Below are 288,358 nucleotides of genomic sequence, written 5' to 3'. Positions count from 1 at the left end.
GAGAGGATGTAACCAAACTAAAAATTCCAGCTCATCACCCAGGTATACATTGTCCAAGCCCTGTGGCCTATTTGAATGTGGTTGCCTGTACTCTCTCAGTGGCAAGCTGGAACTGGAGATCTTTCCTTAAGACTCTCCACAGTGGAGCCTCCATCAACAATCTGGCCATCTTCATTGAGACTCTCGGGAGCAGGACTAGGTCCCCACCATATTTATTTGAAAGTAGGGCTGTCTGGTTAGCACAGTTGGTTAGAGTATGGGGTTCATAACACCAATGAGGTGTCCAGGGTTCGATCCATCTACCTGCCAGTCGCCAAAAGAAAGTATATATTTGATTAAAACCACCTCACCTCCATACATCTTCAAGTTTTGGGAAATCCCACTCTCTTTGCCACCAACACTGCCTCCTCCAACCCTTGGAGCTCCTCTCCCTTTTGGATAATCCTTCAGCATGCCTCAGTTTCCCTAGTTCTCATAAGTGAAGGCCTGTTTTCTCGAGGGACAAGGGAGAAATAGAAGCATGCCTTTCCTTCTTTACAGAGTCTTCCAGAGCACTGAAGACAAACTAAATCTAAAAACAAGCAAAGAAAATTCCAAAGGTATTTAGACATTGTCCTGTTGATTCTATTCTTAAAATATGTAAAAAATCTACCACTTCTCTCCAGCTCCTTTGAAGTTACCTGCCTAGTTTAAGCCACCATCATGCTTATGTGGACTGTTATAATATCGCAATATCTCCTTAAACAAGTCTTTCTGAATTCACATTTGCTTACTTCTACCGGATTCTCCACAGAGCAGCCAGTGGGAGATTTTAAAACACAAATCTGATTGTGTTACATCCCCAATGAAGAAGACATAAAATAATAAAATTCAAAATCCTTATCTGGGTCTACCAGCCTGCAAGTTCTCCAGCCTTGCTCCCTCTTGCTCTTCTGTAGGTGCCTGACACAACTGGTTTTGTTTGTTTTTAAACTCCTCCTAGCTCTTTCCTGCCTCAGGCTTAGTCTACGACTCTGCCTGAAATCTTCTTTTCGTGACTACCTCTTGCTCATGCCTCCTGTCTAGTTAGAAGTTATTTCCTCAGAGAAAGCTTTCATTGAGACCGTAATCTAAATAAGTGACCCTGTTTTGGTTTCTCATTATACCCTTTACTGTCCTTGGCATTATCACAATTTGTCATTATCTATGTGTTGGTGTGATTATTTATTCTATATCTGTTTCCCCCACTGATGACATATCACCAGTGCCTGACAATAGTAGACATTCAAGAAATAAAAAGTATGGAACTTTGAGTGGTTTAAGTTCTATTTAGGCAGATACACACAAAGTAGTCATTGTGGAATCCTGAACAGCCCCACCCTTTCCCAATTCTTGTCTCAGACACTGGGTAACTAGAGCCCCAGCCATTGCCACAGCACTTCTGTGTCATATTATTGTTGATGGCCATACTTGAAAGCAATTCAATCCACGTGTGGCTTCCATAAGGCACTCTGTCATGAGATAAAGGCAAACACGTCTTCGTTCTATGTTTGCTACCATCTGTGTCTTTCTAAATCCTTCCTATATGTAGCATTTTTGACGTTTGGGATACCTCTGTAAATCTGACAAATATGTTTACAAGCCACCTCCACAATCTCCCTCTCCACCATCACCCCCAGCTTGGAGTCATACCATTTTAGAACTGGAATAGACAATCAACATCCTCCTAACTTTACAGACAACAGAACCAAGGCTCAGAGAAATAAAGTGATTTGCCCAAAGCCACTCAACTATGATTACACAATTCTAGAGAAATAGAAAACAAGGTGAGCTTTTAAAAGCTTGGTCCTAATAATTGGCTCCCAAATTTTTCATTTAAAAAAAAAGAAGCAGGGAACATTCAAAATCTGAAAGTGTTTTAATTTTTCAAAATATGTTTTAAAAGTTAGTTATTACCATCAATCTAAAGAAAGCAAAGATTGGTTAGAGCACAGCCTTGTAACCAAGGTCAAGGGTTTGGTTCCCTGTACTGGCCAGCCACCAAAAAAAAAAAAAAAAAAACTGAATAAAAAGAAAGAAAGAAAAAAAGTAAGCCAACAAATAAGACCTAAAACTACTTAAACAACAAATCATTCTGTGCAGGAAAATCTTTGCATGTTCTAGGTTTGCTTGTATTTATTTTTCTTACTGATTCCTGTAATCAATTAAGATTAATTGAAAATTACCTGAAGCACAACACAATGCTGCAATGAAATTATTAAAGCACTTATGCAAAATGTTATCTTCTCTTTAGTCTGAACAATTCTAGATCTGGCATTTTTGATGTTCCCAGTACAAACCACCAACTTCAAAACATATACTGAATTCCTATTAAACAAAGGAGAGTTTACTGGGCCGCCTGAGGACCAGGAAGATGAGCTGAAGTGGAGGCAGGTCTTGAGGAACTGGTGCAAGAAAACCCACATAGCAAAAACATCCAAATAAGTTTACGTGTTTCCAGCACGATTTGAAAAAATAACTTGTACAAATATAACAGTAATAGTAGTCTCTGAACTTAACATTAGAAAAAGGTATTAGAGAAGAAAATTAAATCTAATTTCAGTTCACACTGGTGAAGCAGAAATCTTCTGCTTGTCTTTAAATGTATAGACTAGCTTTCTGTAAATTATTTTTTTGAAGGCTAAGTCACACCAATTGGAAAAAGATTTTAAAAGCAGGTGGGGGTCTAGAATAAACAGTAAATGTGAAGTTGTCTCTAAGTCAACAAGGTGGGGACTGACTTAGTTTTTCCTTAAAATCAAATCATAGAGACTTCCTGCAATTTTACTGCTGGGAACTTATCCTGTGGATATAGTTCTATGTGAAGATGTTCATTGTGATTTTATATAATTTCCCAAAATTGAAAACAACATAAATATTCATTAGAAGAGACTGGTTTAATTAACTGTGTTTGATCCATGTAATAGAATATTATACACTCCAGGGCCAGCCCATGGCTCACTCAGGAGAGCGCGGTGCTGATAACACCAAGGCCATGGGCTTGGATCCCTATATAGGGATGGCCGGTTCGCTCACTGGGTGAGCGTGGTGCTGACAACACCAAGTCAAGGGTTAAGATCCCCTTACTGGTCACCTTTAAAAAAAGAGAAGAAGAATATTATACATTCCTGAAAATGAATGAGGGGATCTATAGGTACAAATATGGGAGAAGGTCTAAGAAATACCACTAAGTGAAAGGCAAGGAACAGACTGTGTATAAATAGGGTCCTATTTATGCAAAAACAAGATTGTATAAATATGCTACTCATAGAGTATTTCTGGAAAAATAGTCAAGAAACTCTTATTGGGTATATCTTTGGGAAATGAAATTGTGGACTGAGATGAAGAGAACTTTTACTTTTTATACCCTCTAAGCCTTTTAATTATTGTTAAATCATGGACAGATATTACTTTTTGTTTATTAGATTCCTATACTATTATGCATATCTCATTTTAAAACAATAGTGCTTTTAAGCTGAAGTTACTTGGGAAGTGTCCTAACTTCTTTTTCTCATTTAAGTCTTCAGGTTCTACATCCCAGTGACTCTGTTGTGGGCTATGTGTTTACCTTAGCTTTTCCCATCTCTCTCTCTCTTTCTTTTTTTTTATATAATAGTCTCTTAAGAGTTTATTATAAACCAGTTTCATGGGCCACAAGGAAATCAAAGGACTATGTACAGCCTTACAGGAAACAGGCAGGGAGCCAAGGAAGGCCTAGATTAGTCTAGGGCCTTGGTGGGCGCATTACCGGGCAAGTGGGCCTTGTAAGGGAAACAGCACAACCTAGTGAGAATCTGCGAACACCACTATAACAAACAAACAGATCTGCAGCAACGCAGCCCTGGGAAGTCAGGCCCACACTTCTGTGGAGCTACTTCCATAACTCTGTGGCCAAAGGTCAAAGAAGGCCTCGCATACCTGAGGGGAGAGGGCCACCTCATCCAGGGAGGAGCCCCACTGGGGAACCCATGTGAGGCCTCATACCAGGAGCTAGGCCCATCATGCCTGGAGGGGGTGCCCCTTGGCCCATAGGTGGGGGAGGACCCTTTTGGCCAGGAGGGTACTGGGTCGGGGCCCCTGCAGTACTGGTTGTGGCAGCAGCTGCAGGGGCTGCAACAGTGACTATTCCTTGTAGGGTCATCACCTGTTGGGATGGACTACCAACCCCACGAACTGGCCCAGCAAGTCCTGCAGGAGCCTGGGGCATGGGAACACCAGCTGGGATTCCTCTGCCAGCAGCCCTGCCACTCCCTGGGCCACCAGCAGCTCCAGCAAGTGGCACTCGGGCAATGCCAGTATCTTTGGGAAGAGGTCTCTCTACTGTCATTGAGACCATCTTCTCCCCTCGCAGCAGCTCCAGACTGAAGACTCGCTTCTCTTCCCTTTGTTTGTTTGGAGTTCTTTGGTTTGATCTTCTGGAACTCATCACAGTCACAGAGAATCAAATTCATATGCTTGTTGAAAGCCTTGAAGGTGCCCATGAAAACCTGGCTATCTTGCAGGATGCATCTCATCCTGTAGTCAATATGCTGCAGCGTCCTGCTGCTCTTGCCCACAGTCACGATGGCGGTTCTGATGGCTTTTCCCATCTGTAATAACATCATGCACTGACAAATATGAATTTTTATTTCTGCTACTGGACTGTTTAATCCTGCTTGTTTTAAGAAGCATTTTCTAAGTTACAAGTTGATTAAGACACAGTATCTAATTTTAAGGAGCATAAAATGAAGTGGGAGAGACAGAAACTAGTTTTACTCTTAAAAAAAAACCAGTTTTAAAGAAACTCTGGTGAAACACAGAAAGGGCGTGGAAGATCTAGGCTAGGGAAAGGATCAAGTAAGATTTTCAGGAAAGCGTAACAATTAAGATGAATCTTACAAAAGAAGAATCAACTGTACAAGTACACTGACTTCACCAGAGCATTTTGCATGACCTAGAATTAGAGAATGTTAGACACAGAAGAGGCCTTAAAGAATATTAAGTCTAATTCTCTCATTTTACAAATAAAGGAACATTACTTGTTAAACAACATGGGCTGTGGGGTCAGATACAGTGACCAGTAGAGAGGAGACATTTAACAGATGTTTGTTCCCCACAGAACCGCCTGTGTGATTTACAGAACTGGTGCAAAACGAAATGCAGGACCCCTTGTTCAAAAATTGTTGAGAATTTTGGGACAGATACAACAGAGTATTAAACCAGAACTGAGAGTGTTAAACAGAGTGTTAAACCAGAGGCAGAATCTAAACAAGAACTCAGGTCTCCTCCTGCCCTGTCTTATTCAGATTTAGGATAAAAAAGCAAAAATCATTATCAAAGCCCACACCATGTATACAGGTTAATGTTTCTGAATTTTTTCTACATGCAATTATGTAATTGTGTTAAGAAACATGAGCAAAACCACAAGGTGCCAGCTGCTAAAATAGCTAAGTTACCCAGGCTTTTGAGAAATGGGGTAGGTCATAAATTCTGCCTTTCTCATTTTCATTTGTCCATCTTATAAAAAACAGATCAATATATAATGTCACTTTAAAAGAAAACAATTACAATAAGAAAAAACCCTTTAGAAAAGCATGCTTCTAACAAGGCTACAGGTATAATCAGCTCTTTTTATAACTTATATGGACAAAGTTTTCTCAAATTTTAAAAACTTATAAATAATCCACTCATCTAAATTTTTTTAAAACTGAGGCAGTATAAAGATCTCATATTCATTCTTACATATTAATTAACAAATTTGTGCCTGTATTTATTCCTGTAATAAATACAAGTCAATGAGGTCCAAGAGCCTTGGAGAGGGCTGGTTCACAACAAGTGTTCAGTGAAGAGTGGGTATGTGATGGATGACAGAATGAATGAATGACTAAATAATAAACTGCAGTGGAATATTATTTGGCCAGAAAAAATAAAAATTTGATATATGTTACAACATGGATGAATCTTGAAAACATGATGCTAAGTGAAAGAAGCCAGATGTAAAAGACCACATATTGTAGGATTCCATTTATATGAAATGTCCAGAATAGGCAAGTCCATAGAGATGGAAGGCAGATTAGTGGTTGCCAGGGGCTGGCAGGAGGGCAGGAGGAAGGAACAGGGACTGACTGCTTAACGAATGTGGTTTGTTTTTGTTTTTTTTCTTTTTAGAGTGATGAAAATGTTCTGGAATAAGATAGTGGTGATGATAGCTAAACTTTGTGACTATACTAAAAATCATTATTTGTACACTTGAAAATGGGTGGGTATATTATGGTATGTAAACTATATCTCAATTTTTTAAATGTAAAACAATAAATAAACCAAGATTGAGAGATTTAAGTAACTTGCTAAAAATCGAATTGCTGGTAAGCATGATTCTGAACTTAACATTAGTGCCTAGCTATGGTTTTTTCTAGTCTATCAAGCTACTGCCCAGATATTTCCAGAGCACCCTCTCAAAGGCTCCTAGAGTGCCCACTGGGACCAAAGTGTGAACCCAGCAATAGCCACAGTCCAACTCCTGAGGCTCTGGCCTGCAAGGGGTATGGTATGAAGCAGAGAGGAGAGAGAGCAAGGCAAGAGCTTCTTCCACAAGGTTCCTCTTTCTCCCTCTGTTGTCCTGAACACCACCCAGGTGGCCCTGATGCCTCAGGTCTTGCTTGAGAATTCAGAATAACCAGCAACATCCCTATTGTGCCTTTGCAGTATCCCACGATACCTTAGAATATTTATATTCTGTTTCCTCAGGTCTAATTTTTTTCCAGGATAGCCCAGAGGCAGACAACTTGTAACCTCTTGTGAAATGCCTGGTGTTCATTCTTCAGGACAGACATTAGGCCTATTAATTTGGCTAATAGTAAAATAACAACCATCACAGCTTGTCCTTACTTGTGGGTAATAGACGAAAGTTTTCTAAGGTTTCTTCAGTTTTTAACATGTGTTCATCTGTTATAGGAGAATGAGGCGAGAGTCATGCATTTATCTCTCTTCTAAAGAAAAAGAAACAACTGTAGCCCTTACACCTCCATCTTCTGACTCCTGGTTTATGATCTGCTTTACTTCCCTGCCAAGGGAATCAAGCAGTCTTTCTTACACTTAATTTTTTTGCCCAGATACTGGGGTGGAATATAAGGTGGGTGGGTGATGGGGACGCATGTCCTGCCAGGAAAAGTTAAACGTTAAGGTCTTTCTCCCAAAGGATAGATAATTAATCATAGTTAAAATGGCAATCTGTCACTGAAAGGAAGAAAGAAAAAGCAGAAACATAAAATAAAGCAGATATGTAATATCAGGTAGCACCAAAGAGGTTAAAGATTTAACTCCTAATGTGTGTAGGGGATTTTGTGCAACAAGTTTTATACTAGTCTCTGGGCACAAAAGTTTTTCTTTTGTGGTCAATATGAGTCTATATGTTTATAGACTATATGTCCGTCACTCTAATTTTGAAATCAACAGCAATTCCTTGATTGCATGTGCTACCTGAGAGTGGAGCATGAGAGAACATAGAGAATAAAAGTTCCACCTTTCTGCTGTGAAGCAGGGAGAACAGGCACATAGCCAAAACTTATGTGGTTCTTCAAACTTTTGGTTGGGATCAGAGTGTCTCGCCCTCACTGACCAATACAGAATGGAATGTAAGGTTGTGACTAATGGGCTCTCTGCAGTCCTGAGATTGGCTCTGCACTAACCACACCTCCTGGATTCCTGTAAGCTCCAGTCCAGTTGAGCCTCCCTAGAGACCACCCCACCCCACCCCCCACAGAGCCCCTGGGATACTCAGAGACAGCCTGACCCCCACCCACTAGTCATCCCCAGAATCTGAACTATGAGGACACATCAATTCCTGACTCAGGCATTTGAGTCAATTTTCAGTGAACTCAGGATAAGGGACACCATCTCATTAACCAGCGATTACCGGCTATCGTATGGGGAGCTAGAAAATCATGGGCTTTGAAATCAAACAAACTCAGGTTGTTGTGCTCACTTATGACACTCAGAAACTGCTGTGTATCCTTTGTAGAATTTGAAAATGTTAATCTCGCTGAGCCTTAGTTTCCTCATCTATAAGAAATGGAGATGACAATATCTTTTTTTGCAAGTACTGTTTTAGAAGAAAGTGAGATAAAGAATGAAAAATTTCAATTTACAAATATTTCTGAACAAATCATAGGTTTCTTCCTTCCTGTCCCAAAGCTGATGAGTTCAGGCCAAACAGAATCTTGAGAGTGGGGAGATTCTGAGAGATCAATTCCAAACCAAATTCACGGAGTCAATCGAAGACATTTGACTTGCTTAGTCCCCTCGAACTCTTTACATGGCCTTTTCTGTCCTCTGTCTATTCCAATTTCTAAACCTTTTGTTCATTACCACAGCCCTCTTTATGGTTTTCAGACATCCTTTCTGATTGCCCCCTCCTAAATTTAATACCACAGATATGCTACTGTCTCTGTTTATGTACTACATGTACATCTGTACTTTATAGGTAAATTTTTTTGCATCCTCTGCCACCGTCAAGGACGAATTTTCATCCCTTTGGGGATGATATAATCCCCATTGAGAGTTCACAGTCTATTCTATAAAAGTGTTAAGAGAATTTATGTGGAGATAATTTTTTTTAAAGCCTGTGGAAGATGACATTTTGAATTCTACTTCAGACCAGACTCTTCCTGTCACCATAACTATTAGAAGGAGAAAAGAGTTGGCCAAATTTTAACAATTTTCTTATTTCCTATGTTTAGCCACCAATGTCTAGGTCAAACTTTCAGAAATAAAGAAAGAAGCTTGGAAGGCAAGAAATTAAATGATGATGCTAGGCACCGATCTACTGATGTGGCATTCCCAAGTCTAATTGGTTTCTACTGTCCTCTATGTGGGTGTCCAGATTTTGCCCAATTAAACTTTTATTTCTCAATTAAAATTATACCTAGTACCACTTTCATCTTAGTGCATTTAATTGAAATTTTTGTGGGAGAACTTTGCTAAGCTTCAGTGTTTGAATTTTTAAATAATTGATGATGTGACAAGCAGTAAGAATTAATTTGCACACAAAGCTTCTAAAAATTAGGCCACTTTCTTGTCATTATTTTGAGAAAACCTCAAAATTATGTAATAAATTTCATTGAGAAATGAAATGTTGATACAAATAATAGTAGAACAATACCAAGTACTGATGAAATAAAAAGCTACTAATATAAAAAATAATAATAATAGAACAATACTAAGTGTTGGGGACGATGTGGAACAATAGGAGCTTTTATACACTGCTGGCAAGAATGTAAAATGATACAATCACTTTGCAAAACAATTTGCCATTTTCTTAACAAGTGAAATATACACCTACCATGTTACTCAGCAAATCTACTCCTCTGTCTAGGTGTTTACCCAAAAGAAATGAAACATAAGACCATAAAAGACCTGTACACAAACGTTTATAGCAGCTTTATTCATGACAGCCAAGAACAAATTGTGATATATTCATACAATGCAATACTACTCAACGATAAAAAGAATTACGCATAAATGCAACAACATGGATAAATCTCAAAAACAATGTGCTTAGTGAAAGAAGTCAGGCACAAAAGAGTATGTATTGTCTCTTTCCACTTTTATGGAACTGTAGTAAAGACAAATCTAATCTATAGTGACAGAAAGCATGTCAGTGGTGCCTGGGGCCAGCGATGGAAGGGGGAGAAGGGGATGTTGCCTAAGAGGGACACACGGGAACTTTTTGGGGTGATGGAAATGTTTTATATCTTGTCCGTAGTGGTGGTTGCCTAGATGTATACACTTGCCAAGAGTTATCAACTGTATACTTAATGTGGGTTCATATAAAAATAAAAGTCAAAATGTTGTCAAAGTTGTAGCAATGAAAGTTGCCTATTGTAAAAATGCCACAAATAGTATTTATAGAATCATTGTAGCAGTCATTTTGTAGTGCAAATCGAATACCATTTTTAACAGCCTTATTGAGGTATAATTTATATACCATAAAGTTCTCTCATTGGAAGTGTACAGTTATATGACTTTTTGTGAATGTATACAGTTATGCAACCATTACAACAATCTAGTTTAGGATGCTCCCATCCTCCAAAAAATTCCTCATGTCTCTTTGGCAGTCAATCCCCTTTCCCACCCCTCAATGCCCCAGGTAACCCCTGGAACACTCTGTCTCTATAGTTTTGCCTTTTCTAGAAATTTCATTTAAATGGAATTTTATATAATCTTCTGTGAGTGGCTTTTTTCTTCTATTCTTTAACCTTTTTTGTTTATTTCTTCCTGTTTGGTTTCTTAAGATAAAGACACTCAAATCCAGAGTGGTTGTAGGACTTCTCTGATTACATCTTAGTAGCAGATCCAGGACAAGAGCACACATTTGCTCATTCTTAGTTCAGAACTTCACCACAACACCATGTTATTGTCAGGATATGGTGTGCCAGAGCAGAAAAAAGCATTATTTAGGAAATCGGAGTTGCTGTTATCTCTAGCTGTGTAGTCTACACACCTAACTAATCTTCTCCGAGGTTCAATTCTCCTTATATAAAATGAGGATAATAATATCTAATGCATAGCTCTGGTGTGAGGAATAAGTGTACAAAGTGCATAATATAGGACTAAGCAAACATTAGGGATTTAATAAATGTTAGTTGTTATTGACTGGAAAATCACTGAAAGCACATTCCATCTTCAGACAAAGGACATAGGGAGAAAAAGCAACACAAGTTTGTAATTGAAGAGTAGGGTTTAAACACTGATATTTAAAAGGAGAATGAATCTCACAGATGAAAAACAGTGCCATCTGAATGAGAAATGATTTGCTAAACGTAAACTAAACATTCCTTTTATTTCCTTGACAGAAAGAACACTTTACAAATAATCTTTTTTTTTTTTTTTTTTTTTTTTTTGCTTGATTTTAAGTCTAACTCAATTGTCTTCAGTCTTGGCTACATATGAGAGTCAACTGGGAGTGTTAAAAATTACCAGTGCCTGGGCCACAGCTCAGAAATTCTGATTTTTATTGCTCTGAGGAGGTGCCCTGGGCATCAGGAATTTTAATTTCCCCTGGCAATATTAATGTATAACCATCGTGAGAATTCGTGGTTGAATTAACAAGTTGATTTGCTTCCTGGGTTTTAGGGAATGGATTCAAAATTTTGAAGAAAACTGTCTTTGGAGACTGCCACTTCTGACCTCTTAGGAAGAGGCAAACTGCAGAGCCTGCCCCTCCCCACACAGATATTTCATCCACAGATGATCTTTGCTCATTTTGCAAAACAGCATTGGATGTTTGTGCAATCAAGCATGAGGGCTTTGTATGAATGACATTAGTTATTTCTGCTTGGAAAGAGGAGGTTGTCTTCCTCCTCTACATCCTGTGCTCCTGCTTTTCTTCTCAGCCCTCAGAGTTGGTGTTTAAACATATATTCTTAAGCAATAAGTGCATATCTCATGAGTAACAACTTCAAAAAGACACGTAAAATCTGCATTGACCATTACTCTAACCTAAAAGATCTAAATACTCAGGAGGCCTGGACAATTCTCCTACCCTCTTGAGTCTTCAAATATTTAATTTGTAAAATTAATGGACTTTATTATATGAACCCTAAGGTATTTTCCAGTTACTATGATTCTATGGTTGTGATTCTCATGACTAGTATAATAATGAGAAAATACTATATTTAAGGCCCACTTTACGATTCTACTACAAAGTGCTAAATGACTTCTAAAATGAGGGCTTAGATCTCTGTTAAAATCATTAGCACATACACATAAATGATATATTTGGTCTTTGAGCATTTCACAAGACATGCAATGGTTCAGCCTATACATTCCAGAAGGAACTGACAGCTGCAGTAGAGGAATAGTTACATTAATAAATTATCATGCTTTACAGATAAGGTACTGACAGAACCCTAGCTAACAGATTAACTAATTGGTCGGCAATGGTATTGCAAAATTATAACATGACATTAATCATTACCTGGTGAAATGCTTTAGGAGCCTTTGGGTAATGCTGTGGCTCCCTGGGAAATTCACTAATAAATCCACATAAACCCAAAGTGGCAGTAAAACACTCTTGCTATGGAATTAAAAGAGAGTTTGGTTAAAGAAAGGAAAACAACTCTAAATAGTAAAATAAATATTTTCCTCTGCCTTTGGGTGACCTCGTACTCAACCTCTTCCCTTATGAGAATGCTGTCTCCAAGTCTGTGGTTTTGTGGCATGTCAGTAATTCTAGAGAGTCTATCCATAGTCCAGCAATGGGCCACTTCCCAGATGTACAAACCTGACTCTCTCCTCCTTTCTCCACAAACACCCACATATTCACTAACTCCCTCATTTCTTAAGATGGATTCTCTTTCTTTAATGCCACCTTACAACTATATATCAGGTCTTTGTCCCCCAAATATCTTCAGTAAGGTTTCCCTCTCTTGCTTCTAAGGCATGCCCTGGCAGGTATGCCACTCATACAGAAGCTCTGCTTTCTGGTGGTGCTAAGGCTAGAAGAAATGTGGGTCAATGAAATAACTTATCTGAAGTAAAGTCACCTTAAATTAAGTTTATTAGTTACTTGTAGAGGTTTGAGGACTATACTTAATGATGTGTTCAAAAAGAGTACACAAACCCAAGAGGTTAGATACTGCCTCAAGAACATGATAAAGAATAAATTTTTCAGTTATGCAAGATGAATAAGTTCTAGAAATCTGTTGTATAATACTGTGCCTATAATTAATAATACAGTATAGTGCACTTAAAATTTTAAGAGGATTAGAAAAAAAAGAAGATAATAAGGCAAGACTCCAGTGCATCATGTCATTGCTGACAATCACAAAGACACCCTAGTGGAGTATTACTGTCACCCTGCCATGGAGCTATCTGAAAGAAGCTGGAGGCTAAAAGGCCAAATAAAAGATTCCACAAACAGAGGCCATACACACTAACCAATATCTGAATTGAGAAATGTATGTTTCAGAAAGGGGCCTATCAGGGGCCATAGTACTGTGTGTTTTCATGTACATTTCTGAAATCAGGCCTTCTCTTCATAACTGTCTTAGTGTGCTAGGGTTGCCATGACAAAATACCATAGGCTGGGTGGCGTAAACAACAGACATTTATTTCTCACAGTTCTGGAAGCTGGAAGTCTAAGATTAGGGTGCCAGCATGGTCAGTTTCTGGTGAAGGCTCCCTTCCTGTCTTGCAGACACTCGTTTCTCACTGTGTGCTCATGTGGCCTTTCCTTGGTGTGCTCACATGGAGAGAGGGCACTTTCTTCCTCTTCTTATAAAACCACCAATCCTATCAGATTAGGACCCCCACCCTTATGATCTCATTTAATCTACTTACTTCTTCAAAGCCCTATCTCCAAATACAATCACATTGTGGTTTAGGACTTCAACATATGAATGGGGGTCAGTGGGAGGGGGGCACAATTCAGTCCGTAGCAATGACACAGCAACCCGCAGAGAATATCTCAAAATGCAGAACTCAGTTTTACTCTTTAAAGCAATGCATTTTTAAAATATATTTTACAATGCCTCAATTTTGGCAATAGAATCCTTTGTCCAAAATAAAATTTATAAAAATACCTGGTATATGAGGGTACTTCAAAAATTTGGTGGAAAAATGGAATTAAAATATAATATTCATCTTTCCATGAACTTTTTGAAGATCCTTCATATAATATAAAAAAATATATATGAATATGCTGTGTGTATTCAACCTGTGTAGGAGTGGATGGATGCTTCTGCACCAAACCAGCTGTGTGAGTAGACACATAGGAGATGTCAAGGAGCTGTCATCCTGGGTGAATGGCTCAAGTGCATGCCCCATGAAGCCCCTTGGGAAAACATCTTTGCTATCAAATGGAGAATTTGTAAGCACAACTGTACCTCATGGTTACCATGGAACTGAGCAGAGCCAAACATGAGCCTGGATGCATAATGAGACTCAACTAGGGGGTGTCTCATCCAGGGTCATCAGGAAATTTATCAGTGGGATTTAAGCAACTAGTCTTGATGGTTAAATCCTCATGTAAAAATGTGTTCCCTTGATGGGAGTTCTGGTCGAGATGGCAGAATAGACGGTCCCCAGTGTCATTCTCTCACACAAATCAATCAATTTATAACTATAAAAATGTAACAACAGCCAAGCTGGGGCCACTGGAGCTCAAGGGAAGAGGAGGAGAAGCTGACAGAGTTCATGAAGGTGGGAGAAGCCACAATGAGATAAAGAAAAAACTGCTCAGAGTGTTTCGAGCCACAGCTGCTTTAAGCACTGTGAGCTGCTGAGCACATGGAGCAGGAGCTGGCAGAAGCTGCAGCTGTGCCCTGTGGATGGAGTTGCTTGGTGGCGGCAGGAGAGAAGAGGACCTTGGTGGCCCACAGGACAGCAAGATCACTAATAGGGTTCCTGAGGACCCACATAGGAGCAAGGAGCCAGAACAACTGAAAAAAGGAGCCATACAGAGGTTGGTGAGTCATCACAAGGGACTGGTGCAGGGCCCATCCCAAGAGAAGTGTTTGGAGCATAGGCGGTGGGGGAGATGGGCCCACCCAGAGAACACTGGGATACAGCATGGTCAGCCGATCTGTCCCACAATCAGCACAGGACCACTCAGAGGGGAGACTGGTCAGGAATACAGAATTGCATGGGGTTCAGTTTGATGAAAAGACTCAGGCCCAGATCAAAGTATCTACATAACCCAAGAGTGCACTGGGTCTCTGGAGAGACAGAAGTACCTATAAGGTCAACCATTAAACCCTGTGCTTCACAGAAAGCCTTCCCTAGGGAAACAGCAACAAAGCAGCAATTTAGCTCAACCACACAGCTCAATTACTGGTTCCTACAGGAAGTTCCCCCATTTTAGAAGTAAGCAAAGGACAAAATATTAGTTCCAGCCCAGGCACACCAGCAGCACCTCGGGCCCTGCCTGGGGGCCCAGGGGATGGAGCCAGGGGCCAGAACCCCCTCCCACAACCAGGCAAACTGCCAGTGCCAAGGAGCATGCCAAAAACATCACTCCATGTGGGTGGCCCACCACAGTCACCACAGTAGCCATGGCTGCCGTGAAAGTGGCTAGACACTACAACCACCATGCAGATGGTCCACCAACCACTGGAGTGCATTGACATAAGGAGAGTCACCAGCAGAGACCATAGAAAAGAAGAGGATGTCTCTCTCCACAAAGCCCATTTCAGAGTGGCAGAAGAGCATCTGCTCTATAATAATATTGGGGGATCTGAATACACCTCTTTGGACAGATCATCTAGGCAACAAATCAGCAGAGTAACCATTACTCTTTCAGAAGGAGAGAAGAAATCTAGGGTAATTAGAGAGGGGAGGAGGAAGGAGAGGGGGATGGGGAGAGATCAGATAAGGGGCACAAAGAATAAATACAATTTGTAACTATATATATACTAGTAATATTGATTTGATCAACATATATCAACACTGAATCTCAAAAATATGTATAATCAATTATGATTCAATAAAAATTAATTAATGTTTTTCTTTTTAAATGTGTTCCCTTTAGCATTTTACTGATAAAATCAAAGCACCTGCAAATCTGGAAGCTTCACCTCACTAAAGAACCTTTCAAGACTGTTGTTTGCATGAGACAGGATGTAGTATTTCCTATAGGAGAGTCCGAATCTCTTCATCAAATCATAAAGAAAATGTATTGAACTGGGGTCAGGAGAACTCTGGTCTTATCCATTTTTGCCACCATTTAGCCTTGTTGGAGAAGTGGTCCTATTTCCTCATCAGTAAATGAAAGGGTGGATTAAGACAGTGAGTCTCAAACTTTAGTATGTAAGAACTGGTTGGATAGTCTATTTTTTTAAAATTCTGATTCAGTGGATCTGTGGTAAGATCCAGAAATTTTATTATTTATTGGCACTCTGATGATTGGGATATAGACAGTCAACAGATTTCTACCTACACACACACACACACACACACACACACACTTTGAGAAACACTGAACTAAAAGATCCCTAAAGTCCTTCTGCCTTTCAGATCCTATAATTCAATGCTTTTAAGGTTCATCCAAGCAAAGCATGACATCAGGCCTACATTCCTGACCTGTCTGCAGCAGAATTAATAAAAACAAGCATCTTTTGCTCACTCTAAGTGCCCTGGACCATGCCATTGTGATAAAGTCCGAGAGAGAGGAAATAATGATGCCTGAGCAGTGTTCACTTTTGTGACTTTCATCCTGTGCGGGCTGGCTATTTTCCATCTTCAGTGTATATGTTTAAAACAATGCCCCAAGGTGAAAGAAAATTGCTTAGAATGTTCCTTCAACACCTCCCGGGCTCTTTCTTCTGCCCTGCTTCCAGCCTTCTCTCTGTGAGGTCTCAGAACCTGAATTTCAGTATTCAGATAAAAAAACGAGGGCTTCTCTCCTATCTCCTATCTTCAATTCCATTTCCAATATCATTAATGTTTTCAGGACAGACAGATTTTTTTAAAAACACTATATCCTCTTCTAGGATGTTCTCAGTGATTTAGAACATCATCTGTATGTTCAAGGCATCTTTCTGGGATCATTGTTTATTTCATATGAATGGAGCTTAAGACAGTTTCCTTGAAGGGAGGGATGCCGTACGTGGGTTGTGTGCTTATGAGAAGTTACAGTGAACATGAAAACTAGCACTTTGCAAAAACAGTACACTGCAAGGAGACTGGAGGAGGACAGCATAAGTCTGTGGTGTCTGAGTTATCTAATGAAATTCAAGTTTACTTGATAATCCAGTAGAAGGACCAGGAATTGAAATTTTTCATGGAACTACTGAACTCTGTAAGGAATTAATAAAAGAGGGAGGAATAATGACTTCATGAGGACATCCTCAGTTGGTCTTTTCTACTCTATGAGGCCATCTCCAGGCTTAGGATGAGCTCACTTAGTATGGGTCATCCTGGGATAGTCACTTGCTTCCTGATTTTACCCCCACTGTTGAAAGCAGCTTCATGAAGACTGGTCCTTGAGAGAGGGACTCAGATTGAGGCTTCAGCAAATACCCCTGGCATCTGATGTTCTTCCGAGAAAGTTAATGAATATAGCTTGGAGTCAAACAAATTAATTTTTTACATTTAGCTGAGAGAGATTGGAGAAAGGGAAAACAGTCAGGCAGCCTTCACAGCAATAATCCAGAGGTGAGGTATTATAGCCCTAGAAAGGTGGTGTGGGAAAAATATTACGACGTCTGGCAGGACGCTTCTCCAATAGCCTTGTCACATTGCTTTGTGATTCCTACTTGCATAGCCATCCCTCATTAGACTAGGAGCTTCTCTGAAGGAGAAGCCAAGTCTTCATTCATCTTCTAAATCTAGCAGAGTGCTTTGGCATATAATGGTAGTTTGTAGCACGTTTAAGTAAAATGACTCCTGCTGCATGAAACATTCCCCTCAAGTATTAAGTGTACAAGGGGTTGGGGAGATGTTGGTCAAAGGACATAAAATTTCACTTGGAAGGAACAAGTTCAAGAGATCTACTGTACAACATGGTGGCTATAGTTAATAATAATATATTATATACTTCAAATTATATACTTGAGAATAAATTTTAAGTGTTTTCACCACAACAAATGATAAGTATATAAGGCAATGCATATGTAAATTAGCTCAATTTAGCCATTCCACATATTTCAAAACATCATGTGGTATACGATAGAGAGAAAGGAATGGCTATTTTCAATATATTTGGGTATCTCCTTTCCTTTCGGTCTTTAGTTAATATTAACAAGTGTAAAATAATTAAGTGAAAGGGAAAAAAATTATGGCTTAAAGCTAAAATCTATAAGGCTTTGTGTTTTTATGGTAAATTTTTCCTTCTGATGTTATGATTGAAAGTTCAAAACATAGCATGGTACACATAATCAGAAATTATACAAAGATGTGAAAAGAACAGCTAAAAGGAAAGGAAAGTGGAAGTGTGCCAAAAATTGATAGCAACTATAAACCAATTAGAAAAACTATAAAGTGTATTTGAGGCCCCAACATGGTTCACGCTTTCTCTTCTTTCCCAACAGCTCTTAAACTGAGTAAAGAAGTGATATTCTGATGCTTGTGATTCATTGTGAGTATAGTATTTAAGCCACTTAATTAGAGTGAATATATAATTTTGTCATCAAAATTGGGACACTTTTGTGTGTGAAAGGTACACTGAGCCAAGGCTGCCTCAGACAACCCAAGACATGTGGTTGGTCTATTCTTCATCCATTTAAGAGGCTTCTTCTTCTTCTGTGTATTTTGTTCAAAATGTTCCATATTTGCTCAAAGAGAGATCTTAATCAGACTCCCACAGTGTGCCAGCCTAAAGTGAACATAAGTCTGCTTTGAACATACCCAGTTGCAGCCCAGGTGCAAGTACATGGCCCAAAGCAATGAATTCCACAAGGTGCGATACAGCACAAGTGAGAATCTTATTTAAGGTCAAGGACAAAGGACACCGCACAAAACAACATTCAATCACAGAAGGAGAAAGCAAGTTTTCTATTACAGCAAGGAGAGAGTTGGATTTAGATGACAAATTATTTTTATCACCTAACAGTTATTAATCTCCCACTGGAACAGATGGCAGACCTCTAGGTCAAAGTAATTTTTTAATGTAGCAGATACTAAATAGCATTGCTTTGTTTTTATCCTATTTATTTTTACAGGATCTATTTATTGCAAGTAATATCAGTTTTTCATTTATAATAATGTTATTTTCCTGAAAAATAGATTTGAATATAACAAACAACCAAAGAAATAATATTGTCATATGTAAATATGAACAAAAAAAAATCTTTTAAAAAATCTTCAAGACAAAACTACTAGGTAAAATGATCAAAGAATTAGGGGATTCGGACCCAACCTATATTCATTCTTGATCCAAGGAATCATGGAGGCAAAGGTGGTACAAGACTTCACCCATATCTAGGTCTTTTTCTGAAAATGAAGAACATCAGTCAGGAAGAGAGAACCTCACAATTTCAACATGAAAGCCTGAGAGGTTGTTAGGATAGGGGAAGTTGTCTAAATACACCAAGACAAGGAAATAAGATGAAAACTGAGCCAAGGAGAAGCTGAGTTTGAAAACTAAAGGAGACAAACCTCCTTGGTTTAGCCATACGTGGCTAAATCACATATGAAGCAGAGGGGGAAGGAAAGGACGTAAACAGAAGAAGTACACTATAGTATACGGTCAGAAATGAATAATACGACAGAAGGAGATGCTTAAGGGGTGAGAATGGATGGCTCAGGAAATGAAATCCATCATGGTCCACCTGCTATGACGTGCTTTTCAACAAGGTTGACTGGGACAAAAACAGGATAAAGGTCTTTGCTGTCTACCTTTCCACCCAGATGTTTCCCATGCAACCCCCTTACAACCACCTAGAATGCTATTCCTACTCATATTTTAGAAAAAGGTTAATGTATAAGCAAAGCTTCCTATAGAATATTTCAATATTTAAATGCGATGAGAGACATGTGAGCTTGAAATGGGTTTTTGAGACATGTCAGCATATTGGTGATGATTGAAATTATGACAGTGGGTAAACTGGAACTCTAAGCATCCATCATAGACACTTCACCCACACTATTGTCTGCCAGCAACATTCTCTTCCTACAAACTCTCTCCTGGTCTAGCTAACTTTTATTATTCATGGTTTAGGTCTTAAACTCCCCACCTACTTCCACCTTTGCCTTTGGTGAATGTTCCCATAGCCTAACCTTTCACAGCTCCCGTAACACCATTGTTATCACTTATGTAGTATTTCATATTAGACTCCAAACTCTCAAGGGGCAGGAATGAGATTCACCATGATATCCCCACCATCTGATGTAGTCTTGTCCATAGTCGGCAGTCTATAAATGAATGAACAAGTGAATGAGTGAATGACTAGCAGCACATTGCTATAACTCATGAACATTCACTCAGGAAGCACACTGACCTGGCCTTTCTGGACATAGACTGGTGAGGAGAGGAAGAATGTCAAACCAGATACAGCTCAGACCAAGAGAATAACACAATAGAGCTGAGTAGGTCAGAGAACATGTGGGGGTGGGGGGAGAAGATCAATTTGTATGTCTAAAGGGGTCCCTAATAAGGTTAGTCTTGGTCATTACTGGCTCAGGAGTAGGGACATTGAGCTAAAGTTTGGAGACACTGTCGCTAAACAGGATATTTCAGCACTCAGATCTGTCTGTTCATTATGTTCATTAGAGTTAGCTCACCAACATATGTGCTTTTTAAAATTTCTTTTATTTGCCTAAGCATGTGCCCTATGGAACTGTTGAGCCACGTCCCCTTGGTTTTAAAAGTATGTAGCTTGTACAACTGAGATGGAAGGAAATTTAGTCTACTTTCCCTGCCTAATTATGCCTCTCCTATTAAAAATAGAACTATTTATTTAAACAGCTACCTAATACAAACTAATCACTAGGAAAATATTTTCTAAAATAACCATAAAGAGAGGCAGCTATTAACTTTGAACAAATCACTTAACCTCTCTGACTGTTAGTTTCTTACCTGCAAAACTAGAATTGTACAACTAACTAACCTTTCAAGGAGGATGTAAGGTTCAAAATATATAAGCACCAAACACAAAGGTTATCATCATTCACAGCAATTTACAGTAGACTTCAAGGAAATACAAATACTTCAGCATAAGGTGATAATCCTCTCACTAAACGTTAACTTTTACATGCCAGATATCAATATGAAACGGTGTTTTCCATCAGGTGTCAATAGAATATAACTTATTGCTTTATCTTGAACACTTTCTGAGCTCTAGAAGCCTTGTAGATTGGTATACAACAATATACAAGTCCCCAGAGACACTTCTCTTTTAGCCTAATTTTTTCTCATTCCAGTAGAAGAAAACTTTTGAAGCTCGCTTAAAAGGGAAGGCCATATTTGTCCACGATCCCACCTCTCACTTCCTGTTTCTTTCTTTCCCTGAGGTGCCCCACTGACCTACACTCAGAGCACTCGCTCCATCCACATTAACTGACCCCTCCTGCCGCCACCTCCCAAATCAGGGCCTACTTTTCCCTTCTATCAGGTTTACCAGAGTGTTGTTCTCCTACCTCTTACATCAGAATCACCAGGTACCTCACTCCTGACTTTCCAAATCAGACTCTGCAGAAATTAAGTTGGGAATTCACATTTTAATAAGCTCCCTAGGTGATTCTTAAGCACATAAAGTTTAAGGATCCTGGTCTTAAACCAGGGGACAGCATTTCTGTGGGTAGAGAAAGGCTCCTGGACCTTTTAGGGTAGGACTCTGCTTTCACCACCTTTCAAGTCCCATTGGATTGTACATGCCTCTTTCAACATGGCTTAAAAAATACTCTCACTGGATCAAGTTTAAACTTGATCTGCACTTTGAAAAACCTAGTGCACAAATTGGTACCTAGCTAAGTCTAGCTGCAGTAATTTGGGATGAGTTCATACATTAAATAGCCAATACTCCAAGTTAATAGGTACTAGGCTTGCATCAGTGATTCCCAAAGGGTGAGATTCTTGCTGTTGACAGTGGGAGAGATGATTTTAAATAACATGTTCATGTGGCATTAAATAACAATGAGTTAAATGTGAGAATCTTTTCAATTCTCTATCTTCCTGATTACATCAGGAAGTCTCAGAGTGGTGCTACTGTGCCTTTGAACAATCCATTAACATTCCCCAATTCCCCTTTTGTTAAAAAAACGATGACCAGTAATGGGATCTTAACCCTTGACTTGGTGTTGTCAGCACCACGCTCTCCCGAGTGAGCCATGGGCTGGCCCCTCCAATTTCCCTTTTTTAATAAAGAGAGAGAGAGTGGGTTTCAGGCTACAACTTTCTCAAGCAACAAGATTTAACTAGAATGAAATAAATTGTATGACTTCCTGTGTATTTATTTTTACTGTTTTTTTTTCTATTTATTAATAGTAATGATATAGTTTTCTTTTATTCATTTGAATATTTAAAAGTGAGTTGATTTAAAGAGAACTAATAGTATAGATAATATATAGTATGGCAAAAAGCATGAAGGGTGCAAATGAATGACTAAAGTTTTGGGAAAACTGTTTAATGGATTAAAAACTATGAGTAGGTTAGAACAATTCTTAGAATAAGACTAGAAAACAGATTTCATTGTACTTCATGATGTTAAGTTTTGTACATTCATGTCTTATGTTGTTTTATGCACAAGAAGAGCAGCTCATTTAACAATTCTTTGATATAAGATGTGAATGAGGTTTCATACTGGCTGCCTTAAATGAGAGGTCTTCAAAAAGTTCATAGAAAGATTTATTATCTTTTGATTCCATTTTTGCACAAACTTTTTAAAGTACCCTCATAGGTATAGAGAGGGGAGGGGCAGGAATTAGCACAGCTGCTGCTTGTTTTCATTTTTCAGTTCTAGAAGCGAGTCATTAGAAAGGTCACTTAAATAAATAAATAAATAAATAAATAAATGTCACTTTCTGAAGATGTCACATTTAAATCCTTTTACTCCCACCTTTTAATTCTTTACTCTTCAAGTTAATGCTGAAGAACAATTTGGCTTCCTTAACCAAAATTATTTTCCCATACTTTCTAGTATTTCTATTGTACATTTCCAAACTCTTATCTCATAGCCAATTGTATGTAGGACCATGTTTCTCCAGGTGGAGATAGCCCAGCATATGAAAATAGGCTCAGAATATCTGGATTGCTGAAGACCATGTTCCCTCAGATTTATAGACACACTAATAATAACACTGCTTAGCTGACTGAGTTATAAGCATTGATTCAGAATGAGTAGGAAAAAATAGTGATTTTTGCTCACTTTGCTAGTAATGTGTCTCTTGTGGAAAAAGATAATACATTATTTACATTAATAAGTACAAGACAAGCTAAATTTTGCAGGCCATTTGGCCTATACTTCTTTTTTGATGAGCTATGATGCCTTATTTGTATTCAGTAATGTTTTTCTCATTTTTATATAGTAATCATCTCTGAAATTGATCCCTTGTGAAAAAAGCCTTTGATATAAGGTTGTGGTTCTTGTTAAATATAAGCTGACTCATGGGAATAGGTTTTGAAAACCAGTCTTGCTTGAAAAGAAATAAATTAATTCTGTATGTGTGTGTTTTTGTTTAGTACAGTATCAGAGAGAAATGCAGTGGCCTTGGAAATGAAGATATGGTAGCCTTTGTTTGAGATCAGAAAAGTGTGATCCTCTTAGAAACTATGTATTGAATAAATGGTACACCCTACTTTCTAATCTCAGTACAATTATGCTCACAAAATGTTGTCACATATTTTTTCTTTTGCTACTTACTTGACTTATTCTCCCAACGTAGGCTATTAGTACTCAGTCCAGTTTCTCCCATTGGGATCAACTTTCATGTCTACTACTTAATCCCATTGTCCAAGAACACAAGATATTGACTTTGTCCCGAATAACCTCGTCCTGCTTTCACTCTTTAAGCCAAGAGTCTGACTGGACCTCTATTGCCATATTTTCTGTGTCACACACTGTCACTGTTAAAGATGGGTCTTGTAAAATCTAACAGCTCTTTATAGTAATGTCCTTGCTAGCTGGAGCCTCATTAGCACTAGAGTGGAGCCTAATATGGGGGGCTCCAAAGTTGCAGTTCTCTTGTGTCATTTTCCAAAAGGCTGACACCAGTTTCAGACTGGCTGAATCTGAGAAAATTCCACCATAAGCTCCATGATGTGCCATAATCATCACTGTACTTCTTGATCCTTGGTCACTATACTAGATACCTCCTCTTCTCAAGGTTGGTTTTATTTCACAGATTTTGCTGTGCTTCCCTTCCAATGTTTATGTCCATCTGTCTTGGTCACTTCTAGCTGACATAACAAAATATCATAGACTTGGTGACTCAAACAACAGAAATTTATTTTCTCACAGTTGTTAAGGCTGGAAGTCCCAGATCAGAGAGCCAGCATGGTCAGGTTCTGGACCCTCTTCCTGGTTTGCAGGCAGCTGTTTTCTTGCTGTGTTCTTACATGCAGAGAGAGAGAGCAAGAGCTCTCTGGTGTCTCTTCTTATAAGGGCACTAATCCCATCATGAGGGTCCCACCTGCACGACATCATCTAAACCTAATCATCTCCCAAAGGCCCCATCCCTGATTGGGAATCAGAGCTTCAACATATGAATGGGGGGTTGGAGGGGAGCAGGGATTCAGTCCATAGAACTATCGTAGTTCACAATGATAAATCTCACTAATTTCAGAGATATAAAATTTTAAAGTTTTTCTGCAGAAGAACCCATAAAAAGCCAGGGTGGATAACCCACTTAGTCTTTAATCATTTGAAGTATAAGATCTATCTGCATCTTTTTAATACATGGCAGAGCCAGAGATATCCTACTAGACGCATTGCTTTTCACCTGGAAGACATTGGGTATAGGAGAGCTTCATTTCAAGTTCTAGAGTTGTTTGTCTGTTGTTGTTGTTATTGTTGTTTCTCTCTCTATTGGGAGAATTTATGCAACAGAGAATTTTGAGAAGCTGGCTAAAATGCTCAGAACACCAAAGTCTGTGTCCTAGAAATATCATTTGTACATTCTCTACGGATATACTATACTTCCTTTCAGGAAACAGACCCACCATTTTCTCAACCCCAATGTTGTTTGTCCTTCAGAAGATACCCCTCTCTCATACCATGGCTCATTCCAATTTTCTTTTATCTGTTTACCTCAAAGATAAATAAACACCAATGGGACGTAAGGGTTTAATTTTCAAGATGCACCCATGCTTACCAAATAAATTACTGAGTTAGAAACCAACCAAGGTTGGTGATACCTCATTTAGCAACCACATCTGGCATGGTATGAAATGTCTTGCAGGCTTTAGTGGTCATAAAGCTTTGAAGAAAAGTTATGTCCAAGTAGAAACTCTAACCAAAAGGAAACTTGGATCAAGGTCAAACTCTTCTTGCCCTAGTGGCTTGAGGTTGTTCCACTTTGTTTTTCTTGAGCTCTCTAGAGATGTTCTGACCATATTCTTCCGCCTCCAGTTACCACATGTAGAATCACAGCAATTGGCAGGGGACTCAGTGGTCAGCTAATCTAAGACTTTATTTGCATCATGAATTCCTTCACTGTTGTAATGATTGACACAGATGATCTAGAATTCAAATGGATACCCATATACTCTATGTCTAAATATTTAAAAATTTAAAACAAAGTTAAAATCGGTTAAGGAAATATGTTCTGTCATCCAAACTTGATAAGAAATACCTTCACAACCACTTGGAAAATGAGGTTCAAGTTTAGAATTCTCAGACCCTTTGGAATTCCACTATAGAACATAATGACAAAGGAAAAGCTAGCCCTGGCTCAGTCTGAAACCCTTCTCTTTTCAATCTCAGATCCATCTCACACTGTTTTGTGCCTTATATGTGTTATGCCTCACACTGGTCCACACCTATAACTTCAATCCACATTACCTATAAGCAGTGGTCTCATGCCTACCTCTCAGATCTGGATGTATGTACCTTTGGGAAAACACATCTTCACAAGTCCTGAACAGGAAACTTGCGCATGGAATTTCCAGATCTGGAGTCTCCAGTTGCAGGTCAAGAAGGTGAAGAGAAGAAGGATGAATTCCAGAAAGGCAAGGCCAGAAGGGCATGACCAGAGTCAGGCTCTCTAAAGTGCAGGACCCAGGCCAGGGGTACCTTTACTCAAGTATAAAGAAGGTACTAGCATTTATCAACACCTAGAGTTGTCAGGACATTAATGCACTTTAGAATTTTAATAGCAACACATCACTGAAACCAATTCCAGAATCAGGCAAAATTCTGACCTCAGACCTCACCAGCCAAAATGTGCTCATTGAGAGAGTGCAATTCTAGAACCAGACATTAGTTCTAAGAGTCTCTGAAGTTCTCCTTTTGGAAGAACTTTTAGGTGTTACAAGGGTCCCATTTTAGGGTCCCCATTGATTCTGAATATCCAGTGTGAGTCTGAGCTGAATCAGGCCTACTTTCAGCAATTCTCCCAAGATTGGACCCAAAGAAATGTATGTCCCACCACCTTGATGGATTTCACATGACTTTTCTGACCAGCCCAGGCTCATGATTCTTCTAAGACCTGAGACATTCATCCAGGGAGCCCAAGAGACTGGCTCTTCCTTGGTTACAAGTCCATGCTACAGAGAATTGTTTTTAACATGTTCATCTTACTATTCAACCTAGGAAAATATCAGTAACCTACTGATATGGGAGGCCCAGCAGGCTGTCTAATGGTCAGAAATTCCAAGTTTTATTTCCATTCCAGGCTGTTGGCAGGCAACAATGTTCAGTACTGAAAAGACACATAACCTATACGGGTGGCAGCTTTACTAGGCGTGACCACATTTTCACAGGAAGAGTTTGAATTTCGGTTGTCAGGAAATCCTATATTTGGCAAGTTGGGGTGACATGTCAAGCCCCATAAATAAAAGCAGGCCAGGTTACTTATAATTATACTGATTACCTTTCCAGTCCACTTTTTCAGGCTAGAACCTTAGTTAATAAAGTTAGGTATTAGTTTCTTACAAGGCACGTTTCTCTATTTCTTTTGTACTTTGCATTAAAAAGAAAGTATCTCCATATATATGCATATGTATATATAAACAAGTATACAAGGGTGCTTGAAAAGTTTATGAAAAATTCGTATTTTGTCTGTTTGTTTGGCAACTGGCCTATACGGGGATCTGAACCTGTGACCTCAGTGTTAGAAGGCTGCACTCTAACCAAATGAACTAACCAGCCAGCCCTCGTATTATCTTTTAATTCTATTTTTTCACAGACTTTTTGAAGTACCCTTGTGTGTGTGTGTGTGTGTGTGTGTGTGCGCGTGCGTGTGTGTGTATAAAATAGGGGTGATAATTTACATATATAAAATCTGGATTCAATAAGGATTCATTAAGGACTATAAGAATCCAAAAAATTTTACCATACTTTATAGACACTCAAATTAGAAGTCACAGAGATTATGTCATATGTTCAATATAAACTAACCAAAAAAGGAAAAAAAAAAAGAAAATTGTAGGATGTGACGTGGGTATATTATGTATAATAATTATAGCATGTATTAAACACCAACTGCATATGAAAAACATCGCCAGGCCCATTATGTATACACTACTTGTAGTTCTAACTACGACAGTAAGTGTCATTTCTTCCAATTTAAAGGTAAAATTAAGACTCGAAGTTTGAACTACCTACCAAAGGTGCACTGAAAATAATTTGTTCTGCCAGATTCAAGCAGCTGTTTTCCTTGTGAAAAATGAAAGGCAGGCATAGAAAGGTATCCTTCTATCGAATCCTTTGATTTCCAGTGTCAAGGAGATTTGGAAACTTTCAGTGGACAAACAAGTATAAAGTAGCCTCAACTGCCATAATTGAAAATGCTCTTGAGCAGTCTCTAGACCATCTCATGTTTGTGGAATTTGCCCACTCTTTCTTAAATAAAGTATCGGACTTTATCCCATTGCAATGAAAATACAATGCAAAAGACCAAAGTCAAGGAACAGAATCTTCCCTATGAGCTCTAGGAAACAGGGGCAAGTTGCAGGAGAGGAAGCCTGACTTTGGAGGGATTAAGCTGATGATTTGAGCTCTTCTCTCATTTCTGTCCCCTCCTTGGTCCAAATTCCCTCCTTGGGACCAATACCAAATGTCACCAGAACTTTTCTTCATTTACTCTTTTGATCACTTACTACATACCATACACAGTGCTGTAAATCAGGACATGAATGACACAGTCCTTGCCCTGGAGTAAAACAAATATATACATAATTAGAATATATCTGATTAAGTAAACTAAATGTAAAGTAAATGATAGCATGGCAACAAAGAAAGAGCTTCTGAGACACTAAGCAATTTACCTTCCTGGTAAGAGTCTCAAAGATGATGGTAGTATCAGATGGTGAAAGGAGCAGCAATAGTACTATTAGTGGCACATGGGATCACCAGGAGATGTTGGGCACCGAACCAGGGCAACTTCCAGGGCAGCTATAAGACAGGAGGCCTCAGGGACCAGGAGGAAGATGGGAGTTGTATCACACCCTGACCATTCCTTGCACTCTGGGCTGGAGTTCTTACTTTAAAGGAGCTGCAATTCCAAAAATTCCTACCGATGATAGCAGGGATGTGAAATAGGTGTTCTACAATTTGTACCCATCTGTATGCCTGAGAAAATACTTATTCTGTCATTTTTAGAGACTTCCAAATGATATCCCATTTCAAGGAACTCGTCTAAGAAATTTCAAATGAATTTACTTATCACTGAATTGTGCAATCATGTGTCTTTAAATGATAAGGGTTTAAGACAAATAATGCTCCTAATTTAAGAGTCCTCTTAGAGTAGGTGTCACTCTGTGGAGTGGAGTCTGCATGAAGTTCCTCTCACTAGCCCTTAGGTTTCCACAATGACTGAATAGTCTGCCAGGCTTTCATAAACCTAGCAAAGGCCTATCTACTTATATCCGCACATAGATAAAATCACAGTGAACCTAAGTTGGAGACAAATGTAAAATCATGATCAGTATGCATTAACATCTTTTGGATCCTTAGAATGACCTGCTTGTTACATAATAGAGAAATGCATGTTGGGTTCACGTACCATTGAGGGGTGAAAGATAATGTGTTTTCTTGTTTTCTCTGTGACTGGCCTGATGTTCCTCACCAGCTTCCTTGCCTCTGCCCAGAAGTGCAGTGTGTGTGTCGGGGTGGGGGGGATGGGGCAGGGAGGGCAGTGGAGATTTAGTTCAATTAGCAGTCTTAACTGTCTTGTTAGGTAACTTGTTCTCATCTTGGATTACTAACAAAATGCTCAGTCTTTCAGAGCCCCATGTCCTCCCCCTGTTAATCTCCAAGATGATGTCTGAGTGTAGAAGTGTACTCGAGGTAGCGGAGGGGAGCCCCATTTCTAGGATCTATACTGTACTGTCTCAATTGTTACTGTACTCTTCTGTGCAGTGGCTGATCTGGGCTGCTGCTCCCTGGACTGATGATTCTGTTGGCATCTGCTGCTAAAGGAAGGCTGCAGCTGGGAATTCCTAATTTATAGTCTGTTTTCTCTCAGCTCATCTGGACCCAGGAATTTCCCCTGATGACTCAATCCTTCCTCAATCTTCAATAGAGCTGTGGAGCCCACCTGAGGTCTGATGGTTCCTCCCACATGGTTCCCAGGTCGGGTGTTTGCTTCTGCAATCCCCAACTCCTGAGCCACTTTGCCCTTACTTGGTGAATTTTGACCAATTTTCATCATTCTTCCTGGGGCAAGTGGGAATTTCTGAGTCTGCCTCTGCTGTTTGGGAGCAACGCTAAATTCCACACTTGTCTCCATCTAATCTCCACTGCTTTTACTTTCATGTAACCATCTGTTATGGTTGACTGTGTCCCCCCAAAAGATACTTGAAGTCCTAATACCCAATCACTCAGATTGTGACATTATTTGAAAATAGGGTCATTGCACACATAATTAGTTAAGACAAGGTCATACAGAAATGGTGTGAGTCTTTAATTCAATATGACTGGTGCCTTATAAAAAGAAGAGAAGAGACACAAACACCCGAGGGGAGAATGCCATGTGAGAACAGAGGCAAAGATTGAAGTGCCACAGCTGCAAGCCAAGGAACACCAAGGATTGCTGGCAAACCGCCAAAAGTTAAGAGGTAAATAAGGATTCTCAGAGGAAGCATGGACCTGCCAACACCTTGATTTTGGACTTCTAGCCTCCAGAACTGTGACGATAAATTTTTGTTGCCTTAGGCCCCCCAGTTTGTGGAAACTTGTTATGGTAGTCCTGGGGAACTTGAACCATCCCAGGATGGAGTTGGGACCTCCTGGGTCCTGTGAGGGGACCTCCTTCCAGCATCCCAAACAGGAAGCAGGACCGACCCTGAGTTCTCCTCAGTCTAGCATTGCCTTTCCCTACCCCCACCTCCAGCACCATGCAGCCTCTGAAGTCAGGGCTCCTGGCTGACTGCCTGCTTTCTGTACATGTGTTTTCCTCTTTTCTCTGCAATCCAGCAGGACCCAAGGGTCTAGCTCTCCTGGCTTCCTTTTTCTATCTGACTCAGATACCCTTTTTCTAAAACTCTATGATTAAATCCACCAGGCCTAACTCTTAGTATGTTAAAGGAAAAAAAAGAAGAAAAAGAAAAAACTATAATGACAAAATACCTCCCCCCTCCCTCTCTCTCTCATATATGTATATAGGTTTTGAGTCTTGCTTTGCTGTAGACTCAAATATTCTATTTTGGGGTGCCAGAAGCTGGTTATTAACCTTTTTGTTGTCTTTATAATTCTAAATCTCATGCACATCAAAGGATCATCACATGTAGCTGTGATGATCCTTCCACAGTGAACAGAAAGTTCTGACACAAAGGAGGCTTGAGAGCAAGGAAGTCCGTCACAGGATCATTGCTGTATTACTTCCCTACTTGCAGACAACTTGTAACCATCCTCTCTCCTGTCCTTAAGAAGTGAAGAAATTCTTGCCATGCCTTCTGATCCTCCAGCACACTTGCTGGTCTGTCCATTTCTCTCTGGCAGTCTGGACCAGAAAGGACCTGAGAGACATACTGTCAGCCATGCTGGTCCCAGGGAATCAGGGTCAGTATTTCTCCTTACAAACAGATAGCTTTTTATCTGACTCATTTGGTAGCTTCAACTGCCAAATCTTACCATGTGTTGATGTCCATTGTGGTCTTTGTACTTACTGTATAGCCATGTTCTTCCCAAGAACTACCCCTTTCTAACTCAGCCCGCATTCCTCAATGACCTGATTGGTCAAAGGGTTATCTCATAACTTTTTCCCATGGTTGGTTCAGGAATGGGCATGTGACCCAAATCAACTAGAGCTTTCTAGGGAAAAAGCTTCTTTGTCTTTGGGGGACCTTTCAGGAAGCAAGCCTCCCTTACACTGGAAGTGAAAGTAAAAGCATGTGGCCCTGATTGCAGCTGGCAGCTACCTTGCAATCATGAGAAGAACTGTCCTCAGGATAAAGCCTGAGTTCAGCAGAGCTCAGAGGTGAAAAGCATCTGGATCCATGAGCGTGAGGCCCAGTGAATCCATGATGTCCAGTATATTAGTCCACTTCTGTTGCTCATAACAAAATACTTGTAACTGGGTAATTTGTAAGAAAACGAAATTTATTGCTTACAGTTCTGGAGGCTGGGAAGTCCAAAGTCCGGGGACTACATCTGGTGAAGGTCTTCTTTAGTGGTGGCGTCAGCAACACAGGATATCATATTGTGAGATGGCAGAAGCAGAGAGAGAGATTCTCACATGCTGTCCTTGTAAAGCCTTCAGAACCATGCCCATGACCACCATTATTAATCCATTCATTAGGGAATGGTCCTCAGAATCTAATCACTTCTTCAAGGCCCACCTTTTAATTACCGTAATAGGATTTCCCACTCTCTTAACAGTCACCGTGGGAATCAAGCTTCTAACACATAAAACCTGGGGGACACAATTCTATTTCTATCATCCAGTTCTATGAACCAATGACTTTTCATACGATTTAAGCTAATTTGAAGGACTTGTCACTGAAAGTATCCCAACAGATATGATCTTTGTTGGACATTTTGAAGTACGTACCATGTAAAAAGGCCACTGATAAGTTTAGCTTGCTTAGTTTTGGATGCATAAATAATGCATTCTGCCTGAATGTTCTTGAAACCATGGAAGAATTTTTCCTTAGATTTCTACTTGTAGACTCTTTACCTTTCTGTACCATCTCTTGATGGCCTCATCTGCTTACACTAAGAATTTAATATTTAATCTATAAATTCAAAGGATGACTATTCCATGGTATACTCTTGAGAAGTTTTTTTTAGCTTTTAGCATTGCCAGTATTGCATAGGTGAGAAAACAGAAATATTGAGAAGGAAAAGACTTGCTTAAGCTCACAAATTTCCATAATCTAAGTAATTGTCACAAACCCAAGTCGCTGGAGAAAAATTGAACAGACATTAAAAGGCTGTGATTTTCTCTGACCAGCTGGATCCAGATTCTTAACTCTGTCAATAAATTTCTACTATGGTGATGTATTAAGATTCTCACACCATGAAAAAGAGATATCTGTAAGGAGACTGTAAGACACTAATTTCAAAAAATTCTCACCTTTTTGAAATCTTAATGAAGTCAGGGATAGTGACAAAATCACATTGCCTATGCTTGGAGTATAATTACGTAAATAGGCATTCTCCATTGAAAAGATACACAAACCACACTTCCTTTTTTAAATAACCCCATAAGTACTGCATTATTATGAAAGTTTTTCACTCAATTTCTGGCTCACTTAAATCATTAGCCTATAAGAAAGTTAGAAAAGAAAAGGAAGGTTGATATACAATCAGTAAGCTGCTCTGTGGTTGTTTTAAGAAGCTTAAGAAAGAGTTTTTTGGAATAAAATCTAGGTTACCTTTTATTTATTCATCTATCATTTCTTCTTAGTATGTTTATTAGCAGTAGTACTAATATACTATAACATTAAAAATTTTATTATCTTATCAAATAGTCTTTTAAATAAAGCCTCAAAAATATACCATTTGGGTAAAACTACTTCAATATGGCATTTGCTGAAGTTATCCAGTTATTCAAAGGGATAAACCTGGCACATTGGGGATAAGTTCATCCACATAGTCTACATTTATGTCTAGAAAGCGTAGTTTTCTGAGGTATATGGGTAATCCTAAATATTCGTGCTGTGTTTCATTCTTTTGCCTAAGCTCTGAAGAATATTGGCAGCTAAACCAAGAATTAGGCCCTACATTTTCCCTCAGAAAGGGAGAGTTCTGGATAGAAGAAAGCAGAACAGTAGAACAAAGAGGAATCCTTAGAGCCCAACGGTAATGTCATCATTTTGCTCCACAGCCAGGGTAGGAATGCAGGAGCTTTGCCATCCCACATTCCATTGGCACTTCTGCCAAGAGAGGTGTGGTCATGTGGTGGGGGGTGGGAATGGGGGCAGAGAGTGATTTAATCAGCTGAATCAGCCCCCTCTGACAGAGGGTTCTACCTCTCTCTACCTGTGGGAGCAGCCTATCTCTGGCAGCAAGGCAGGGCTGCATATTTGTAATATTTAATCGTAGGACAGATTCCAGCTAAGACTTGTTGGGTGGTTTGGAATCACTCTTCTCCGTCATTAACTCCTTTACCTATAACAAGCACAAATACACTCACTGAGAAAGACAACTTGGTTATTATGCCAGTTTGGGGTTCCTATTCAAAACCTGGAGATTTGTAATGAGTAATGCTAACACAAATGTTCAAGCACTCACAATTCTAGATAAATAGATATCTATCTTATTTATCTATGTTAAGTGAATGTAAAGCAATATAATCACCTTTATTTTAGTAACATGGATGGGGGGGGTGAAGCTAGTCTGAACATTTCCCCAAAATAAAAGTAGTTAATTAATTTAAGATAGGTCAATGATTTAAAATTTGATGCTTGGGCCTGTATAATATACTTCTTTTACCTTCTTTCACTGGAATTTTTCACTCTGAAAGCAGATATTGAAGACCCTCAGCAATGATGGCACTGAGCTAGGCTCTGCATTCTAGAGCAAACCTAAACAAGTTATTGGTTATTATCTTTCATGCTCTTAAAAGGAACAGTGCATAGCACACAATAGGTACCTAATCAGTATGTGTTGAATCTTAAATGAATAATCCATAGCAAAATGTAAGTCAGAAATCACTTCTCCTGTATTATATTTTAAGTATATTTTGCAGAATATTTACTTATTTAAAGTTAGCATTAAAATTCATTCTGTATAAATTCATCTGTGTGATAGTAAGTGAAGATATTTGACTATTAAAATTTGGCCAAGGAGGCACTAAATTGATCATTTATCTACAGATATTGAGCAATGTATTTGGAGATTTCAAAATGCATCACAAACTATTGTCATGAGCTTATAATTCTATTAAATGAGAATAAGTAACGCTGTCTGGAGTGAATTTAAGGTTGACCTAAGGATCCTGTGAAACATTTGTATAAGAAAGTGCTTTGCAAAGTGCTATGAAGCTTGTTATAAAAGTTATCAGAATGAAAGCTGAAGACAGACAGGCTTGAATTTAAATCCCAGGTCTGCTGCTTGCTGGCTGTTCCCCTTGGGCAAGTTATTTTTAACCCTGTAAGCCTTGGTTTTCTCATACATAAAATGGAAAAGGATAACACTATCTACCTCGTGCATTTTTAGTGAGTGTGAAATGTGCTAATGTACAAAAGCGTTTTAGCCGAACAGCAATTCATAGCAAGTACTCAATAAATGTTAGTCATCATCATCTTCTTTTTCTTTACCACCGTCATCATCACCACAGGTGGTAGTTTCTTCCTTGCTGCTCATCCTACAAACGATCAAGATTTCCAAGAGAAAAGAAGGGGAAAAACAAAAATAAGTGGAAATGCTGCTAAATTACATTCTTGAAATCTTTCACCTAGAACAACAATGGGCAAACCGGTTTCTTCAGACTTGTCCTCCACAAACTGATCTTCCAAACTATCAAAATGACTTATTTGGGACAGAAACCTAACCCCATCGTTCCTTAAACAGTGGCCTGTTACCTACCAGGTGAAGTCCAGGGCTTTTAGCGTGGCTTTTAGGGAGGGCTTTTCAGAACTGAGCCCCTGTCTGCCTGTTCAGCCTCAGCTCTAACCACATCTGATTACTTCCTGGCCAAATCCTACTTGATAAAGAGTCAGTTAAGACCAAAAAACTAAGCAACTTGGCTTTACACTCTGTTTCCTCCTGGGAAACCACAGGCTCACCCGCTTGTCTAATTTCTTTATAGACACACTACACTGTGAGCTCCTTATGGGTAGGGCCCAGGGCTTACCATAGTGCTTGGCATATTCTAGGGGCCCAATAAATATTTCCAAATGAATGGCTAAATGAATAAATTGATGAATACCTACCAGATAACCCAGACACAAAATATGTAGATTTGTAGAGCTGATGGAGCCTAGTACCCTTTGTAGGGCTTGAGTTAGACCAAAAAATGGCATTCTTCTCCCAACAAAATAAAAAGATAGGGGCTGGCCGGTTAGCTTAGTTCGTTAGAGCGTGGTATTATAACACCAAGGTCATGGGTTCAGATCTCCATACTGGCCAGCTGCCAAAAAATACAAAATAAAATAAAAATAAAAATATAGACATAGAATTCTGGCAGAAGGAAGTTTCAAGATGGCGGCGGCTGCGGCGGCTGGCGCGGAGTAGCTGAGGTGGAAAAGGTGGCCACTGGGCCTCAGGCAGCCGGGAAACTTGTGGACCTTCCTCTGGCCATCTCTTAAGGGAGGACTGCTGCTGCTGACCGGTCGTGGGGGGTGACCGCCACTTTGCCCCCGGCAGGAGAGGCTGCCTCATTTACAGGCAACAGCTTTGAAGTGTGGAGCAGGAAAAGAACTGATTCTTAGCTGCAAAAGCGAGTCTTGAAACAGGGAACACGGCGCCAGGGCTGCTGTGGATGCAGCCAGGATCCCGGAGGCTGGGGCCGCACTGAAGGCGGCCAGCTGCCCTATTCAGGATTCGAGGTTTCAGGCCGGCATTAAAGAAGACTCCTGGGAGCGCCCGAGCGGCGCCGCGACTGAACAGCCCGAGGCGGCAGCGCCGAGAACACGGAAGGCAACAAACCAGAGACAGAGCGAGCGCCCGACCTGGCACAGCACTGTGAGTGATCCCTGGCAAAGCTCTGTTCGGGGGGTGCATGCCCACGCGGCTCCCCGCCTGCACCACCAGGCCACTCATTGCCCCGGTGCTGCCTCCATTTTCCCAGGTGCGGGCAGCTCCGCCCTGCTCGGCCATCACTGAGCCCATTTGCTTGGCCTGGCGCGGGGCTTTCCGGACCCTGCGGGCGACCCCCTCTCCCACTCCCTCCACGGTTCTCTGGCAGGGCTGGGGGTGTGGGGCGTCCCGACCAGTTTTGGGAGGGCTAGGAAGTACGGGCGGGCCGACTGTCACTCCACCACACCCTGGACTCCGGCCCCGGTAAACTTCCTGTTACTGGGAGGCAGATACCATCTCTGCGACCACCAGTTTGGAAAAAAGCCTAATGAATTTCTGGTTGGGAATAGTGTGGTAGGAGAGTTCCCAGGTCTGCTTGAACCTGCCGGAGAGCAGGCTGCAGGCGGGCACTAGATTCGGTTTATACCGGGGGGATACAAAGGTGAACAAGACCCGAGAAAGATCTACACAGTGCTACAAAGGCACCCAGAGAGACTGGTCGTCTGTGCCTAGCAGAAACCTGGTAGACTTCCTGGGCGAGGCGGTGCTGAGCAGGGTCTTGAAGGCCCAGCTGATAGACGAGGGGTGCAGAAGACACGCCCCAACCCAGCACAGTGTGCACAGAGGGGGGAGACGTGCGGCCAGGGAGGCGGAGACTCGACAGAAACCACACACCCGGTGGGGTCGCCACTGCACGATCTAACAGCCTGGGCCAGAGCACACGGAACGGGGAGAAGTCCTGTACAGAAAGTGAAAGCTCAACAGAGATCACACACCCTGTGGTACGTGATCCACCAGCCCAGCAGAGTACAAGCTGACCAGAAAGGTGGATCCCCGGAGAAGCCCAAGACCCGAGGCAACCACACACACAAGACACTAGAGGCCAACTGAGCAGTCACGGCAGGAGCCATACCAAATTGGCAACCACAGCAACATCCTAGTTAGTCATTAGTCTTAAACCGGTGGACTGTGAAACCCCCTGCCACAATGAATAAACACCAAAAAAAAGACACCAGAAATACAAAAAATCAAGAAAGTACACCACCAAAAGTTAATAAATCTCATACTCTAGATCCTATAGAACAAGAAGCCCTTGAAATATCTGATAAGGAATTTCGAGTGATAATTCTAAGGAAACTGAATGAGATACAAGAAAACTCAGCTAGACATCATGATGAAATGAGGAAAAGTATACAGGATCTGAAAGAGGAAATATACAAGGAAATCAATGTCCTGAAAAAAAATGTAGCAGAACTTGCTGAACTGAAGAACTTATTCAGCGAAATAAAAAACACAACGGAGAGTTTAACCAGCAGGCTTGTCGAAGTTGAAGAGAGAACCTCTGAACTTGAAGATGGGCTGTTTGAAATAACACAAGCAGACAAAAAGAAAGAAAAAAGAATCAAGGACATGGAAGAAAATCTGAGAGAGATATCAGACAACCTCAAGCGCTCAAATATCCGAGTCATGGGTATTCCAGAAGGGGAGGAAAATGGAGATTCCATTGAAAACATATTCAACAAAATAGTGGCAGAAAACTTCCCAGGTATAGGAAAAATCACAGATCTTCAGATCCAGGAAGCTCAACGATCTCCAAACGTATTCAACCCAAAAAGGCCTTCTCCAAGACATGTCATAGTCAAATTGGCAAAACTCAGAGACAAAGAGAGAATCTTAAAAGCTGCAAGAGAGAAGCGTCAAATCACCTATAAGGGAGCCCCAATCAGGTTAACATCAGACTTCTCATCACAAACCCTAAAAGCTAGAAAGGAATGGGATGATATTTTCAAAATACTAAAAGACAAAGATTGCCAGCCAAGAATACTCTACCCTGCAAGGCTATCCTTCCGAAATGAGGGGCAAATAGTATATTTCTCAGACAAACAAAAACTGCGGGAGTTCACTACCACAAGACCACCCTTACAAGAAATCCTCAAGGGAGTACTGGGTTTGGTTCCTGAAAAATAACTACCACTGCCATAAAAACCTAAGAAAAATCTAAACCCGCTAGTACAATAAAAATGGCATTCATGAAGAGAAAACAAGCTAACAAAAACACTATCTACAACCTAAGGAACCAACAAACAAAGAAACCAAACAGTAAATCAGAAAGCAAGGAACAAAAGACACCTAAGACAACCAAACAACCAATAAAATGCTAAGAATAAATCAACACCTTTCAATAACAACTCTTAATGTTAAAGGCTTAAATTCCCCAATTAAAAGACACAGACTGGCTGACTGGATCAAAAAGCAGGACCCAACTATATGCTGCCTACAAGAGACCCACCTCACCCATAAAGATTCACACAGACTAAGAGTAAAAGGATGGAAAAAGATTTACCATGCAAACAGAAAAGAAAAACGAGCTGGAGTGGCTATTCTTATATCTGACAAAATAGACTTTAAACTAAAAACCATAAAAAGAGACAATGAGGGACACTACTTAATGATAAAAGGACTGATCCATCAAGAAGACATAACAATCATAAATATGTACGCACCCAATGTTGGAGCAGCCAGATTTATAAAACAAACTCTATTAGACCTAAAGAAGGAAATAGACACTAATACCATAATAGCAGGGGACCTGAACACTCCACTGTCAATATTAGACAGATCATCTAGGCAAAGAATCAGTAGAGAAACACAAGATCTAAACAAGACTCTAGACCAATTGGAATTGGCAGATATCTACAGAACATTCCACCCAACAACCTCAGAATATTCATTCTTCTCATCAGCACATGGATCATTCTCCAAGATAGATCACATATTAGGTCACAAATCAAGTCTCAATAAATTCAAAAAAATTGGAATTATCCCATGTATCTTCTCAGACCACAATGGATTAAAATTAGAAATTAATAACAAACAAAACTCTGGAAACTATACAAACACATGGAAATTAAACAGCATTCTACTTAATGACATATGGGTCCAAGAAGAAATCAAGCAGGAAATCAAAAAGTTTATTGAAACTAATGAAAACAAGGATACATCATACCAAAACCTGTGGGATACTGCAAAAGCAGTATTGAGGGGAAAATTTATTGCATTAAATGCTCACTTCAGAAGAATGGAAAGATGGCAAGTGAACAACCTAACACTTCACCTTAAAGAACTAGAAAAACAAGAACAATCCAATCCTAAAGTTAGCAGACGGAAAGAAATCATTAAGATCAGAGCAGAACTGAATGAAATTGAAAACCAAAAAACAATTCAAAAGATCAACGAATCAAAAAGTTGGTTTTTTGAAAAGATAAATAAAATTGACAAACCATTAGCATGGCTGACAAAAAAAAGAAGAGAGAAGACTCAAATAACAAAAATTAGAAATGAAAAAGGCGATATTACAACTGATTCATCTGAAATACAAGGAATCATTCGAGACTACTATAAACAACTATACGCCAACAAATTTGAAAATCTGGAGGAAATGGATAAATTTCTGGACACACACAAGCTCCCAAAACTGAACCGTGAAGACGTAGAAAATTTGAACAGACCAATAACAATAAAGGAGATTGAAGCTGTTATCAGAAGGCTCCCAACAAAGAAAAGCCCAGGACCAGATGGATTCACAGCAGAATTTTACCAAACATTCAAAGAGGAATTGACACCGATTCTTTACAAACTATTCCAAAAGATTGAAACGGACGCAAATCTCCCAAACTCATTCTATGAAGCAAACATCATCCTGATACCAAAACCAGGTAAAGATATAACCAAAAAAGAAAACTACAGGCCGATATCCTTGATGAATATAGATGCAAAAATCCTCACTAAAATACTAGCAAACAGAATACAGCAACACATACGAAAAATTATTCATCACGATCAAGTGGGATTCATCCCAGGGATGCAAGGTTGGTTCAACATACGCAAATCAATAAATGTGATACACCATATTAATAAACTCAAACACAAGGACCATATGATCATCTCTATAGATGCTGAAAAAGCATTTGATAAAGTTCAGCACTCATTCATGACAAAGACCCTCTATAAGTTAGGTATAGAGGGAAAGTATCTCAACATAATTAAAGCCATATATGCCAAACCCACTGCCAATATCATCCTGAATGGGGAAAAGCTGAAAGCTTTTCCTTTAAGAACAGGCACTAGACAAGGATGCCCACTCTCACCACTCCTATTCAACATAGTGTTGGAAGTACTAGCCAGAGCAATCAGAGAAGAGAAGGAAATAAAGGGCATCCAGATTGGAAAAGATGAAGTCAAACTGTCCCTGTTTGCAGATGACATGATCCTATATATCGAACAGCCTAAAACCTCTACAAAAAAACTGTTGGAATTGATAAATGATTTCAGCACAGTAGCAGGATACAAAATCAACACACAAAAATCAGTAGCATTTCTTTTCTCCAATAGTGAACATGCAGAAGGAGAAATCAAGAAAGCCTGCCCATTTACAATAGCCACCAAAAAAATAAAATACTTAGGAATTGAGTTAACCAAGGAGGTGAAAAATCTCTATAATGAGAACTACAAACCACTGCTGAGAGAAATTAGAGAGGATACAAGAAGATGGAAAGATATCCCATGCTCTTGGATTGGAAGAATCAACATAGTGAAAATGTCCATACTACCCAAAGTGATATACAAATTCAATGCAATCCCCATCAAAATTCCAAAGACATTTTTCTCAGAAATGGAAAAAACTATTCAGACATTTATATGGAACAATAAAAGACCACGAATAGCCAAAGCAATGCTCAGCAAAAAAAATAAAGCTGGAGGCATAACACTACCTGACTTTAAGCTATACTACAAAGCTATAATAACCAAAACAGTATGGTACTGGCATAAAAACAGACACACTGACCAATGGAATAGAATAGAGAATCCAGAAATCAACCCTCACACTTACTGCCATCTGATCTTTGACAAAGGCACCAAGCCTATTCACTGGGGAAGGGACTGCCTCTTCAGCAAGTGGTGCTGGGATAACTGGATATCGTTATGCAGGAGAATGAAACTAGATCCATACCTCTCACCATATACTAAAATCAACTCAAAATGGATTAAGGATTTAAATATACACCCTGAGACAATAAAACTTCTTAAAGAAAACATAGGGGAAACACTTCAGGAAATAGGACTGGGCACAGACTTCATGAATACGACCCCAAAAGCACGGGCAACCAAAGGAAAAATAAACAAATGGGATTATATCAAACTAAAAAGCTTCTGCACAGCAAAAGAAACAATTAAAAGAGTTAAAAGACAACCAACAGAGTGGGAGAAAATATTTGCAAAATATACATCTGACAAAGGATTAATATCCAGAATATATAAGGAACTCAAACAACTTTACAAGAAGAAAACAAGCAACCCAATTAAAAAATGGGCAAGAGAGCTAAGTAGGCATTTCTCTAAGGAAGATATCCAAATGGCCAACAGACATATGAAAAAATGCTCAACATCACTCAGCATCCGGGAAATGCAAATCAAAACCACATTGAGATACCATCTAACCCCAGTTAGGATGGCTAAAATCCAAAAGACTATGAACGATAAATGCTGGCGAGGCTGCGGAGAAAAAGGAACTCTCATACATTGTTGGTGGGACTGCAAAATGGTGCAGCCTCTATGGAAAATGGTATGGAGGTTCCTTAAACAATTGCAAATAGATCTACCATACGACCCAGCCATCCCACTGTTGGGAATATACCCAGAGGAATGGAAATCATCAAGTCGAAGGTATACCTGTTCCCCAATGTTCATCGCAGCACTCTTTACAATAGCCGAGAGTTGGAACCAGCCCAAATGCCCATCATCAGATGAGTGGATACGGAAAATGTGGTACATCTACACAATGGAATACTACTCAGCTATAAAAACGAATGAAATACTGCCATTTGCAACAACATGGATGGACCTCGAGAGAATTATATTAAGTGAAACAAGTCAGGCACAGAAAGAGAAATACCACATGTTCTCACTTATTGGTGGGAGCTAAAAATTAATATATAAATTCACACACACACATACACACATACACACACAAACGGGGGGGGGGTAAGAAGATATAACAACCACAATTATTTGAAGTTGATACGACGGACAAACAGAGGGGACATGGTTGGGGGGGAGGGGGGGAGGGAGAAGGGAGGGAGGTTTTGGTGATGGGGAGCATTAATCAGCTACAATGTATATCGACAAAATAAAATTTAAAAAAAAAAAAAACCAAGCCCAGAAAGCATAACACCCAGAAATTTCTACATACAGACTCTTTTATAATATAATCATCACCTGTCTATCCAGAGGCATTTGATTTTTAAAATTCTTTTGTAAGAGAGAATATGAACAATTACCAATTAGCATTCAGACTAAATATAAAATTTAAATTTCCAAAAAAAAAAAAAAAAAAAAAAAAGAATTCTGGCAGAAGGAAGTAAGAGGCCATTTCTATTACTATAAAGTTGACAAAAGAGGGCATGGCTTGGGTGCGGGACAACAGAGGACTTCTTTCCTAAAACTGCACTCTAGAATTAGGTAGATTTATTCACCAGTCACAGCATAGCTGCCCAAAAGGGGCTTGCCTCTGAAAACGTAGAGCACAAATGAACTGAGCAGCTGAAGTCGTCTGGCTCCCAACCATGCAGAACTAGTTCATCTCCCAGATGCACCAGTGAGAAAACTGCACCTTCTCCCTTGGAACAGAGTAAGCCAAGTCAGGAAGTGAGGCCAAGAGGGTTACAGTACTGGTGTCCATGGATTTGTAAACATGGAGCTGGGGGAAGCTGCCCTGCACCATGCCCAGCATCCTCACATGCCCTCATTGATTTAGATGCTGGTGATATTTCCCACAAGTGACAGGAAAACTGGATCACAAAGATAACACCAAATTATATATCAGTTAGTGACTCATCTTTTGATTTTCCCTTTCTAATTCCCCCTGTTAGCTGATCTACGAACACAGGTTGAATGAGATAATTAGGTAAACTTCTTATCAAGATTTTAAAATTGTCTTAGCTTCTAAATGACTATACCTTCTACCCTTTTACAAAACCCAGCAAATATTAATTGAGTCCTGCCAAGCAGCACACACTGTAGGGTATAAAGATGAAGACATCACAGAGGTTCTCCAGCATTTACAACCCAGCCAGCATCTACTGAATCTTTTATTTTAAGGTAGACAAAAGGGAACATGTTTGCTTGTGAAATCAAAAGAAGTGATCAAAAAAAAAAAAAAAAAAAAAATGTGGTTTTTTGTGTGAGATAAAAAAAGAATGTTTTTTTCTAATTTCCAAATGTTTTTCTGAGTAGTTTAAGTGACTGTTCACCCAGAATTTCAGACATTCCCTCTCCTGCCATCAGCATTAATTAAAGCCAAGATACCAATAATAAAAGGTCATGGAAACCACTTGGAGGGCCTTTTATCTTCCTTCATCTTCCCCATATTACCATCTCACAAAGCCCTACAATTGGTAGAGAGGAACCAGGCAAAAAGGATTTAGATGGATTGTTCAAACTCCAATACTATGACTAGAAAACAAGCTAGTGGATGGATCGCTTCACTTTCCTGAATGAAGACATCATGCTTACTCAGCTCTTCTATTCTGGGTTCCTGCATCTTCCATTTTTCTTTTGTTAAAAAAAAAAAAAAAAAAAAAAAAAAATCTGACATCTTGTATTTCTAAGAATTTTTATTTGTTTTTTATTTAACTAAATTCTGGAAGATTACTACATTATTTCACTAGATCCTAAACTCACAGTAGTTTTTTTGTTTTGTTTTTTTACCTCATATAATTTTGTTACTTCTCATCACTGAATTGAAAGAACTATTCAAAAGAAACAGGGTGGATACGATTTTAATTCCTAAAAGATTCAAATTCAGGGTCTACTCTCAACTTCAACTTTTTCGTCAAATCATTACGGAGAAATTAGTAATTTTGTTCCCCTCACACACACCCCAGCTACACTAAATGATATAAATGTAAAGCTACCAAAATTTGGAGTCGGCCTCCACGTTCTCTGCATTGTTTCTGATTGCCGGAAAAGCAGCTTCTCCCCTTCCAGCTGCTTCCTCTATTTGAATAGTAGCAGGAGCATGAAGTGATTTCTAAAGGCACCTCCATCTTCACCTTGCAGCTGCTTGGCAGTATATACTCCATGACAGGCAAGGAAACGGAGGCTGGTATTTCTGCTTAGAAAGAAAGAGACTGACAAAGTTGAAGCAATCTAAAATTCTTTATCTTAAATGCAATATTTTTCTATTAAATTATGAGCTTTCATATGGATTGACAGAAGTGATTTTTTTTAAAAAAGAATATTTGTTGCTTCATGGGTGTGTATAAATCCTTTGTCTCTAAATGTCATGAATAAAGAAAATAGCGAAAGAGGCAATACATCCCAGAGTCTAAGCATATCATTGTCAGCACAAAAGGCTGCGGAATCTTAGGCAACTAACTATGCTTCCATGCTTTTTTTAAAAAGTTGCTATAGCCACACAGAATCTACAGGAAATAAGATAAATAAAAGGAAATTGTAGACAGTAGAATTATAAATATTGCAGGGACTACTGCAAATCGCTTGACCTACGCATTTTTTAAAATTTCAAATGTATTATTTATACTTAGCATAGCTAATACAATGTGTATTAAATATTGAAATTACTTAAAAAGAGGCTTTCGTGTATTAAAAAAAAGTTCATCGTTGGGCTTTGGAGATAATATTCATTTAATAAAACACTCAAGTCTTTATTTAGCCCAAAGCATTTTGAAGCCATGGAAGGAAGCACATTTCTCTGGTCAATAAGCTAGAAGGGGCCCATTCAAAAAAATTTTCTTATCTGTCAATTTAAACCCACCTGGAGAAGCAATCAGTGATACTTTAATAAAACACTCTCTCTATAACATGCCACTATAATACCCCATGTGGAATCCATTTTTATAAAATACTTACCCTATATTTAATATTTCCCAATACACAGTATTGTTCAAGACCAAATTTGAATAAATGCTGATTGTTTCATATGAGACTAGTTAAACAGGGATATCTGTCTATATCTATATCCATTTATCTAGACAGATACATTTGTAACATAGATGATATGGATATAGGTATAAATGAAGATATGGATGTAGAAATAAATATATCCCAGGTTGACAATATAAACAAGTTTTCAAGGTGGGGATAGATAAATTCATGAAGATGACTTTTACGTGTAGGAAGTTGTACTGCCTACCAATTCTCATACTGTCGACCACCTACCACAACCATTACCTTACTGATGGTATTTCAGCTTTTTTAACATTGTGCTATTACAAACAAGGCAACAGCAAATATCTTTGCACATATAACTAAGTATTATAGTGGATTGAATTATGTCCCCCCAAACTCATTGAAGCTTGAATGGGTGCTCCCCACGTTTTATGCATTAGAAACTTAGCCCCTGTGACTGTTAAGAGGGTGGGAAATCCTATTATCGCAAATGAAAGGTGGAGACTTGAGGAGGTAATTGGATTGTAGGACTATGCCATAATGAATGGGTTAAAAATGGTGGTCAGGGGAGTGGTTCTGAGGGCTTTAAAAGAAGAGGAGAATCTGTCGTGCTCTCTCTGCTCTCTCTGCTTCCACCATCTTGCAATGTGAGATCCCTGGGTCACTGTCACCATTACCAGATGGACTTTGGACTTCCCAGCCTTAGAAACTATAAGCAATAAATTTGGTTTTTCTTTATAATTACCCAGTTCCATGTATTTTGTTATAAGCAACACAAAACAGACTAATACAAGTACTTTTGCTGTCATTTCTTTATGAAACAGATTTTTAGAAAAAAGATTGCTGGACTATAGGTTGGAAGATCCAGTGTTAATTATTGACAAATCAGACAGATGGCCTAAATTATTCTTTAGAATGAACAAGACTGAGTCAGAGTTATTCCCTCCAATTCTGGGACTGGGCAGCAGTAGAAAAGGTCTGTGGGGCTGCTTCCCATGACGCTGGCTCAGGGTTCTTGCCTTTGACCCCGAGTCTTAGATGCAAGCTCTATCCATACTGACAACATCTCTTGTCTGAGCCCTTCAAGAACCAAAACCTAGAAAGCCTGCCCAGGCACACCTGTGACTGCTGCCAACAACCACCACAACACTAACCACAACCCAACCCTTTGGCCCAGCACACTTTATACCAAATACATGTTAATCTACATGTGATCATCTTCTCTCTGAATCCAACAATCTTTTTGGACTACTATTTTTGTTAATGGTACTGTTTGCTTGGAATGGTATGAAATTTGCAAATTTAATATGTTCTTATATTTTTATTAGAAAAACAAAGAAAACCAAAAGGTATAATTATACAAATTAATCAAACTAAATATTTTAAGGCTACTCCACTCTCCATACCCTTTCATTCCCAGTTCCCAAAGGAAAACAGCATTGATTTTAGTGTCATTCATTTCTGACACTTAGGGATTTTTTTCCACTTTTAACAAAAATCAGATGATGTTATATATATTTGTTTACAACTTGCTCTTTTCACTTAAAACTCATCATTCAGGTTAGTTTATATAGATTTACCTCATTCTGATATTATTCCATTGTGTGAACATATAGTAGTCTACTTAACCATTAACTTACTGATGGCTCAGTTTTTTTTTTGTTTGTTTGTTTGTTTAACATTGTACTATCACAAACAAGGCTGCAGTGAATATTTTTGCACATTATAATTTTAAGAACTTTTGCTATCATTTCTTTATAAAACAGATTTTTAGGAGTGATACTGCTGGATTATAGGGTATCCTATGTGAACAATTTTAGTATATGCTGCCAAATTATTAGAATCAATTTTGGACTTCTCTTTTTCTTATTCTAACTTTCCCCCTTGTATACTCAAATCCAGTCAATTAAGTTTTATGGAAACTTCCTTTGTAATATCATCCTGCCATTTAATCCTGACCTGACATCCTCCTGGCTAATTTTTTAGGTCCTGTCTAGACCCTGACATGCTTAGACACTGACTTTAGCTTCCTAGCTGGTATTTATATATCCAGTCTCTCATTCTACACGTTACTGCCGTATTCTCCTCAAAACTTGCCTTACATATATCACACCTCTGTAATCTTCCATGAGTCCCCAGTGCTTTAAAAAAAAATGAACCATAACCATGTATTTAAGATCCTCTTCAATCAGGCTGCAATTCTTCTAATTTTATCCTCATTTCTCTTATTTAAAAATTTGAGAGCTGGCAGGTTAGCTCTGTTGGTTAGAGCCCTGCCTTGTAACACCAGTGTTAAGGGTTTGGATCCCCATGCCAGTCAGCTGCCAAAAATAAAAATAAAAAATAAAAATTTGAGCAAGAATAAGAGAGAAATCTACCCTGAGCCACACATGCTTAGATAGGCATTTTCACATGCCTTAAATATTTTAATCCTCACATAGGTTTCAGCAGAAGGGAAACTGATGGATTGGAGAGGAAAATTATGTTCTACCACATAGCCATAGCATCTAGAGCTGGAGTTTGAAGTGCAGTATATCTGACTGCTTAATGCATTTTCTTACTATCACATCATATTTCAGTTCAGTCCAGCAAATATTTATTCGATATTTACTGCATGCAAAGTACTTTATTAAGTGCTATAGAGGATTTTAAATTTTTTTTTTTTCTTTTTAAAAAGATGACCTGTAAGGGGATCTTAGCCCTTGACTTGGTGTTGTCAGCACCACGCTCACCCAATGAGCTAACCGGCCATCCCTATATGGGATCCGAACCCGTGTCCTTGGTGTTATCAGCACCACACTCTTCCGCGTGAGCCACGGGCTGGCCCTAAAAATATATTTTAAATGGCACATAACTCATGTTTAGTAATGATGCTTGCCTCCCAGGCAGCAGCTCCTTCTAAGCAACTGTGCTTTGTTCCATGTGACCCTGCCCCTGGCAATAGCTGGTTAAAACAAAGTAGGTTCCTATTCTGGTTATCTACTGCTGCTTAACAGGCAACCCAAAACTCAGCAACTTAAAACAATGACAACTTTTACATTGCTCACAAATCTGCAATTTAGGTAAGGCTCAGAGGGAATACCTTGTTTCTTCTACTCCACTTGACATCAGCTGGAGACACTTGAAGGCTAGACTGGGAATCATCTGAAATCTTGCTCACTCAATCATCTGGAGGTTGGTGCTGGCTGTTAGTGGGGTCCTCAGTGGGGGCTGTCACCAGGAAAATTTCACATAGCGACTCTAAGTGGTCTTTCATCTTCCTCATGGCCTGGGGCCTATGTTCCAAGGGCGAGCAACCCCAAAGAGCCAGGTGGAAGCTGTTTTGCCTTTTAGAACTTAGTCTTGGAAAGCACATGGTACCTTTTCCACTGCATTTGCAGGACCAATTTCAAGGGAAGAAATATAGACCCCATCTCATGATGGAGGACTGCCCACGTCACATGGTAAGAAGAGCAAGTGAACAGTGGGGTCACCTTTAGGATACAATCTGCCACAGAACCAATAGACATGGAGTGACTTGTCTTAGAAAGATAATCTGGCACAATCAAATTCCCTTTCAAGTAAATATGATTAAAGGCCAGAGGCTGTGTGTTAAATGGTATAATGCCTGCAAGGTGCTTAGAACAGAGCCTGGCACATAGTAAGAAATCAGTTTTTTAATATGCAAAGCTTAGAAATGAACAGAGGAAGAGCCAGAGAATAATATTGGACATGAAGGCCTTATGCAACACTGTATAACAGCCCTTATAGATGACCGCAGTTATGTTCATTACTGAGCTGATCTGTTAATAAAGAGGGGCGACTTGGAGAGTGGTATTTTCTATACCAATCTTTCACAGTGTGTGCTCTTTAGGGTGCTGTAGTAATATGTGTTGTGCCAAAAATAAAAATTGCGTGCCATACTCAAATAAGTTTGGGAAGTGCTAGGTTAAACAAAATTAAATAGGCATTTCCTTAGTGCCTATACTAAGTGCATATACTAGTATATGCCATGACTAGCTAAGAAGGGGATAAAGAGTCCATCATTTCCCAAATTCTTTTTAGTTATTTTAGGGATTAGTCTGCTAAACTGACGTTCTGTGGAATACGACTTCTCAATGTTAGTCAAGGTTAGCTTTAAGCTCACTACAGAACAATTTATTAGGAAAACTTTTCAAAAATACATACTACTGGATCCACCAACACAGATTCTGATTCAGAAAGTTTACAGCAGGTTTAAGGACTCTGTATTTTTTAAAAGTTCTCAGGTGTTGCCTTGCCTGCAGGCAACCCATCCAAGAGCAATGCGACCCCTCCCATAATCCTTTTCTCTTTTTCTTTTCAAACAGTTCTCAGAAAAATGGCTCCACAAAAAAAGGTAGCAAAAAAAAAAAAAAAAAAAAAAGGTGGGGGGTGTTGATATTCTGCCACTAAAAGAGGGCTAGAAAATAGAACTTCAATATTTATAAATGCTTCCTCTGAGTGGGCTTCAGGATGCGTGGACCCCATGCACTCAAGGAAATCTAGAATTTGCTGTTAAAAAAAAAAAGTGTGAGGGTGGGGGGAGACTCTCAATATAGTCATTTACACTGGCTCAAGAGAGTTGTCTGAGCCAGGACATGAGGAATGGCTAAAAAAGTAAGGAATATACTGGGGGGGCCTGGGCTGACCTAGAAGGTGAGTATCTAGCCTAAAGGCTTTCTTTTTGGGTGACTGCATTATTAAAATAGCTTTCCATACATTATCATATTTTACATTAAAACAACTTTTTGTACGTTAAAATTTTTTACTGTGATACTTGTCATAATGTGCCTTTTATTCTGAAATAATTTCAAAGGTGTTAGGCAGTTATGTTTCAACCGATGTCTAAGATGGTGGTGGGCAGATGAGAGGAACACCCAAAATGGCTGCAGAGAGTTTCAGGTCCCTAGAACAGCACGTTTTCCGAGAATCACAAGAAACCCCCTCCCCCTTCCTCACCACTACATCCCCTTCCCGCAGGCGTGAATTTCTCCACCTGCAGAAAAACCCCAGCTCAGCTTAAACCCCACTGGCTTCCCTCCCCTTCCTTCTTAGCCAATAGGAACAGTCCAGCTCAGCCCAACTGGATATAAAAGGCCCACCCCGACCCTCGCTGCTGCTGCTCCTGCTTCTGAGAGGGCAGCCCGATGGTTCATTTTACCTGCCTAATACACTTTGTTTGAGTCCCTGTCTCCTGGGGTGTTTCTTTTGCGCTTGGGCCGGGTTTTTTTCCTTTAGACAGGTACAGAAAATTTGTAAAAATCATACAAAGAACTTGTTTCTCCTGAGTTATTTGAGAGTAAATTGCCTATTTTACCTATGAAATCTTTAGTATGTATTTCCTACAAGCAAGGACATTCTTCACCATAGAACCACAATATAACCACCAAAGTCAGGAAATTTACAGTGATACACTACCACCATCTTATTCTCAGATCACATTTGGGGTTTGTCAGTTGTCCCAGTAATGTCCTTTATTATAAAAGGGTCTTGTGCAGTATCATGTATTATATTTAGCTGTCATGTCTCTCTAGTCTGGAATAATTCCTCACACTTGATGTAACTTTGACAGGTTTGGCATTTTTAAAAGATTACAGACCAGTTATTTTGCAAATGTTAACCAATGATTAGATTCATGTTGGGAGGTTCTGAGTTTTTGGTAAGACTGTCACTGCGATGCTGTGTTCTTTTTGTTTCATCCTATCCAGTGGTACACAATTTTGGTTTGTCCCATTATTGGTGATTATTTGATTAAGATGGTATCTACCAAGTTCTCCCTTGTAAAATTATTCTTTTTCTCTTTGTAACTAATAAATACTTGGAGACTATGTTAATAAAACATTCTTCATTAAACTTTAAAATAAAAACAAGGAATATACAATAATGTACCTGGCTAGGTTATCCAGAAAACATAATGAGGACAAAGACTGATCAAATAAGCACAGTATGTTGATTACTTTTGTATCTGTTGTGCTTTCAAAAACCTTCAGACAGTCAATGCAGATGAAAACGGATAGGTTCTGGACATGACTGGCACCATTTTATACACATTCAGCACAAAATGGCCACCAGCCTTTCCCTTAGGAGAGACCTAGTGGTTTCTGAGAAATAGAAATTCCTCCACACCAGCACCAAACCCCTCCCTGATTCCATCAGCCTTCCTTACAGTCTATATAAGCTCTCCCACCCCCACACCTGGCGCTGTCCTCCATTTTGAGTGCAGCCCGGAAGATTCTTTTCCTTTAATAAAGCTTGATCGGTAGCCAGCATTTTGGCTCACTTTCTTGCAAAAACTAATTATTTCATAACCATAAAAAACATAATTAGGAAAAAAGAGTTGTAGGTTTTATATATGAAGAAATTTGAACTATTGCCGCCTGGAGTTAGTGGTAATCCGAATTCCCAGCAAAACTTTGAGGCAAAGTCGAATTAGAATATTTTTATTTAACTCACTTAGAACTCATATCTAACAAAGTGGGGATAGTTGTGCTCTCAGTGTAGCTGTTTAATATTTAATCTAAGAATAGGTTCTTTAACTGAGATTTACTTGGAGACCAGTCAGGCCTTACTGACCTAAGAAATATACGTGGATACTTCAAGAAGTTCATAGAAAGATTTGTATTAACTTTTAATTCTATTTTCCCACAAACTTTTTGAAGTATCCTCATACCGCTAAATCTAACCTAAGAGAAAGTGTCTTAGAACTGTTTTGAAAACAAGACAATTTTTCTTGTGAACATTCTATCTAGAAAGAATTCAGAGAAGAGTGAATGTTTTAACATACTCCTATTTTTACAGTCTGCCTGACGTCTCTTCCAGGTTTCTCTACACACTCAAGCAATTATTCATCTTTCTCTGAAAGGATGGGGTTTGGTTTCAGTTGCTCTTTTGCCTTTTCCATCTCCCTGGTTAGAGGGGTGGGAATGAGGATCAATTTGTCTGTGAGAGGCCACCGCTGATGTGCTCTTCCAGACTGTAAAGAGACTAAAGAGACATAACAACTAAATGTAGCATGTGTTCCAGATTGAATCTTATAAAGGATTTTATTGGGATAATTAACTTGAACAGACTTTGTGAATTCAATGTTAGTAAGGGTCAATGATAATTTCCTGATTTTGATCTTTGAATTGTGATTATCTAGACAATGTCCTTGTTTGAAGGGCTGCACTGAAAGTATTCAAGGCAATGAGCACTATGTTCACAACTTTCTCTTAAGTGGTTCCAGAACAAATATTCTTTGTGCTATTCTTTCAGCTTTTGTGAAGTTGAAATTATTTTAAAATTAACATTTTCTTTAGCATTTAGAAAATTTATTCTTTGTGTTACTTCGTTGTTGATTTTGTCGGGTTCTCTATATAAACTCATATCATCTGAAAATAGTTTTATTTCTTCTTTTTTAAATTTCTATGCCTCTTACTACTTTTTCCTTTTTAATTGTATTGACTAATACCTCTAGAACAGTGTTCAATAGTTAACAGAGATAATGAGCATCCTTGCCTCTTTCCTAACCATGGTGGAAATGCTTCTAGTATTTCCCCATTAACCAGAATGCTGGCTTTATTACCAGAGTATTGTGTTTAGAAAATAAGCATAAATTCCTATGGGCATTGAATTTTGTCATGAGCATTTTTTTTTCCCCCAATCTGGGGATAATCATATAATTATTCTTCTTACATCTACAAATATGGTATTTATCTTAATGGATTTCCTTATAATAAATGATTCTTACATTCCAGAAATAAATTCTACTTGGTCATGGGATATTTTCTTATGATCTTGGATTATGTTTTTTAATATTCAATTTAGCATTTTTACATTGATATTAGACAATTGCTTGTAAACATATTTACATGTATCATTTTCTCTATACTATTTTCAGGGGAAAAACCATCATGAAATGCAGGAAAACAGAAAGGACAGGGAGACAGTATGATGCAAAGATGGACTGAGCTGACTACAGAGTCACGTAGTCCTTGGGGAGGCTGCTGGGCTCCTTCCTTACTGACTGGATGACCTTAGGGAAATTATTACTCCTCTTCTACCCTTGATTTTCCCACCTGTCGGATAGGAGAAACTATCACAAAAGTTTGTGTGAGAATTAGATGATAGGATGTCAGTAAAGACTTCAGTACATTTTCTGATGCAATGTAAGCCCACATAAACATTGGGATGCTTTATTATAAAGCACTGTTTTTCTTCTACTGCTTCTCGCATTATAATAAATTATTGTTATGGTATATGTGTACAGATGTCACAGTTTTCTCAGGAGGCACTGAGCCTCATAGCAGTTTGCTGTTATTACTAAACCACAGAGGAGATTAAGCAGACCAGTTTAGTGAGCGAGGTTTGTATTTTATCTCTTCTTTTATACTTTCCCCTTCTAGACTAGTGGTTTGAATTTAAACAGTAAGCTCTTGACTGGCATCCGTGGGGATAGGAGAGGGGACTGAGAAAGGAATGGAAAAGGAAGAGAAAATTTCTTGACCCCTACTATGTGCCAGGGACTAATGTAGGTATGTCTGCAGTTATTAGGTGAGGAAATCTGGAAGGTTGTATCAAGATCACAAAACCTGAGAGAATCATCTTGGGAGGGAGGTGGGTGTGAGCTTTGTCTAGCTAAGAGTTGAGATCAGCTTTTGTTCTTTTCTTCCCACCCATAATCTCTTCAAATAGAGGGGAATAAAGAGCGCATTTTGTCTGGGTTGAGCTCTTGTCTACTTAGGTCTTAGTCAGTGCTCTGAACATTAGGAGATCACTCCGTGCAGGGCAGCAGTCGTGCTGCTGGGACTCCTGCGTGTGAAGGAGGTAAGGAGAGCACATTTACTGATGCATTTATTCTACAAATCTTTATCAGGACTGCAGAGATGAAAATGCTATCTACCACTCTAAGACTGACAGACACAGAGTACTGTGGGACTGCCCAGGAAAAAGATTGGCCTAAAGAAGGTAGCATTTGTGCTGAACATAGAAGGTTGGAGTTAAAAAGAAAAGAAAAGCTCATGGGAAACAGCACAGTGCAGGTATTTAGAAGCAGACTGAAACAGAACTATGTCTGCATTTTGTCTGTCTCTTTCTTATTGTTGGCCTTAAGTTTTTTATGTTTCCTAAGCTTTAACTGTGCTGTCTGTAAAATGAGGAAAAAGTACCTAATATATATGGGTTTGTGGTGAAGATTAAAGGAGATAATGTAGTCAAAACACTTAGCACAGTGCCTGGCATATAAGTCCTTAAACATAATGGCTGTTTTTCATATTGTTATCATCTGATTGTTAGCAGTCTTCAGTTCGTGCCTCCATCAATAATCCTTTCCTCAGACCTCAAGCGGCTTCTTTTTTGAAGACTATTTTGTAGAGCAGTTTTAGATTAGCAGCAAAATTGAGAAGAAGGTACAGGGATTATCCATGCACTTCCTGTACCCCGTTATCAACATCCCCCACCAAAGTGACACACTTGTTACAACTGATGAACCTACACTGACATACCATAAGCACCCATCGTTCATAGTTTTGTTTGCATTAGCATTCACTTTTTATTATTACTATTTATACCTATACTAATTTTATTTTATTTTCTGATTTTATATTTATTTATTTATTTTAATTTTTATTGAATCATAATTGATTATACATATTTTGGGGGTTCAACACTGACATATGTTGATCAAGTCAATATTACTTGCATATATATTGCTACAAATCATTCTTATTCTTTATGCCCCTTGTCCAATCTCTCCCCCTCCCCCTTTCCCTCTCCCCTCCCACCTCTGATAACCGTAGAATTTCTTCTCTCCTTCTGAAAGAGTAATGGTTACTCTGTTGATTTGTTGCCTAGATGATCTGTCCAGTGCTGAGAGGTGTGTTCAGGTCCCCCAGTATTATCGTAGAGCAGATGCTTCTTCTGTCACTCTGGAATAAGCTTTGTGGAGAGAGACATACTCTTCTTTTCTATGGTCTCTGCTGGTGACTCTCCTTGTGTCAATGCAAGGACACAAGCTGTCCTTGTGGCTGACAGCCCATCTGCACGGTGGTTGTGGCGTCTAGCTGCTTTCACGGCAGCCATGTTTATTGTGGTGGTGGGTGGGCCACCCACATGGAGGTGATGTTTTTGGGATACTCCTTACCTAGTTGCTGGTTGCTCCTGGCTGCAAGCCTCAGGACCCCAGGTGGGCTCCGTGGCACTGACAGTGTACCTGGTTGTGGGAGGAGGGTTCAGTTCCCAACTGCATGCCTCAGGACCCCGGGCAGGCCCAAGTGGGTACTCTGTTTTTTCTTTCAGTTCTGTGTTGGATTATTTGCTGTTCCCACTACTTAAACTCTGCACTAGAACTAATTTGCTGTCTTTTGCTTACTTCTAAAGTGGGGGAACTTCCTGTGGGAACCAGTATTTGAGCTCTGTGGTTGAGCTAAATTGCTGCTTTGCTGCTGATTCCCTATGGAAGGCTTTTTGTGCAGCTCAGGTTTTAATGGTTGACTTTATAGGTACTTCTGTGTTTAGTGAAATCTGCTGCACTTGGGTTGTGTAGAAACTCTCATCTTGTCCTGAGTCTTTTGGTCACACTGCACCCCATGCAATTTTATATTCTTGACCAGTCTCCTCTGAATGGTCTTGTACTGATTGGGGGGTGAATCACCTGTCCTTACTGTGTCCCAGTGTTCTTGTGGGCCTGTCTCCCCCACCACCTGTGCTGCAAACACTTCTCATGAGATGAGCCATGCTCCATTCCCTTGTGATGACTCACTGGCCTCTGAGTGGCTCCCTTTTTCATTTGCTGTGGCTCCTCCATCCTATGTGGGTCCACGGGATCCCTCTTAGTGGTATTGCTGGCCTGGGAGCCACCAAGGCCCTCTTCTTCCCCGTCACCTGCAAGCAACTTCATCCGAAGGGCACAGCTGCAGCTTTTGCCAGCTCCTGCTCTGTGCACTCAGCAGCTCCAGCCTGGAAACAGCCGGGATTCAAAATGGGTGGAGCAGTTCTTTCTTTCTCTCATCATGGCTCCTCCTGCTTTCACGTACTCCGTAGGTCTCTCCTCCTCTTCCCCTGAGCTCTAGCAGCCCCAGCTTGGCTGTCATTGCTTTTTAATAGTTGTAAATTGGTTGATTTGTGGAAGAGAGTGATGCTGGGGACTGTCTATTCCACCATCTTGACTGGAAGTCAGTGTTCACTTTTGGTGTTGCACGAGGAGGTCTTCAAAAAGTTCATGGAAAGATTCATATTATCTTTTAATTCTATTTATCCACAAACTTTTTGAAGTAATTTCGTATATTCTATGGGTTTGAACAAATGTATAATGACATGTATCCACCATTATAATATCATACAGAGTAGTTTCACTGCCCTAAAAATCCTCTGTGAAGCTTCTTTCTTCAAAACAGCTTTACTGAGATATAATTTAAACATCATACAGTTCACCCATTTAAAGTTTATAGTGCTGTGGTTTTTAATATATTTCAAGAGTCATCAATAATCTAATTTTAGAATATTTTCATCACCCCCAGAAGAAACCCTTACCCTTTAGCAATCACTCCCTGTCCCTCCTTCCTCTCCCCCACAACCAGCCTCAGGCAACAAGTAATGCACTTTCTGTTTCTACAGATTAGCCTATTCTGGACATGTCATATAAATGGAATCATACAGTAGATGATCTTTGTGACTGGTTTCTTTCACTTAGCATGCTTACAGTGTTTCTCCGAGTGGAAGTATGGTGTCAGTACTTCATTCCTTTTTATAGCTGAATAATATTTCATTGTGAAAATATACCACAGTTTATTTATCCATAAACCTGTTGAAGGACATCTATGTTGCTTCCATTTTTTGGCTATTATGAAAAACAATGCTATGAACATTTGTATTCAAGTTTCTGTGAGAACATACACTTTCATTTATTTTGAGAATATACCTAGGAGTGGAATTTCTGGGTCCTATGTCAGTTCTATGTTTAACCTTCTGAGGAACTGCCAGATTGTTGTCCAAAGTGGTATTTTATATTCCTGCAAGCACTGTTTGAGTGTTTCAATTTCTCTACATCCTCTCCATCACTTGTTATAATCAATCTTTTTTTTGACAGCCATCCTACTGGGTCTGAAGTGGTACCATGTGATGGTACTGAGGTGCATTTCCCTAATAGCTAATGATGTTCATCATCTTTTCATGTGCTTATTGGCCATTCATATATCTTCTTTGGATAAATATCTATTCAAATCCTTTGACCATTTTGAATTTTAAGAATTCATTATATATTCTAGATACAATTCTCTTATCAGATATATGATTTGCAAATATTTTCTCCTGTTCTGTAGTACTGATGGTATTGTTTGTGGCACAAACATTTTTCAAGCTCCTTTTTAATATAACTTACGGAAGTCCATATATTTCAGCATTTTGTCTCCTACAGTAATATGCAGGCTGGTAGACTTTCAGTGGAAGACCTGGCCTTGTACTTCATTGACAAGAGTGAGGCCCTTGGTATGTGAAATCCATTACTCTCAACTTTTCCTGCCATTGACCTACATGGGCATCTATCCTCACCTTCTTCTACCCATTCTGTTGATATGAGGAGCACTTCTTCTAGTCTAGTCAAGACCAACACTCCACTGGGTTTGTTTTTTTTAAAAAATGACTGGTAAGGGGATCTTAACCCTTGACTTGGTGTTGTCAGCACCACGCTCTCCCAAGTGAGCTAACTGGCTGAAAGAAAGTGAGCCAAAATGCCACATATCATTCAAGCTTTATTAAAGGAAAAGAATCTGCCAGGCTGTGCTCAAAGTGGGGAACAGCCCGGGGCTGCCCTGAAAATGGGGGACAGTGGCTAACCTAGGCTGGTGGGAGCTTACATTGGTATGTTGGCACCAAGCGCTAGGTGATGTAATTCCGGGATGAGGATTGAGTTAGTTCATGGGGATGGAGAGTTCTGCGCATGCGGAAACACAGATAGTTTCATTTTCTCTGAAACCATGAGACTTCTTGTAAAAGAGAAGGGGGTACGGGGAGGGGAGGAGATGGATGGCACCATTTTGTACTTGGGCTTGTCTAAATGGCGCTGGTTATGTTACAGATCTATTACTGGCCATCCCTATATGGGATCCGAACTGTGGCCTTGGTGTTATCAGCACCACACTCTCCTGAGTGAACCACAGGCTGGCCCTTCCAGCTGGGTTCTTGACCCTGTCCTCTCTGTCTTCTCCCAGGACACTGCTCCATCACTTAATCCCCCTCTTTCTTAGATCTTAACATTTTCCTTTCTCTCTTCCCTCAGCCTATGAACGAGCTTGGCTCGCTCCCTCCCATTTTGAGGAAAAACAAAACTCATGATCTGTGTCCTCTAAAAACAAATCTCTAGTCATGTTCTCTACCCTGCACTTCACTTGGATGCTGTACAGGTATATTCCAACTCAACATGTCCAAAATTGAATTCCCCTCCTCACTTCACATCCACTCCACTTCCTGTATCTGCATTCTTAGATAATGGCTCCATCATACACCGCTTACCTAAATCACGCCAGACTCTCCCCTGTGCCCACCTCCCAGGACCAATATCTCATCTTGGCCTGATGAGTTTACCTCCCATATATAGCACATTCCACACCTTACTATCTTAAACAAATGCCCTAGTTTAGTTTCTTTGCATCTTTCCGCTGAAATATTGTGTAGACCTCTAACTTGTCTTGTCACCATTAAGATCCATCCTCATTAACACATCAAGAGCAATTTAAACAAAACCTGATACTTTTTCAGCATTAGAATAGCAGATGGGATGGGGTTGTCAGCTCACAAGGCAATGAACGTGACTAGCTTTGTGACTTTTGGTAACTCCCTTATTGTTCCTCAGCCTCTGGATCCTCATTTGTAAAGTGAAAATGACAATACCTTGTCTCAGAGTCATTGTGAGAATCAAGTGAAAAAATATTTGGCATAGTAGGTGCACAAAAAATGGAAGCCCTTACATGCAGGTGGGACCATGTCATCTCCTGGGGAACCCGTGTGTCTGCAGAGAATACTGGACATATGAGAGGTGAGGGAGACCAGATTTAAGACAGGTGCTCCTCGCGGAGATCTTGATAACAAGAACATTGGTTTACTTCTCTATAATAAGGGGATTTTGTAAAAATTAAAAGAAATAAAAAGACAGAGTACCAAACAAGGTGGTTGGTAAATAATAAACCTGGGATAAAAAAATAGAAAATAAGCAACAACAAACCCAAGCAGAAACAACTAGGCTGAGAAACCGGTCCCTCTTTTGGTCTAAGTATTGCCCACTACTAGTTTGCTGGGATTTGTTTTTTAAAAATCTGTAGCTATTCTATTCAAAAGTGCACTTTTGTTGTTGGTGGAGCTGGTGGTATTTAAGTTTTGTCATTCTAAAGGGTGGGATGTTCATTCTAAAGCAGTGGGATAACAGGGTGATTGAGGATGTCTGTTTTTCAACTTCAACAGCAGTTAGTGCTCCCCAGATGTTCAACATCTGTGTTCAAAAGATAAAGTTCTGTTGACCTGAAGTTTTCAGAGGTCAGTTCAGTTTTCAGCTTCTCAGTCATGGCACCTCTTTTTTCTTGCTGAGTACAGGCTGGCATCGGTCCCAGTGTCTCCTTTGAAATTCAGCAGAAGGTCCTGATGGACGAGGATGATACCCAGAGAGAGGAGCCCAAAGAAGATGGAATTGGTGATGTGCAACATTTCGGTGAGAGCTCTCTCAGAGTACACTTCATTCTCAGAGATTTTGAGTACATATTTACAAGTCACTACTCCACCATGCATATTGGGAATGAGCTGGCATTTTCCATTGTAACCCAGGAGTTCAGCAAACACCAGAAAGAGAGCCTGAGGCTGGCAATCCTTGCCCAGAGCTTTGGCCACGTACTCACCGATCACTGTTCCCTACCTCACCGAAGACATGTTGAGGTTTTGTTTAGACCAGATGCTGATTGACAGGAAGGCCAGAGCAGCTGGTGTAGAGAGGTCTTTTCCAGTGACTCATCAGTCGTTCAGAAATCAAATGCCACACAAAAAGAGGTGGGATAGGAAGCACAGAGAAAGGCACCAAGCTTTTAGGACAGCTTTTTTCTAGGAGAACAGCGTATCCTGCTGCCTCCCAGGAGGGACAAGGCTCCGACCCAACTACTCCCAATTCACAGGGTTGAATTCTTTGCAAAGTATTCCCTTGGCACTGAATCAGAATGAATGGACTTATAAAATGTATATTTTCCTCATTATTTTTTATTATGCCTCAGATGTTCAAGTAACCAGTGGACTCAGGGATATGCTTGGTATCTGGTTTCAGTTAATCTCATTAGTATTTTCCTGCCACCAGCTGACCGGCTCTGTACTGCAGAGTCCTCTTCTATTAAGAGAGGGTGATTTCAAGCTTGTGAAGCAGGTTCTATTGTAGTGGCTACAAAACACATATTAAATTTTTAAATATAAAAAAGAGAGAAGGTGATTTAATTTTTCACTTATTCGTTGTGCTTAATTCTAGATACAAGGAGTTAAAATAGAAAAGTCCCTGTGTTAGTCAGAGCTCTCCAGAGGAAGAGAACAGAGAAATTGCAATACAACGATGTGAAATATTTTGGCACCCAACCAAAGCCAGGCATGGAGTTTGGAAAAGCTTTCTGGAGAGGGCGATTTCTGAACTGTCCATTGCTGGGTGAACTGTGGTTAGGAGGGGAAAAGTGAAAGGATATAACCCATGTGAGTAACTGCAAGTAGTTTATTGTGACTGGAATGTTCCCTCCTTGCAGGAAGAGGAGAGGGGAAATGGTAAGCTATTAGGTGGGAAAATAACCCAAAGTAACCAAAATGACTTATTTTTTGTTTGTTTGTTTTCATGCTAAACTGAGGGTTCCAGATTTATTTTATCCTAAAGGCTTTGAGAAGTCAGTGAAGAATTCTAAGCATTGAAGTGATGAGATTATATTTTCAGTATTTCAAAAAATATGTTATAGTGTCTGTCATGTATGAATACTGTGAGAGGTACTGGGGATATATTGGTGAATAAGATAGAAGGATCCCTGCCTTCACAAAGCTTAGAATTTTGTGGAAAGATGAAAGGAAAAAAGACTAACGAAACAATTGAAAATTTTAAATAGTGCTATTGAGACCAGAGGATTGATTTAGGAGCTTATGATAATTCCAATGTCTGCCTACCCCTGTCCCACTGGCCATCACACCCTGCCATAAGTGCAAGCTTCAAATACTGAGTAATAGCTCAGCAACCGCCCTATACCCCATTCCCTCTCATGGCCAAATGCACAGAGGGTCTTGGTTTGATACTTCCACAGCTCCTCTCCAAATGTGGCTCTTAGCTTTCCCTGTAGGCTCTTCCATCACCCGTTGCCTTGGACGAGTCTTGCACACCACACACCTAGTGTCTCTCCAGCCCCAGGCCTAATGAAGCTCCATCTCCCTCTGGCCCCTGGGCTTGCTCCTGGCCCTCACTTGGAGTGGGAGTTAAAAATACCGGGTGATAAATGAAGGCAAACGGGATGGAGAGATTAGTACTACTGACAGATATGTAAGAGACAAACATTATATGATTTGGCAATGAATTGGTCATAGGGGTTGGGGAAGAATGAGAGACTGAAGTTTTGATTAGAGAGTTGGACATCTGGATATTAGAAGGGCACCTTTACTTAATTATAGAATATGACAAGGAGGGCTGAGGAGAGCACATGGGGGAATTTGGACATGTTGGATCCTCTGCACCCAAGGGAAACCCCTGTGGAGCAATAAACCACATTGGGACTTGTCTCAATTACACTGCTCATCAATGTTTAACAGACTAGAGGAATGATAAGCACTTAGGTGATTTCCCCCCACCAGCACACCAGCCTCAGAACTTATCTGGGCTTTTTGTAGAAGAAACAGAGGAAGCTGTCTGTTTCTGAGACCAGAAAGCTCTGTCAGCAGACATGGGGGAGAGGAGGGAAAAGCACCCTTTAAACATATCTGTATTTGCTTTTTAACTAGCACATTCATTTGAATACATGTAACTTTCCTCTTGTGCATTGTTGGGTTACTAAGCCTTCTATAAAGCTAACTTTAATATTAACATTAAAAGCGTAGAATATCCTTATACTCATTTTAAAGTTCTGGAGATTCTTATGTCAATCTTGTAAATATAATACTAATTAATATCTTAGGAATCAATCTCTGAAAATCAACAATATGAGAATGACCTTTTAAATAGAATTTCTTTTGGTTTCCATTTGAACAACACAGCAAATGAATTTTGATCATCTTCTTTAGGCATATTTGTAACTTATAGAAACTCCTGGTTCTTGAGGACAGCCAGAAGTTCAAATGTACTAGTCATAAGAACTGTACTAGTCATAAGCATCATTATCTGTGCCTCAGAAATAAATGCTTCAAACAACCATATTGAGCACTAACACTAAAATCTGTAGCCAGGGCTGGGTGCTGTATAATAATGTTTTTATTAGCTTTCTTTACAGTTCCCCTGAGAGAAAAATACAATCATCACCATAAATTGGAACATTAAAAAAGGTTGAGCAAGTAGCCCCTGGCCCCTGGAAACACAACCAGTTAATTGGAATATCGTCACTGAATTTCCAGTCCAACACTTGACCCAATAGCCAAAAAGTACCTGATTCATGCTTACTTCTTTGAGAATTTTAGGATCTGTGACTGTGGAGTTGGCATAATAAGCAGTCAGGGATGGGAAAAGAGATTCAGTATCTTACCTGGGGCCCTAATGAATACTCTGTGGAGCAGCATTGACTTGGGATTGATACCTTGTTAAACATGGGAAACAGAATCAGCAGGGCTTAACTGGAGTCTTCAAATTTTGTGGCTGGAGCTCATCTTTCTCTTTCATCCTAGCCCTATATAGTAAGATCCTACTTCCTACACAGCTATTGGCTCTTCCTGCATTTGTCAGGCAAGGAGGAGCCAGTGCAAGTTTAGAGCAAGGAAATGACATAATTAAAATGGTATTAGACAGGAAAGCTCAAATTCAAAACCCATCTCTCCCATCTCCCCAAATCTGGCCCCAGTCCTTAGGTCTTACCTCCTCCTCCTCCTTCCCCATGTGCTGTTAGTGCAGGCAGGCTGTATTACTTACAGTTCCCCAAACCTTCCTTGGTTTTACCATCCTCCTGCATTGCTCATGCTATTTCCTCTGCCTCTGCCCTTTTTTTCCAATATGAAGATCACATATGTGGTCTTCCCTCGTGGACTCACTGGGTACAGAAGAACTCGTTTAAACTCGTTTGTACCATTTTTTTATGGTTGTATATTATGTTATCACATGACACTTACATGCTAGGCAATAAACTCCTTATATAAAGACACATCATGAAATGTCTTACTTTATCTTCATCTTCCACACATCTAGGCATGCTGTGTGGAACAGAGTAGGTGCTTAGTAAATTTGCCTTTTTTTTTTTAATGTTCCTCATGTTCTGAATCTTGGCCCTCGCTCTGAGTTGTCAAAAGCCTCCAGGACACTGAGATCTGTGTATGTCTGACACATAAATTTGAACACCTATCCCTACCCAAGCTGGCTCCAAAATTATGTATATATAAAATATATAAGTATACATATACAAATAACAAGACATAAAGGACAAATTTTAAATCATGGTATGAGATAACTGGAGAGATGGTAGAAGTCAGATGAAAAGAAAAACAAAGAAGACCAATAATGAGAAGAGAAGCTGTTTCCTGCAATATGGAGGAGTACAGCTGAGAGAATGCTGGGTTTTTTTTTTTTTTTTTTTTTCTGTTATAAGCAGAAAAGATACAAAGAAACTGTTTAGTTTAAGCTCACCATGCAGGAAAAAGTAGACTAATTAAGGGTCTTCAAGTGATTAAAGAAGTGATCCAGACAAATACAGCTGGGATAGGTTAATCTAAAGAAGACACACACACACACACACACACACACACACACACCCCTTTCTCCTGCCTGATTGCAATAAAAACTCACAGAAGAGATTAGGAGCAGGGCAGAATGAGAACATTGTGATGCAGAATTTAATCAGATGTTCCAAATGGATTTAGATTTTTCTCATAATTAGGGAACCAATCTTGTAGTAGTTTAAACACAAAGCAGCACAAGTGGATAATCATTAAACTTATTGAGTAGACAGAATTGAGATATTTGCCTTTTTGTGCCCTGGGAGGTTAAAGTGATCTCAACTTTAATTTTGGTTAATTTTCTGGTGTTAATTCTAATAACTAATGTATTATTTACACTTAGTGTGTGTGTGCGTGTGAGTGCGTGCGTGCGTGCGTGTGTGTGTGTGTGTGTGTGTGTGTGTGTGTGTGTGTATTTGGGGGGGGCAGCTGGCCAATAAGGGGATCCGAACCCTTGACCTTCATGCTATCGGCACAATACTCTGAGTGAGCTAACCATCCAAGCCCTTATTTAAACATAATCCAAATATCCAATAAGGCTATTGAAATAAAAATATATCAAAGATTTAAAAAAAGGAGGAGGAAGGAAAGTCTTTATTATTGTTCTACAATAATTAACAGTAAGTTTGACTCTGAGCTTCCTGGAAACCGGAATACAAAGGGAAGCATTGGTTTACATAGTTCTCCTTAACAACTGTTGCAAATCCAACATAAAAATAAATGAAGATACCTTTTCTAAGAAATGAAAGTACATTCATTTTTTAAGAGAAAGAAAATGTGTGCTAGTACTAAATTATAAAAGTAGTGCATGATGTGGAACTCAACTTATAGGACAGTGTATAGCATAATGGTTGATGTCATTAACAACAGTTCCACAGAAGGACAAGTGTGGTTGGAAACTACTTTTTTTTTTTTTTTTTTTTAAAGATGACCAGTAAGGGGATCTTAATCCTTGACTTGGTGTTGTCAGCACCACGCTCTCCCAAGTGAGCCACAGGCTGGCCCTGGAAATTACTCTTTTAAGTGCTCTCATTGTGCTATCTACCCCCCTGTGCAAAGAATGCTCCCCACATTATCACACTAATTCATGAAATACGTGTTGAGTTTTATTTTTGAGAATAGAAGTTTGTTTCTCAAATTACTTGGCTAGTAAAGAGTCTGAGTCCAGATTTAAACCCAGGTCTGCCTGACTCCAAAATCAATGATCTTTCTACTACACTCTGCAAGTGAAAGCTTGATTCTTTAAATAGTCATAATATTAAAGAGAACTTCAGTTCAAATGTTTGTTTCAGGAGTTGGACTGGGGATGAGAATGGACTGAATTGATAGCTACAAAGATTTGTTAGGCTGTCACTGCAGAGAAAGGAAGAGACATGCAGATTCAAAATACAGAAATTAATCGAGTCCAACCAGTCCGTGCTAATGAAAGGAAAAATAGCTAAAATAATTTTAATGGAATAGCTCATAAATATTTCATCGTTATCACTGTGTGCAACACTTTACCTTTACCCACCTAACAGGGTGAAGATGAGAAAAATAAGACCAGGTACTGTAACCACCATCAATCCTGCAGAGGTAGACAGTGAAGGAAGCTCTGCTGTGTGCTTTACAACAAAACAAACCTGCTGAATGACTGGGGATGGCAGAGAGAGGGAGGCATGGCTCTGGTCTGCAATTAAATAAGGAACTTCATATTAAGGAACCCGAAATAGAAAAAATAGAAGAAAAGAGCTCATTTCTTTCTCCTTTTTTTTTCTATTTTTTAAAACATCACAATAACTAAAAGAAAGTCTGATAATAATAATAATGACAACAATATTTATTGAGTGCCTTTTATATATTTTAAGATGTTGTGGTCGACATTTACCATTTAATTTAACACTTGCACTTTCAGGTTGTCTCTTCTGTCTTCAGGCTGCTTTGGCATTATGAAAGCTATTAAAACCACACTAACTTGTCAGGAGTGAGAAATTTTGCTGAGCTTAGTAACTTTAAAAAGTCATATTAAATGAATACTTTTTGAGGTCCTTCATGTAAAAAGTCTTGGAATGTGGTTCACACAAATATGAATAAAATGACCCCCCTGGCCTTCAAGGAGCTTGGCTATATATATGGTAAGAGACCTCAACAGGTAAAACAAGGTCGTGAGGGGAGGGCAGTGAGGATCATTTCTATCTAGTAATTAGAAATTATTCATTGTACAGAAATTTCCCCTGATCACTTTCATACTTAGAGAAGAAGTGGAGAGTATCATTTAAGAGCATGGACTCTAGAACCATGCTGCCTGTGTTCAAAATTTGACTTTACCAGCTTACTAGCTGGTGACCATTGACTTTTCCATGTCTCGTTTTTTCACTTTTTTTTTTAGCATATATATTGTTACAAATCATAATTATTCTTTATGCCCCTTGTCCAGTCTCTTCCCATCCCCCTCTCCCTCCCCGCTCCCCCCTCTAATTACCCTAGATTTCTTCTCTCCCTCTGAAAGAGTAATGGTTACTCTGTTGATTTGTTGCCTAGATGATCTGTCCAGTGCTGAGAGGTGTGTTCAGGTCCCCCAGTGCTATTGTAGAGCAGATGCTTCTTCTGTCACTCTGGAAAGAGCTTTGTGGAGAGAGATATCCTCTTCTTTTCTTTGGTTTCTGCTGGTGACTCTCCTGTGTCAATGCACTTCAGTGGCTGGTGGACCATCTGCATGGTGGTCATGGCATCTAGCTGCTTTCGTGGCAGTCATGGTTATTGTGGTGGCTGTGATGGGCCACCCACATGGAGGTGGGTGGGTTTTTGGCATGCTCCTTACTTAGTTGGTGGTGACAATGGTGGTGTGCCTGGTTGTGGGAGGAGAGTACAGTCCCCACTCCATACCTCAGGACCCCAGGAAGGCCCCATGGTGCTGGCAGTGTGCCTAGTTATGGGAGCAGAGTCTGGTCCCCAGATCCATGCCTCTGGACCCCAGGCAGGCCCCATGGCAGTGGAGGTATGTGTGGTTGTCCCCACTTTCTGGCTTGGTAGCCCAGGGGACTTCCAGTTCTTCTAGGTGTTACAGGTGTTCTTTGGTGAAATGAGACCCTTACTAGTTAATATCAAACTTCATCTGTGGTTCTGGGTACTCTGTTTTTTCTTTCAGTTCTGTGTTGGATTATTTGCTGTTCCCACCACTTAAACTCTGCACTGGAACTAATTTTTTTCCTTTGCTTGATTCTAAAGTGAGGAAACTTCCTGCAGGGACCAGTACTTGAGCTCTGTGTTGAGCTAAATTGCTGCTTTGCTGCTGATTCCCTGGGGAAGGCTTTTTGTGCAGCTCAGGTTTTAATGGTTGACTTTATAGGACTTCCAGGTTTACTGAAATCCAATGCATGTGGGTTGTGTAGAAACACTGGTCTGGGACTGCCTTTTCATCAAACTGCACCCCATGTAGTTCTATATTCCTGCCCAGTCTCCTCTGAGCGGCTCTGCGTTGTTTGGGGGTGGACCAGCTGTCCTTGCTGTGCCCCAGTACTCTCCCAGTGGGCCTGTCTCCCCCACTGCCCATGCTACAAACACTTCTCATTGGATGGGCCATGCTCTGATCCCTTGCAATGACTCACTGGCCTCTGAGTAGCACCTTTTGTCAGGTGTTGTAGCTCCTCACTCCTATGTGGGTCCATGGAAACCCTATTAGTGGCTTTGCTGGCCTGAGGGCCACCAAGGCCCTCTTCTCCCCTGCCACCTCCAAGCAACTTCATCCTAAAGGCACAGCTGCGGCTTTTTCCAGCTCCAGCTCCACGCACTCAGCTCCAGCCTGGAGGCAGCTGGGGTTTGAAACGGTCAGAGTGGTTTTTTCTTTCTCTCATTGTGGCTTCTCCTGCCTTCATGCACTCTGTCAGTCTCTTCTCCTCTTCCCTTGAGCTCTAGTGGCCCCAGCTTGGCTGTCATTGCTTTTTAATAGTTGTAAATTAGTTGATTTGTGGGAGAGAGTGAAACTGGGGACCATCTATTCCACCATCCTGACTGGAAGTCTCCCATTTTTTCACTTATAAAGTGGGGATATTATAAGTAATTATCTCATAGGGTTGCTAAATTAATTAATACTGTCATATATTTGAAAAACTGCCATTCTAGTTGTATTATGTGATTATGCCTACTTCCTAGACCCTTTGACAGGAGAACCACTCTCTCTAAGATGTCTGTCTAGTCAAGTATATTGCTGGTGTTGTTCTGTACAAAGAAATGTTTGCAAACATAGTGCTTTGGGTCAAAGCCATCGTTTATTTTGAGCATCAACTATGTGTCAGGCTTCCTTCTAGGCACAGTAGATATAGCACTGGGGAGAGTAGACAAAAATCCCTACCTGCATAGCACATACATTCTAGTGAGCAGGGACAGACAATAAGCATAATGAAAAGTACAGCTTATAATATGATAGGAGGTGGTATTTCTGTCAATAAAAATAAAGTTTAATGGTACAGAGAATGCATTTTAAGTTGAGTGGTCAGGGAGGACTGAGGTGACATTTGAGCAGCATCTTGGAGGAAGTGAGGGATCAAGACGTGAAGATATGTGGGGAGGGAATTCCAGGCAGAGAGGACCGCTAGCCCAAAGGCCCTGAGATGGAAGCATACCTGTCTAGGAATCCAGCCTAGCAATATTGAGGAGGCCATTATGGCAGGAGCTAGGTGAGTGCAGTGAGAGAAGTCGCAGATGAGGTCAAAGAATGACAGATCATGTATTGCCCTTCTGGGCCATTATATGAACTTTGGCTTTTGTCCTGATTGAGATGGGGGCCATTGCAGGGTTTTGAGCAGAGGAGTGATATGAGTTGTCTTAATGTTTAAAAAGGGTCACTCCAGCTGCTATGAGAATGCAGTAGTTTCCTTTTATCCACGGTTTGGCTTTCTGTGATTTCAGTTAACCGTGGTCAACCACAGTCTGAAAATATTAAATGAAAAATTCCAGAAATAATCATTCATGTAACTTGTATTACAGCATATTGTTATAATTTTCTCTTTTGTTATTAGTTACTGTTATTAATCTCTTACTGTGCCTAATTTATAAATTAAACTTTACCGTAGGTATGTATGTATAGGAAAAAACTGAGTCTATATAATGTTTGGTACTGTCTGAGGTTTCGGGCAGTCCCTGAGCATCTTGGAATGTGTCCCCCACAGATAAAGGGGGACTACTATAGTCTGTATTGGGGCAAAAGTAGAAATAGGGCAAGGGTAATCAGAGTCAATACACAATGGTAGATCAGACCTGGGTGGTAATAACAGTGGAAGCGGTAAGCAGCTTCATTCTGGATTTACTTTGAAAGGAGAGTTGAAAGAATTTCCTTGTGGATTGGATTTGAAATGTGTGAGAAAAAGAAAAGTCAAGGATGACACCAAGGTTTAAGGCCTGATATGGGGAAGACTTCAGTTGGGAAAGGGTGGCTGGAGGACAGGGTTGGAAATGTTAATTGTGAGGAGCCTAGCAAGCATCTAAGTGCGCAGTTGCCTGGAGTACAGGGGAGAAGGCCAGGCTGGAGGTAAATTTTGGGAGTCATCAACACGTAAGTGGCATTTAGTGCCATGAGACAGGATGAAATCACCAAGGGAGTGGGTGTAGATAAAGAGAAGACGAGAGGTCCGAAGTCTGAACTCTGGGCACTCCAATGCTCAGAGGCTGGGAGAAGGGACCAGCAAAGGGGACTGAAGAGCACCCAGTGGGGTAGGAAAAAAACGTGAAAATGTTATGTCATGGAAGTGAAATAAAAGTGTTTGAGGAGGAGAGAGTGACAACTGTTCATTGCTACTGATAGTTCAGGTAAGATGAAGACTGGGAAACAGCCTTTCCATTTCCTCGTGTGATCTCAATAAGAACCTTTCTAGGATGTGGTAGAAGCAAAGTCTGATTGGAGTAAATGGGAAGAGAGAACTTGGAGACAGCTTTTCTTAACAGCTCTCCAAAGGAGTTTTCCTGTAGCCAACGAGAAAAAAAGAGCAAGTGGCTGGAAGGGGAAGTGGAGTCAAAAGGGAGTTTTTTGTTTTTTAAGATGGGAGAAATAACATGATTTCCTGTTGATGGGGATGATCCAGTAAAGAGGACACTGATGATGTGGGAGAGAAAAGAACATTGCTGGAGCACTTGACTGCTGGATCGATTGGTGTATGTTTCTATGGGACAAAAACCCAGGACAGGGGAAAAAAAAAAAAATCCTACGGAACACGAAGCATTCCATAGCTGATGCTCTCTCTGAAATTATGTCAGACTTTTACTTGGACACATGAAAAGTGCGTTAAATAAGCTATTTAAGTGACCACTGAGTTCTACTCAGGGGCCGGGTACCGTGCATACATTATCCAGAAGCTTATTAACTACCCTTCACCATCAGTATCATTATTAGTATACAATAGACGAAGAAATTGTTCCTGAGAGCTTGCCCCCAGAAGTTAAATAGTTTGCAGTTCGTTGTGCTTTTTCTTGCTGTTTGGAGTTCCCCGAGGGCCTATGTCCTTCATCTGTGTTACCCCAGAGACTGGCCCAAAACTTGGCAGAGGTCCACATTCCCGCGTGCCGAGATGCACTGCGGGCCACCCTCGGTCCATTTGCCTTCCGAGGAAGCACAGGCTCGAGGACGTTCGCATGAGCACTGTTTTCAGTGGTTACAGCAGCTCAGAAAAGTATGTTGAAAAATGTAGAACTTTCAAGAGATATGACTGATAGGAAATCAGTATGAATGAGTTGAAAACCCTCCTGACCCAGCCCATAGCTGAGGCCGTTCTTCAACGATTTTGCAAAGCTGCCTTTCTGACGCATCAGGTAAACCTGCCCGGGGGCTAACTGTGGGCAGGAGGTGCGGTCACCTGGAGTTTCCCAGCAGAAACTTCGCGTACGGGTGAGGAAATGATCACCCGAGGACTTGTACCTTCCCGCCCCTCTTCCAGCTCATAAAAAAAGCCTGCCACAAAAGTCTCTGGTGCGTCGTTGTGAGCGCGGCTTTGAGAAGCTGGCACCCGGGGATGGGGCGGACAGTCAGGCCCCTCCAGCAGCAGTAAAGGTCCCAACAGCAAACGGCCCGAGAGCGGAGCGGGTCACCGACTTGGCTGCTCGCACTCTCTCGGCGCCCGCCGCGGTGGTTACAAGGCGGCCCGGGGACGCGGGACAGAGCCGCGCGGAGCCCACCACCGCGGCCTGAGGGGGACCGCGGAGCGTGGCGCGGCGCACCGAGCGCGCCCTCCCTGTGAGGCCACCGGGACCCCGCGGCGCCGAGGCACCCGGTGAGGACGGGGCGGCGATCGGCCGGGAGGAGGGGCCCGAGCCTGTTCGGCGCGCCCCGTGGGGCTCCCCGGGGGCTCCGCCTCCCCCGCCGCCGAGTTGGTCGCCGCCGGTTGCGCGGCCCGGGGTTGGTGGTGGAGAGGAGGCAGTGGCGGCGCGGGCCGAGGAGGGGCGCGCTGACTGCGTAACGCCAGTCCGGAGTGGCCGGCGGGCGCACGGTGGAGGCTGGAGCTGCGGCGAGGCCGGGGCCGGGGCCGGGGCTGGAGGAGGGGAGAGGGAGGGCGGGGGCAAGGGCCCTGCGAGAGGGCGGCGGGGCCCGCGGAGAGCGGCCGCTTGGAGGAAAGATGAGACGGTGAGTGGGTGCCTGGAGCGCAGAGTTTCTTCGCTTCTCTTGCAGGCTGTGGGGACAAAAGCCCGGGCTGGGGTCGGCGGATCCCGGGCTACGCAGCTTTGGGGGGCCCCGAACTCCCTTGTGCATGACTCTGGGGTATTGGGTGGACCCGCGGTTGAGAGGATCCTGGGGAGGGAGTGGCCGGGTAGGGGAGATGCTCCTAGAGTGATTGTAGGTAACAGTAGGATTTGGGGGGACGGGGGGGGGGGGCAACTTTGCCAACGACTCTGGAATGCTCAAGGAAAGAGGGATCGGGATCTTCGGGATAGATCGTACCGAAAGGGAAGGTCCGCTGCTGGATGGTGTGGGGCAAAGAATTCAGAGAAGTCCCTTCACCCCTGCCCTCAAATTTCTGGCTAGTTGCGCCACTAGTTCCACTTTGTTTCCAGAGTGAGGCTCGTGAGTTTGAACCGCCGAGAGTCTCCGATTCCGATTTGGCCTTGGATCACCTAAAAGTTTACGGTGTGGCCGTGTCCGCTCCCCTCGAGGTAGCGGCTGGAAGGAAGCCTTGGGGAGTGTTTTGACCCTCTGTTTCACGAGCGTCCTGCACGGCGGCGGCGCAGCTGAAATGTTTGCTGGTTCATTTAATAACTTAGCCCTAGCAGTCATCACTTATTAAAGCTCCAAGGACCTGGCTAACTCCCGCCACCGCCAGGAAATTAAAAGGTCGACAGGCTGTCCCTCCCAGGGTTGGAGTTTCCTGTTTGAAAGAGCTTAGGAAGTCGAACCTGCTCCCAGCGTCTCCTCATTTACTTTCTTGTGTAAGAAAGGGAAAGACGCCCGCAGCTTTTTATGTGGGTAAACTTGCCCGGGGCTGGAAATCCTCTAGGCTGGCCCTGCCCTCTTCCCTAGAAGTCTTCCTTCTGCAGCCCTGAAGTGTCTCTCAAGAGTTCTAGAATGCACAGCTAGTCACAACCAGGCGCAGCTGGGAGTGGTACTAGAAGAGGCATAAAAATGCGGAGTCCGTTTAGTATAAATATTTGTCAGCCACATTTCCCTTAATTATACGAATGTGTAAGTGACAGATGTAGATTTTCAAGTATTGGATGTGTAACTTTAAGCTTCCTAGTTTGGTTTTAACTTGGTAGTTTGAGATGTCTCTGGGATTCTAACATCTGAATTGAGCTGGTAGAGATCTAAATGGGGTTCACAGTTTGAGAGGATTAAACTTTTGCCCTGCGAGCACTTGAATTCTTAGTTCCAGGGAGGATAGCAACAGAGCAGTCAGGTTTGGGATAAATAAACCTTTAGAGTTGCCCGCTGTTTTAACAGAATGGCTATATCCCTGGTGCCATTGCTCTCAATTGTGTAAATATTTGTTTGAATAAAGAGCTAAGGTTCTTTGAAAAGTAACAGTTGTGTCTATTCATGGTTCCCTTTTCATATCCTGGACTTAGTTATTTTAAAGGTTTTTTTTTTTTTTTTTTTGGTCTTATACATTTAATATGGGAATTTAAACATTATATGTACTTAAGAACTCTGTAAAGTCTCTAAAATGTATATGACTGGTGTTTCCTTTAATAGCCAGGAGGAGTTGAGTTCTTTTCTTTTAGTTGACTGGTGTAGCCCTCACCTCCTGAGACCCAGAGGTTTGCAAAACCCAGACTTTCTCACAAATGGAAAAATGAGATGTTTGGTTAGGAGTAGTCATCATCTTAATCAACTTGCAGGCTTCAATCTGTTTCATGCAGCTAGCAGCTGCTGTTCTTTGGTGGCTAAGATCGACTGCTGGGAGTGTCTGCTGGATCCCTGTTTGAAGTAGGGGAGGAAAAGACACTCGGGAAATTGGGCTAAGAGTTTGCTAACTAACTCCTCTCTTCAATAACCCTGACCAAAGCCCGAACTCTTTTAACAGCCTTTCCAAAAACATTTTGTTTTGTACAGGAGAGGGAAGAAAAAGCCAAAGTGATTAAATCAACTTATGATTTTTGCTATTTCTTCAGAGCTCTATTTTGAGGTCTGTAAGCAAAGATTGATTCTGGAGTGCACTGGAGAAGTCATTGTGAAAAATATGATTCCTTTTAAATATTGTTAAAGAGTAGTTGAAGTTACATCTTTGTATGCTAATTTTCAACTCTTAGCAGAGAGGCAGTGCTAGGGATGACTTGGAAAGACAGTAGCTTTGTGAATCTTCCAGATGGAATACCTGTGCTTTATAAATCTGACTGTCTGTTAAGTCTTCGTGTATTTTAATTGTTAATTGTATAAATATCACCCATTTGAAACAAAAAAAACCTTTTAAGGGATGTGCTTTATCTTAAAGCCCTGATATATTTAAGAGCAATGGTTCTCAGTGGGTGGTGGGGGTGTCCCCCAGGGGATATTATTGGTAATGTAGCTTTGGTTGTCATGTGGGGAGAAGGGAAGTGCTACTAGCAGCTAGTGGGTAGAGGCCTTGGATGCTGTTAAACACCCTACTATGTAGAGGACATGCATACAAAGAATTATCCCTCTCCAAACCCTGTATTGGAGTATTCCTTCGGGGGCATATGTTAACAAGATTAGGGATCTTAATCTAATTTGGATCCTCAAAAAACTTGTTTAACTGTGTTCTAGCTCCACACAAAGAGATCTTGTTACAGAAACCTTTTTGTCTGCAGCTGATTTTTTTTTTTTTTGCGCTTGGTCTTAAGAGTCTTAATATACCACAGAGGTGAAGGAACTTGTGTTCTTTGAGGACTTTGAGTTAGCTAAAATCATAGGGTTCTGGAGTCTTAGAGGACAGGGGAGCCTCAGAGATAATTAAATTCAATCCTTTCATTTTATAGATGTAAAAACTGAGATGCTTACAGATTAGTGACTCATAAGGTCTTAAGCAAGTTAAGGGCAGACATAGTTCTAGGTACATCCCAGGATTAAAGATTTAAAAATAGATATTCAAACAAATGGGAATTTAAAAAAACAAACAAAAAACACTGGATCTGACTCTTTGTGAGAGTTTAGAAGCACCATTCCCTGTGAGAAAATGAACTCTTTGGCAGGGAAGGGGTGGCATTAGCCATGGTGACTGGAGCATGCGCCTGGGTACATCAGCACCAACAAGGGGATAATTCCATTGTGTGACCTGTGACACTCCACGTTTGATGCCTGCACCATCCTTTCCATGGCAAAGTGGGCAACAGATGGTTCCACAGACACAGCAGATGCTGCTTTTGAATCCAGGTACAAAACAGAACATTTGAGATTTTCTATCCCTCCCTGCCTTGCCAGTTAAAAGTAAAGTATATGAATGGATAGAGTTGTCTAGGACAGAAGGGAGAGTGAGAGAGGCCTCCTGAGTATGGAGGAAGAAAAGAATGGCATGTAAGGGGGTGAGCATGCATTGGGGCAATCGTGGGGGACATTCATAAACTGATGAATGGATATCTAGGATAAATTCGATTGCATAGAACTTGGAATGGGAATCTGAGGAAGATTCAAGCTTGGCAATTCTTTGGGCCAGTAGGACAAAATAACTCCAAGGGTAAAGGAGCCTTAGAAATTTTCTTATCTGAATCCTCTGCCCCATCCAACTCACTTGACCAGGTAGTGGTAGAATCTGCAAGCCACAGCTCACTCCCATTCCATCGTGCTTCCTCTCACACCCCACAGTGTCCACCATTCCATCTGTTTACCTAATGAGGAAGAAAAGGACAGTAATATAAAGTTATTGTTAATTTCTTTAGAGAGTTTTAAAAGCATGGTGTTTTTGAATGGCTCCGTTTATAGAAAGAAGTTATCTCAGTGAGTTTTTGATTATCAGAAAAGTTGCCCGCATATGACCTGATCAATTACAAACATGTGCACTCTCATATTTATATTACTACAGTTAGCTTGTGATTATGGATTCTAGTTTTGTGTGTTAAGTGGTCCTGCCATGGTAGTTATTATTTTATTGAATCCTCAAACTTAGGAGTTTCCACCGACATAGGAGAGTTTTTAGTATGCCTTTCCTGGTAGAGGTAAGTGCTCTGAGTAGTGCTGAGGTAGTTTCTTATCGTTTTGACAACTAGCCAATGGGTGCACCTCAAAGCCAAGTACAAGGTAGTATATTTAGAAGTGACTCCAAAGTGATGACTCTTTTAAGGGGTCTGCCCCTGCAGGTGCTACATGAAAGTTGTGTAGCAGCCTTTTCATTACCACCTTTCACCTGGCCATTCTTGTTTACTTTTTTTTTCAGATGACAGGAGAGGAGAGGGACATGAGTAATTTTTTTAAAAAAATAACTGTTAGCTTGAAATAATTATTGGGATTGGATTAATGTGACCCTTGTCTTTCGAAAGGAAATAAATCAAAAAGGGTAGTTCAGATTTTCAAATGTCTTCAAAATAAACATTTAATAAACATTTGTCTCTGTGTCAGCCAGGAATTTGAACCTTCCAGGGGTTAATTAACACACAGATATTTTCATGATATTTAGGGATGTTTCTTAGACATTGTTGAAAAGAAGCTTTGTGTTATATCTGCTTTAAATACAAGATTATCTGTAGCAGCTAGTGGTCAATGAGAGAAACGCAAGCATAAAAATCATTTTATTGAGGTGTGGGAAAGCTGGGGGTTGCAGACACTTGCTATACGAAGAAACAAATAAATAGATATAGGTGAACAGGCTAAGTTAGATGGAGACGTTTTTGAGAGATTTTTACAAGATATGTTTGTTTTGTAGGTTGATTTTGATTTTTTTAGGTGAACTGCCTTTCCTTACTTTACAAATTTAGAAGAAGAAAAAGTTTGTGCATGCCAATATTTAATATTGTTACCTTAAGCTGGGTCAGCCTTTTCTAAGACTTGCTGCTAAATCTAGAGTTCAGTGGAAATTGTTGTTGATCATCTTAGAGTGTTTTGTTCACACATTGCATGTGACTTCCCCAGATGGATTTCATGGAATTAGCCTATGAAATAGCAAAAAAGCTAAAGGTTACAAGAGTTTTACAAGATTTGTTTTTTGACCACTGTACTGCAAAAACAAAGCAAGTAAATGCAAAGGAAATCCAGCTCCTGCGTTCTTTTGACCAGTTCAGATCCAATCTGAATCGTGCTTTGTAGCCAAGAGATATTCAGAAGGGACCTGGAAGTGATGTCTGGCTGCCACAATGCTTACATCATTGCAGAAGCAGATTTTCAAAAACAGCTTAAGATTTATTAAGGAAATTGCAAGCCATGAGAATGCAGACAAAACGTTTCTTACATATCATTCTGAATCAAATACCTATATTATATTGCATTAATATAATATTGACCTGGCCTTTTTCCCACTATGTTATGCTGAAACAATTTACCATGCTCTCAGAATGTCATGGGCAACAGTGCTGGTGAAATCTTTTCCCAGTTAGGTAGCCACCACTTTATCACTAAAGCATGTTTCTGTTCTGTGGTCATTTCCATTTCCTGCATTATATAACAAGCACGGCTGGGTTGTTTAACCAGTGTATATGGTAGTCCAGAAAGTTGGAGCAGAGAACATCTAGTTCACCCTTACCATTTTAAGTATGGGGAAACCTCTGCTAAAACAAGGTGAAGACAGGAGAAGTAACTTGCTCTAGATCTTACTTCTGTTAGTGTTTGGCAGAACCAGGCCTAGGATGGGTCTCCTGACTCATGTCCCTGGCAGCTTGTTCAGTGTTCTTTGTACTAGATTGGCCATTACAATAACAACAACATCTTAATTTAACCATTTCCTTTATTAGGTTAGAGTCATAAAAAAATAGCATTGATTAAAATTAAATCAAAGTTAGTCAATCGTTTATTGATCTTTACTAGTTCGGGTTCTCTCCCTTTTCCTTCCAATCAATAAGTAGTCAAAAGGTAGGTAGCAGGAAAGGGAAAAATTAAGTGTTTTACAGCACCCACTCTGCATGATCAACTGTTAAATAATAAAGAAACGGTAGCATCACCACTATTATTTTTTACTTTATAGTATTTTTAAAACCCATTCACCCAAATTTTGAGTTAAAAGGAAAAACAAGACCATGGATTAACTTGTGTTTGTTCCATCTCTCCTGAGCTTACTTACGTTCTGACTATGCCCAGTCCATACTGGGTTAGAGAATGGAGATCGTAGCAAGTGTTTGGGTCTGGGTAATGTTACTTTGGGAAAAACCAAATATTAACTCTTAAGGGAATATATTTTGATCAGTAGTGTGGAGTGGGGACAGGAGAATTTTGCTCCCATGGGCTCTCCTAAGCTTCCAGTTCAAGTCCATGGCAGTGGTTTCAGGGTCAGGAAAGAGCGTCTTTATCCCCATGTGATCCTGGGATCAGTATTTTTCTTGCTTGAAATTAGCATTGAGGTCAAAGGATTGGAAGGGTGCCTTTCCCTGGAGTACCCCTCTGCTTCTAGAAGGTGTCTGAAGTACAGTGCACACAGATACTCAAGACCTCCAAGTTAGTTATTCTATGACCCTCCATTTCTCTGCCTTTATCTTCGCTGGGGTGATCACATAAGGTAACAGCCTGAACAGAACTGACTCCATTTTGTTAAACCTTTGAATTTAAAAACATGTTCTCTCCTGTAACCCAAACCACATAGCCTGTAGCTAATTGCAAGAACACAATGATTCTTATTCTCACATTGTACACAAATAATTAGAGAAAAATTATTAGCCCAGATGTCCATTTTTTACTGGTTTACTAACTTGGTTTTAATTTGAGAATAACAAAAACTGAACCTGTGGAGAACAAAGTATGACACTGGTCAAATCCCACCAGGAAGTTCTTTGGTGTTTATCATCAACACTCAAGTGTGTCCGCACATCCCCACTTGGTCAACATGAGGCAGCTTTCCACCACACACCCCTATAATACCCTTTGGCCAACCTAAGAGAGGCAGAAATGGTCTTTGAGACATAAGTCCACCATTTCCTCAGGCTGCTGGCTTCCTGATTAAAGGCTACTTTTCCTTACACCAACACTTGTCTCAATTATTAACTCCTGAGCAGCGAGCAAACAGACCTTTGCAGTCTCCATAACAATAAGAGAGAACTCTTCTAGGTTTACAGGAGATATGGTCAGAGTCACCTAAACCCAGGGATGAATTATACCAATGATAAAGAAACATGAAACATCTGGAAACAGTTGATCTATTTGGGAAGATTTTAGAAATGATTATCTTGAACTAAAACTGTTTTAGGATTCTATGAAGAACCCTGAAAATATGGGTCTATAACTTGCTACTTAAAGAGCTCTTCCACTTTCAGAGAAGCAGTGACAGAATCTGAATATCTACAAAGTATGTCAATCTCTTCCTTAGCATAAATAAGTAAGGAGTGTGTGTGTGTGTGTGTGTGTGTGTGTGTGTGTGTATTTAAACTTTTTTTTTTTTAAGGCTGAAATTCTTCAGGATATGGAGGGTTTAGAAGTTTTTGTAAATACTTTTACATTTCAACTTTCTGAAGACATGGTTTTTATTTGGGCACATATAGTGGCAAAATTTAGGTACCCCATCTAGCATTATTTTGCAAGTCTCCTAAATATAATGACCCATTTACTTGTAATTTTGACAATGCATTTGCTTTCAAATTTTTCCCAGGTACTTAAAAAAAACTATTAGCTTTTAGAAACTTAGTTCAGTATGATAGAGGATTAGTACTTCATGCTTTCAGAAAAAAATCAATTAGAGGCCACTGATATGATCCCATTCTTCTTTGTAAAGTGAGCCACTATAATTTTTTGTTTTTTATTTAAAATTTTTATTTATGGTTAGCATATTCATTCTTATAAATCAGGATATTTCTTTATGCCCTTTGCCTAACTTATCATTTCCCATGCCACTATAATTTTTGTCAGTATATAGATTTTATTTTTATCCATATTGACTTATAAATACATGTATCTTTCAAAATATATTTTATTAGAGACAACTTTAAACATACACAAAATTTTAAATATTCACTGAAAGAATAATACATTGAAGACCCATGTACCCATCAACTAGCTTCAATAGCTATTTACATATGCTAATCTTGTCTCATCTGTAGACCACACCCCCCCAAACCTGGATTGTTACATAGCAAATTCCAAACACCATAGCATTTTTTCCATAAATAATTTATGATATGACTCTAAGAAATTAGGATTTTTAAAAAATGTAACTATAACATTATCACAGCTTAAAAAAAAACAAACCAGCATTAATTACAGTATCATCTATTTTCCAGTATTCAAATTCTCAGATTGTCTCATACATTTTTTTAATAGATGGATTGTTCAGAATGGGATCTAAAACCATGTTCACACATTGCATTTAATTGGTGTGTCTCCCGAATCTCTTTAACGTAGAATAGTTTCCTCTCCATCCTGTATTTTGTTTTGTTCTTTTTTTCCTTGCCATTTGCTGATTGAAGACATTAGTCTTTTTTTTTTATTTTTCCTCTCTGTAGACTTTCCCATATTTTAGAATTAGGTGATTGCATCTCTGTGGTTTTATAAACATACTCTTCTGTCCCTTGTATTCTCTGTAATCGGAGATGGTATACTTTTAATTCGAACTGTGTTGAACTTAATTTATTATATATGAGAGTACTTCGAAAAGTTTGTGGAAAAATAGAACTAAAAGGTAATACAAATCTTTTCATGAACTTTTTGAAGTACTTTTGTATATGTAATACTTAATGAATTGATATTCTCTTTAAATATTGCTAAAGCCATTTTAGTAATGGTATAAGCACAAATGTGAGCCTAACTTATAAAGTCACATCTTGATTATTTAAGTAAAGTCAGGAATTTTGCAAGTAGGAGGAAACTTTAATGACCCAAGCATTCTTTTGAGGTTGTTTTTGCTTTCTGTCCTCCCTTTCCTGCTTTCCTCACTGGCTGAAGAGAGTTATCACAGGAAACATACAGCCAAATTCCTGGGATAGTCTAAAGAATATTTTACAGCTCCTACAGACAAGTCTTATTTAAGGAACTAGCATAAAAACTTTTTTGAAAATCCCTATAACTGATGCTTTACCATCTTCAGTGAATCTTCTAAGATTCTTAAGAATTCCTAATATAAAGCAATCTAGACTGATTTAAAAGGATTCTCTGATCACAGGCGATGAAGATCCTCATTTGAAGTATGGTTATTGCTGTGGATTGTGATTACTTTTAGGAACCTTTGAATACCATCTGGAGTTGTTTTTGTGACAGAGCTTAGAGCTCAGTACAGCTAGAGATAACAAGGGATGGGAGCCTGGGGTTATAACGACTCCTTTATGGTGACAGGGGGAAGCTGAGACTTTTTATTTTTGGTCCTCACTCCTTCCTTCTGCATCCAGTTTTCTCATTATCCATCCCCCAAGCCACCACATTCTTCACTCCCTTTGGGGGCCTTTCTCCTCCCTGTAGTATTATTTGAATCTTTTGTTCTGCCCTTAATTGTCTTCCACCATGCTTCTTCTTTTAAATGTCTTCAGAATGTAGTAAAGTAAAAATTCAAAAGAGAAAACAAAAGAAAACCAAGAAAGACACTGTGGGGTCAGTGTCTTGAAACATCACATCAACATCCCAGTCCCCAGTGGCCTTCTCCTTTCTCCCCAGCCCTGCCAGGTGAATTCACACCTGGTGAATGCTGAGGATGCTTCTTAACTGGGTTCTGAAGAGCCTCCACTGGAAGTCACAAAAAGCCTTTGTGCATTTTAGGTTGCTGTGGACATATGGACAACGTGTGTCTGGAAGAGTGTGTGTGTGTGTGTGTGTGTGTGTGTGTGTGTGTGTGTGTGTGTGTGTGTGTGTGTGTGTGTGTGTGTGTGTGTGTGTCACACTGGGATTTACAGCTGCCTGTTTTAATAGATTCAATCTGCAAGAACAAAACAGGCCTCCTTATTCTTTCATTAAAATACATTTCTTTCTGTGGAACTGCTTTTTGTGGATCTTTTGGAGAGATGGAAACATCCTCCTTGGAGATTATTGACCTACCTACGTGCATCTAGTGGATTATAATTATATTATATTTTGTTCAAACAGGCAGGTCTTTGAATGACAAAAAACATGGTGCAAAGGAAGAGGAGTTGGAATCCATTTGCTGCGATGTTTATTTGCAAAAAGAACAATAAGGGTACTATGTCGACTAACAAACAAGATTTTTTTCCTCTCTGCCCTAAGATATAAAGTCTTGAGTGTGGAGGAAGACTGTAAGGGAGCAGAGGTTAGGAAGCTGGGATGAGTGAGTGGGAGAAGAGGAAGTTCTATGGAGATGGACATATGGTGGGAAGGACCAGGGTTAGAGATATTTGCAGAAACTGTGTGTGGGAGTTGGGATTGGAAGGAGAGAGGATCTGGGAATATTTGCTGGGAGGAAGGTGTTTACTGGAGGGTGTGGGGATATGTGGAGGGTTGAGGCTTGTTTGCAGAGATGGAGGAGGCTGAGGAGGATTTAGGGATGAAAGGAAATATTTGTGAAGTAGGAGGATATGTTTGCAGAGGGGGAGCTGGGGGGACTAAGAATTTAACTAAGGATGGTGTTTGGAGGACAGAGGATGGGGAAAATTGGCTGCTTCTGGATTTTTTAAATGAGAATATTATTAGAGAAGGAAGTGGCTGTTCCTGAATCTTCCAATTAGCTCCTCTTTTTCATGTTTTGATGTTGGGATTGGTGAGAATAGGGAGGTTTTTGTGCCCATTGTTCTCCATTGTAAAGCTTAGAGTTTGGGGATGAAACAGATTTCTCAGTTTTTCCCTTTCAGTCCTCTAAAAGCTTCCCCTCGGGCCCCATCTGCTGCCATTGGTCGCCTCAGAAATACCCCCACAGAATTCATAAAGAATGGCACTGCTTCTGAGGGACTGCTCTCGGCCAGTGTCTGAATTCAATTACATGTCATCAGTACATACTTTATTCATAACATTGCCATATCGTAAACATCAGTGCTGAAAGGGACCAGCCTGTGGACCACCATTGTGCTGTGAGATCTTTGAACAGTAGGCACCAACCACTGTCTGCCACAAAATATGCATGCAGAGTCAGCATCTCAGTTCTAAGAGTCCTTGCAGGACACGGGTATAGACTCAAACTTTATTATAATGTGGGTACTTTAACCTACACCCTCCAGATTTTTTTTTTTTTTTTTGGAAATTATTTTCCTCCCCATTTTTATAAAAATATAAAATGATTTCTACTCTTCTATCAGTTGCTCTTATGTCCCCCCTTTGATTAATTTCTGCTATATTGGGTGATCCTAAGCAGTGTCTGTACTTAGTAATGTAAAATGACAAGTAACATTTTGCAAAATTTAGGAGTCCTCCAAATTCACGTGCTATAAATTACTGGGACAACTGCATTTGTACAAGCCAGACTATAAGTCCCTCTTCTCTAACACAATTCAACACAACACAACACACTCTTTGTTTAATTTCTTTTCTTTTGTTTTTAGATCTTTGCTCCTTGGGTGTTTTCATTGTCTTGAAACCAAAATCTCTATCACTCTGGCAATGGCCGTGTTGTAAATTCACTGTTGGTGACTTACAGTTTGAATGGGATCAGCTTCACTATGTTGTTACTTGGTACAAATGGAGCTGGAGAATTATATTTTAAAACAAATGCCAGAATAGTACCAAAGAGGAAAGAATCGCCAAAGAAACTTTTAAAAAATGATTCCCGAGATTGGTTTTTCAAGTAATTTTTCTTCTCCAGGGAAAAAGTACTGTGATTTTCGGGCATACCTTTCAAAGATCTCTTTCATGACTTCTGGTTTTCTGATTGACAATGAGATGATGTACATTTCAGGTGATAAAATAACAAGAGCACAGGGGGATTAAATTTATGGATTGGAAAGTAAATGCAAACGTTTCAGCACACATTAACATCTTTCCTGTTTAGACTTCCCAATGTTGTCTTTTGTCTCAGATGGGCACCAGATGGGTTCTTCCATTCTCCCGGCGCATTGTGTGGATGTGCTTGTATTAATGTATACAGCAAGTAAAGCCCTCGGGACAATTTTGCTTCCACAATAACGTAATGCAGGGATCTTATAGTTTTACTGAGACTACTTTTTTGCTTACATAAAATGTACAGGAAACCCAAAATAAACACACCAGTGTAGATCAAGAAGACAGGCTATAAACCTTGGAGTCTTCTTCGCCTCCTCTCTTCCACATGTTAAAACAGACTTCCGCACCCCTTTCCCTCCCATTCATCACCTTGGCAATGCCTCTTGCTCCTGCAGTGCTGTCCTTCACCTGCCACCATCCTAACTCTTCTGAACTCAGCTGCAGCCTCTGATGCATTCTGCCAGCAATCACATCCCTCCCTCCCTCACTGCCTGGGGAATTAAACTCAAACTCTTCCACTGTGTTCTCCACCCTTCTGACTCTATTCTCCTTGCCCACATCTAATCTTCATTCAAAGTACATCACTGGGGACTGGTCTACATTTCCTATGCATTTCCCATTTGTAGGCCTCCACTAATGTGATCACACCTAAAATGAAAAGAGCGCTCTGGAAGAAGGGAAGGAATTGAATTGATTTGTGGGACTAAGAGATATCAAGTAGAGACACATATACTTATACATATACATTTAGCTATGGCAGGAAAAACTGAGCATCAGGAAACTAGGTGAATTCTATATTTGTGTCTAATGATAAATCTTTTAAAACTGTAACCTTTTACACATTCTTAACAGACCCAATAAGGTTGAACTGAAAAACTAAGTATCCTGTTAAATTTTCTGTGGAATGTCTTTCTATCCAAATCATTTGTAACTTTTCTCTACAAATATGTATGGTCAAATAGTGTTGCATGGCTGTTTCTCATATGTGATTCATTATTTGTAAATGTCCTGCTTGTTTTTTCCCTAGAAACTGTGAAGCGGATCTTCTTTTAGCCAATACTACTTTGTAATATTTCAGTATTGTACTTTATTTGGCCAGCCAGACTGCTTCAGTAATTACGATTCTTGATCTACAAAAAAAGTATGTGTGGTGTAGGAGAGGTAGACAGTGGTGGAACCCTATGGGGTAGTAGGGAATCTGTAGTAGTTTAATACTCTATAGTTTTATTAGCCCAAATAAAGAGGGGGCAAAGCTTGGTAATATTTCATTTCAGTGATTAAGTAGCATTTGCAACTGTGAACAGGTTCAAATATATTAATATATTTTATCATGTAAATGACATCAATATCTTATACTGCTGAGTCAAAAGTTAAACTTTTAAGTATCCATTTTGACATGAGATGTTAAACCTTTCAATCCTGTACTGTTAGAGTAAATATTTAAAATGCAGAGTTTGAGCTCTGTTTAGCTTTTGACTTCTTTTAATGACATCTGCTCTGGCCTGCTTTCTGGATTGCTGTGTCTGCACATTGTAGGAATACCTTTTCTATCTAATTTATTTCTGTCTCCCATTTTGTATATATAACCTTCAAACTGAAGTCTTTCCTACTGTCATTAATTTTTTTCTTGTATATTCTGACATCTCCTTTACGGATTTTTTTCTTTTTTTTTTTTTTGTATCCTTGCCTGAAATATCGTAAATGCTCAGAGGATTGCTGTCCAAGTTACCCGCTCTTAGGGTAGGTATCTCGCTTGGACTCAGAGGGCATATCTTACACAGTTGTACAGGTGGGAAAGAATTTAGATAACTTTGAGAGAGAAATACATTATTATTAAATACAGTTCATCCCAGGAGAGTTACATCTCTAGATTTTGAAGATCACGATATAGAATATTACCTGGTTTTTCCTACACAATTTTTGATTTTAATTCTATCAAAGATAGGATGTTTGTCAGATTTACCACTGTTGAGACCTTAAATGGGCTCAGAATTTTGTCTGTATCCTTACACTCACAAAAGTATAGATGTGGAAATGGCTTTCTGCTACCACTGTATGATATCCTTCTGATTTCCTTTCCTTCAGTGAGACTTGGCTTCATTGTCGTTTCTTTTTACCATAACCTTCCCAAGACTACCACTCTCACTGGGTTAGCGCCACTCCATGTCCCTTTACCAGTCTGTCAATCAGTTCTCTGTTAAGGCATGTACAGCAATCATTTGTTCATATGTTGATCCTTCCCATTGGACTGTAAGGTCTGTAAAGGCAGGAAACGATATCTTTCACCATATACTCCCCAATGCCTAGCTCAGAGCATCTTCATAGTAACAAACAACCCCCAGATCTCAGTGGCTGAAGATAATCTTGGGTTTGCAAGGGCCCTGTTTCATCTTGTCCTAAGTTAGGAATGTAGGCTCACGAAGCCTCCTCAAACTTGGATGGAGGCTGGTCATCTTAGCAGGGGGATGGGAAATGGCAGATCATGCTCTGGCTCTTGATTCTTTAGCATGGAACTGACAGATCACCTTTTCTCATATTTCATTTATCAAGGCAAGGGACATAGCCACCCCTAACATCACGAGGATGAGGAAGAAAAACACCACTATGTTGCTGCAAGGAGAACTGGAATGTTAGTGAGCAACACTAATGCCTGCTAAATAAATGTCTGATACATGGCAGATACTTAATACCTATTTAAAATATAAAGTACCTGAAACTATCCATTGAGATTTTTATTTTTTCCCTATACAATATGCAGAACCACTTTAAATAAGGAATTATCCTAGTAACTACATTTTTTTAAATGAGGATACTAAAGTTTTTGTCTAAGCTATGTTCAGCAAACAACTGGAGACTTTTATGGTAACCATTCTATTAGCTTTATGCTTATTAGGGAAGGTGGTATATTTGATTTAGTTTCCGATGCTTAAAGTATGGAACGGATAAATTTGGTAATTAACGTTTTTGTCAGAGTCATTTAGAAGAGTTGAAAAAAATGTGGCAGTCTTTAAATATTTACATATTAAGTTAGTCTGATCAAGAAGTTCTTTAAAATAATCACTTTTGGAAAAGTTAATATCTGGCTCGAAAACTGGGTAAGAGTTAAGGAAACATGAGAGTCTAATCAGCTTAAGAATGAAATGTTGCTACAGAGTGTATTCTAGTATCTTATGCAAAGTGGTTTATTTTCTGATTGTCAAACAACCCAAAAGCATTATATAAAATGTGTGGAAAATAGAAACTGATATGAGAGAGGTAAATTAAAAATCACTGGTAATACTACCACCCAGATGAAAGCACTACTAATTTTTTGGTGTGATTTCTTCCAATACATTGTTATTGTTTGCTGCTGTAGGAGAACAGGCATATAGCAGAGGCAAGAGAAGATATTGGCTTATACTAGGGAGGTAGCAGTGGAACCGGTAAGAAGTGATCAGATTCAAAATATGTTCTAAGGACAATGTTGATAGGATTTGTTGATGGATAAATGAGGAAGGAGGTGTTAGTGATAGAGATCAGTTACTCCCAGGATAGAATCATGACTCCCAGGATTTTGGTCTGAGCACCTATGTGTACAGTTGGATGTATGTATAAGAAAACTGCACTCATTGTGCATTATATACACAGGATATACCTGTGTGTATAATCCATGAATATGGGTGGGTGTATATACAGGCATGTGCCACCTAATGACATTTCAGTCAGTGACGGACTGCATATACGATGGTGGTCCCATAAGATTACAATGGAGCTGAAAAATCCTATCACCTGGTGACGTTGTAACCATTGTGTTACAATTGCCTATGGTATTCAGTACAGTAACATGCTGCACAGGTTTGTAGCATAAGAGCAATAGGTTCGTGTAAATACACTCTATGATGTTCACACAGCAACGAAATCACCTAACAATGCATTTCTTAGAATGTATGTCATTAAGTGATGCATAACTGTATAAAAAATACTGCACTCGTATATATATTATTTAAAATGTACTTAACATTATATTAGTAAAATATACCTCAAAATATGATTTTAAGTGGTTGCATAATATTCATTCATATCACATACTATATAGCTTATTCAACTTTTTTTCAAGCTTACTCAGTTATAATAAATAATACTGTAATGTCCTCAGGATCCATCTATTTCCTTCTTTCTTCAATTCTGAAATGCTGTATTTAACTTGAGAGAATTGGCCAAGGCTTGCTGGAATTTAAAATGGTGAACCAACCACAGATGAAGTTAATTCTGAATAGAAGGTACCAAGACTAGGGGTCTTGGTTTCATTCCTCAAGGGGGCATGGTGAGAAATGTATCAAACCAGGCTGGTGTTGCTTTCAAGGTCAGAATTGGTAGTAATAGACATTTAGTAGTAATGCTGAGAGGGGCATTTGTCTCAGGGGTAGAGAGGGCATGGTCCCTGAGCAATGAAAGACCTGGCAGGACCAGATCCCAGCTGGGAGCCAAGTCTAATGGAGAACCTCAATTTTTTTGAGGTACACTTAAAAAGATAAATTATGCTTATATCTGTCTGGGTGGGGCTTTGAGCTGGAGGGTAAGGAACCCAAGGCAGAGCTTGTTGGGGGAGAATACAGCATTATGGGCAGTTGGGTACTCAACCCATCACCAGGATTTAAGCAGCCAGACTGTTTCTCAGTCCCAGCCTGTGCATAAGAAGCAGTTCCTTATTTGGTAGGCTGCCCGAATTTGCCCAGGAAGTCTGTGAGGCTGAGCAAGCAGGATGGAGGTCTTCAATCTGTGCTGGGAGGGAGTGAAGAAGGCTGTGATTAAAATTGAAAATTTTGTTTACTGAGTTTCTCACCTGTGGAGCAATGGGATCCAGAGGGGTGGGGATAAGATAAAAATACTAGAAGTAACCCTCTTAAACTTTTGGCCTAGTTACAGAGACAATCACATTATGAAACTGATTACTAACCATACGTGATACTGGTTATATGTAGACCAGAGATGTAATAATTAGTGTCTGAGGTGCCTGAGGGTTGGAGGACAGTGTCAGCAGTGCATGAGTTCAGTGAGAATGTTTAAATTGTGTTTTCCCTTCACTGATAATCTAAGGAGAATCCTTTTATCAGTTAGAAATATAAGCCTTCTCATTTGCAGTGATGGTTGTAATTCAAAGACATAGACTGAAACTTTAGTTTCTTAAGTTAATGTTCATACTAGGGCCCCAAACATATTCTTATGGGTGCATAAATTTTTAAAAAATTTTTAATCATAGAAGATGATCTGTACCTTGAGGAATGGATGGGGACTGATAGGTACTCAAGGGAGAAATGTGTTTCTGCTAGAGGAGAGGGTTTGATATCAATGATGAGCATGGGGTGTTTGAAGTACCAGGGAATTTGAAGCATACAACAGTTTCTGATTTTTAAATACAGCTCCCTCTCATGGGGCAACAATGTGGGGACACCCTTTTTCTCTATTATCACCTGCCTCTTTCTGATGAGTATAGGAGCTTTAAGTCTTTTTGCTGAGACAGTAACCCCCACAGCCCCTGTTTAAAGAACTGTCTTCTAACACTCATGTTATTGACCAGCATCTAACATAAAATTTTCATTCTCTGCCAGAATGTAATTTTATTTTCTTGGGACTTTGTTTCTGAGAAGTTAATGATTCTAGCGGAGACATCTAAAGGAAGGTTCATTGCATCGACCCTTTGGGCACTTGCTAGGTTCTCACGAAGCAGGTGGTCCTCCAAAGACTAGAACACCAGAGGATCTTTTTTATGTACCAGTCTAATTCCGTACCTTTACGTGGTTAGGGATTTGTTTCCCTCAAGTACTGTTGCTGTCCTTCTGAGTTATTTTTCTTTTGTACAAAAACCATCTCAGATCGCCTTCAATTAAATCTTCAATTTGCAGTACAATTTTTCTAGGTTTGTTAGTAAAACAGAGTTTGTGTTTATTAGTTGCATTAGGTCAGACTGCAGGACTGTTCCGATGTAGGCTGACAGGGGTTTTTTTTTAAGTCTTTTTTGTTAAGTAAAACTTTCTTTTTCTTCCTTTTCAGATTCCAGCAAGATTATGGCCGAGCATAGCCACATGCAAAATGGTAGCTTAGAGGAAAGCTTTGCAGTACATTCCCTTGAGAACGATTCCCAAAACATGATGGAGACCCTAAGCCCAAAGAAATACTCTTCCAGTCTGAGATTTAAAGCCAATGGAGACTACTCTGGCTCCTATTTAACCCTCTCACAACCTGTGCCGGCTAAGAGAAGCCCTTCTCCTTTGGGGACTAGTGTCAAAAGTAGCCCCTCCCTGGCCAAAATCCAGGGAAGCAAGCAGTTCTCTTGTGATGGAACTGACAAAAACGTTTCCGTGAAACCTCCCACTCCTGTGCTCAGCACCACCTCCTCCCTCAGTGGATATCCGCTTGGGAGAGCAGACTTTGAGCATTATATTGGCCGGGACAATGAAAGGTCCTTAAGGCTCTCAGAGAAGCCTCCCTATTCCAAATATAGCTCGAGGAATAAATCACATGACAGTGTCTACTTTCTCGGAGGGCTGGAAGGACGCAAGGCATCTGGCTCACTCCTGGCCATGTGGAATGGAGGTTCCCTGAGTGATACTGGCCCTTCTCCCATCAGCAGATCAGGGGCAGCAAGCATGCCTTCAAGCCCAAAGCAAGCCAGGAAAATGGACATTCAGGACAACCTGACACTTCAGCCCAAGTTAAGCAGACAAAAGGAGCCAGCATCTGAAAACATCAGTTTAAGAACTAGGAAGTACTCTAGCAGCAGCCTAAGTCACATGGGAGCCTATAGCCGATCGCTTCCCAGATTGTACAAAGCCACAGAGAACCAGCTGACGCCTCTCAGCGTGCTTCCAAGAAACTCTCTGGGCAATTCCAAACGAACAAAACTGGGAGAAAAGGATCTACCTCATACCATAATAGACAATGACAATTACCTTAATTTTTCTTCTTTAAGCTCAGGGGCTTTACCCTATAAAACCTCTGCATCTGAGGGCAATCCTTATGTAAGTTCCACCCTCAGTGTCCCTGCCAGTCCTCGAGTAGCTCGGAAGATGCTTCTGGCCTCCACCTCGTCCTGTGCCTCTGATGACTTTGATCGGGGACTTTCATACTCGGGGAACAGCCCAAGTCATTCATTTCATCCCGGGGAGCCGGACAGAGTGTTTGTGGCCAGGAGGAACTTCTCTTGTGGGTCTGTGGAGTTAGATGATGCTGATTTGGACAGCCTCAGGCAGGCCTCAGGAACTCCTCAGCCTGTCCTTCGCGAACGGAAAAGCAGCATTAGCTCCATTTCAGGACGCGATGACCTGATGGATTATCACCGGCGACAGAGGGAGGAAAGACTCAGGGAGCAGGAGATGGAGCGATTGGTAATCTTCGTCTGTTGACCTCACTGTTTCATTGACCAGCACCTCCAGGGCAGCCTTGGAGACAGACTCCATGCATATGTGTCTGTTGGGGGGGGTGGGGGATTTCCACGTGCACAAGCCACTGCTGTTTCTCCTAGATTCTCTGTTGCTGTCTTTCCTCTTCTCAAGCCGCTGTTATTAGGCATGGGTGGTCTATTAGTCTGTTTCTTCTGCTTATAACAAAATACATCGAACTGGGTACTTTATAAAGAAAACAAATGTATTGCTTACAGTTTCTCAGGCTGGAAAGTCCTAAGTCCAGGAAGCACAGCTGGTGAAGGCCTTGGTGGTGGTGACAGTGATGGCAGGGTATCACATTGCAACAATGGCAGAGCAGAGAGAGCAGAGAGACTAACCTCCTCAATCACTCTCCTTTTAAAGCCCTCAGAACCATGCCCTTGACCAGTATTATTAATCCAATCACTATGGCATGGTCCTACAATCTAATCACCACTTCAAGTCTCTGCCTTTCAATTACCATAACAGGATTTCCCACCCTCTTAACAGTCACAGTGGGGGCCAAGTTTCTAATACATAAAACTTGGGGGACACAATTCAAGCTTCAGTGAGTTTGGGGGGACATTCAATCCCCTACAGGTGGGTACAGTATTTTGAAGGCCTGCAGGAGCCTAATGTTAATTTAGTTTCTTTGCAGAGTTTCTACAAGTATAAATTCTTGAAAAAGCTAACAAAGGTAGTTGTGAATTTTTCTAAATTTCTTACAAATCTTACGAACTTTTTTTTAAGACTATGAGGAAGCGCCAGTCTGTATTATTTATATAATTACATTTGCATGTGCATGGAAGTTAGCAGTGAAGTCATGATTCATGGGGAATTAGGCAGTGCATTTGTCTTTGTAGCAACTTGTCTGGAAAGTGGAAGGGCTGCCTCATGGTTCTCGGTCTTTTCTCTACGCTGATCAACATCCCATCCTTTCTTCAGCCATGTCTCTTAGCACATTCCAAACTAAAGATACTCACAAAATTTATTGAATTGATGATCCATTTAAAAGGAATTGATGCTTATGGTGAAATATATTGAACATAAGAAGACAAGAGGAAACATCCCTTAGGAGTCCCGCTAATGAATGAGAACAAACTGTATCTTTCCATTCTCTTTTAAACACAGGTTTTTGTTTTTTCTTTTAGAATGAATATGTGTCAGATTATTTTGACTCATTAATGATTAATGATTTCCTTCATGAGAGAAGCCACAGATGGTAAAACTAGTTTACAAAAGTATAGAGTCATCGGAAGTATTTTAATTACTAAAAGATAGTGTGCTGGAATAAGATTATTGAGTCATATACAAAACTAGTTAATGCCATATAGAACAATAAAATTGTAACTTTTGGATTATAATGGACAGAAGCCATTTTCATGTATACAAAGTTTGACATTTCAGAACAAGAATCAGTTGCATCACTCCCAGTTTTTGGTACATTAATGTCCACGCTCACAGAGCTTACCAATATCCTAACAAGTAAGAGTGAATGAAAACAAACTGCATACCCTAGAGGGTTAGGGTCCCTGGGCAGGTCAGTTAGACAGTGCTCTCGTATGACAGTCACTTTTGTTATCATAAATAAACTTCAGAGATTATTCATGGTCACAAAATGGCATTGTGTTTGGGCTTCATTCCTTGACATAAATTCAGAGGAAGTTTTAATTAGCATATAAAAGCCTTCTTACATATGGACAACAAATATAGTGCTATACTGTGCTGAGCAATTATTAGTAAAGCCAGAGAATTAACTTCTAATGATGTATTAAGGCATCTAGGAGAGCATTCTCAATGGATTCCATCACTCCAGAGATCTTCCTTAAATGCTTTCACTTACTCTTCTGTTCCAAAAATAGGAAACCAAACTCAAGAAATTCACCTCCACTGGGTTTCATTCTTAACGTCCATAAGTGGCGAATTTCTGTTTCCTCCAGATTCTCCAAATCTTCTAAGGTTCCAGGCAATCCAGGAAGTGACCAAAATTCCTTACTGCCTGTAAAGATGGGACACTTTAAGTCATAAACGGGTTCATGGGAGAGCTTTGTGAGTATTGCTGCAAATATGAAGTTGTAATCCCTTTTCCTTAATAGTGGGCTTAATAGTTGTCACACATGATAAAATGAAGCTTATTTTCAAATGTGACACTCCAGGTTTGGCCTTCATTGTATAGTCTGTTCAATTATATCTCGGTAGAAAGGAGGACAGGTTCTTATTGAGCCTATGCAAATAATGATATTGCCGTTAAAAAGTAAAGTGACTCAAAAAATATTTCTTCCTGAATTCTGAGGAATCAATGAGAATAAGCTACCTTTAAAAGAATATTTCATTTAGTTTGCAGGATCAGAGTCAGCTAAATTGAGGTTAGAGACATAGCAGGATGAACACTAAAGGGTTTTCCTCATCAAAAAATAGAACCTTAAAAATGATACATACAAATACAGGAATAAGTAGGAAAAAAATAATAAAAGTAACATCAATGGTATTCCAAACTGCATATCCACATTTAGAAATTCAATTTCTGTTATCATTTCTATCAGTTCTATGTAATTAATTTGATTTCATGAAGCCACATCTATTTCTGGACTAAAAAGAGTCCTGACAATCTGATTTATCTGCCTAGTACTGTCTCATTCTTGTCTACACAATGTCAGCTCAGAAATCTCTATCCATACGTGTATTTTGTTGAAATATCAGGCAATAAAAGTACCTGGTAGAGTACTATCCATGAGGTTCTGGAACTGTTATTATTATTATTATTATTATTATTATTATTATTATTATTGTTATTAAGCACATTCTAGTCTATAACTTATAGCAGAGTCTTTAGGCAAGCTCAGGAGGAAAAGTAGAGACCACTAGGTGAACTGGTTAATTTAACAAACAGTATCAACATTAAGGACAGTTAATACTCTTTATCAGGGTATAAGATGTTGGTCTTTTTAATCAGTCTTTTCCCTTAGGGTAAAAACATATCACAGAGAATGGCATATATTTGGGGCCTTTCTGTACTCAGTCTTTGAACATTATTTATAATAATAATATTTTACCTGTACAAAATTGTCATAGGGAAGGCTGAGTTTCCTATTTGATTTGACAAATCATTCTACACAATTCTTGATAGTGTTGGGCTATTTAAACCTAAAGGGCATATCAAACAAACCTAATTATTTTTAGCATCTTTCTTTTTGTAAGGTTAAAGAACAAATCTTAGTTACTGCCCAGAGACCCTCCTAGAAAACCTAAAGATAGATCATGTATAAGATATCCTGGGAAAAAACAATTTTTCTGAATTTAGGCTCTTGTCTGATCTTGAGAAGGCAAAATCAAATATTAATCAGAGGAGATTTCATCTCTTGAATAATAGAGGATTGTGTATGCCTGAGAGCAGTGATGTTGGCTACGTAATAAAGTGACAATAGATTATTTTATAATAAACAGGAAACTTAAATCATTCAGAAATGAGGAACTGTTTTTGTTATTTTAAATATGCAAGGATATATCCCAGTTAGCACAAACCACAAAAAGTTACTCTTGTGAAGTACTAAATCTCTACTCTGTGGGCAGATTATGTAGAATAACTTTTTACCATCTTTTCTAAGCATAGGATGATTTCTACAAGATCAGTTTGTCATTTCAGTAGAGATAAGTGCATTTTAGTTTTACATTAATAGGGTGCTTGTCAAGCGTTAACATTTTTTAAAATTACTTTATGAATAAATCCGTCAAAATTATGCAAACTTTGCTAAAATTTTAACATTTTGCCACTTCTTTATATATGTACTATTTGCAGGTATTATAAACCAAGTCAAATCAGGCTCCCTTTATGTAAGCCTACAATTTTCTCTTTCCATCAACTTGTACTTCATTGTCTTCTTTTACAATCTGGAACAATCAGGCTCTTTAAGACAAAGGTACTTAAAGATATTGAAAATTATGTTCAAGCTGACAAATCACAGAAAATAATTACTGTTGATGTAGAAAGGTTTGTCACAATTATAATTCGGTTTGTGTGTGTACAGATTTTATATGTTAATCTTATATATTTTAGCTTGTGTTTTCAGTAAACTAATGTAAGACATTTAAGAAGTTTAGATAAACTAGTTTCTTCATGATAAATCCAAGTCTTGTTTAAAAAATGAAATCACACTTATGTTACTCTATATACTGATAAAACAAGGGAAAGACGCTTACATAGTGGGCCCTCCCTTATCCATAGTTTCCACAGATCGAAAATACAGTATCCATGGGATGCGAGCATCCTCAGATTTTGGTAGGTGCTGGGGGTCCTGGAACAAATCCCCCAAGGATACTGAAGGATGACTGTATCAGAATTTTACTACATTTTCTTGGAATTTAAAAATGTTAGATTTATTTAAATGTGTGTTTGTCTCTATAAACCAGTCAGAACAGCAGACCTCCTCTATTTTAATTTATTGTTATTATCCTCAGGAGGTAGGAAAATATTTCACCCCCACACAGTGATTTTTTTTCTCATGTACAGAGACAGACAAAGAGCAGACACAGCATAAGTTCTACAGCTACTGCAGATCAAAGGCAAACACTGGAACACAAAATTTCACTCCTCCAGACCTCAAAAGGCTGATTGCTTTTCCATTGGGCACAAAATATTTTCCTGATTTGAGCACACAAATAGAAAAACAGACAAATTACAAACAACACAAACAACAAACAAATATACTGTCATCTCTCACCGAAGATTCCAATTCTACCTGACAGATCACCAACTGGTCAGAACATAAAACCAGACTCCTAGTCACTGCTGCCACCAGTGAGGATAACTATAAGTTGTGTGTGCAGACTTAAACTTGGCCAAGAACCAGAAACAAAACAAAAGTACAGACTCAGGAAAACAAAAACTGCAGAGAATGGAGAGTCAGAGAAGGTAGTTTCTGCCACTAGGGATTTACTCCAGAAGTTAAAAAAAGTACCTAGAGATCCGCTTTGTGGGCCATGCGATTTAATTGACTCCACAGAGTGAGTCTACTTGGACATTGCAGTGGGACTTCCAAATTGCCAAAGCTTAATTTTCTAAAAGTAAACACAACTTATATAAATATAGAATGAATAGGTGCTGAAGATTTATTTAACTCATTAATAAGGAAACCAAGCAGGAAAAAGCCGGTTCATTAAGCATAACTATAGTATTTTTAGCTCAGCTGAATACCAGTGTTCTCTCTGGATTTTTTTTTTTTTTTTACTTGTTCAACCTTTATTTGAAAACTCAAGGTAATTTTATTGAGTACTAAATATTGAACTGTAATTATGAACCTCCAAGGACCTATTAATGAGATATAATAATTCACTTTGAGTCTGTATTAAATAGCCTCCAACTGCTGTGCTATTTGAACTTAGTTTTTTTATATAATTTTTCTTCTTTCTTGCTCTCAGCTGCCAATTTATGCTTTTGTTGTTATGTCAGCCTTTTTTATGATTTTAGAAACCATATATCAGTCCTTGACTAAAAATGTTCTAAACTAAGAGTTACTCAGTACAAGTAAGGTCTTAAGAGGGCCCTGTGTGCATAAAGTGTGTATATTTCAGTTCATAGACCTTGTGACACCATTTGGGCTAGCCAGTGGTCATTTTAACTCCCTCATTCTGAGTTGAGTTCCAAGTAGAGGACATTAATAGATAAGGTATCTCTAGAGGGCTGGGATGCTGATTCTTTGACAAATTAGATGTTCTAGAGACTAGAGAAATCATTATAAAGTAGACAGGATATTCTTTTATTCATTTCATTTGATACCTGCATACCTCCCAGTAATCTAGAGGTAGTGATGGCAATCTAGTGCATCTTATAGTCCAGGGCAGTAAAAATCATTTTAAAAAGAAAATGGGGAAATAAAGAACTTAAATCAAACCCCACTGCCCTTAAGAATATTCATTTGGGATAGCCAGTTAGCTCACTTGGTTAGAGCATGGTGCTGGTAACACCAAGGTCAAGGGGTGGGATCCCCACACTGGCCATCTGCAAAAAAAAAGGAGCATTCATTTGGTTACATTGCCAAAAGCATCTGTGTGCTATTGAGGAGAACCAATGGATTCCCACAAATTGTACTGTAGCAGTCCAATATTTTCCTTCTGGCTGAGGACAGCCATCTGCAGTGCCTTGGTAAACAGCATTGTCTCCATTTAGAACTATGTAAGGCCACCACACTTCGTGCTTATTTCTCAAACATATTGTAATGTGATGCCAGCTCTCAGGCACCATGAAGTAAGAATCTCTGATTTTTTACATACTTGACTACTATGCATTCCCTGAAGATGATGTTGGCTTTCTTTCAAGACACGTATTAATAGTTCCATGGTAGTTATGTGAATAGGTGAAATTTCTGGGTCAGCAATTCTTTACTGCTTGAAAAATAGTTTGTTCTTATAGCTCTCCTCTGGAAGCACTTTATAACTAAAGAATTTTAATTTGTAAGAGGCTGGGACCATGTCTCTCTTGCTCACTGCAGCACATCTACCTCCTAGCCAGATGACTAGAGTACTGGAAGCGATGTATACATGTTTTTGAAGAGAATTGAATGTTTTCGATGCCTGTTCATGACATCCTGGCTTTCCTTATTCTGTGCTTGTAGGTTGCACCCCTGGTTCCCAGACAATATGCATTTAATTCCAGGTAACAGTGAAGTTCTATACAAAAGAATTCAAACATCTCAGCCTAAATGTGTTATTTTTACGTCCCAGAAAGGGAGAAATTCCCTTCCAACTTTCAACTGAAAATAAAAATATGAAAATAAGTTATTTTTATTTACTTTGAAAATTTTGTAGCATTCTTTGTAAGAATTGGCGCTCTTTCCAGGGTCATATGAAAACCAAGGCTGCAGATCCCAGAGTCTTGCTTGTGTACTATTAAGCAGACCATAGCTTTAATGTTTTTAAAACTAATTAGAAGTGTAATTGAGCATATTTGTTTAAGGAGGTTTGGCATTTTATTTAAAGAAAAAAAAATACACACACACACACACACACAGACATATGCTCTCTAATCTACTGAAGGTGTTCAGAGAATAAATAGGTTGGTATTATTCAATTTTGTAATTAGGAAAAATTGCTTAGGAACCTAAGATTAGTGGGAAGTAAGACATTGTCAAGGAAAGTTACTCAGCCTGTGGATGTGTTTTGCTTCTGTACATGGTTCTTGCTGTCTCCACATCCTAGTGAATTCTGACCCCAAAAAACAACTTGGGCATTCAGACTTTTTTGGCTGTGCTGAGTTATATTGTAAGTTTGACAGCATTTCTTGGTTGAGTAGCAGAATGGACAGTGTTGAGAGAACGTTTATTGTTGCTTCATCATAGTATTAATCTTGTTTTTTGTTTTGTTTTGTTTTATTTTGTTTTTAAAGAAGAAAGTCTTTGAAATGTGAAGGCAAGCTTAAGTATTGAAAACTTCTGTCCTCCAGGTTGACTTGAAAAGAATCTCCTTCCTGATGTGGCCCTTTCTCTTCCTATGTCCTGAATATAGTTTTAATTTTTTTTTAAAAAAGGTTTTACGGGCCAGCCCGTGGCTCACTCGGTAGAGTGCGGTGCTGATAACACCAAGGCCACGGGTTCGGATCCTATATAGGGATGGCTGGTTTGCTCACTGGCTGAGCGTGGTGCTGACAACACCAAGCCAAGGGTTGAGATCCCCTTACCGGTCATCTTTTAAAAAAAAATAATAAATATAAATAAATAAATAAATAAATAAATAAATAAATAAATAAAATGGTTTTACTAGTGGTAAGTGAACGAGTTAAACCGCAGATAGGGTGAGAGGTTGGTTTACTTGGACTTTTTAAAGGGGTATTTAGAAATGATGACTTTCTATGTTCTGGATTAGAATGGTCATTGTTACATTAATTGATTTAATCTTCAGATTCAGCCTAAGCCTTAAACTGAATTATTTCTGTACCTTTTCTTAGCTCTAATGTTTATTTTTTTTGGGGGGGGGGGTTAAATTTATTTATTAATATTATTATTTTTTTACATTCTAAGGTGTTGCTGCAGAGCAGCTGGGGGATAGGGGAGAAGGAAAAGGGGAGGGAAATAGGGTAGGAGGAGGAAGAAGGAGGGGGAGTGTGGTCAGGCCTGTGGCTCCCCCCTCATTCTGTCAGGGGAGACCAGGGGGCTTCCAGTGGCAGCTTGGTCAGTGGTTGCTGGGCTGGATGCAGATGTCAGTGGGGTATGGCTGAAGCCCTCGACCCCCCACCACGCTGGCTCGGGGCACTTCCTGCGGCAGCTCAGTGGTCCTCGATGGGCTGGTTGTGGAAGCCAGTGGGGGCAGGGTTGAGGCCCTCAGCCCCCCACAGCTCTAATGTGTCTGTTCTCTGCCTCCTTTCACTTTCATACCTTGCTTGGATGTTTTATATGATCTAGGCCAGAAATATAATTTGAGCCACAAATGTAAGCTACATATGCAAGTTTAAATTTTCTTATGTTAAAAAAAAATGAAATTAAGCATAATGCATTGGACAGCACAGGATTAGATTGATGCTGCCGCCTAAATAAGCTACCCATTCTTTAAGTCAACAGGCCTCCTTTGTTCTAATTAAAGTAAGTCTATAACCTATAAGTCTATAAAGTAACTCTAAATTAATATAAGGATGAGTGTTATCTATCATCAGATCACCTTGGGTCAGTAGAGTATAAAGCAAGAACTTTCTTTTTGTGTCTTTTGTACAGCAAATTGCTGGCATATATGTAGAAATGTTCATTAAATATTGAAGGAATTAATCATTGGCAAATTAGGACTGCCAGTTATCCTCAGTTACCTGAGAGTGAAAAAGTTGTCACATCTTTTTTTTCCCCCCTTCTTTTTCAATTGGTGAGATAGATGGGCAGAAAAGGAGTGGGAAGAGAAAAATTAGTGTTTAGCAATAATCTAATGACTTCACATTTGAGAACCACAGAGCTGAAGTCTTAATGTAATTCTATATTGCAGAAGTCTATGGCAATTGCTATTAAAAGCAAGTTCCTCTGTACTTGAGAGCAAACCTAGGTTCTTGTTACAGTGGCAGTACAGGCCATTGCCTCTTGATGGTGCCACACATTTAAAAATTCCTGCTCAGAATTTGGGGGATGTGTGTTCTGAATCTTAGCATAGTTTAATATTCTCAGGCTAAATGCTGAAATATAGAAGGTGACTGTATGCTACAATGTCAGTTATGAAAGAAGTCCCATTCTTTTTTATAAGACATAAGGCTCATAAATAAAATTCATAGAAAAAATGTACAAAGTAGATGAAAATTGAAAATGTAGTTTATTGGTACCAACAGACATATGGGAGTAGAAGTACATGAGGGAGAAATATTCTTTATATTAAAAGTGGTCCTCCATATTTGTTGTCAAATTACTTAGTATATCTAAATTAAAAGCCAACTATTTACTGAGCTACCTTTGTTTAAATTTCTCATCATATAATAGCTTTAGTGGCTGTGCTGGATATTTCTTATAATGTGAATTTTTCTTCTCTAGTTTTAGAAAAGTTTATGGTAATATTTGCTGTGGAGAATATTTTTAAAGTTTAAGATCAACTTTTCAAAAAAAGGAGGGGGGGAGGAGACATCCAAAATGAAAACAAGGGCCGATCCCTTGGCACACTCGGGAGAGTGCGGCGCTGGGAGCGTGGCAGTGCTCCCGCCGCGGGTTCGGATCCTATATAAGGATGGCCGGTGCACTCACTGGCTGAGCGCGGTGCGGCCGGTCACAAAAAGACAAAAAAAAAAAAAAAAATGAAAACAAGTATTACAACAGAAACACACTCATCACTTTCTCAACAGAAAAGTTTTGTTTCAGCCATCTCAGTGTGCAGGTAAGACCAATTAGAAGGCACTTTGAGATCATCGGAAATTTGCATGCAATTGTAAGAAATAACAGAGAGAGCATGTGTACCCTTTACCCAGTTTTCCTCCAATGGTAACATATTGCTAAACTATAGTACAATATCACATCCAGGATATTGACATTGACTCAGTCAAGATACAGATACAGTTCCAACACCACAGGGTCCCTCATGTTGGCTTTTTATAGCCACTCCCACTTCCCTTCTCCTTAACCTCTGGTATTTGCTAATCTGTTCTCCATTCCTATAATTTTGTCATTTCAAGAATGTTGCATAAGTGTATAGCATGTAACCTTTGTGTCTGGCTTTTTTCACTCAGCATATTCCCTGAAGATTGAGCCAGGTTTGGGGGTGTTGTCTCCCCTCCCTGAGCTCTAAGACTGGATATATGAGGCAAGAGGAAATCCCAGGGCACACACTTGGAAGTTTTTCCTTTGGTCCCTACGTCTGCTCTGCCTTCTTTCTCCCTTTCAGAGTCTTCTTCTGTTTGTTTTATATATCATGTATAAAGTTCTTACTTGTGTTTAGTGAGAGGAATAGGGAAAAGTATCTTTCCAGAAGCTGAAGTCAGTGAGGTTAGTTTTTTAAAGTTCACGACAGCCAGCTGAGAACTTTGCTCTGGTGAAGTCTAAATTAACTGCAGGGGGGATCTTTCTGTGGGACATGTTCCGTTGAAAAATTTTGGTTTGGATAAATTGGCGTTTCTCATTCAAAATTGCTAAAGCCATATCCCAGCTCTGGGAATTTAATTTGAATTTTGAGAAAAGACAGGATTTTAACAAAATGCTGAGTAGAATTAAAAGAAACAAGTTTCTCATATATTTATTATTCTTTCATTCTGATTATAGCATAACAGAGCTAAAGCTTTGAAAGGTCATCTTTTCCATCAGATCATAAAGACCAAGGCCTAAATTATGTTAGAGAGAGGTTGTAATTTTACAAATCTTTTGTGCTGGGAGAAGGGAAAATCTAGTTACTTTGCTAATATTATTCTCAAATTTAGAAAGAAGGCACATCATTGTTTATTTTACATTTCTATACATAAAACTTTGTAGCATGCTTTTTAAATTTTAGTACATAGTATTTTACATGTAACAAATCTGACATAAATAGTTGCTTTACAATACTTTCAGTTGACATGTGATTGTTACTCTTTTTCTACATGTACACTTTCCTACTTTTTTACTTTACTAACTTCTTTATGCACAAAAACATTTATTATTTTTTATGAGTAGGATATACAGTTGCTCCTTCATATCCATAGGTTCTGCATTTGTAGATTAAAAAAATGTTTTTGTCTGAACTGAACATGTACAGACTTTTTTTTCTTGTCATTGTTTCCTAAAAAACAGTATAACAACTATTTACATAGCATTTATATTGTATTAGATAATATAACCAAGCTTGAGATTATTTCAAGCAAACGGGAGGATATACATATTCTATGTGCAAATACTATGCCTTTTTATACCAGAGACATGAGCATCTGCAGATGTAGGTATTCAAGAGAGGTCCTGGAGCCAATCCCCCACAGATGCCAAGAGAGGACTAAATCCTATTAAAAATAATGTTTAGTTAAAGGTCTTGATCCCTCTCATGCACTGATTTTGACTGAACAAAAGAAAATATTATATAAAATTCTGTAAGTATTTTAATGGGTTGTGTTTTACAGACAATGGTCTTTCAGAAGAAACAAACAAAAAGTTTCTCTGGAATTTGGTTAAGCCAAAGTGAAAATGTAAACAGATTGGATTTTCGTTGTATTTTCTTTAAGGGTGTGGAACAATAGCATAATTTCTTTAACAGAGGGGGCACGGGCATGTGGTAGATTTTCTTCTGAAACACTTGTTCACATAAGAGTAAAAACCTCAGGCCTGTTTTTCTTAGATGCTATGTGGAAATTATGATTATATCGATCACATGAATTTCCTTTGTTTATAACCAGTGCTTTTCAGTCAATAGGGAGAAGTGCATTTTTCTTCCTTAAAATGTTATGGAGTCATTTATAATGGGTGTTTCCTTTCAGGTGATATCTTTTAATATTTTAACAATAGTTCACCTCCAACCTTAATATTTTTTAAAAGTAAAACAGTTTATGACCCACACATTTGCAGTTTATAACCCACAGTTGATTTTAAATGGCAAAATGATGTAAAGTCGCATCAGGAAAAGGACTAAAATACAGAGGATCCTAGTTAAATGGTAATTAGAGTCTGCCTAACAAAATGCAAGTAATCACTAGAGGCGGAAAAAGTAAGTTGAGAAAACATTCTTTGGTAAAAAATTAACAAGATTAATTAAATCAAGTTATATTATTTTAGGATATACTTGTTGTAAATGAAAATAAAAAAATAAATAAACATTACCTCAGCATATACATGCATTATATATAATCTATATAATTATGCATTGTAATACTTTATGCATTATCAAACTATTAAATATATTAATTAAATATGTTTGTTAAATATATTAATAAATATATAATTATTTTCTATTTATAAAGTACAAGTTCCTTCTAAAATAGGGACACAGCTAGAAATAGTAGAGGCAAGTGGGTTTGAGGGCAATGTTGACACACAGGTAAGTAATAGCAGTCTTCAGAAGCAAGTAGGCAGGTGAGGAAATGGTTTGTGAGATGAGGTAAAAGAACTGACTTTCTTTGTCTGAATATGAGTAAAGGCAGGATATGACGTACTCCTCGGGTTTTTGAATGATGCATGCACTCAGTAGGGTAGGGAAACTCATGACCTCTGAAGTTTAAGATGGATCCAGGGGCAATGTGAATAGAAACCTAGGTTTTATGTCAAGGGGGAACTGTGTGCACTGGGTAGGACAAGGGATTTTTTGTAGGGTAGTTCCTTCTAGAAGCTTCTCCACTGGGCTTAATGTGCTATAGAAAATGAGTATATGTTGCTCTCTATTGGTGAGGATAGAGGGACCAAATGACAGAGAGAGGTTGAAAAGATTCCTTTCTCCCCTAACTCCCCTAACAATTAGCATGCCCATTAGTATGGTGAATGGGCAGCACTCTATTGCCAGGGCAGAAGCTCCAGGGGCAGGGAATTTGGGGCCTTGAGGGAATTCTCTCTCCTTTTCAGGTTGCTAAAGGAACCCCATAGATTTATGGATTTTTTCAAGGAGACATTTGGCTGTATAACATATTTCTCCTGTATTTACATTCCCTGAAAACAATTGGGCTTAGTTTTTAGGTTTGCTTGTTCACCAGTATTAGAGATGGTTCTCCAAGGCCGATGAGACAATTATCTACTTACTTCAAACATTTGGTGGAAACCATCTCTAATCATGGTTAGCAAACACAGCACCTACTATATGGCAGGCACCAGCTTTAGACTTTATAGCATACAGAATGTAACACGTTCTTACTCGCAGTTCTTTATTGAATTTTACCAAGATCCCTAGGTTAGGTAGGTGCTAATCTTGTCATCTTTATTTTACAGACCAGGTAATTGAGACTTGAGGAGTTGAACTTGATAAAAAAAATTACTGTATTACAGATTTCATAAGTGCCAGAACTCTAAATCCAAGTTTGTGTTCTTTTCACTTAAACTGAGATACATATTCTGTTCCTAAAGTCCAAGGATTCTTGTGGGGAAGAGAAGTCAATTTACCCCGCAAATCATTAAAATATAAGATTACAGAGAGAACCACTGAGCTTCCTTCATGAAGAGTCCTGATATCTTTATTTTCAAGCACTTCTCCTATATCCAGTCCCTTTACTCCCAGTTTTCCCAGGAAGTGGGAAGTGCCCCTTCTTCTGCAGGGTGTCTAAGCTGCAGGAGCACACTGCCCCAGGTTGCACAGGGCCGGAAGTGAGTGGAGTGAAGTGTTGAGCATTGGTGACTTTTTTTGAGATTGGTTGAAAGTGTAGATATGAAGGAAAGTAGGGAAGTAGAAGAGTAGATCTACTGGGTAATCTGAAAAAGATAGTTTATTGTTTATTTTGGGAGAAAGGGAGGGGGATTGAGTACATTTTCAGACAGAGAGGAAGAAGCCAATAGAGAGAAAAAAGTGTGTAGGAGAAGGGATCATCACTAGAACAAAGCCACAAGGACAGTGGGAGGGACTAGGGTATAGCAGTGTGGGCAGATAGCTTCACCTGGGAAAGACTGAAGGACTCTCTTTAGATAACTGAACCAACACTTATGTTGTTTTTACTGTGCCCAAGACACCATTCTAAGTGCCACACACACACACACACACACACACACACACACAGAGTTTGAATTCTCACGACGACTATATAAGGTAGATACTGTAGTAATCCCCTGTATTATACATGAAGAACCTGAGACACAGAGAAGCTAAATGACTTGCCTGGCACCACACAAGTAGCTAAGAACCAGAATTCAAACCCAAGCAGTCTGGTTCCCGAGTTCGTGCTCTTAGCCACTGTGGTATGTTGAAGAAAGGAGGACCAGATAGATAAAGACAGACAGAGGAAGGAAGTCTAGGGAGTTTAGGCAGGGTGGCCTTGATCTTTTTAGGCATTGTGTTTGTGTATTTGAGTGTACTGAGTGTTTTTGAGAAGTGGGTACTGACATCACTGATGTCCTACTCTCCCTTAGTACATAGTTATCCATTATTATGGAGGAGAATAGATGTATGTAGAAGTTGAGCATCTCCAATCCGAAAATTCAAAACCAGAAATGCTTCAAAATGTGAAATGTTTGGAGCACCGGCATGATGCCCAAAGAAAATGCTCATTGGAGCATTTCAGATTTTGGATTCTTGGATTTGGGATGTTCAACCAGTAAGTATGTCATGCGAATATTCCAAAATCTGAAAAAATTCTAAATCAAAACACTTCTGGTCCCAAACATTTTGAATAAGGGATACTCAACCTGTAATAAAAATCTTAATAGTAATGTGCATCTAACAAATGTTTATTTATCAATTAGTATCTGTCGTATTATTAGAATTCTCCAAATAACTTACAGTTGTCTCCAGAGCAGACACAGTCACACAAAGTTACTATACTTTGATTTGTCAGTTGTGCCTCTTTCTAGCTCAGCCCTACTGGTGGTGCACACATGCAGGGTAGCAGAATAAAGTGCTTTCCTGACCACAGGCCTGAAAGTAGACTTTCCAGATAGCCTATAAGATAAAATTTTTATCTGGACATTAACCTGACTTCCATAAACATAATTTGTAAAACCAAACTGACAGAAACAATACTAAAGCAATGTTTGGGTAAGTGTGAAGGCTGATAACCAGGTGAAGGACACTGTTTCCACACAAGAGCTCCCTCACTTCTGACACCAACTGCAAGTTCAGGGATTCCCAAAAGCACCCTAGGATTTGATAATTCACTAGAAAGACTCACAGAACTCACTGAAAGCTATTATAGTAGCAGTTACAGTTTATTACAGGGAAAGGATACAGATAAAGATCAGCCAAAGGAAGAGTTACACGAGGCCCAGGAGGGTTCTGCACCTCTGTTGTCCTCCTCCTGTGGAGTCAGGATGTGTTACCCCACCAGCACTGGGCACACACCAGGGAAGCTTTCCCAGGCTCTAGTGTCAGAGTTTTTATTGGGACTTCCTCATGGAGGCATGATTGATTGATTACCCACAAAGTTCATGTCAGTCTCTAGGTTGACTAATGCCCTGTGACTCAAGACCCCCACACTAAATCACCTATTTGGTCTTTCTGGAGTGGCCAGCCCCCTCCCTAAGATTATCAGGTGTGGCCAACCTTGCCTGAAACAAAGACACTTACTATTGAGTATGGTGTAGATTTTGTCCCAGAAGCCAGTGGCACAAGCCAGACCTCTCACTGGGCAAAGCCAAATTCTTTATTACACAGTAAGTAACTGAACTTCTTTTAGTAGGATCCCTGAGTCCCTCATCTCCAAGTTTGGAGCTAGTTTGATCCTAAAATTAAGCACATTTTACCAGTCATAATGCGCTTCTGAAGGAAAAAAAAAAGAATTATTTCAAAGGCTTAGAGTGATGTAGGTCTGTTTCTCCCTTACACTCCCTAGCCAGCCAGCATGGGTTGAACTAGGCCTCCGCTCCACATTTCGTCACTTGGGACCCAGGCTGATGGAGCCAGCACCATTTGGAGTGTCACTCAGCTACAGCAAAGCAAGGCACATGATAAATCATGAGCTGGCTGTTCATGCAGAAGGGACACACGTTTCTTCTCACATTTCATCAGCCAATCAATATTTAGTTTGGGGAACAGGAAGAAAAGAACAATCTTACCCTGTGCCCAGAAAGAGGTGAACTGATCATAATAGCCCGACTTACTACCCCCAAAGGATTTATTTCTATAAACAAACAAAAAAAAAACCGCATAAAAGACTTAGCACTTGCATCTGTTTTCCCTCCTGACTGTCCTACCTAATTGAGACATCAGAATTTGTACATGGAATCCTGGAAATTCTACTTGCTTGATGTCAGCCCCACCTCTTCCCACTCTGCCATCCACTTGTAGATCAGGATTCCGGACTCTTGCTAGTATACCCTGTGAATTTAAACCAAAAGTTTATTGGGGGCTGTTGGGATCCTGTGAGTCCTGATATAGATGGGAAGAAAGTTCTTCCATTTCTAGGCAAGTACTTCAATCCCTCTTCCCCCTAAGGAAGCCACACACTGGTTGCCAATCCCTGAGCATGCCATGATATTCCACAACTCCGTTACTTTGCTTCTATGGTTGCTTTACAGAAAAGCCCTGGCCACCCACTGTCCCCAACAGACCTGACAGACTCATGTTTATCCTTGAGGACTCAACTCAAATTTGTTTTTCTGGAATGTTTGTGTATTACTTCCCCATATGTGAATCCATAGGGGACCGGCTGGGTTGAGGAGATGCATGGTGTTCCCTACTGATGGCTGTGACACTGCAGTGGGGCAGTGCTGGCCACATTCCTCTGTAGAAGAAAGTTCTAAGCCCACAACTCTCTCTTTTTTTTTAACCTCTAAAGGAAAAAATTGCACACTATTTCCAGGTACATATGCTAAGATCTCTGTCCCCTTTAAAGCTTCCTTTGATATACAAGTATGTGGGATATAGAGATGAAGGAAAGGGGAAATGGGAAGGAAAAAATGTATTTAAAATAATTTGATTCAAAGAGACCTACTTCCTAAATTCTTAGCATCAATGTTTTGGGCCATTTAGGTATTTAGGCTCTGTACTGGTGGCTATTCAAAAGAATGAACAGTAGATTGCTGGTTTAGAAGGGTGGATAAGATTTGCAGCCTGCAAAGAGGGCAACCTCACGAGTTAGCAGATTGCCAGGTGACACTTCAAAGAAAATTGAGTTTTAGGTAGGGGGCTGTCCATCTCAGTTTGCAGGAACCAATCCCAGTTTTCACTTGATGTTTCAACATTTATAATGTCCTCTTGGATTCTCAGGGAGTCCTGGTCTGGAATGGTCACCTTGGTTTTGAGTCATACCAGGAGGAGGATATTGGGGTGATGAATGGGAAGGAACACGACTCCAAAATGAAGAGGGCTGAGGGAGAATTTTCTTATGAGGTTTACTTCTGTTCAGGTTTTCCCTTAGAAGGCTTCCTGCAGGGCTTTCTGAAATGCCTTGCAGTCTCTTCTGACGCACTTCTCAACATTAGTTTATTTTTCTTTGGCGCAGCTTTTGTGGGGCCAGTGTGTCTCAGCGCAGCCAGTTTCTTAGACCTGTGGGCAGCAGTACTGCATGTGTGTGTGATTCAAGCCTGGATGGATTGGCTGTGAATGGGGTGATAAGAATAGAGAGAAACACATACCAGTAGACCAAACTTCCTGTGCACAAGCCTTTGAATACTGTGTTTCACTGTCTGAAATAGCATTCATCTTCAGGCTGGCATCATTTATTCCCTCTGGAATTAAGCAATAATAGCACTGGCAGCAAAAGAAACTATTTTCGGAAGGAGATGTAGGAGGAATTTTAACATGGATTCCAGGCTAGGCAGAAGTACCTTTCATGATTTGGAAGACTGCACCATTCATTAGAACCCTGGTAAATAGAAACTGACAGCTTTCAGATGATCCAATGTAATTAATTCCAAAGGTAATGTATACATATTATGATCCACAAAGATTAAAAAAGACTGAATGTAGATGCTTCAACTTAATCACCTAAATGGCAGAAAGGGAACTTTTCTTTGGAGATTAGCCTCTAATATAGATGCTGTTGAGAAAGGGTAAAATGTAACGTCTATCCCTGTCCCTCCCCTCACATATACCTTTGCAGATTGTTTTCACATGTTCCCATGTAGACTTTTCTAGATTGTTGGAGAAGTTTAAAATAAGGCTGTGTCCCCCCTTCTCATTCCCCATAAATCTAAGGTGGGTAGGGCTTGGCAGCTGGTGGCAGCTGCAGAGATAAATAAGCATTAGGGCTCCTGGATGGACGGGTGCAGAAGAGCCTGGTGGCAAGAGCCATGAGGACAGAGCTGCAGCTGGAGTCCAGAAGTGCAGGCAGTGATGGGGAGGTGGGAGCTTGTAGGAACTAGTTTAACATTCCTTTTGATCAAGATGTTGCTTTCTTTGTGAGAGTGGGATACTTCAGAGGGGAAGTATAAGTCAGATACATGTTAAATGACTTCTATCTTGTCATTTTATTAATGTATTTAATGGAAACCAGGGCGTTATTTTGGTCTGTTTCTATTTGACTTTTCTACTTGTTACTACTTCAACTAACAAAAAGCTAACTGTCTTCTGAATTTTGTCTTTACAAATTAGCTGCAATTGGAACGGAAACAGTAACCCAGTACTGCTTAATATTTTCCTATTTTGTTATTGATAAGCAGTTTGGAAAGTGTTTTTCAATGGAGGGCTTTTGATGTCTCTTTTCAATGTGGTAAATGTAATAACAACAGTTTTTTGGGGGGGTTGGTTGGGGTTCTTTTTTCACTTTGGCATTGGAATTCATGTGAAGGGTAAAGAGGTTGAGGTTCCCCACCCCAAGCAATGCTGTCTAGGCTTATGAGAAGCATTTTATAAATTATAACCTGTTGTTTACAAATAAATTATTATTTTACTTAAGATTAAAAATTACAAATATCTACCTATTTTGCATGGGGGTTCTGGTGAGGTGTCATTCAGTGGTACTATTATAGACATCAGTGGCCTATATATTGATTTTTTTAAACAAATGAACTGTCATTTTATTTTCTAGCTAAATGAATTAGAGGTTTAATGATCTCAGAATCTGAGCTACATTGATGGACATCTGGACTCAATGTGAAATGTTTTTCATTTTAGTGCAACGTTTCTACTTTTTAAAAAATAATTTTAATTATTCGTGTAAGAAATTAGTGGAAAACGCCTTTACATGATGACCAGGCATAAAAAAGTTTTGAAAATTTTGAAGCATTTCAAGAAAAAATGTTGAAGGCATAGATAGTTCTTTTAAATTAAAAGATTCTTTAAGTGACTTTTTTTCTTTGTGTATCTAAAAGTTGAATAATATTTCTATAGAAAGGCAGAGAATTAATTTTAAGCACAAACGCTAAGTCTATAGAGATGAAAGAGCTAGATATTGTTGAAGGTAGATAAGTAGAGGGTGGAAAGGAGGGTGGATAAGAAATGGAGATTTAAAAAAAAACTTTGTAGTGATTGAAGAATTGATTGACACATCAAGAAGAGGCTTGCTGAATACAGATATGTGCTCAGGGCATACAGATGGAAGGACAGGCAGAACTGAGTTTGGGAACAGAATCAGGCGTTGTTAACTATGTTTCATCTGGATCCCTAAGTGCATCCATAGGAGATGATGGAAAATCACCAGCAGAGTGTCTGTCTGTGGGTTTACATGTGGAGTGAAATCATCTGTGGCCCCAGCCTCCTTCGTCTTTTAAATGTGGGTCTGTGTTCATTCTCACAGACTCACTGACCTTCCCCTCCTCTCTCTGTTCTAGGAAAGACAGCGTCTAGAGACCATCCTCAGTCTCTGTGCTGAATACACAAAGCCCGACAGTCATTTGTCCACTGGCACTACCGTGGCAGATGTGCAGAAAATCAACAAGGAGCTTGAGAAGCTGCAGCTCTCTGACGAGGAGTCTGTGTTTGAAGAAGCCCTGGCGAGCCCTGACACAAGATATAGGTGCCACCGGAAAGGCTCTCTCCACGATGCGGACGTGGCAGGCTTCGGGAGTCTCGGTCAGAGCAGTGCCAGCTTCCTTGCCCCCAGGAGCATCAGGAATGATGAACTGCTCAGTGACCTCACCTGGACTTCCCCACCATCAGCCTCTGCCTTTCTGAAAGCTTCCAGCGAGTCCTCTTATCTAAGTATCCTACCAAAGGTAATGCTGGCAGAGCAGAGGGACTAGTGTTTAGGGCCTCGGGCTATGAGTACGCTTTGGCCTGGAAACTAGAGGTTTTAACATTTTTCAGAATGTTTTCAGTGATGCTTCATTTTAAGAGGTAATTAGCTGGGGCTGGCTTGTTAGCTCAGTTGGTTAGAGAGCAGTGTTATTACACCAAGGTGAAGAGTTTAGACCCCTGTACTGGCCAGACCACCACACAAAACAAAACCAAACCAAAGGTAGTTAGTTGAACAAGGTGCAGCAAATTAGAGTGTTTACTATAAAGTAAAAAATTTACTATGTAAAACATGTAGCAGCACACACACTCTGGTTTCTCTTCAGATCGTATAAATCTTTCGCCTTTTACTAAAAAATGGAGCAGCACAGAAAAGTAGAAAGAAATAAAAGTTTGTCTTCTCCCTGCCCCCTCCTGGTTGAACACCTGAGAGAGAAACATAGTTAAAAGTTCCTTATCTGCCTTCGCAATATTTTCTTTGCATATATGGCTATATATTATAGGGATAAACACACATATACACATTCATAGGGTTCTGTACTTTTTTCTCCTCACTAAATGTCTTGGGCATCTTTACATGTTAGTACACACAGCTCTACCTCATTCTTTTTAATAGCTGACTAGTATTCTGTTGTTTGGAAGTACCATGTAAGTTATTTCCAGTTTTTTACTAACAAAATTCATACACAGCTAATATTCGGGGATATATATTTTTGCACATTTGTGCAAACGTATCTGTCGGATCATTTACTAAAACTGGAATTTCTAGGTCAAAGAGTTTGTATATTATTCATCTTAATCAATATTTCCAAATTATGCTCTCAAAAGTCTACTTCCAGGTGATAATTTTACTAATAGTTTATGAACATACCTGTTCTCCATACATTTGCCAAGGTTGTGTATTATCAAAATTTTTCAATTTGCCAAATTGATAGGTGTTTTAATTTTCTTTTCTTTACTTATGGGTAAAGTAGGGCTTTTCATATTTTTAATCATTATTTGTATTTTTTGACCCACTTATTTATGTTCTTCACCCAGTTTTAATTGTTTTGTCAGTAGTAAGAGCTGTTTGTGTAAGCAAATTAGTCTTTTACCAGGAGTAGTCTTCCCATTGACTTTTGGACACATAGGAGTTTAAGATTTATTTGTGGTCATAATTATTACTTAGTTTAAAAGTGGCTTCCAAATTTAAGGATTTCTTAAGTTGAGTTCAAGGAAAACCTTTTGATGTTATTTTTTTCATACGGGTTAAGAATTTTTTTAATGAAAATTAAAAAAAAAAAAATCCCCACCTTTCTTCTAGAAAGGATTTGAGGGATCTTAAAAGGTATATATTGTATTAGACTAAAATTAGCACATCAAAAATAGTAAATAAGAGGAAAAATCAGATGCCACAATCACAAAGTAGATTTATTTATTTAAGAATAAATAGGATTAATTCATTAATTTAAGTAACTCTTCTCATTAACTTCAACTCTGAGATTATATTCTTGGCAACAGAACAAAAAAAAGAAAAAGAAGATACATTGGTTAATCTTTTGTTATAAGAGGACAAAGACATCATGATACTAAGCAGTAATCTATCAAATGGAGCATTATTCAGGGGAGTTTGTTTATGTGTTTGTTTTTACTTTTGTTTGTTTGGTCGCAGCAAGACATTTTTACTGAATGTTCCTGGTCGGAAGTTCTTATCTACCTATTGAGTTCTCGCATCACATACATCACCACTCTGGACTGTTAAATACATGTTGGACATCAGTCCCTTCTTTCTTATAGTGGCCAAGTTTACCTTACTAATTCTCAGTGGAGAGAAATTCTGAATAGGACATCTTCCTCTACTGTTAGAAAGTTGAAACTGTTAGAGATTAGTATGAGGAGGTGGGAGGGACAGAGAGACATCGAAAGTTGTCAGTGTTCAAGCAAAGTAGATGACCCATCATTTGAAGATTTGGGCTGTTGTCATCAGTCATTGGGCTTCCTTAGAAATCTTTGGCTCATTTTCATTTTAGATCTTTTCACATTTCTTCCTTTATGGTGATCTGCCAGATTTTTGTTAAAAATGTTGACTGTGTGCTCTCCCCTAAGGACTATCTTTTGGGAGACGGGTTTCCTCTTCGAGAGAGCTGTGGCCAGAACGCTGTTGGTGTGTAAATGAGTAGATCCTGGCAGATGTTTAATTGCTCGAATATGCTTTTGTGGAACAGGAGACTTTTGAAGCTTAGAGCAGCCTCCATTGTTGCAAGCAATGCAGGACTATGTATCTTTTAGAGATAGGAAACATCAATGGGTTACCGCACAGCAGTTTAGACAGAGTGAAAGTGAGAGGTTGATGGATTCCAAGAAATGAGTTTTTCATGTATTACTTTTCAAAGACAGGCATATATTTATTACCTTAAGAAAAGAGAGAGGATTCTCTTAAAACCCCTGAACATTTGTTTTGGATGTTCCTCCTCTTCCAGTAATCTGCCCCCTGGATTACAGTATTTGCTTAACAAAGTACTGTACAACGTTTGTTACTAATCAATTTGGGTATAAATGGAGAAAAGAGGAATTAAAAAACACTTTAAGCTGATTTAACTAAACAAAGATTTTAGTGCTATTTAAGAAACCTGAAATTTGCCAGTCTGGAACTTACTTTACTTAACACTCAGACATGCATATGAGCTTGGGAATATGCTAATTTTTTAATTGGCCTTTGTGAATCTGTTCACCCTCCCCTGAGGTAAAAGCTGACTTGAGAGTAGCTCATCCTTCTGTTTTGAGTGATCATTGTATCTACAGTGGAAAGCCCTTGCACCCCACCTCCTTTGGTTGCAAGAGGGTTGTAAGGAGAGATCTGCAAAAAAGGGGCAGGTGGAAAGTGTCTTGTGTCCAACATCTCTCCCCTTTCTTTGTGGGGATCAAGCCACCTCACAGATGGCATATTTCAGGATGCATATACACGTGTAATAGGCTTAGTAAAACATGTCACTATGGCAGTAGATTCCTAATCTATTACTATAAAAAAAATCTCAGAGAAATTAAAATGAAGGGCATATGTTTAAAACTTTAACTTTGTCACCATAAAATTAAAGCTATTCAGTGCTACCACACTTCAGTCATCTATTGGTTTTCTTTATTTGGTTAATAAATGAGATTATAATATCCTCACCCCATTGAAGCATTTAGTTTTAGAATGCCTCTTGAAGATTTTGCTTTTTATAAATAACTCAGGAAAAAATCATACAAACATTTTCTAGATGATATTTATTGCTATACACAGCCTCTTAAGTTGTATATTATTAAATATACCTATTGTGGTAAACTTCCTAAAAACTTTGAGTTATGCAAATACTCGTAATTTCTACTATTAACCATCTTCACCCTACTTTCTTAAAGTTTATAGTTTTGCAGACTGTTCAGTTATTTTGTTTTTCCTTAATGCTTTGCTCCCACTAGTAGGAGAGATATTTTTAAACCATGTTGGAAGTAGAAACCTAATCTGTAACATTGACCCAACAGGATACTGGCTTTCACAAGGCTTTCCTGCTAGGATTACTCCTCAGTGATTGTGGAATACCATTCACTGTTATCAGCATTCCTCATGGCCTAAAGCAGTCACCTAAGTATTAGGACAATGAGCTTCATTGTCTGTGATAAAAAGGTCAGCAGTTGTTTTATTAGTTGGTAAGATTCTAGACTGAAGATGACAATTAAAAAGCTAAAAGTCAAAGCTTGGAAGACCTATGTACCTTGTTCCAACCAAGAACAATTGAAAAACTGAGAAATTTAATTGTCAAACATTTAATCTCTTTAAGGAACTGCAAAGTAGGGTAAAGAATATGACTAGGAATAAAGAATACAGAATATGGCATGATACATATCTTCTTCAAGTTATTATTAAGATGGTTAAATAAATTAAATGAACCTAGTGAAGTATGCTGAGTTTTAATGCTTTCTTTGGTTAATTTGAATATTCTTTTCAACAATTAGTGAGTAATCTTCAATAATTTACTTAACTGGGCTGCTATTTTCAATTTCCAGTTGTGGAATCATATAATTGTTTACTTATTGATCCAAAAAATTATTTCTTTTTTAAAGAGAGATAATAATTAAATAGGTAAGTATACCAGTATAAGGCATCCCTTGCCCTACAGAAAGACTGGTCTTCACTGGTATTCAGGATTACTAACCTGAAATTCTAGAAAGAAGAGGCTATCTTCGATTCACTATATTTTCTTCTTAAACAATAGGCAGTCACATTTTGGCAGCCTGCGTGATCTGTAATATTCCTTTCTTCCCTGGACATTTGTCATTAACTCTGTTAATGGGATGTAAGTCAGTCCTCTCTTACATAATTTCTTTCTTGATTTTCTCATTCGTTTCCAAAGAACTCACTTTTTCCATGAAATAATTTTATGAATAGTGGCTAGTGTCCTATTTTACGTTACAAAATCCCACTTCGCCTGGTTAATGTCTTAAAACATTATATAGGAAGAAGGTCCACAGGACAAAGATAGTAAATAGTGCACTAACACAAAAAGTGAAACATCAATTAACTTAGCATTGGGTGTGTAGTTTTAAATCGTTTTGGGGGTCACCATAGCAATGTGCCCTTGCTTTTCCACCTAGTAGTGGGAAGGAAATAAGTAAATATAAGCAGACAACCCTACCAGTGGGACCCTAAAGTAAAGCTGGAGATTCAGGAGGCTGTTGTAGGAGATGTACTGACTTGGTAGTGGGAGAAAATATGGAGCTTATAATGAACGTAGCTGCATGCCCAAGAGATGCCTGAGGAAGATGTCCAAAGTCCTATCTCATCTCTAGCTTTCTACTGTACTGAACTTTCTTAATAATCTTGGAGAAGTCACTTCAGTCTGCATATATCACAGCTTCCTCATTTCTATAACCTCTTAGTTCTTTTAGCTTTAATAGGTATGATTTTGTGAGTTGAGGTTGGTTTGTCTGAGTTTACCTATGAACCTAACTGCTGAGGATGGTGTAGTCTCTATAAGAAAATGTATCAGAGTTCCAACTAAACAATTGCAGGATGATTTTAGAATCCACATGGGCATGGAGACGGTGAAACACTAGATTGGCATCTGGTTTACAAGTCCAGTCTAGAAATTCTAGAATTAAAGTGTGAATAACCATTTCTGTGCTGATTAATTGCAGACCCCAGAAGGTATCAGTGAAGAACAGAGGACTCAGGAGTTGGCTGCAATGGAAGACGCCCGGATAGTAATTCTGAACAACCTCGAGGAACTTGAACAAAAAATCAAAGATATAAATGACCAAATGGATGAATCTTCCAGAGAGGTATAAACCATGAGCTCGCTGTATATCCTCTCCCTTTTTTCTTTCTTTCCTTTAGCTAAAATATTGCTGCTCATTAGGGCACAGGCCTTGGAGGCCAAATACATAGAAGTCAACATGAGCAAACATTTGTTCAGTGGGTACCATGTGTAGGGTAAAAAATGCCCTTTTTTACTTTTTTTTCTTTCTGTTTTTTTTCTTTTTAGTCAGATGAGATAAATATATTAATCTATCTTTAATGTACTCTGTGTATAGTCAACTTTGTCTTAACTAGTGTGTGCCTTCTGATTTGCCACAAGGATCTGTCACCCGAGGCACTCTTTTTAGGTGTTCAAGTTCAAATTCAACAAACATTTTCTGAGCATGCTTACTATGAATTGGAAACAGATTGACACTATGGGGGGGTTCGAACATAGACCCAGCTTTCTAGAGCTTTGCAAACCAGGAAGCAGACAGACACATATTCTTTAACTATAAGGGAAGACAGTGGCAATTTTTATGTTACTTCCACAGAGTGAGAAGGAGCATATAATTCTATCTGGGGGGATTTGCTCTCTGTCCTCACAGATGGTACTGCTAGCCCCATAAGTGGTAAGGGGACTGCTCACCTGTTGTCTTGTGCACAGACCCTGCAAGCCCCTCCTGCTGGCATTGCTAGGAATGCAGAGCTCGTGTGCTGGGCTGGGAGAACTTTCACTTCTCATGCTCTAGGGACAAAGAAAGACGTGGCTGCTCCCAAGGTGGTTCCTGCTTGAGCCTGAGTCTAAGCATATAGGCAAATATTCTTGAGAAATAAGCAGAAAAGGGGATTATAGTAGAAAAGTTAAGTGATAACTAGTTTTCTTAGCAAATATATCCTGGGCTGTCCAGCTTTCTTCTGTAGGAATCCTGAGTCTCACATGTTTTCTCTGAAGTGTTGTCTAGGCCTCACAATCTGCCTGATACAGTAGGACTTTTTGAAATTTGTAGCTGTTAAAAATGTACCTCTAAAGCAGGCAGTTGAGAATGTCCCTGAAGGTGAAACACTTCTGAGCTTTGTTTTGTGTCCTTAGTTGGATATGGAATGCGCTCTTTTGGATGGAGAACAGAAATCTGAAACAACTGAACTTATGAAGGAGAAGGAGATTTTGGATCATCTAAACCGGAAAATAGCAGAACTGGAAAAGAACATAGTTGGTGAAAAGACCAAGGTAAAAGAAAATTATATTTTAATGCAACTTTTATAGGCAAAGTGGTAGTCCCAATTGATTGCATTTAAATGTTAAATGGAATTACCATAATATTGGGTTTGTGTGTCATGTTCCTGAGACAGTGGCAATAGAGAAAAGTCCTAAGATCATATGTTGTCACAAACTAAGAACTGTCAGGTACTGGGCAGCTGATGTTGAGAGAGCAGAGCCCATATAATTTGCGAGCTGATACTCATGGCAGCTTATTTTACCTGAGATAAGAGAGTTGCTTTTTACCCATCGGTCTTTCTGCTCTTGATTCCACTGTGTTATTTTATTTTATCTTATTTTATATATATATATATTTTGTTGTTTTGTTTTGTTTTTTCTCTTTTCTTTTTCTTTCCTTTTTTTTTTTTTTATTTGGCAGCTGGCCTGTCCAGGTATCCAAACCCCACTGTATTTTGTAAAGAATTTTTTTTATTATACCGAACTTCTTTATCACCAATGCCCCATAGGGATGACCTAAGCATATTCAGATAGGGTTGCTCCTTTCTTTTCATTTCTGTTTATTAACAAAGATGAATGTGAACCATTCACCTCAGCTGTCTCTCCTTGCTGTTGTCTTCAATGCAAATGCACTGCTCTTTGAAAAATGCATTGAAGTTTTTGGGGGTTCCTCATGTACTGCCAAGTGAAAACTATCTGTGGAACATAGGTGACACAGCTTGGAAAAGGTCTTACTTATACATTTCAGGCTACGACCTGAATGTTAGCTGATATCTACTAGGGAAAGTATGAAAAATCACTTGCAGATTTTAGAATTCAGGGTGGTAGTTGGGTTTTTGGTTTGTCTGTTTATGTGGGTTTTTCCTTCTGGAAAATATTATACTTTACTCTTCTCTCCCATTCTGAGTTAGTTACAGCTGACCTAAGCCTAAAATTAAAAATAAAATTCCAAATTGGGAAAGCAAGAAGCAAACAAGCTTTTATATATTCTTTCCTGCTCACCATGTTCTCCACTAAGCTGAGAAAAAGAAAATTTTTTCAGTTTGAGTAAGTTCTAGTGGTAATGTGTGGAAAGAATTTCTGCTGAATGTGACTTCCTTTTTAGGCTCTTATTTGTTTGAGACCTATAAATAAGGGGATTTGATCTTGATGCCAGAGAATGAGCTCAAAATGATATCGTCTGAAATGAAAGTCAGATTAAAAGCTACACATCAATTTCTTGTTTGCCTACATGTTAAAATGAAACTGCACAGCGTTTTCATATTAGATTTTATGTATGTTCATTCTACCTCCAGACTTTGAAATAGTAAAGAATCTATTTAGGGAGTGACTATACTTTTCTTTTGAAGCTTAAAACAAAGTCAAAGAATTGATTGTCAAAATCTGCAGTACAGGAGGATTCAATTAATGGCTTATGCTTTTCAAAGATTCTGTACTGATACAGCAAGAAGCTTTTGTTGGAGGCATCAGATGTCATGTTTTGGTACTTCGTAGTATTTTACTGTTAAGCAAATAATAATTAAATTGAATAATAGTACAGTAATTGTATTGCTATTACCTCATATTGGAAAACTTGTGGGACACAAGAATGGGTTATCTTGTTCCCTGTGAACCCTTCTGCCTTTCTCATCCATATAAATGTTTATCTTTGTGTCACTCATGTATGGCATGGCCCACAGATTCTATTTGTCTATCTGTCATTAGCATCAGATTGTACACAAAAGTGAAGCGTGTTGAGCCAATGCTAAATCTCACTTGCCAGGAAAAGTTGAAGGTCGAAGTGGAACTCCAGAAACGTGGGCAGAAACAAGCAGAGAAGCCACCTCCAACCTTCCAATATTTTTGTTTTGGTGGCTTGCTAGAGGCTGTGCACAGAGAGCAGACTCCAGGGGCTTGATGTATGGGACCAGCTCATGCAGCTGTTCGGGGATTAATTGGTCTTGGGAGGTGGGTTATCGTTTGTCATCACATGTTGTGAAAACGGCAGAAACTGGCCTTGAGTGAGGGACTCCAGAAGAGGAGGAGGGAAGTGGAAACAAGGACTGGGCTAGATGATGTTCCTGCATATTCTCGACAACCAAACTCAAATAGAGATTCGACACTTCTTGGGGGTATTATTACGTTTCTCAAATAAACTTATTCTACCGTTTTATGACACAGCTGTTTCATGCCTTCACACTGCTCAGTCTCTGGCCCACTTTCCTCACACTGGCTCAGAGATGTTCTCACCACCTGCTTCACTGAGAAATCAGAAACATCCTCTCTTCTCACAGCTAGGGAAGGTTCTCTCCTCCCATCAGAGACCAGCCCCTCCGAATGTGCTCCGGGTGTCATCCCATCCCACCTTCTCAAGGTCCTCAGTCCTTCTGCACCTGCCCCCAAATTTTTCCCTCTTTTCTGGAACTTTACTGCCAACATTATTATTTTTAAATTATTATTATCTAAAAGTAAATTATTATCTTATTATTTAAAAAATAAGCTACTGCCTTCTCTCTCTTCTCATCTTAGCTAAACTTTTAAACAATTTTCTGAGTATACTGTGTCTCCTCTTCCTCATTTCCCACTTAACCATTCTTCCCATTCCAGTTGGTGTCGACCTCCTCTACTCTGCCAGCTTTGTTCCTGTTAAGACCACTGAAGACCTCAGTGCTGCCCAGCCCACTGGGGCTTTTCAGTCCTCTTGTGGTCAGTCTCCTGAGCAGTGTCAATACAGGGGACAACTCTTTTTCTTGGCTCTTCCTTCCTCCTTCCCCCACCTTTGCCTCTGTGAACCACACTCTTCTGGTTTTCCTTCTATTTCTCTTAATGTCTCTATTCATCTCTGATCTGAACCCAGTTCTCCGGTATCCTCATATTCTTTTATAGCCATGGCTTTAAATAACTTGGATATGCTGGTGGCTATGTGTGTATATCTCTAGCCCACAACCCTTTTCTGAGCGTCCGACTCATATCCTGTAGCCTACCTGACATCTCCACTCAGATATTTCACAGGTATTTCCAGCTGAACACACCCACAACTGAACTCTTGATCCTGTCCTTCCTCTTACCTTCCACACCAACCCCATCCCCAGCCCTCCAGTTTTCCCAGTCAAGAACATTGCATCTGTTCACCTTCATGTTCAAACAGAAACCTGGATGTTGATCTTGACACTTCTTTCTTCATCAACCCCCCCATCTGATTGATTACCAAAATATTTCTCAATTACTTCAACATCTCTGCATCTCTACTAACAGCATTCTCTTCCAAATCATCAAAATCTCTTCTTTAGCCTCATTTCCACTTGCTTTTCTTTAATTCATTCCACTAGCAGCAGTCAGGGTAATTTTTTTTAAAAAAATAGGAATTAGATGATATCACTCTGGTTTGTGTCCCACCATACTTTATATGACTCTAAATCAATTCCTTATTGTGGTCTGTCACCACCCTCCCATTCTTCACACCACTCTCACAGTGGCCTTCTTTCTGTTTGTCAAAAGGTCCACCTCCCAGTCCTTTGCAGATACTGCTTCTTCCACCCAGAGTTCCCTTCCATATTCTGTGCCTTGTTGGTTCTGTCTTTCAGGGTTCAGGCTTAGTGTCAGTTTTTCAGGAAAGCCCTCCCAGACCTTTCCATCTGAGATTATGTTTTCCCTATTATTCTTTTAGTCCCTTTACATATCACATTTTATAATTTACGTTTGTTTGGGGCATATCAGACATTTATTTCCCCCTCTAGCCTGTGAAATAGAGGACACTGTGGGCCATTGTTTATCCAGCCTATAGAAGGTGCCAAAATACTGCCCAGTATGCTTTGGGAATGCTGTCCTTCATTCTCCTGCTGGTGGCTAGTCCAGGCAGAGCCTTAGCAGAAAGACTGAGCCAAACACCTGCCAAACAGCTACGGGTAGCCAAGTTTCAGGACAGCTGGGATGCGCAGCCCAAGTGCACATGCCAGGGGGCCTGGAATCACGCTGCCAACCAAGCCAGAGCGTAAGACAGAAGGAGGAAGTGGCCTTTGCCCTTTTGGATCATGTTTCCTTTCCCATACACCTGTTGCTGCAGTCAGATATAAACTGTGGAACGAGAAAAGCAAAACGTGAAAAGATATCCCTGTGAGTAAGTCTGATTCAGATGTCACTAGTATATCCTGTAAGCCTGGCTCTAGTTTTTTGGAGACAAAGCCTGGAGCCATAGGAAAAAGGTTTAACACCTCAGAGTTCAAGTCTTGATGTGAAGTTATTGACATTTTTTTCCTTGGCTCTTAAGACCACTCTTTAGTATTATTTCCTTTAGCTGCTTTGGGAACTATCATTTTATTTTACGTATTTAGTATAAATTAACATATATATGATTACTATTTATTATATTTTATCATATAAAATATAAACTATAGGCATAATTATGTATACAACAATTTATTCTACTATGTATTTTTTTGAGCATTTTTGCAGTGGTTCCCTGGAATGGCCCCTCACTGCCCTTAGGGGTACTACTGTTGACAGCATCAATAAGCCTGTTTCCATGTGACCCTGAACTGAATGCCACCTGCATGTTGTGTTCTCAGATAGTAGCCAAATCACAGATAGAGCCACTATGACCATGGATAAACCCTCAACAAATATAAGCATGTAACCTGAGCATAAACCCACAGAGGACATTTATTTGGTAAAGCAGTAAGCCATCATGTTTTCTTGTGGGAGGTAAAAGGAGAGGAGTTGTAACCACTGGTCTAGCAAACTGTTTTAGTTTAGTGGGCGTGGTGACAGAGTAGGGAACCCACTAACACCCTGAAGCCCATTTTGGGCAAAGGCCCAGTTGTGGAGCTGGCTTCCCTTTCCTTCCACTCACCACCCCCACTCCAAGGGCAAAGCCCAATTTTAGGCAACTGCTGAGAAGGTACGGTTGTGTGCATTTGCTTATGCATAGTTTCTTTCTGTCTAGTTATGACTACATTAAAAATTCAAAACTAAAAATAGTTTTTCGGTTTTCTCTATCTTTAAATTATCTGTGTTTCATGTGTGCTGCTTAGCATACAAAAATCAGAAGTCCATTGTACTGAAATTAAGTAAAATTGTTAAGGAAACGTTCTGCTTCCGTAGTCTGGTTGAAGAATCTTTCTATTACCCAGATGGTCATCATAAAGCTCAAACTATCCTTTTGTTTAGAGACAAATATTTTATGTCTTCGCACAGATTTATTGTGACATTTTGTAGCCATCCTGGCCTGTACGCTTTTATAGCTAAACTCGTGTAAATGTTTGAATCAGAGCTTAAATCACTGCACGCCATACAACATGTTTCTGAGTGAAATCTTAAATTTCTGACTTCCTAATTTTTTTTACAACAAACACATGTCATTGTATATATAATAGTTAAATCTTCTTCCTCATTATTGTCTTGCCAAAGTACCTGTTACTTCCTCCTCATCCTTCCTTCAGAGTCAGGGGAAGACAGTGAGCCTGCCCCAAATTCTCGAGCGAAGTGTTAATCCTCTTGAATGAGGGGCATTTGCCAAGTCACAGTCAGTGTTCAGAAGGGACTCAGTCCTTCCCGTGCCTCATTCTTACATTTCAAAGTTAGCTCCCTGGTTAGAGGAAGTGGAACTATATTGTGGGATTTGGGGATTAAATCAATTGGATTCCAGATTGGGGTTATTTTTCCTGGTGGTAGTTTGATTACATAAGTCCTTAGTGTTTTGATTTTCCAGCTTTTTTCTACATTAAAACGCCATCAGTTGTGTAATCAAAATGTCAAAGCCGAAGGAAAAGATCCTAAGAAAGAAATATAAGGATATACACCTCTTTAGAGGCAGAGAATGGATTCTTAGCAATCACCATTTATTGACAGGTTCATAATCTTTCCTCTGCAGTTCTAAAATCTGAAAAGTTTTGTGAAGGGAAAAAAAAATGTCCTTTTGTCAGGTTTAATATTTATAAGTGTAGGTACAGAAATAGTAACATGTTTGATTAAAGAATACTGCTCCCAGACCCCTCTGGAAATACCACATAACATATGTTGTATGAACTGTGTTACCTCTATAAAATTTGGAATGTTCTGAAATCTGAAACACTTCTGGCCTTAAATAGTATCATGGGTATATGCACATGTCCAGGCTCATCAAAATGAGTGCATTAAACATGTGCAGTTTTATTGTATATAAATTATATTTCAATAAAGCTTTTTTTTTAAAAAAAAGAATGTCAGATAAATGATCACGGACTTACAATAGCTGCCTACTCTGTGTACCTATGAGAATGCCTGCCTCTGAAACAACCCCATTGGGTTTAGGAACTGGGGAGAAAGGGATTCTCAAGGTGTTTGGAGAGGACTTTGGGTGCACCTCCCTTAAAAATGATGGCTTAGGGACTGTGAATCTTAACATGTCTCTGCATCAGTTCCCAACCTGACCAGGGTTTCGTGAAACGTGGCCAGAGTGCCTATTGTGTGCTAAACAATTTGGAAATTATAAAGATGGATCTTAATTTTTAAGAAAATCTTTATCAAGTTAACAGGGTTACCGGCTTTAGCAAATGAATACAGGAAGCTCAGTTACATTTGAATTTCAGATAAATAGAGAATAATTTTTTTTAGTGTAATTATGTTCCATGCAATCTTTGGGACACACATTAAAAAAATCATTTGTTGTTCAACTGAAATTCAGATTTAACTGGTGTCCTCTATTTCATCTGGCAGCTCTCCAAGCTAATGCTTTAAGCATCTTTTCAGGGTAACATTGAACCATCAGCTTATTGAGTATCACACACTTAGATATGGTAAAATGATTTTTTTGTTCATAATCAAGAATTTTCTGTGTACTATTGGAATTGGAATAGAGCCAACAGGTTACATTTTAGGTTTTTTCTTCAAGAGTACAACTTAGGAAAAACTTATGTCACTGACTTCTAACCACAAGATCTAGCAAAATAAGTAGTTCTATGACAAGCCTTGGATTTTTAAGATTACTGGCAACTCTTGTGTACAAGTTCAAATTATTTAGGGTAAACTTATAATCACTGCTGATCATCTGTATGATCAGAAGATAGGCATTTTGCATCTGAATTTGAAATGTATCATCCCTCTCTGAGTGAATATTGTATATTGGAATCTGTCACAGTTCATTTTTCATTTGATGTACTTAAGGCACTTAATTTGAAGGTGAAAATTTTATAGTTGGGATATTACTTATAAGAGAGGTCTTTTACACTATGAAGTAAAGTCACCAATGCCAAGTATTTTAAGAACAATTTTTGTATTTATGTCCCATGTCCTCATTAGAAAAATTGAATTGTAGTTTATTGCCTTTGCCACTCACATTTTCGGGTGGCTCAATTAGTGGTTTTCAACCTGGTTGCATATTAGAAAACCTGCAGAGAATTTTAACACACTTGCTACTAGGCCTTATGTCCCAAGATTTGTGACTAGATTGGGGCCTGGGAAATTGCATATGTTAAAGCTCACCCAGGTTATTCTAATATGCAGTCAGGGCTGGGAACACAGAGCTAAATAGACTGTGCTGCATGAGGGTGGTGACCAAGTTCCCTCTTTTTTCTTCTCTGGTCCTCTTTTTTAAATTTTTTTTTTTCTTTGCAGTCGGCTGGTATGGGAATCCAAATTCTTAAGATCGGTGTTATAACACTGCGTTCTAACCAACTGAGCTAACCGGCCAGCCCTTCTAGTTCTCTTTTAATTTTTACTGAGTGAGCAAACAGCTCACTGTGGAAGCAAATATAGGCCCAATTTTATAAGCTTTATATAAATTTCTACCTTAACTCATTCATGAATAATTTACCTTTGGCCACACATGAATATGGAACATTAGGAGCATCAGTCTTAAATATCCATAATAGGCAGAATCTGGCAATGAATTTGTGACCCAGCTGGATTTTGCTAATACGTCAAGAGAAGACAAGTCAGTGGGAGAACAGCGCAAACAGAAGCAGTTCATCTCCCATTCTGTTTTTGGTTTTATAAATGCCCCCTTGTACATCCAGGTTTTCCTGGAGTGTTCCAATTTTTTGTAATCTTATTTTTCAACAAGGTGAAATTTGTTAAATTTACTAAAAATGCATCTGAATTCATTTATTTCCTGCAAATAGATTTATAAATCTTAAAAAAAAAGAGTTTTTCTCTCTCACAATTTGGAGTTTAGAAAATAACTCTGTGCCTATAGTAGTTAGAATACGTGAGATTACCAATTTAAATCTGAGGAAAGGGAATAACAGTTTTAATATTTTACATGTAAAAAGCAAGAATCTCTGGACCCTGGAATGCCATTTAATTTGTCCATATGTTTTACCTTCATTGTAGGTAATACTTTCAGCTCTAATTAACTGCTTGCCTAGAGTTAATTTACCTTTGAAAACTACCTGGGTAATAAATAGAAGAGAGGAATATTAATTTCCTTCTGGTTCAAGGTCGGTCTACTTCTGGCTGTCACAGGAGTGACATCACCTCTGCAGTCCTCTGTGATTTACGGCTGGGCCCACCTGCTACCAGGCCTTCTTTCATCCTCCCCTTTACTTCCTTTGCCCTCGCTTTGGCCCTACTGAGCTTCTGCTCTGAGAGCCAGGTAGTGGTCACAGCGTTACTGATAAACCACAGAGAAGCTGCAGAAGGTTCTGATGGTGCCTGCTTGCATAGTTCTTCTAACTGCCCCCTTGTATGGAATCGCAAAACATTTTGAGCACCTCAGAAGGAAGGCACTATGTAAACATAAGGTATTTTTTTATTCATTTGTTTATTTGTGTTTATTATTAACAATTAAAAATATTAAGATCATTAGAGAAATAGTTTGGTTAATTCTTCAGATTTGAGACCCGTGTTTTAAGCCAGTTGCTTTTCATGTTATCAAATATTCTATCAATGTATTTTTTTTTATCAAAAATAACTTAAATTTTAGGGTTTTGCACATGTGGCATTTAATTGTAATGAATAGTCTTTTTTTTTTTTTTTTTTAACTTTCTGTTTGGAAATAGAGTTGCTACAAAGTCTGGTGATACAGTGTCCAGAAATAGAACTCTTTTCAGATAAAATTCTTTTGCTGAGTAAACAGGGCAATCTTTAATCCACATACAGAGGAAATACATTTTCTTAGCCAAGAGACAACAGGTATTCCATATTGCTGGTTTTATTAAAGGGAAAATAATTATCAATTCTGAAACTAAAGACTAAATCTAATTGGTACTAGGATATTCAGTTTTCCTATGGATTAACACTTGGGAATCCTCTTTTCTGTTCACAGTGCCATTGCTTTCTTCAGCTCCTGCACAATAGGTATGCACAGTGGGCAAACTTACTGCTAAATATTGAAGAAGCACTCTTTGTAGTCTGTTAAAAGTTTAATTTTTGTGGAATCATTTTAGATTGATATTTGGAGTAGGATTCTCAGGTTTATGACTTCTGGATTTAATTATTTTATTTTTTTTTTTTGTCGTTTATTTTTTTTTTTTTCGTGACCGGCACTCAGCCAGTGAGTGCACGGGTCATTCCTATATAGGATCTGAACCCGCGGTGGGAGCGTCGCCGCGCTCCCAGCGCAGCACTCTACCTAGTGCGCCACGGGCTCGGCTGGATTTAATTATTTTGAGAAAAAATGCACTTGGAAAGCTATCTATGCATTCTAAAATGCCCTTGAAATTTTGAAATTGAAGTCAAAAAAGAGACTTGAGTGGAATGGTATAGGTGTTGATGTCATATTGTTTTAGATTTAAATCATAATGTATTTTATAAAGAATCTAAATATATGTTTACATAGGAAATCGCGGCCATTTGAATAAAGAAATTATAGCAAGGATAATTTCATAAGACTATCTAATAGCTACATCCTTAAAAAAAAATCTTTCTGTGATGTACTTAGAAGCCATTTTTATTTCTACCAGTTTATGTAGAATGAACATAAGGAAAGTAAGGTGGTCATTTCACTCACCGAGGGTCAGATTGCAGAAGTGCACCCTGCAGTGACTGCTGTTTAGGCTGAGGAAGTTACAAAAGGGGAGAAACAGGTCTAAAGTTTGCCTCAAGTGTTCAGAGCACCACAAAGAGAAGACTGGCACTAAACAAATTGAAGTTTTGTTTCTTGATTTAAGAGGTGGCATTGTAAGGCTGTATAATCACTATATTACAATATTGGCCTGTTCTTTCCTGGAGAATGTCCAGGGTCACTTTGGCAGGTGTGACTTGGGAGGGATTTAGTATTATCTTCTTCCTCTTCTCTTCTCTGATTCCTGGGTGTTCTCTCCTTTTTTCACAGTCCATGTTTCTGTTTACTTATTTATGTCAGTCATTGTAGGGTAGTCTCTAGTTCCACAGTCAATGTCGCATTTTTTGTGTGTCTGCACTGCCTAATATGCCTTCTCCTTGCTGCTTGTCAGTCTTGCATCTACTAGCTCTCTCAGCCTCTGAATTAGATGCTCTCCCTGGAATGAGATTTTCTAATTGCTTAAGCTCTGAAGTTTTCCAAATAGCTGGAACTGTTTGAGATGACCAAGATATCACCTAGTGCACCTAGAGTTCTTCTGACCCAAGAACAAAATTGCAATAATTTCCAAAACTTGCTTAGCAAATGCCTTGAGCAAATTGGACTATGACAGTACTTTGAGGTAAATGCCCCCTTTCCTTGTTCTCTGACAAGTGACTCCTTACAGGGCTAGCTTATGAATTTGGTTGGCATTTCTTTTGTTCTTTGCTGGGCATTCACCAACACTAAACATTACCATTGCTTCCCCTGCTTTTGTAACATACTAGCAGGAAGGAGGGAAGGAAGGGGATGGGGGGCATTGTGAATACCCAGTAAAGCAGGTTTTGAAAATGCAGAAACTGGGCCCCTTGTGTTAACTTCCACCTATACGCCTTTATCCTAATCACTAACAAGATATGTTTCTACATTCATAGAATATCTAGAGTTTGTGTATGTTTGTGTATGTGTGTTGTCTTTGGGAAATGTTCACAAGCACCTGCTTGGGGTGTGAATGTAATTTCTATTCTTCTATTTTCTGATTTCTAAACTTCAGGAGAAGGTAAAGCTTGATGCTGAAAGGGAAAAACTAGAGAGGCTTCAGGAGCTTTACTCCGAGCAGAAGACCCAGCTGGACAATTGTCCTGAGTCCATGAGGGAACAGTTACAACAACAGCTGAAGAGGGTCAGTAGCACACAGGAATGCACCAGTTGTCTTTCTTTTTTCTTTTTCTTTTTGTTTTTTAATTAAGTTCCACTTACCTATGACTTACTACTTCGCACAGCATAAATTTGCATAAGTTCTATTTAATAGATACTTTTAAAATAGAAATATGCATGCTAACAGTATATATTATTTCATGATCATCAGTTAAAAAATTCCTTCTTAGAATTCTTCACCTAATTTATAATGCAAAAACATTTCTGGAGTCCTTTTTTGTAAAAAGAGAGAGCTATTCCTGACTTGTAACCAACACCAAGATTGTAGCATTTAAATCGACTGACATCTTCCCCTGCCATCTCTGCGGCATCGTGAGTACTGTTTGCCCTTGAATGTTTTTTTTCTTCCTTAGCTTGATTTTATATTCTTGTCCCAAACTTATCTTAGTCTCCGATTTGCTCTCCATCACCATCCATTGTTTTGTTTTTCTTTTTCTTTCTGCTGCTTAGTGACATTGAACTCATTAGCACGATTACAACAATCGAACACCAAGACCCAAGATACAGGGCTTTTACTAATGCCCTCAGCATCTTTTCAGACGAGCTTCATAATTTTTAAGAACTTAATGCATCATAGACCTTCTAGTTAAACTTTATCAGGTTATTCTTTGATCCTTAATGTCAGCAGTGTTCAACACAACCACACTGGTTTTCTTCTGAATACAAAACTTCCTAGGTAGATAGTTTCACAAACATTGGCACGACCATTTAATATTTCATAGCCTCTTGACAACTGGGTTGTTTCCTCTAAACAGCAGCCCAAATAAACTGTGATCCTGAGGAAGCAGTCATTAACAGTCTTGGACCTCTAGCAATTTGTCCTAAGTGAGTGATAATTTATGATTCCACGTGGGTAGAAACGGAGGATAGTTTCACTCATGTTATCATGTCTGTACCTCTTGGGAATGGGCAAGTTGAAAAACCTGTTAAGATAGCACACTCTTGAAAATTTTTAAGATGACCTTTAATACAGAAATGTTTGATACCTCTGCGAACATCACTACTTGAAAAATAACAGTCAAAACTTTTCAATGTATTGCAGAGGTTGAGAACATCTTAAAGAGTATCCTATGCAGGCAGGTTAAACTGCAGCATAATTTTAGTATTTATTTCTTACCATGTTGGGTCAAAAAGAGTTTTAACAATGTTTCTTTTTCTTTACTCATTTTATTGTGTAACACCAAATTTTCTGTAAGATAAAACATTCTGTCTCTGTGTCACAATTCTCTGGAAATTTTGTGTTATAAAAACATTGGAAAAGGATAGTATTTGTAAAATTATTTTAGTTTGTAACTTATTTGTGTTTATGCCAGCTCACAAAAGTGATGGGGAAACTCATTTTTATATTCGTTTACTGTTTTTTTAACTCTCCTTATTGGTAAAGGTTTTACATAGTCATCGTAATTATTTAGGGTCAACAGCATGGTTATATATTTTGTTCTTACCTTCCTCTAGTTATCCATTTATTGTTTATGGTCTTTATAAACATTGCTTGAAATAAAATTGGTAGATTCTGTTAATAACCTGGACTCGGGTTAATATAAATAACTTTTGTTTGCCTGATCTAGTGATAGTTTCTGTTCACCTGATGTGAAGAGGTTTACTTATTCTATTTTCTAGGAATGACGACCAGCATAACTCTTCACCAGTGCTTTGGCTTAATCAGTGAAAAGTTCACTTATTTCATGAGAAGTCCATTCATACTGGGAACTTCCTGTGTTATGACAAGTCATTTCCTTTCAGACTTCAAACACTTCAGAATACCACTCATTACAAAGCTTTCCCCAAGGCGTTTAAACTAGATTCTATAAACTAGATTCTATAAAGTTGATTTTATTACAACTAACTTTATTAGGTGGCAAGTCATGCAAAATAAAAAATAAACAACTAGAAAGAAAATCATTTTCTTAAACTGCACGTTGTCTCAAATATTTAAGATGAAATTGTTGAATAATTTTGTGCCATCAGCATTATGGACTTATGGCTGGGCTTCTCACCTCTAAATCCTTGCTTTAGAGTTAGAATATGGTTTTTACATGATGTTGATTTCATGGCCTGTGTTTGGTAAGTTGTTACAATGGGCTCATGGATCCCTGGAATACTAGTAGTGTGGGGGGAAAAGCTGAAGTTAAATGAATCTTTCATTTGCCAGGATAGGATCCAATATTAAGTAGAGGAGACAGACACTTCATTAGGACAGGTTTTCTTTGTGCTTTTGATTAATTACTCAACTGAATGATTGCTTTTGGTCTCTTAATTTATCTTTTGTAATTCTATCTAGTGATATCTGCAATTAGGAGACCTTTTTTCTGTCACTGTCTCTACAGTCAGTTTATCCCTTAGTCTTGGGCAAGTCATTCAAACTCTTTGGGCCTCAGTATCCTCATATAAAAAATGAGGAAATTGTACTAGATCATTTCTATTGTCTTTTTCCATATTCCAAGAGTATGCAATTAAAAGTATTTGACTATAGGGGATAAGATGAAGCAAGGTTAAACCCTGAATCTCATTTAAATTTGCTTCCAGAGTTGGCCTTGAGTTGTCACTGCAGTTGCTCTTGGCCGTACCACAGCTATTCTGTTCTTTCTGTCCCTCCATAGGGCAAATAAAGCATAAATATCTGCACGTAAACTTCTGCCATAAAAATTTTCAAAAAAATTACTGGAAAGAAAAAAGGAATTACATAGAGTAGCTATATTATTTTCTTTCATGTCTGGCCTTTGAGCTTGCCAGCCAGTAGAGATTTGTAATGTTCTTTTAGTGAGTGAAGTTTAGTTAAAATTTTCATTCAACTGGACATGTACTTGACTTTGAGCTTCCTGTATATGTTATTCTGTGCTCAAACTACTCCTGCCCCCAAATTCTATCCTCTGAATTCTCATTCATATCTAAAATCTTTTAAAAGCTTTTGTTCTTTTCCCAAATAGTTTTTACTCTTTCTTAGCGTAAGTTTATATACACACATTTTAATGGTTTGGATAACTTGATCAGATGATTATACTAGTGGAATCCATATGCTGAGCTTAGCTTAATTTTCAACTTTCCCACCTACTGTGCTACTATTTTCGTGCAGTGGTTTAAATATTTACTACAAATGAATTAGTGCCTCTGTGACCTTCATGCAGGGTTAAAATAACATATGTTGCATATTAACCAGATGTGCAATGAGTGAGTGATAAGCATAGTGCATATAATTGTGAGTGCCATCTGCCCACTTTGAATGAAGGTTATTTATAAACCGAGAAAAAGGCTTATTAAATTTTTTATTTCAGTAATCTTCAGCCGCAAACCAAGCTTAATTAAGACTTTAAAAGTTTGAATGTGTATGTCTACATGAGTAAATATATCAGCTGATGTATTATTTCAAGACTGCAGATATTTTGTTTCAAGACATAACACTTGAGATATCTCTTAATTCCCTAATTCCTTATAGTTTATTAATTCCTTTAGAAGTTATAAACTTGAAATGTCTGATAAACTTAAAACGTCAACCAAAAATGTGAAATCAAGACCACATTCTTTTTGGCCAAGTAAATTGTAAAGCAATGTTAAGAAATGCTGAATACGTTTCTTGAATTGTGTTTTTCCTGCTCTTAAACTTTGAGAATCCACAGTCTGTGTTGACATAAACTTGTTGCTATAGTGTTGGCTGTAATTACATGGTAGCTAGCAGCCCTTCTATGACTCATCCCTGGAATAAAATTTATTGCAGAAAATAGAAATTTATTCCATTTGATTAAAAAGCTTAATTTAGGGCCGAGCCCATGGCGCACTTGGTAGAGTGCTGCGCTGGGAGCGCGGCGACGCTCCCGCCGCGGGTTCGGATCCTATATAGGACTGACCAGTGCACTCACTGGCTGAGTGCCGGTCACGAAAAAACGACAAAAAAAAAATAAAAAATAAAAATAAAAATAAATAAAAAGCTTAATTTATCACTTACAAAAAAACCAAAGGGGGTGATGGGGTTAAATAGTGATATACAGCTAATTTATCATGTAATTATTTATTTACTTCTTTTTGATGATTTGATTGAATAACAAAAAATTCACTGGCTATTTTACCTGCATAGAGCTGTGGGCCACATAACCCTGCTGCCTCTTCCTTTTGTTCTTTATAATTATTTATAAATTATATTTTTAAAAAACCTTCTACACATACCACATTTATAGTTCTGTCAAAGGCTCCAAAAACAAGGGGGTGTTTTAAAGTAGATTGGAGAATAATTCATACAATGTGCACCATCATGACATGAATGCAAATGCACACATTACTGTCTTCAAGGATCTCATAGGCTGGAGAATGCCTATTCTAGACCACCCGCTTTTCATGATTTCTGCTCTTCCTTAAATGTCTTTGAGATTATCTCAGAGGAGTGGTGCTTAAACCATTTGAGTCATCTTGATGAGAGCGTTGGTTCTACTTTTTCTAGTAAAAGGGTTTACAAATAATTTTTAACAGTTTCAATGAAGCCCAGTTTAAGAATCCCAATCTCGAGGGTTTAAAAAAATTTTTTTTTATAGATTTCATTTTTTTAGGGCAGTTTTAGGTTTACAGCAAAATTGAGAGGAAGGTACAGAGATTCCCCATATACTCCCTGCTCCCACACACACGTGCATGGCCTCCCTCACTATCAACATCCCCCACCAGAGTGGTACATTTGTTACAATTGATGAACCTACACTGACACATCATTATCACCCAGAGTTCATATTCAAATGTTGTTTATTGCTATCCCTTCAATAAAATTACTTAAGCATGCATTCTGTGTATATATAATATATGTAATACATAAGCCATATTATATAATCAACATATACATATTGCATGCATGCTGAAAGAATATATATATAAATTTAAAAGTATGAATATATACTACTCTATCTATGTGTACATTAACAATATTTATTGAGAAACTGAGAAAGAAAAGCAAAAACTAAAAATAAGTATAATAAAGGTGTAGTATTTTCTCCTCATATCTAAGTGGATTGTGTTGTGTGCCATTTGGGGTACATGTATCCCTCTTAGAGATCTCTGGTCTGTGTGTATGCCAACTTTTGACTCTTTAATCTCTATACTTAAGTCTCATTTCCTATGAAAAATTGTGGAAGAGTTTTCTCAGGGCCGGCCCGTGGCTCACTTGGGAGAGCGTGGTACTGACAACATCAAGTCAAGGGTTAAGATCCCCTTACCAGTCATCTTGAAAAAAAAAAAAAAAAAGTTTTCTCAAGAGATTATTCCACACCTCTTTGGCCTACAGATAAAGTTTACGTTATTTACTGAATTCTTTTTGTACTTCACTGTTTATTTTAAAGCCACCTAGTAGATTTAAAGCAAGAATTCCTATGTCCACAGAGCAGGCTAAAACTGATGATGAAATAAATGCTGCCCACGCCTGCCCAGCCCCCTTCGATTCCACTCTAATATCACTTATCTGAGGTTTAACTCCAAAATACAAGATTAGAATGTACTTTTTTTACCCCATGATTTATTTTATTTTTTATTTTCTGTCTACTAAAACGTTTTATTTTTATTTATTTATTTACGTTTTTTAATTGAAGGATTTGCGTGTTCTAATGCTGGTCAGTGTTGCGATTGGAAAGATATTTTGGACTATCTGCTTTTAATAATTGTTTCATCATGTTAAGAAGGCTGCGGCCATCCTGGCGTGTCTTGTTTTTATTCCCTTTTCTCCAAAGGATGCCGATCTGTTGGATGTTGAAAGCAAACACTTTGAGGACCTGGAATTCCAACAGCTTGAACATGAGAGCCGTTTGGATGAGGAAAAGGAGAACTTGACCCAACAGCTCCTGCGTGAAGTGGCTGAATATCAACGGAACATCGTGACTAGAAAGGTACTTTTGCCAAGTGATGTTCAATGTGAAAAGTCAAAATATACTACTCCCTTTGGGACAATAATGATCATTAATACAGCTATGGCACATGTCTGTCTGTATACATATCTTCATATGTGAATGAATGCATACATATCTTTATATGCGAATGAATGTCTTTATGCGTCTAATCACATATCACATTTGGCAGACTATGGAGCCTGCTATGTATGTAGCAAATGGTGTTCCAAACTAGACAAATTGAGATGTGTTACAGTCCTTGTTACATAATACTGTAGATGCATTTATGAATAATACCTTGTTTTTTCATTTACGTGAAAACTAAGGCATAAAAAATCAGGAATTCAGATATTTGTTTTAAATTACTTCTTTCTGCAATCATGATAACTAGATTGAGAATAATTCTATGAACAAAGTCTATTTTGAAATTATTTGTTTCCATTGCTCAATAGTTCTCAAAGCCTGCTGATGGCTTATTACCATTAAAAATAGCCCAGTGGAATGAAATGCAGATTATTACTGACTCCATCCAACCTCTAGCATCTAGATTTTCAGCCCAGAATTCAGCTCTTGTTCCAGAGTTTGGAATCACACTCCAGGGCTCTGTACTAAACCGATAAATTGGTGGCAGGAAAGACAGAGAAAGTGACTTCTTAAAATCTCAGTTTAGATAAGAAATTCCATTGTTGCTTTTTCCCATTAGGCATCTCCCAAAATGATATCAAAAATTCATTGATAGTTTAAAACAAGATTTCCTGTTGACTTCTAGGTTCTCCGAAACAGATTTTAAATCATTTGAAATATGTTGGCCTTAAGTAAAGTGTTGAGCTTGGCAGGTCAAAGAAAATGCCCCATAGTTCCTGGGTAATAATCACTGCCCACCAGACTAAAATGTGGTCACTGTTACTGCAGTTGTAAAAACCTGTTCTCCCTTTTCCAGGACAGATTAGCAAACCTTTAAATGTCTAATGCGTATCTCTCCATGATAATCTCTTTTCCTCCAGGAAAAAATTTCTGCATTAAAAAAGCAAGCCAATCACATTGTTCAGCAGGCTCAGAGAGAACAAGATCATTTTGTGAAAGAAAAGAATAATTTAATAATGATGCTACAAAGAGTAAGTATTTGTTTTTCAGCACTGGCTGACAATAAAACAGGTTCCAACTTGGGGAAAGTTTCCTCCTTTAAAGTAAATGCATTTTCATAGTGAATGCTTTATAATTTAAGGAAGACTTTTATATATTTTTAAAATGAATCCTCCACATTTATAAGCTAATACTCTGTGAACGATTAAATACAATTCAGAAAATAAGCAAGGATGTTTTCTTCATGTTTTTTCCATATTGTGAAAATCCAAACTATGGAAAATCTGTATTTTTTTTCTTTTTTAAATTTTTCTTTTTTAAAACATTATTTTTTCATCAAATAGTTAAAATATATTCTAACATCAATTTAGAGTAGGCTTAAGGAAAAATGCTCTTTCATACTGCTGTCAAATATTTTGGCCCAGATCCTCTGGTGTTTTGAACTCCAGTTATATGTGTGTGGGTCTTCCTGGCAAATGTCACACTGGATTTAATTTGACTTAATAGGATAGGTAGACAATCCATGTGGTATGGGTAGAGGGGTGGCAAGATCATTCTCATCAAAATGTCTATGTCCTCATCTGTCCCAGCACCTAAGTGAGTATGTGTAAAGGGATTCCTCTGCCCAAAGACAGTAGAAAACAACCTGTATCCTAACTTTCTCACATGATCCTTTTTGTAATTGCAGGGATAAGTCAGCAAATGTTAAAGCTGATGGGGCTGGTCTCAGGTCTGAGTCCTGCATGCAGTCCACTAACTAGGAATATGACACTTGGGATCATGAAAATATGCGATGGGCCCAAAATGGGTGAAGGAGAAAGATCAAATCTAGAATGAAGGATTAAAGGATAAGGCTGTACCATGGTCCCACCTAGAAGAAATGAGTATTCCCTTCTTAGATAATTTTAGGTGAAGAAGAGAGAGGCAATTAGTCCTTCATGTAGAATTATAAGTCCACTTGAGGTGCACTGTAGCCCACACAGAACCCTGACACCTGCCTTTCTGCTACTCTTTCAGCACCAAGAAATCTCTGAGTGGAGTTGTATTTTCCATCCCTACCCCTGCTTTGCAGATGAATTCTCTTGCTGTCATCTCCCCAACCCCATTTTACCCTTTGCACACAATACTGAAAGGCACGGCTTAAATTAGATAGTATAATATGTAGTATTTAAGTAGTTTTTGAAATTTTTAAAATATAAAAAAAGGAAAAGAAATCTTAGTGATAGATTTTTTAAAATGAGCAAACACATAACCAATATAATATGTCCTCATTAAAAGTATATAAAATAGGGCCAACCCCGTGGCTCACTTGGGAGCACAGCGGCGCTCCTGCTGTGGGTTTGATTCCTATATAGGGATGGCCAGTGCGCTCACTGGCTGAGCACGGTGCGGATGACACCAAGCCAAGGGTTACGATCCCCTTCCCGGTCACCAAAAAAAAAAAAAAAAAAGGTATATAAAATAAATTTGATTGTAAAAATTGTGGTCCATAAGTATTAAGATTTTTATTTTCCCAAATTGGTCTATAGAAATCCCAATAGACTCTTTCATAGAAATTGACAAGTTGATGCTAAAATTTACAGCTGATCCTAATAGTTCATGGATTCCATATCTGTGATTTTGCCTATTTGCTAAAATGTATTTGTAACCCTAAAAACAATGTGGCACTTTTGCAGTCATTCTTAGATATGCACAGAGGAGTGAAAATTTTATGGTGCCCAAAATGGACATTCCCAGCTGAGGTTGAACAAGGCAACACCCTGTCTTCTTGTTTCAGCTGTCATACTGCAGGGTGTCCTTTATGTGGACTGTTGAGTGTCATATTTTTACATTTTTGTGCTTTTTGTTGGTGATTTTACTGTTTAAAATGCCTCCCGTGCATAGTGCTAAAGTGCTATATAGGGTTCCTAAGTGCAAGAAGGCTATGATGTGTCTTATAGAGAAAATATGTATGTTAGATAAGCTTCATTTAGGCATGAGTTATAGTGCTTTTATTTGTCAGTGCTTTTTGTTTGTCAGTTCAGTATTAATGAATCAACTGTATACGAGTATATTAAATAAGATGTGTTCAAAAAGAAACACACAGAAAACAAAGTTGTATATCGACCAGTTAAAAATGTTGTGACCAGAGGCTCACAGGAACCCAACCCTGTTTTTCCTCTAGGAGCAATGGTTTTATTCTAATTCAGTGTTTGTGATAACATTATAAAACATAACTACCACAACTAATGGGAATGGACTGTATATGAAAATGCAAAGGGCCTAGAATAGCCCAAACAACTTTGTAGAAAGTTGGAGAGTTTATACTGTCTGATTTCAAAGTTTACTATAAAGCTGGAGTATTTAAAACAATATAGTGCTGGCATACAAATAGACATATCAATCAGTGGAGCTGAACTGAAAGTCCAGAAATAGACCCATGCATATGCTCTCTCTTGATTTTTGACAAAGCCTTCAAGACAATTCAGTAGAGAAATGTAAGTCCAAGGGCCAGCCTGTGGCTCACTTGGGAGAGTGTGGTGCTGATAACACCAAGGCCACGGGTTCAGATCCCTATATAGGGATGGCCAGTTAGCTCATTTGGGAGAGTGTGGTGCTGATAACACCAAGGCCATGGGTTTGGATCCCTATATAGGTATGGCCAGTTAGCTTACCTGGGAGAGTGTGGTATTGACAACACCAGGTCAGGGGTTAAGATCCCCTTACCAGTCATCTTTAAAAAAATAAAAAATAAAAAAAATAAAGAAAGGTAAGTCCAACAGTTAGTGTTGGATCAACTGGGTAAACATGGAATAAAATAAACTTCAACATCCGCACACAATGTGCATGAATTAATTCAAGATAAGATCATAGTCCTAAGCACAAAAATGAAAATGATAATCTTCTAGAAGAAAATATAAGAGTGCAAGAATATCCTCATGGCCTTGTGTAAGCAAAGATTTCTTAGAGGAAATGACAAAGGACTTGTATCTAGAATATGTTAAAAACTCCTACAACTCAATACTAATAGATAAATACTAATAAATTTAAAAAACAGGTGAAAGTCTTGAATATATACGTCACAAAAAAAGATTTATAAAGGTCAGTAAGTCAAATGGAAAAATACTCATCATTAGTCATCAAGGAAATATAAATTAAAATAATATGATTCTACCTCATGCCAAATAAATTGCCTAAAGTTAAAAAGTGGAAATTTCAAATGTTGACAAGGATATGAAGCAACAGGAACTTGGTCAATGGGTACAAAGTTACAATCCGAGGAAAGAAGTTCTGGTGTTCTGTGGCACAGTAGGGTAATTATAGTTAACAATAATGCAGCATATATTTCAAAATAGCTAGAAGAGAGGATTTTGAATGTTCTCACCACAAAGAAATGATAAATGTTTGAGGTGGTGAATATAATAATTACCCTGATTTGATCATTACACAGTGTATACATGTATTGAAAAATCACATTGTACTCCATTAATACTAGTATGTACAATTATTATGTGTCGATTAAAAATTTTAAAAATAGACTTTAGAAAACATGTGAAAGATAAAAGGCTAAAAGGGAGACTCTTGAGAGTTGGAGGGCATCACAAGGCTTCTGCTCCCCTTCTTGATTCAGCTAGAACAGCTACCCTTTTTTTTTCCTTTTTTAAATACATACTGTCACTCTGTAAGATGTCTTGAATGAAGACTTATATAGCTAAATATTTTTGTAAACAACTTATGCATCATATGAACTAGCAGAAGATGAGCTAATTCAGTATTTTCACTATTCAGTATGAGCTAGTTCAGGCAAGCTTTGACTGTCACAAGGAGCGGAAACAGAAGTGGAGGAGATACACGAGATTCTGATGTTTGTCTCTAATGCACAGTTACTGTACTTCTCAGTTGACTCCAACCTTAATAGATTTTTTATTCCTTCAGGAAAAGGAGAATCTTTGTAATTTGGAAAAGAAATACTCCAGCCTCTCTGGGGGAAAAGGGTTTCCTGTTAGCCCCAATACTCTAAAAGAGGTAAGCTGTGATTTTATATGTCCACTCATGTCCTTAGAAGTCAGGAGATGTACCTCAGTTTTATGTGATTAGCTGAATAGCAAAAACACTAACTTACATAATTTGTGAAAGCACTCTATGCTTTGATGGTTTTCCTGCCTTTCATTACTTATGCTTTGAAGGATTTTAAGGACTATCTTTGTGTCTAATGCAAATGCACATCGTCTGTGTGTGTGTGTGTGTGTGTGTGTGTGTCTACTTTTCTTGGCAGTGACGTTGGGGGGTAACTTAGAGTTTCAAAAAATTTAGGATCTAGACCAAGATGAGTCTTTAATTCTCCTCTTTCCTTCCTTTAATCTTCTCTCTCTCCCCCTCCCCTCTCTTACTTTACTTCTTTTTCTCTTGAGTTTTATAGAACATGAACCCCCCCCCCCCAGCATTTTGAGAGATAGTCTGGTTTCTATCTATTCTCCATTTCTTCCCTCCCCCCACCATGTTGTTTCTGCTATTTCCCTCCTAAACTGGAAACTCCTATTTACATTAAGCTATACCTACTCTTTATCCCAAACATTCCTCTTTCCCTAAGTCCCTGTCACCACTCTTCCTCAATACTTCTGATAGAGCTAAGCTGCTAGAATGGTAGACTTTTTTAACCATGATTTGAAAATTATCACCTTGACTGAGAAAGAAAGTAGTTTTCTTTGTATTTATTCTTTTTTCTAAAAAAGCTAAGAAAAAAGCCTTGCTTTCATAAGAATTTGCATAACCAAAAAAACTTTTATTTATAAGTTGCTTATAAAAAGACAACAGAGTTAGGAATTCCTACATAGAAAATATTGTTTTGTGTGTAGGTATGTGAAATAAAATGCTTATCACAATAAAAAGTGTGACTAAATATGTGCCTCAGAAGCATTTTGTGAAGTATTTCTACAAAAGCTTTATTAGATCATTGAGATTCATAGTCTCTCTCCATTATTCAGAACATGGAACTGACAGATTCAGTGAACAAGGGGTGGTGGTGGATGGAATGTCAGGATAATGTCACCAAGGCAGGTAGGGGCAGATCTTTTGAGTCCTGTTAAGTTCTATTTTATTTATGATGGGAAGCATGAAGTGGTTTTAAGCAGGGAGGTGACATTATTTGATATCCATTTGTTAAAGATCACTCTGGGCTGCTCTGCAGATACTGGATTATGAGGAGCAAGAGGAGATGCAGGGAAACTAGTGTGGACATGGATGCGAGTAGAGACTGGAGACACTGATGGCTTGAATTAGAGAAATGGCAGAGAGATGGAGAGAATTAGCTGGGTTAGGATATATTGTGGAAGTAGAGTTGACAGCTCTTGCTGATAGATTGGGTATGGGGATGAAATAAATAAATGGAGGGACCAGGAAAGATGCCACTATTCCAGTTTGAATAAGGAGGTGGATGGTGGGCGTCTTTTACTGAGATAGGGAAGACTGGGGAAGGAATAGGTTGAAGAGGGAAGATTTGGAGTTTGACTCCGGACATCGTGAGTTTTTTTGATTTGATGGGCTCTACGGTATCTTCATCTCCTAATAAAAGAATAAAATTTTTCCTTTTCTGTTAAGAAGTTGGTCTTTCTTTTTCCTGCAGACTTCTTGGTGTCAAAAGTACATTTGGCTCTTTGACTATTTTTCTGTGTCTGCAGCTCTTGGTCTTGTTTGTAGTTCTGTGTTCTCTTTCATGTACCAAGCAGACTTGACTCACAGAATATTGCGATTTTCTTTTTTCTTTTTTTCCTTGTCATTCTGCTGTCTTTCATTCTCTCCTTTTTTCTTGTTTTTAAAGGAGTGATGAATTATAACCTAACTCTTTTAAAGAGTTCCCACTTTTGACAAATAGCATACATTTTTGAAGCAATTAATTAAGTTGTACAGTCTATGCTCATGTAAGGAATATCAAACCTTGGCTTCGAACATTCTACTATCAAAAACTGAGCAAAAGTATAACTCAAAACTGTTCATTTTCTTTCTGATTCATTATTGTAGATAAAATGAAATTTGATAACCAAATTGACTACTTCCTTTCTTCAGTTTAACCTTATAAAACTTTACATAATATTTGTGCCCCTTTCTGAAGTACAAGACTTCAATACATTTAATTTATAAACAGTCAACTCTAGCTTTCTCCACTTTATCATAATTGTAAGTTCTCAGTAAAATCCTTGATTTCCAGCCTGCAGTTTTTGCTTCACCAGCATAGTAATATCTTGCCTTTCCTGGAGCTACTTTTTGAAAAAAATAATGGGCTAATAGAAGAACCCAAGTGTCAAATTTAACTTCACTTTTAAAAAAGAGATGTTATTTTATACCCTTTATTCTTTTTTTTTTTTTCTTTCCATGTTGTTTACTGGTGTGGCGAAAATCTTGTGTAATTAGTTACTTTCCATGAAAATTTACAAGTGCCTTTTCCACAAATATAAATTCAGGAGTTTTGATTCTCAGAGATTTTGATTTATGGGTATATTATCTCTAAGCTGAAGCCAGAACTGAATTATTGAGTTCAAAGCTAACTGGAAATTCTCTGTCCTGGGGGTAGAGTTGGGGCTTGGGGAAGGTGCCTTGAATTGAAACATTCTGCAGTTGCAGCTCCACCTGAGGGCCGTCTGTGTGTTCATGTGCATGTGCACTAGCACATTTGTTTCACTAGGGAAGGCTTGTCTGAGTGAGAGGATAGTGTCCGTTTTATTCTCATTTGATTGAGATGCCTAAAAGCTAGACTCCATTACAAATAAATTACTGTCACATCAATGTTTTCTTAGTGCAAAACCCAGCAGTCCTCAACCCACTTTTACTCACACTCTAATTCATCAGGAAACAGAAGAAGAGGGGAAAACTCTAAGAATGAAGATTTGTGGAAAAGGCTCTTGAATTAGGGAGTAAGTGATTGCATTGCTGATTTTACATCTCAGATTTTTAGCTGCGTGATAATTGTAAACATATGTGTAGTGAGTGACAACCTCATTCTGTCACCAGAATGAATGCTGGTACCCCTGGATATTTTTTAATTGAAGGTGTTGCGTTACTTTTAATATAGTCATCTTGATTTCACCAGAAAAATTATGTTTAATGTTTGGAATGCTATTTTTCAAGATTAAGCACCGTAAATCCATTTTAATTGCTGATTATTCCCTTAATGAAACATTTGATAATATCACAGATATCTGGCTGTGCCGCTCTAAGCTAACTCCATTATACTGGGAACATTAATACTCTCGCATGCCTAAGCTCTTGCTTTCTTTGTGTTTAACTTCTGAATTCCTCCTTTTAGGGGTATATCAGTGTAAATGAAATTAATGAGCCATGTGGCAATTCCACGAATCTGTCCCCTTCCACTCAGTTCCCTGCTGCTGCTGATGCTGTTGCCACTGAGCCTGCCACCGCTGGGCTGGTGAGCCAGCCACAAAGTAAAGAGGTGTGTTGGCATGCCGTTTCATTCATTCACTGCTTTTCCTCATGTCAAACATTAACCCACAGTGACGCGGAAGGAGGAAAATGAGGAGGGTGTGTGTGACAAATATATGTCTGTGTGGCCAGAGGGTCAGAGTGATGCTGAGTTTATAAAACATACCAATTTGGGGGTACTACTTAGCCAATTAAATTGCCGGAAACCATGAAATGTATGGTACAGAGTAGAGTACTGGAAGAAGTAAGTTCAAAGACATGAGCTCTGTGTCTTAGCACTCTAACCTGACCTAGTTTTCTTAGAAATTAAAAAGCCTTTCTAAAAATGTTGGTTTGAATCACCTTTCCAGTTTAATTTTGTTTTCTATTTTGTTTTGCAATGTGGATATTTCTTAATGTTAATGTTATGCTGCTTTAAAGCATTCTGGGGAGGGGCCAATAATAGTCAATTAAAATACCTTCTAGGGATCCAAGTTGCTTGCAGTGTGGGATTTTAACAAGAGGCTAACTTGAAAGATACTGGCCATTATTTGTGACTTCTTGATTAAAATATAACAAAACAGAACAATCAGATTATTGATTTCATTTTTTTGTCTTATTCTTTCAATTCATATGGACACATATATACCTTTTCTTTCTCCTGTAAAGCAAAGATCACCTGTCTGTTCTGGATTTATGTTTCCTTCCACCCTTTCTTCTCATCCTATCACTCAACCTCCATCAGCCCCTTGGCCCGAAGTCATGGCTACATCTGTTGATCCCTTCCCTTTAAATGACACTCCTCCTCCTCTACCAGCTAAGAAACACAGAAGGCAGCAGCAGCAGGAGCAACAGGTAATCAGGACTTTAGAGTTTGGGAACTCTACCTTGACAACCAAGTTACTTATGTGGAATCTTTTCTTCAACTTTTCCAAAGGTTTTTTTTTTTTTTTTTTTTTTTTTTTTTAAAGGGAATTGGCATACTCCTTTGCTTTTTTTTTTTTGTTGTTGTTGTTGTTGTTGTGTTGTTTTGGTGAGGACACTTAGTATGTTCTAAGGGTGTTGGGATTATTACAAAGTTTTGAGACCTTGATTGTCCTCATTGGGCTTTTGATGTGTTTGAACCAGTTTCACATCCTCAGGCTTCGGTTCCCATTCAACCAAAATATTACAATTTATCTCAGGTATTTCTCAAAATACTAATATGTATTTCCATAAAATCCATGTATAAAGAGCTGTGGTGTCAACGCACATTATTGAAACTATAAAAATAGACATCATCCCCATGCTATGTTTCGATATTTGCTAAACGTTTTACAAATATCTCTTTTCATCCTTCTAACAATCCCATGAAATAAGAATTATCTCCATATTGAAGTTTAGGAAACTGAGGCTCAGTGTAGCTAAGTAGCTTGCCCAAGGTCAGATCACTAGCAGTGCATTTGGTCCATACGACAACAGTTTCCATTGACCAGGTTTTTAAATAAATAATTTAATATTCTAAATGTTGCTCTCCTTTTAGTATACTCAGTATATGTTAATGCTTGGGTATTCAAAAAAAAAAAAAAACCTGTTTTGAGACTCCCTTTCAACTATATCAAAATCCTATAGGAATTTGGCCCAAAAGATTCTAAGAAGTCATGGTCACTAGATCCCTAAAATAGGTGAGCCTTGGTTTGTGATGCCCAGTCCTTACATTTCTTGAAGGAACTGTTACTATTTATCACCTTTTGTTAAAGGACTATATCTCCTCACTACTCTTAGGTTACTGCCATCTGGGCTGGTATAAAAGAGAATTGGTGAAAAGGTGAATCAAAGAAGTGGAGAATGGAAGAACTAAATACCTTCAATTTTAATGTTACGTTTATTTCTTTAACACTTCATTCAGGGTAAAAGACACCTCTAGTAGCAAAACAATTACAGTTTTCAAACCAGCTGTTTTCTGCCAAATATCTGTTAGACTGTGTTTTCAACGGGTTTCTTTACTATTTTATTGTTACCATTATAGAATATTAGGAAGTTTTCAGTTTCAGAATTTGTGACATTTGGTCTTAGTGGGAGAAAGGTTAAAGTGTTCCAATAACATTTTTCTAATTAAAATGAGCATTAATCAGCCAGACTGCAAAGTATTATTATCGTAGTGTGGACTATCTGGCCCTGCATTCTAGCTTTGTCACTTTCTAGCTGCATGACCTTGGGCAAGTTTACTTAACCTCTCTGTACCCCAGATTTTTTATCTGGAAAATAGGGTAGTTTTAGGGATAGTAATAAGGGTTGCAGTTCAGGATTATTATAAGAATCAAATGAGATATTGTATATAAATCATCATATCTGTCACATAGTAAGCTCATATATTAGCTAGTATAAGCAAATAATTATAAAGTTAACATGCAGATATTTTTGGTGATCATCATGTTGGAAGGCTGCTTATAAATTTGGTAACCCATATTTGCATTAATTTTTATACATTTCAAAAGCCTGAGCTTAATATTAAAATGATCAAACCTAAAGAATCTTTAATTAGGAAATCACTTTACTATTGAAGACATTTGAGGAGACAAGAAAAATTTGAGTAAGTGTCAAGTTGGGAAATATCTTGCCTTAGAAATCTGAAAAAGATGCAATAGTCAACAGGAGAATTTTTAAGTGCATAGGGGCTCCTTGGCCAAGATCTTTTCAAATTAAAGAGTAACTAGAAGGATGCCTTCTATGGAAACTTCATGTGGATTTGGAGTGTGTTTATGTGACTGGAATATTATCACAACTTTCAATTTCCCTGTTTACTCGTTCTTTCTCTTCATCTTCTTCATTCTCCCCTTTCATGTCCTTTTCACATGGGTATCTGTGCCATCACACAGAACTGTCCAGACATACACGGGGAGAGCTGCTTACTTACTGTGTCCACTGGCTATTTTGCCATCCACACGGCGACCATCATAATAATTTGTGAGGCACTAAAGAAGTGAAAGATGGGTTTTTAAACAATTGTCTAGGTTCAGTAGTAAATTCTTCTACTGTCTAGTATCTTATCAAATGCTAGCCCAAATCTGTTAGTGAACACAAGTATAAGTTGAATAATTTTTAAAAATAATTCTGTGTTAAAATTCCAAAACTTCTTCATAAATGCATAATTCTTCATTTCTTCAGTGATCTATTTCAGTTAGTCAAGCTTTGCTGTTTTACTTTACATTTGCATTTAAAGCACTTTAGAAGTCTGGAAGAAAGGAAAAAACAGCATAAAGAAGGCCTCTATCTGAGTGACACTTTGCCTCGAAAGAAAACTACACCTTCCATCTCCCCACATTTCAGCAGTGCTACTATGGGGAGAAGCACCGCCCCAAAGGTAGGACATGGGAAGAACCACAGGCTTCACATTCCGTGGGTCTTCTTGTCACTATATTGACAAATGTGCAAAGGCCTTCAAGGAAATGCTAAGTAATAAGCTATTAAATTTGCTTCTGAAACAGACATCATAACTAAATTGCATTTTCTATTCTATTCAGAGGACATTTGGAATTGTACACTCTGGGGCCAAAGAATGTTGTCCAGGGTGTTTTCTACCACCACAACACAGGTGATGGGTGGCATTCACTTATATGACAGATTCCCGTGGCTACATCCCAGTTTCAGAAATAAGATAGGATATAGGCTCTGGGTTCCAGGAATAACAACAATAAATATTTATTGAGTTATTTCTACATTCCTGACATTGGGCTCAGCCCTTTGTGTGGATTGTCTCATTTTAAAACCCAGCAACACTATTTGGTAGTGGTAGTAATTATCATCCCAATTATATGTGTGGAGAAACTGAGGTGTAGGGAAGCTAATCGACTAACCCTCGGTAGGTAGTGGAGCTGGAATGTGAACCCATATGCTCTGACGCCTACAGCCTCCTCTGAGGGTCACTGCAGAAACAAAGAACAAGGCAAGTGAGAAGGAGGCTCTGAGTGGGACAGATTTTTGAACCTTTCCCCTGTACTTAATCAGAGTAACTTTGTTTTCATCTATTTTATAAATTGGTGTTTAAGTATATTTTATTTACGTGAAGGATTTGCTATTTTAAAAGAATGATAAAACCACTGGGCTATTAATGGAGTAGTTTTCAGCCTCCTAGATAACTAGGGTAGATGCATTTGTGGAAATGTAGATCTTCCCTGTCCTTTTGCATGGTGTGCATGCGTCTCGGCCCTGCCCTGCCCTCTGCTTGTTATGCATGAAGAACTTTCAGTCATTCTCTCAGGTGATTTTGGACAATGTTTTCCCCACCTGTCTTCATTTTTGGAATTGCTGTGTTTGGAGGAAGTGCTGTGAGGTTGAGACTGCTGTGAAACTTCTTGGAAGGGACAGTGACTGGCCTTTACCATTTAGCATCAGCAAATGGGACACAAAGACCTACCCTCACACACTCTACACTTGAAAAGGGGCTGTAGACACAGGGATGAGGCCATTTCCCAAATGGCCATTGGTACAGTTTGCCTGAAACATTTCCACCTTGTTGTCACAGGCTCACCTGCCCCTAGGACAGAGCAACAGCTGTGGCAGTGTGCTTCCTCACTCGCTGGCAACCATGACCAAAGACTCAGAATCCCGGAGGATGCTCAGAGGTATGATGTACCTTTTAAATTAAATATCATGGTCTTTTGTTAAGCATTAGAATTCCTTAGGGAGAAGGAGTGAGAATGGGGTTGGGGATGATTAGAGAGGGAATCAACCAAAGTCCTAGATGTTATTCTTAATGTGTTTCCTTTGGGGAGGGATGTGTACAAGGGTACTTCCAAAAGTTCATGGAAGGATTTGTACTATCTTTCAGTTCTATTTTCCATGAACTTTTGACAGTGCCTTGTACATATATCCTTGTTGTTATACCAGGGTAACGTTTCTTGCTCATGTATATAGTTGGTACCTTTCAAACATACCCATTGTCTTAGTCTTTTTTCTGTGGCTATGAGACTGGGTAATTTATAAAGAAAAGAAGTTATTTTGGCTCATGGTTCTGGAGGCTGGGAAGTTCAAGATTGGGTGTCTGCTTCTGGTCGGCTTCTGGTGGGGCCTCCTGCTGTGCATAACACAGTGGAGAAGGGGAAGGGAGATGGGGCTGTGCAAAAGGCAAAACAGGAGGAGCAGCCTCACTTTAGGACAACCCGCTCTTGAGGTAAATAATCCAGTCCCACAAAAGCGAGGTCCCCTCACTTCTCCCAAAATTAACCCAATCCCAAGAGAGTGGCATTAATTGCTCTTAATGACCTAATCACAACTTAAAAGCTCCACCTTTCAACACTGCCACACCAGGAACCAAATTTCCAGCACATGAATTTCTAGGGAACACACTTAAACCACAGCACCCATTGTACTTTATAAATTCAATTGAACTCTCAAACCAGAAAGGCCCCTAGAAAGTTACTAACTTTCCAATTTGATTGGTAGAAGGAGAAGAGAGACCACTGAGATCCATGTAGATGACCAGGGCCCTCAACCAAGCTCATGTACCTGATTTGTGGCTGAATCACTATTTTAAATCAGCCTTGTGCTAAATAGTCATTGAACTGACACAGTAAATATGAGTAGAGCACTAGTGGCCCCGAACAAATTTCCTCAAGGATTTTAATGTACGTTTGAGATTTTATACTGTGTAGTTAGGTTTCAGGTGGACTTTGACTCTCAGCTTATTTTCTTTGTCATAATACATTGCCTTTAAAAGGGGTTCTTCAGTAGTCTTTGTGGGGTTAGAAGAAATTACTATAATGTAGTTCCAGAGGTGAGCTTCTTGTTGAGAGGATTAAATTTATTATATTAACATAGTAGTTTAGGTCAACAACTTATATTGATGATAACTTTTAAGCAGGCATGGTGCTAGATACCAAGAATGACATGATCTTTGCCTTTGAAATGCTTATAGAAGGATACATAACAGATGATTTTAATAAAATGTGGTAAATACAATGATGTAGGTATGACTGGGATATAAATGGTGTGATGGCAGACATTTGGTTTCCAAATATGTTCTTGCATTAATGGGATTGAAACCCTTCCCTCTAAGCAGGCTGGAATTGAGTTCTCACTGCTTGGCCTCTCTGCTAATAGCGCAAGGGATAATCACTAGTTTCTCATTGGGGAGGTGGGAGGGAAATTAATGTATATACACACAAACACTCATACATATATAGATCTTTATGTGTGTGTATTTATAACATTTGTGTGTGTGTGTGTGTAATATCTATTACTTGAATAAGTTTTTCAAATCATTACTAGAAGTGACTTAAGAGTTAGTAGAGGTTGTAGTATTTATGAGAAATTTATAATGCATTAGGGTACTTCAAAAAGTTTCTGGAAAGATTTGTATTATCTTTTAATTCTATTTTTTCACAAACTTTTTGAGGTACCTTCATATAAGAAAGATTTACACTGGTAATAATTGAATCAAGTACATTTAATTGAACTCTAGTTTTTTTTTTTTCATAATTTCTTAATAAGCTAAAAATATCTCTTAATATTTATAAATAATAAAGATAAACGAGCCTTTCTATTTTGGCTTTCATTTATCACAATTAACTTGTGGGTCAAGTCTATTTTCTGTTGAAGCATTTTCAGTAATATTAATAGACTTCTTTTTAAATGTGTTTTCCCCACTGGCTGAAAACATCAAAGCTTGAATTGGCCACAACATCAACAAAGACCATTCAGCATATTCATGTGCTTTATGTCTTACAGTGATTTAGGGAAAGATCAAGCACTTGGGAAAGAGGGTGGGATCACAAATTAGTATACTCTATGTTGAAAGTATTTTCTCAAAACAGAGAGTAAGAAAAACTAGACCTTAGTAGTAAATGGATAGATTTGTAAAAAACCTTATCATGTAAGAGTTTTCTTGTGAGAGTATGGTGAAACTGAAGGAATGTTTGATTTCTATTTTTCTAATCTTTGTTTTTTCTTCACATAACGGGAATCTCCATGCTAGTTTCACAGAGGAAAACAGCCAGTTCCCTGGGTCACATTATGGATATACCCTTCGCAAAATCTATTGTCTCTGATTTACCTTTTGTGCCCTTGTTCTTCATTTATATGTCTTTGGTACACCTGAGAAGGCTGCAGTTTCAGTCTTACTCTGCTGCAGCTCTAAAGGGGTGTTCCTGTTAAAGAGTTTCATGGGCTGCTGCCAGGACAGCTTCTGAAGAAACAGAGTACTGTCATGTGTGTGTTGATCCAGGGAGATGTGTCATGTGAGGCCAGCCCCGCCTTTGGCTCCCCGCAGCAGAGGAGGAGCGATCAGGGACTGCAGTTCTTAGAGCCATAGTAAATAGTTAAAATTGGCAGAATTTTCTACACAGTCCTTACTGGTGGCCCACAAAGACCAGGAGGAATGAATCATAATTTCATTTAGAATTGTTTCATTAGTACTTGTTGGCTTCATTAAAATAGCAAATGTGAGTATAATTCCATGGTTTTGAAAAAATTGTACCTAGCACATTTTTAATAACTTGAATTTAGTAGACTCTTATCATTTTCTTTTACTTGTACAATTAACTTAAATTCGACATTTTTTTGCTGCTATTCATAATGGATACATCAAGGACAGTGGTGTAAGTATAAGCCTTCCTCAGTGAGCACTGTTGTAATAGAACTGGTGTGAGTCCACGCAAACAATGAACTCTGAGAGCAGAGCTTAATGCAGAGAGGCGAGGAACTGCACTCCTGAAGTTGTAATGGTTATTGGCTTTTGTACAACTTGTGACCTGTTCCTTTGCAAGCTTTTGAATGAATGAAATCTTTGTCCTTTTGTTTTTTGTTAAATGCAGGAAAGTCCAAGAAAGGTATGACAACCTCCTTGTGTGGTGTTTTTGTTTCCAGCAAATGTCAAAAAGTCATTGTCAAGTCATCTTTAAGAAATGATCAGATTTAAAACTGTACAGTGGTGGATTTTTAGTCTAATGATTATTCCTTTTACACAATAGAGAAAAATATTCTCACATTTGCAAGAAACACAATGCTGGGTGCAGCTGCAGTTCACTCACAGGCAGCCGCATGACCCTCTTAATTTTGCCTTTTTATCGCAAGGTCAGACCATGCAGGAAACATGAGAGCTATGGGAACATTGTTTTGTAAGACTCAGGTCTATAAAAAGAAAAGAGTGGGCATTGTGATGTATATGGGCTAAGTGTAAAACATGATGTTTCTCCTTTATAAAGGCCAGGGATAAATAAGGCAGCGTACAGTGGGGGGATGGGAGGATTTAGGAAGCTTTTACTTATTCATTCCATATAAGCCCGTTTTATAAGAAAAGACTTAAGTGACTTGAATAAGTAAGATGGTGACTTGAATAACTAAGATGGTTATTACCATGGCTAGGTGGTAGAGATGTAGGATGTTAGAGGAACTGTTATGAAGTTCGGTGGACTGTGCTTCAAATAGTAGAATGGCATTTTACAAACCTTAGCTCTTAAAAACTGTCTGCTACTGTTTGGAAAAAGAATTGTTTTATAGATATAATCTTGTTTTTATTCTTTCTATTTTCTGGTTGACAATTATGTGTGAAAGATTTTTTTTTTCCTATAACAAACCTCTTTTGACTAACTATGCATGTATCATAAGTCTTTTTTTGTTTTAACTTTTTTCTCTGTAATCTTAGATTTAATCTAAAAATGTGAACATCGTACCTTGTTAATCTGGTATTGTTACTAACACCACCAATGATTGCATGTCGGAAGTATTGTACATTTTTCCTGTCCCCATGTCATCTTTTTTGATCTTGTATCTTTTTGCCTTTCTTTACCATTGTCCTCCCTCATCCCTGACTTTTCCTGTGCCTTCTTCCACTGTGGACTGTCATTAGGAAGAATGAACTCCTCAGCAGGTGAGCTATAGTAGGCTGAATTGTCAGAAATCTGGTTAGTTTTATCTTCTTAAACCCAGGTTATATTTTAAGTCATCTCTTCTATATTAAGGCCCAGGTAACCATATAAAAGTATATAACACACATTTGGATTATATTGGTATGTGTCTACATATCTCACAATGGTTAGCTCACAAAGGACTTTTCAGGTCCAATTAGCCAGAATTCATAGAGACCAGCATTAAAAATAGTCATAAGGATAATTGGGCCTTGCACATCTATCTGATCTGTTGGCTCTCCTGAGAGTAAAAAGAGCTGAGTTGGGTTTTGTTCCTTGTACGTGCTGTGATTAGCAACAAGTCTCAGGTATTATCAGGTCTCGGTTTATAAACCTGATAAACTATCCCTTCAAACAGTTATTTCTGTCTGGATAGGAAGGATTTAGAGCATTTTCAAGGCACTTTTTACTTTTTAGTTGCTTTCCCACTGCTGAAGTTATTCTTGCTACATAATTAAAAAACAAAAACAAAAATTCAGTAAGTAGTCTCACGGGTTGGGAAAGTCTCATTTTTTCCCATTCCAGTTTCTTTGCTCCACCCCACAGAAGAGATGCATTCCACTTCCTTATTTAGCCACTTCTATAGTTAGAATTCATAGATGAAAAAATGAATTTATTCAATGATTCTGTTTTGTGACATCTATATACTAAATAAACAAGGATGCTGTGGTGAACAGGACCTCTGCCATGTCTTCCTCCCTGATAAAGCTTACACTGAGTGCAGGCTAAGCCCAGCTTATAGCTCTTCTGGTACTCCTTCCCTGCACCAGAAGTTCTTCTTGGGCTTCCTACCAGGTTATCCGCCCCCCGCAACTGATCCCCTGATCTTCAGTGGTGTTTCCTCTATCAAAATTATCTATGCCTTTGGGTGGCCAGGCCAGAGCCTGAATCCCAAAACCATCTCTTCGGAATCACACTGGTGAAATTCCAGGGTCACAGGAAAGGGGTCCATGACCTTATTATAATTGCAGGGTTATCTTGTTTTTTTTTAATTTGTTCAGCAGACAGGAGGCAAAGCCAGGTGACATTTGGATTCACTGTGATAGTAAAGTGTTGCCAGTTAGCAGAAGTGAGTAGCTCCATAAGGTGGACATTCCCACTCACATTGGATCCACAGGAAACAAAAATCCTGTGTTAGGAAAGATGTGCTCATTAGTCGTAGGCTTTTTCATTTAAGTTGTCATGAAAATGTAAGGTGCTTATCCCACCACCAGAATCTCTGGAAGTTTCTTTCAGACAAAGAATCAAACCTCAACAAATAGTGAGCTAGTGTCGGGAATTTATGTTCACTATCCTTAGCATAGTACACATTGTGCAACCACTGAAAAATCTGAATCATTTTAGTTTACCATCTCCCTTACCTGAGGTCATATCTTTGTTCTCTGATCCTATGATGCTTTTGAAAACAAGACAAACAAAAAGTTCACACCTTGGAAGATCTGAGGAGCAGGGCATACAGTTGCTTTAAGAAGAAATATACTCACCCTCTTTTCTGCTTTTCAGAGAAGGTGTTACTTTTCTCTTAGGGACTGATTTTTCCTCAATATGGAAAAGTAAAGGACCGGGGAGGTTGTGGCACATGCCATTGCCAGGGAGATCATTCTCGTGCGTTTTAAATTAGGGATTTGTTTTCATACTAAAACAAGGAGTTGTTTTAGTTGCTGCCAGTGTGAAAGTTTTATATGCCACAGCCTTTTTTTGAAACCACAAGGAAATATACATGTGTGACCTTTTCAAATAATTTCTGGGTTTTATGCTGTTGTTATTGTTCTCCTTTTCATAATGAATAATTGGAAACAATTTAAAAGGAGCAATTAGTAATTCGAAAAGTTCAAATATCAAAGGTAAATACAAGTGTTTGAGTAATGAATTATTTTGCTTCTCTTTAAAGAACAAAGTTATGAGCTCCACGCTTATAAATGGACTGGCTTCATTCAATGCTATATGCTTTAATCATTACAATTAATGATACTCCATTTAGTCTCACTGTGTGCTTTTATGTTTTGCATCTTTCCTGAGGTAAGTGATATGTGGCTTTAAAAAATATATACAAGGGGTATTTTAGAAAGTTCATGGAAAAATAAAATTAAGAGATAATATAACTCCTTTCATGAACTTTTTGAAGACTCCTCATATGTACAATATTTACAATTTATAATGGCAGATTATATTAAGAAAACTTATTTTCCCAGAAATGCCTTAATCTGAAATAACATATTTTCACTTACATATCTGAAACTGCTCCAAATACTAATGTCATGAAAACTCTGCATGAAAATAAAATCATTTTACAGAACTTTTGAAGTACTATGCTTTGGTAAAGCATCATGGATATGGCTTCTGTTTTTAAATGGAAATGTTTAATCAACAGCTGAGGAAGCTGTTTGGAATTACTTCCCTTCTTTCACCCTCTTGCCTACTTTTTGGCCATTTCATTACTAATTAAAAACCTCAATGAAAAGTAGGTAAAAATAGTACTTTGAACTTTCAAAAGGAGAGAACAGAGCTGAGGTTACTAGAAGTGGAAAAGGGAGAGGAGGGAGGTTATGAGAAATTGGTAAAGGGCCATAAAAAATGATTACATTGTGTAAAGTTGAATATACTAATTATCCTGATTTGAGCATCACATACTGCACACAGGTATGGATATTCAATGCTGTACCTCACAGATACATACAAGCGATTATGTTTCAATTTTAAAAAGTGCCTTTAAAAAAAAAAAGAAAAGTAGGTAAAGCACAAGAAAAGAAATGAAATTCAAATGGTCCAGTTGTAAACTCTTATTAGCTCTGGTGATATCTCCCTGGGTAATGGAAACTACTCAGGTAGACATTTGTCTTATCAGGGTAAAAGAGATTGCAAACAATAGTACCAGCTTAAGAAAAGTTTTTCATTAAGTTGAGGGATTCATTTATCAATTTGATCCCAGCTTCCTGAGTAAATGATAAATAAAGAATTGAAAAGAAGAAAATTTGATTTGTAATGCCCCAAATCAGCTGTCAGAGAGCAAGCCATAGCAGTAAAACTAGGTGAAGCCGATAACCGAATGTGCCAGCTGACCAAGCTCCAGGATAAGGAAAAACCTCTTATTTAGGTGCTTTTGGTCCTGTTGATGACTGCTTTTTCAAGTAATTGTGATCATCAGCTAGCTGAAGGCTGATTGTTAAGGTGGGAAAAGAAGAGAGCTTTTATGTACAGTAATTGGGAGGAGCACAACCCCTGGCGGGATTGTTTACCCTGAATGTTTTAAATAAGTAATTGGCAGATAAGAAAAATTGAAAAGAGAAAGAGAGAGAGAAACGAACAGTGTGGATCTTTAGCAGATTAAAAGTGTTAGTGATGGTATGAGATATATGTGACTCAAATCCTACACCTAAAAGACCCACCTGCTATTTTATGACCAGATTGAGTGCTCCTTAAATTTGAATACTGTTAAAGAAGTGACTGCCCTAAAACCTTTGTGTCGCTTGTCACTAGGAATTGTCTTGCCTTCTCTTGAACACAGCTGTTTTTAGAGGATTCAGTGCCTTTAATTGTGTTTCTGTTTTGTTTCCTTTGTGTTTATGTGTGTGCCAACGTATTATTCTCATTCTGAGATGGAGGAATGGCATAGGAAAGTGTCAAGTGATCCCACCGACAAATAAGATCGCTCGCAAGACCTCTTCTTTGAAACTCTTCCTCGTACTAAGCACGATGTTGTTTCTTTGATCTTCTTGGCTTCAAGACAAATTAGACTAAGGCCCAAGTTTCATATGCAGATGTTTCTGGTTGCAAGCTTGAGTCTATAGACTTACAAGATTCTAAAACTGAAAAATGAAGCATCCTAACATATTTATGGCTCTTTCCTTAGGTTATAATCACCAACAGATGAGTGAAGGACATAGGCAGAAATCTGAATTTTACAACCGCACAGCGTCTGAATCAAATGTCTACTTGAACAGTTTCCATTACCCAGATCACAGCTACAAGGACCAGGCTTTTGATACTTTGAGCCTAGACAGCTCCGATAGCATGGAGACCAGCATCTCTGCTTGTTCACCCGACAATATCTCCAGGTAAGATTACTTACGGATAAGGTTTCTGGTTTGGAAAAGTCCCTGCTGGTTTCAAAAAGCAAAGTCATCGATTTGGGATATTGTACATGTACAGGTCCAAATATTTGAGACATAAAGAGTGTACAGTGCAGAAGAGGATTGGATATCACGGTAACCTTTGAAAGTAGTTTCTTTGTATCTTGTGTGACTTAGCAAGTCAGACATCATGTAGTCTATTTTCTCCCTCTACCCACTTGCTTTCCGCTTGGGGTTACATGGATACTGTGCTGCAAAACTGATTTGCACCAGACTTCATTTGCACCGCTTTTAATTAAATAAAGGAATAATTTCCAACAACAGAGTCAGAACTTTGAACTTATGAAGTCAGAACTTCCTACCCATATGTTTTGTTAAAAGGAAAGCTTTAGTTATTCTGTACCTTAAAATTTTTGTAAGGATTTAACAACTCACATCTGTATTTATACTTTGAGGCAACCAAAAGTGATCTTATGGAATTTTCTTACCTAAAATATAAATCTGGTCATGCTACTCCTCTTCTAAAGCTCTGATGACCCCTGCTACCTACTGAACAAAGTCATACCCAGAACTTGGCATTCTAGACACAGCCCACTTCCTGTTCATTCTCTCTCCTGATGCACCTCACAAAGCTTCTTATAAATTGCAAGGGTGACAGACTCTCAGGTCTCTGTGCCTTTGACCATATTATTTCTTAACATTTTCGCAATGTATGAACACAAAGTCAGGGCTTAGTATCAGTGAAGGTTGTATTCAGAATACTATTCTTTAAACCAATTCAATAATTTTAGCAGAGTGGAGGTTCTATGCAGAATTGACTCTCAATTACTGTTTTCTAAGACTTGAGACCTATTTTCTGAGCATTATGTTTGTTTACAGTATAAATAATGATGCTGAAGAAGCAAAAACATTGACTCATATAACTTTTCTGGTAGTTGGGAAAATGTTGTCTCAACAAAAAGTGAAGGGCAAATGTACCCACAAGGCTGAGTAATTCTGTATTTCTGCAAATGGCTTTTTATGACATAATAAACCACAAGACCAAGGTTACGTCACTAGAATTTCAGCATGGAATTACCTCTTTAATAGACTTATAATTTGGTGGTATTTTAATACATCATTTTAAAAAATGTTAAGAAGAACAAATTTTTTAGTCCTTTATTCTTCTTTATAACAATCTTCAGGAAGTTCTCAATTAAGGATGCTTTGTCATATTACACATTCCAAGCACTAGTTTTTAATTGCCAACTTTCCTGATGTTTATCACATTATCATTCATCATAATAATGGGTAAAAGCTTACCTTAGAGTAACATGAATTTTTTTAAGGTGGCACAAGATGAGAAATACCTTGTTTTCTCTCTCTCTCTTTTACACACGACCTCTTACAAGCATCTCCTACTTTGGCTTCAATTTTTTGGCATTCAAAGGATCTGATAACACAGTGAAATAAATACTGTTAGCAATTTCAGACCATGGAGACTGGTTACCTGAGATTGCTAGCCACAGCAGGGTCAGTGCTATGTGAAGCAACTATGGAAAATTATCTTGGCCACACACAACTACTTGCCGGGAATTATCATTCTGCAATAATGATGTCGTAGAAAGAATTAAGCAACAAATATTTCACCACACACACACACACACACACACACACACACACACACACACACGCATAACTGTGAGGTGATGGGTATGTTAATTAGCTTGATTGTGGTAATCATTTCAAAATGTATGCGTATACCAAAACATCACGTTGCACACTGTAAATATATACATTTTTTATTTGTTAATTATATGTGTATTAAATAAAGCTGGGGGGAAAAGACAAGTAAGGAAAGAAAATGGTAACCAGTGAAATCTGAATAAACATGGTATAAAAAAGGGACAAAAGGAGGTTAGTTTGTTATTGATGAGTTGGTTTTATTTAATTGGTGAGTTTTTAAGACCTGAGACTTAGTGAAATTCAAATTATTTCCAAATTAATTGGAGACATAAGACGAATCTGATGTGACAGACACTACAGAATATAAATATAATTTTGTGCTATCATATGACCTACGTGCTTGTCTTTGACTTTCTCAGTTGGGCCAGTGAATTTTGTCCATTTTCCATACATGCAGTCATGTATTCTCAATAAAGGGGAATAAGAATGTCTGTACAAAAATTAAAGTGTTTTTTTTTTTTTCTTGAATTCTTGCTAGTTGAAGAGAACAGAACTTACCCTTCAGTACCTCCCCCAACAGCTGACGGAAATGAGAAGAAATTACGGTATTCTTCTCTTTCTCAGGAGAAAACACCTGGGTAAAAATTGGCCCAAGGTAACCTGCAAAGTGTTGCCTAATTGTTATGCTTCTGAAGATCCCGGATTCCCAAGATAGTTCCTCTCTTTGACAGATGTTTTGCAGTAGGGCTGGCAGTGCTCATTTTATGATAAACCATATGCCCTGTGTTACTGTGGTGTTTTAGCTCTTCAGAAGAACTATTAGCCCTAGATTTGAACCATCTTAGGTTTGATTTGATCAAAAACTGACAATCTGGGGATACTATATTAATAATTATCTATAAATAAGAGGGCTCTGTTTATTCATTTTATATGAACTTTTATAAATTAATTTTTATATGAATGTGTCCAACAAACACCAATCTTGACTGTGTGCCAGGCTGTACGCTCTGGTGGATATAGGTACGGAAGCCTGTCTGTCCTCAAGAGAGTCCAGTAAAGGAGACACATACTTAAATGACTTTACAAGTGTACACACATAAGGAACAACATTGCTCCTCTGTGGCTGGAACATCAGAATAAATAAGTTTTGACCTGGGTCCCTCTTTTCCAGGATAGTCAAATAAAATTTTAGCAAGTGAAAAATAAGTTTTTTGTTTTGTGTTAAACATTTCCAAGTTTTTCTCGCTCTTTTAGTTATCCTAACTGTTCTCACAGCTTTCACTCTGTTTCTTTGTGTTTTGTTTTTTGTTTTACTTCTTTATGTGATGTCTTTCCCAAAAGGCATTTCTTTTGAAGCCCTTGAATCTCTTTATGCAGATTCCTCACTGAAATGGTGGGTAGGTATTATTTACAAAACTGGCCACCACCCATCCATTGCACCTATGGAGTCATTTTTTCATTGGCGCCATCGTTTAGGAAATTAAATGTCCACATGTATCAAGTCACAACAAAAAGCAGCTGGTGATACATATTCCCCAATTGAATGAAGTGACTTCAAGCATTAGGTGTCACTTATATAGAACTTTGGTGATAGTCTTGTTGGGCTGACATCTCTGCATCATTGAACTAAAGGGAAGACCTCCCACGGACCATCATTTTTAGACTTCGGAGGAAGCGTTTTGAAGTCACACCTAGTAGGATTTGATTTTGGTTTATTTATTTATGAGTAAAGCAGTTTACATTGGTGTTATTTTGCTTGTCTATATATTATCTCCTAAATTGAGGTAAGTTGGTATCACCTACAATTTTCAGAGTTGAATTGATTTGCCTTTTCAGGTAAATAACATCCTTTAAACTGTTTATCCTTGGATTTTGTCATGCATCTCCCTTGACCCTGTGTGTGTGTGTATGTGTGTGTGTGTGTTCAGAGAGACTTATCAATCTTAACCAAGACTCTTAAAAGGCTCTTATTTTTGATTCAGTGCCAGCACTTCAAATATTGCCAGAATAGAAGAAATGGAGAGACTTTTGAAACAGGCTCATGCAGAGAAGACTCGGCTTCTTGAATCCAGGGTAAGCATAATGCCTTTATGCCGGAGGTCTGTGATGTGGTGGTGCAAGGAGCCTGCACTTGACATGAGGAAACGCTCCTCCTTGCTGAGCCTTAATAAGCGGTGTGGTCGTGGAGCAGTCACTCAGCCTTTCTCAGCTGCATTTCCTTATCTGAAAAGTAAAGGTTTTAGATGGTTTCTAAGCCCCTTTACTGCACTACAGTTTTCCGTAAATTGAAATATATAGGGTGTTGACATAGACTGAAATGAATTCTTCAAATCATATTTTCCCTTTGACAGCCATTCATGTTCCCACCAAGGAACTGGGAGAAATGTCGTGTCCTTAAGCTTTCTTTCTTCCTAACCAGCTTGTGCGAACTGCACTACTGTAATATTTAAATTCCCATATTATTGTGTCTGTATTTCTAGCCAAAATCTGAACTTCCTTAGGAATCCCCCCAAATGCCCTTGCATCCTGCCCTACAGGGCACCTCCTTTCCTTTTCCGGCTTCCCCATATGTTTCCTCTGCAACCTTCAGGCAGGAAGCTGCAGAGCAACAACAGGAATGGGAAGGACTGATGACCTTAGGTTAGAAGACGGCAGTCTAAAAAAGGCGACATCTTATGACCAGTGTTGGGTGACAGTTTGTGAGGCTTTTTATTAAAAACTGGAGAGTTGTGGTCATTGACATGAAAGACTGAATATAGTCACAAGCTGGATTTTCACTTAAGACCAATATTTATTTGTTCATTAAATTTAGTGGTTACATTTCTGCATATGATGATTTTGAAAGCTATGCCAGAGGTGATTACGGATTATTTTAGTCTAGGTTATGCATTGTAAGAGACTAGACTACAAACAAAGAATTGCCTAGTGAGAATTTTCTTTTCGATATTAGTTGGAATCCTCCAACTATAAAAGTATTTCTTAAAATAATCATTGTTCTGCATAACAATATTTAGGAACGAGAAATGGAAGCCAAAAAACGAGCTCTGGAAGAAGAAAAACGACGCCGAGAACTCCTGGAAAAACGATTGCAGGAAGAAACCAGCCAGAGGCAGAAGTTAATAGAGAAGGAAGTAAAAATAAGGGAGAAGCAGAGAGCACAGGTTGGTCGATCAATCCGAATGGAGAGGAGTAGGTTGCCCCCTGGCGGTCGTCCCGTAGAAGACAGCCACTGTGTGTTGGGATTGACATGTAATGGTTAAGAGTGAGTTAGTGTGCGAAAAATGTTAGTTTATTTCAAAACTCTGAAGGAACTACCAAACAAATGACACTTTATTTAGTCATGCACAGAACATTTTGTTGGGAGAGTCAAGTTTTTTTCCTACCCATTCTTTGGAGAACATTTAAAAGGAGAATATTTTTTGAGCAGCTTTGAAATATGCAAAACAAATCTGAATGCAATACCCAAACTAAAACAAATAATTTGCTGCTGAAAACAAATACGAGTACACCACCCAAACTAAAACCTTTGGCTGAGGAAGGGAAGAGACTCTTTTAAGCCACCTTTTAGAAGCAAACATTTCAGAACAGGGTAATTTTACCAGCCCGGTGTCTTGGTGGTGGTGGTGGTGGTAGTAGTGTTTTGTTTTGTTTTTTTCTAACCACCGTATTGTCACAGTGTCCCCTTTGCTACACCGGTCCACAAACCATGTGCACAAGATTATGGAACTCAAGCAAAATTTGGGAAAACCACCCATTTTGTTTAACTTCCTATCTTGATCATTGTATAGTTTGAATCTATTCTTACTACTATAGCTGCTTACATAACGCATGTTTTCTGAGGAACTAAAATAAAGTTCTGTTAGGTACCATATAATTTAAAGCTCAAGTGAGTTTTGTCAAGGTTTATTAGACTCAAAGACAAAAGATATCCTTTCCCTTACTCTTTATAGTTACTGGCAGTTTGGTAGTTCAAGAGCTAGAGACTACCTATAAGATTTTGTGTGGGGGCTGGCTGGTTAGCTCAGTTGGTTACAGCATGGTGCTGATAACAACAAGGTCCAGGGTTTGATCCCTCTACCAGCCAGCCACAAAAAAAAAAAAGATTTTGTGTGCTTTGAGGTATCAGTAACCCTGTGGCATCTGTCTGCAGTCAAAGTACCACAGAACCAAAGGAAAAATAGAAAGTAAAACTTGTTTATTTTATTTTATTATACCCAACATCTGCCAAATTCTGATTTGCAGGGAAGGTCATGCATGTCTGTTTAGTATCTGAAGCCAAACCAAAAAGCACAATTCTGTTTTAATCCTGATTATAAGTTTTGCCTCTAAGCATATAATTAGGTCATTTTCCCCAGGGCAAAGGGAAGAGGTTTTTAAACAGGATAAAATAAAACACCATTTGAGAAATATTGCCTATGGTGTTATGTGCTTCCTAGGTTAGCTGAACCTTTACTCCAGTCATTAGTAAAGAGAAGACATCTAAGTATATCCCTTTGGGGTCTGGTCCTGGACAGTTCAGCTTTGATTCCACATCTTTATTTTTGCTTCACTCTTCAGAACATGCATCTCTGCCCTCCATTTCTGTCAGAGTGTATATAAGCTGACATGTACAGTCTGTGGGATCTTGGGAGTGTTGTACTTACTAAATAGTATTCAGTCAATCATGTCACTTCTGAGGTCATTTAAGGAGAACTATTGTTAAATTGTGGCAAGAAGAACTCCAGGAAACATTAAAGCAAAGGAGTCCTCATCTGCAAAGGGCAGCCCAGATAACTTCATGCTTTATTTCCCAGTGTTTGTTAAGTGCTAAATACCTCCTTAAAGCTAAGATAAATGACATTTTTCCATTTTCTCATCTGCCATTCTCAAGGAATACAATCTATGGCCTGGGTTTATCAATGACACTCCCCAGCCCCTGTATTGCAGCATCTTTCTCAAAACACTATTCACTTTTGAGACTCCAAAATGATAAGCGCTTTGTTTATTTTAAGCTCTCATGATCATGTGGGCATTTTAAAACTTAAGCTTCACACTAAATTTCCACTTCTAAACATCTGAAACAAAACAAAGAATTAGCTTTAGATGTCCTGAGTTTTGCACTTTTCCAGGCTCGTCCTCTGACTCGCTATCTGCCTGTCCGAAAGGAAGACTTTGATTTGCGGAGCCATGTAGAGACTGCTGGCCACAATGTCGACACCTGTTACCATGTATCAATCACAGAGAAGACCTGCCGAGGATTCCTCATCAAAATGGGTGGAAAAATTAAAACGTGGAAAAAACGTTGGTTTGTTTTTGATCGGAACAAGCGAACATTCTCTTATTATGCAGGTGGGTGATTAAAAAAAGCTTAAGTGATATATTCAAATCAGGAACCCTCCATTAAAGAGCAAGGGCAACTGAAATTTACTATAAGTAGGTAGGTTGGAAAGTAATAGAATTAATGGCAATATTGGCTTTGTATATTATTTTATATTCAGAATATATATCCATTGGTTAGAGCAACAGTGTTGATAACACCAAGCCAAGGTCATGGGTTTAGATCCCCATACTGGCCAGCCACCAAAAAAAAAAAAGAACATATAGTTTATATGATATGAATTCTCTTTCTGGAAATAATATATACTATATGTTACTTTATAAAGTGTGAATTAGTCTATTCTGGTTCTGAAATAAACTCAAGTGCCCAATAAATAGTAAACAGCATTTGTTTTTTAGATAAAATTTTGTTTGATTGATTGATTGTCATATGTCCTATTTAAGTCACACACAATTAAGCAGCCCTATCTCACAGTCATTCAACTACAGTTTATAAACTAGGATGGTCTTTTAAGCACAGAGTAAAGCTCATCTCTAAACTAGTGAACCAGTAAGTATTCATTGACTGAAATTGTTTTGGATTCTTAAATGCTAGATTATGGAAAACACTCCCTACTGAATTTTTTATAAATATGGGAATATTAGTGTAACTGGCATTCTTGTTAAGAAGGCTCTTATTTACTCTTGGATCACATCTGACCATTATTAGCCCTGCTCTCTTTTCAGCTTCGAAAGATGAAGCTGTCACACCAGATGTTATGAAAAGACCCTGCTTTGGCATGACTGCCAGTGTTTAGGCATATCATCAGGAATTGTTATTAGGTATATCAATATAATAAATATAAATTAACACTCCAGTCATTTAATCTGTTGAGCGAGGCAGGTTATATTTATGAGGAGAGGTGTGAGAAACCAAGAAGCCTGTGGAAGAAAAGAAATATGGCCTTGGAGCCCTGGAATTGGGGTGGGACACAGGTAGGGCATTCAGCAAGGAGCCCTTTGGATGGGGTTCCAGTTACTACAGAAGTGAGTGGCCTAAAGCAGATGGCCAGTCCCTCACAGTTCCCCTTCTTTGCCTCTCTAGGGCGTTGTGACTGTGGGTTTTATAGAAGTCCAGATCAGCTCTCTTCAGTTAGTACAATAAAAACGATGCCTATTTAATAAGATATCCAATGTAGTGTCTGCAAAATGCATGAACAAGACTTTGCGGTATGCTACTCTCTACAGACAACCTTACCCAGAATTTTCCAAAAATAAAATTTTAAAAGAACTTCAGACAGAACAGCTTCACTCTTCTGTGTGCCTTATTTCATTCTTTCGTCCATCAGCCATGATCCAGCTTCCCAGCCAACTTCTCCAAATCTACACTCCTTCTGACCTGTGTAATTGCGTTTTTCAAATTGAAACTTTGATGACTGGTTTTCGACTTCTTTAAAATACCAAAATGGGCAGGCTGGTTGGTTAGCTCAGCTTGTTAGGGTGTGGTGCTGATAACACCAAGGCCCAAGGTTTGATCCCTGTACCAGCCAGCTACCAAACAAAAAAAAGGTTACAACACCAAAACCTTTTTGGTATATGAAAGAATACCCAGAACCCTAATACAAAAAAACAGACAAAAATTATATTTCATTCAGCTGTTTAATATTCACATATGCTATAACTGACTAGTGAGACCTAGTTGGACAAATGCTGCCCATTTGACTCTGTTTAGCCATCACACACCAGCTTGGCCTGCCCCAGACCCTTGCGCCCCGCCTTCCCAACTCCAGCAAGCACAGGAATAGATCAGCCCCCAGGCAGTCGTCCAAATCGCAGTTCAGGCTGGACTTCACCCTACAGGAGCCATGCCCCTTCAGCTTGTCAGTGACACATGAATGAGCTGCAAATAAATGTGAGTGCCAAAAGCTAAAGTCCCAGGTCTCTGTGTGTTCCTGACCCTGGCCTCTGTCCTTGGCCTCCTGGGAATTAACTGGGAACTTTACGAGAGTCTCTAAAGAAAACTGAGGCACAGAAAATGTGTCTGTAAATTGGTAGGGATAATGTTATTGAGAAAGACAAAATTAATAGCGTTATCTTATCAATTTACAGTAGCATTATTGATTCTCTTAGTTCACAGCGTGATTGTGAGGCTTATATTTTTCAGAGTTCTTTCTCATATATGAAGTGCCATACAAACTGAAGTCTTATTCCCTAGTTTTCTGTCTGCTTGAAACACTGACAAGATTTGCTTTATTATCCAGATTTTATTTTACATCTGTTTTCAGAAAACAAGTTACTATTATATTCCAGCAAATGTTTGAGAGATACACTGACCTTCTTTTTCACAGAAACTGATTGAAACCCACTGAACATGGTATTAATTAAAACAGTATTTCCCAAGGAAGAGCAAAAACAAACACACAAAAATATGGTCCATTGTCAAATAAGTCAGGGAGATGCTGGGTTAAATGCAATCAGATAGGTTTATTTTCTACTGAACTTCTAAGGGCCATTATTTTTCAGACTAGCTTTTTATTGTTATGGAAACAGCATTTACTTAGTAAAAAATTTAAAATACAGCAAAAGTCTATAAAATGAAAGTTAGTTTCTGTAAGTGGTAAACTATTTATAAAAGTCTGATCTCCCACTGTTATGCGTGAAATATCCTTTCAGGTTTTCTCTACTCATTTTTCTATGTTTCCGTATTTTGTGTATTCTTTTTTTCTTTTGTACGGGTGGGACCAAATTATTCATTCTATTCATAACATATTTCACGTAATAGAATTTCAGGGTTTTTTTTTTTTTTTTTTTTTTTTTTTCTCTTAAATGGGCATATACAGATCTACCTCAGTCGTTTCAGTGGCTGAATAGGTTCAGTTGCATGACTGGTCTGTAATTGAATCAGCCCCCCATTAAAGCTCAGACAGATCTTCTGCAGCCTGTGCCACAACAAATACAAATCTGTGGCCATTTGCACATGCACAAGTAGATCTTTAAAGTTTTAGAAGTGGAATTACTAAGAGGATTCTTGTTTAATTGTGTTTGTTTTGCCAATTGCCTTCCAAAAGAAGCTATCTTATTGGCACTTCCACCAACAGGGTATAAGAGACTCTCCTTCCCTGCATCCTCATCCATACCTTTAAAATTCATTAATATGCTTTCATGCATTATAATCCTTGCAGAGTTTAAATTACAAAATATTTTAAGAACTTATTAAATCACAGAGTGGTGCTGTTTGTTTGGTTGGTGTTTTGGCCATTTGTTTTTGTTTTATTTTATGTTTTATTTCATTTTCATGGTGAATCAAATGAAGTCTTTGAAAATAGTTTAGAAAGTGCTGCATTGGAAGGACAGTAAATTATTGGCATGAAGTTTTGTTGAAAACAGGAAAAAAATCAGGCATGCTGGACAAGAAATTTGATAGAATTTTGAGTCAAAAAACATAACTTCTTAAAAATTTCAACACAACAGTTCTGCATATAAATATTTTCATCAAAGACAATCTTGGAGAATGTGGGGAAATAATTTGTATTGGTGCCAATAGTGTTTATACTTTGTGTGTTAACTTGACAGTCAGGGTTATCTTTTGACTGCTAATATGCTGAAGAGCCTTGGGCAAAGTCATTTAGTCTCTCTGGCGTGGAGCTGATAAATGTATGGTTTGGGGTGTTGTTGTTGCTGTTGTTTTTTCCAATATAGAACAGGGCTAATGCACTAAATCAGGTTATCTGAATTAATCTTAGATAATTTAGATACTAGATAAATATTTTAATGATGATAATTATAACAAAATTACAGTTTTTCCTGTCCATCAGTGGTGACAAAGTATTTATTTTAACACTCATCTATGTTTGCAGACAAGCATGAAACTAAATTAAAAGGAATAATATACTTTCAAGCCATTGAAGAAGTGTATTATGATCACCTGAAGAATGCTAATAAGGTAAACATCACTTTTCTAAATTCCTGTAATTTGAGTGCATAATAAAGTTGGGAAAAAGATATTTTTGGATTCTAAGCAATTTAGATTTCTTGTTCTGGAATAATAAATAGATATAATCAGAATGTTACTGGAAAAGAAAAAATAGAAGGAGGACAGCTAATCTTTTTGAGGGAAAAAAGTCATGGCAAAGTGAAGAAATATTCTGGACATATTGGTTTGAGAGAGGTTGTGGAATGACTCTGCAAAGGTTCTAAAAAGGAGCTACTATCTGAGACTACTTCAGAAAGTTCATGGAAACATTGGTATTATCTTTCAATTTTATTTTTCCATGAACTTTTGAAGTACCGTCATATAGTTAAGAGGGGGATCATAAGCAAGAATCTTAATAGAGCTAACAATAACAGCTCCTATTTATTAAGCACCTACTATCAGCTAGGTACCCTGCTACAGCTTTACAAACTGGCTGCGGAGAGAATTGGTGAGCTCCGTGTGAGCTTTATTGTACAGAAAGGTGTAGCAGGTGGGGGTGCAAGTTACAGCACAGCAAAAGTAATGCCTGCATAAATTTCTATAATTTGGAACTATTTTAGAAAGAAGTCTTCACATATGTCTGTGTTATTTAATGTTCTAATTTCAAAATGTTTGTTTTATATTCTTTTCCTTTTTTGAATTTTAGAGCCCTAATCCATTACTCACCTTTAGTGTCAAGACACATGACAGAATCTATTATATGGTGGCCCCATCTCCAGAAGCCATGCGGATCTGGATGGATGTGATCGTTACTGGGGCAGAAGGTTACACTCACTTCTTGTTGTAGTGAACTGGGACGACAGTCCACTTCAGGGCAGACTGCAATAAACTCTAACAAGAATGAAGCCATTTTTGATCCCAGATGGAAAGACCCAGCAGACCCATCCCTTCAACTGTATCCTCTCAGAACTCTTTGACATTAAGGAGAAATCATTTGTAAAAAAGAAAGTAGCTTTAATTCAAAGCTTGATCATAAATAGCAAAAGAATTGAAGCACCTATGAGAAAGAAATCACTATTTTGATAAATAGCATCACTTATAGAAACAATTCTTATAAACTATTTTTTATCAATTGTTGGTTTTGATGAAATAAACTAAACAGTTTATAAAATGTCTGTACATACTTGGAAATATGGAATTATTTTAGTATCCAAGTCATTGGCATTGACATTATTGGTAGTCAACTGGCTTTTTTTTTTTTTTTAAGTAGCATTTTACTAATGGTTATTTTATAAATATAAGCAAATGAGGGTTTGGAGGGGAATATGTTTTAGGAGGAATTTTGCCTTAATTTGTAAGTACTGCACCAAAACCAAAGACTTGACATGACTTCTGCTTAACTGTAGTAGTTTAAAAGTGATGAACTGCTTTTAATGTTACACTATATTTTAAAATGGTATTTTTAGGCCATCTAGTGCCCAAGAAATTGATTTTGCAGTGTCACCACCTGCAAAAGCTACCATACATATATAGTAAACCACTTTTTGTAAAAGCAGAACAAAAAGCTATGTATTTTAGAAAACAAAAGCCATCTTAGACAACAGACATTCTATCACATTGGACAATTTTAAATAAAGAGAATACTTGGTGGTAGGAGATTGTTTTGCTGAAAATTTCCGCATTCCCAGTGCTGAGAATAAAGGCAACCAGTACCTGATTTCCTTTAGATTGTCTAATTTCTCTTTGTTATGGAGCACACCTGCTAATTGCACCCTCACATGAAATAACTGAAATCAGCTCTGTTTTCACCAAAGAACAGACCAAATAAAATACTTTTTTGTTGAAGTGTAGTTCTGTAAAAGGGCAAATCAAGTTCAACTTAACATTCTTTTAATGTACTATTTTATTATGAATTTCTTTAAAATTAGCCTTTGTTTTTTTTAAAGTTAAATTAATTTTTGTTGAATGAAATGACTTCAGGCAAGTCTCTTTTATAATGGTTTTTCAAATGCCATTTATTCTAGTTTATCATGTTTTGTGTTTGTAAGTATGAATGTACTATTTCCTAAAACTTGGCAAATGAATAGAAGTAGAAATAATGACTTTGCTTACTAGTACAAGGTGAAATGATTAGAGTAGAAGTATCTCTTTATAAAACTTTGTCAGGGCTGACTGGGTACAATTGTTTTTTTCAGTGTAGTTTGTATACATGTTGCCAATAATAAAATTTTGCAACTGGATGACACAAGATTTTACTTGAACAGTAAAGGACAAAAATCATGATAGTAGAAGACATTTTTGAAATCTGATTTTTCCAGCAATCACCCTTAAACCTTGTAATAATCTAAGAGAGTAAAATGCAATTGCATTGTTGGTTAATGTAAAGATATAACTTTTCTGTGCTGTACTTTCTTCATAGGATTGTAAAGGTATTCTAATCAACTTGCATGATGTAGTAACCCTTTTAAATAAGTGTGTTAAATATGTTGAGTTTGGATTAAAATGTTGACCTGATTTTACATTTGAAAATAAACTCATCTCTCATTTGGAAGTTACCTATTGGTAACATGATAGAGGATGAATTAATCAGCAAAAGGCAATTGTAGTATCTACGTAAATGTTGTGTGCTAACATTATGATTTATAGTTTATAAACTGAAAGACTTAGAAGTATCTCTGGTCACATTCCTATTGCTTACAAAATGAGATGATCTCTGAAAAAATCTGACATCTTACTGGTATCTTTTTGCACAGATTCAGTCATTAGTGGTGAATGCAAGAACTGTGTTTATTTATCCTCCTGTCTGACAAGAAAAAATCATGCAAATATGAAGTAAAGCTCTAGGCCTTTACTTAGTGAGGACCTCATTTGTCTCCCTGAACTAAGGCAGCAAATTTCAAAGAGAGGAACTGCCCTTAACAATATGTTCTTTTAACTCTTTGTATGTTAATGAAGGCAACACTGACGGTAGGTATCCAAAGTGGAAACAAATTTGTCTACTTCAAGCTCAATCACTGTCAGTAAAAGTATCCTCACTTGCCACTAGCCACAATTTTTCCTGATTTGTTAGACAAGAATGGATTCAGAAAATGATCCATGGGTTTCCCTGCTTTTTTTGTGCAGTGCTTTTCCCATTATGATGACAAGTCAGATTTTCATTTTCCTGCACATAAAATGCAAGAAGACATGCAAAAATAAAGGGGACAAAAGGGAGAGGAATGATTGAGAATATTTGCAATTATTCAAAACCTACAGGGAGAAGTTTGCGTTGTTAAGATATAAGGGACGGTGAGATGACATGCATCAGGCATCACCTTAGTGATTTAGTTCCTCTGGAGTCTACAACAGGCCTGATGAAGAACTGGCAAAATAGCTCAGCATCTTTTGGAATATGTCTTGAAAACAAGTGGCTGTCCTTACTATAAGACTATTTACTTACTATACGAGAGGCATCACAACTCTGAAGAAAATGATTATTCAGTTTATCCAACTTTTCCAGAGTGTTCCAACAGGACAGTTACTCAAGACTCCAAAGACATGCTGGATTCACTCTACCGAACTGTTGCCTTTAACTATGGCACCAATAACTGCTCCAAAATTTATATACAGGATAGTAAAGAGGTTTTACTCCAAGTATTACACCAGCCACACTAACCTAAGTAGAAGAAAACTAGATAAGGCCTTACTGGTTGATGCTTAAGACCCTCAGGAACTACTTTGAATGGTATCCGAGCTGGAGCGCAGAAACACTTGTACCACAATTCGTTCAACTATTTTTCTATTGTCGATTTCATTTTTTCTTCTAAAAATGGTGTTGCAGTAGATAATATGCAGTAGATAATAGTATAAGATAATATCCTCATGAAAGTTTTTTTAATCTATAGGATAGTCACGAACTGGGGCCACTGGGACAAAGGGCATTGAAAATGATGCATATTGTAGATTGTAATAAATATGGCCAGATTACTTGACAAAAGATTTTAGCAACTCACCCTCCCGGTAACCATACATGAGTGTCAGCTTCCAGCATCTTTGCCAATAGTTGGTCTTTTTAGTTTTTGCCAATCTGATGGGTGGAAAAAATGGCAGGTTTTTTTTTTTTTTTTTTTTAATTCACATTTTTCAATTAGTGAGGTGTGCATCATGTTTACTCATGAACTGCCTATTCATAGCTGTTGGCCAGTTTTACTGGAATGATATTTTTTCTTCTAGGAGCGGGCCGAATGGAAGTATTAGTGTCTCTATGTTGTGAATCTGTTTTTCTAGGCTGTCATTTGACTTCAGGCATCTTTTGCCATTAGAAAAGTATAAATTTGTATACAGTCCCTTTTTTTTCTTTTTTAAATGATTTTGGGGTTTCAAATCTTAAGAAAGTACCTTCTACTGGACTATGAAATATTATCCTAAAACTTATTTTATCTTCAGTTTTATTCTTCTTTTGAGATTATCTACTGACATTTATTTTTGCATAGAGCATGAGGTAGGGGTCAAGATAATTCGATAATTCAGTAGTCAGGCATATAAAGAATTAGAACAAAAACCACGAATGAAAAGCGGCGAATGCCCCGTCCTACTGCAGGTATTTATACACGCAAGATCAAGATCAGCTCGTGGAAGCATTTCTGGTACAGGCTGAAAATGTCCTGCTGTCAGGGACTTGTGACGCAGCAAGCCTAGCATTTTATTTTTCCGCTCCCTAGTGTCCTCGGGATGATGAGATGATTTCCTATCTAGGAACGTTAGATATGGTTTCTCTCTAAGCTTCCTGGAGCATCGGCTCGCTGAGAAAGCATCGTCCCGAGACCACAGAAAACATTCCAAACTGCAACAAACAAAAAACTTCTAAAAGGAGAACCAAGAGCACAACAGCAAAGGGTAGCAAGAGCGACGACACTGCGCATGTGCGGTCTCCGCGAATTGACAATCTCCCGAGGTGCTCTTTAGCAAGTTCTGCCTTGCAGCAGGAGGCGCATGCGCAGCCTCCGTTCCTGTGCGTCGTTCGCGCCTCTAGGACTGCGGGGCGCAGGGGCAGCTGGGAAGATGGCGGGTGTGGGCACGGCCGCTGTGGCGGCTTGGGTACCTTGTCGGAGCTGGGGCTGGGCATCCGTATCCTTCGGCCCCCACCGTGGCCTCAGCGCGTTACTTGCACGGAAGCCCCAGCGAGCGCCACGGTGGCTCCCAGGTCAGTGTCCGAAAGGCGGGAGTAGGACGCATTATTTTGAATTTCCCGGGTTCCGTCAGTTCCTGTAATGTATTTTTAGCATCCCATTCAAAAATGCTCTTTCCTCTTTCTCAGCACCCCAGTTCTAGGCTCTTGGTGTAATTCCGGTGAAAGCTTTGAGAAGAGTTCTGCCGCTGCCCTGTGCATTCTGGGCAGCCTGGGCCCTTGCATCTTTCGCTCTGCAATTTAAGGAACTCCTGCTCTCCTCCTGCCTCCTCTGCATTAAATGCCACCACTAGGAAAAAGTTAAGATGTGCATTTAATGCATTTGATTATTAGATCCTCCCAGGAGTTTACAGATCGTGACTGTTAAAATCCTTAGACCTGCCTTTCCTTGATTTGAAGGAACTTGCAGTATGAGGCATGGTCTTTGTAAAAAGAGATGTCCTCATCAGATCTAATTTCTAGTTTTGTCTTCTTGATGTGAAAGAACCATAATCATTATTGTACAAAGTCACCTAAAATTTGGACCCAAAATCAGGGAACCTCGCGTGTGTGTGTGTGTGTGTGTGTGTGTGTATGAGTGTAGTTTGGTTTTCAATGATATCGTTTAATTTTTTTTGTTTTTGTGTGTTTCACATCCTTGCCACACAGCCATCAGATGCATGGTGCTTGGAATGGTAATTAACGTCATTGCAGAGACCCTTTGTTTCAAGTTTAAAACTCTAAACTTACCTAATCAATTTAATTGTACACAGCCAAAAGTCATGTACATAAATACTCCTAGTAAAGTATAGAGTGTCAATTCATTAACCAGAGTATAATATTCTTTCATCTATTTAGCAAACATTCGTTGAGCACTTATGCACCAATCCTTATAGTACAAAGATGATTTATGGATATAATGTTAAGGCTCTGCCCACGTATAACTCGCCAACATTAAATAAATTATAATTGCCTCAGGGGAAATTCCTGTGTTGGGAGGTAATATCTGAAAGAGGATAGAAAGGATTTTTGAATGCTCAGACGAGGAAATGAACATTTTTGCTGATGCTACCTGCCACCCTGCATAACTGGCCCTTACTAACCCTGTTTTCATCAGAAGTTTTAAATTTGGTACGTTTCTTTATACATTGAAACTTTTAAACAGGCTTATATGTAAAAAGGATAGGTTTAAGGCCTTCAATTAAGTTTTTTAAAAAGCAACATCTCAAATCCCAAATGGGGAAAACTTGAGAACACACATGGAAGAGACAGAAATTTTCATTAGCCACAAGAAAGTGGAGGAAGGCTTCATTTAACATTAAAAAAAAAAAAAGATTTGTTAGTCCAGAAAAAGACTAAGTGCACAACCTAACGTCTTTAGAGAGAGGCGGTGTGATTATAAATGACTTTCTACTTTTTTTTTTAAGGGCAAGTATTGATTTTACATTAGGGAAAAAAATTTTAAAACAAAATGGAGTAACCTTGTAAAGTTCACCGATTGTACTGTTGTACTTAAATTATGCTAAGATCTATGAGTACCATTCACAGAAAGCCATACCAACAAATAAAGTACACAGTGATTGGGATGGTCAGTTAGGTCACTGGAGAGAGCATGGTGCTGATAACACCGAGGTCAAGGGTTTAGATCCCTGCACTGGCCAGCCCCTCCCCCCCAAAAAAATAGTGATTACAGAGTTCTGTGAGAACTCTTTTTCCAAAATGATACGTTTATGTTATATAAGGTTATCTATAAAGAAATTGCTCCTTGAGCCCACCTCTGCTGATATAAAATTATAATTGAAACAGTTTCCCAAGGGCAGACCAAACCTGTTTGTTCCATACCCTCCCATACTCAGAAAAAACAGATGTAAAATTCCTCAAACATTTAAAAAATTAAAAAGAAGATCAACAATTTCACAAGAGAGCTGAAACTAGTGGAACTAAATCTGAATGTTGATTGGTACTGTTTAGGATAGATGATATAGTGGAAACAGGAAGATGTTTTTTGACAAGTTTCTGTCTTTTATTACCTTGAAATTTCTATTTGTGTGTTTTGGAAGACTCAAGATTAATTGGCAGACAGCCAGTGCGACAGTTCCACCAGGACTGCTGCAAACTTGTGGCAGTGGCGTGGGGACACTCTTGAGCGTTGGGACACCCAGGTGTGTCTCAAGCCAAGGCTTCCCCAGCCTCTCCATGTGGGGTTAGAGGCTGCTGGTATAGGCCAGCGCCCAAGTGCTGAGTTGAGGTGTGGGTGGCCTGGGTGCTGCTCCAGACTTAGGAATAGAACAAACATCTGGCTTTTTGTTAGAAGTCTCCATGATAAGAGTGGTACTTGGTGGGATGAGCATCTTTCTGAAGAAAATATTCCATTTGTTAAGCAGTTGGTCTCTGATGAAAATAAAGCCCAATTAGCAAGTAAACTATGTCCTCTGAAAGATGAACCATGGCTTATACATTCTTGGGAAACAGGTTTGGCATTATTGCACTGATGCTGGGCATGATGCCTTTACGGACCAAAGATGGTCAAAAGCATTGGTCATATTACTTCTGTTATGAAACTGTCATGTCCTAAAGTGTATTTTGAAGGAAAACCATAATGGAAAAATGGCAGCACTAACTGTAGGAGGAAAAACTATCATGTTTTTGCAAACCTACATCTGTATTGGAATTTTACCGAGGACTTGGATTGCCACCAAAACGGAAAGTTAAAATCTTTCATGAAACAGGTAATGCTGTAATTAAGCCAGGCAGTGCTCTTTATGCTGCTCACTTTCATCCAGGACAGTATGTGGATGTCACAGCCAAAACTATTGGTAAAGGTTTTCAAGGCGTCATGAAAAGATGGGGATTTAAAGACCAGCTTGCAACTCGTGGCCAAACAAAAATGGGAGACCTGGAGCTATTTCAACTGGTGGTGTTTCCAGAGTCTGTCCTGGAGCTAAAATGCCTGGACAAATGGGAAACGTAGCTAGGATAGTGTATGGACTGAAGATGTGGAGAATAAACACAAAGCACAGTATAATCCATGTAAATGAGTCTGTACCTAGACATAAAAATTACTTAGTAAAGTTCAGAGATTCTAAGCTGTCTGCTTATAAGGATTTCTGTAAACGTCTACCATTCCCTACATGTTTTCCTGATGGAGATGAAGAGGAACTAACAGAAGATTCGTATGACGAAAATGTGTGTGTCAGCCCACTGTGCCTTCTATTACATTTGCCTAACATCACTGAACATGGCAGACCCTTACATGCTCTGTGAACTTTGGTGAGCCAGAACAATAATATAGCCAGGAATTATATTCTCCTTTCTTAGTCACAACTCCACATTTCTTATCTCTGTCAAGGGCATAAATATATGACTCATCCTTTAATTGAATTTTGTTCGAAAAATTACTGCATTAAACAAATCAGTCAAGTAAATTGGATTTGATAGAATTGGCAATTTTCATATTAGTGAAATATTTGTAATTTGTGAACTTCATTCTTTTTTACTACACATTTCCCAAGTTATCTTATGTGTTTATAAATTTAACTTTTATCAAAGATTTGTCAATCTTCATGAAGGGGTGATGTGAAACCATATAGGGACTATGATGCAACTTATTTGGATGAAAGAAACCATTTCCTGGGGCGGGGGGGAGATTGGATATTGCTCAAAGAAGGTACCAATTTTGCCACGATTTTAAAACTAAAGATCTTGTGCACAGACTTGTTAATTTAGTACTTTGAATCTGCTTTTGTTTTTCGTATTAAATGGAAATAGTATTTAACATTAATTCAATGAGTTAAGAAATTGAGATTGAAAATATATACGGTTTTTCAAAAACTGTATTTGCAAACTGTTTATGTTTTATGTTCTTTGTTTAGCTTTCAGGCAAAAGACATTATTCTCTTTCCTTAATCGACCAGACCTTCCAAACCTGGCTTATAAGAGACTAAAAGGGAAAAGTCCAGGAATTATCTTCATCCCTGGCTATCGTTCTAATATGAATGGTACAAAAGCATTGGCAATTGAGGAGTTTTGTAAATCTCTAGGGCACGCCTATATAAGGTAGGAACAACACTTTCAGAGAAAGTATTGCTACCATTTAGCTTGACAATGGAGAATTACTTCTGTTCTAACCAATTGAAGTAAATGCCAGCATTTTTATAGGTTAATTTATTTTAATGGCCTGTAAATTTTATCTCGAGATTTAGGGTCATTGTAAAAGCAACCTTTAAAAGACCTTTTTAAAGGCCTTGCCACCTGATGATGCTGGGAGGAAAGGACATCTCAAGGGAACTAGTGGTAACTAAACTCTTTAGATAAAATAATCTGTGAGACAACAAACAGATATACTAGTTGGCTTTCTCCTAATCTCTTGTAGTTATATTATGGTTTCCCATTGGGAACTTGTTTACATTGTTATTATTAAGTTTGTTTACCTATAACAGTCATTTATTTAGATTTTCAGAAGAGATAGTATGGTTTAGTAGAAAGAGCATTGGCCTGGAATTCAAGAAACATGGGTTTTAGAATCAATTTTAGCAATAGCTGTGTCAAGACAAGGTCAGTTAATAAACACTGGACCTAATTTTATCATCAAAAAAAAAAAAAAAAGATTGGGCTAAAGATAATTTCTGAGTTTTCTTCCTAGCACTAAGCCTAAAAATCTGAATTTTTAGAAGAGTAGTTTCACTAATCTTCATTCAGTAATTCTAGAAAATAGGGCTGGCCAGTTAGCTCACTTGGTTATAGCATGGTACTGATAACACCAAGATCCAGGGTTTGATCCCTATTTTGGCCAGCTGCCAGAAAAAAAAAAAAGTTATAGAAAATATAACTATATATAAAACATTTAGACTTTATTTGTTCGATATACTAGTCAAAGTTATGTCAATTATATGGATTTAGTCTCTTTTTTTAAATCAAAATAACTGAATTATTTCATTTCCATGCTCAGAACTCTTAAAATCTATTCTGATTTGTTATCCTGAAGTCTGGAATATCTTTTGGAAATAGACTCTCTAGCACTCTACTGGGTGCTATGTAATGTACAAAGAATTATAAAACATAGTACTTGCCCTTAAGGATCTTTCAGTCAGGGTGAGAAACACAAGATAAAATGCATATGAAAAATTAGGCAAAAGTACTCATCAAAATGTGATTAGGTGTCAAAAGAACAGTATACTTAATTACATAACATGAGAGAAAGAAAACTGGGGGTTGAAGTAGGTAGAAAAGACTTTTATAAAGGAACACTGAAGAATAGTTAAGATTTGGGTAGGAGAGAAATGCTGTCCAGGGAGGGGGATTACCCTAAGCAGAACATTATAATATCAGAAATAATGCTGTCATTCTCCTTTTTTGTCCCTGAATGAATTTGAATCAAGAAATCGCCATTTTACAGATTCTTGAATTTCAATTGAGACCAGGAGAACTATAACCGGTTCCTGTCTCCTTGTAAGATATAATGTAGGTTTTCAGCATTTAAAAGTGTATTATATAAGTAAGCCTTTATAAATAGCCCTTCACTGCAAATTTTTAATTTGAACAAGTCCCTTTTATTTGCTCTTATCAAACTTCATTCAGTCTAGTTACTATTAACTATTGATTGCATTTTAGTTTATTATAAGAGATTTTATCTTCTATATACATATTCTCCAATTTCCCAGTTTACTTTTGTTGTGAGTTTTGCTGTAAAATTTAGATTTTGAATGATGAAATGATTTCTATATTGTATAAGAAATGGTACATATGGCTGTGTGAAAATTGTTTATTAATGTTCTATTACCATGCCTAAAATAAGATGTTGTCAGAGCTCAGGAATGTAACATTGTTTTAAGGCTGATATTCTTTCATAGTTATTTCTAATAGAATTTTAAATTTGGGACTATGACCCAGAGTATTGAGACTGCTAGGACTCAGTTGTATTACTGTTTAAAAGTCTTAAAGTGCTGAATGTGCTTGAATTATCTTTGTTTCTGGATTAGGGTTCAGCAAGAGTGAACTGTATTTTTTTTACTTGTAACTTCTTAGCATCACTAAATGTTTATATTTTCTTTCATGAAGGGGCTCTACAAGCGTTTTACATCCTCACCATATATTTAGAAGGCAACTGTAAAAGATGCAGCAAGTAATGATATCCAATTGCCCACCAAGAAGGGGGGAAAGGAGAATTAGGGTGTCTTTCTCTTCTCTTCTCCCTGGTCAGTCTTCTACACTACATACCCTGAATTGGAAAGAAACAATAACTGTGATTAAGACTACAGCAAGTTCCTTGTTCTATTTCCCAAGGATCCAAGATCATTTTACTTTAAACCTAAAGAAAACTTCTTTTACCTTCCATCATTTATAAATCCCTTATCTCTAAGGAAATATACATATGCTATATATCATGTATATATTATTTTATATAAAAACATGGGGACTCATTAGTTTTTGCTAGATTTTAAGAATCAGAAAAAAAAAGAAAGCTTGATACTTGAATAAAGTAATTCTTTTACTTTTTCTTTTCAATTCTATTCATTTAATAGATTCAGTTTTCCTCAGTGTGTGAGGTTTCTAAGCCTAGCTAGGAATTGACATTCTAGTCAGAGGGAGACAAATATTTAAAACTTGATTACAATACACAATATGAAAAGTGTTAATTGAGTACATAGGAAAGAAAGAAAGTGACTGGCACTAAACAGGGCATGTATGTCAAGGAAAATTCCTCAAAGGAAGTGACATGACTTAAAGGATGACTAGGAGTTTGGGTGAGCAAAGAAGACATTCTAGGCAGCAGAACAGCTTGCAAAGACTCAAAGTTATGAGAGGGCTTAGTTGAGAATTGGGAGTGTGGTTTAGAGTAATCTAAACACATGATATATACATCATGATTTATTGTATTGGAACCTTGAAGGAGAGGTAAAATTCACAGATCAAACAGACTTTGAGCCTGGATAACTAAGAATTCAGAAGAAGTAGACGGGTTGGTGGTGATGAATTTGATTCTGGTCTCGTTTGCTTTTATTAATTCAGTAAATATATACTAAGCACTTACCACTTAAAAGAAACTCATCTAGGCACTGGGAAAACAGTGGTGAACAAAACAGTTTGTTCTGCCCATGTGGAGCTTTCATTCTAGTGTGGAAGACAGACCACAAACAAGTAATCAAATATCTTGTATGTCAAGTAGTAGTAAGTGCTCTGAAGAAAATAGAGTAAGGAAACAGAGGATGATGAAAGAAGCACAATTTTAATGACTGAATGGTCAGAGAAGGCTTTCCTGGGATGTAGCATTTGAGGCAAAAACCTGAATGAAGGAGGGAGCAATCTAAGTGGATATCTGGAGGTAGAGTATTCCATGTAGAGGGAAGAGCTGATGAGGCAGGAATATGGATGGTGTTTCCTTTAACTTCAAGAAAGAATGGGAGAGAGCTGGCCAGTTCGCTCAGTTGTTTAGAGCACAGCCTTACAACGTGAAAGTCATGGGTTCGGATCCTCATACTGGCCAGCTGACACAGAAGGAAAGTGAGGTTACTATTGGGGAGTGAGAAAGAGAGAATAATAAGAAATGAGATCAGAGAGGTGGTCAGGCACCGAAGTACGAGGGTACTTCAGAAAGAAAAATGGGGAAAAAAAATGGAATTAAAAATACAAATCCTTTCATGAACCTTTTGACATACTTCGTATGGTAAAGATTTTATTAAAGATTATAGAATGCCTTTGGAGGATTTGTACAAGACATGGCTTTTGTTTTTCAAAGATTACTGTGACTACTATGTTGGGAATAGACTGTGAGGATGAAAAATGTAAATGTGGAGACTTGTTAGGAGACTATTTAATTAGTCCATTCTAGAGCCGATAATGACTTGGACCAGGCTGATAGGAGTGGAGGAAGTGAGAAAGTGATTGGATATAGGAGATAATCGAAGGTTAAGCCTATAGGATTTGCTGAAGTATGTATTGACTGTGATGTTTTACTATATTGTAGCCATTGTAATAATAAGGAATGTGCTACCTTTCTTAAAAATTAAAGGAACAAATACATAGATAGATATGTAGATATTTAGATACAGATATATTTTTTTCTGTTTTTCTAGGTTTGATTACTCAGGAGTTGGAAGTTCAGATGGTAACTTACAAGAAAGCACAGTGGGGAAATGGAGAAAAGATGTTCTTTCTATAATTGATGACTTAGCAGTAGGACCACAGGTGACAGTTTTTGTTAAATATGATGATAATTACTGTAACCTAAAGATGTTTGAGCTGTTTCTTTAGATATGAAAATTTATTTAATATTTTAAATGTGTAACAGTCAATTTTGATATTTAAACTATTCCATCATTTTCACTTTCTAATAAGTAGCATTTTACTTTTTATTGTGCAAATTTTACTTTATTTTCATAATTTATCCTATGTTATAGACTTAATACTTTAACAAGAAGTTAATCATAATTGAGCTCTACTTTGTGCCAAAAAGTCTGGGAGCTACATAGATATAAAAGAAAAAAAGTACATATATTTTTATTAAATTATTCACTGACCTCACAGAAAAGGAAAAGAAATTCTTTTTTAAAACTATATATATTTTTATTTTTAGATATTAGTCGGAGCTAGCCTTGGCGGATGGCTTATGCTTCATGCTGCAATTGCACGACCAGAAAAGGTTGTAGCTCTTATTGGTGTAGCCACAGCTGCAGATAACATAGTGACACAGTTTAATCAGCTTCCTGTTGAGGTAAGTCATAAGTCACTCTGGCAACCTTAGTGTATATCCTCTATTATTCTTCTAATCCCTCTTTCGTTGAATATTTGTTCATGTGTCCACTGTTCTTTGACTTACTATGTTGGCACATCTTTTGTCTGAGCTGCTTGAGGTTTCCCTTCCTTCATGGTCTCTTCAAATCATTCTGCCAAATATTTGAGCCACATGAATAATACCACACTTTGAAATTTATCTTTTTGCCAACATTTGTATTAATCACATTTACTTATTTGGATTGTATGAGGGGTCTTCAAAAAATTCATGGAAAGATTCATATTATCTTTAGAGTGTATTTTTCCATGAACTTTTTGAAGTACCCTCGTACGTTGTGATCTCTGTTTGTGCCTCTTATTCTTAACTGTTAGACTTTTTTTTTTTTTTTTAAAGCCTGAAAGTACCCTCAGATCCTCTCAACAGAGCTCCCCAGAGAGACATTATCAGTCAATCAAAGTTAGGACACAAGAGATGAAATTTACCATTCCTGGCTTAGATATTTAGTTAGCATTCTTTTTCTACTCCTAATTCTCATTGAAAAAAGAACTGGGCTGGCTGGTTAGTTCAGTTTGTTAGAGCTTGGTGTTATAACACTAAGGTCAAGGTTCAGATCCCCATACCCACCTGCCACCAAAAAAAATTAAAAAATACTTTTTATTATTAGCATGTTCTTCAGCAAATCATGGTATAAATGAGGTTTTTGAAATAACTGGTGTAAAGCTAGGGCTAATGTCGGAATCCTGCCAACGTAGCCAGTTGTCAAGCTACATGACTGCTCCAGTTGTCGAGTAAGGCAAATCATAACTAAAGCCTAAATATTTCATTATTTTAGTTATACTAAGCTTCCATTTATATTGTCAGAGCCAGGGCTCAGACCCTTCCAACCCATTGTACAGACTGGGTCCCCAGGCCCCTCACATGCCAGGCCGGGTCACCAGACCCCTCACACGCAGGTCCACGCTAGGTAATTGGGAAAGATTCTGGGAGCCATTGGCAGACAACATGAGCTCAGTCCTCAGCAGCAGCAGCAGCAGCTTACAGCTGCCTCTAGCAGCAGCAGTGGCGGCCTATCGGAGGGTCCTGGGGACACTGGCAACAGTAGCAACAGCTTGCAGCAACAGCCTCCAGCAGCAGTAGCAGCCTCCCCATGGGTCCCCCCTCCCCCTGGGGCCATCCCAGGGACGGGGGGGCACTGTGGATCAGAGCCACTCATCCTTTATACTTAAGTCCATAACCCTGGGCATCTGGGTACACATGTGCAATTACATTAGACAATAACCAAGGAGCACCCAGGCTTGTGCATATCTATATCAAATGCTTGGCAAGATTCTGAACATCTGAGGGGCTCTGACCATTTTCCTTCACTTTCCCAACAGCTGGGAAGGTAATTAGTTTATTATACTCTGTTATTGAACATATGTTTAAGCATTTCAGTTGTCTGAAAAGATAAACAGTAATAGCTGTTTATTTTTGTGTATTCTTTTTGTTTGTTTTGCAGTCAATTAAGTTCTTCTTGGACTTTTTTCTTGAGTGGTCTAAATTTCACCTGTGGAAGAAAATCTTAAAAAGAAAAGAAAAATAAATAAATAATTTCACCTATGGGACTAAGATCCTGTCAGGCTTGAGGCATAGAAATTAAAGAAAAAAAACAGTGACTGAATAATAATTCATTTAAGAAAAAGAAAGAAAAACAGCCTAGAGCAGTGGTTCAAAAAGTACGGTCCCCATGCCCCCAGCATGAGCATCATCCAAGAACTTGTTAGAAACACAGATTTTTGAGCTTTATCCTGAATCAGAAACAGGAGGCATGGCCTAGAAGTCTGTGTTTAACGAGCTCCTCATGAAGTTTGAGAACCACTCCTCTAGAGAATGGAGGAAGAGGACGAGGAGGGAAAGAAATAAAAAGAAGGAAAAACCCAGAAGTACAGAAGTCCCCTTTATCCACAGTTTTGTTTTCTGCAGTTTCAGTTACCCACTGCCAACCGTGGTCCAAAATATTAAGATATTTGAGAGAGAGAGAAACCACATTCACATAACTTTTATTACAGTGTATTGTTGTCACTGTTCTGCTTATTAGTTATTGTTCTTAATCTCTTACTGTGCCTGATTTATAAATTAAACTATCGTGTGTGTATGTATAGAAAAAAACATAGAACCAAATATATAGCGTTCAGTGCTATTCATGGTTATGAGCATCCACTGGGGGTCTTAGAACATATCCCCTGAAGATAAGTGGGGACTACTGTCATGTTGAATAGTAGAATATCACTGACTTTTGCCCCCAGTTCTGCATTGACACCTGTGCTGTATGTCATCTGTTTAAGTTTATTCTTAGTTCATGTTGTTCTTCTAAGCTCCTTAAGAAATAGCATTGTCTGGGTAGTCAGATTTCCTAAATTATCTCCTGTCAGGGTTAAAATTACAAAGGTGGTCTTCCTCATGCTTTTATTTCTGAATTTTTTTCACTTTCTTGGTCATTTCTCATAGACAGTTGCTTAGTGTCTTCATGTTTTTCCTGCTATTGCCTTTTTGTGCATCTAAACCTTGGGCCTTTTGCTCTATGCTCTTAACTCAGTAATACCGTGCTTCTCATGGTAGATTATCTCAAGGATGTGGTAGACTGTAAAGGAGTTGAATAAACACATTTTTAAGTTGTTTGTATATGTACATTTTTTGTGTGTAGCTGTGTATCCACATCATTCAAAGTGAGGATAAGGTAGATACTCTCTAAGTGACTGAGAAGATCTGTAGTCTGCAAATTAGGGCATATCTTTGCCAATACTAAATCAGATAAGCAAGCAGTTGTTAACAGAAGCATGTTAACAACTTGTTAACTTAAAAGCATGTATAAGGAAAGAGCAGGAACACTAGGACTACTATCTCGTCTTCTCCACATAAACAGCTTTGAAATGTCAAGGAAGCAGAAGTGGAGATTTTTACCATCTTTTGTAACCCTGGGGATATTAAGTCCAGCATTTATCATTGTTTTTGCAGGAACTTGACCTCCCTCTTAACTGACACTAATCATCATCTCCTTCTTTGGACTCTAGAGGGCCTCAGACAGGATACACAACTGTTTGGAATCTAAGCTTCTGAACTGCGTTGCTTTGATTCAGTTTCTTCTTGTGTAGAACTTATCTATACTGTATCTATACTTATCTATACATTTTCTTCGGGAGACGCTGTTTTTGCTGCTTCTGAACTTTTTGTTTTTCAGGGTTTGAGACATATACATTTCATAAAGTTAATTTTGTTCTTCAAATGGACTGTATTCATTCAATTTAAAGGCACATAACAGCTAGTTGGGGGGTGTGGGTATACTTAAAATGAGATATTAATTCAGTGTCTCAGTAATTAGCATAGTTTCCACTTCCACTAATAATCAGTGGAACTAAGTTTTAATTATTGAATATGCAAACAACTTTAGGAACACTACTGGGAAGCTCAAGGGTAACTGAAGATCATTTTTGCTTTAAACATTTGGTTTACTATTGCTTTTTAATACCAAGAACCCCGTGATATTAGTATAGATTCATATATTTTATAGTTTTTTTAGAATTTCATTAATTTTAAATCATTTTAAATATTTAGAAATATATAGCTTTATCACAGAATCAATAGATCTTTTTGGAATTTTAAAAAATACATTAAAATGCCTAAATACATAGTTTATGTTATACATATTTGATTGTAATTCTTATTTTCCTTTTTGTATTTGTAATAAATTAACAATTTTAAACATGGAAAAATTATGGTATTTTTATTGAATATTTAAGTTTAAAAATTTTCAAATAGGTTCTATGTGGCATTTCTTTCCTTTTTTTTTTTTTTTTTAATTTTTGATAAGATATCCACCCCGTTTTTCTAGTCAGAAATGCCCTTCATGTTATATGATTGCAAGAGCCATAAAATTATTCACAGCTTGATTTTTTTAATTCAAGTTCTGATAATCTTTCCAAGGAATTTGTAACATATAAATAAACCTTTATGCTCAAAGATATTCATGGCAATATCCAGCAGTGTGGGAATGGTCAAGCTAATTACCCTAGAATCAATTATAGTGGACTATTATGCAGCCTTTAAAATATTTTTATAGAATTTTTTTAAATCCAGAAATATATATACTAATAAGTCAGCATAGAAAACTATATATGAGTATGTAATAGATATATATTTTACATATTACTTATTAAAAAAACCAAACACATACAGAAAAATACTGGAAAGAAATAAGCCAGAATATTAATGATTGTTATATCCATGAGGTAAGATTATGGGTGATATATTTCTTTTTATATGTTTTTGTATTTCCCATGTTTTCTTTAATGAGTATCTACTACTCATTATAGAAAATTCTAATTTTTAATTAGAAAAGCTATTTAAAACTCTAATTCTTAATTAGAAAAAAATGTAAAACAAATTGTAGTTTAAGAAATAGGAATTCTCAGACAGTCAAAGAATATGTAATATTTTATCTGAAGGGAATAAATATAGGTATGATATTATTGTTCAGTTTTCAGTAAGTATTTAGAAGACTTTTTTGTTATCTAAAGCAGAAAACACATCTTTTTCTTATTCCTAGGACTCAGGAAGATAAAAACTATACATATTTTTACATTCAGCCTAAAATTTCATGACCATGCATGTGATTGTCCCAGAGTAACCACTGTCTTATTTTTCATTTTTAGTTCTATGCTTCATTCTTCCCTTTCTTCCCCTGCCCCACGCCCATTTTAGCTACTTCTCTTCTCAACACTTTTAGTTTATGATTTTGAAATCTAAACAATTTTTACTCTAAGATTTGATTTTTGATAAATATGAATGATACCTGGACTGATTCCAAGGAATTATTGTACTTTCCTCCCCCTTCATGTCCCTTCAGTTAGGTGAAGCAACACCTGATTTAAGATGCTGTATGATAAAGTTAGATAAATCTACGTGTGAATTCTATCCATAAAAGTTACTAGCTTTGAACTTTGAACATGATATTTAACTTCTCTAAACCTTAATATAATCTTTTATAAAAAATGGAATAATTATTATTGGGATGTTATGAGATAACATGTAAAGTACCTGTCGTAGTACCTTGCATATAGTTTTTAATTATTGATGACTATTATTGTTACGCTTTTGTTATCTTTGTCCTACTCAAGGACTGCTTTCCTTACGTTATTTAAAACTATTGCATGTGGTAATGTGGCATAGGGTCATAAATACTTTTATTTTTCTCATTTGTTCCAATAGCTGAAAAAGGAAGTAGAGATGAAAGGTGTGTGGTCCGTGCCATCAAAATACTTTGAAGAAGGATTTGATCACATTCAGTACAGTTTTATAAAAGAAGCTGAACACCACTGCTTGCTACACAGCCCTATTCCTGTGAACTGCCCTGTAAGACTGCTCCATGGTATGAAGGATGACATCGTACCTTGGCATACTTCCATGCAGGTTGCCGACCGAGTACTCAGCACAGATGTAGATGTCATCCTCCGAAAGCATAGTGATCACCGAATGAAGGAAAAAGCAGACATCCAACTTCTGGTTTACACTATTGATGACTTAATTGATAAGCTTTCAACTATAGTTAATTAGTATCACATTTTTAGTTGGTATATAAACTAATGTATCCAGATGATTTAGTTAGTGTATAAACTAATGTATCCAGAAGAGGATAACAAGATTGAAAGACTCTGATACTTTAGGTTTTTCCCTCTTACGTGTATTTTGTAAATATCAGATGAATATTTGTTTAATGATGTATTTGCACAAGTGATACAAATTGTAAAGAACAGACCAGCTGCTGTTTTAAAATTTTTTTCTTTCCTTCAATCCTTGATTTTTTTTTCATTAAAATGTTCCCTATTTTTTTATTCAAGAGATATTTACCTTTCTTATGTTAGCTGTGCCAACTCTTGATTGTGCTCTCTTCTACTTAAAATCATTAATACAACTTAAATACTTTGGTTTTTTGCTTGGTAACATTGTATATGGAAATTTGTAAAATTATTTCTGATTTTAAAATGCAATTAACAAAATATAGGAAAATGTTTAATGAAATAAATTTGAAATGATTGGAGAAATGTTTGAAACATAATAAAGTTCCAAAAATAAGGATTCTTATATACTGCACATTATACTCAAACTTAAAATTAAGGTTTTACTTTTTGAAGGCTCAAAACTGTATAGTGATATAAAGGAGATATTTCTAAAGTTTGGCGTTTAAATATCAAATGGGGAATTTAAATCATATTTAAAGCATGTTTAAATGGGGAATTTCATCTTAAACAGTGATGTAGCATTTTCATATTCTGATTAGAAAAAGTTAGAGGAAATTGATCTTTATATATTATTGCCTATTGCAGAAACATCCATTTTTTATTTAATATTGCCTTAAGTACAAATAGCCAAGCAATTGCCACCTAAATTAGAGGCTTTCTGAAGTTTAGAGACTCAGTAAGAAAATATGAAATGCAAGTATAAAAGTTTTTTTTTAATAACTAAAATGAGCTTATGCATTAGTGAGTCTTGATATTACTGAGTTGGCATATTTTAGCTATTCATTTTGGCTGGAATTTTTTTTTTTTTTTTGGAGCGTTGGGGGAACAGCTGACCTGTATGGAGATCCAAATCCTTGACCTTAGTGTTACACCATGCTCTAACCAACTGAGCTAACTGGCCAGGCCTTGACTTTATTTAGCCTACTTAGGTTACATTTGTCAAAGTAACTTTAAGTTGATGACATATATACACACACACACACACACACACACAAAATATATATAAAAATGTATCAAAGATTTATGTAACTCATTAATGGGAGAGCCAGAGGTAGTAAACCTGACTCAGAATAATTCAAGAAACTGAATATAAGTAGGCATTGAAGAAAAAATGTTGGGATAAAACTGCTGTACACACAAAAAAAAAGAATAAAAACTGAAAAAACAAAACACTGCTGTACACAAAGTGTTAACGTAGCAGGCCTGACTGCTTATCCTTAGACCCTCTTTACAAGGTTGGCCTTTGGCTGGCATATGGGAACTTGGATTTCAGGGGGCTTCCATCATTCCAGGAATAAAAAGCTCATTAAGCCTAAACTGTATCAACAATATGGTTTGTGCTGAACACCTGCTTTCCTTCTGGGAGTCTAGTATGTGCCAGGCAGAATGCCTGTGTGACCATCTCCCAGTAAAAACCCTGTGCACTGAGTGAGTCTGTAACAAGCTTCCCTCCTGGGCAGCATTTCACATGTGCAGTTACAACTCGGAGAATTAATCTCATCTTGTTTGACTCCACTAGGATAGGCGTCTTGGAAGCTTGCACCTAGTTTTCCTGGACTTCACACCATGTACCTTTTTCCTCTGTGGAGTATGCATAACGCAAATGTACTTCACAGGTCTTGGTTTTCCAAAGCCTTGCAGTTTCAAATATTGACCTTGCAAAGGACAGGAAATTTTCCCCAGGCTATAGTTTCTGTTGTAAGATAAAGAATTGTAACACAGCAAGGTTGCTGGCTCAAAGACAGGTTACTGATTGTTAAGTAAAGATACTGGGAAATTGCTTTAAGAAGAGAATGTTTGCTAAAATCAAGCTTTTGTTGCAAACTACATGATGGAAGGTCACCTTGCGTGTCTTACTGAATGTTACCAGCTTCTATTGTTAAACTTTTTAAACTGTACTTAGAAAAAACCCCACCTGTGTTCTCTTCCTGTAACTTCCTGGTCTGGAGAATAAATGCAGGAAGAGAACCCCAATTTGTGGTTAATTTCCCAAATGGAAGAAATGTCTCTCTCTTGAGGGTTCTGGGAGATGAACCCCTTTTTGTGGCTTATCACTTCTGGGAAGAGATGGGCTTTGAGTAATCTTTGGCAGCTCTGTCACCCAGGGGCAAAGGGGTGACAAATCCATGGGAAGCAAAGCAACATTCCTTTGCTGATTTTATTTTGTATCCTTTCATTGTAATAAATTATAGCTATGATGAGTCCTGTGAGTCCTCCTAGCAATTATTCAAATGTAGGGGTGATCTTGGAGACCTCCTATACAAATATAAAACTGGTAAATGTCTTAAAGGCAATTAAACTGTAATCCATGGATTATCTTTCATACTGGACAAAAATCACTTAAAAAGATACAAATCACCTGTGTGTGCCACAAGTGCTGGAGTGGGTTGATAGAGGATGACACTGGCTACTCAAGGGCCTATTTTGCCCAGACATTGCTAGGCATGAGGCTTAGAAAGATGAAGTGGAAAGAGTTTCAACCCATGAGAGTTTTCGGGGGTTAAACATAATTATAATAAACATTATTAGAGAGTCATAGTATGTACAAGAGTACTTCAAAAAGTTCGTAGAAAGATTCGTGTTATCTTTTAGTTCTATTTTTTTCACGAACTTTTTAAAGAATCCTCATGTAGAGGTAGTAAAGCATAGTGTTTAAGGGCAGAGACTCATGCTTGGGTTTGGATCCTGGCTTGCCATTTATTAATTCCGTGACTTCGAGCAATTTACTCAACCTCTCTGAGCTTCAATTTCCTTATCTGTGACATATCATAAACCTAGATAATAGAATATAAGGATTAAATAGGCACAACGCATTTGGAACAATAACACGTAGAAGACCCTTTTTTGCTTTTGTGTTTATTTCATACAGAATACAGTCCAGTGAGAGACTGATGGACACAAATAATCCACGGTTGTCTAGAAAAGGAAGTGGAGCCCAAGCAAGAGCATTTTTAAGTGCTCACTTGCTCTCCTTAGAATGCCTCCAGTCTACTCCCTGATAACCCATGAAACCATTAACCCATTAATCCACAAATGGATTAATCCATTCAGGAGAGCATAGCGCTCACAATCCAATCACGTCTTAAAGGCCCCACCTTTCAAATATCATAGTTGGATTTTCCACTCTTAACACTGCTACAATGGGGGTCAAGCTTTAGTGAGTTTGGGGGAACATTCAAACCACAGCAACGGGTCATGTCACTGATTATTACTTAAAATAATGCAGAAGGTCCAAAGGATAAGGCACTCGGACTGCTGGCTGTTCATGTATTTTACACATCACTGAAGGCATGGCAGGGAGTGCTTTCAGAAAAAGCTTTGGGAAAAACAAAAAATACTAAAGGAATTAACAATGTGCACTAAATCTCATGGAATTTAAATATATCTTTTTAAGAGTCCCTTTAAATACAGCTCCAAAGTAACAGTTTAGAAATAATTGTGTAGTATGTATAACTTGCTTTGATTTAAAAAAAAAAAAAAAAAAAAAGTAACGCTTTAGTATATTTAGAGAATATCCCTAGAAAAATGCAGGCAATTTTTTAAACCAAATGTATCTTTTGAGGAAAATATCCTTTCCCATTTTGGCTTCCCCTTTTCCTGGGCTCTCAGGTTTTTGCTGATAGATAAATGTTCTTCTGCTAAAAAAGAAGCTCACATGTCAGTTTCTCTGAATCCTGTCCTGACTCATCCCCATTTCTCTTTTCCAAGAGCTTTGTTGCTGGGGCCTCTGCGCTCTCTCCTGAACAGCACTCTTGTCTACATCTTTTTGATAGAACTTACTGCTTTGAAATTCTCAGCTTATATGCCCGCCTCCCTCTCTCCAAGGACTATTGGTGAGGAGGTTGGTTTTGATCTTGTTTATCCTTAGACATCTCCGTAGTTAAGCTACATCAGCTCCTTTGCTGGCTCCTCCTCCTAGCCCACCTGACAAGTTAACATTCCCTTGAGTTCTGGCCTTGGCAATCTTTTCATGCTACTTACCTATTCACCTTGAGCACCCTCACCCATGTTCATGGTTTTAACAACTACCTGTATGCAGATGATTCAAGTACATTTCTACAATAGACATTTTTCTCTTGAGCTCCGGACCCATAAAACCAACTGCCTAATGAACTGGGATGGACCGTGGGCCTCCCAAATGCAGTAAGCCCAGGTTTTATTATCTTTCCCCCTTTCTGTGCCTCCCCACTTACAGTGAATGGCACCACCATTATTTCTGTTATGCAAGTCAGACTTGTGAGTCATTCTGATGGTCTCTTTTTCCTTCATCCAAATCAGATCTGATGTTTCTCCTTCCCTATGAGAAAGCTTGAACTCTTTCGCACAACACATAAGTCCATGCAAAGCTGGTAAATGTATAACAACTGGCTTTTGGGGGGGTGGGGGGCAGGGGGTGGAGTCCTGGTTTGTGGCATTTGCCACCATTCGTGGCATAAATACTCTCCTCGTGGCTGGTTTCAAACTACCACTGATGGATTTTGGACATGGCTGGCACCATTGTGCACACAATAAGCACCAGCACGAAATAGCCCCCAGCCTCGTCTTCCACTCCGACACCAAGCCCCTTCCCCTCTTCCCTTCACAAGAAGCCTCCTGACTTAGAAACAACTTTCCCGCTTCTGCATGGGTGCAGTCCTCCACCCAGTTACATCAGCCTAATGGTCCCTCCCCGCCGTACATTCCGCACCCAAAAGCTAATATAAACTCTCACAAACCCATTGTTGGGGCTGTCCACCATTTTCAGGGCAGCCCCGGGCTGTCCATTTTGAGCACAGCCCGGCAGATTTCTTTCTGTAATAAAGCTTGAATGGTACCCGGCATCTCGGCTCACTTTCTTTCAACCACCATGACATCTCTGAATACGAAGCCGGGAAGAAATGCCCAGTAGCACACCATTACATAGTATTTTCCCCATATTGCAACAATAAACAGAAATAGCCTCAAGAACATAGGTACTAGTAAAGTATAGCAAAATAAATTAGGAAATGATTCTTTTTGAAGATTTAACCCTTTTTTGTAATATATTTAAGTGTAAGTTAATATAATTTAATTGCTAATATTGGCTGAGTTTAATAACTGGCTCTCAAAATTCCTGAAAATTTAACCATGGGCACTTGCTTTCTGATCTCGAGCCTGCCTGACATTCCGGCCTCATTTTTCTTTCTGTGTGTCTCTTCCCTTTAATCCTATGCTTTTTTGATTCTAGAACATTTTCACCTTCTTAAATAAACCGCCTTTGTTAGCAACATTCTCTACCTCTCCTGCTTCATCCCATCCACCTGGCAAACACCAACTCATCGTTCAAGACTAAAAGCCACCTATCTCATTTATAAACTTCTTCCTTAATTCCCTAACCTCTTCCTTTAGGTATAATTGTACCAACCTCAGTACCTTATGCATGTTAGCATGACATTCAGTTGGCATTGTTGTTTTACATGTTTGATTTGCTACTAGACTAAATTGCCATGTCTCATTCATTTTTGTATCTCAGATATATAACACAGGCCCTTAAAAAAAGTTCTTGAAAAAATTAAGTATAATGCTAATAGGTACTCAGTAAATGCAGGATTGAACAAATTTATACTGTCATCTGCTCCTCCCCCCCAACACCCCTCCCTTGAAGGATCAAGCATTTTTCTCTTTAAAGACTTCCTCTGGATTTCTGAACTCTCTAATCTATGCCTTTCTGTGGCCCCTCTTTGCCACTGTATCCTCTCCAGAATCATGGGTTCAATCATTCTTTAAAGCACACAGTTATTCTGTTACATGGGAGGGAATCTTTGGGTACAGAAGATCTGCAAAATAGGAAAAAAAAAAAAAAAAAAAAGGAAGGCAAACTTACATCTTTAGAATTGCTTCTAGCTTTGTACATCAAACCAACGTCTTCCTTAAAGCAATTCCAGCCATGGAGAAAGTTACATGGTTTTGTTTGGACCTCTGTTCCTTTAGTCCCGGATTGGAACTGACTTTATTGCTAGTACCCAAGGTGCAACTACTGACTTCCATAATTCTACTGACGATTTCCCTGCTCAAAGCTCTTCCCCTAAGCTCTGAGTCTCTGGAGACAGTTCTGCTTTTTCAGCTGATGATTCCGTGCAGCATCCAGATCTGTGTTAGCTGTTCCCTCGTCTTTCTAAACCTACTTCTCTCCTACAAACTCCTGGTTGTTCTCGCACAACGCCCTGTCTTTCACAGAGTTCTCTCTCCCAGGCCTTCAACTATTGACCACCAAGTCTTTTCTCAGGCAAACCACCCACATATCTACTAAGTAATTAAATTTCATTAGTCCAGGCCCCTGCCAGCAGGAGATTTTTCTCAATACATGTATTATTTGAGGAGTCATTTCCTGCTAGCTTCTAATCAACATCCCACAGGGACAAAGATTGCCATCCCATGTACTTGAATTGCTGTATCTAATGTGCTTGACTCAATTTATCAATCAGTTCTACAGGCAAGAATTATATTTTATTTCTCTCCAGTCAGGAGAGACACTGTTAAGCTCTCAATAAGTATATGCTCAGTGAAGAAATGACAAAACAAACGACCAAAAATCCCCACAAATATTTGGGTATTTTTCTCATGAAAAGTACCCTGAGACCTACACAACACCAATGAGACTCAATCTCTACCTGCAAGTGACTTACACTCTAGGAGGACAAACTACCAAGCCCTTTAGCTGTTATAAAAATTTCAGCCCAACTTAGATCTAATGATTTCTTTTGAGGTCTTGTTTGCTCATGCCACAGACACTATGTCACTTGTGCCTTCATGGTCCTTAATTGAAATAAACAGATGAAGTCTTTATATTCTATCAAAGTCTTTCACTCCAAGAATTCTTAATGCATTGAGTTTTATTTAATATATAAAATTTGCTCTTATTGTCTTTTGGTTAAAAATAGCGTTAAATAGATATATCCCCTGCCTGAATAAGTCAAACTGAGTCACAGCAGTTTCCCACCAAAGTGGAAGTTTCTGGATGAAGTTGGGCTGGCAGCAGAACAAGTGAATGAATGCAGCTCTCAGTCCCTCCCCTCCTGTCCTTCCAGACACCTGTCTCCTTAGGGCAGAAGAAAGTGGTTCGGCTACCCCTGACAGATGGACAATTGGCAGAATGGACCCTCCCACAGGCCCTCATTCCCCTGTGCAGCTGCAGGCTGCCCTTGTGCACAATCCGCCTCCCCAGAGGAGGGGAAAGAATTGTGCGGCTGAGAAAGAAGCTCTCAGTGGGAGGGAGGCAGGCGGTCTGGATTTTTGGAGGGCTCCTAGCAACGGCCCTGGTTTGACCCTCGTCAGCCACAAGAAAATCAAATCACGGTGCCATTCTTTCAGGCGCGAGGCAGCATCAGACACCAAACGTCAAGGCAGGCTTCCTCCCTGCCAGTTAATTGCCTGCTCTTTCCGACCTCAAGGTTTCTGCCTTTGCAAAGTGCTGCTGAGAGGGGGGAGGGAACGCCTCGCACCCGTCCCCCTTGCTGCCTGGGGGTTCAGGCTTGAGCGTGAGTCCTGGATAGGCGGGATCGAGGCGGGGGAGGTTCCAGCCCCCCTGCACCGGCCGAGGCTTTATTCTAGAGTCGCTGGCGCGTGGCTGCGTTTTTCTTTCCCGTGTGTAGGTGAAACCCCATTGACTTCATTGGCTCCTTGATTTAAACCACGCCCGGATTTCTGCCCGCTTCGCTGCTGCTGCGGGGCCCGGCCGCCCAGCCCCAGCCCAGCCCCGTTTGCAGGGAGCCCGGGGGCTGCTGCTGCTGCTGCTATTGTGTGGATGCCGCGCGGGTCCTCTCTTCTCTTCCAGAGATGGCTAACAGGGGCCCGAGCTACGGCTTAAGCCGAGAGGTGCAGGAGAAGATCGAGCAGAAATATGACGCCGACCTGGAGAACAAGCTGGTGGACTGGATCATCCTGCAGTGCGCCGAGGACATAGAGCATCCGCCCCCCGGCAGGGCCCATTTTCAGAAATGGTTGATGGACGGGACGGTAAGGCCGGCAGCGATCTTGGTTGCTGGGGTGGGGAGCAGAGAAACCCTCCAGGGCCTTTTCTTTTATCGTGAGGCTGGGAGGAGCTGCTGTTGCTAAGCCGTGTCTCACTGGGAGGCGATGGGAATGCCTTTATTTCTTTTGGGTTGGAAGAATTGGGCTCCCTGCACAATTCCCTAGCTTCTGAAGGGATTCTCCACCCATCCGAGCATCACAGCTCCCTTCTCAGTTGTCGGTAAATTCGAGGCCCTTCTGATTTTTCCAGTAAGAATAGAGATAAGTACTTCCTTGTGATCTCCCCAGGCTTCCTGGTTCATCAGATCTTCTGAAGCCATGTCTTCCCCCAGGGGGATAGGTTGGTTACACTGTAAAACAAAGGAAGCGGGGTGGGGGGCACTAGCTACCTTCCATTCTTCCCAGAGTCATGCTCCCTGCAGGTGCTCAATGTCTGCTGAATGGATGGGTTCTCCTGAGCCTGAAGGGAGCCCTTACCCGATAACTGCTGTTCTGACCAGACACTCCTTCCTGCCTTGTTAGAGGGGGTTGATGGGGGTTTGAGAACTGCAGGCTCTGCTGATTCAGACAAGCCCATCTTTTCCCCGCAGGCTGTGATTTACTGTTACATAATGGCTATGCCACGCTCCCGTTGGGTTGCCTAGGGCTTGGGTTATAGGTATCTGGGAAAAGGGTTCCCAGTTTGGTTCTTTTACACATCATTAACACATATGGGATGAGTTATTGAAGCCTGATTCTGATCAGCCTTTTGATAAAAGAGATAATATTAGATTCTGTCATTTGACAACCCCCACCCCCACCCTTGGGAGCCACTAACTCATCCCTCCCTTTGAAAGTCTGGAATCACGTCATCACCTCACATCATTCCCTATCTGTAAACATTCTTTCTGTCACCCAGAAAAAGGAAGGGAGGAGCAAGGAGGGAATGGGGCTCCCCAGCTACAGGACTCTCTGCAGTCAGGAGCAGCCCTGGGAATGTGGTTGTCTGGGTATTTGGGGTTCAGTATGGGAGCCTGGCCACACAGTCCTGAGCCCATGCCTTCCTGAGTCCCATTACTTGCTCTTACCCAAACCTGGATGAGCTGTGCCCTGTGGGGGCAGGATTCACTTCCCATTCGAGACCTCTAAATACAAAGGGAAACAATGATTCTGTCTCCCCTTCACCCGTCAGGTCCTGTGCAAGCTGATAAACAGTTTATACCCACCGGGACAAGAGCCCATTCCCAAGATCTCAGAATCAAAGATGGCTTTTAAGCAGATGGAGCAGATCTCCCAGTTCCTAAAGGCTGCGGAGATCTATGGCGTCAGGACCACTGACATTTTTCAGACGGTGGATCTATGGGAAGGTAAACAGCCCTCCTGCCTTTAGGGTTGTTCTCTCCTCCCCATCCCCTTTGCCTCACTTCTTTGTGAAGACGCTCACAGTGTTTTCCCTGTGCCTGCGGGTGTGTGTGTGTGTGTGTGTGTATGTGTGTGGGGGAGGTGTTCTTAGTGTCATCCTGGGGGCACTGTTAGCCTCTCTCTTTGTGATGTTCTATTAAAAGGGGTGCCCTCCTTAAAGGAATGGACACCCTGAGGACAGGGCAAGGGACCTCAGCAAACTCATGCATAAACAGAAGCCTCAACGGAGAGGAAGCTAAAATGGTTACATGGGTGCCTTTCATTCCTGTTACCTCCCCCCATAACAAATCATAGCTACTAGAAGAGAAGCGAAGCAAGGAGCGTGCGCTTCTGACTCACCAGCAGCAAGGCTGATACACAAAGCCGTGTGGTGCTATTTGTTATCCAATCTGAGGAACAATCAGCACTTCAATCTTTTATTAAACAATTATCTGGGAACTTGGTGACTATACCTTCCAGATATGTATTCTTCTCAGAGAGTGTGACAAATGATTTTCTTTCACATTTGTGAATTGACTTGACAAGGATCAAATCACATTTCTGGACATAATTTAACAATCACTATTACTGGGGAAAATGATGTGAATGGAGACACTGCCAGAGAATTTGGGACCTATGGTCATGGTGCCTAGTGTCCCCTTTAGAGAAAATGCCCATCCACACAACTGTGCTCCTCCTGCTCCACTAGGCCTGCCTGAGGCACTGAGAGACTCAGCCTAGTCCACCCAGGACTGCTGATTGACTCTCACATGTCATGGTCACTGGCTGTCATAAGAGCCCAACCAGTAGGACCCCCCAGGGCAGTAACCCAATTGGCTCTGCTGACAGTGAGAATGGGGTAACTTTCCTCTGATCAAGACATGGTGTTTTAAGGGGTATTCAGATGGTGGTTGAAATAGATTTCTAGTAGAGGACCATTCTACTAAACAACTTATAAAGAAACAATTACTTCCTTAATCCTCACAATTACCTCCTTAAATCTCTGTGTCAGGCAGAGAGCTGGCATTTTATATTTCCCCCATAAATGAGTAGTTAAAATCCTAAGATGCCAAGGACTTTACCTTGTGTTTTGCCATTGCTTAGTAACTCAGATACAGGCCATTGGACTTCATGGACGCTTGCCTCCAAATCCCCATCTATTGTCATAGTTGAGACTTGATCCCTGCTTCCTGGATCAAAACTATGCTTTTCCCCAGCTAATCAAGATAGCTACTACTTATTGACATTTCCTGTGCAGTAGGCATTGTATGAGTGCTTTACTGCATAATGCCAATCAATTCTCCTAACAATCCTATGAGGTGTTTTTAATTTCTCCATTCACAGACGATGAAACTGAAGCTTGCCTGTGGTTACTTGAGTCCATCAGATAGTTAGTAATTGGCACAGGTAGGACCAAACCCAGGCTCTCTGATGCCAAAGAAAAGGGCTTTAACGAGGCTGCCAGGCTGTTCTTCAGCCGAGGCTTAGTTTTCTTCACGTACACCATGCGTGTGCTGTTGAGTCATAACAGTGATAGCTGAAGAGGGTGGAGAGGAGGAGGAGGAGGAGGAGCAGGAGGAGGACAACTCCGGGATGTGTGGGACAGAGGATCGGGGAGTTAGTGTGAATGGAAGGGACCCTGGTGAGGCCCCCCAGATGCAGGAAGTACGGAGGAGGAGGAAGAAACTGGGAGGTCTGTGGCAGGTGGGGATCCCAAGGAAGCATTCCTGTCTTTATGTTTCTGAGGGTGTTTTACCTGCCCTTCTTCCTTTTCCAAAGACCATGAAGGTGAAATCTACTCCTAGAAGTACTTGCAGCAAGTGGGAGGGGTGTAGGGAGCAATGGCTTCTGATGAACAGAGTAGCAGAGGTCTACACCACCTGCCCCGGTCCTGTGTGTTAGATCCCTCCTAAGGAAGAGGAAGGCTAGCAGGGGTGAGTGTGACTGCAGTAGCCTGAGATAGGACAGCAGACAGGTCAGCTCCAGGGCAGGATAATGCTCCTAGAAACGGGGAACAAGACAGACACTGAGGGTCCCAAACCCAGGTCAGAAGATAGGAAATAAGGAAAGAGATCTCCTCCAAGCATGCTGGGTCTGACTGGTAGCAGGAAGGACTACAGGTAGGTCATGCAAGAGGTAGAGTTGAGCAGGAGAGCTGGCAATAGGAAAAGAGGATGCTCAGGAGTTTCCAAATAGCCCTAGAGGCCCCAGGACCTGGTGGTCCCCTCCATGGAAAGAAAACTGAGGTTCAGGGAGATTCATCATGAGTTGGAGGGGATATTAGATATTCCCCAAGATTAGTGTCTGAAGCTCAGGCCACATCTGGTTACCATACCATGGAGCATGAGGTGGAAAAACCCAGAAAAGGGGGAGGGGTGGAAGAAGGGAAGTACCCGGGCTGTGGGCTGGGGGCTGGGCGCATGGGCCAAGCCAGCAGGGCTGGGGTCCTTTCTGCGAAAGGTGGGTGTTGCTTGTGAGTTTTGGGATGAGTAAGCTGGAGTGAAAGCAGGGCAGGGTGGGTATGTGTTTATGTGTCCGTGAAGGTGTACATGTTTGTATACACAGCTATTGGGCTTGCCGTTGCTTTGCTTAGTCCCACATTCTCCCTACTATTCTATACCCCAGCTGTGGTTTCAATGTTGTCCTCACATTTCAGTTTACTCCCATTAATTGCTAATTCTCCGCACTGTGGTTGTGGTGGCTGTGGCTGCTGTGCATCCAGCTCTCCTTGTGTGAGTATTTCTCCTTCTCTGCAAGCATTTCATGCTCGACAGCTTTCAGTCCCATCTCCCTGGCTCAGGGTCTTCACCCCCAGCAGGGCCCTGCTTGCCCACTGCTACTCAGTGACTCTCCATGCTGCTATTAAGGTTGCAGACTAGTAAAGCTGCAGGAGCCCAGGCTGCCCGATGCCTTCTCGTTTAGGCTTCAATTATTTATACAAGCAGAGACCCCAGATGTACCCACTTAAACCCCTTTTAGATGAAATGTTTTGAATGGACTCAGGACAATCAGAATACAAGATTAAGGGCTTTAAAAAGGAACCCAAGGTTGAATGGTTCAGAAAACAACCCAATCACAAGAACAGAACGTTGTAGACAAAGCTACTGAAGTTCCCCTGGGGGGAAGCTGGAGTGCTCAGTTCCTTTCAGTGATGGGAAAGAAGTGAGGGCAACTTAGAGGAATGAAAGGGGACTGGGGCAGTCTTTATCTTGGATGAGAGAAGGTGAATGGTCTGGCAGTTACTTTCAAATTCACCGTGGGTGCCTGGAAAGGAGAGGAGGGGTGGGGCCCTCTGAGCTGTCCATGACTCCGAGGAGATTACACTGTAGGTAAGACTTCAGCCTCTTTTCTGTGGACAGAAAGGAGGGAGGGAGAAAGAAAGCGAGAAGGGGAGATGTGTGTGTAAGAGAGACAGAACACACGAGGACAAGTGTGCTTGTCTACTATCTGGACAGAAAGACTACAATGAATGTTTGTCCTGGAAGGTATTACAGTGGAGTGTAGGCTCCTGAGTCAGATATTAGACTGCCTGGTTCAAACCTCTGCTCCACCACTTGTCAGTTCACTTCTCTAAGCCTTGATTTTCTTAGCTGTAAAATGGAGACAATAGTACCTCTTTCACAAGGTTGCTAAGGACAGTAAATGAGATAACGCATTAGAAGTGCTTAGCATGGTGCCTGGCAGTAGTAGGGGGAAAGTAGTGTTGGCAGTGTGGAAATTATTCTTGTCATTGGTCTGTCCTTTCTAAGAGTAATAGAAAACGGGGCAAGGAGCAAGGCTAGCCAGGCACACATCTGTCCTGGAACAGATGGACTTTGTTCATGGCCACACACAGGAGCTGATGCGGTTTCCTGGATGACCTTTGCCTTTTCTGCCATCTGTGGAGCCTCCACTGGCCATTCTCTAACACAGAGGGGCCAGCGTTAGGGGTCATTTTATTGAATTTATTCCCCTCTGTGGTCACTACTCTCCTGATCTCTTTCCTCAGAATACATTGCTTTGCCAATTCCACACCCAGAAGACCCTGATAGAGTGGAAAGAGCATGAGTTTTGGAGTCAGGTAGATGAGTGAAACCCTGTCTTTAGCTACATCCTAGCTGTGTGACCTTAAGAGCCTCAGTTCCTTTCTCTGTAAACAGTTCTAATCCTTACAAGAACCGTTGTAGAGATCTTGTAAGGATTAAATGTGTAAAATGCCTAGCATAGTGCCTGGCTACCAGACACCTAATAAATGTTGGTTTCTCTTCCTCTACTATTCATCCATCAGCAGCTGACCTTTTCGGTTTATTTGTATAACCGCTTGGCGAATATTAGACATGCAGAATTTCTAGAATGTCAGAGCAGACCAGACTCAGATCAGTCGATCTGATTACTCTTCTCAGCAGTCCTACTAATGAGGATCCTGGGCACACTTTTTTTTCATGCCTGTTCCCCTCTGACGACCAGGAGTTAGGTGTGGTTTACATAGGAAGGGGAGTGCCTGGAAGGCCCAAATAGATCCTCTGGGGACATGTTACTATATGTGTCATTCCTCAACAGCAAGAGCGGAAGAGACTTTTCACCCAGTTTGAGAGCTATTTGGGGATATTGTAAGGTACCTGTAATGACTTGAAACATCACAGCTGCTGCTACTTGAAGCCTCCATTCTTATGAGAGCAGCTGTCACTTCATTTACTCCAAGTGCTGCCGACAATTGTATTTGGTAGGTTTTTCCTTTCACAATGGTTCTCAAACTCCAGCATGCATCAGAATCACCTGGGAGGCTCAATTAAACCACAGATTGCAGGGTCCCAACTCCAGAGTTTCTGAGGTATTGTCTGGAGTGAGGCCCAGGCATTCACATTCCTCACTGGTTTGCAGGTGATGCTGACTCCGCTGGTCTGGGAGCCCCACACTGAGAACCGCTGTCCTACAGAGTTTCTCCTTCCTCAGGTCAGGGAGGCAAGCAACAAAAAATTCATAAACCCACAGAGCAAACCCAGTCTACCCTCTGACACTTCGCTCTTGACTACTGCAGTATTTTCTTTACCTTGAGTGGAGAATTGGGGGCTGTGGTTCAGTTATTATTCAGGAAAATAAGAAATAGTGTCTTCTTCCACTGCTTGCTTTCTCTGTAAGTCCCAGAAAGATGAAAAAAGCCAGTATTCCAAGAGCTGCAAGGCTGAGTTAAGACTAACATAAAACAAGAATAGCTCTGAAACAAAGAATTTTGTTAAGACTCACTTTTAGTATTAAAAGTTGAAATAGAGTGTCCAACTTGACGTTACCCAACCAAATGACTTCCTCTTGCCTTTTTTCTTTCTCTTTATCCTTCTCATTTATGGTATCTTACCAAAGACTTGCATAAGATCTCAGAAGTAACAGAAAAAGGTAAGAGAGCAAAACCCTTGTTGAAGTATCTTTATGGCAATAACATTCAAATTTTACCATTACCATTTAACATTCAAATTAAGAATCCCCTGTAAGGTTGAGTCCTTATAATGCAGAACCCCTAGCCCCACTCCCCAAAGATTATAACTTGGTAGTTTGGGGTGCAGGACCACACTTGGGGTAACATTACTTTGTAATAATGTAAGAAACAGGGAACACTCTATTGTCAAGTAAAAGTGTCAGTTGCTAACTGAGACCCTCTCTGAAAAGGCTTGCCAGGGGAGAGAGAAGTCTACCATGTCACCAGCTCTTTTCTGTTGTTGTTTTGAAAGTAATTTTAGGTTATCAGCAAAATTGAGAGGAAGGGATGCAGATCCTTCCCATATGCCCTCTGTCCCCACACATGCATAGCCTTCCCCATTATCAATATCCCCTACTGGAGTGGTACATTTGTTACAATTGATAAACCTACATTGATACATCATGATCACCCAAAATACATAGTTTACATTAGCGTTCACTCTTGTTGTACATTCTATGGGTTTAAATAAATGTATAATGACACGTGTCTAACATTATTGTATCAGAGGATTTTCACTGCTATCAAAGTCCTCTGTGCTCTGCCTATTCATCCCTTCCCGCCCCCAACCCTTAGCACTGATCTTTTCCCTGTCTCCATAGTTTTGCCTTTTTCAGAATGTTATAAAGTTGAAATCATGCAGTATGTAGCCTTTTCAGATTCCACCAGCGCTTTTCTAAAACTTCAAGTCTAATGTTGGCTTCCTCCCATGATAGAGGGCTAGAAGAGTCCAGGTAGCCCAATTAAAATTCTGAGCTGTCAGTATAAATCGGGCTCCTCCTCTTTCATGTGTCACTTCTTTCTTATGGTCAGTGGTCTGTTCTTAGATCACCACCACAACTTGGTCTCATTTTTGTTATCCCTGCATCCAGAAAATTTCCAACACCTGGTCGGTCTCTCATTTAGAACCGCTCTTCTTTGCTTGGGGAAGAATGGCCTTTTGCAGTGGTTTTCAAGCTGACTTGAAGAGCCCCATGTATCCAGTGAAGTATCCTGGGGTGGCTTTCAGGGAGCAAAGCAGTTCCAAGCTGCCTGAGATCTGGGCTGACTCCCAATTTGGATCAGAGCCCTTCTAATGACCAGTGTTACTCTCTGACTTTGTGGAAAATATCGCTGAAGGAAGGAGTTATTGCTTAACAAATACTACTTAGTGCTTACTACATGCCAGACATTGTGATTTTCTAAAAATTGAAAACCAAAGAGCAGTGCTTGCCTGTCCATCTGGCTGCATCAGAATCATCTCAGAAGACTGCCCCAGAATCTGAAAATTTAAGATCCTCAAGTAATTTTTCTTTTCAATTCTTATGATAATTTTAATCAGTCCACATTGAAGTGGACACATATTCCAGTGTTGCTATAAATTACATCGTTTGCATAGGCCATTTTTTTCCAAGTGTCTGTTTATAAAAACCACACTTCCCCCTTTTCTCTCACATAAGATGGTACAAGCAGGAGAGACAGCACAAAATGTCTGTACAGAGCTATGTCTACTGATTACACTCTTTCAGTAATAAAATCAAGCATTTTACCTTTACTCAGATCAAAGTTGTAACAATGGCATTATTAACTTTTTTGTGCACATTAGCAATGAACCTTCATATTCACAGACAAATTCCTCATTGAGTTGTCCCTGAAGGAGCTCTTAAAAGAGAATACTTACAAACTGGCTGCTGGAATTTCCTGTATTTCAATCTCATTTACTTCAGATGATATTCCTATTTACTTTTAGGACACTTCATTTTTTTTTATTTTTTAAATGTATCAATATACAATGTAGTTGGTTTTCATGTCCCTTTACCAATTCCTCCTTTTCCCCCTCCCTCAAGATCCTCAAGTAATTCTAATGATCATTTTAGTCTGGAAGTCTCCCATGGAGACTGGAAGAAACCCATGTTTCTCAAATTTGCCTGATGATACGAATCACCTAAGGGAGCTTATTAAAATTACAGACTCCCAAGACTTGTCAAATTGGTCTTTCAGGGAAAGACCTCAAAATTTATATTTTTAAAGAGATGCCCCTCTACCACCCAGCTCCCATAAATGAGCTGAGAAGCTTGGGAAACCTTGCTCTGAAGCAGACTGTGTATGGCTGTTTTTTATACTTGTACAATTTTGAAGGCTTTGTAACTAGGTGGATGTTATACTTGGTTGTGGTACAAACAGTTGGCTTTGGTTATTTTATACTCGGTACACTTCACAGATCTTCGTTAATCTCCCTACTCCTTTATGCATTTAAATTTGACCCCCAGTTACAGAAATCAGCATCCACAAGTGGCCCCAATTCCTTCCACATGACTTCCAGCCAGTAGTACTTAATCTGGGCTTCTGAACTGGCAAGAGAGGTGAGGCTGGAATCTTGTCAGCCTGAGTGCTGGAATCTTCACAAGGAACCTCTGTTAGAAAACACACTAGACATGACAAGAAAATGAGCTAGACATGAACTGGTTACAGAATGCAGATTTCTGGTTATAACATTATTTAGAATCTTGACAGTAATGAACTTGGTCAGCACAATGGTAGGGAGGTTCCAACTGCTTTTTGTTGTTTTAATCTTATTTGGGGGTCAGCCTGTGGCTCACTTGGGAGAGTGCGGGGCTGATAACACCAAGGCCATGGGTTTGGATCCCACATAGGGATGGCCGGTTTGCTCACTGGGTGAGCATGGTGCTGACAACACCAAGTCAAGGGTTAAGATCCCCTTACCGGTCATCTTTAAAAAAATAAAATAAAATAAAATAATAATTAAAAAAATCTTATTTGGGTGAAGATGTGGAGAAATTATTCCAGACAAAAACACGCAAAGTTTTTAAGTACTGTATCCACCCCCACCCCCACCCCTCCTGGTGCATTCCCTCTGGCCTGGCGCTGAAGCCACTGCAGCCCCTTCAGATCATCCCCATCACTGGCTCCTGCTGAGGGACATGCTTCCCCATCCAGCCTGCAAGGAGGTGCCACGGGACATGGTGGTGTGGCGTGGTGGACTGTGGGTTTTGCATCCAGACCCATCTGAGCTAGAGCTGGGCTCTGGTTTCCTGTGTGGGTGACTCGGCATGTTATTAACCTCCCTGAGTTAGTTTTCCCATCTGTACATGGGTAGGAGTAATCTCCATTCCATGGGGTTGAGACCATACATAATAAAGCGTCTAGCCTATAATTTATATTAAATCTCTTGCCTTGGGACCTTTCTTTCTTCATTTCAAAATTTTTTTTGTTTTTACTGCTGGCCAGTATGGGAATCAGAACCCTTGACCTTGGTGTTATTAACACTATGCTCTGAGTTAACTGGCCGGCCCTACCTTGGGACCTTTGTTAAGGAAAAAATTTCCCATTTGTTCCTCTCCAGCTTCTTCTGCCCCACAATCACTTCCTTTTCCACTCTCCTGGGAGGAAGGTCAGGTTGTACTGATAGTTCCAAGTTCCTGGTATCTTACCCTTGCCTGCGCTTCTGTCCTTCCTGGGCTCATGCAGTACATTAATTAGCTAGCTACTTGAGGAGGCTGGTTCTGTGGCTTAACAAAGCTGCTTCTTCACCCTTACTCCAGGGTGGTACCTGTGGCTAAGCTGCTGGACTTCGCATCCCCACGTTCTGAACACATGAGACCAGCTCTTTCCAACCACCAGAAACAGACTTCCTGTGTGCTCTTTGTACAGAGTCAGTGATGTATCCTAACCTAAGCCTTCCTGTGCTTAATCGTTGCTCTAGGTTCTCTTAATGGCTCGCTACTGAAGAGCAAACCCTCTCCATATCTCTCTCTAGAATGATCCTTCAGAACATCAGTACTGCAGTGACAATTACAAAAACGCTTTTTATCTGTGGAAGACCAGTGGCACTGTAACAGCCGTTCCTGTGTTTCCTCTCTTTTAATTCTTAGTATTCCTTATGTCCTCCCCTTCCATCTGCTGCCCAGAAACTCCATTCTCCACCACCCCAGCTGTTCCTGGAATCGGGGGACTTTCCACTGAGAGCATTTCATCCCTGTGTTCATCAACCAGTCTCAGTGGGCCTCAGGGTCCAGGCGATCACCCTGTGGTTAGCGAGGCAGGTGCGGGCAGAGGAGAGAGGTGCACTCACTCTCCTCTTTGAATAAATGCACATCCTGAACAGGACTTCCTCTGAAAGCCTTAATTGTTTATTTTATTACAGTTCTTACTCCATTCTCACTTTCCATCTGCCTTTCTTCTGTAATTCTGTATTCCCCTGTGACTGAGCAGCAGCGGCCAGACCGGAGAAACCGCAGATGGCCCACCCCGTCTAAAGAGAGCCTTTTACTATTTTCCCTTAACTTCCACAGCTCCCCACCAGGCTGAATTCTGCCTTTCCTTTTAACCTCTGCCTTTGTGCTTTTGCACTCCACACTGGTGACTTGTGTGGGCTTTTGATCTGGTTCTAAATTGCAGGCTACCCACATAGTAGTGTCCTTCCCACATAGTAGTATCCTTCCCAGTCCAGGACACATAGTAGTATCCTTCCCAGTCCAGGACACGCCAGTCACCTGGAAGGGAGGAAAGGAGGAAGGATGGGACGAGCAGGCTGCCTTGCAGGGCCCAGTTGCCTTCTCATGGGCTAGGGTCCCCGGGCTCCTCAGGCACAGCACCCCCCACCCCATGTGCAGGGGCCACCCACACACCTCTCTCCCTTGCTCTCGTCTTTCTGCCACACCAGCTAGTTATTTATTGTCTCCATTTAGCTCCTTTCAGGCAGCACAAAACAAAGGGCCTATCATTTGTGTCACATGCGTGCTTTCTGTGTTGATTTGCTGTTCTTTATTCGTCAGGCATCAGCCCAAAGAGCCAAGTGGATACTCAATTTGATGCACATGAATGATTTTAGACCCTTCTAACCCAGATAAAATAAAAGAGAGAAGCCACCTGAGGTTTGGCACAGAATTATTCCAACCAGCCAACTTCTCTCCAGTTTCCTTTGCCCTTTCTAGTCCTAAGGAGAATCCTTTTCTACAGACCACTATGTCAGCCCACCTACACGACCCCCCTTACCACAGCTTGCAGAACCCACCAAGGCAAGGTCCTCTGCTTAAGGAAGGGACCTACCTGTATCTGAGCTGCCAAGTGTTTGGAATGTTTTATTCGCACTGCAACTATGAATGGATTAGAAACTGGGTGTCTCTGGTACGTACCACACAGAGAATAAGTAGCCAGGTTATCTTTTGTCCCTTTCAGAGAAGTTTGGGTATGGCTGCCTTAGGGCCACTTTGGGAAGTGTTTGATAGCATGTCCCCCTTGAACGTGGTCATACACAGCCTCCTCTCAGAACTTCCCTTGTGAGTGTCCAACTGTATCCTCCCAGAATTCCTTGGTTCCTGATGCACGCTTGGCTTTAATCTCTTGGTTGGCTTCCAGGGAAGGACATGGCAGCCGTGCAGAGGACCCTGATGGCTCTAGGCAGCGTTGCAGTCACCAAGGATGATGGCTGCTACCGGGGAGAGCCATCCTGGTTTCACAGGTAAAAGTCCCTTCCCTGCCTCATGGAGCTGAGGATGATTTTAAACAGAGAGAGGATCTGAAGCCTTGGAGCTCTCCAGAGGCTGTTTGTATACAAAGTCCCTAGGAACAAGCATTCCTGCCCTACGACTGAGTCCCTCAGGAAAGACCCATGCTGCCATTCAGGCCAACATCCTACCAGGGCAGAAATAGCTGGACCTGTCTTACTCAACACCTGGATCCTCCGATCTGCCCAGCTTCCCTTTCTCCTGAGGCTCAGCAGCACTACATGGCCTCTCTCAGAGGCAGCTTGATGTCTGAACTTGGTCTTATTATGATCCAAGTATCCCTGAGCCTCCCTTCCCTTCTCCTTCCCTTCCCCTCTTTTTATCTTTTTGCACTTAATGAAGGGTCAATATGTCCTGTTTGCCTGCCACAGTCCTGGCTGATACCTGTTTCCCAGTGTATTTATTAATAGCACCCTCTTGCACTCTCAAAAGTGTCCTAGTCTGGATGATAAGTTGTGATAAATTATGTGGTTATCTCAGTAAAGGGCCTTTTCCTAAAGTGTTTTTGTGGTGGTAGATGAAAAGAAAAGAGCACCTTGTAGCAGATAATTGATTATTCATTTTCCTGATCCCCTTTTCTCCGTGACAGTTATGAAAAAGGTACCAGGTTGTGTCATTTTAATTGAACTTGGTCTGAGAACATCCTAGATACTGGCCAGTTGAAACCCTGGTTTTAGTCCCAGCATTATTAGTGACCTACCATGGTCTATATGGCTGCAAAACCAGAATTATTTACTATCTGGCTTTTTACCAAAGTTTGCCGACCTCTGATCTAGAGTAAAAAATTTCCTCTCATTAATTCTTAGGTCCTGCAGGTCTAAAATGGAGCATTAATTGTTGGCCCTTTATAGGGAGGGGTAGAATGGGATTAATGACATGCTTTGTAAGAAGAGCTGACTTTAATTTTCATAAGGCTCTGAGGTAGCTGTGAGAGAGAGGGTGAGAAGCTACAGATGGCCTACAGAGATGGCCTAAAGTGGAGGAGGCAGAAGGGTTAGTTATAACACCAAGGTCAAGGGTTGGGATCCCCATACTGGCCAGCTGCCAAAAAAAAAAGTGGTGGAAGAAGTGAGAGGAAGAAAGGAAGAAAGCTGGGAGTGAGTTCCCTGAGAGGCTGACACTGAATCTGCTGTCTTCTTTGCTGGAAATTCTGGAAAACAGTTGGGCTTCTAAAAGGCGGAGCTCATGCCTCCTGGTAGGGCCATAGCTCTAGGTAGGGCATGCTGTTCTATTTGGTGACCCCTAGTAGAGCCTGTCCACCTGCAACTCTTGGAAAGGGTTTGAAAACTGCCATAGTGACGTTATTTCATCTCGCTCCCCCTGTGCAGGAAAGCCCAGCAGAATCGGAGAGGATTTTCAGAGGAGCAGCTTCGCCAGGGACAGAACGTAATCGGCCTGCAAATGGGCAGCAACAAGGGAGCCTCCCAGGCGGGCATGACCGGGTACGGGATGCCCAGGCAGATCATGTGAGATGCCGCACGCGCCTGCCCCTGGCAGAGAGGACGGACGCTCTGCACCAAGGTCTCTGTGAAAAAGAAATAGTTAGTCACCTTCTGACCTTCTCCTCTTTCTCAAAGCCTCCTGTCCCTGGTTTTTGCAAGTGCTGCCTTTCTGCTGAGAATCCATGTTGCCTACTGCTGCCACCTTCTGTTCATTTAGAACTATGCAAAGACTCCGCTTCCTCTTCCTGAGCTCCTTCTTTGCCCTAAAGTCTTCGTTTATTTGATTATTTATTTATTTATTTATTTATTTGCCAAAAATTCCCTTCCTTGCCTTACAGAACACACCTAATAAACAAATTAGTCTTGTGTCTTAAAGTGTAAAGTTTATTCTTTGTCTTAAGGATTTGGCAGGCTGGGCTGGTTTCGCTTTCATTCAAGAGGCCAGTACAATGGAATTAAGCTTAAGCTGTAGCTGTAGAAATACAGGTTAGCTACGAGGAAGCTCTTGCAAGAGTTCATAATGTTTATCGTGGCAATTGCACTAGAAAATTTAGAAATATTTTTGCCCACTCAGAGAGCCTAAAGCCATGAGTTCAAAAAGAAAGTTTTTGACCCCACGTTATTTTTTTGAGTACCACCTTTGTGCATATTACGCCAAACCTGTGGAGGACACAGGAATGAGCAAGACAAAGCACCAGTTCTTTTTTTTTTTCCCCCTATATATTGCTCTTTGCCAGCAACAGTTCTTTTAAGGAGCTCTTGTACAGGTGCCCGGGGAATATCTAATGGATGGATAGATAGATGGTTTTATTGACTGATGGGTGGATAGATGGCTGAGTGAATGAGCAGTTTTCACTTCTTTAGCATTAATCTCTCTCCTACAGGCCAGACCTTGGGTATTCATACAGTTTTTTTCATCAGCCCAGAGTTACAGGCCTTGTAGCTTGCTCTCCTAAAGTCATTTCTAGGATCTAAACCCCTAAAACTCTTAGTTAAATATTGTCTAAACTTGAGATCTGCCTAAGATGGATAGGTTTCCAAGACTTTTTTCATGGATAGAAAAACTAAGAGGGTAAGTAAGGTCTTAGGGCTGGCCTGTTAGCTTACCTCGTTAGAGCATGGTTCTGATAATACCAAGGTCAAGGGTTCGAATCCCCACACTAGCCAACCACCAAAAAAAAAAAAAAGGTTTTCATTTATATAATAAATCATTAATTAACAGAAAAAGGTAAAATAAATGAAAGTATAGACATTGTCACACTCTAATGTTTGGGTAGTAGTTTTTTAGACTGTGTTCTCTGTAGTTCTAGGCTTCCCTAGAGGTTTCTACAGGATCCCTATGGGGGCAGTGCTGCTGAGAAGGCAGAATCCTGGGTCCCCACTCCTACTTTAACCAGAACAACTATGCTCTTATGTATTTTACATATTAGGACTCAGCATAAGATTTTTAGATGTTAAAAAATTTGAATGTTAAAACTTGTTTAATGTTAAAAAAAAAAAAAAAAAAACGGGGTGGGGGGAAGATTTTGCTGAAGGAAATTGGCCTGTGGGTCACCTAAATGGGTTAAGGTATCCTTTTAGCAGACCCAGTGACTCTTTGACAGCTGCTGGTGAATTGTCCATTCCTGGAAAGATGTCACCCAAACATGGCAGCCAAATTCTTTCCTCAAATCTTAGGGAGTTGCCACAAAAGTTAGAGAAGGAAGTTGACAGATCCCAAAGAGTGAAACAAAACTGGGAGGAAATTCCTGGAGGGATAGAAGGTGTTTAGGTCCCTGTTTGGGATTGGGGGTAGGGGCTTGGGAAATGGCCCTCACTGGGGAGGGAACAGGTTGGGAGGGAACAGGTTGGAAGAGAGCATTCAGGCCAGACCTGTTCTGTTTCCCACATTGTCCTGGCTCGTCCACTGCTCTACAAGAGACACAAAGACAGGAAAACAGCACAATCAGCTCAGAGCCAGCAGGAAGCCACCCACCAAATCCAGGGCAGCTCTAGAGTCCAGCGAAAGCAAGGAAGAGGTAGCAAGAACACTGGCAGATTTGTCAGCACGTCTTCCCAACACCATCCCACCTACCCAATCAGGCTCCACCCTTCACCCCTCTCTGATAACTGCAACCTAGAAAATTTTGAGGCCCTAGGGAAGAGGTTTACCCTGAGTAGTGGGAATGAGGGTAGGAGATAACAAACAGAGAATGAGAGAGCCCAGTTTGTAATTTCTTTTTTTTTTTAAAGATGACCATTAAGGGGATCTCAACCCTTGTCTTGGTGTTGTCAGCACCACGCTCAGCCAGTGAGTCAACCGGCCATCCCTACGTAGGATCTGTAGGATCTGAACCCATGGCCTTGGTGTTATCAGCACCGCACTCTCCTGAGTGAGCCACGGGCCGGCCCTTTTTTTTTTTTTTTTAAAGCCAGTTTGTGATTTCAAAGAATGTCGGCCTCAATATATTTTCAGCTCCCAAAAGTCACTAGAAGGGATCCAAGCTAGAGCCTGAAATTTTTTCCTCTTTTCTCACTTGGCATTTGCAGTCAAGTTAGTAGGGGAAATATGAGCTCACAAGCAGCAACTGAAGACCTTTGATGGGTGTAAACATGGTCGTCATGGACCAGACGAAGAATCATTTAAAGTTACCCTAATAAATATACTAAAAATGATAAGGGAAAATACTGGAAACATGAAGCAATAATCCATTAATAGATGGTAAATACAAAGAAATGTTAAATAGTATGAGTCAACAATCATATAATTGGAATCTCAGAAGAGGAAAAAATCAGTGTAGTGAAAGGAAAATTGCAAGAGGTAATACTGAGACTTTCCCAGAATTTTTTTTAAAGAAGGGCTTGCCAGTTAGCTCAGTTGGTTAGAGCATAGTGTTGTAACACCAAGGTCAAAGGTTTGGATCCCCATACCGGCCAGCTGCCAATAAATAAATAAATAAATAAAAAGTCATAGGAACTGAGTTGTTTTTTTTTTTTTTTTTTTTTTACTTTTTAAAAGATGACCCGTAAGGGGATCTTAACACTTGGCTTGGTGTTGTCAGCACCACGCTCAGCCATAGAGCTAACTGGCCATCCCTATATAGGATCCTAACCTGTGGCCTTGGTGTTATCAGCACCGCACTCTCCCGAGTGAGCCACGGGCCGGCCCTGGAACTGAGTTTTAAAAGACTCATAAAGTGCCAAAAAATAAATACGAACCCTCAGTGGTAAACATAGTAAAATGTATGACCATTAAAAATAAATCAAAAACTCTCAAAGCTTTTAAAGAGTAAAAGCATTGGCAACAGCTTGATCCCTTAAAGAAAAAGAAAAAAGAAAAGAAATAAAGAGTAAAGGCATATTACATATAATGGAAGAGTCAGATTGACATTGAACTTCTCAACAGTAACCCTGGACACATAAAATAATATTTTCAAGGTGCTGCTGAAGGAAAAAAATATATATCGAACACATAATTTTCTCTCTAGCTAATTAATTTTTGAAGCCCAAGAGTGAAGCATAAATATTAACAAAACACACTCTTTGAAAACATAATTCGAGTAAGTATTCCAGTAAGAAAAATACGTTACGAGAAAAATGCTATTTGATATGGGAAGTGAGGATAAGTAATTAAATTAGAAACTGTTATTCTTGCTTAAATATATATGGACTAAAATAGAGAAAAAGTATATCTATAGCAATGCAAAACTAAAATTCTAGACAATACCAATAAGGTGTGTGTGGCAGGGGTGAGAAGTGCAGAGAAAAGATGAGAGTCCTGAGAAAATTGCCTTGTTTGGAAGAAAGATAAAGATATTGATAAGTTTAAGAAATTCTTTGGAAAAGATCAATGTATTGAGTCCAACTCATTGTATGAGACTAATTTGACATTGATTCCGAAACCCAAAACAAGACAAAATAAGAATTATAAACTGATTTCACTTGGAACACAGGTGTAAAAAATCCTAAATAAAATATCTAACCCACTCAAACAATGTATTTAAAAATCTGTTAGAATGAACCATTTTCTCTGAGTTTTTCTGAATGAATTTTTTTTTTAACTGGATGGATTCTCTGGGGATCCACTCTCCTGTAGAGTGAACCCCAAGTAAAACTTGAACTTGTGTTTCATTCTTTAAAGTCATAAAGAGATTGCCTATTCCAAGCCTTGAATTTCATTTATGATAATACTGAAGACCAGAGGTGGAATGACTTACCTAACATAATTTAGCTAATTAATTTTAGTAGTAGGGTTTAAATTCAGTTGTCTAGACTTCCAGAGCTCATTCCTTTTAATGACATGCCTTTCTGCTAATTCTCTCTCACTATTCTTCTTAAGGCATTGTTAACTAATAATGTCCTCACTTATTCAACAACTGCCTTAGTCATCAGTAAAAGTCATTTATGTGTTGAAGTTATGAAAATAACTAGAAAACCATTCCTGTCAATCAGTCAGTCAACAAAAATTTATTGAGTAATATATTTAAGGAATTGTATGATAAGCTGGGAGATACAAAGTAATGTCACATGCTCTTAATTGAATAAATGTATAGTCTAGTTGAGTGAACAATATACCTGGCAGTTTCTTTCTTTCTTTTTTTTTTTAAAAGATGATCAGTAAGGGGATCTTAACCCTTGACTTGGTGATGTCAGCACCACACTCTCCCAAGTGAGACAAGCGGCCATCCCTATATAGGGATCTGAACCCATGGCCCTGGTGTTATCAGCATCACACTCTCCCAAGTGAGCCGCGGGCGGCCCTCTGACAGTTTCTTATATCATTAGTTGCCTGTTTAAGGGCCAAATGAGAGCAATGTCCACTTGGACCCTCTGAAAGGAGAGTTCTTTGGCCTGGGATAGTCAGGGAATGTTTGGTGGAAGAGATTGGACTCAGGAACCTCTCTGCTTTGTGCTATCATGGGAATGCATCTGGTGGTTTTAACACTTATCCCAACATACCTGGACCCCATAGGGTTAAAACAATGAGCAAGGTGCTTGGATTTTAAGACAAATCTCCCTGGGTGGACTTGAGCAAAGGGCACAGTGATTTGTGAAATACCTGTAGCTCCTATACCTGGGGGTCTCATTTCATCTTGCACCTCTAGAAAGGAGGGTTCAATGTCAGGACTCGTTATTATTTTTTTTTTTTTTAGCAGCTGGCCAGTAGAGGGGATCCAAACCCTTGATCTTGGTGTTATCAGCAGGGTGCTATAACCAACTGAGCTAACTGGCCAACCTTCAGGATCTTAAAGGAAGGCATAAAAGTTGTTTGTTTTCAAGTTACCTTTTTAAAGACCTAATTCTGTCAGCATTTGTGCCAAAGGATTAGTTAGAGCTCAGCTTGATGTGGAATGTACAAAACTTTACACGATAATTGTTGTAGGTTCACCACAGGATCATGACACCAAGCTCTCAACTTCATACATAAACTGCTTCAACCCAGGGGTCAAGATCAAGGTGCTGTCCCAGAGACAACCACTGAGCCACTGCTCGAAGCACCCCAGGCTCCTGAACCAGGGTGGTGACATCTGAATCCAGCCCAGCAGTGACTCAGGGGCCACTGTAAGCCCCCTGGTCTCCCCTGCCAGAATGAATGGGGGGGCATGGGCCTTGATCACGCCCCCCCTCCTTCCTCCTCTTCCCGCCCTATTTCCCCTCCCTCTTCCCTTCTCCTTCTCCCCCACAACTGCTCCACAACCCACAGCAAGATCTTAGAATGAGGCGTGGAGCTGGGCGAAGCTGAACCCCTCCACGACTACATAGAAAGCACAGCAAAAACACCATTTTCACACAGGTAGCCCACCATAGCCACCGCAATTGCCACAGCTAGTCTCTATAGCAGCAGCAGTCACAGCCACCATGCAGATGGCACGCTAGACTCTCAACTGCATTGACACAAGGAGAGGCAACAGTGGAGACCAAAAAAAAAAAAAAAAAGAAGTCCTCTTTCTCCACAAAGCACACTCCAGAATAATGGAAGAAGCATCTGATTTACAATAATAAGGGAGGGCGTGATCACACCTGTCTCAGTACTGGACAGATCATCTAGGCAACAAACAAACCAGCAGAGGATCGGTTAATCCATCAGATGGGGAGAACAAATCTATGGTTATTAGAGGAGGGAAGAGGAAGGTGGAAGGGGGAGGAGGAGGGGATAGGGGAGAGATTGGATAAAGGGCATACCGAATAAGTATGGTTTGTAACAATGAATATGCTAATAAAAAAAAAGATCAAGGTGCCGTAAATCACAGAAACAGAAAGACTTGCTAAGAAGTAGTGGCATCTGTAGGGTTGCACCAGACTGCAGTGGGAATGCATCTTCCATTTCTGATTCTCTGATAAGCCAAAGACAGAAAGATGATTGAAGAAAATGACTCCAGGCAGCCAGACTAGGCCAGAGTTCTCTATGTTTCATATTATCCCTCCTACCAACAACCAACAGCTGTCACTGAAGCTAGTCTTATGTCAATGAAAACAGAAAGCTCACTTTTCATAAGGTCTTTTTTTTTTTTTTTTTGCAGCCATTCTGCTATTTTAGTTACTATTTACAGAGAGTACTTCTTTTAACAGTAAATTTAATTGCCATGGCCTTGAATTAGCGAAACTGCTAATTTAATCAGTCACTGAAATTGCAATAGTTTTGTTGACTATGAATCTTTTACTGCTATAGTAACCGTAATTCACAAAGATAAAATTTTAAATTACGGTAGAATTATTGGCAGATATGAACACATCATTCTTGCATGTGTTTTATATGCCTAGTTCTCTTGGACATTTTTTTTTTTTTTTTAAGTTTTATTTTGTCGATATACATTGTGGCTGATTATTGCTCCCCATCACCAAAACCTCCCTCCCTTCTCCCTCTCCCCCTCCCCCCTCTTGGACATTTTGAGGGCGAATTTTCCACATTTAAACAGGCCAAGGTCAGTTTCTTGAATGATGTAGATTCCAGGTCATCTTTCACATGGGCTTGGTAATGCGCTCACGTTTCATATATGATGAATGAGCTTATGACCACTATATCCCCTAGGATAAGATTCTCTGTTTCCCAGCATTAAGAACCACTTCAAATGGTAGGTGCCAATCTTCTATAGTTTATTTGCCCATTTCAGCTCTATAAAATAATCTAATAGTTTGACTGGATCCAAAGTGTAGTCAAGTTCATTTTTTTAAGAGCAACCTTTCTCTTCTCTCAAATTATAGACCTACTTAGCACACTAAGCAGGCAGTGACAATCAAGGAAGAGTAGATTCAATAGTTATTATGCAAACCCTGAGTCTCTTCAGTAACACACCTACTGTGCCACTGAAACCACTGGCCAGGGGCCAATTGAGGAAGATTCTTCTAGGCCTTTGGTGCTCAGTTTTTCTCCATGTGATGCTAACATGCTGTAAATTGTAGAAATGGGAGTTTTCATGTCAAAACAGTTCTTTGCTAACATATGCACCCAACAAACAAAAGCAAGATAACTGAATTTTTTTTTTTTTTTTTTTTGTCGTTTTCTTGACTGGCACTCAGCCAGTGAGTGCACCGGTCATTCCTATATAGGATCCGAACCCGCGGCGGGAGCGTCGCTGCGCTCCCAGCGCCGCACGCTACCGAGTGCACCACGGGCTCGGCCCGATAACTGAATATTTTTAACATTAATCATTTCTTCTGTATATGATTAACTTAGAATTGCCTTGTGTTGTAATAAGCAGTTGTGACATCATCCATAATGACCCAGAGACATGGGTGTCTGAGCCAGTGCTCCCTGGGAAGCACACAGTGACTCTAGATGTTGGTCTGTATCCATTTTATTATCTTGCTACTGCTTTATTAAAACTATAGGTCTTGGATGGGTGGCCAACTGGCTTAGTCGGTTAGAGCATGGTGTTATAACACCAAGCCAAAGGGTTCAGATCCCTGTATCAGCCAGCCACCAAAAATAAATAAAATAAAATAAAATAAAAATAATAAAGAAACAACACAGGTCTTAATTAATGTTTAGCATGTGTAATTTATGGACTATCACTCTAGCTTCACGGTATCTGTGCAGTGGGCCAGCATGATAATTTTCCCTTTTTTAAATTTCAGAATAGATTTTTTTGTCCTGTTACAAAACTTTGTAAAATATCTCAACAATTCAGGGAATGTAAAAGACCCTTTTAAATTCCATCCACCAGTATAACCACTACCCACAATTTAGTGCATATTATCCTAGCATATTAAAATGCACATGTAATCAGCATAATGTTTAGAATATTTCTGTCTTTATGACTTTCTTGTGAGTAAACTAGTTTCTCAGCTACAACCTGTCCAGCATTAAAGCTTCCTAGGAAAAGGGAGGGCAGCTACCTTCTCAGGAAATAGAAGGATATGATTCATGGGGATGTCCCAATAAGACCAGAGGAGGAAGCTGGTCCTTTCTACATGGAAAGTTCTTCTACATGGAAATGATGGAATAGTTTTTCATTGAAAGTCCATTAACTGGACATATTATCTTTTACTTAATTAGTACTTTATTGTTAGATTTTAAAATGTTTCCAGATTTCACCATTAAAATTGATGCAGTCTGGCTGATTAACTCAGTTGGTTAGAGCACAGTGTTGATAACACCAAGGTCAAGGGTTTGGATTCTCCCTGTGCTAGCCAGACACCAAAAATAAACAAATGAATAATGCGATATGAAACATCCTTATAGATATAACTTTATAATAATTACCTTAAGATAATTCCCTATATGCTAAATATCTGTTTTTTATTAATATTGTCAAATTACCATCTACACTACCAGTTTACTGCCTCACCTGCAACGTGTAGTCAACACTCTCATCAGCATTATCACTTTTAAAAAATTATGAATATTTTGAAAGATACTTTCTGCATACTAGGATGTTCATGGAACTTGTTATTTTTCCTGGGAAGCTGCAAAAGAATTTTATGATGGCTGAGTACCTCCAAGCATCTTTCATGTATGCCACAGGGTATATCAATCTGTGAGCAATTCATGCTTGTTAATGACTCTATAAAGCAGATAGAGTTGGTAGAGGCAGAAGGGTAGACTGGTAAAAAATTATTGCAAAATACGGCACTAGAACAGAAATTATTGTCTCCAGAATTCAACTTGAATGTCTTAGGCAAGAGAGCTAAAGCCAAATGTGGTTAATTGATTTACTGCTTAGTGAAATCAAAGATCTGATGTGGCTCTTAGCGTATGACATATTTTCAAAATAAATATGTCAACTTTTATAGCCTTGAGCTGAGAAGGAAAAGCTATTTTGAAGGGCAAGGATAAATCTCACTATAGTTCAAATGGGTTTAGGGCAAATATTGTCCTATTGACCTTTATTTTAATAAAACAGATATTGAATGGTCTTTTGTAGGATGGAGTTAAAGATCCATTCTGGTTCCAAAAACTTGGATCAATAGTTCTCTAGGAGATCATTGCATCAGTCTTATGATGAGATGAGCTTAGCTCACATAGATTGCAAAATGAGAAACTGCTGGATAAGAAATCCTGTTCCAGAACAAACTGAAGTGAAAAATAATGACCTATGGGAATTTCACTTGAGAGACATTGTCTTAGTCTGTTCAGGCTGCTATAACAAAATACCTTAGATTGGGTAATTTATAAGTAATTGAATTTTATTTTTCACAGTTCTGGAGGCTGGCAACTGCAAGATCAAGGCACCAGCAGATTTGGTGTCTGGTGAGGGCCCCCTCTCTGCTTCTGAGATGGTGCCTTGTTGCTGCATCCTCCAGAGGGGATGAACACTGTGTATATGGTAGAAGAGATGGAAGGAACAGGCAGCTCTGTAAAGCCTCTTTTATAAGGGCATTAATCCCATTCTTGAGGACAGAGGCCTCATGGCCCAACAACCTCCAAAAGGCCCCACCTCTTAACACTATCACCTTGAGGTTTAAGTTCCAGCATATGAATTTTGAAGGAACACATACATTCAGACTATAGTGGATGTTTATTTAGCACCTACTAAATGTCAGGCACTTTACATAATCTGTCTCTTTTAATTCTTATGACAATCCTGCAAAGTGAATATTTACATAATTTTCCAGATAAGGAAAGTAAGAAATAGAGAGACTAAAGGATTATTCAAGTTTCCACAGCTAGTAAGAGGGAAAACTGGAATTTGGGCTCTTTGATTCCAAAGCCTTATAAATTCCACTATACAATGTGGCCTTCTACATCCTAGACACAGTGCTGAGCTCTGGGGACACACAGGTAAAGACATGGTCCCTGCTCTCAACTAGCACTTAATTTTTCCCCAGGAGGAGCTCACAGTGAAGAGTCTATAATTCAGGAAAACACAGATATGTCTGGTTCTGTGGACCCTGCTCAAAAGATATATTTAATTCTTTCCTAAGTTCAAGGCACCCTTGTATATATAAAAAACTAATATTTAAGGTAAGTTGTTTGATATTTAATAGTTTAACATAAGATTCTTGATCAGAATTATTCTTTCAAAGCTGTGTAGATGTAGATGTTATATAAATCTTTCATTTTCCCTGGAATCTTTCACTTAGATCCAGGACTAAGGTAAGATAAGTGAGGCATTCTCCTTGGTCACCAAAATTTAATTTTGAGAAGCAAACCAGTGTGTAACACTTCCTGCTACAGTTGTAGGAATAAGAATGGCAAAACTAGGTCTTTGGCAATATAGTATTCATTAATTCATAGTAATTAATAGATGTTATTAATTAACATTTAATTGATACACCAGCCAAAATTTACTGAGCACCTACCATATGTCAGACATCATGCTACCCTCAGGGTATTTCAAGGATCAGAGAGTCCCTCAGCTGATGCAGGTTTATCATAAGAGGAGTCAGGAAGCAAAGCCCCCCTAACTGTATAGTCATGTCTCACGACTTTGGATTACCATGGAGAGCAGCGGCTCTCACAGTCTGATACCAGGCTTCTGGACAGATTCCATCCTCCACTGGTTTGCTGAAGTACTAAGGCATTTTTATCGGTGAGTCTGAAATTGAGAAAGGGGATTTGGCAGCTGTGTCTAACTGTGGGTGGTGCTATCAAGGACTTCTAGTGAATTTAACTCATGAAAGAAGTGCAAAAATACCATTTAAGGTAAAACTCTTTCCAGTCCATTGGAGCAAATTGATGCACTGAATGATCACTTTGCAGAGACATGTACTCATATGCCCTTTATGCTTGGAGACAAAGTGATAGGATGCCAGCAAGCACCCTCAAATAGTCATAGGCACTCAGCCTGTTGGAGAAGCAGTAAAATTCCACTTTTGCATCCTGTTGCTAGGCCCATGAACTTAACCAAGCATACTTTAGAATTTTCAAATGAGATCAGTAACAATGTGACAGCCAGGAGACCCTATGGCAAAAAAACAAACCTCAGATACCCTGAGGTTTTAGGTAAGCCTAATCAAATAGAGATGCCAGATGGAATGAATGGAAAATAATTTAGTAGCTAATGTTACACAAACCACACATAGGCATTCTATGTGTCGGCAGGAACGAAGTTGAACCTACGGGTGCAAATTGAGAAAAAAAATACAACTGCTCCAGCACTGTGTAACTCCTCAATTAGGGTAAGAAATGTTGGAAAGCCAAAACTGTTTTTAGGCTGGCCGGTTAGCTCAGTTGGTTAGAGCACAGCCTCATAACACCAAAACTTTTTCTAGTAGAAAGCGTCTAATTTGATTCTGAAATACTTCCACATTTGGGGGTGGGGGAAGGGAGGGATTTCTGTTTTATCACATCACTGGTGTTCTTATTTGGATTTTAGCTGTCCTCCCAATCATCCGAGCTTTTGGTAAAAATGGCCAGAACATATACTTAGGCATTTCTCTTATTTACCATTCGTAAATTACATCAAGGCTGTTGGGGACTCTACTTGGGAATGACTTAGGAGAATGAGCAAACAGTTAAATAGTATTTATTTTAGACTTCAGTATATGCACATAGTCTATGGGCAAGTTGGTATGACAGGGGCTACACAGCAAAGAAACTGGGAGCATTGGGTAACATAAATTACTGAGATGGATTTGGGGCAGAGCAGTGCAGGACTGATTCTTGACTGCTAAAAGGTGAGATGCTCTCCAGGCCTATTTAAGCCATGGGATGAGCATTTAAGATGTTTTTATTGTTCTCACCCCTTTGTTTTTCCTCCTCTCATTTTTTTCTCTCATTGGTCTTCATACCTCTCTACACCAAGTTCATTTTGATTCATCTGTTTTATTTCATTCTTTGTACATAATCGTTCTCATTTTCTGTCATTATGTCATTTTCCCAACCCTATCCTATCATTCTGGTCAGTCTGAATTTTAAAGTAGGTTTTAAAACAATATTCCTCTGTAATCTAGTGACCTTTGCATAATTTCCAAACCCAATACTTTTTGGTATAGCAGATTCATTCCTTCATCAAACATTAAGCTGATTCAGCTCCTCCTGCAAGCCAGATGCTACGCTAGCTCAAGAGGATGGTAGCTTTCTATGTGTGGACTATTTAACAAGCTGTTTTCCAACTTGGGTCAATCTCGGTCTCCTTAGATTTGTCTGGTTAGGTATGTGAGGTAGAATGGCTTCTAGACTAGTTTGTCCCAGTGTCCCTCTGCCCAACCACATGTTTATACTGAATTGAGCACTTTTCATACTAGGCAATTAAAAAGGGGAAAGAGGTCTTTTTAGTGGGTCCACTGTACCAGAAAGAAACTAGGCATTAGCTATCAACCCCCTTACTTTCCCATTACTGGTCTAGTTTAATAACAGGACAGTCTTGTTTCAACATTTTCCCCTAGGGATTAAGAAGTCTGCCCATGGATGCTGTCCTTATGGCTCCTCCTGGGCCATGACTGAGTCTCGTGGCCCCATCCTCCTGCCTCCGTGCCACAGACAGGGAGAGTCAGAGGAGTAGGGTGGGGTTTTGGGATAACATTTGGAAAAATGGTTAGAATTCCACCTTCATCTATCCCAGACTATTCCCAGGCTCTAGAGTTTTTGGTAGTGCTGTCTGTGTGAATCAAGTTTACTCTGTTGAGACAGACAGACAATCCTCCAAGGATCTGTCACTCCTATAGGCCTTGCTAGGTGTTATAGGTTTAGTTGTGTCTCCCAAAAAAGATATGTTGAAATCCTAACTCCCACTACCTCAGAATGTGACCTTATGTTCACTGCACAGCTCTCTGCAGAGGGGGAGTGAATCCAGAGGAATCACAGGTTGACAGGATTTACTCCCCCTCTGCAGAGAGCTCAGTGGTGAGCAGTGATCAGATGGCAACTTTGCATGTGGCATTTATCATAATTGAAGTAGGTCTTAAGTAGCAGAAATTCAGTTATCAGTTGCTGAAGAGCTGGCCTCTCCACTGATTAGGCAGAATTGGAAGCATCATTCGCTGCTAAATGCTTTCTGTGCCAGGAGCTCAAAACCTTGCTTATGCTAGATGCATGACTTGGACCTACCTCCAAGTCTTCATGATGCACTCGTCTCAGCGCTGGGATAGAAGATTGAAATATTTGAAGTACTTTCAGGTGTTGAATTCATGTATTGGTAAGTGTGTGCCCCCAGTGATCACTGCTGAATCCAGTGAAGATATGTTTCTCCTTTGATTCAGGTCCCAGCATGCTATCTGCTTGGCTGGTCAGCTGGCAAACACCTGCCCACTTCCCTTAGCACAGGAGTCTTTGCTTCTAAGAAGGAAACAGAAATCTCTCCACTGTTTTTCAGGCTGCTTATGATGGGAAACACCAACCTATATCTGGCTACTGTGACTGTCTTTGATTATATGTTCTGGGATTAAAGGCCTCTGTACCAGAACTTCCACACCAGCAAAAGTAACAAGCAGATCAGCACGTGCTTGTTCACCTAGCATATGGCAAGCTTGTTTATCTTACATCCCAGCTTTCTTTGCCATCATCTGTCAAAACCAGTAGCATGTCTAGTGTATTTGACTCCCGAGTGATAATTTCCCTCCCCAACATTTTTTCAAGAAAAATTTCAAACATGGAGTTGAAAGAATTTTGTAGTGTAAATGTATATACTCACACCTAGATTCTACCATTAACATTTTGCTATACTGGCTTTATCACATATCTGTTCATTTAGAGTGGATCTTTTTTTAACAACCTCTTCCTCTACACAATGAAATTATTTTCAGTAAGAATCATGAAATAAGGGCTGGCCAGTTAGCTCAGTTGGTTAGAGTGCAGTGTTGATACTGATAACACCAAGGTCAAGGGTTTGAAGCCCTATACTGGCCAAAAAAAAAGCATCATGATATAAAACAAATAATAATAATGGCTAGAAAAAAATCCAGTGAAAGAAAATTTTACTAAACATTGTATATATAATTATTCTAGTGAAAATAAAATTAACAAAATAAATATTGCATACAAAATATTATGTATAAAAATATTATTCCTCACAATTCACACTCTGTTTAACTGTACCAAGTTTTAAATATAAATTAACTGTGAATGGTCACATAGAAGGACAAAATAAAATGATTGAAGTTCTGTTTCTTTGTCTTCATAAACATTGGACTATTATTGGTTGCTTCAAATCTTCTGCTTAAATCCAGGAATATGTAGTCCCACAGGGGTTGTTGGAGAGAAGGACTCTGCCCTAAGTAAACGCAAATGATTCCAGACTGTTAGAAACTTACTCTTGAAATAAACGTATGTCACAGTCTTCTAGTGTTTGAGACCAACTGTACAATTGGAAGATCTCCAAGTTAACTTCTACATGACATTCATTATTTATTAAAAGATGAGTAATAAGGATATACTTATTTGAAGCTTACACATATATTATTAAAACTCAGTTGTAATGACAGCAATTGTTTAGAATTTAAACCAATCAAAGATTTTTTTTTTTCAAGGAGGAATATTTTATTACTGACATTGTTTACAAGTGCTGGCATGATGATAAAAAGGCAGTTTTCAGATAATTTTATGATCGTTTTTGAATTCTGCAGCTTGCTGTTATTTGCTGTTACTTCCCACTCTTGGTGGTATCAAAGGGAAACAGAATGGGACACTAGTGAAAGGTTTGTATCAGTATGTTTTGTGTTGCTATAACAGAATACCTGTAACTGGGTAATTTATAAAGAACAGAGGTTTATTTGGCTCACAATTCTGGGACAGCTGCATCTGGCATTGGCCTCAGGCTGCTTCTACTCATGGCAGAAAGTGGCAGGCAGCCAGAAGGTACAAGCAGGTCACATGGCAAGAGGAAGAGAGAGAGAGAGAGAGAGAGGGGAGGGGCCAGGCTCCTTTAAACAACCAGCTGTCACAGGAACTAACAGAGTGAGAACTCACTCACTACCACCCCCAGAGCATTAACCTATTCATGAGGGATCTGCCCCCATAACCCACATTACTCCCAACATTGCTAAGTTGGGGATCCGATTTTCACATGAGTTTTGGGGGAACAACACATCCAAACTCTATCAAGGCTGTAAAGACATATTTTATTCAGTACTGTTGCAATAGGGGAAAGAGACTTCAGTATTGATCTAAGCTCAATTCCAAATACAACAAAGACAGCTGCGTGAGGGGTCAGTGGATGGAAAATTACTATGAGGAGACATCAGGGATAGTGGGATTCCTGCTAAACTGATCTAATAAGATTCTTGCCAAAGGCAGGCCAAGGGCTTATATATCGAGGGTAAGAGATGAAGAACTGGATCAGATATTAAGGCTGGGGGGATTCCCACTAAACTGACTGAGCAGGATTCTTGCCTCAACTGAGCAAAGTGGGCCCAGGACAGGGTCCAAGGATGAGGTCTAGTTGAAAAGAGGGCTCAGAGGAGCTTGTCTAAACTTTGGTCAAGGGAAGAGTCTTTGTCACTGGCCATTGCTCAGTTCATATATTTTATTCTTATCGGTGGGATATGAGTTAGTTCTAGAAGTAAACAGAGAAATAATACAGAAATGGTGAGCCATTAAAGAAGACTTATTTTAAATTTTCCTAATTTTTTCATTATAAAGTCTAAAGCATTACTAGTCATTTCATCAGTATCACTCATAAATATCAAAACCCAGGAAGCAAATTAGTACAACATAACATAATTTGTTTTTCATTATATCTTTTCTTCCTCAAGTTAGATCCAATTTCAAGTATAAGGCAATTCGACTAATCCTTCACCACTTTCAGCAGCCAGTCTCTCGCTTGCTTCCTTATGCACAGCCTTTGAATGATGCTGTAGCTTGTGTCTGGATCGGCAGAGCTGTGTTTCTCCTTTAAAGGGCAATTGATCAGCTTTCCAGTGATGCCCAGAGCCCCCAGGAAATGATGTGTTAATGTACAAGCAAAATCTCCTCCTCGGCTAAGAGAGATTCTGACATTGCCCCTCAGGATTATGCTTCCTGCCCTTGGATCTAATTCAGATTGACATTGGGAAGAATGAGAGTGAAGGAAATCGGGAGTTCACATCAGAAAGGGCCCTAGGTTTACTGAAGACTGCAAGAGCAGGGGGAGGAAAAAGGAAAGAAATACTCTTGGTTAGGGGTTTTCAGAGAGTGTGGCTCGAGAGCTGAGGGCAGCCTTGGAGACTGTGTCTTCTGCAGCATGTGGGGATGCCAAGCAAGAGAAATGGGGGTGTGGAGACTTTTAAGAAGTGGTGCTGAGAGTTATAAATTAGATCTCTTTGTATTCTTCAGCAGATGCTGGCAAAAATTTTAATAACTTGTAAATATTTGTGGATTGTTGGACTGTGTTTCTTGTAAGAAAACCTTGCCTAGAGGCTGGACAGTGAGAGGCCTGACTCATACCACAGTTACATTAGGAAGCCTTTAGTTTGGGGTGCAGAGCTGAGTGCTAGGTCCCTTTAACATCCACGATAAAGCAACGAGGCAGCTTCAGTTTCTGAACTGGACCCGGTGGAGGTAAGTTGATTCCGTTCCTCTGAAAGCTAGCTTGAATGAGGGGACTGGTCTCTCAATTCCCCTGAAGCAAGCATGGAAGGGGGTGAAAACTGGCTTTGAGACACATAGAACACCTAATAATGGACAGAGTAAACAGTGATGCTTCACCCAAACCTGCTGACCTGAAAGTAAGTACAGTGCGGGAAGCCTTCTCTTACTTGAATGCCACTTATTGACCCTGTTATTAAAATGAGACTGTGTGACTTTATAAAAATAAAAGAAACAATAATAAAATACTTTATCTTCTTATGGCACTTAATGCATTTTATAAATGTGAGTTTGTTTTAAAGTACTGTACTTGACAATTTATTTGCAGCTGTTTTTCTAAAACTCCAGGGAAATTATACTGATCTCTACACAAATTCCATTTTAAAATTTAATCAGTGCTAACTGAGACTGCCTATAATGTGTTCCTGCACTTAAAGACCCAACCTTGGCCTTGTCAGTTCTACATGTACTGACATTTCTGTGTGTTTCTTTCTTGTAGTTTTTCAGGGAGATCCTTGAAAGTAGCTTAACACCATAGCAACTCATTTTACAATGGAACGTTTTTCTACTTAGAAACACCATCGTCACTCCTACAGGACACCACATTAAATGAAGTTTAGTCTAGTTCGATTTCACCAAGAGGGATACAAGCAACATTTCAATCCAGGGATTGACAAGAGTGTTTGGCAAAAAGAATAAGAGCGTCATGAATAATTCAGAGTGTACTTGGCTACAAATTATTCCATTAATTGATAGGATTAAAGACTGAAGACATGAATTTTGAAGGGAAAACTGAGGGAGAGTGAGAGAGGGTGAGAAACTCTCAACAACAGCACAAAAGAGAGATTATTTCTTTGGAACTGGTGTTCTAGATTGTTGCCTTTAAAAGAATGGGTGGCTAAAAGTTATTTTGTCGCTGGAGTTCAGGTATGATGACATGTATAAATCTCTCCTGTAAAGAAGCTAAACTCTCAGATACATTATTAAAGAATTCACAGCATCAAATGACAAGAGGTAGAGGAGAAAATAAAAGGAGGAGGGGAAACAAATAATGTATTTTTTCTTCTTGCATAAACACTTAGCATATCAGTATACTTAAACCAATAATTTTCTAATCTAATGACTCCTCTATTTCATTCTTTATTTTATTTTTAAATTATTCTTTTATGTATGTTTGAGAAACTGAGTCACTAATCAGTTCAGTGGCTAGCAATGGTGAAACAAGGGCATTTGGGGCTGGCGGGTTAGCTCAGTTGGTTAGTTAGTGCACAGTGTTTTAACACCAAGGTCAAGGGTTCAAGATAGGCCTACACAAATCATCACATCGCCTTAACTTTTTGTTCCTACCACCTAATCATGAAGCCATAATTAGGACATCAATTCATTTCTGTGAGGAACTCACTTTTATTCTTATTTTCAAACCTGTCTCACCCAGAAAGAATTGATTGTGAGAGGAAAGCAATATAATACAAACATTTGAAGTACTCACGTGCGCGCGCGCACACACACACACACACACACACACACACACACACACACAGAGACTGTGCATACACATGAATCTACGCACACAGACACTTTACCTTAGTCTGCTGAGATTCAGATCCTCTAGTCTACTTCACTCCATGAAATTCAGGCCTCTGTTCCACAACATCTGTGCAGCAGATTGGAGAGTTGAGGAGAGGACCTGGAGACCATTTCACTAGGGTTCATATAATGTCCAGTTTTTCTGACCTCTACTGTGTGGCTTGAAGCAAATCAATTTATTACACTTACATAACAGTTTGACAGATACATTTAGGTCTTTCAGCACCAAGCTCTCCTGACTGGGTAGTTCCATTTAAGCTCTAGACTACTTTAATTGATAATATATCTTTTTTTTTTTAAGATATCTAATATCTCAGTTCACATGGTCAGTGTCCAAGGGAAGCTACCAGGGAGACGCCCACCACTGCCAGGGAGACGCCCACCACGAAAACCCATTGGCAAAGCCATATCCAAGAAGCAATCCAAGAAGAAAGCTCCCTGTTGGAATGTCCAGAATAAAATCATTCTCTTCACAGTGTTTTTATTCATCCTAGCAGTCGTAGCCTGGACGCTTCTGTGGCTCTATATCAGTAAGTTAAAATCAGTGTTCCTTTGGGGTTAGGTGTTAGCAATGCAGGTCTAACCTGTCTCTGGGTATTTCTGATGAAATTTTCCTCTTCCTCAAACTGATACACCATTTGCAAAGCTGGTGTTGAAGTTTTAAGGAGAAAAAAACCAAAACTGTCTTCCCCATTTCTCTTTTCCTACCACCACTTTCTTCCCATACCGCAGCAAGAGGAGAGATGGGAAGAGCTGAGGAGGAAGCTCAGGAAATCGTGACTGGTTCAGAAATATAAATATAAAGCATTTTTAGCTTTTAAAAATGAATGGAATGCTAAGCCGTTCTATTTCCTCATTCCACCCACTGCTTGTTTCTAGGCAACTTTAAATTTCCAGCTCCTTGAGCTTCATTTTACATATGCATTTTTCTCTCCCCTGTTATTATGCTTTTGTCAATCTAGCTGATCTTTCTGGGCAGGTGTCATAACTAAGCCCTTTCTTATAGAATACTTACTCATGCCACTCAGTAACTGTAGCATTTGTTGACTTGTATTGGAGTCCCCATCCTGTGCATGTTAATATATTTGATACAAGATACATGTACTATGACATAAGATGAAATATATATTTGGCCTCTGACCCTGGTTTCTGGTGCAGGGCTGCTAACACTCTTGTAACTTCCCCGGTGATGGGGTGATAGGAGCATCTTTTGTTATAACATTTGATCTAAGCTCCAGGTTCCACTGAGGTTCTGAGAGTGTCTTTTTGTTTGTTAAACAGATGACTAGTGGCTGAAAGCCACTAAATTGCCAGAGGAACCAAACATGTGATTAGAGGACTGCAACTTTCAGCAACACCCCCCACCCCCTACCCCCACCCCTCCGCCGGAGATAGAGCTCAGTCACCAAAGGGCAAAGATTTAATCCATCATGCCTCCAAAATGGAACCTTCATAAAAACCCTAAAAGAAAGAGTTCAGGGAACTTCTGGGTTGGTGAACATATCAATGTGCTGGGAGGGTGACATACCCCAACTCCCCAAGGATAGAAGCTCTTGCCCTTGGGACCCTTGTGAACCTCGCACTTGTGAACCTCTTCATCTGGCTGTTCATTTCTGTCCTTATGATATCCTCTATGATAAACCAGTAATAGTTAAGTAGTGTTTCCCTGAGTTCTGTGAGCCATTATAGCAAATTATTGAACCTGAGGGGGTTGTGGGAACCCTCAATGTGTAGCCAAGTCAGACAGCAGTATGGGTAGCCTAGAGACTCACTACCTGTGACTGGCATCTGAAGTGGGGGGCAGTGTTGGGGGAACTTAACCTGTGGGGTCTGACACTACTCTGGGTAGCTAGTGTCAGATTTGAATTGAAAGTTGGACACCCAGTTGGTGTCACAGAAAACTGGAGAATTTCTTGGTGTGGGGGAAAAAGCCCCTATGAACCCGTAAAATATGTAGCTGCCTAAAATGAAATCCTTTTAGGAGCCTGATACTGACATAGATCAGACAATGTCTTCCTGTCACAGGCGGGAAGACCTCCTAATCACTTCCTCTCCTATATTACAGGTAAGACAGAAAGCAAAGATGCTTTTTACTTCGTTGGGATGTTTCGTATCACCAACATTGAGTTTCTTCCTGAGTACCGCCAGAAGGAGTCCAGAGAATTTCATTCAGTGGCTGGGACAGTGCAGCAAGTGGTGAGGGGAAGGGGGTGGGTGGGTGAAAGGCTGGGGGGTGGGGGCTGAGGTGGAGTGGGGGTGGGGGAGGAGAGCGAGAGGCTGGGAGGGTGGGGTCGAGGGGGTGGTGGGTGGGGTCACAAGTGTCACAGGTGAGCAGGGTTTAGGGAAGCACAGGATAGGTGGACAAAGAAAGTGGTCACAGGGAAATGTGAGATCTAGTTCTTTGGCTACTATATATATATTTTTTGTTTGTTTGTTTGTTTGTTTTGTTTTGTTTTGTTTTCCTGGTTAACGTAGAAAGAAATGGCTCTCTCAGCTTCAGGGTTTCTCATCTTTAAAATAAAGGAGTTGGATGAAGCGATCTTTAAAATGTTTTCCTGTTCTGAAGTTACACACCTTCTGACTAATTCTGTGATTGTACACATTTATTTCAACCTCAATGCTCTCACAATATCTTTACTTTAAAAAAAAAGCTTTCTCAGTATAGAGCTAACGTTTGTTGTAAAAACTAGTAAAATTCAGAAAAATATAAAAAAGAGCACTAAGATTTTCTTTAATGTCATCACCAGAGATAAAGCCCCTTTTTATTCTGTATTACATAGATATAGGGGAGAGTGCAATATTGGAGTATGTCAAAAGACAAAATTACAACACATTTAGTTGAAAATCTCAATTGAGTTTATCGCGATTCTAGAATTGGGCTGAATGTCATTCCACAAAACAGAATAAGTGTTCCAGTGAGCTGAGCAGGGGAGGTTGGTTTTATTTACAGAAGACGCTGAAGAAAGCAGAAACAAAGAACAAAATGCAGACTGGTCATTTCAAAGTTACTTACCTTGGAAGGTGGGGACAGAAAGACAGAACAGTAGAAAAATGACTGATTAGTTAACAGCAGGTTACTTCAGCCTATCCCTCTGTGTAAGGATTAAAGCAGAGGGAACCTCGTTATCATGCCAAATGAAGATTTAAACTGGCCAGTTCAGGAAGGTGGCTGTTCTCTCTCTCCAGATTTCTGGAAAGATCAGATGACTATTTAGTTTTAGTCTGGTGACTGGAATTCAGCAGGGGTGACTCCATATTTGGTTTTTAGTGTGATCTATTAGGATCTAGTGCAGAAATTTAGTCCAAAACAATGGCCTCCTATAATTTTATTTAACAAGTATTAGTAGATATTCAGCTTTACAATCTGATTTTTTCCTCAACATTATATTGCATGTTTCTATGCAAGTAATTTTATTTATTTATTTTTTTATTTTTTTTTTGCGGCTGGCTAGTACAACGATATGCCAGTAAATATACTTTAAAAGCGTAAGTTTGAAGGGCTTCGAAGTTAGCAAATCCCTTTTCATTGGACATTTAAGCTGTCCCCAATTTTTGCTACTGGGGGTAAAGTGACAACAAAACCGCCGCATAAATTGTATCTCTCATTACTTCTTTAGGTGATTTCCTAAGAGTATAAACTAGTTGGTCAAATAGAAAAATATCTGTTCATGGCTCATGGCACATATTACCAACTAGAAGGTTTCTGCAAATTTGTATTTCTACAGTAATGGAGAGGGTTGCCACAGTGGTGACCTTGTGGCAGTGACCAGCCCCGTGCAGTGTATGATGGGGAAGGGCTATGAGAAGGAAAGTCAGCAAAGACAATAGTGGTTAGAGAAGCTCTTACTTATCACATATCTTCTATATACTGGGTACCTTACTAGACCCTTTACCTCTAATGTGTATATATCGATTATTATTATTTTTTAAAGAACCAATACAAAGACCATTCTTTATTACAGTATTAGCTCATGGTAATTACATGAAGTCATTGTTTTCAGGAGAAATTAAATTTCTAGCTTAAAGAAGTCACCCCCAATATTACAACGACCAATTTAAAAATTAAATTTATAAAGAGGTATACGAGTTCCTGTTAGGCAGGTTAGCAAGGGACAATGCTAGAAAACTCAAGAATTTGATGAATAATATGAATTACTCCTTAAATTCCCAAGAAGGTGGGCATTTTGATCACCACTTTGCAGATGAAAGGTAAACAAAAACAAAAACAATGGAGGCTCAGCATGTTTAGGTGTTCTGTGTTGCATGGTGAATTTAAAGTCCATGTCTCATATTTTTTCCACTATACAATTTCTAAGGTTTAAAATAAAAAATCCTGGGCAGTTAGGTAGGTGGTTTTGCTATTACGTAGGAAGGGGAATATTGGAGAAGACTTGGAAGAAGAGACTGAGTTTGGTTTTAGAAATGCTGCTAAGTGATAGCAAAGTAGGTAAACTGATTGAAATAGCTCTCCTTTGAGATCCAATTATGGAGATTTAAAAAACCTGGGAGCTTCCCTAGAGACCCAGAGCTCTGAAAGGGACGATGGACGGGGCTTTGGGCACCACCCGCCCCCTAGTGGCTAAAACAGAAATGTGTCCTTAAGAATCTGAATAGTCGACGCTGGTGCATTGACAGAATAGAGGTTTGGTCAAATATTGTACTATGAAAATGTGCTTAAATTAGTTTGGTTTGTTAAAAGGCAATTAACCTTTGGAGTGGGTAGAATACAGAAGTTAAGCTTGGTTACAGTCTTTAAAGACAGCAATAAATGAATGACGGTAGTGATTATTCGTCCCAGATAGCAGAACGAAAGGAAGTAACCCAAGAATTGCTGCAGGAAGTAAGAATTTATTTGAATTCAAGAAATAATGTCTAGAGTTGGAGTGAGGGGCCTTAGCCTGAGGCTCGCTTTTCTCCTTGCTACCTGTCAGAGCTTGGACCTGCAACATGCAAGGTAATGTGAAAGGAAGCCAAGTTGGAAAGACTTAAAACACCTCAATTCTTTTTTTTTTTTTTTTCAGGTAAATCTGGTTTATACTACATCTGCCTTCTCAAAATTTTACAAGCAGTCTGTTGTTGCAGATGTCAGGTAATATATGTGCCTTGTTTGGGGATTTCTGCGTTCATTCCTATAAATTTTCCTCAAGGCTGTGCAAAGGCAGAGATTCCATTATTTTCAAGTAACTTCTTGAGAGCAGTACTGGGCTAATACCCTATTAGCACAACTAGTGACCCAATTCTCTGCTCTGCTGTCAGGCTGAGTTTTTGCTCTTTATCTACTAAATCCCTGCTATCTCACCATAGCTGGAATCTTGGACACCTATATTGGTGCCGCTGGGCAAAATGGCCATAAATATGGCCACCACATGATGTGGGGGGGATGGAGGCAAAAAAAAAAAAAAAAACAAGCACAGACCATTATTTCTCAAACATGTTCAGTGATCATCTGAAAAAAAAAAGGATTTCATGCTCTAGTGATTTTAAGAAAAAATTGTGCGCCATTGAATATGTCTTCTCCCTTCCCCCACCCTCAATGTATCTGCAAAAAATCCACTTTGGCATGTTAAAGGCACTGGAAAGTCTTGGAGAAAAGCAACTTGTTTACTTACTTGAACTTTCCATTTCCCAAGTTATTTACTACAGAACACTATCTTATGTTTCCTTCATAAAACAAGGCAGTATTTGTGTAGTTAGGAGCTCAGGTCCTGGGGTCAGACAAACCAAATTGGGCTTGACTCCTGGATCTGGTACTCACTAGCTTTGTGAGTCTGAGTTGTATTTGGCCTCAATCTCCTCATCTATAAAACTGGAGTAATTATAGGAACTTCCTCATAAGATTAAATGGGATAAAGCAGATTTCGCACAGTGCCTGGACATGAAGTGGTATCAAACATTATAACCGTTGTTGTTTTTAATGGCAGTGAATACTGATTGATATCCATAGAAATGGTATATTCTCCATGGAGATGCAACTACGCAGTAATGGTTCTAAATCTGAATCCAACACAATAATCAGAATCCACATAACATGAAGTTTTTCCTTTCCAATCCCCATGATAGGAGTCAATGACCACCTAAAGAAGGGAGTTCAGTTCAGCTGAAGGATGTGCTCACGGGCCTTACCTTGAATCTGTCAGTTGGGTTACTGCCTCCCTATGAAAGTCTCCTTCCTAAAAGGTATCCCTGAACATCTCTCTTCTTTCACTATAGCAGCAACAACAAAGGTGGCCTTCTTGTACACTTTTGGATTGTGTTCGTCATGCCACATGCCAAGGGCCACATCTTCTGTGAGGACTGTGTGGCAGCCATCTTGAAGGACTCCATCCAGACGAGCATTATAAACCGGACGTCTGTGGGGAGCTTGCAGGGTCTGGCTGTGGACATGGACTCTGTGGTACTAAATGGTGATTATTGGGTAATTTTCCTTTAAGCATTCCTTCTTACAGCACTCCCAGTACTTGTAGTCAAGACTGTCATGAAGTATTCTCTTCCACAATCCCAGTGGCATAAAGTCAGCTGAAGACATTGGAGCTATGTTAATAAAATAAGTTGCTAAGTGTTATATACAGTGATTGAACAATAGGATTGGGTAAAAATATATATGAAATTGAATTTATTAAAGTGTACCCCTCCCCACATTTATTCGGTTCATGCATCTTCAAACTGAGTCTCCAAGAAAACAAAGTCCCGGAGAAGAAAAATTTTGCTGAGGTTTATTTTGTCTCTTCCCCTGTCCATACAGAACTACTCCTATATTTGTAGTGTCACCCAATGCTCCAAAACATTGGGCCTGTTCTATAGTCCCATCAAAATGCAAATTTCATCATTCATCTTGACAGTAAAATGGTTCAATTATAGTGTAATCCAAAATTTATGCAGCTTTCTCTTTTGATTAAAATGATGTATGTACTCGTGTGTGTATATATATATGCTTGACATATAGTAGGTGGATGATAAATATTTATTATATAAATGGATGACAAATCTCTAGTGGAAAATTCCATATTTCCCATTTCAGATACAAGACTAAGTATTATATTTTTGGTTGCTTTTTTTACTTTAAAAAAATGTTTAAAATTTATAACTATTGATGATTTCTCATATACCCTTTACTCAGCTTCAATAACTCATGGATGCCCTATTTGGTCTCAAAATACCTAAGCAACTTCCTCTACCCTCACTGGGTTATTTTAAAGCAAATTTCAGATGTGTTTGTTTGCTTTTTAAAAAGGACTGAGAAGAATTTTTATTAAGCAAAATTCTAACAAAATGAAATGATGGGACTAACAGTTTCTTTTCTTTGTGCTTTTTCAATGTAGCTGGGCTTCGTTCAGATTACTCTTCAACCATAGGATCTGGTAAATTCTTTCACATTGTTCTCTCCTTCCCCCCTCTCCCCACATTAGTATTTTTTTGACTGTAATTTTCTTTTTCTAATGATGGTATTTGTTAGTGCTCTTTTAGCCACAAGTGACAGAAATAGATTCAGACTTGCTTAAGCACAAAGAAACCTGACTAGCTCGTGGAACAGGACATGTATGGAGTGTGCTGGCTTCAGGCATGGTTGGGTCCAGGTTCTAAAATAAAATGTCATCAGGACCCTGCATCTTTGCCTTCTTCTGTTGGTGTTTTAATATCAAGTGTGCTCTTCCACTGTGGTAGCAAAAATGGCCACCAGCAGATCCAAGCTTGTAATTGATCAGATTATTAACCATGGTGGAAAAACGCCCACATGTATTTCCTGACAGTTCCTGCAGAAGTCCTGAGGCTGAATCTCATTGTCGGAATTGGCTGACCTGCCCATTCCTGAACCAACTTCTTTGACTCTGACTGGCCAGTCTGAGTCACGTGCTCACTTCTGGAATTAGGGATGAGTTTAACCTCAACAAAACTACATAGACAGGGTAGGGATAGTTCCTCAAAGTAAGATCGAGGTGCTGTTACCAGAGAGAGGGGAGTGGACGCTTTACTCTTCTATTAAGGTTTCTAGAAAAATCATTCCTAAAAAAGAAAAGGAAAGAAAAGAAAAAGTGCTGTCTCCACAGACAAAGGCTGTTCTCAGTACCTCTATGCAGATCATCTGTCTCTCCGCTACCCTCTGGAGATTTCCGCAACCTCAGGGAGGCTGACGTGTCACTTCAAACTGGTGGCCATAGTGGGCTACTTGATTCGTCTCTCAATTGAGTCCATCCAAATAGAAGCCGACAACTGTGTCACCGACTCCCTGACCATTTACGACTCCCTCTTGCCAATCCGGAGCACTGCCTTGTACAGGTATTATGCAGGCACTCTTGTTGGAAAGTAGAAAGATTTTTTACAACATTTCTGTTTTACAATATCTGGGTTCCCCCTGGATTTTTTACCTTTTTTTTTTTTAACCTTTTTTTGTGTGTTGAGGGGGGAGTAGCAGCTGGCTGGTGTGGGATCCAAATCCTTGACCTTGGTGTTATCAACAACATTCTCTAACCAACTGAGCTAACCAGCCAGTCCCTCCCCTGGATTTTTAAAAAATCATTTTTATGTATACTCATGGGGTAAAAAACTGACCCATGCCCTATTTAGCACCCTTATACTTTAGTATCTTTGCCAGAGCCTATCAGACTGAACGTTTGTTTCTCACCTGTAGCAAACAAGACTCTCAAAGTCAGTAGAGCCAGAACTTCAGCCAATATATCTGAAATATAACAGATATTTTGTTTAATTTTATTTTTATTACAATCATGATGAAGTCTCCTGTTTCAATAGAGTGAGAATACTCTATGATGATTGCATAGCATTAGTAAAACAATTAAAAGCTTTTCCTTATCACAAAGATAGCACATGTTCATTGTAGAAAATGAGGTCAGTCGAAAAAAACAGTATCAATTTCATAATCTCATTACCCAGAATAAATTTTTGTTACATTTTAGCATAAATCTTTCCATACATATGTATGTAATTACGCACACATATACATACCCTAATATTTTTTACTTAATAGTGGACATCTATTTATGTTCACTTAATATTTGAAAACCTAATAATGACAGTTAGGCTTTATTAAGAAATTATTGTTACTCAACGTGCTAAAAAAGGTATGTGAATTTTCTTCTTATTTTTATTTTTGGCGGCTGCCAGTAACAGGGATTGAACCCTGGATCTTGGTGTTATCAACATCATGCTCTAAACCAACTGAGCTAATGGGCCAGCCCAATCTTATTATTTTTAACAGTGTTTATGTATGTATGTAATAGTACTTTGTGTATGAGGGTATATCAAAAAGTTTTTGAAAAAACAGAATGATAAGATAATACAAATCTTTCCTTAGACTTTTTTTGTTAAGTTTTGTTTTTGGCAGCTGGCCAATATGGGGATCCAAACCCTTGACCTTGGTGTTTTCAGCACCACGCTCTACCAACTGAGCTAACCGGCCAGCCCTCCATGCACTTTTTGAAGTACCCTCATGTGTATGTATTTATATTTCGGTGATGAATGTGTGTGTTAAAATTTCAGACACTGTAGATGAGGACAGGAAGTGAAAAGTAAGTTTGCCGCTCCCATTCCTCCATCACTGTTATCAGTTTCTTTTCACCCTTCCAGACATATGTAGTTTTTATCTCAATTAATCCTCACCACAGGGCTGCGAGGAGCATACTGTCTTCATCCCCACCAGGTCACAGAAGGGAAACTGGTGCTTACAAAGACTTAGTTACCTGATTACCCAGCGTCTTTCACCCAGTTAACAGGTGAAGCTGAGTTTTGAACCCAGTTTTCCTTAGGGCACAGTCCATGACCGTAGCCATTAGATAAGAGGGCACTTCAAAAAGTTCATGGAGAAATAGAATTCAAAGATAATACGAATCTCTGCATGAACTCTTTGAAGTACACGTGTGCACTGCCTTTATACCTTGTTTGCTCTCTGAGAGCCATCCAGGAGAATTCTTTGGTAATAGTCACCGGACACATTTCTGTACCGTTTTCAGCTCCATTCCATCTGTAGTCCCCTGTGACCACCTACTAATTAAGACCTGGCTGGCAGAGACGGAGTCACAAGAACTGAGTGGATGGTCCCAGAAATATGTGGAATTAGTATTGGATGGAAGCCCATTCCTCAAATAACTTCTTATTTTTGTAACTTTGTATTATTATCTTATTTCAGAATTTGTGAACCCACAAGAACATTAATGTCATTTGTTTCTACAAATAGTCTCATGTTGGTGGCATTTAAATCTCCTCATATACGGAGACTATCAGGAATTCGGGCATATTTTGAGGTCATTCCAGAACAAAGTAAGTCTTCCCCAATTTAAAAATGTCACTCTTAGAAATATTTGTGATGATATTCTAGTCTTATCTTTCCTGAGGCTGTGCTGTAATACTAGTTGTATTAGTCAGGGACCTTGACTCTAGGTCCGGTCAGAAGAGAGAGAGATCATGTTAGTGAGTTTAACAGAGTGAACTTGATAAAGAACTGTTAACTTAGTATAAAGGCATTAATTAGGTAACTCAAAAGGTAAAAAGAGAACTGTAAGGTATCATGGATGTAACACATGTACAAAGCAACTGTCACCCTAGGGTGTGGGGGACAAAGAAACAAGGTTGGAATTATTACAGGTTAGAGTGTGGGGGAGGGGCTCTGTGGCGTGAAACAGGGCTTTGAGGAGGGGCTGCTGTTCTGCCATTGCTGGCTATGTTTTAAAGAAAGTAATAACATCCTACAGATCGGTAGCCTAAATATACAATTTGAAAACAAATATAGAAATTTGTTTGGTTTGTTTTGGCAGCTGGATAGTACCAGGATCTGAACCCTGGACCTTGGTGTTATCAGCTCCACATTTTAACCAACTGAGCTGACTGGGCAGCCTCAAGTACAGAATTTGAGAACAAATATTTTAGCTATACATATGTACGGGTGCTATTTCTTTCTTTAAAAAAAAATCTAATTTCAAAAAACATATAAGGTTGTTGATCAAAGAAGTATGCATTTGTAATTAAAGAAATGTTGGTTAGAGCATGCTGCTGATAATTCTGAGGTCCAGGATTTGATCCCTGTACCAACCAGCCATGCCCCTCACCCTGCCGCGCACAAAAAGAAATGTGTATAGTGTATTTTCCCTCACAACTTTGAATCATTGTGTGTTATTGGATATCTTTTTCAGAATGTGAAAACACAGTGTTGGTCAAAGAAATCACTGGCTTTGAAGGGAAAATTTCAAGTCCATATTATCCGAGCTACTATCCTCCAAAATGCAAGTGCACCTGGAAATTTCAGGTAGTCCAGTTTTGCCAATATCTTGAAATATTACTTAATTTTACAAAATTTAAAACTTACTGAAATATATTATCTAGCACATAAAATTTTCCTGTAATTTCAACCTTTTGCCAACAAAGTAATGGCTCTTAGCAGAGCAGAGTTTATTTCTCCAATTTATTTTGTTTGTATTAAAAAGCACAGAGGCATTGCTGCAGGGTCAGAGAATTATTTTATGATGATAGAGCTCATTTATCAATTCTTAATTACTTGATCATCAGCATTATAATAGGAATAATAAAGAAAAAATAAATTGAATTAGGCAATACATATTTCAGTTAGATCACTAAGCCAGAGTGAAAACTTAAATGACATGTATATACATCTCTTTCTGATGCTAGAGAGGGCATTTCTGCTTCTTTTTTTTACACATCTTCGATTGTAAATTATTTTTCTTTTTCCTATTATAGTATCATATGGAGATAGGGCAAACTGTCACCTTTTCTTATTCAGCATATACATATAAAATCGTTGTGGGGCATAACAATTAGATGTAAGTGGCAAGCAGTATGTAGTTTGCATTTATTCAAAATGTTACTGAATGACTACTATGGGCCAGGCAGTCAGACACTGTTCTAGACCTGGGGATCCATGAAATTAAACAAAAAAGGAGCCCTGATCTCATGGAGCTTACCTTCCAGTAGGGGGAGATAGGTGGTAAACAAACAAACAAGTTACATGTATGTAATATGTCACATGGTGATACAATGCCATGAGTGGGAGGGTGGGAGGTGTGAAGAATAGCAAGTTAGGGGTTTGTTACCTTACATGGGAATGTCAGGAAAAGGCTCATTGATAAAGGGACACTTGCAGAGAAACCTGAGAGAGACGACCTTGCGGCTACCTAGGATGAGAGTGTTGCAGGCAAAAAGAACAACTGAGGCAAGACTGAGGCAGAAGAGCGCTTGATGCATTCATAGTTTTCTGTGCGTAGCCATGACAGATAAAATAATTTCGTTACTCTACCCAAATCTGGACTTGGTGTCAGTGTCATAATGTCATGCATCCTTAACTTATTTTGTCATTATTAATATAAAGGTGCTGGACCCCTGCTCACTGCCAGATTCTTGAGGCATCAAGGCAGCAGGAGCACAGGGCCTCAGATGACGAGCGAGTCTGAGGATTGGGAGAAGGAGGGAGATGAAAGGAAGGGTTGGGGCGGGAAGAGGGAAAGACATCAAATCCCTGCCCCTTCCATCTCTTCAAAAAGCAGGTTTATCTTCTCGGGTTAGTACGATAATCAGAACAAGAAAGTGCCCTTCTCAAAACTCGGTCAGATGTTTGAAATTCCTTTGAGATAAAATAAATGTGGATTCCATGATAATCCCTAGTCTTAGGATTCCATGAAATTCCATGAAAATCCCTAAATGTTACTGTGATTTTTAGTCAGGGTGTAAATAAGAATATCAGGTCACTTTGTGTTTTGCTAGGGGTTGAGGGTTAAAAAGGCTGAAGAAAAATAAATTTTTATAAGTAAAAGGGCGTCCCACTGGGGGTCAAGGAGTGAGCAAGGGGGGACAGGAAACACCAGGGACAAACTTGGTGGCTGACACCATTTTCCAGAGGGCAAGGTTTGTTTGTCCTCCTCAGTGTGGAGGTTAAATAAAGCTGTTCCTTTCTGGAAGGCTTTGAACAGCCACCTATGGCAGTGTGAGAGCTTGTTTCTATGAATGAAAATCAGTGTAAACAATATTAATTTTTTTGACCTGTAAAATAGCTTTGAATTTATTAAAAGCAGCTAAGAACTAGATGACTTAAGTAATAAAAATACTGACTCGAGTCATGACAAAACCTTTTTATCCAAAAGTTGGTTTCTGTCCTCGATATTTCTTAGTGTCTGGTTCGCTTTCACATTTATTGAAGAGAAATTGACCACCTTTGCAAACTCACTTGCAGCTGAATTTTAGGGACTTATTTATCTGAGAAGGATTAACTCTTGCTGTAGCTTAGAGTTCATAATGATTCTCTTGCCAATCTCTCTTATCCACTTACAAATGCTTATTGAATGTCTGCTACGTGTCAGGCACCATATGGGGATACCTAGTAGCAAGATAAAGTCCTTGTTCTCATGGAGTTTACGGACTAAAGGGGAAGAAGGAAAAAATAGTGTTGAGTTCATAATATGTATAACATGAGTTTATAATACTTTTATTTACTCTTCATGACATAGAAAAGATATTCTTCCCACATGTTATAAATACAGAACCAGAGATGGGGGCAAAGCATTTGCTGGAGATGACTCAAACAGAAAGTGACCCAGATGACAGAAGGAATGATGCCCCCTCCATAAATAAATCCTCCCCCCTTGTTCTGAGTTTCTTTTTTTTTCTTTATGCCCCTTGTCCAATCTCTCCCTATCCCCCTCTTCCTCCCACCTCCCACCACTGATAACCCTAGATTTCTTCTCTCCTTCTGAAAGAGTAATGGTTACTCTGTTGATTTGTTGCCTAGATGATCTGTCAAATGCTGACAGAGGTGTGTTCAGGTCCCCCAATAGTATCATACAGCAGATGCTTCTTCTGTCACTCTGGAATAGGCTTTGTGGAGAGAGACATCCTCTTCTTTTCTTTGGTCTCTGCTGGTGACTCTCTTTGTGTCAATGCACTCCAGTGGCTGGTCAATCATCAGCATGGTGGTTGTGACGTCTAGCCACTTTCATAGCAGCTGTGGTTACTGTGGTGGGCCACTCACATGGAGGTGATGTTTTTGGCATACTCCTTGGCACTGGCAGTGTGCCTGGTTGTGGGGGGGGGTCCAGTCCCCTACTCATTGCCCCAGGCACCCAAGAGGGCCCCTGAGGGGCTGGCAGTGTGCCTGGTTGGGGGGCAGGGGGTCCAGTCCCCAACTTCAAGCCTCAGGTTCCATGGTGTGCCTGGCTGGAACTAATTTTTTGTCCTTTGCTTACTTCTAAAATGGGGGAACTTCTTATGGGAACCAGTACTTGAGCTCTGTGGTTGAGCTAAATTGCTGCTTTGCTGCTGTTTCCCTAGGGAAGGCTTTTTGTGCAGCTCAGGGTTTAATGTTGACCTTATAGGTACTTCCAGTTCTCCAGAGACCTGGTGTACCTGGGTTGTGTAGAAACTCTGATCTAGGCCTGAGTCTTTTCATCAAACTGCACCCCATGCAATTCTGCATTCCCGACCAGTCTCCTCTGAGTGGTCCTGCACTGATTGGGGGACAGATTGGCTGTCCTTGCTGTGTCCCAGTGTTCTCCCAGTGGGCCTGTCTCCCCCACTGCCTGTGCTCCAAACATGTCCCATGGGAAGGGCCCTGCACTGGTCCCTTGAGATGACTCACCAGCCTTGGAGTGGCTCCCCTTTCTCAGCTGTTCTGGCTCCTTGCTCCTGCATGGGTCCATGGGAACCCTACTAGTGGTCTTGCTGTCCTGGGGGCCCCCAAGGCCCTCTTCTCACCTGCCGCCTCCAAGCAACTGCATCTGAAGGGCACAGCTGCGGTTTCTGCTGGCTCCTGCTCCATGTGCTCAGCAGCTCCAGGCTTAAAGAGGCCATGGCCTGAAACTCTCCGATCTGATTTTTCTTTCCCTCATTGTGGTTTCTCCTGCCTTCATGAACTCTGTAGGTCACTCCTCCTCTTCCCCTGACCTCCAGTGGCCCCAGCTTGGCTTTTGTTACATTTTCATAGTTGTAAATTGGTCGATTTGTGGGAGAGAGTGACACTGGAGACCATCTATTCTGCCATCTTGACTGGAACCCCCTTGTTCTGGGTTTCTAAAGATGTTTGGCTTCCCAATGTTTCATAACAGTCACCTAGCTGATCATTTATCTCCTTCTACCTTCCTTGTGTATTCCAATAAATTTTAGAAAGAAAAAGGAATGAAGCAGTACTTTGAATTGTTTTTTTACCATGGATGCCATTCACCCAGGACCATTCAGTTTAGGTCCACCAGACATAAACAGGCCTTGAAGTCACTTCCTCATATCACTTAGGAAATGGATGGGATTTCCCAGAAGGGAGCCCCCCTTTCCCTGTTCTGTGAAGGACATATGCAAGCACCTTTGCCATAGAAGTGTCCAGTGCTCATCTGAGGTATGTTTTTGGGTTGTGTCTGCAAAACCACTGGCAAGTTAGGGTGGCCACCAGAGAAATGCCAGACTGGTTAGCATCTCTGTTCTGCATTTCTTTACCTTGAGAGTGTTACTTATCTTTGGTTAGTCTTGGTTCCTTTTTCTATAAAATGGGAATCACACTATCTGCCTAACAAGGTTGTTGTGATGTTTAAATGAGAAACATAAAGTGCCTGATTCATTCCCTTTTAAAGGTAGGTGGCAAGGGGTGGTTTACTATATTTGAGTGTGCATTAGAAAGACATAAACAGACACACACACACACACACGAAAGCATAACATATGTGATGACATAACTAAAAGCCAATGTCTGTCAGAGCCATAAAAGTCAGTGGGTAAAATTCATCTCAAGAAAAAGACAGTAGGATTGAATTAGAAAGTGTTACCTAAAACTCAACTTGATGTTGTTTTCAAAAGACAAAGTCAACTAAAAACCGACTCAAAGCTGAAGAGAAAGGATGGGCAATATCATGCCAAGTGAGTATAAATGAAAAGAAAGCAGGATGCACAATCTTAGCACCAGGCAACACTGAGGTTAGGGCAATGACATCCTTGATTTGAAAGGAAGAGAAGAAAGGCAATCTATAATGATAAAGAGAGTGACTCACAAGATCTAATTATGACAACTATTTATGCAGCAAATGACACAGCATTAATACTCATAAAGCAAAAACTACACGAAACCCAAGGAGGAATGAGCAATGCTTAAATAGATATTTTAATTCCCTTCTCTTGATTCATGATAGAGATAGTGGGGAACAATAAATAAAGCTAGGAAGGATATTAAATCATACAAATGAGTTTGATGGTATATAGATATATGCAGATATATTCAAGTGACCATGGGATATTCATAAATTTAATCACAACAAAATCCTCAATTAATTCAAAAAAGTAAGAGTAGTATAAGCAGTAATCTTTTATTCAATTAAGATAGAATTAGAAGACTTGAAAATGGGTGAACCGGTTTGACTCCCTGGATTTGTAAAAACCCTCTCTTATATAATTCCTGGATCAAAGTAAAAATCAAAAGTAAAACTTTGGCATACAGCTATTGTATGTGCAAATCCCCCAGTGCAATATAATAGTCAGTTGCCGTGTGTGTGTGTGAGTGTGTGTGTCTGCTCACACACATAGGCAGCTCTTTCTCATTTGATCTCTTCTGAGAAGACCTAGGGGTGACTCAGTAGCAGCCTTCAGGAATACCCAGGCTTAATATGAAGAGGATGCTGATTCATTTCTCCTTTATCTAAAGAATCTGAATGACGCTTTAAATAAATGATGTCACTATTTTCATCAAAAGAAGAAAGTGCTTACACTCATTAACAAGTGGGTGTTTTCAAAATTAAGCTCATCTAACAGGAGAAAACTGAAACCCCAAGATACCGATGTGTTCCACGTCACCAGGGGCCACAAGGCACAGATTTAGAAAGCCTTTAAAACAAGTCAAGGGGATGAGTACTGAGTGAGCAAGGAAATTTTGGCCTGAAAATGTCCTTCAATAGAAGCATTTTTCTGACGTAATGTTTGTTTTTTTACAGACTCCCGTATCAACTCTTGGCATAGCACTGAAATTCCATAACTATTCAATAACCAAGAAGAGTTTGAAAAGCTGTGAGCATGGATGGTGGGAAATTAATGAGCACATGTAAGTGATTTCCATATGTAAGGAATCTGATGAAAGTTTTACAGATAGGGAAACTGAGGGATACGGGAGTTAAGTCACTTGCTCAAGGCCACTCAGCTCATGAGTGGTTGAGGCAGGATTCAAACCCACCGCACAGGGCTCCTGCTCCACCACTGCTCTGTGCTGCTGGGCTGTGGATGTGTATATTCTACACTTCACAGAAATATTTGGCAGATAAAGTTTTCAAATCCCGGAACCATGAAGGAAAACAATAAATTGGGGTCCTGGTAGTATAGAAGTTAGTGACTATTCACCAATTCTTTGTGGAAGGAGAGGAACAACTGGCCTGGTTTGATCCTAAGGCTGGGAAATGGGTTGAGGCTGATCAGAAAGAAACCCAGAGAAATCTAGGAGCTTGGGCTTACTGAACCAACCTAGTAGGTCCTCAGTCTGACTCTTACTTTGTCCCTGAGTTGTTGTTCATTTGCTTCTAAGGCTATAATAGGTATTCAGTAGGCATTCAGTTGAATAGGTATTCGAAAATACAGGCTGCCCTGTGTTGGCAGCAGAATAGCTTCTCAGTTCACTTTCAGAAAAGAATCCTGTGAGGTTAAAGGATTGGCTTGCTACTCTTTTGCTCATTGTTTTTCCATGAATGAAACCTGCCGTTCCTGAGTGCTTTTCCTGAACACACTTCTTTTAGTTCCTTTAGACAGACTACTTGCAAAAGGGTAATTGGTCCTGTCTTCATTGGAATAGGCCCTGTCAGATGAAAATGCCTTCTTGGATCCATTATTAAAATGTAGCCTGTATTCCTTTGGGGAGTATAAGTGAATCAAGGATCTATTGGGTAGGAGTCAGAAGACCTGGGTTCAAATTCCAGCCCTGTCATTCAGTAGCTATATTAACTAGGACAAATTATTTAACTTTTTTGAACTTTAGTCTGTAAAATGAGGTAATAATTTCTACTTGAAAAGGGTTTTTTGCTTTGTTTTTTTTGGGGGGGGGTAAGTATTTAATGAAATAATACTATACACTAAAAAACATTAACTATTATTAATATGAATAACAAGATTGCTTTGGAAGTGACATTGGTAGATAAATACTATAAAATGTACCCCAAGGCTTTAAAGATACTGCATTTTGGTATGTAATTAAAAAACAGAGATACAGAAAGTAAATCTTTACAGATCTTTTGTGATGTTGTAAGTGACAGAGCTGTGCTTTGAAAATGAGGTAGTATTTTTTCCCTAAGTAACAACAATAACCCAGGATGTGTTATTTCCAAAGTAGGAACAGGGTCTCCTCCCAAGAAATACCAGGAAAGCTCTGAAGAGCCAATACTTTCTCTGAAGAGCCAGTTCTTCATGCAGTCTTGTGGGTTGGCTGAAATCCTATAAGATTCATTTGATACTGGCTCTACCCTCAGGATTTAAAATGCCAGCCCTTCCCATTATCAGTCCTTTTCATCTAAAAAGTAAAGGCTCTAATTGAACTAATCAGACACCTTACTGAGAAGTTAGCCTAAGGGAATTAGGGCTGTAATAGGGAAGGAGGAAAAAGTAATGTTGACTAAAGGAAGCCTAATAATCTCAAGGAGTTCAGAGAAACACTCTGAATTGGAGGTGAGGCGTGTATGCTCAGGGCAGCTAGAATGCAGTTTACAAACCCTGTAGAAATGGATGGCCCTCCTACAAAGCTTCGGCAAAGCAAAGCTTCTGAAAGCAAGGACTTTTGGTGTGCTAGAAAGTTTACTTACCTGCTATTTCAAGTTTAACAAGTTACTTCATTTCTTTATATGTATTTCCTTACTTGTCATATGTCTGTACATGTAAACTGATTCTTGCTGAGTTTCTCCAATTTCACTTTTTAAAAAGTTTTATAAGCCACCACCATGATCTATTACATACTATTCACTTTTAAACTTTAGCCTAAGCATGGATTCAAAGATTCCCTTCTTCTTGACTCCCTTTTAACATGCCTCATGAGGCTCATTTTGCAACAAAATTCTACTAAATTTTAACAGAGTACGAAGAAAATTACTGAGATGCAGATAACATCATCGTGTTTTCAGAACACAAGATCTCAATTCAGATTTCAAGATGACGAACTAGAGTAACCCCAAACGCTTGGCTTGGTTTTCAGGTGCCTCTCAGACCCTGGCTCTCTTGGCAGGTGGCCACCAGCAGCTGCTATCTCTTCCTTGTATCCTAGGAGCTGATCTATCAGTCCCTCAGTTCCTGAACTTCAGCCAATCACAAAAGACTCTTCCTGAATAACACATGAATGCTTTCCTCTTTCAAGTCTTAAAATCACAGACTGTGCTCCTGAATGCCAGTGTCTGATCCAAGGAACATGTGTGGCTCCCAAGTGCTTTGGGGGCTTAGAGTGATTGGCATTCACAGGTTCCAATGGTGAACGTCACCCCCAAGCCTTGTGTCTACTCTATGTCTCCCATCGAGACCTCCCAGGTTTCACTCTGGGAAAGAGCCTCACCCACTCGGGATGGTGGACTAACATCATGGGCCTGCAGTATAAAATACCGCATGTCCTACTAACTCCAGTGCTCAAGTAGTAAGAATTACTAACTGGAGGGACATTTTCTCAAAAGGATACTGGAAACCTGGAGGATATTAGGTGATAAGAGATAAGAAAAAAAATCAAGGTAGGGAAATATTGTAGAGAAATGTTACTTCTTTGAAATATTGCCAAGGAAGTGCACATGAAAGTTCAGTTTAGATCAAAATAATGTTGTTGTCTTTTGCTTTAAGTGTTGCTGGAATTCTTTGCAGCAACCTGAGCTCCTGGACTTCACTTTTTTCTGCAGGGAGGTTTGTGAGCAAAAGCAGAAAGTGGGTTATTCTTTTTCTTTTTTTGCATCTGGCCAGTATGGGGATCTGAACCCTTGACCTTTGTGCTACAAGGCTGCACGCCAACCAACTGAGGTAACTGGCCAGATCTCTTGTTATAGTTTTTTTGCACTGAAAAAGCAGTGCAAACTGGGAGAATTAAATCCATATTTCTTCTGATCACAAGTGTTGGTGAGGAAGGCAACAGGTTAATGGTATAGTCATTCCTCGGTATCTGTGGGAAGATTGGTACCAGGACTCCCGGAGGATACCAAAATCTGAGGATGCTCAAGTTCCCAGGCTGTCCCTTCATATCTGGGGATGGTCGAATTCATGGATGCAGAACCCATGGATATGAAGGGCCAACTGTACTGTTATTGTTCTATTTAGCAGAGGGGAAGAAGTTACTTGATCACAGTCACGTAGCATAGAATGGAGAACTACCATTAGCTCTACCGTGAGCGTCTCTGCTTATGAAACCGAAAGGGCCAAAGCATTAGTGAATCCACTGTCAACAGAAGTACTCAGCAGAACCTCAAGCTGTGTGTCCTCCCCGACTCTTGTCTCCTCAGGTACTGTGGCTCCTACATGGATTACCAGACGATTTTTCGAGTGCCCAGCCCCCTGGTTCACATTCAGCTCCAAGGAAGTTCGAGGCTTTCAGACAAGCCACTTTTGGTAGAATACGGCAGTTACAACATCAGTCAACGTAAGTCTGGGATCAGCTCCATAGAAAACCTTACTAATTAGTTAAATGGAGGCTAACACTTTATAACTCTAAACTTTCAGAATTTAAGGAATGAACACTGCTTTATTTCTATTTCCTTTCACATTTATTTCTTATAATAAATAGTAAATATATAATATATATATAATATAAATACATATAATAAATAACACATAAGCTTATGTTTATTACTACTGCATTTGAAATTATAAGAGATAATATAACTTTTTGATATTATTGATTTATAGTTGAAAAGTAATTTCTTATATCATTCCTAAAATATAGGACAAGGCCATTTCTTGGTTTGCTGCTCTTCTTGCTAGCTGTAATTCTTTGTAAATATGATGGCTACATCAACATACAGTGGATCCAAGGTCAGGTTGTGACTCACTTTGGCCTGTAATGCACAGGGAGAGCAGGTTGGTTGAGAGAGTTCAGACCTCAGCCCTCAGAATTTGAAGTTCACACTGAAAACCACTGGAATAGCGGCTAGAGGAGTGGTCAGTAGAAAAGGCAGTGTTTGAGGAAATTCTTTAGAGCTGGAGAGATAATGACTTGCCCAGAAAATTCTTGACCCGTTTTAAATGGAGAAAAATAAAGGTTAACCACTGAGGAGTCTATGAGGAAATGACTTGAGAGAAAGCTCCTTTAGACCATGTCCTTCTTTGCCAATCCCCAGTATACTTGATTCTGAATTCAGAAAATTATACTCAGACATTACGGTATCAGAATATTACAGTTTCCAGCAGGGACACAGGTAGATAAGCAAGCCATCTTATTTTTAATTGTGTTTTCAAACCACGACTGTTTTCCAGCGGTTCATCCGTTCCATCGTATTCATTGAGACAGTGGTTGACCTGACCCTGTTCTTTTGCATAGGGGAGGAAGGATTCATTGTTTCTGTAATATTTAGCCATAAGCCCAGGATTTATGGTTCAAGATCAAGCAGGGAATGGGTCTTTGATGAGCGGTGCAGTTGAAGTGGAAAGAATGGACAGGGAAGCAGGAGGCAGGAGTCCTAGGTCTGGAGGCCAGTCACTGGTCTCGCTAGGTCCAACTTCCACATTCCTCAAGTATATGAGAAAACCACAGAGGTGAGTAAAGGTTGTGGAGGTAGTGAAGTTTGATTGTGCATATGACCGGGATGCAGTGTCCACTGAGAGCTTCTGTTGGGTTAATTTGCTTTCTTCTTTGTTCTACATTTTTGTCTTTCAATTAACGATAGTCTTGATTTGATGGACACACTATATAATTACTACTGCTACTCTGCCAACTCCTTAACCACTTAACACCTCATATTTCTTTGCTAATATGATCTGGTGATTTTTAGTGACCCACTCAAGATTTTCTATTTTTTATTGCCTGTAGCTTGTCCCATTGGATCTTTTAGATGCTCCTCCGGTTTGTGTGTCCCTCAGGCCCAGCGCTGTGATGGAGTAAATGACTGCTTTGATGAAAGTGATGAACTTTTCTGTGGTGGGTATTCAAACTTTTAATATGCCTTTCTTATGAATAAGTAACTTCTCAGGGCCATTGTTACTGGTGGTATATATCCTTGGTCTTTGTAGCTGCTGTTGCAACATAACCAACTACTCCAAAACTCAGTGGCTTACAACTATCATTTATTCTTGATCATGCATTCATTGGATGTCTGGGATTTGACTGATCTAGGATAGGGTCATATGGGTGGCTCAAGCACTGGGTCCTCCTGAGGTTGGTTCTTCTCAGGTTGGGATCAGGTCTACTCTTTATGGCTCTTTCTCTCATTGAGCCAGTGGGCTAGTCATGGCAGTGGCAGAAGGAAAGGAGGGGTGAGCAGTAACATATTGTTCCTCTTAAGGCCTAGGCTTGGAACTTGCACATCATCACTTGTGCTGTGTTCCATTGGTCAAAGAAAGTCGCATAGCTGAGGCCAAAGTCAAGGACCAGGGAAGTTTACTCTGCACACCTTCGGGCCATGGCAAGGATGGGGTGTATAATACTACCACAGGGAGTGAAGATCCGGGGCTAATAACTTAATCCACCACAATCTTAAACACAACAATCCTATTTGAAAGCATAAATCCTCCATCAGAGAGAAGCTCAGATTCTGCAGAGAAGTAAACTCTCAGCATGCCCATTTATGGAGCACAGGCAGGGCTTGCAAATGAAAGAGGTTTTGTTTTTTTTGTTTTTGTTTTTTTAACCTGTACAGTTTGCATTGACATCACATTGGTAATGACTAAAGGGTGGGGTACTGGATATTCCTATTTTGGGTGGAGAATCCCTGTCTTGGTTTTTCACTACTACTTGAACCTCTTGAATCTATCTCCAGTTTCAGAAAGTGATATGGGGAGGACAATTCACTGGACGATGTGACACCATTGGCAACCTTTCTTCTAAAGGTCCAGCATGTTTAATTCAAATATGACTGTGACTGTGATACTATTTAAACTTTTAATGTCCTTGGAGACATATTATAGTTAATATACTATCATTGTGAAAAATTATATTCACAAAAAATAATCTGTGACTTTCTACCTTTTTTTTATAATTGACAAAACACAATAAAACCCTCTTAACTCAAGGTTCATGACCATTTCAATTTATAGAGTCTTTCATTTCTTAAGAAAATAAGTAGTGACCATTATATAGTGACTGAGTTTGGTTCAGCTGTTTTTTTTTTTTTTAACATTATTATTCTCTGCTCTGGTGCACCAAATAAAAGTGATTGTTACTATATAATAAGGACTGGCTTTTGGTAACCATTATTTATCATTGTGCCATTTTTTGGAGCTATTCTCTAGGAGTCAACTAGGTACTTTTAGAGACTTAATGAACTATTTATTTCAGGGCAGTAATGTTCTCCCACCTACTCCTCACAAGAGATACCTCTGAAAAAACAGGAGCAGATAATAAAACTGAGAACTTTTCACAATCCTAGAAATGTCTAATGAATCACACCTTCTAAATGGGCTTGCTAATATACTGTGCCTGTTACTGGTCTAATGGCAATTCATGAAAATATTCCAAAGAAGAAAACTGTGATAGATTTACACTGGTAGTTCCTAATTCAGGAAATGGGTCTCTCAAGATAAGGTAATTTTAAAGAGACTTCCTTACATATAGATCAGAAGTCTGCTGTGCTCTGAAATCTCACATTCATTAATTCATTCAACAGAACTTTAGTGAGCACCTACTATTTGGTTAGGAGTTTGAGGTACAGAGAGTAATAAGTCAAAATCCCCAATTTCAGGACACTCCCACTTTGTTTAGGAAGGTAGACAAGTTCAATTTAGATAACAGCTTATGATTTTTATTTTCCTTAAAATAAATGACTTACGATGCACTTAACTGTAATTCGATAAACAAGCCACCATTGTTTAATACATTTACACAAAAGCAAAAATCAGATCTGACAAACTCAAGTACTAGGAATGACATCAAAGTTTTAACATCTTCTTTTCCTCAGAGAAGTGTCTGTTTTAAGGAAAATGCACTTTTTATTTTATTTAAATCATCTTAATGATCCGTACCTAAAGGGGCACTGCTGGTCATCAGAGAACCCAGCTGATGTCTCAGGCTCATTAGCACTCTGTCTTTTCTCATTTTAGTGACCCTTCAGCCTGCGTGCAATGCCAGCTCCATCAGGCAGCATGGCCCTCTGGTCTGCGATGGTGTCAGGGACTGTGAGGATGGCCAGGATGAGCAGAACTGCACTCAAAGTGAGGAGGGACCTCTGCGCCCTGCTGCTCTTGCTGTAAAACTCTCCTAAATCAGAGTCGAAATACCTTTGCTGGGTTAGGACAACCAACTTGTCCCAGTTTTCCTGGAACTTTCCCAGTTTTAGCACTGAAAGTTTCTTGTCCTGGGAATCCCCTCAGTCCCAGACAAAATAGGACAGTTTGTCACTATAACTGTGGTGGAGTGTGTGTGTGTGTGTGTGTGTGTGTGTTCATGTGTGAAGACTGGCAGATTTTCTTTGCTTTCTTGCTGTTAATGCTGCTCAAGGTTGTAGGATACTGAGAACCTGATATAGAGGAAATTGTCAGGCACCATGTTGGCATGTGTTCTCTAGCCTCTGCAGAAACACAGACCTCCAGGGTTGTAAACAAAAGTGCTATAATTCACAAATTCTGTCCATTTCTCCACTGCCCCATAATAAAAAAAGATTGAGTACGGTAGTGATTTTTGGCTGAAAAATTTTCTCAGAGAATTAGACAAGGCATTAGCAAAGAGACCATGGGCTAAAGCCATTGATAGGGCCAACTCCTTCTCATCTCCCCATGCCCCCTACAGTGGAAGAAAGGAGCGGCCATTGGATTGGCCCTCAGCACATGTGCCTGCCTGCCTGCTTTCACATGCTCTGCTTCGGCGAAGGCACACGTCACTGCAAGGTTGCTTCTGCCATTTTCCCAGAGCAGCAAATAGCGTGGCTAAACTGTCCTTTGCAGAGTTCAGCATTATTCACACTAATCTGTTTCTGGCTAGGAAAAACATTTTTTTCCTTTCTTCATTTCTAGGTATTCCATGCAACAACAGAACTTTTAAGTGTGACAATGATATTTGCATTAGGAAACAAAATGCAAAATGTGATGGGACACTGGACTGTCCAGATGGAAGTGATGAGGAAGGTTGCAGTGAGTAGGAACACATTCCTTCTGACTCCTTGATTCCCACTGCAGTTTACCCATTTTTCATTTTCATTCGATTCTTGATGTAATTCCCCTTGGTGGAGGTTGCCACAGTCCCAAGAAACAGTAGTAAATACTGGTGAACTGAGTTTGAATTGTTTCTTAGAAATACAAATGCTAGAGTGGATTCTGTCTTCTTTCTTGATAACAGCATTAATGCAGTGGATGTTTACAACGAGACTTTCACTTTCTATTAACTCTCATCAAGGGAGATTTTAGATAAAAAACCTATGAGAAAAGAAATAGATACTGGAACGCATTGGATGGCTTTGCTAATAATGCCTTGTGTCATGAGCAATGTTAGGTGCTGGTTCTTTCCTTAACTAAGACCCAATAACTGTGATCTGCCACATGTTCTTATTTGTCATGTGGCCTCTAATTGGCCATGTGGCAACATGTTAATTATACATCCTTACCAATACTATTTACACTGGAAAAGAATTGCTCTGATAACTGGTTTTTTGTGATAGGTTTTCATTTGTCTTGGACTTACAAATTCTCTCCCAAATGCTCTCAGATCAGCACAACTTGTTCATGGTTCCCTTTGAAACTGATCTTTCTACCTAACAACCTAACTCAAGTGCTGCTGTTTATATCCATCCAGCTGTTACTACAGGTCCCCTCCTCCCCCACACATGTATCATTATGTAGAGAGACGCTGTGTCAGGGCGTGTTTCAGGAAGGAGGGGGTGGTTTGCTGGTGCTGGTTTCACATGGCCCGCATATGCCCTCTCCTCTAGATAAGCAGGAGATTTCAGATCACTTGGTGCATCAGTTCCCAACTCAGCACTAAACATGCCTTAATCTCCAGTTTTTCTTCCAAGTCTGACTTTAAACCACATGTCCTTTCCTCGACTAAAGGCTGCAGCAGGAGTTCCTCCACCCTCCACCGCATCACTGGGGGCACTGACACTCTGGAGGGGGCTTGGCCGTGGCAAGTGAGCCTCCACTTCATTGGATCTGCCTCCTGTGGTGCCTCAGTCATCTCCAGGGAGTGGCTTCTCTCTGCGGCCCACTGTTTCCATGGAAGCAGGTAGGGATCACAGTCCTTACTCTCAAGGGGCACTGTCTGACCACACACCACACACCTGCCCTCAAGTTGTAGGAAGAAGCTCCTTGTTGAAGTCATCCGATCAATTAATTTTTTAAAAAAAATATACCAATTGTCTGCCAAACAATTCTTTTTAGGTATTATTGATAATACCTAAGAAAAAAGAACAGAAAGGAAACATCAAAGATAAATAGACTTTTACTAGGGCTGGGAAAATAAGATAGAACCTTCAACCTATGAGAATGTGTGGAGAATATGGAGAGGAACATTGGAGAATGACTGGGGTATGGGGCTTACTATTTAAATTAGGAGGGGATCTTGGAAAGGTCCATTAGAACTGACTTTGGAAGGGCTCTGTCTTTACCAATGGAATTGTTATGGAACAGATGCTCTTCCAGCAGGACTGAAAGAAAAGCTTCGAAAATAACCTCACTTAAAGCTTAAACTTATTTGGAATCTACTGGATCTTAGGTACAAAAATATCATTCATTTCTCATAGTAATTCCCTAGAAATTACAGGATTCATGTTAATTACTAAAATAGCTTCACCTCTGTTAGAGCATTAGTCTTTTATGCTGTGAAACTTCTCCAAATAATGTGTTAACCTTATTAGTCCTTTGGTCTCCAGTGAAACTCATGAGATGTCAGTGAAGCAGATTAATGACCACACTCTTTGGGCTCTTTCCTTACTTTCTTCAAAAGCTTCCACATTCTCTTCACCACCACTGCTACTCTGGTGGAGTTGAAAGACTCACATGAAGACTACAAGCCCCTCTGTGACTTGTGCAAGGCCATGGGGTCAAGGTTAGGATTCTGGAAGGACTGACTTGGCAGGGAAGGGAGGTTGTGCCCCTGTGAATAGAAATACTTGAGGAGCAGTTATCTTTAAGGATCCTGGTAGTCAGCAAGAAGGAATTTTATCAAGTTCCTACTCATAGCACTTTTCTTTCTTTCTTTTATTTTTTAAATTTTTATTGAATCAAAATTGATTATACATATTTTGAGGGTTCAACGTTGAGATATGTTGATCAAATCATTATTACTAGCATATATATTGTTACAAATCATACTTATTCTTTATGCCCCTTGTCCAATCTCTCCCCATCCCCATTTCTCTCCCGCTCCCACCACTGATAACCCTAGATTTCTTCTCTCCTTCTGAAAGAGTAATGGTTACTCTGTTGATTTGTTGCCTACATGATCTGTCCAATGCTGAGAGGTGTGATCAGGTCCCCCAATATTATCACAGATAAGCTGCTTCTTCTGTCACTCTGGAATGGGCTTTGTGGAGAGAGACACCCTCTTCTTTTCTATATCTCTGCTGGTGACTCTCCTTGTGTCAATGCACTCCATCTGCGTGGTGGTTGTGGTGTCTAGCTGCTTTCGCAGCAGCTGTGGTTACTGTGGTGCCTGTGGTGGGCCACCCACATGGAGGCGATGCTTTTGGCATGCTCCTTGCTGCTGGTGGTGTCATAGCACTTCTATTTCTAATCCATCTTTGTATTTATATCATTTGAATTGGGTAGTAGGGTCCCCAGACCACCATCTTACTGGCCCTGTCTGTCTTTAGCAAAAGCCATTGTCAGCATGAATTGGAAGAATGTAACAAATTCTCATTACCACCATTCTTGACTTGTGCGTGATTCATGAAATACCATCAGCAAGAAAATTTCCAGGCATTTTCCTAGGAAGTTGAGGGAATTTTCTGAATGTTGCTGTACCTTGCCACTCCTGCCACAGTTTACTTATCTCTGGCTTTACTAAGGAGACACGGGAGGCTCAGAGAAGTTGTGCTTCTTGCCATGTCCCTGGAAGAGCCAGTGGCTAAGATACGGCCACTGAAAGTCAGACCCTCCTTTTCTTAGCCCTCAGCTCTCTGTAGAGTGCTTGTTTCCAAACTATATGTGGCTCTTCAAGCTACTAACTTTGTGCTTCCTTCCTTTTCTAACAGGCTGTCAGACCCCACACCGTGGACCGCTCACCTTGGGATGTATATGCAGGGGAATGCCAAGTTTGTCTCCCCAGTGAGAAGAATTGTGGTCCACGAGTACTATAACAGCCAGACTTTTGACTATGATATTGCTTTGCTACAGCTCAGTGTCGCCTGGCCTGAGACCCTGAAACAGCTCATCCAGCCAATATGCATTCCTCCCACCGGCCAGAAAATGCGCAGTGGGGAGAGGTGCTGGGTAACTGGCTGGGGGCGAAGGCATGAAGCAGGTTTGTGTGTGAATGAATGGTCATACCCTCCCCTGCAGGTGGTGACTTGTGTTGATGCGGAGCTTTGGGGTTCACAGGGAGGACTCGTGTATACCACCTTCTTTGAGCCTCCTGGCAACTCTGGAAGGTTGCACTGGAGGAGGGAATTATCCCTGTTTTACGATGTTCTCCACCTGCTCCCATAGAAGCAGGGCCCACCTCATAAAGGGACAGAGGGGGGTTGTATGAGCAAGGCAGTATTAATTAGCTAGCGTGGGCTTTTTTCAGACTCTGAAGGGTTTGCTAGGTTTTCTACTATAGAAGAGGAATTCCTCCTTATTTTTAGGTTCTCTTTTCATCCAAAGGAGTGATTTCCTTTTGTAAAGGAGAGAAGGACACACACGTGTGCATCTGTATTAGTTTGCTTTCTGTTGCTTATAACAATACCTGAAACTGGGTAATTTATAAAGAAATGAAATTTATTTCTTACAGTTTTGGAGGCTGGAAAGTCCATGGTCCAGGGAGTGCATCTGGTGAGGACTTCTTCTGGGTGGGAACTCTCTTCAGGGTCCTGTTGTGACACAGGGTATCACATGGCAAGAATTGGCATAAGCAAGAGCTCTCCCTTCTTATAGAACCACAAGTCCACACCCACAATAACTCATTACTATCAACCCATCACTCCATGAATGGATTAATCCATTCACAAGGGCACAGTCCTCACAATCCAATCACTTCTCAAATGACCCGCCTTTCTTTTTTTTTTTTTAATTTTTTCATTTCTTATTTTAATTGACACATTGTAATTATACATATTTATAGGGTACAATCTGATGTTTTGACACATATATGTTGTATAATAATTGGGTTAGGGTAGTTAATGTACCAATTACCTCATGCATTTATCATTTATTTGTGGCAAAAACATTGAAAAGCTTCCCCTCTAGCTATTATGAAATATACAAAACTTAACTATTTGGGGGGCAGCTGGCCAGCACAGGGATCAAACCCTGGACCTTGGGGTTACCAACACCACGCTCTAACGAACTGAGCTAACTGGCCAGCCCAAAACTTAACTGTTAACTACAGTCATCCTACTGTGCAATAGAACATCATAACTTACTTCTATCTAATTGTAATTTTGTACCCATTGAAGGTCAACCTTTCAAATATCATAATTAGATTGCCCACCCTCTTATCACTGTGATAGTGGGGATAAAGTTTCCAATACACAAACTTTTGGGGGACACATTTGGCCCATAGCAAATGTGGACACTGGGTAGACTCATAGACCACTGTCAGGAAGATTATGTGGGTATGTCCTGCACCAGGGCAGCTAGCCAAGGGGTAAGAGTGAGGGCTGAAATCCAGCCTTCCCTTAGCTCCCAGAACTGCAAATTCAGCCTGGGGTTTACACCAGCCTAGACTTGGTCCACTCAGAGGAGATGACTTTTGTAACTCCTACAGTTGGACAGGGCATGTATTAGTCTGTTTCTGTTGCCTACAACAAAATACCTGGAACTAGGTAATTTATAAGAAAATGATACTTATTGTTTACAGTTTCCAGGGCTGGGAAGTCCAAAGTCCAGGGAACACATCTGGTGACCACAGTAGCAGTGGCTTCAGTGATACAGGGTATCACATTGCAAAATGGCAGAAGCAGAGAGAGAGAGAGAGAGACTCTCACGTGCTCTCCTTTTAAAGCCCTCAGAACCATGCCCATCACCACCATTAAACCATCAAATAGATTAGTCCATTCACTATGGCATGGTCTTCACAATCTAATCACCTCTTCAAGGCCCCACCTTTCAATTATCATAATAGGATTTCCCACCCTCAACAGTGGGGATTAAGCTTTAATGACTTTGGAGGGGGGGACATTCAATCCACCGCAGGGCATCTTTCTTAATATGCACAAAGGTCAGGCTGTATGGTAGGGGAACCCTTACATCCGCCCTGCCAGGGTTTTTCATGGTCCAGGATTCATGGTTATTACAAATATATAGTGAGGGGAAGAATGCAAAGCTTTGCGAATGTCTCCCCAAAGGTTAGGACTAATACTTTCCCTGGATCTCCTAATCATCTCAGATTTCTTCGTAGTTCTTCCCAAGGGTTTAGGATAGAAACATTGTAAATCTTTTTTTTTTGGGGGGGGGGTCTGGCTGGTATGGGGATCTGAACTGTTAATCTTGGTATAATTAGCACCATGCTCTAACCGGGTAAACTAACTGGCCAGCCCTCATCTACAAATCTTAAACCATGCCCTACCACCTCGCTTTGACACTCTCTACAGATTCAGTGTGGGCAGCTTCACAAATGCCTGCTGCCCTCATTTAGTTATTGAAGTAATAATATTTGCCCACCTTGGGCTTGCTGAGGTCTCAGGGTCCCAGTGAAGCAAAGCAGCTAACTGAACACTTGCAACCTTGATAGGCTACTGTGCTCAATGCTTTAATTACATTACCATAAATCACAAGAGGAAAGACTCTACCTAACAAGCTAATCATGAGACATTTTCTTTAAAAGCACGAGTGTGTATGTGTGTGTTTATTTTTCTGAATCACTTAAAAAGAAAGCAAAAGGGCTATATCCAAACTGTTTTTATGGTTCTTATGGTTCCTCAGAGATCCCATATATCACTTATGCTACTCTATTTAAGGAGCCCTCTTGAGCAGCAAATATTGGTAATTGTTGCTGATTCGCAGTCCTACATACTGGAATCAGGAAGTACGTGCTGAAGAAATATAGCACAGCGGCTCAGGTGATTGAGTCAGACCTTGGGTCTGAATGCTGCTGTCACTCACTAGCTGTGTGCCATTGAGCAAGTCCTTTAGTCTCCTAAGCCTCCATTTCTTCATCAGCAAAATTTGGATAACAATAGAATTTACCTTGAGAAATTGCTATGAGGATAAAAGGAAATAATGTGAGTTAATTGTTCAAATGAAGCCATAAATAAGTGTAGCCATTACCATTACCATGATTTCCACTTCTAATGTGTTTTCCAGATAATAAAGGCTCCCCTGTTTTGCAGCAAGCAGAGGTAGAGCTCATTGATCAAACGCTCTGTGTTTCCACCTATGGGATCATCACTTCGCGGATGTTCTGTGCTGGTGTAATGTCAGGCAAGAGAGATGCCTGTAAAGTAAGTTGTCTCAACTTTCTCTTGCCTAACATATAGTACTTTCCATAAATGGTTTCACATTGAGTCTATACAACACTGGAATTTAACTAGGGCAGGTACCTTAACTCATCTTTTCTTTTTTTTTCCGGTGGTCGGCCAGTATGGGGATCCTCACCCTTGACCTTGATGTTATAACACCGTGCTCTAACTAACTGAGCTAACTGGCCAGTCCCCACTTACCTTATCTGAGTTGCCCAGATATTAATTATAATTCAATTGCCTAAGATCAAGGAAAGGTGGTGAAAGAACTGGCTCCATAGAACTCAGTTTTCTGGTTCCCATGTATTTTCCTCCAACATTTAGAGGATGAGGTCAAAATTCATTATTCTGTCATGATTTTCTTATAACCAACAACTAAAAAACAAAGCAAAACAAAGACACACAAATGCACACTGTGTTTCACGACTGCTACCTATTTCCTTAGCAGCAGCCATTTAACTTCTGAAATTACAAGGGTTACATTTACTCACTCCTTTGAAGCATAGGCTGAGACAAAAAGAAAAGAAATGGGAGAGGTGGCAGACAATACTCATGTAGGCCCCTGGAAAGTTGGAGGTCACCTTTGGGGGGACATTTCTCTGAGCCTGAAATTTCCATTTATGCAGACATCTACATGATTGCCAAAGAATAAACAGATGATTTAGAAGATAAGAGGACAGTGGGAACTCTTCCCACAACCTTAGCCACAATGCCACAAAAACTCATTATAATAATGACTTCTATCTTTTGAGCTCCTATTTTGTGGCAAGCACTTTACTAGGTCCTTTAAATAAATTCATTCAAATCATTCTTTTATCCCCATTTTAGAGAAGAGGAGACTGGGCATGAGAGGGTAAGTAAATTACTTGAGGTTATATGGCTAGTAAGTCTCAGTGTCTGAGCTGGGGTTTGAACCCTTGCCTCTCTACTAATAAAGCTACGAGGTTTGGGGTGATTCTTGCAGCTGGTTACTTACATAGCCCTGTTCCACACAGCCATCAAAGTTTACATGTTAAACTAGACTTAATTAGTAGAGTTGGTGCAACAACAGTTAAAAAAAAAAAGAGTACAATTTTCCTACTAGTCAGAATTTACCTAATTAGGTATGAAATTGTGGGGATGGAATACAGGGGAAAATTTGGACTGCTTTTTTATCTGTGCCTTGGAGTATATTGCAACTTTACCTACCCTCCAAAATAGGAAAATAAAACCAAGAAGTCATAATTAAAGGATTAATACTGTAGGGATTATGTTTAAACTTTGAATTATTTGGGCCTTTGCTTTGTAGAATTGAGATATCAGAAGGCACACTCAAGTGACAGTGATTTGTCTGTGCCAACTGTTGGCCGCTGGTTGTTAGGGTTGCTTCATTGGACCTGGTTAACTAAACAGGGTCTCCTCTTCTTTCCTCCCTGGGACCATGAGCCAACTGCTGAAGTTGCATGGCCCAGGTATAGAAGTCAGTCTTCTAAGATAAACATACCTCATAAGGTTTTATGAGGATGAAATGACCCAAAACAGTGGTTAGCACATATCTAGCCCTAAAGAAATGTTAGTCCTTACTACTGCTATTACTACTACTACTTCTACTACTACTGCTACTACCACTACTACTGCTACTACTGAGATAGGAGGTGCTCAGTTTCTCCGGATTTGGGTTTCAGGACACACCCCTGGGTTTCAAGCCACTTCCCAGGGTCTCAGACCCCTTCTCTAGGCCCTCCATAGAAGAGAGTTATTGCTGCTTGTTGAACTTATTTTCAGTACCAACAAGAATAGACTGAGACCACAAGGGGAAGACTTATACAAACACAGTAGCTGAGCATGCCCAGTAAAAGGAATTTATACAGGTTTATACGACCCTAGAGACCAAGCATGTTCAGTGGAAGGGAGTTTACCCTTTGAATGACCTTCTACTCAGGGTGCTAAAGAGCACAGAATATTCTTGAATATATTTGGTACATGTGATAGAATTTGACCAATGAACATGCCCTAAAAATAGACCAACTGAGCATGTGCAAGACTATGTTACATAACTGGGAACCACCCCCTTAGTTGAATATTCATTAGATAGCTTGAATATGTATAGATAGATAAACTATAAAAGCTGAATCTTGGTAGGAGGCAGGGCTCATTCTTTCTGGGGCCAGACTGCACTCTGCCTGTGGAGTGTGTGTTTCTTTCTTTTTGTGTCAAATTTACTTTCAGCAAGCAGCTGTTCACTCTCTTGAGCCAGCCTACACTCTGTACTAAACTTTGTGTGTATTTCTTACTTTTGTGTTAAACTTGGTGTGGACCCTGCTCCATCTCTGGAGCTAGGCTGCACTTTCTGTGTGAAATCTGAATCTCTTATTCCTTACATTAAACCTATTCTCACTTTTCTGCTGTGACTCTGCTCTGGAATTCTTTCCTGTGGTGGAGTCAAGAACATGGTAAGAGGACTGGGGGGGGTTGAGGTCAACTATTGGGCCTCCCTAGACCGTCTCCTCTGGCATCACTACTTCTACTGAGGTTTATGCTCTGTTTAGGGGTATATGAGATTTGTTTTCTCCAGCAATAATCTTCTATTGTTCTTAGCCTAAAAAATTAAGTTTCTTGTAATAAATGTAGCTTTTTGGTTACAGGAAGAGTAATTCTAAAATAACGTTAGAAGTTTCACATTATTTCCTGACACTTCCCAAACTGCGTAGTGATTAGCCAAGCAAAAACATGTCAGAATGGGACTTTTGAACACAATCCATTAGACATTAACGACGAAACTGATGATCATGGGACAACTGTACTGCATATTTAACATTATCTTTTTGTGTAGGGAGATTCGGGTGGACCTTTATCTTGTCGAAGAAAAAGTGATGGAAAATGGATTTTGACTGGTATTGTTAGCTGGGGATATGGATGTGGAAGACCAAACTTTCCCGGTGTTTATACAAGGGTGTCAAACTTTGTTCCTTGGATTCATAAATATGTTCCTTCTCTTTTGTAATTGTACCAGTTGGATTTTTAACAGTGATTTGTATGATAGATTCTTTAAAAAGAATGCAATAATTATCAATAAAATGAGTCACTTAATTTTTTTCAACTGGAAATGCCAGATTGCATATTTTGATATTTATTGAAAGACATACAAGTTAATATATACGCCATAAAAAATTGTCTTGAGGATATAGCTATATTGGTTATTAGGCATCAAAAGGCCATTGATTCAGGGATGGAAGAAACCTAAAGTAATGTCATGAACTAAGCCTCCAAAACAAATAAGAAATGAGGGAGATGTTCAGATGGACTTAATGTATTATTTTATGTTTGTACTTAAGATGCAGATGTTTACAAGGCTTTAGATAAATTTGACTTACTGAAATAAGAAATTCTAGTAAAACCCATATCTGATCTTCAGCATTCCCATGAAATTAAATGCACAAAAATATCTTCCTGACAGATGTAAATAAAGCAAAACTCAGTTATTGACAGAGGGAGTACCTGCACTGTTGCTTTCCAATCCAGTTTTGTTCAATCATGTCATAACGGGCCTACCTCAGCTATGGCACGGTAATGTTGTGTACAGAGGAACCAATCAATCAACAAACAAAAGTGACAGCAACCTTTACAAAAATGACTTAATGAAGCATTATGGAAGTTGGATTGAAAGCACATATATGGGATTCAAAAAAATTGTGATAATGCTGGTCAGCAGTGAAAAGGCAAAGGAATTTTTGGATGATTGTTGCAAAAGTGAAATTTTTCAGAAATATTATTATCTGGCTTTTGATTCTTTTATAAATACTCAGTGACCAAGATTTTATTTTATTTTCAGGGCCTTATAATACATAGCATAGTTGTAAACCTACAGTTTACTCTCAATACGTCCTAGTTCTTGATTTATTTTGTCTTGATTTAGAGGGTTTCATACTTGATCTCAGAATAAACTGTTCATTAACAGAGGACAGAGTTAACAGTACCAATGAACAGGTAAAAACAGTGGGAGAAAGAATATTATTTGTTTTCTCTGGGACAAAGTCAAGGAGTAATAACAATACTATTATTAAGTTGGGTCTGGACTAGTGCATAGAACTTCAGAAAATCTCAATGGAACAGCAAAAGGAGAAAGAGCAAAAATTGTCATCTCTCAGATCAGATAAAGACTGAAATATTGGTATGATTTCTCTGAGATAATATTTTCCAGTTCACAGAACATATTTTGATTTGCTAAAAGACTGTTTCCCTCAGATTAAGGATAAAACATCTTAAGGACGCCTCTCTGAAATGGTCCCTAAGGTTTCAGTAAACTGGCTATGAGCTGGTGCAATTCAGAAGGCCAAGTGTACTGCTTAATTCACAGGGGGTAGTTAGCTACTGAATCCACTGTCTAGAAGAACAAATTAGACTGATAGTTCTTATAACCTAAGTTTATTTTGCCTGGAATGGTTGTGACCTATGTACAAGGTGAATTGTATTTTTTATTTTATAGTCATTTCTAAGGCATGGAATTGCTATTCACAACATACACGAGTCCTTTGCATAAGTTTGATCTCAATTAGGCAATGGAGGAGAGCTGGTATGATCTATCAGATTCATCGGAGTTTTTCAAACTACACCTATGCACTACCAATACAGATACTTGCTGGTGCTAATGTGAAGGTACATATGCTCCTCAGCAGTGCTGGGTTGGGGAAAGTTTGAGAAACACTTACCTAACTTACTGGGATATTTCATACCAAAGGTATCTAAAGATGCCTTTAGAACCTGAATGATGTGGGAATATTCACTTTCTTCTTGCAGAGGGGCAAATTGAGGCAAATCCCAAGACTGGTTTTGTTAGCCGAGAGCAGTGGCCTTCATAAACCAATAGCGGAGCATTTCATGTGCCACATTACTGGGGGAAATTTGTAGGGACTCATATTCTCCTTCACAGTGCCTTGAAAACTGTCAAATGAACCACCCTGTCAGCCAATTCTTTTTCCATTGTTTTCTGCTTGATTAGCACGAGTGGCTGACCCAGTTGTTGATGCTGAGAGTAGAAGTGCTTGCAACATGTGGGTATGGACTGTTGTGTTTTCAAGAGGCACAGACCTGTTTGAAGATAATGAGATGCTTTAATGCATTGGTGATACACTTTGATGATGTTACTTTATTTTTTGGTTTATATAACAACCTTTGGGGGAAATTAGTTGCTCCTAACGGAGATGAAGAAAGAAGAGCAAGTACTATGACAAGAGTAGCAAAATTGAAAATCTTATATTGGTCAGCAAATCTTAACAAGAATATTTTAATTTCTTAATGTTATTTAAATTTGACTCTTTGGACAACCTAAAGCAACTGAGTCAATAGTAATTTTAAATTATACTAAGGAGAACTATTTGCGAAGTAACAGTACATTTTAAAAAGCTACCCCTATAGAAATAAATTCTGAAGAAATTGCAAAAACAAATCTAGATAGAGTGCCTCATTCACGAATGCTTAATTTTCATCAAGAATTATTTAATCTGAATTTCATCTTAGCTTCAGGGGGAAACACTTCTTTCTAACTCATTCTGAATCCTTAGTTTGGAGTCAAACTGGCAGGATGAAAATGGTCCTCAAGTAGGGGCTGGGACACTCATTAGCATTCTAGGTCAGCTGTCTGAAGATTAAGAGATTTGCAGTTACCAGAAACAGGAACAGGTTGGAAGCAAGAATTTAAGTAGTTCAGGAGGTGTCAGCAAGTATCAGTGATGAAGAAGGTATGACAGGACAGGAAGAAAAATCAATATTGAATCAAGAGTTTGTGCTGGGTGCTAAGGGTTGGGGGTGGTGGGTATTAGCTACAAAGATACTTACAGTCACGGAAAGTAAGGGAACACTCACTGAGACCCTGCCATTTTTCAGGCACAGGAATAAGTGCTTTAATTACTTCATTTAATCCTCCTAACTTTACTGAGTAGCAATCATTTCATAATGAGGATAGAAGCTAATAGACATTGAACAACTTGGCCAAGAGCACACATACAGTGAGAGTCTAGATTCTGGTTTTGCTTGCCTTCAAACCTACACTCCTTCCACTGTACCATAGGGACAAGGGTTAGGTATATGGAATTCTGGAAATGCATGAGTCTATATTAGAGAATACAGAAACCTTGCTTTACCGTACTCAAAAGGCATTAAGAGATGTGATTTAGAGCATGCTTGTGACAGGAACAGTTGCTTTTTGATCTTCTAGGAGAGGGAAGGAGATTTTAGGTATTTGTGCATGGAGAAACCAGGCTTGGAAGACAGCTACAATCCATCTGACCTGAGAGGGAAGCTCCTGTTGAGATTGAGCTACTGCAGTCAAGTGAGGGAGCTATGAGAAAAGTTGTCTGAGCCCTTGGTAGGGATGAAGGGAGTAGGGATGGTGAGGGCTTTGAGAAATGTCTGTGCTTCTTTTTGTGATTACTGTTGCCACCCAGAGGCCCCACTGTCCCCCTTTAGTGGCTCCAGTTCTTAATCAGTCTGCAGACCCTTGTAGGCCTAGGGATGCTGACAGCATCTTGCTATTGTTAGTCTCCGGGTGCCTCCGCTTTCCTTATTGATTCCCTTAACCCTTGCTGCTTTGTTAAAAAGCCTCTTCAAAAGTCACAGTTGAGAATGCAGCCTCATTCCTGCTGGATGTGCCTGTTAGAGCAGAGAAAGCAGAAGTCAGCGCAGGCCAGCAGCTGAGTCACTGAGGTTAGCACGACCCCCTTCAGCAGGCAAATGGAGTCCAAAAGTCCAGAGATCTGGTAGCAGGCACCAGACAACTAAAGACAGGATATCTAGGCAGTGTCTGCACAGTAGGCATTGAGGGTGCCAGGCTTTTGGCCACAAGTCAGCATCTTCCAAAGTGGAGTTTATTTATATGCTTCCTTTTGGTGGCCCAAATTGGTCTTAATATGTATGTGTGTTGGGGGAAGGGTGAGAAGTAGGGAGTAAGGCTGCTCTGTACAGAATCTTGAGAGGGGAGGCCTTTGGACCAACACACACTGTGCTTAGCAAAACTAATTCCTGCTCACTAAACCAGAAGTTCTGAACTATGGGTAGGGTGTCAAGGAGATTGTTGTGCATGTGTGCTTTTTCCTCAGGTGCGGTACATGTGTATATGTCTATGAATTCCCTCAAAGATAAATAACAAAAATAATAACAGCCAACATTTATGAGTGCTTGCTAGGTGTCAGTCAGTGTTCTGAGTGCTTTACTTACATCGGCTCTTTTAATCCTGGCAACAGCTCTATCAGGTGGGTACTAACATTATGCCAGCTTTCCAGATGACACTGGCACAGAGAGATGAAGCCAGAGGTCTCAGTCAGGAACGCTATGAGTGGGGAAGAACCCAGGTAGCCTAGTTCGAGAGTCTGTTGTACCCCCCCCCCCCCCATTCCGTCTCGGCGCCTGACTGGACTTGTAAGAGGAAGAGCATTCGTGTGTGTTTTGCATCTTCACGTTCTCAGAACCTACCACGATGCCTGGCACGCAGTAGACGCTTCAGAGTTAATTTGTTGATTCAAGGAATGAACTTTGGCTAGGCAGAGGCAGCGAGGACCGGGGCAAGCCCCAGCAACCGGCAGCCAGGAAGGGGAAGAATGCCAACTTTCTTCCGTGGGACGGCGCCACGAGCCCACCCCTTCCTTACTGCAGCCCTACCTCGACCAGGCCCTCGGCTGAGCTGGTTTACATCTGCACGAACAAGGAAAGGCATAGCAGGCGGCGCCCTGAACAAACCAGAAAAACGGCCCTCTGCTCGGGAGCGCACGGCAGGGCACAGCCACAGCTGCCCTGCCCTGCAGGAGCGAGGGCAGCCTCCCCCGGCCGGCCGGAGCGCGAGACCTTCGTCACCGCACCGCCCCCCGCCTTCGCCCCCGTCGCCCCGTCGCCCCGTCCCCACTCCCCTCCCCTCCGCTCCCGCCGCCCGAGGTCTACCCGGCGCGCCCCGCCCGCTGGGTGGAGTCTGGGGCGGGGAGGCCACCCTGGACTCTCACCCGCAGGTGTCCGGGTCCTGCCTCCCGGCCGAGCGGCTCAGTCCTCCTCTGCCGGCCCATGGCAGCGGGCGCGCTGGAGCTCTCGGTGCTCGAGGGGCAGCCAGACGAGCAGACGCCTCTCAATGGAGCCGTCCGGGCCGAGGAGCCCTGCCCAGCCCAGGTGAGGTCCCCGCGGCGCCGGCGGGATCGCAGGGGCGGGAGTTTCGGGTTTCCGGGCAGCCCTCGGGCGCCGCAGACGCCGAGCCCAGCGAGGGTGGTGCGCGCCCGAGTCTTCCGATGCAGCTGAGCCACGCGAATGCCCTTCGGACGGAGCCCGCCCTGCCCCGCCGACCCCCGTGGCTCTTCAGGAGTCCTAGTGGGGAGGTGTGGCCGCTCCAATCTTCAGAGACAGTCCCCAGAGATAGAGGTGGCTTTTAACAAGTTCTGCGACTTTTTAGTTTTTTCTTTTTCAAGTAGGGAGAAGGAGCGATAAATGGAGTCTCCTTGTCCTCAGCGTCTCTTCTGCCTCCCTCTTACCTGCGCGGCCTTGCCACTTCCCCCGCCCCGTCCCCCCAGCCATCTCCCTCTCTCCCCTCCACCCAGGCTCACATCCGCCATCCAGGCTCACCAGCCCCCAGACGAACACTTCCTGCCTTCTCCCAGCCGGGCCATTTGATTCCGCGGGAAGAGAGATAGGGGAGAGGGGAGAAAGCAGCAAGGACGAGAAGGGCTGGGGGTGGCCGGGGGGTGAGATGGGGGTGAACCTGCCCTGCTCAGTTGAAGGGACATAATTTCAAAGTTCTTGTCCCAGAGGACTACACTAGCCTCATTTGCTTTGGCCTCTTCTCAATCCTTAGAAAAGTCCCTGGTGGGTGTATAGGCTGAGCTCTTTTCCGATTCAACCGTAGCAGTGATGGGAACCTCATTCAGTCTCATCAAACGCTTGTAAAACATCAGAGGCTTTGAGTTCTAAGCCATCCGCCTTCTGATGAACCCCTAAGGTTGGCTCGAGGTTTACTGGCTACAGGGAGCTCCCCATATACGTGGTTCCAACCTGGTCTTTCTAGGCCCCACTCCTCCACCCCCCATCCCTTTGGCTGCTCAACTGTTGATTTCAGGGATAAGCAGGAAATTCAAAAGGTGAAAGCTTTTGCTCTACATTGATTCCTGGACATACTATAAAGTCTGCTTTTGTAGGTACTCTGGAAAGTAATTTGGTACCTTATCTTTGAATGAAATAGACACCACAGAAGAATGAAGGTTGGGCAGAGATGATCCGATTTCCAGTGCAAGTGGCCACAACCACGGACTTGCATACATCCTCCAGGGCAGTGTCTAGGCATGGGAATTGGGAATAGTCACCTCATGTTAGACAGACCTGGGACACCCCAAAGACTCCATGGTTTGGGACTGAATCCAGAGATGGGAATTCTGGTTACAGTTTCACCATTAAAAGGTGTGTTCCAGGTGCGGGGGTGTCAAACGGTGGTAATGTCATGTGACCAGCCAGGCTTTTATGAGGCCTGGGAATGCCTTTTTGAAGACAGCTGAGGAGTAATGCCAAATCTATGTAGAGTATCAGTATTTTATAATTGTTTACCACCTGCCCTGTAGAGATTGTTCTTTTATGTTCTGATGACTTCCTCATTAATCAGGTATATACAGATATCCTAGACTTCCTCGAAAGTTAGCTTCGTAGGTCACCGAATAGGAAAGCTGTGGTGAATGACAGAATGGAGTGAAGGTGAAGGGCTACACGAGCACTTGGAGGGCATTCTAGAAATGCATCACAGAAAAAACTTTTGAAAAGGGAATAAAACTCCTCGCTTAATGTGTTCATCATTCTTATTGGTTCTGTAGAATAAATTGAAGTGTATTTCAACTTGAAAAGTCAGTTACTGTAGCATCATTAAAAGTATTGGCTATCACAAGCACAGGATTCAGACACTTAAGAATTTTGTGTGTAGGTCTCCTTGAACTGTGTATTAAGATTTCCATTTTCGAAATGTAGTTTTAAGGCCATGTATTTTCATGCGCCATATGTGTTGCCCGTATCATGTGTCAAATACCTGTGATATATAAACGCATTTAGTTATCACAACAAACTTAAGAGAAAGTTGTCGGTATTCTGATTTGACAGATGAAAAACTGAGTGGAGAAACTGAGGCACAGGGAAGCTACGAAAATGCTCAAGTTCACTCAGTGGTGCCTCTGAAGTTCGAACTCAGGTTTTTTAGATCTCAAACCTATGCTGTTCCTATTGACTTATTTTGTCATCTGTCTATCTGTCTATCTACATATAATTTAAATACATAAATATCATATATAATTTATACTCATTTATAGTTGCCTACATTATGTTATATATTACTCATTTCTATAAGTTAGGTAATTTATAATTAGGTAACTTAAGTGAAATGTGAGTTGCTGAGTAGCACATCTGGAATAATGAGGGAGTTGCAGGTAGATGGGTGAGGGGTGGGGAACAGTCTGGGATCACTGGGAAGAAGACTTCCCCTGTCACAGGTATATTCCTGCTTGTCAGAGCTGGGCTAGGAGAGTATACAAGTGCAGGGGGGAGAACTTCTTTCCCCTTTTTGATCTGGGTTTGGAGCTTAGGGGGAACTCTACTTTGCCTGCCGTCACTCTGCACATGGCAATATCATTGGGTCAAAAGTGAAAAAGAAATTGTGAATAATAGAGTGACACTGATTTTTTATGGCTCATTACACAGGCTCTGACTCAGTTTTCAAATAGAAGTCCCAGAGACATTTTAACTGATGGCAACATCATTAGAATAATAATAAACTAGTAAATTGATAGTTTTCAGGCAGGCAAGACTTCGTTGAGTGAGCTAGCTAAAAATTAGCCCCATGCTATAGGTTGTTCAGTCTAGGACAAGAATCAACTGGCTTCTTTATGCTCGGATCAAATAACAAGTGGATTAAATTCCATCAAAAAGATTATAAAGTATGATTTTCCTACATGCTGAGAAATTTTTCCCTGATCTATATAATATCTGCTCCTGATTAAGCCAAAGAAAAGAAAAGCTTTTTGGATCCAAGAGATTTGTTGTCCTGCTATTTTTGTTGTCCTGCTATTGTTGCAAGATCCTGTGTCATGTATTTAGACCTTTACCTAAACAGCGTTGTGAATATCTGAGGAAATGTTCAGAGAAAAGCCACAAAAATTCTTGAGCCGTACAATGCAATCATAGAATGTAAATGTAGTTTGCAAAATAATTACAAAATAATTCTCTGGAATTATTTTGCAAGGAAGGCACCTTGCAGAAGAACCTGCCAAGAGAGAATGAAGAAGCTATTGTGTCTTCATGATCCAGTTTTGAGAGGAGACTCAGATAGCAGAGGTAGCACATACCTGTTACATTAGAGGTTCTTCCCCCTCAGGGCACACTGAAATCTCTTCAGAGCACTTCTAAAAAATACTAATTCCTCAGATGCGTCTAATGTGCATACAGCTGAGAAGTACAGTGCTCTGTTGTTTGGTTTGGCAGGCCGCTTTGTAATGACTGAAAGTCTGTGAAGATGCATCATTCAAGGAGGAGTGGCCAGTGGTCTCGCTCTTTGGGCTGAGGCCAGGACAGTGAAGGGCACCAGGCCGTCAGATGGCAGCTTTGAGCTGGACAGGAAGAGGCATTTCCTGCAGATGAGGGATGTGTAATTCTGAGCTGAGTTTCTCCAGGAAGTCACAGAGTAATTAGTGGTCTTTTCAAACCACGGAGTCCTAATTTATGACCTCTAAGGGACAGCATAAGTGAAGGCACAAGAGGCCAGAGAGATGCACTGATGCTCATTCTGTGGCTCCTTGAGACTCCAGATCATTTTCTTTTGTGCTAATTTTTATGATCCTGGTCCCGCCTGCCTCCTGTATAAAGGCTGAAAACAGCACGGGGTCATGTTGGTCTCAGGAGCTCTGCAAGTGGGGAGATATTTTTCTGTCCCCTGAGAAGTTAAAGATTCCTTATACTGGCTTTCTTTTTTTCCCTGTGAACCTTGTTGAGCCCTTGGCTTTGGTGACTTTGGAGCAGTTTTGCAGTCTTTGAGTGGGGGTGAGTGGTGGCCCTATCCCTGGACTCCAGAAACACTAACTCAAAAGGGTTTTCCTCTGTCCATATATCCTCAGGGCCTTTACTGCTCCCCTTACACTTAGGCTGGGCCTAAGGGCCAGTGTAACGTGTAGTTGGGGGCTCCAGCGTTTGACCTCTTCTCTAGAATTTCTCAAAGTACATTCTTAAAATTTTTGAAGCCCTCTGCAACTAAGCAACACACATTTATTGAATGCCTATTACCTGTGACATAAGAACAGGGAAGGTCAGGAGCCACCCCTCCCTCTATGTGGTTTCAATTTGTCTAGGACGATAAAGCCAGTCTCTTTGTATTTGTTTTTTTTTTGGTTTGTTTGTTTGTTTTTTTTTAAAAAAGATGACCAGTAAGGAGGTCTTAACCCTTGACTTGGTGTTGTCAGCACCACACTCTCCCAAGTGAGCTAACCGGCCATCTCTATATAGGGATCCAAACCCTTGGCCTTGGTGTTATCAGCACCACACACTCCCAAGTGAGCCACGGGCTGGCCCTCTGTTTGTATTTGAACATGAAACTAGACAGTGCAGTCAGCAGCAGCAGCAGATGAGCTTTGTGGGCAGCTCACTGAGGGCGGGTGGGAAGGGAGGCTTCCTCTAAAGGGGAGATTGACCTGGCTCCTGAAGCGTGGGGGCCTTCAGACCGGAAGTCTCAACCTTGGTAAAGCAATTGATTCACTTTGGGAGGTTTCAAGTTACAAGCCAGGGTCTGCTCCCACCTCCCCTGCAATCTGGTCCACTAGGTGCAGGTGGAGGCTGAGGTAGGTGCCAGTTAAGATCCTCCTCAGGGGATTCTGATGTGCAGCCAGGCCTGGGAACCCCTAACTGAGAATGTTTGAAATGTCATCCTAGTATGGACTACCAGTTTGTTTTTCTGATGGCCATCACCAAAATAAGGATGGGACAGAAAGTAAACAGGGTACCAGCCACTGCTTTGTGGGACAGAACACCCTGAGTAATGGCTAAGGAGTGATTGCTCCTCTTGGTTGAGCTCCTAATATTTGTTAGCAGATGCTCTGTTTACATTCTCTACTTTTTACAATAGCCCTGTGAGCTGTATTTAGTATTTACATTTTGAAGCTGAAGACATTTGGGCCTGCGAGTTTCAGTAGCTTGCTTAAAGTCACCCTGCCTTTAAGTAGTATACCTGGGATTGGCACCCAAGTGTGTCAGATACAGAAACACATCCCCCCGCCCAACACTCCATTGTCTTCCATGGTCTCCATGTAGGACTTACCTAACAGGAAGTAGAGTCAAGGAGCCATTTAGGAGCAGGTGGAGGCTCTGGGGCGGAGGCCCTCATGGCAGCCAGACAGCTCATAAGCTGGAGCTCCATGCAGTGATGCCCGGAGGCTGTGGACAAAAGGGAGAGTGCAAAGGCTTTGCAGTGACACACAGCAGGGATTAGTCCTGGCTAATCCCCCTAAACTAAATCTTTGAAATGGGCTAATGCACACGCTGAAGGGCTGTTAGGATCAAGTGAAATGAAGCTGGTGCTCAACAAACCATAGAGGTTTTAATTGTTTTTTTTGACCATTCACTCTGCCTTATTTTACCCATTACAGCTTATTTCCTACTGTCTTTTGCATCTGTCTCTTCATTTCCCTTTTCAGGCTTTTGTTTGTTTTTGCATAGATTCTGGGCTACAGCAATAGCCTTTTAGCTTTTTCGTGCTGTTTCCAATCCAAACTACACATTGTTTTTCTCTTACATTCATCTCAACTCTTGTGCTGAGAAAACCTTCAACAAGTCACTAGAGCACAGCCAGATTAAGTCCGAACTGTTCTGCCAGCAATCAAAACCCTCTGGAGTATGCTCCAGCCACTCACCCTTTGATCTTAACTTTCATTTCTTGCCCCTGAAGCCCACATTCCAGTCATTCAGGCTGCTGGGCTGGTCCATGACTAATCAACACTGTGGATGCTCTTTCCTGAGTGTGGAATGCCTTCAAAAATCCATCCTTCAAATCCTGCCTGTCATCCCCACCTAGGAGCCCTCAGAACATTTACTTGCAAACTTCTTTATGGGGTTCCATTCTGCCCTGCTCTATCTTTTTATAAAATTTGATTCAGTAGAGTGTAGCTCCTTGAGCTCAGGATCCTGCTGTTTTCATTTCTGTATCACTGGCCCCTTGTAGGTACTCAGACATGTTTGTTATAACTGAATGATGGTCTCACAATCTCCCTTTACTTTCTAGGCTAGCAAGGAAAGCCCCTGGAGCTCCTGTAATAAGAATTTGGTTGGAAAATGTAAACTGTGGATGGTCATCGTCTCCATTTTCCTAGGTCTCATTATAGTGATCGTCATAAGCTTATGTCTTACTGGAGGTAAGAGGAGTTAAACATGACTAAGGTGACACATCTGAAGAACTTGCTTAATGCTTGTGACTTACACTGAAATGGAAGATATACTCATTGCTATTTTGTTATTTATAGCATGAATGTAAAACTGGCTTGGAATAAGTTGCAGGGGTGGGAGATGATTCTTGTTTTTTGTTGTATTTTGTTTATTATTTGTTTTATAAGCTCCAGAAGAAGTACGGAGACCAGTGTTTTAGTTAAAACTCTGCTTAGTGGATCTTGAAGAGATTTCTTAAATTTTTAACTTATTCAAACACTAATTTTATATTTTATTACATCTTGATACCTGCTTGTTTGAAAAAATTTTTTTTAACTATTTATTGTATCTGTGATGTATGTGTGTATAAAACAAGCACTTACATGGTGCTAACTGTATACTTTACATATATTATCTCATTTTATTATTTATTTTGAATTTAAAAACAATACATTGTCAGTTACCATAGAATCCATTTATGTTATGAATATTTATACTTTCTTCAGTCTTTTTCTAACATTTTTAGCGTAATTTAAGATCATATTTGTATATAGTCTTATGGCCTACCTTTAAGATTTTAATGTTATATTGAGATCATTTTGCCACATCATTAAGAATTCTTTGTCAACATCATTTTTTTCACACTGTGTGATATAGTTTCCACTTCATTTTTAAGCCTTCTAGTTACTGATTTTTTTATGATTATCGATATTATTACAGTTTTTATAATGCATAAATATAGCACCCTCCGATGGGCAGTCATTTCAGTTTTGAAACAGGAAAGAAGAAATTGTTTCTATCTGTATGTGGGGGTGATGCCACAGAGGGGCCCATCTGGAGCTGGGATGCTCCTGAGGGTGATCGGCCTCCACGAGCATTTGGGTTACTGGGCTCTCAGTAGCAAACCCAGTCACGGAATGAGAGCAAGAATCAGGAGCTTCCAAGGTTTTGTAGTACCTCAAGGAATAGGAAAATTTTGATGACATCAGCCAAGCTCTAGCATGTGAGTTTCTCGGGCAGGTGCCACGCCTACTTAATTACTTAGGACACTGTTTAGGTGGGATGAATGACTCTTTGAGGCCGTAAGCTGGTTTTAAAGTAAGAAGAAGCTAATGAGATGTGCTGCACCTCCAGCATTATGCTGAGGACAGTAGGTTTGTGTGAGCATTGATGCGCCTCCTCACATCAACTCCCACATGTGGATTTTGAAACTGAAGTTGAGTCACACGATCTTGTCCTATCACAACTAGTTGATGCTATTCTGAAAGTTGATTGATTTGTCAGTTGGCATCTAGGGCCTACCACAAAGGATGATCCAACAGACTAGGTGGTTTAATATTCAGGATTCTAAAGCACAAGACCCGAGATCTTGTCTTCCATCCTACCTGTTCAGCTCACAAAGAGCAATCTGGAAAGGAATATTCCGTTTTCCTTGACAGTTTTTCTGGAGATACGAAAGGTCATAAGATAATATTCAGGGAAGAATTTTTTAACACTCGTAGTGCAAACTTCATTTTTAATATAATTGTAAATTTGTGTTTTAATATATGTTAGTGCTGTAAAGAGAGATTTTTTTTCAATCAGAGAAATACTTTTATTTTACTTGGTATTTCAGCCCTCGGTGTTTGGGCCTGCAGGCAGGGTCTTAGTAGATTGGGGGCAGTGGGGGGATGGGTGCAGAAGGTAAAAGGACGGGACAGGGGCTCACCTCTGTATAGTTTCAGTCTCACCCAGAGCACCTCTGTGGGCCAAGCCTGTTGATATGAGTCAAATATTTGTAGAAATTCCAGGTACTCTGTGGAAAATGCTTGAGAAAAGGGCAGTGTTGGCAGAGTCAAGCACTGTCTGGATTCACTGAGAAATTAAGGTTCCTCAGGAACTACGTTTGCCATAGTCTCCTGCTTTCCCTTCTCTAAACCCCTTAATCACCTCTCTCAAGGCTCTTTAGTGCCCAGACTGAGGCAGAGGTGTTAATAACTTGCAGTTAGAGTGGACACAGAAGAAGACAGTAAATGCATACCAGTACTATTCAGGAGGAGACAATAAGGTACCCAGGGGGGAGGTGTATTTTGTCACTGACATTCTTAAGAATTACTAGCATCTGGTGACAATAAAAGCAGATCAACTTGTAGTTGGTTTTATTATTGTTGCTAATTCTCTACAGACTGTGCACCCCTTATGGCCAGCACCGGGGTGGATTTGCCCACTACTCTGCCCTCAGTATGCCATTGAAGGGATGGCACATTCAGTATCATGACTCAGCTTAAGGCATTGAGTAGGGGTTATATACGCTCTAGGGAAAAGAGGTTAATACTCCAGGCTCACAGTTGACATTGACTTTTTTTTTTTAAATGGCCAATTTTATGGGCAGAGCCCAAGGAATCCTGTTGGGGCCCAGTTTTGACCCAGTTCTTTAGGGAAAAACTATTAATCTCTCCTTCTTTCTAAGGAATTATAACTTCTTAGTGAAAAAATCCTTGTGTCTCTCAAAGTCATTTTCTTTCTGGATAATTTGGAGAACGAGTTGAACAAACATCCTCAAGGGTTTGTTCTTCAGTAATTTGCCCCAGTCAGGGTGGGGAGAGACCCTGAGTAACATGTAACTAGTGGAACTCTTTTTTGGTGTGGGTGGAATATTTTAAATGTTGCAAAACCCAAACTGTGACAAATAGATGGATGCTTAGAAATAAAGTTATAACACTCTGGGGACCCTTATGTGATATCCCCCAGCATGACATCCCCCAGATTCCTGCCTGACCCTTTTAATCTCTTCATTTTTAGGCCTTTCTGTGAGTAGGAATGCTGTGGTACCGAGATGTAAGTGGGGACTTCCTAAGTGACGCTGTGAATGGATTTGTTTTACCTTTCGGTTGGGAATAAGAGATACATCTTATGATACCACGTGGTCCTGACAGACTGACAGTTTGCACAGGGCAGTGCTCCCTGGTGTAAGGTGTGACTCATGGGAAAATCCTAGGCAGGCAGCATTAACAAGCTGTGAGCTACGAAGGTCCTTGGGAGCAGGAACATAATTAGCAACTCTGTAGACCCAGGACCTTGAAATTTCTTTGCATTTTTTCCTGTCTGTTTGTCTTTCCTTCAAGTCTCTGATGTTTTTCCACCTTACTAAGTCTGACCTCTTTATCTGTGCTCTTCACAGAACACTTTCTTCTGACCTAGAGACCTTCAGTTACTTCCGCCTCTCTCTAAGCATCTTCAGGTTCTTCCCAACTCTTCAAATGTGCTAGCATGGTCTCTCCTTCAAAAAAAATTTCCATCAGGATTCTTCGTGCTTCATTTAGGTATTTTTTTCTCTCTCTTTTACTGGCAAATGGGTTCAAAGATGGCACCTTCCAGCTGTGTCCTCATATGGTGGAAGGGGCAAGGCAGCATTCTGGGACCTTTTTTGTAAGGACACTAATTCTGTTCATGAGAGCTCCACTGTGATGACCTAATTACCTCCCAAAGGCCCCACCCCCCTAACACCAGCACATTAGTGATTGGGTTGCAACATATGAATTTGGAGGGCACGCAAACATTCAGACCATAGCATATTCCTTTCTCCAATTTGCTCACTCTTTATAGTTTCAAGGTGAATCGTGAGACCAGGTTTATTTCATCTCTGCTACCATCTAGTTGTGTAACTTTAGGCTAACTCTTTAACCCTCTGGACCTGTTTTCACATTTGTAAAATATAAGTGATTTCTGAATCTGAGTCTATAAATGTAACTTTTTTTTTGGATGATAAAGTTACTATATTTATTTTACGTGTCTTGAATAACAAATAGTCTTACAAAACCTTTCTATAAAAAGAAATTACATTTCTAAGTGAAAATACACCCCCCACACTTGACTATTCATGAAGTCATATTCAGAGTAATAGATTTCATGAAAAATAAATGTCAAATTTACATTCTTCTCTACCAATAAAGTTATACTCGTGTATAAAAATGACATATGACGTATCATTCTCTTTTTTTTAATATAACAGGCATATGCACATTTATTTGTTCAGATAACAAATATGTAAACTGAATAACAGATGAATAACAAAATAATCTGTAGAAAGTAGGGCTTCTAATTTTCACAAAAACTGGAGATGTAAAACTTATTAAAATTTACATATTTCATTTTATAATCTCTACAGTTATTTGAAATAGCTCTCTAAAGTCTTCCAAAGCATGCAAATATCAAATTAATTTCAACAGAGGAAGATGAATAAACTTTTCAAAGGCAAATTAATTTCTAAGTAAGTCAACAAGTCCACTTAATAAAAAGAAATCAAGAACAGAAATTAAATACCTAAGTTTAGCAACCTAAATTGCATAAGAAATCAATAAAACAGAATATAAACAAAAGGCATTTCAAAAAGTTCATGTAAAAATAGAATTGAAAGATAATGAAAATCTTTCCATTAACTTTTTTTGTTTGTTTGAATTTTCCCTTCTTTTTTGTAAGGTCTAAGATCATAGAAAATATGTTCTCTGACCACAATAACTGAAGGAAATTAGAAAACTCACAAACATGTGGAAATTAAACAACACTCTCCTGAATAAACAATGGGTAAAAAGAAAAATCACAGGGAAATTAGAGAGTTCCTTTGAGATAAAGATCAGATCCAGGAGACTCAAAGATCCCCAAACAGATTCAACCCAAAAAGATCCTCTCTAAGTCACATTATAGTCAAACTGGCAAAGCTCAAAGACAGAGAATCTTAAAAGAAGCAAGAGAAAAGTGTCAAGTCACCGATAAGGGAGCCTCTATCAGACTAACAGCAAACTTCTTAGCAAAAACTCCACAGGCCAGAAGAGACTGGAATGATATATTCAAAATACTGAAAGAAAAAAACTGCCAGCCAAGAATACTATATCCAGCAAGTCTTTCAGACATGAGAGAAAAATAGTGTATTTTCCATACAAACAAAAGCTGCGGGAGTTCACCACCACATAAGCAGACCTACAAGAAATCCTCAAGGAAGTCCTGCATTTGGAATCTGAAAAACAATAATTGCTACCACAAACACACAAGAAAGAACAACACCTAGTGGCAGAACAAAAATGCGAGCAAGAAAGAGAAAGAAACTAAATCTTACCACTACAAAAAGCCATAGTGACCATGTAATAATGCCCTGCTTTGTTGCTGATTTTAGTAACTTCAGTCTTCTCTCTTTTTTCTTGGTTAGTCTAGATAAAGGTTTGCAAATTTTGTTAATCTTTTTAAATAATCAACTTTTGGTTTTGTTGATTTTCTCTATTGTTTTTTAGTTCCTTATTTCATGTATTTCTGTTGTAATATTTGATGTCTCCTACTCATATTTGCAGTTGGTTTAGTTCGTTCTACTTTTTCTATTTTCTTAAGGTAGAAGTTTACATTACTGATTTGAGATTTTTCTTATTTTTAATATAGGTGTTTACAAGTGTAAATTTTCCTCTAAGCACTGCATGAGCCCTCTAGCCTATAAATTTTGATATGTTATGTTTTGGTCTTTATCTGTAAATGTACCTTGACCCTAATCCATACTAGCTTATTGACCTAAACAAATTATGCATTTTGTCTAAGCCTCAATGACTTCATTTTAAAATGAAAACAACAATATTTAACTCATTGGGTTAATTTGAGGATTATATGAGGTAACATCTATAAAGTGAATAGCAGATTGTTTGTGTATAATGCTTGATACAGTAGCTACTGTTCTTCCTGTTATCCAGGCTTGATATCTTGAAACCATTTTTGATTTCTTCTTCTCTCCCATATTTAAGTAATGACCAAGTCTTATCAGTCATTGCTCTGTAGTCTTAATAGCAGCTTTCTCACTTACTACAGGGCACCATGCTGGATACTTTATGCATGTTGGTTCTCATCTTAACTATCACTTGCAATGTAGATATTGCATTTCAGTTGAGCAAACAGCTTCAGAGATTTAAGTGACTTGCTCAAGGTCACATGGCTTATAAACAGCCAGGCTGGGGTTCATACTATGTCTGGCTACCTTTGAAGCCACATCTTTTTCTGCTATCCTGGGCTTTCTCATTCATTCTTTGCTTCTTGTTCCCACTGCTGTCAGGCAAAATCAGTCTCTTCCAATCGTTGCCCAGTGGCCTCTCTGCCTCCAGTCTCTCCCGATTAAGTTTCACCCTATTCATGACTACCGCATTAACCTCCTGTAAATTCCATCCTCTACCTCCTGCCTGGGAGACTTTTAACATCCCTTCATTACCTCCTGAAGATATTTAAGACCTGGCATTTAAGACCTCCCTCTCCAGATTCACTTTTTATATTCCAGCTGAAGAGCTGTTTTAATGTTCCTCCAATGTACCATGTATGTTTTCATGATTTTTTTTTAAACGTGTTTTCTCCATATGGAAAGTGCTGCCCAGATTAAATTCATTAGTGACATAAAAATTCTCCCAACTGGATAAGCCTATTGTTGTTGTTGCTATTTTGACACATGCAACAGGTCTTGGTACAGATTCATCATTTGGATGATCCAGGTTGAGTATATGTCATTAGAACTATTATTGGAGATCTCTTTTTGAACTTGGCATGTCTTCTCAATGCCTTTGAGTTTAGGAGTTATTTGAATCACATGTACATCCTTTGGCATCCCTTACTTCTTTCTGAGGCATTGATATCTATTATGGAAATCTACTTTGTGGGTGTAGAGCTCAGAGATATCCATCGTAGCATTATTTATAACAATAGAAAGTTGAAAACAATAAATGTCAGATTTAAGAAAATGGGTGAGCCTATCTATTATGAACATTATGGTGCCAATCATATAATCTTTGCAAGGAATTTCAAGCACGGGGTAATGGCTTTTGATATGTTAACAACAAAAAAGTCAAGACGAATAAGCAAGAGCAGCAGCAAACAACAAAAGCAGGGTATAAATTAAGGCCTCAGATATGTAGTATAAAATATATAATTTTATATTAAAGTCTCAGATATATATTTTAAAATATGGGGGGTGTCCTCTTGATAAAAGGTTTATTAATCCTTTAAAATTTAAAAGGTTTGTGTGTGTGTGTGTGTGTGTGTGTGTGTGTGTGTGTGTGTGTGTGTATGCGCTTTGTTACAGTTTTCTGTATTTGGCAAGTGTTCTGCTATGAGGGCATAGCCTATTATCAGATAAAATAATGTAATGACCTAAATAAGGATGCAGGGGTAATTCCCTGTGTTTGGGAACCCCCAGATCACTCCTAGATTCACTGGTTTGCTAGAAGGACTCACAGGACTCAACATATAGTCATACTAATGACTGTGATTTATTACAGCAAAACGATACTTAACATAAAAGGATTTATTACAGCAAAATTCAGAGGAAACCAAGCACAAGTTTTCAACAGTGCTGTTCCAGAGGTCTTGCACAGGGCTTGCTTAATTCCTCTAGCAGTTAAGTTGTGACAGCACATGTGAAGTATCTGCTAGGGAAGCTCATTAGAGATTCATGCCCAGGGTTTTTATTGGAGGTTGGGCCTATAGGCAGCCTCTGCCTACATAGCATGTACCAAAATTCCAGACTTGCAGAAGGAAAGGAGATGTTAGCCATATTGTTTGTACAGACAGTTGAGGCACAGTGAGCCACTCTTATCAGGGAACGGTGGGAACCATCCCAAAATCCAAGTTCGCCAACCTTGAGGAGGCATTTCTTTCTAAGGCTAGGAGTCTCAAGTCTGCTATGTTAACTCTTTTTGCACATTTCTTGCCCCTAATCCCTCACATTTCCAGATTTCCTCAGGAGATAAATACCAAGATTTTTACTTCTTTTTACCTTCCCTTCTATCACAAATGCTGAATTTATTCCCCTATGACCTTTTCAAAGTCCAGTAAAAGGGGCTGATTGTTATGTTTGAAGCATGGGATTTGAGAGAAAAGTCTGCAGCAATGAGCACCTGGTTCCTCCCACCCACGCCTTTCTCAGGGCCAGAGGGGTGGTCCCTTATGTGGAGCCAGCCGGACAGGATGGCATGGAGCCAGGGGAGCGTAATGAGCACACTAGTGCCAGCTTCTGGCTCCCGGCTCCTGACAGTGTGTGGTTTGCCTTTAGCTCTAAACTGCTTAAAAATCAATTAGCTAGCAGTCATTAGAACACAAGCAGTAACACAGAACTCATTGTCTCAGGAACGTAATTCCTACACGCCCCACGGCTCTGTGTGCGGTTGGGCTTCCCTTCTGCAAACAGAGTGTGTCAACATTCCTCACCTGTGGGACACAGTCTAGAGCCATGACTTCATGCTTCCTGGGGAGACTTCAAGACTTGGCTCACATGCTCGTTTTCTAGTCTCACCTTGGTGTCGACCGATGATGTCACTTCCTCATCGTGGTCTTTGATAGCACAGAGCGGAAGGTGATTCAGTGAAGTTGCTTCCACTCCCTGCCCACATCACTTGTTGTTTGTCCCTCCTCCTGTCTCCCAGCACCTGCCTTGACACCTGTGTACCTAGCTGAGCTGCAGGTTCCCTTTAACAAGGAAGTTCATGATCTTCCCACTCCTTCCCACCGACCCTTCCCCCAGTCCGTATTCAATGGAATCTGAGCCCTCTTTGGCATAAAATAAACAAAACATTTATCTTGATGGAGGCAAGCCCCTATCTTTTATTTGTGAAGAAAGCATTTTTGCTTATACGTGCTTACTGTGTCCAGCCTTTATCTTTGATGAGTGTGCGGCCAACAGAATAAATAAGTTTTCTTATTGTATGCGGGTATTTATTTTATTTTTTATCTCAATCCCTACACTCTCTTTAGTAACTTACGTTGATGAAGATGAAAATGAAATACTTGAATTATCATCAAATAAAACATTCATGATCATGCTAAAGATTCCAGAGGAGTGTGTTACCGAAGAGGGATTGCCTCACCTGCTCACCAGAAGGGTAATTATGTCTTATGCATCGTTTACCGAGTTCTTAATATTAGAATATGGGTTCTGCAGACTGCTTGGCATAGAGCTATAGAGTAAGTAGCTTCAATCTTGAATTCTTTGTCTGTATTTCAGCAGGAAATGATACATATAACTATATTTTCTGCAGTGCAAAGCCAGAGGGAAGAGCCGTGGTCTCCAGCTGTGTGCATCCTGGACAGTGTTCTGTTTACTCACTGTGATCTTGTATTTGACTCAACCTGCAGGATCCACTGAGGGTCTACAATGTGCTAGACAACATGCCAGGTGCCAGTACCACATAGTCTGTGCCCTCCATTGGCTCACAGTCCAGGTAGAGGAGGCAATTAAATAGATAGTAAAGCAGTGTGATATGTTCTGTTATTGAGATACATACACTGTGTTTTACAACTGCAAAGGAGGAGCATCTAAACTACCTGAGGTGGGGCTGGAGGTGTGGAGGGCTTCTTGGAGCAGGTGATACTCAGGATGAGTTTTGAAGTATGAGGTAGGAATATTCTAGATAAAACAGCATGAGTCATTGGGGATCTGCAAAGTAGTGTACTGTGGCCTTTGCATGCTGTGTGGTGAGGCCCTGCAGAGGTGAGGCTGAAGAGGAAGGTAGGTGTCAGGTCGTAAAGGTTTTCCCACTTTGGTAATGCACAGAAAGATTGTAATCAGCAGATTGACATAGTCAGATTTTTTTTTTTAATTAATATTTTTTTACATTCTATGATGTTGTTGAGCAGTTGGGAGGGAGAGGGAGAGGGGAAAGGGGAAGGGAATGGGATGGAAGGAGGAGGAAGGAGGAGGGGTGGGATTGAGGCCTGTGGCAACCCCTCATTCCCACAGAGGAAACCAGTGGGCTTCCAGTAGTGGCTTGGTTATTGCCAGGCTGGGTGCAGATGTCAGGGGTGTGTGGCAATAGCCCTTGCCCCCATCGTCCCAGCTCAGGAACCCGGGGCCCTTCTTGCTCATCATCACTGGGCTGGTCATCACTGGGCTGGCTGAGCATGGGGGGGGCGGGGGGGTAGTCAAGACCCTTGGCTCACCGGCCTCTGAGTGGCTCCTTTTTTTCAGTTGTTGTGGCTCCTTGGTCCTATGTGCGGCCACAGGAACCCTATTAGTGGTCTTACTGGCCCAGGAGCCACCAAGACCCTCTTCTCCCCTGCCACCTCTAAGCAACTCCATCCGAAAGGCACAGCTGCAGCTTTTTGCTGGCTCCTGCTCCATGTACTCAGCAGCTCCAGCTTTAAAGCAGCCATGGCCTGAAACAGTGCGAGCAGTTTTTCCTTTCTCTCTTTGTGGCCTCTCCTACCTTCATGCACTCCATATGTCTCTCCTTCTCTTCCCCTGAGCTCTAGCAGCCCCAGCTTGGCTGTTGTTGCTTTTTAATAGTTGTAAATTGGTTGATTTGTGGGAGCGAATGATGCTGGGGACCATCTATTCCACCGTCTTGACTGAAAGCCCGGCATAGTCAGATTTTTAAAAAATTTTTAAAAATCAGAAAAATATTTTTTTTCCTTCTCTGTCTTTCATATCAGATTTTCATTTTAACCTTTCTGTGTGATGGTGGAGAAAGACTGGGAGAGGAGATCGGTTAGAAGGTATCGCACTAGTCCAGGTGAGCAGTGAGGGAGGCTTGGACTAGGGCAGTATTGGGAAATAAGGAAGATTCAAATGAGATGTAAGAAGTGTTCTCACTCAACAGGACTTAGTGACTGGTTGGATGGCAGTAAGGGAGTGTGACTGTACGTTCCTGGCTGCGTGGTAGGGTAGACGGATGGTGGGAAGTGCAGGAGAGTGAGCCCTCTGTGGAAGATGGGGGCTTTGCAGCCAGACCATGAGGGTTGGCCGGGGCAGTCCTGGTTATCTTGTCAGAGACAGGGTGGTTCACAGACAGACCCAGAAGGTTTTTTGTCATTGTTTTTGTTTGTTTGTTTGTTTAGTGACTGGCCAGTACAGGGACCTAACCCTGAACCTTGGTGTTATCAGTACCATGCTCTGACCAACTGAGCTGCCTGGTCAGCCCCTCCCAGAAGATTTTTTTCTTTTTTTCAAGATGACTGGTAAGGGGATCTTAACCCTTGGCTTGGTATTGTCAGCACCATGCTCTTCCAAAGGAGCTAACCAGCCATCCCTATATAGGGATCTGAACCTGTGACCTTGGTGTTATCAGCACCACACACTCCCAAGTGAGCCACAGGGGGGCCCTCCCAGATTTTTTGATGAGAAAATCTGGGTAAGACCAGCCCGCCATCCATTAGACTCTTCTCTGAATGGAGCAAGTCATCTTTATCTGGCTTCCAAATGATTCCTACAAAAGCTCCTGAAGGAGGTGGTTCCATCTAGGGTGTCAGTCAGTTCCTGGGTACCCAGATGCGTGAGCTTTGATTGCTGCTTTTATCACAGGATGCTGCGATGATTACTCCAGGCATCTCTTCTTCCTTTTCCTTGTTTATATCTTGTCTTCAGTTCCCTTTCCTCTTCTTCTTCCATTTGCCCAGAGCGAGTTGCTCTATGAATAGCTTCTTGCTACCTTCCTCTTGGTTGCATTTTTCCATGGAAAGGTTTTGCATTTGCTGAGCAGAAATGACACGAGCCAGCACTCACGTGTGTCACTTGTTACAAACTGGACTGTCTGTGCCAAAAGGAAATGGATGTTAATTTTTCACCTTAGATCCATATCTCTTGCATAGAGTCAGACATGAGCAAATTCTCCAGGTGTTTTTAGCTCATCATTGCGTAGTGGCAAAGAAACGGGGACTGGCAGTGATACCTGGGACAAGGACACAGGGCTCTTTGAACTAGTTTCTTCCCTGATAAGTGGAAATAGCTGTACTTTTTCAGTCTACCTCACAGGTGCAAATGAAATTGCATATAAAGAACTTTGAAAACATTTTTTTTATTAGAATTATCTTATTTATAGATGATAAAAGTAAGATACAGTGAAGTAAAAGACATTTGATCCCATTCTTCAGCCAAATATGCTCAGGAACAAAAATTAGAAACTTAATGATATTATTATTTTATTGTCAGGTCAATAATTCCTTTCCTCCATTAGGCCAATTCCAGAAGTATTTTGATATGGAAGGTAAATGGGAGTGGGTATTTGTATAGAAAAAACAAGCTGTTTTTCTTTATACTCACACTCGACACAGAACAATTCTGTGACCAAATGTGTGGGTTTTTCTAACATCAACCAATTCTCCAATACCAGCCGGGCATCCTACCATTAGATGCCAGTCGCAAGTCTGGGTTGTCACCTGTGCTTCTAACCAACCAGGTGTAAGTTGGAGATTCCCTCCCTGCTTGAGTTCAGTCGTTTGCTAGAATGGCTCACAGAACTCAGGGAAACACTTATGTTTGCCAGTTTATTATAAAGGATGTTACAAAGGACACAGATGAACAGTCAGGTGAAGAGGTACACAGGACTAGGTGAGTGGGGAAGGTGTGGAGCTTCCCTGCCCCTCCAGGTGTGCCACCCTCCCAGCAAACACCTGTGTTCACTAACCTAGAAGTTCTCTGAGCCCCACCCTTTAGGGATTTTTATAGAGCCTTCTTCATGTAGATATAATCAATTAACTTTCGAATCTCTGTCCCCTCCCTGAAGGATGGGAGTTGGGCTGAAAGCTCCAAGCTTCTAATCATGGCTTGGTCTTTCTGGTGACAGGCCCCCATCCAGGAGCCCACCAAGATTTGCCTTATTAGAATAAAAGATGCTTCAGTAACCCAGGAAATTCCTAGAGATTTAGAAGCAGCTCTGTGTTAGGAGCTGGGGTCAAAGACCAAATATTAGAATAAAAAAGGCACCCCTGTCACTTAGGAAATTATAAAGGTTTTAGGAGTACTGTGCCAGAAACTGGAGGCAGAGACCAAGAATATAGTTTTTACAATGTCACAGTATTGGAACATCATGCCCTTTCCCTTGCTTTTCTAAACAGTTTTCCTAGCCTCTCTCATATCTCACTGCCAGAGTTTTCTTCTCTCAGGGTTGGGGCCATTACTCTGTGTAAGCCAGCCTTTTGATTTTGTCTTGATTCAGGAATTAATGATGGTACCTCTGATAACCTAGGAAAGGTAGCTCTCTTATCTGGAAGCTGGTTTCTAATCAGCCCCTGTGTCAGGCTCTGCTGATCCACTCCCTGGGCTGCTGGCTCAGTTAGCACCAAGCCTTGTGGGCACAGTGTGGGGGACACCAAGGCAAGTGGTAGGGAGGCCCCCTTTGGGCCCAAAGTGGACAGTGTGACTAACAGCTCTCAAAGATGTAAATATTCCAAAATACAGCAGGGGATCTAGATCTAAGATCTAGTCTACCACTCCATCTTTTAACTTAAAATGCTAACTTAAAATTTTTACTGAGAGCCTACTATATGCAAAATGCAGTGCTAGACCCTAAGGATTAATAAAGGGAGGGAGGGAGGGAACAGAGAAGGTTGGAAGGAAGGATAGACCTAAATTCCTGCCACAGGAAGCTCAATCCAAAAGGAAGAGGGAGACATTACTATTATTATTATTGTTGTTGTTGTTGTTGTTTTTTAGTGCTTGAAAAATATTCACGTATAGCATCCTCATTCTCCCTGTCTTTCTGAGCAGCCCTGTGAAAGCTGCTGTCTTAGTTCCTAAGTTTTCTAAATGACTGTTGGCCTATTGGCAGCATTCTTTACACTGGAGCTTAAGAATTGTGAGATGACCTGTTGTTTTCTCCCAAAGTCCTTATCACTTTATGCATCCTTCCTCCTGATATTCAGCAGGAGACACTCTGCTCCATTGTGTCATCCTCATGGATAGTGTGGAAAATGGGAAGAAGCTGGGTTTAGTGTTTGTGACTCCTAGGGCTGAATTTTGGCTTCACCATTTACTAGCAGATTGACCATGGGTGGGTTTCTTAATCTCTTGGAACACTGGTTTCTTTATCAGTAAAAAGGGGAGAGAGATTAATTAATGCCTGTTATGTCTGGTTATTATGAAAGTCCCAATAGTAATGACAAGATTAGAGGACTACAAATAGCAGGCAGTGTAATCTCTGCTGTGCCTTTGAGAGATCGAGCTGTCACCTGGTGAGTGAAGGGGAAGTGTGTTGTGAGAGTGCAGCCTCCTTGAGGTGCCATCTGGAATGGTATGAGACAGGGTGAGCCACCTTTAGGGTACTGCTGGTTTTTGTATGTCTTACAATGCTTGTTATTGGATAAAGTAACGGGGCGTTGGTCCTTAATGGCTGTAGCTGGGCATGCCTAGTTCAGCACAGGGTACTGTTAGATGCTGGTGAGGTTTTCAGAACAGTGTTGGGTCTGAGGCTGCAGGTTGGTGGGAGTGGATCTGGAGGTTCTCTCAGATTTCTGGCCGAGTCCTAACTTTGGGCGCTATAGCCTGGTCCTTGCTAGGGAGTGTGGCCACATCCCAGCACAGTCCTGGTTTATGCTGGAACCAATCTGCTAGAGAACAAGGCTTTAACCTTCAAATGTCAATTTGAGAGAATGTAATGCAAATGTATTCAGCTACGTGTTCCTGTTCTCAAGTACTATTAGGCTAGGATTCATACCTCTGAAACACAATGAAAAGACTAATCAAAGCTTGGGAAGAGGTATTTGTAACATTATGCCGACAGCTGGTGTCTGAAATATAAAACCAACCACTTCAGAAAAAAAAGAAAAAGACAACCCAAGAGAAAGAAAGGAAAGTAACAGGCAAGTCAGAGGTGAGAGGTCCCAACAAGTTAATATACATATGGAAAGATGCTCAATCTCACTAGTAAGCAAAGCAGTACAAATTAAAACAACAGGAAACATGATTTTATATTCCTCAAATTGGCAAAAATGTAAAAGTCTGGTAAAACTAAGTGTTGACAAGGATGTGGGAAATGGAACATGTATATATTTCTTGGAGGAGAGTAAAAGAGAGAGCAATTTGGCAGGATTTTGTTAAGTTGCAGATGCACCTACCCTAGGATCCAGCAATTCCATTTCTTGGTGTATACCTAAGGGACACTTTTACATATACAAGGAGAGATGCATGGAAATGTTCAAAGACGATTACTTCGGCACCGTTTGTAATAGGAGAAAATTGGAAACTGCACATGACCATCAGTAGGGGAGCCGATGAGCTGGTATAATCATTTAATGGAATCTATGCAGGAGATAGATTGAATAACCTTCGTCTAGATGTACCTTAGGGGTAAGTCTCAAATGTAACTTGGAGTGAAAAAAAGTGAGTTTTAGATGATTATGTAGAATATGGTGTCTTTTATTTGAATAAAAACACAAATTAAATTGTATATTGTTATGATTACATAAGGAAGTATTGATTTATAAAAATATGCAAGGAAAGGATGCAGGCCAGCTTCAGGATGACAGTACTAGAGGATGGAGGGAGGAAAAATCAAATAGTGTGTAGGAGTTGCTTTAGCTTTAATTCGTTTCTTAAAGTGCTGAACTCAATGTGGCAAAATGTGAAGGCATGAAACCTGAGTAGTGGGAGCATAAGTGTCCATTATTTTTTATGATTGCAATAGTTCATGCATAAAATAAAACCTCCACGTCTTTGCAGTTCCCCACTCTGTCCCTGTGTCCACGGGAAGTGCTGTACCTGTGACTTAGCAAGACTGTATCTTTTCGCAATGAAGCTTTGGAGAAGGGAGGAAGAAGCCCTTGGCCTGTGATGTCCCAGGCGCTGAGTGCCCTCTGCTGCTGGCCTCCCACAGCCATTTCAGGGTCTTCTTTCCTTCCCATGGTCCTTGGGGTCTGTGTGGGCCCCAGTGCTGACCACTCTCACCTCTAAGGCCACAAGCTGTCAGCACAACTTATAAGAGAAGTCAAAAACTCCCAGCTGAGTCTCTTGGTCCTTGTAAATGAGGTTCTTTTAAATAAGTGTTAACTTGAGTTTTGGCTTATGGTAGGCTCAAACCTTCTTATTTCTTGTCCCAGAGCTGCTAAATAAGTTAATTCTTAGCTAGAGTGGAATCTCTTTCATCTAGAAGTCATTTTGCTTTGTCTGGTGATATGCAATGTGATCTGTCAGCAATGGGTGTGGTTGTTTTATCTGTTTCTGTTTGTTTTAGCTCACAGATGTGTACAGGACGTCGCCGTCTCTGAGTCGCTATTTTACTTCAGTTGAAATAGTGGACTTCAGGTAAGAGCGTAGAGCATTACATTTTGGTCTTTTTCTCTGGAAAGACACCACCCTTCCCCTCCATCACTGGTCCTGGGAGCGTGACAGGAACCAATACTAGACAGAATCACAGCATGTCAGTGATGGGAGGGTCTTTGGAGACCAACTTGCTCAACTCCCTTATTTTATAAATGAGAAAAAGGAAGCCCAAAGAAGGAAGAATAA

General features: G+C 39.6%; 4 protein-coding genes, 1 non-coding gene and 2 pseudogenes across 7 annotated transcripts; 5 read left to right on the top strand and 2 right to left on the bottom strand.

The window, feature by feature from the left end:
- Window positions 1–3,955: 3,955 nt before the first annotated feature.
- LOC134389187 (small nuclear ribonucleoprotein-associated protein B-like) lies at window positions 3,956–4,619 on the bottom strand (annotated as a pseudogene).
- Window positions 4,620–59,294: 54,675 nt separating this feature from the next.
- PHLDB2 (pleckstrin homology like domain family B member 2) lies at window positions 59,295–167,192 on the top strand. 2 transcript variants are annotated; one of them, XM_063104922.1, is made up of 17 exons: window positions 59,295–59,361; window positions 88,942–90,275; window positions 110,054–110,437; window positions 115,611–115,754; window positions 116,804–116,941; window positions 133,778–133,933; window positions 134,938–135,048; window positions 138,932–139,021; window positions 142,296–142,439; window positions 145,611–145,751; window positions 146,913–147,012; window positions 155,144–155,348; window positions 159,011–159,101; window positions 160,043–160,189; window positions 162,137–162,356; window positions 166,181–166,266; window positions 166,943–167,192. In XM_063104922.1, the coding sequence occupies exons 1-17, from the start codon at window positions 59,295–59,297 to the stop codon at window positions 167,081–167,083; spliced, it is 3,699 nt and encodes a 1,232-aa protein (XP_062960992.1). In that variant the 3' UTR covers window positions 167,084–167,192. The 2 variants fall into 2 exon arrangements, with proteins under 2 accessions (XP_062960992.1, XP_062961001.1); XM_063104931.1 differs by lacking the exon at window positions 59,295–59,361 and adding an exon at window positions 127,918–128,046 and having other exon boundaries at window positions 88,947–90,275.
- A 4,059-nt stretch (window positions 167,193–171,251) lies between these two features.
- On the top strand, window positions 171,252–185,983 carry ABHD10 (abhydrolase domain containing 10, depalmitoylase). The gene is made up of 5 exons (XM_063113683.1): window positions 171,252–171,418; window positions 175,255–175,438; window positions 179,455–179,566; window positions 179,955–180,092; window positions 185,358–185,983. The coding sequence occupies exons 1-5, from the start codon at window positions 171,277–171,279 to the stop codon at window positions 185,700–185,702; spliced, it is 921 nt and encodes a 306-aa protein (XP_062969753.1). The 5' UTR covers window positions 171,252–171,276; the 3' UTR covers window positions 185,703–185,983.
- LOC134370822 (large ribosomal subunit protein uL3m-like) lies at window positions 173,579–174,609 on the top strand (annotated as a pseudogene).
- A 7,698-nt stretch (window positions 185,984–193,681) lies between the features above and the next one.
- Window positions 193,682–207,682, top strand: TAGLN3 (transgelin 3). The gene is made up of 4 exons (XM_063074902.1): window positions 193,682–193,861; window positions 195,048–195,222; window positions 206,064–206,166; window positions 207,541–207,682. The coding sequence occupies exons 1-4, from the start codon at window positions 193,682–193,684 to the stop codon at window positions 207,680–207,682; spliced, it is 600 nt and encodes a 199-aa protein (XP_062930972.1).
- A 16,928-nt stretch (window positions 207,683–224,610) lies between these two features.
- Window positions 224,611–260,749, top strand: TMPRSS7 (transmembrane serine protease 7). 2 transcript variants are annotated; one of them, XM_063114756.1, is made up of 18 exons: window positions 224,611–224,658; window positions 226,407–226,635; window positions 228,171–228,301; window positions 231,127–231,194; window positions 232,316–232,509; window positions 233,425–233,463; window positions 234,151–234,379; window positions 236,244–236,374; window positions 237,244–237,356; window positions 243,022–243,128; window positions 246,529–246,665; window positions 248,052–248,159; window positions 250,277–250,387; window positions 251,186–251,302; window positions 252,218–252,389; window positions 254,359–254,627; window positions 257,612–257,748; window positions 260,579–260,749. In XM_063114756.1, the coding sequence occupies exons 1-18, from the start codon at window positions 224,611–224,613 to the stop codon at window positions 260,747–260,749; spliced, it is 2,511 nt and encodes an 836-aa protein (XP_062970826.1). The 2 variants fall into 2 exon arrangements, with proteins under 2 accessions (XP_062970826.1, XP_062970834.1); XM_063114764.1 differs by lacking the exons at window positions 224,611–224,658; window positions 226,407–226,635; window positions 233,425–233,463 and having other exon boundaries at window positions 228,209–228,301; window positions 232,319–232,509.
- On the bottom strand, window positions 235,444–235,517 carry TRNAF-GAA (transfer RNA phenylalanine (anticodon GAA)). Its single transcript has one exon. It is a non-coding gene; the product is annotated as a tRNA-Phe (tRNA).
- Window positions 260,750–288,358: the final 27,609 nt, after the last annotated feature.

The sequence above is a fragment of the Cynocephalus volans genome, chromosome 1 (assembly GCF_027409185.1).
Source record: "Cynocephalus volans isolate mCynVol1 chromosome 1, mCynVol1.pri, whole genome shotgun sequence".
Taxonomy (NCBI): domain Eukaryota; kingdom Metazoa; phylum Chordata; class Mammalia; order Dermoptera; family Cynocephalidae; genus Cynocephalus; species Cynocephalus volans.
The sequence above is the reverse complement of the archived record's forward strand: the minus strand, read 5'-3'. Positions and strand labels throughout refer to the sequence as shown.

Coding starts and splice junctions, on each gene's coding strand:
- ABHD10 (XM_063113683.1), top strand. CDS start 171,277: ATGGCGGGTGTGGGCACGGCCGCTGTGGCGGCTTGGGTACCTTGTCGG. Junction 171,419..175,254: donor AGCGCCACGGTGGCTCCCAG/GTCAGTGTCCGA, acceptor TTCTTTGTTTAG/CTTTCAGGCAAAAGACATTA. Junction 179,567..179,954: donor ACTTAGCAGTAGGACCACAG/GTGACAGTTTTT, acceptor TTTTATTTTTAG/ATATTAGTCGGAGCTAGCCT.
- TMPRSS7 (XM_063114756.1), top strand. CDS start 224,611: ATGGACAGAGTAAACAGTGATGCTTCACCCAAACCTGCTGACCTGAAA. Junction 228,302..231,126: donor CTGGGACAGTGCAGCAAGTG/GTGAGGGGAAGG, acceptor TTTTTTTTTCAG/GTAAATCTGGTTTATACTAC. Junction 257,749..260,578: donor GCAAGAGAGATGCCTGTAAA/GTAAGTTGTCTC, acceptor CTTTTTGTGTAG/GGAGATTCGGGTGGACCTTT.
- TAGLN3 (XM_063074902.1), top strand. CDS start 193,682: ATGGCTAACAGGGGCCCGAGCTACGGCTTAAGCCGAGAGGTGCAGGAG. Junction 193,862..195,047: donor AATGGTTGATGGACGGGACG/GTAAGGCCGGCA, acceptor TTCACCCGTCAG/GTCCTGTGCAAGCTGATAAA. Junction 206,167..207,540: donor GAGCCATCCTGGTTTCACAG/GTAAAAGTCCCT, acceptor CCCCCTGTGCAG/GAAAGCCCAGCAGAATCGGA.
- PHLDB2 (XM_063104931.1), top strand. CDS start 88,956: ATGGCCGAGCATAGCCACATGCAAAATGGTAGCTTAGAGGAAAGCTTT. Junction 139,022..142,295: donor GCCCCAATACTCTAAAAGAG/GTAAGCTGTGAT, acceptor TCCTCCTTTTAG/GGGTATATCAGTGTAAATGA. Junction 160,190..162,136: donor GGGAGAAGCAGAGAGCACAG/GTTGGTCGATCA, acceptor GCACTTTTCCAG/GCTCGTCCTCTGACTCGCTA.